Raw genomic sequence first — 268,647 nt, forward strand, 5'->3', positions numbered from 1 at the left:
ATCAATCTCTAAGATTCTGTGTATCATATTTATTAACTGACCTCAAATATTTATAAACAAATATTGTAGATTTTGCTTTCTGTATTGATTCAATAAAAATCTCAGATTCTGAAACACTCAAAGCTGGCAGACCACATTTGGACACCAACAAATGTTGTAATTATAAATATTGCCATTCAGTCAAAGTTGGAGGATAGACACAAAACTCCTGCGGTAAGAATTTAAGGTATTTCAAGTACACCATGCAAATTAGCAATTTCAACATATGATATAAACTCTACTTACAATTCAATCTAATACAAGGTAAACAATGCAATAAATCTTACATAAAGCGCAAATGCAAGATGCATGAACAATTCTCACAAGCTGCAACCATACAATGAATAGTTCCTTCCACACTATTGCAATTCCAAAATATATATGTAAGGTACACTTAAGAGAGTAGGGAGTGTTCTTCCACTACCCTACTAGGGTGTGGCACAGTCCTCAAAACTTCTGCAGGATGATTTTAAATCCTGTTCTTCTCATTGAAAATTAATGAGGCAATGCTGTAGAGGAGGGCCACCGTTAGATGTAGACAGGGACCAAAAGATGCTGAGAACCACTCAACAGGCGCTAGCAATTCTCCTGTTTCGCAGGGCTTTATCAAAAGGGTCAAAATTCAGCCAATTTGCCACATCTGGTCTTCCAGTGTACTCATTTCTCCACATTCAACGTCCACAATGGGTATCTGGAACTATTCATTGTATGGTTGCAGCTTGTGAGAATTGTTCAGGCATCTTGCATTTGCACTTTATGTAAGATTTATTGCATTGTTTACCTTGTACTAGATTGAATTGTAAGTAGAGTTTATATCATACGTTGAAATTGCTAATTTGCACGGTGTACTTTAAATACCTTAAATTCTTACTGCAGGAGTTTTTGTCTTTATCCTCTTGGTTTAGTACTCCGCAGCTTCCCTCCTTTTAGCAGTACTATTCAGCCAAAGTTGGCAAATCACATTTAGACCTCATTTGGAAAAATGACAAGATCTCATCATTACCTATCAAATGATCTAAAGTAAAAAATTTCCTTATTGTCCAAGAAAGATTTCTTTCCAATTTTTAAATCTGGATTTAACCATAATGTTAGTTTAGCATGTGTGAACAGGTCAACTTGATATTGTCATATTATGTGCTATACTTCTCTAGGTGCAGAGATTATTGGAGGATGAAAATCCATTTTAACATAAGTAGACCCTAATGTATTCCCCTTAAAAAATGGTTTCAAAAAAGAGGCCTCCAAAAGAGCCTAAGACAGATACTCTAAGTGAGGGGCGGGATCCCAGTTCTTTGTACATGCTAATGAATATGCCTGATGATAAGTTCTAAGGCCCGGAAGACCAAATCCTCCTTCATTAATCGAAAGCTGCATCCTCTTTAAAGAAATCTTGGGTGGTGTTGAACCCCACATAAATTTCCAAAATAGAGTATTAATTTTATGAATATATCTACTAGGTATATAAAAAGGGATTGCATGCATAACATATATAATTTGAGGTATAATATTCATTTTGAGTGCATTTACTTTATCCCATAATGATAGGTTTAGAGTTGCCCATTTATCCAAATCCAAGGATATATCCGAGATTAATTTATTAAAATTCAACTAAATCATGTTCTTAATATTCCTTGGAATCAATATTCCAAGATAATTAACAACATCTGGGTACCATTGAAAATGTCCCTCAGTAATTATATATTGTCCCCTAATGGCATCAATTCTGATTTTGTCCAATTAATTGAATAACTAGACATATCACCAAAATTATTAAACAAATTCATTAATTCAGGAATGGGAGACTGAGGTTCTGAAATAAATAATAAAAGATCATCTGCATATCAAGTAATTTTAAATTCTAAAGAATTATGTATAAAGCCATGCATATTATTACTTTGTCTAATACTACATGACAGATTTCAAACATAAATCACAAATGAGAGAAGAGGACAATCTTGCCTAGTACCTCTTTCAAGAGGAAATCGTACAGAAAAAAATATCATTAGTCACTCGCTTAGATCTAGGGGATGAATAGAGTATTCTAATTCATTTCAAAAATTCATGAAGCAAGCCAAACTTAATCAACATAGAGAAAATAAATTTCCAATATATTTTGTCAAAAACATTTTCAGCCTCAAGTGAAAGAATAGCAACTTAATCAGATCTCTTTCTATTTAATACAATCAGATCAGCAACTAACCTAAAATTATCAGATCCTTTGTATAAATCCTACCTGATCTACATGCACCAAAGTTCTAATAACCTTTTGAAGTCTGTTAGCAAGATGGCAGTTAATGTATCCATATTCATCAAAGAAATAGGTCAAAAATTTGTATACTAAGTGTGGTCTTTGCCTGGTTTTGGAATGACCGTAATATAAGTATCTTGCAGTGATGCTGGCAATACACCAGATTAAAAAATCTTGTTGCACAATTGATAGTCATCTTAATTGGATGCACCTCACCCCCCAGTGCTTCTTGACTTCATACAAGCAGATGAAGGATTCAACAGGAATTGTGCCTACAGTGGACTGGACCATATACTTAGAATCCTAAAATAACTACTCTTCTTAACAGTACTAGTATGGAAGACTTTATTATGAAGCATGTTTGCCCTGTCTACAAAAGAAGATTAACTTTACATCTTTCGATAACTTTCCATACAGGACTTGCCTGCTCTAGTGAAGTGCTGAAGACAATTGTCCCTGTTGACAACATTTTCAATCTGTTCTGCTCTATAGCATCTAACTGTGTTCCAAAATTTGGATTCCCACACTTCAAATGCCTGAGCAAATCCTTATCCTGTGCCAGTAAAAGGAAAACACTGCCAACCTGACTGTCTTTTTAAAAAATAAATTTTTAACAATGAAGTTAACAACTCAAAACCCTCACCTTCAGTTTTTAAAAGAAAACCATACTTCCAAGAGTGCAGTCCTCAACCTATTGACTTCAATGGGCTTAAGAGTATCACTCTGCTTAGGAATGTATTTGTAGTCATGAAATAGAATTTCATAGGATGGAAACAATCCTTTTGTAATTACTTTTATTAAGGAGATAGAACAAAACTCCAGTTCCACAGCAGAATGGTTTGGCAAGTCTGTGCAAATTGTACCCCATTGTTTAGTACTGACAGAAAAAGCACACTGTAAAATGTCACTTGTAGCGAGGCTCTGAGATAAAGTGGAGTCCTTGCTAGTAGGCAGTGGGCAGTGACCCTTTAGTAGGCAGAACCCATATCCCAGAGGAGCATGCTGGATTGCAGAGATTATATTGTCACTTAGGAAATTATTTAAGTATTTAAAATATTCATAAACCTGCCTGAGCATCTCAGGACTCAAGGCAAAAAAAAATGCCAAAAGAGTTTATATAAAGATAGGCCATACCCCAGATCTTGCACATATGACATTCAACTTTGTAAACTTAAAAACCATATCCAAATCTATCTTCCTTGGGGAATGAGAGATAAATGTGATATATAGTACTGGCTACATCTTCCACACCCACAGAGAAGTTGCTAAGGTTAGCTTGCCATCTCTTCGAAAACTTCAAGTCAGCAGCAGACAAGATAATGATCGTATGCAAGAGGTGTAAACTTTTTATCTTGTACCTGGAAACGAACATCACAACACTGCAGCACCAAAGAACAGCAGTACAACACAATTTTTTACATCCACTGTTATTAGATCCTGGATAAAAGTCTAATGGACAAGAGAACAGACATAAGGACATAAACAGGAATGCTAGTTCATTCCAAATGGAGAAGGTCCTTGCTCTGTAGCTCAAAGAAGCTGATATAAGGGGTTGGATTCAGCCAACTTTTTCACTGAATCATATCCCATTTCTTTCCCTTCCAAAGCCCAATTGCATATGGCTTTCGTACAAGCAGGTCCTGTGATCCCCAGTACAGCCCTTATCGTTAGTCAAAAGAGACCTCTTCTTTCTTTCTCACCAGCAGAGAAGCTAGTTGGATCCAACCCTGTATGTGCAGTAAGCTCAGTGATCTTTCGTAGGTAAAATCTCAGTAAGCGTGCATATTGATTCCTATAGAACCTTGAAAAGCTCATATGATATTGGACAAAGAATTATGTTACTATGAAACCCAGTCTAGTTCACTTCTTACCAGTAGTAACAGACTGGACTGAAAAACCCAAGTACAGGCACCACAATTTAACATTACTGTTTCTTTCTTCAAGACAGCTTTGTTTTGTATGCTTTTGGATAAGTCTACAAAGACCTGGAAAACAGCAGAAATCCAGGCAATCTTGATTTTCAGGCAATGCCAAAGCCAGAAATAGCATGTCACTTGCTAAACTAGAGATATGTTGGATTCCTTCCCATCCTCCTTAATGAAAACCAAAACATCTTGAAACGAGCAAAAAAATTCTCATTAAAAAAAACAGTTCCCTAAAAACTCCCATCTGTCTGTCTGTTTTCCTTGGTATCACTGGAAAGAGAACCATGCTCCATGCCTATGTGGCACATATGTGTAAGTGAAGCAGTTGAGTCCTGGCAGAAAGGTTCATGCTGGGAAAAGGCTTGCAAAACTGGTGCTTCCTCTTTGGCATGAAACAATGTCCTGTTTCCCTTCTCTGAGTGAGGATTACATGGAATGAACAAAGCCAATTGAACTAGGTTAAGGTGAACTGAGCAACAGAAGAAGCAGCGCAAAGGTCAAAGTGAACAAAGAAAGTTGGTCTTCTCCATATACAGAATGAGAATCTAACGGTCTTTTTTGCAGAAGAACCTCTGGCTGTGTCTTCTTCACAGATTCCTGGAAAGGCAAAGAGAGAACTAAATTAATGATAATGACACATTTCAGCTGAAGTCCCCTGGATGCAGGATACCTTTTTCTTCATACTTTTAAGATCTGAGGATCTTTCTGGACAAAAGGAGACAGCATCCTTGCCCAGCCTTATTCCACAATAACAATATAGTTAACTGACAATCTTATTATGAAAATATTATCATGTAAATACAGTTTCTTCTTTTATTAACTCAACTATTGATTTGGTATATACATCTTTGATTTCAATATGCTCTAGGTGAAAAGGCTGGTATGGGCCAAATGAGCACAATTATTCATACCCAATACATTTTTGCAGTGAGAACTGTGCTGGTGCCATCACTCTGGATGTTTGGGGAAGGTATGAATTGCAGTTTCTTCAGATCTTTTGTATTCACCTGGTTTAAGCCCATTTGAGACTGCATTGCACTTCCTGGAAAACAGTGAACACACAGGAGATTGTGTGGAGATCAGAATCCCTTTAAAAGGTCAGAGTACAAACATGCTTACAATGAGGCTCTGTTTTCATCTGCAGTTGGGAATTTAGTTTGATTATTGTGGTAACTGACCCTTAGCAAATTACTCTTGATCACCAATATGGTCTTCTGTATTAATTTAATCTGCCCTTATGCTTTGCACTTTAATGTTAATTTGAGCTGTTGCTTCAGCAAAAAGGAGAAATCCATAGGAGCATAGGTCACAAGAGTTACCTCCAAAATGGGACATATAACACCCCCCAGCCGTTTTGAGTCAGGGAAAAGTCATGGGGTGGGGGGAGAGGCTGAAGCCCCTTCCTCTCCTTGTCACTGTTCCAACATGAATCAAGTTTCTATGACATTTGGAGAAATGGTTCTCTGCAGGTGCTATCTGGTTGCATGAAATGTGACTCAGGTTGGGGAAACCTGGACACAACTCATTAAAAAAGGTAACATCTGAACAAAGCCTTAGTTATCATAGCCAATAGCCATAGATAGGCCTACCCTCCATGGATTTAATACCATTCTAGTCACCTATATCAGCAGCCATTATACATCCTGTGAAAGCAAATTCCATAGCTCAAGTTTGCATTCAGGATCTCAGCATGTTCCCATTACTCCATGCTCTCAAGAAGTTATTTAGAAAAATGAATGGAGAATTCAGCTGAAAGGAAATGGACTATATATGGACTGGATACCATGGTCCATAAGCTTAAAGATCAGGGATCTTCTCTACATTCCCATCTCCCCAGAAGTAATTCTCAACTCTGGGAAAGTTCATCCCTAGGATCACGGAACCCACATGAACACAGGTAAGGGGACTTGCAATGGGGAGGGAGTGTTCTTGCCACTCTTCCCTCTTCTATCACCACAGCCTGTCTATAAAGAGGTAGGGGCAGCAATCTAACCTCCTATTCCCTTTCCACTATAGCCCCTGACCTGCACAATTATTAGTCCACGTGGGTTCCACAATCTCTGGAATCAACTTTCCTAGGATCAGAAGGGATCACTGGAGAGATGGGAATATAGGAAAGATCTGTACCAATTGTTAACATCTGCTGATGGACCATAGCCTCCAACACATTATATTTATTTTTTTAAATTGCAATGAAATGTTGAAAATAGTGCTTGAGATTTAGGAGAAATGAAGGAATGGAATATGGAAGAGAAGATGGAGTTGAGAATGAATCTTGAAGGCATTCCTTGAATGAGATGGAAAGTACACAGGAAAAGATAGAGATATGGATTGAAGCTTGAGGCATCCTGTATGTGAATTCATGAGAAAACCACAGCTGACTCATTTTCTGGTGAAATAACTTTAAAATTGTCACCACTACAATGAAGCAGTGGGTGTGCATTCACACTGCATCAGCTGCACATAACATGGTATATCTATACACACGCTTAATGCAACAACCATCAGTGTAACTAGCTCCATCTCCTTCCTGGTCCCTTTTAAACTGAGTGTCAGGAATTGGATTGTGAGAAGTTTGACTTTGCCAATGCTGAGTCCTCACTGCTTCTTTGTTAAATACACCTAAGAATGTGACAGAGTCAAAGCTCAGGAGCAGAACGTATGTTTTGCATGCAGAAAACTCCAGAATTAATCCCTTTAAATCTCTGGTCTGAACTATGAAGCAAAGCTGCCACTGAGTAAACAATGCTGAGGTATACCAAGTCAGGCCAGTTCCATGTGTACTTACTCAGACATCTGTTGTTGGAAAATGAACTTAGGATTTCATCACAATCCTCCTTGTGGTTGCCACTGTTCTCACAGGAACACCACAGTGTGACGTCAGCAGTGGAATTGCTAATGTAATTGGGGGTCATGGGTGTCCCTATTCAAAGTCCCAAAAAGACAAAATCAGAGTTTGTTCACATGAATTCCATGTCCAAGGAGACAAGATGCACACTCACCAGTCTATTGCACGAGAGCTGCGAGCATCCTATGCTTCTCTAAATGAAGAATCTGCTATTTGGCACATAATTCAGTGTCTCCGACAATCTCAACTTTCTTCCAACCCCCTCCCCCCGAGTTTCTGTCTCTCATTATTTGAGGAGAAAGAACTTAAACCACCTCCTTTTCCTTCATTCCACATGCCACATGCTTTTAAAAGATGCAAATGATCTGAAAAAATGGATTCCAGAATCAGAATACATTGTGCAAAATTAAGTATGTGCATATACTTATAAGTAAAAAGTAAAGAGTCCAATAGCACCTTTAAGACTAACCAACTTTATTGTAGCATAAGCTTTCGAGAGCCACAGCTCTCTTCGTCAGATACACTGGCATTGTTTATGGAAATGTCCTTGCATCTGACAAAGAGAGCTGTAGCTCTTAAAAGCTTATGCTACAATAAAGTTGGTTAGTCTTAAAGGTGCTACTGGACTCTTTACTATTTTGCTACTACAGACTAACACGGCTAATTCCTCTGGATCGATATACTTATAAGGACACTAAAGTTTTCTTAATATAGGGGCAGCAATTTCTGCCAGTTCCCCTCTTGAACTGTAGCCCCCCACTATGCTGTTCCTATGGCTCTGCTGAAACCCTTGGAAGAAAAATTCAGCAGACTGTAGCAGGAGGGGGGAATCAGTGAGAATTGGCAGAAATAATGCCCCTCCCCAAGAAAACGTAAGTTTTCTTAACCGTTTCGCTGCATACAGAAGATATAATTTATTCTGATGGCAAAAAGATTATCTTAGATCTAAAGACATAAATCATGCATTACATAGTGCAGTAAGTTTCAGGTGGGTAGCCATGTTGGTCAGCAGTAGAAGAGCAAGATTTGGGTCCAGCTGTCCTTAAGGCACTGATAGACCAGAATCTTGTTCTTCTTACTGCAGTAAGACTCAGTCTATGTTTTTCCACTGGCTAGTCAGAGACTTCTGTCAGACCTTATGCAGCAGGTGCATTCCATAGTGCATTTTTCTAATACTTATCTCATTAGAACTCTTACAGGTACATCACACCAAGACACAAAAACTCAATGGGGGTCCTTCATCCATATCACACAGGTAAATGAGAGAAGGAGATGCAAGCACTGCAAGAATATACTGGCTTAACAACTTTCCCTCTTCCAACATTTTCTAGCAGTGTCTTCTGTACAAGAGGCACAGGGTAAGTATACCCAGAGCAGAAAGAGATATGCTGACATAACATCAACATGATGGTAGTGTGATGTCATTCCTATGTAGCCCTGGGGTAAGCATGGTCATACGATTGCCAAGCATTGGAATCAGCTTAAGGAGAGGAGATGGAGAACTAGGGTCGCTGTGATGATTTGCTGAAGGAAACCATAATTCACCATGAATCCAGGGAGGGATGTCTAAAGGGGAAGATACTAATGATGTCTGAAGGAAGCCAATCAGCATGGGTTGCTCACTCAGTGACTGTATATGACCCCAAAAAAAACCATAGGCCTTTGCACAGAATTTCTCCAAGACCTCTCCAGCAGGTAACATTATGGAAGGCTTGTACCAGAGATCTTAAGCATGTTAAGCCTGTGCTGGTCCACATTGCAATGCCGTTTTCTTAATAACAACAACAACAACATTTGATTTATATACTGCCCTTCAGGACAACTTAACACCCACTCAGAACAGTTTACAAAATATATCATATGTCTAAACAGGGTCTCCTACAGGTGCCACCTTGCACATGGGCGAAATCAACAGCAGCCCATTCACGGGCTTTCTCTGTGGTGGCCCCCTACCCTGTGGAACAGCCTGCCTGAGGAGGTCAGGAGACCCCCCACTCTCTTTGCTTTCCAGAAACAATGCAAAACCAAATTATTCAAAAAGGCCTTTGTACTGTAGGGAAGAGCTCGCAGATGCTTCATTAATGAGTTAAGGGCCATAGACTTCACCACTATGTTGCCTTACATACTACCTGTTGTCTTAATATGTGCTCCTATGAGCTACTTCTGCTTCATGTGGTCTAATGTCAGCCCTAGAATTGCTTATGTTCTGTTTCAGCATTACTTCAACTCTGTATTAGATTTTTACTAATGCTGTGCCTTTGTAAAATTGTGTTTATTTACCCTATGGCATTGTTTATGGACATTTCCTTGAAACTGACTGTACTAATCTCACACTGTGTAATCCGCCTTGAGTCTCAGTGAGAAAGGTGGACTATAAATGACATAAACAAACAAACAAACAAATATTATCCCCACAACAATCACCCTGTGAGGTAGGTAGGGCTGAGAGAGATATGGAAGAGCTGTGACTGACCCAAGGTCACCCAGCTGGCTTCAAGTGAAGGAGTGGGAGTCAAACCCAGTTCTCCATATTAGAGTCCTGTTGTTCTTAACCACTACACCAAACTTGTGGAGGTATAAATGGCAGGTTCTGTCATGATTGTTAAAGGAAGACTCCAGATATCCTATGATGCCTCATTAGTCTTTGTGAACTGTTGACTGTGTTGTTGCTGTGCACAAGACGGGTGTTCCTCCTCCTGTTTTGCTGACTGTACCATTGTTGTTGCCAAAAGCTGTGATTTTCCTTATTCCCATCTTTCCTCTTGGCAGGACTTAAACCTACCACATCAGTGCTTTCCCCCTGTAAGCTATTGAGATTACTTCTGTGAATGTTCAGTTGTGTCTTCTTGCTTGTTCTAGTGTTCCCTTTGACTTACGAAAAGCTCCATTATTTCCCAGTGGAACCCAAACTCTTGCCTATGCAAGACTATGGCTGTTTCCTCTCCCAAGTGAACTGTGAAGGCAGGTGGGTAACATGCTTCAGCTGCCCATGCTTCTTTCCCTGCAAACCTGTCGAAGGGTAGTCATTGCAGAAGAAAGGAATTGGAACTCCTGTCTACAGAGATTCCCAGGAGTGTGATACTCATGCCACAGTTCCCCCTTACAACTGAGGGTGCTGTGTTGCCTGTTTCTTCATCTGTCCTGCTTTACGAGTGGAGTGCGGCATGCTGAAGTCATGCAGGCACGTGTCTCCTTCTATGTAGGGTAATGTGGGCAGGGCTTTTTTTCAGGAGGTACACAACATTATAGAATATCAGCACCTCATTATGGGATACTGGCATCTCTTGGGCATTTGGGACTTGGGCTGAGTGGGAAGAACGTCATGAGTACTGACACTTCCTTTAAAAAAATAAAGAGCACTGAACATGGGTATTGTCACCATGCCACTCTGATTGGTGTCTATGTCACAATGAACTCTGTTGCAGTTGCTAAGTTTGGTTTTGGTTTTTTTTGCTTTGTTTTGTCATTCTCCTGCTAGAACAGCACAGATGCTAACTAGATACACCAGCACACTAGCATCAGCAGCACACTGACATGGCATCTAAGGATTGGACTACCCAGCATGTTGTGATTTTCTTTTAGCTTTCCCTAGCCTTTCTCAGAACATTTCACACTATTACAGAGCTACTAGGAGCAGCCCTATGGAGAGATGGTAGTGTAACCATCAATAATCCATTGAGGAGCATTATCTAGGCATTGGATAGTTCTTAATATGATAGTAAAAGCTGTATGTAAAAACATAAACATCGCCTTGCTAAATCAGACTAGAGGTCTATTTGGTCTAACGCTCTGTTGCTGTGGCCTGGCAGGTGTCTTCAGAAAGTTTACAAGCAGGCCACAATGGTCACAATCATACTGGTTTTGTCTCCAGCATCTGGCAATTAGACATATACAAGAGGGGCCTACAACAAAAGGTTGCAGATTGTGGAGACAGTTGTCTCCCCAGTTGTCTAAGTCAGCCTTCCCTGTTACTTCTCCAGTCAGCCACCCAACCTTACCTGTTGGTTTCCCTGCAGGCATCCATCAGTGTCACTCTTTCCCCTGCCTTCCGCACACACTTTAGTGTAACTCCTCCCTCCCTGTCTATTGTAAAGTCCCTCACTCTTCCTTCCCTTTTGAAACACTGTTACTCTTTTGCCTTCTCCCTGCCAGATACCTTCACCCAGAATCAGGAGTGGGTAATGTTGGGGGGAGGGGGGCGCAGGGAAGTTGTTGGGAGGGAGAATCCCATTCCCCTGCTTTGGTTCCCCCTTCCCAAACACCCTCCCCTGTTCCTTTCCCCCCAACAGATACTCGCCTGTTCTTTTCTTTGCCCTCTCCAGATTCTTGCCTGTTCCATACTGCCGCCCTTGATAGATCAAGGTTTAAAATTTGCTGTGAGGGAAAGAGGTTGCGGGGGGCGGGGGTTAAATCCCCAATGTACTTTTTTAACCTTTGAGGGGATTTTTTGCAACCCTGGTTGGGGGGGGGGGGCTCTAAGGTTGCAGAAACATCTCTTTTGTTCCCAAGTGGTCCTGATCCATGGGTTTAAGGCTCTGCAGATTGCCTCTGTACATGGAGGTTCCATTAAGCTACCATAGGAAAACTAGTACTACTTCTGCTTCTTCAGTTTCAGAGTAAACATGAAAATAGATTACTCAGATTAAATTTAAAAAGTGTACAGTCTGAGATATTTACCAGAATTTGAGAAATTGTTAATTTCTGATAATCATAGAATCTTTTACAATATTTATTGGCTTTTGACTGACAATGTTAATAATCAAGAGAAAGCCTTTGTTATAAAACTGAGAAAAGCTTTAGGATATACCATAAATACCAACCTTTTCAATCAATTTAGATATGAGAGAGAACATTGTTAAGATGTTGAATCAATGACATTCATTGCAGAAAAGCTGGCTAGAATATATCATTGTTCTGGAACTTGTTAGTATTGAAGTGAATCTGACATCTCAGTTTTTCAAATGTGGTGGAACTGCTCTATGGCAACTTGTTTTTGGAAGATGGTGTCAGACTGTGTATCATACAGCAATAGAATTTTAATTTTACCTACTCCAGAGATGTTTTTGTTGCATTATGTGAGAAGACTCCCAAGTAAAGATAGATAGAGGTTTTCTGTGGTATGCACAGTGTTTTTGACTGTCACTGGAAAAAGAAGTCTTCCCCAAATACACAGGACTGGCTGGTCAAATTAAAAAAAAATCCCTGCATAGTCAGATTAATTTACCTTTGTAAACTAAAAACTTAACTTGTACAGATCACTGATGCCAATCTATGGCACATATGGAAAATCTCAGTTTTGCATCTTTTATAATCTGATTAGGAATTGATGGAATACTTTATTTTGTTTACTTTGTACTCATTTGATGAAAACAGATTTTTTTTTAAAGAAAATGGATTATCAGCTGAAAAACTGGCACATAAGGTCAATAGTATAGACCAAATCTAAAGCAATAGATGGAAAAAATTCTAATGCTAATGTGGCATGTTTTTCCTTCATTTGAGACTGCAATCAGAGCAGTTCATACTCTTGTTTGTGCACAGTTCCAAACATCCTAAAGACGTAGCATTGTAGTTTCCCCCTCCCCATACATCCCAGATGAGTTTTATGCTACAATCCACATCAAATCTCTCAATGAATTCCTCTGGGCTGAGCACATACCAATCATCCCCATGTAAGCCTCGAGGCAAGCAGCATGGTTGTGCTGAGAGCAGCCATATGAGGAAGTGCTTGAGGGCTTGCATTGTTCTTGGAAGTCAGCCAACCGAGATCTGGTGGAAAACAACAACTATAAGCAAGAGCAGCTTCTATACCACTGACATGTATTTCATAGGGATCACCAGGCTTTTTTATACAAAGCCAAACAAATATATGGCACATCCTAACATTTTAGAGTAATCGCTAAAAGCCAAGCTAGACATGACGCCGGGCATGTGTTCTTTAATGTGTCAAGTCACATAATTTTACCTGGGAAGTGTAGTTTTAAAAGACAGAGCTGTTTGGGATTGCTGGCAAGAGGAAGGATTCTCTCACTGCCCTCTGCCCTCTCTGTTGGCTACTCAGCCCTGCCCCTCTCTGGCTGCTACTCAGTCCCGCTCTGGCTGCTATTTTGTTTTCTTTAGCAATCTCAATAGGGAGAGGAACAATCAGCTCTCTCCCTCCCCCACCACTCTGGGTGGAATCTGTTGTTTAAATGTCTTATGAAGGTAAGCAAGCCAGATGCTAGGTCTTAAAATAAAAGTTCCATCTGTAGCACAATAAAGAGCAAAATGAGATTAGGAGCCCTATGATCACAGTTTAATTTTGTTGTTTCTTAAAAGAAACTGCAGGTTCCTGTACTGGTGCATGCATGTATACTGTCAAACTTTCCCTTATAGAACTAACATCAGGACTTGGGGAGGGACATTTAGGTTGTGAAAATAGTACAAAAGGAAAGATTTAAAGCTTCTTTAGCACCATCTCTGCAATCAAATTAGCAGCTCCGTGTGGTTGCTTTGAAGTTTTTTTTAAAACGAAGATGATCTCTCAGATCCCCTGCATTGTTGTCTTGTTTGAGCCCCAATCAAATTTTCAGCATTGTCCCTAGCATGGGAAGGCAGGGCCTGGCGTCATGTCTAATTTGGCCCTAAGTTAGGATGGGCAACTGGCAGACTGTGGTTTGGTCATGTTTCCCTAAGCAGTATAACCTGGTCCCTGGTAGCCCTATCAAAAATGGCTTCAGATTGTACAAAATTGACATCTCACACTTTAATACTGTACTACATCTCTCCTTAATATTTTATATAATATGTAGATGTATAGATTTGCATACACACACTTGGCTGATGGCAGAAGAGCAATATGCCAGCAGCATAAAACCAGCATAACCAGCATAAAATGCCCTCGTCTAAAATGACATATACTTCATAAGTATGAAGTTGTTACTGACACATGGTGCCAATTTTAATGACAAAGCTGCTGTTTCTGGCCCATAGACAACTATCCTGGGAATAAAATAGTTTGCCAGACTGCAGAAGCTGATCATCCCTGACTGGCTGTTGTTATCCAAAAAATCCACAGGTTGCTTTTGAAGAGATGAATTCTATACAGTTCTGCAATAATAAATGGTTAGTCCCTTTGCACAGTATGCTTTTATTTGCTTATTTTCTTAATTCACCAAGTTTAAGGTGCACTCTAGAGCCTAGCTGCCTAAATGACATAAAATCTTTAATTCACTATTACAGCTGTCCCAGTCCCCAGAAAGTCAGACCTACTTGCAGACATAATCTTTCAGGCATGTGTCCAAAAGGAGAAGACAATTTGGTTTAGTACTGTTCTGGAAAGAGCAATCTGGGACAATTGTTTTCCGACGTCGCTCTCCGCAGAACTCATCTTGACAAGGGCAAAAGAGGAATCTCATGGTGAAATCCAATTCAACTTTCCCAAAGAAGTGCTTCAGTTCTCGATGACATTTGTTTTGATTACATGCGTGCCCATCCTTTGGGCTGCAGTTAGAAACATACATTGTGCGCAGGCGTCCACATCTACGATTTAGGCTACAAATCTGAGCAACCTGCAGGCAGAGATTTGTGCTGTCCCCAGCCAGATGAGATCCTGCAAAATTACAGAAATACAAGGCCAATAGAGCAAATTCTAGTGGCAATCTCCCAAAGGAGAATTGAATGAAAATACAGTGAGACAATGTCTATCATGTTCGTTACTATTCAGAGGGTTTTTAAAAAAACAAAACAGGAAATCTAGAAGAACAAAATAGCAGGGAGCATTTGAAATAACGTTCCCCTAAACCTCTAATATTTTTCGGAACATTAGAAACCAGCAGGTTCAGAACGGAGTCCTTAATTACTTCATTGCTCAAAATGTATTCCAGTAAGTACATTCCTAAAAAAAAGAATCATGAGAACTCTACCTGAAACCTGAGTTGCCAGCTTGTTGTAGTTGGTCTTCAAGGACTCTTCGCTTGCTACATTCTTATAGGGAGACATCTCCAAATTAAAGTCACCTGTGTAAAATGAAAAATATATTAATGTGCCTGCAATGTGTAGTGAGGTCCCTTTAACACAAAGGCTGTACCAAGGTACTGCTCTTCCACCATCAGCCAGAAATGGGTCTGTCATTAGTTTCACACTGCTCTTGGTACAGGGCAGTGCTCCCCATTATAGTTTCACAAACCTGCCCTCAAAGGCAAAAAAGGGTGGTGCATTACTATGAATAGTCATAGTGAACCCAAGCAAAGAAGTCTGAACATTTTTTTAAAAAAAATTAGTGAGCTTGCACATTAGCCAGGATGGGAGTGGTAGGTTGCATCTAATCCTGTTCCTTAGTCAACAGAATTTGCAACCAGAAAATGTGTTGGGAGTATAGCAACATCTTACGTACAAAGAAGAGAAAAAGATCCTGCAGGGAGCAGCAAACTCTCACTAGACAGGCCTGTAATGGGAGTACCTTCTTTCTAGATGGGCTTTCCCTGTCTGTCTGCAAAATGCTATTCCTAGCCTTTTCTGAAGAACTCTTCAGAACTCTCTCAACTAGGAAGATAGCTAGTGTTATTTCTTTCCTTTCATATCCAGTTAGTTAGTTCTAATAATAAAGCTTTTGTTACTCATTATCGGTTCAGTGTCCTGACTGCAGCATAGGCAATCTGCCAACAAAATGTAGGACAAATTATGCAAAAAAGGTAGGACTTCACAAAGACATCACTAATGGCTTCACAGAACACCCACCTGTTAGGTGAATTTATAGCAGTATGCCAGTCTCCACATGAAATGTAGCAATACAATTGTGTTGGAATTAAGAAGAATCACCAAAACAAGTTCTCTTTACAAAGACAAGTTGACCCAACCCACCCACCCCAGAATGCAATGGCAACGCCCTTATCTGAATTCTCTGAAATGACTGAATGAATACTTGGTGTCAATGATGGAAAAAAGGCTAGAGTAGAAGCACTTTAAATATGTCTAAATGTTTTAGAGGTAACTGTAAAGGACTACATTGTTTTCCCAAATTTCAATAAAAATCTCTCATTGTGTTGGCAAGAAGTGTCTCTTTTTTCATTTTTCTCTTCAGCTTTCTTCCCAAACCTGCTAATTCTCTTATTTTGAGCAAAACTCAGATTTTAAGGGCTGCTTCTGTTGTTCCCACACTGAAATTTGATCCCCAGCTCTGTCCATGGTCTGGGTAGTTTAAATTATTTGAAGTTTCTGGAACAACACTGTCAATGCTCAGATTTCCAGAAACTAAGCTTGTTTGACCACAGCAAATTATTTTACAACACAGCTCATCTCCTTGGTAAACTGCAAGAGTTGGTTTGTAGATTAACTAAAAAAAAACCTAAGCTGAGTTAATTAACTCCTCAATTAGACTTTTTTGCCAGCCTTCTAAACAGGAGATGTTCAGATTATAATTTATAGACAGGGCAGAAAAACTATCCTTCAATCTATTGTTCATCCTAAAATCAACAAATACAAAGAACACATTTTGGCATAGATTTTGGAATAGGATCTAAAGCACTGAAAATACTAAAATATTTAGGTTGCTTTTCATAGTTTTACTTTCATTACGGATCAGAGGAATAGACACAGCATGTGGGATTACAATGTTAGGGGAGGGAGCACAGATGAAGTTTCAAAAGCTAGCAGAAAGCCTTCCCCTTTGCTTCATATGGGCAGATCTGCTTTGTACTCTGTGTCCATGTGTGCACACAGAAACTGGCACAGGATCTGAATTCTCAACGATTTCATGTTTCATTTTTTAAAAAATAAGTTTCTTGCTCTTGTTATAGGAATGGTTTGATCATGTGGGGATATGTGAAACATCATGAGTGGGGATGCCATGTTTCTGCTCCATGCAAATGTATGTAAGAAGAGCCTTCCTTGAGCAGACCAAAATTTCATCTTGTCCAACATCCTGTTTCCCACAGTGGCTATGGTGCATGTGGAGAGCCCACTAACAGGACCTGAAGGCAGCATCCTTCTTCTGCTACTTCCCACCAGCAAATGGGGTCCAGAGGCATAATGTCTCTTAGCACAGAGGCTACGCACAGTATTTCCTGTACAAATTTACACTTGCCTACACACAGGTGTGAATGTCATCTGTTTATGCCTTTGTAAACCACTGTACAAGCAAGGAACTGAAACAAGAGAAGGTAAACTCTACAGCTTTCCTCCATTGGTCTTCCTCTCCTTTAATCACCGCTTTGAGCAAGGGAGAGATTCAGAGTTTACTTTCACCATGGAAAGCTGGGCTTTCAACAGTACACTGACCTTCTCTGGAATACAGCCTGGCAATGTTAATCACCATGGGGACACAAGGAGGAAGTACAGAAATCTTTAATCTTTGTCACCGCTCTTGAGAAGTATTTTGAGAATATTTCCTTGCTTCCCCCCCCCCCCCACTTCTCTTTCAAAGTCCTGATGTGCACAGGATCCTGTCAGGAAAGTTGTGTGGGGCAGGAGAAGTAACCAGAGGGAGCAACAGTCGGTATTTCCATTTCCTCCATTTGCACTCTTCCCCTGATATTTTTCTTCCTGAATCCAGTTGATCCATCTACCAACAAGCCTCATGGATCTAGCAGGCAGAAACAATTAGTAGTAGTAGTTGTTGTTGTGCTTCCAAAAGGTATCTCAGCCCCATAAGACCTTGGGATGCAACAGCCTAGTGACAACAGTAGATAACAACAACAACGACAAAATTCAATTTATATACTGCCCTTCAGGACAACTTAACACCACTTAGAGCGGTTTACAAAGTATGTCATCATTATCCCCACAACAACAATCACCCTGTGAGGTGGGTGGGGCTGAGAGAAATCTGGAAGAGCTGTGACTGACCCAAGGTCACCCAGCTAGCTTCGAGCAGGGAATCAAACCTGGTTCTCCAGATTAGAGTCCTGCTGCTCTTAACCACTACACCAAACTAGCTCTCTAACCGCTTGTAGAGCACAAGTCATTGCAGTGGAAGCCATTGCTACAAGGCTGATTATACTTTGGCAGTGAATTTCAATGACAGCAGCAAATTAATGCTTTGTTGTTTGTTTGTCTATCTATTATGCCGCCTTCCTGCCCTCACAGGGCCACCAAGGTGGCTAACAAATTTAAACTATACAATTGAAAACCTCATGTTAAAATCCCTTGAAACCAACACATAAAAGTATCATAAAAACAATTTTAAACCAGAACTTAACATATATACACGAGATTAAAACAACCATTAAAAACCTCAGTAAGGAAGGAGGAATCACTGAAGGAATGCCAAGTGAAACAAGAAAGTCTTCATCTACAAGCAGAAGAAGGCTACAAAGGGGGAAAGAGGAATCTCTGAGGAGACAGTTCCAAAGTTTTAGTACCTCTACAGAGAAGGCCCTCTCCCAGGTTGCCACCTACCTAATCTCAGAAGGGGGCACCTGAAGCAGGGACTCCACAGATGACTGGCCGGATCATCACTGGGCAGGTAGGTTCATAAAGGAGTAGGTGGTCCTTCCAGTATGTTAGTCCAAAACATATAGGGTTTTAAAGATCAGCACCATCACATTGAGATTTGTGCCCAGAAACAGACTGGGAGCCAGTGTAGATGAGCCAAGACTGGAGTGATATGTGACCAGTCAACATCCTAGCTGCAGCATTATGTAACAATTGAAGTTTCTGAACACTTTTCAACAGTAGCCCCATGTAGAGCATATTGCAGTAATCTAATATAGATGTAACAAAAGCATACACAATAGTTAGGGTTCCCAGGTCCCTATACCATCCTGGTGGGAAGGGGACCCAGGACTTACCTGCTATAGCTTCCTCTCACATGCATGCTCCCAGCAGGACTCGATGATGTCACTTTTGGGAAGTGACATCATCGTCTGGCCACAGGTCTGCTCCCGTGCTTTGCGTGGGGCAAATTCTGACCTACAGCAGGTATCCTTGCTCCCTCCAAGGATGGCATAGGTGAAGAGTGCAGAAGCACTTAGCTTGGGCTGATAGCCTAACCTGCTTTCTCTCCCAATCTAGCAGTTGTTGAGTGCTGCTGTTGCAACGATCAGATGCAACCAAACATCAGGACTTTAGTGGTGAAACAGAGTGGATGCCCACACCCTGAAGTAATCTTTCTCCACCCTTTCCTTCATTAGCTTTGACTACTGGTATATCCCTGACACACCAGGGCTTTAGGCAAGCCTCAGTGCATACAATTATTCTAACCACTAATGTCGTGATGCAACATCCCCCCATGGGTCAGTAATGACTCGGTGCTTGCACAGGGGAGTACCTTTACCTTTTAAGGTATGTTTGTACTCACAATGGTGATTTGCTGTGCAATAATTGTCTATTGACAACAGAAACCTAACGCAGCTCTGGGCAGGGCTCTCTGCAGTCAGTGCTTATGTGTACTGATGAGTTACACATGAAGCTTCCCCAACTGAGCAAATAGTGGCTCCTTGGGACTGTGACCGATAGCTTTCAGTTCCATGCAAACCCTGATCTCAGGTTACATATGCAAATTCCTAGAGACTCCAGCTAATGGGAGGCCGTGGATCCTCTATGAAAGGTGTGTGTGGGGGGGGGGGGGGAAATAAGCCATAGCAGTTGAGGGTGATGACCAGGAAAAGGTGGTTTAAAAGGAACCCAGCCAACACAGGCTATTTCAGGATGGGAAAATGACATGGAGGAATGCTTAAGCCCCCTCTTCCCACATAGGGTAGCCAACAGGCTTGGAGAAAAAAAAAGTCCTGTTCCTTTAACAGATGCTTTATGTGTTGGAAAGGGCAAGCAAAGTTTTTCATGGCATGGAGGTAAATAGCATCACCTAATAACTGCTGCACATCAAACTGATATTAAAAGGACAGCAAGAGGGACCAGTTTAATTATTCCTACATGCCATGGATTTGATATAAATTGGACCTCAATGTGCCTGAAAATTAATTTTCATCATGGAACTTCCAGTGCACATCTGTGGGCAAGACCCATAGCCAACCCAGAAACAGTATAACATGTAGCTAGGTCTTCAGTCTTATCCTGCGACATTTGGCATATGCTTCAGTTCAGCTTTGGTACTGTTCAGCACTGTAACAGTGGTCATGATGGACTCTTTCCCCCTTTTGTACAGGTGCCATGCATAAAAGTTCCAAAGAATTCTTCAGTTAGGAGATGTTTAGTAGTATTGCAAAGGGAGAATTTATTTCCTCACTGCTAACTGGTTCACTGATCATTTTCCATTCTCTTTTGTCAAAAACATATGGGAAAAACAAACATTGAGTCTTGTGGCACTTTGAAAGAATAACAAACTGGTTGCAGCATACGCTTAATATGGGAGTAGTCGTACTTCACTGCTTTATAGGTCTCATGCCCAACCCTTGGAACCCTACATAAGATGCTTTACTTAAAAGCATCTTATGTAGCAGGACTGGGAAAATCTTCTATAGCATACCTTGCACAGATGGTTCTAGGTGATACTGGACTAAATGGGTCATCAATCTAATTCAGTGCGTAGGGAAAGTGTTTGTTTGCTTTTGTTATTCAGAGAAGAATTCTCTTCTGGGCTACATATTCCCCATCCTCCCTTCCTCCCCTTCTTCACTAGAGGAAGGATACTACTGATATCACCAAGCATGTGTAACTGAAGTTTCTCTCACCTTCTGAGACAGTTGAATGAACAGTCCAGTAGACGCGGAGGCACTGCTCCTCCTGCTTTTGTGTGCGGCGCTGACACTTGCACTCCTGAAAATGGCTGTTTCTCATCAAGGTTTCTGCTTGCAGGCATTTGTTCCTGGCTTCATGGTCCAGAATGATGAAACTATTCTTAGTATAGGAACGGGAACAGTTTTCTAGGATCCGGTAGGTAGCATTGCAGACAGGGTCAGCCAGACAAAGACTCTCTGCTGTTATGCAGCTGTTTGGCTGTTCACTGGATAGAACAAGAAGGCCTCCTGTTTATAGAGAGAAACAGGGTACACATTTCACAGGTTCATCCTGCAAGCTTTCCAGGGGCATTCACATGATCACATTTTGTTATTTTAACTGAATTAACCTGGACTACAAAGTGGTGACTAGAAAATGTTTTTGCAAATACTAAGGTCCTGCTTGCCTTTTAGAGGGTAAGGAATGCTGGATCACACTCACCCACTTTGCACAGTATACGGGCTGCTGGTTTGCACTCACCTCACAGGAACTGGGGGCAGCAGCTCCTGTCCACTCACTCATACAAAGCCAGGGCTGCTGGATCATGGTGGTTCCCCTCTGCCTTATATGAGGCCACTCTGTATGAGGCAAACTTCACTCAGGGCCATGGTGGATCTAGCATGGGAGGGAGCCCCCAGGCCACCAACCCACTAAAACTTTTCCTAGTGGCCTTAATGGCCAGTCTGTCCCTGAATATATAGTTTTTATTAACTCAAATTTAAAATAGTTTTTATTAACTCAAATCAAGTACCAATCCATATGCAAAAGAACCTCCTCAGGACACAGTGAAGCCTCCCGCCATTAGCATTCCACACCCTGGGAAACTCTTACAGGATGACTCAGCTCAACCCCACCCCTCCTGAGTAGATACAAATGACCTACATCTTTTCCACACTGTGACACTGAGAGATCTCTGTCTTTTGGTGCTACACCTCTGAAGATGCCAGCCACAGCTGCTGGCGAAACGTCAGGAACTACAATGCCAAGACCACGGCAATACAGCCCAGAAAACCCACAACAACCATCGTTCTCCGGCCGTGAAAGCCTTCGACAATACATCAAATTTAAAACTTTGAAAATGCTTTTAAAGTTGTTGAATGGCTCCTCTAATCCATTCAACAACTTTAAAAGCATTTTCAAAGTTTTAAATTTGAGTTAATAAAAACTATATGTTCAGGGACAGACTGGCCATTAAGGCCACTAGGAAAAGTTTTAGTGGGTTGGTGGCCTGGGGGCTCCCTCCCATGCTAGATCCACCATGGCCCTGAGTGAAGTTTGCCTCATGCAGAGTGGCCTCATATAAGGCAGAGGGGAACCACCATGATCCAGCAGCCCTGGCTTTGTATGAGTGAGTGGACAGGAGCTGCTGCCCCCAGTTCCTGTGAGGTGAGTGCAAACCAGCAGCCCGTATACTGTGCAAAGTGGGTGAGTGTGATCCAGCATTCCTTACCCTCTAAAAGGCAAGCAGGACCTGCCACAAACCCTCTTTCTAATTCTTCTTCTTCTCTCCTCCCTCCATTGAGTGTGTGTATGTGCTGGGCCCTTTGCTGTGGCCATTCTGGCCTCAAAGTCTGCCCCGTATACATTTCGTTGTATCATGGGCCCTCTTTCCCCATGTGGGCCGCACAAAATCCCCACTATATTTGGGATGATCAACAGCACACTGCGCCCAACCCAGGTACAATGCATGTGGTTTCTATATTCTATGTTCTTCCTTCAGAACAAAGTTCTATTTTTCCTCCCCTCCCCCCAACACACCTTTTAGTACTTTTAACAGGCTTTTTTCCCCTTTCAGAACAGAGCTGCAGCTTTATATTACAGCTCAGATTGCAATGCCAGGGGGCAGGGGCAAAACAGAAAAGCCCCCCTCCCCCGCAATGGAGGGAAGAAACGGCCACTGTGAGGATAGGGAAAATGGCTCCTGCATGCATGGGAAATCCAAACTTTCTCACAGCGATTTAGGCTCTGTTTCTCAAAATTTCACACCAAAGCAGGTATGGGAAATAGTGCAGAAAAACTTGGACCCCCCCCCAATCTTTTTCTGGAAGCCGATATTGAGTTGATTTTTACCTCATACATAAATGTTTCTTTTGGTTTTGTTTGTCCTGCCCATTCCCACTCAACTCCAACCCAATTCTCAATGACTGGATGTTCGTCATCATCAAACCACTCTTCCATGGGTTCCTTTCTCTGCTTAACTGGTTTTGTTTCAATCTTTCTTTTTAAGAAATCGTTAATTTCATATTGATATATTAACCTACCGTTGTAATAATAGGTGCAGTGGGCTATCTTCATTTTTTAAAAAGTAAGTCTCCAGTCTTCTTCCCTTGCGGAGATAAAAGGGAAAAGGCATATCTCTGTAAGGAAAAGGGCTAGAGACTTACTTTTTTAAAACGAAAGCTGAGAATTCAGACAATCTGATGCATTTATTATTACAATGGTCGATCAATCAATATGAAATAGACAATTAAAACATTTTTTGCGAAAGCCCTGGGGGCACTTCTGGTGCCAGAAAAAGCAGTGTGGTTTGAAAAGCATTCTAGCATAGGCTCAATCACTCAAGGTCTGTCCAATCATATGTAGAAGAGAAGTTCATTCACACATTGCATTTGACATTTTATAGATAAAAGCCATTATATATATTTGATTTACATCTCTCAGGATCAAAGCAGCTTACAGCAGTTTTCCCAAATGGAAGCACTTCTGTCCCCAAAGGACTTACTAATTCATAATAACCATATCTTTCAGAAGTCACAGGCTTTTCTCTTCTGACCAGCCATGGCCATAAACCATTTCACAAAGCTATATTTGGCGTGACAGGGTCTTCAGGGCAACTAACAAGGAAATGTCAATAATGTGACATGAGCCCTGGGTTATAACTATGAAAAACAACATAGGAACACTTCAGAGACACTGCAGAGTTCTTTGGTGGCGATCCTTTTTACCTCAACTGTAAGTACAACATGAGGATAAGAGCAGGAAAGAAAAAAAAGAAATCTCAGTGTGATGGCTTGTGCTGTTTCAATGGGGGAACAAAGTCTGGTAGACCTGTGGGGGGGGGAGGTGAGGGGCTACCCTATGAATGAAAGAAAAAGCTCAGATCTTACAAACTGGAGAACGTTGCTTCTTTTACTGAGTCAAGCCATCTCATTTTAGGTCGTCCTCTTTTCCTACTGCCTTCTATTTTTCCTAGCATTAATGACTTTTCCAGAGAATCTTGTCTTCTCATGTGGCCAAAGTACAATAGCTTTGGTAGACCAGTAATTAGGTAGACCTAATGCTCCTGAATACTGGAACATCACACATACAATTAATCAATGCTATAGTACAGGGAGAGTGCTTCATCACTTTTTACCATTAAGCATTCTTTACTTTTTATAACAAGGAGCCCCATGGTGCAGAGTGGTAAGCTGCAGTACTGCAGTCCAAGCTCTGCTCCACAACCTGAGTTTGATCCCGGCGGAAGCTGGGTTCAGATAGCTGGCTCAAAGTTGACTCAGCCTTCCATCCTTCTGAGGTCGGTAAAATGAGTACCCAGTTTCCTGGGGGTAAAGTGTAGATGACTGGGGAAGGCAATGGCAAACCACCCCATAAAAGGTCTGCTAAGAAAATGTCATGATGCGACATCCCCCCATGGGTCAGTAATGTCTTGGTGCTTGCACAGGGTGCTTGCATCTTTACCTTCTTTTTATAATAGTGGTAATAATCACTCACTTTTCAACTTATGGCTACACATGTGTCTATATGGACCCTTTGTAAAAGCAGTAAGTCTTACAGATAGTTAAATTTGGGCACAGCCAGAGGCTCTTCTATGCAGGGGAGGCGAATCTTGGGAACTGATGAGAGTGAACTTCTGGTTGCCTCCCCATTACTGGTATTTAAGCCCGGGTGAGGTCAGTGGTGTGAATCTAAAATATTCTGTGGCCCTGCATGAGCCAGTCCAGTGGATTCAGGAAGTCCAGGATGTCAGAATGGCGCTGTATACCTTTTTATTTAAATATTTTTGTGTTTCTTTATAACCTGCTTTGAGCAACAGTGGGAAGAAAAGCAGGCTTAGAATACTCAAATAAATAAATAAGCCTAAAATGAACTTATGTAAAAAAATGAAATGTTATGTAAAATGAATGTAATAATTTCATTCTGGTTTATATTTTGTTCCTGGGTTACAGTACTGTTACCTAATCCTGAGCCATTGTGGGAAAATATCTGGTTTCCTTTCAACAACTATTAACTGTGTATTATTATATTCTATTAAGGGATTTTTCTGAGGACTCCTTTTCTAAAATCCTATGTGAGCATTACTGAAGCTAAACACCCATCGAAGGAGGCAACATTTGCCTTATTAGGGCAGACTCCCCCACGTTTGAGAGATTAAAGTGCAGGTCAGTCTGGTCTTACAGTGAGGCAAGAAAATTTCTTTTAACTATAAATATTTTATAGTTTATATTACAAAGTGATCTGACTGTCCTGTCACTCACTGCCAATTGGGAGCTATGGATCCTGGGAAATGAAATTCTGATGAACTGTATTAACCTTCCTGATCTTTTATTCTGTAAATAATTAGCAATTATTCTGTAAACAATTAGCATTGAAATGTAAGATTCTTTGATGTAACTGGTCTTTATGCATGTATTCTAGAAAGAATATTCATCGGAGGTTTATTGACAAATAAAGCTCATATCTCACTGTCTTGTATCTTAATTAATTGAGGGTGTTGGCCTTTAAGGGAAATTAAATTGAAAAATTGAAATTAAATTGAAATAAATTCCCTTACATATTCCCCTCCCCCAAATCTCCAAACAGGTTTTTTATTTTTTTCTTCTATTCCTATACACAATTCCTTCAAGAAAATCCCACTGTGTTCAGTGGATTTACCAACAAGTAAGCATGCAGTGGATTGCAGCCTAGTTTAAATTTTTATCCTGATTTTCCTCAAATGTAAGATCCAAATAAAGGTTAGAAAAACCCTAGAATAGGGTGTGTGCGCATGTATAAAATATAGATGTTTCATATTATTTTATATGGAATTAGTCTCTTGTGAATATGTTAATCCAAAATGGCACTTTCATTCATAACAAAATTTGGGTCCTGCAGCATCTTGCTTTTCTACTACAGACCAACATGGCTACCTACCTGAAACTACCCATAACAAAAACACCTTTGACTTTTTGTTAATGCGTTGAAGCACCAGTACTGTTAGTGAAGGAAGGAAAGCAGGCAGGTGCTATTCTAGCCCATATCTATATTTGTCTTAAAGATATGGGAAATGCAAAAACAGCAACACTATTGTTATCACCATGTACGAAAATATCCTTAAAATGTTTTTTTCCATTTCCTGCTTTGTAAAGTAATGTTAAACCCCACATGAAGTAGAATGTCTACTGGAGTTAAAAATAGGCCTCTTCTCTTTGTTCTGCATTAATTTAAGATCTTGTTAGAGTGGATCCTTCTAATCCAGTACTCTGAATCCAACAGTGGCCCATCAGGTTCCCCTGGGAATGTCACAGGGAGAGCAAGATGGACATAGCTATTCATAGTTGCTTTCCCCACCATCTTAAGGACAAGTGTGGAATCACAGGAAGAGAATAAATTTTAAATCAAATGTAGATGCTAGCCCACATGGGCTTTAGAATTAGATTAACAAACAGATATAAACAAAGCAAAATCCTACACCAGCTTTACCTATGCCATTTTTTAGAAATGCTAAAATCTGACAGGCAGTGCAGTGTAGTGGTTAGAATGTCAGACTAGGAAGCTCCATAGGAGCTTGCTGGGTGACTTTCAGCCAGTCACACACTCTCAGCCTAACCTGCTCACAGGGTTGTTGTGAGGTCAAATGGAGCAAAGGACAATGATGTAAGCTTTGGGTTGAGGGGGTGTCTAAAAGTGAGGCACAACTGAAGTAAATAAATAATTAAGGGTCAAGTGTGAAAACATCCTTTAAAATATGGAGTAAAATTATCCCATTGCAAGTTGCTTCTACCTGTTAAAAATTGGCACTAGAATCTCAACAAAGGAAAACGTAGCTGCTCTTTTCTCCTGAGATAGCTTGGCAGAGAATCTGCTGAAAGTTTCTTGAACGGCTTAACTCTGCTCGGAAATAAACCTTCCTGTAAAACAGCTACATCGCCCACTGAAGGAAATTTCCCTCTCCGTTAAGAAACAGCGGGCTGGGACGCATTCGATGCCTCTCCCCGCGGAGCTAACTCGTCCTGAATCCTTTCTTTTCCACTCCCTGCTCTCATCAATAACCTCATCAGCTCCCGAACACGCGAGCAAAGAGACACGTAAGGGGGAGGGTTCGCGTCACCGCCTGCAGATCCGGGACACGGAGCTGAATTCGGGTCTGTCGTCGCGGAATGTGAAGCGCCAGACTTCCAGCCCGATCCTAAGCATGCTTTCTCGGATGTAATTCTCCTTGTGGGGCTTACCTCTTAGGAAGCTGTGCATACGTTTCTACTTGCAGCCAACGATTTCTTTGCATTTGGAAGGGAGGCAAAGAAAGGCGATTAACAGTCCGCTGAGAGAGCAGGGCAAAGAACCCAAACAAGAGCCCTGCTCAGGCAAGCAGTTTCTCTCCACCTGCGCCAGAAAGGTGGGCTCGCGGGTTTAGAAGGCGTCCTGAGAGCCCAGTTTTCCGCGCCCACCCTGCCAACCAGCCCGACCCCCCTCAAACACACACACACACCGCGCCGAGATGCTCGCGGCGCAATCCTAAACAGCCATGCACACGGTGTGCGATTTCCTTCTGAGTAAACATGCCCAGAGGACAGTGCCGAAACGCCTTCTCCCACTGGACCCATCCTTACAAACCGCGCTGGCTCCCCAGCCCATTACCGGTTTGAGAGAAGAGCAGCCCCAGCAGCAGGGGGAGCCCCATGGCGAAGGGAGGAGAGGCGGCGCTGCGCGGGTCGCTCCGCTCCGTGCTGGTCCCTGGGGGGAGCTCACATGTTCCCTTTGGTCAGCAGGGTCTGGCCTGCGCCGCTCTAGCTGGCCTGTCAGCGCGGCTGCCAACCCCGCGTCGTCTTCTCAAGGATTCGCCCAGGCTCGGGCTGGGCAGGTGCGCGCGCGGAGGAAAGGAGGACAGAGAAGGCGGGAACTGCAAGCAAGGAGCGAGGGGAGGGCCGGCTGGTTAAGTTGGCGGCGCTGAAGCACCCTGGTGGAGCGCGACAGCAACTGCCGGTCTGAGGGTGAAGGGCGGACGGGCGGACAGACAGACGCTGGGGTGGAGGGAGCGCGCGGCTGTCTTTGGATGCTGCCGGTGCCGGACGCCCTGTATCGATTGCGAGCTTGTGGCGAGCGGGTTTTCTGCGCTCGCTCTTAGCCCTGCTCCAGAATGCCTTCCTTAGCGCTCAAATAGCGATCTCTGTCCAGCCTTCTTGGCAGAAGGAGCAGACTAGAGTCTGCCAGCCTGGCGACATGGAGTGGGGGGAAACGGGCGGGTTCTTCCTTGGTCCGCGCTCAAGCACAGGACCTGCTTTCTTTGCTCCTGCTCCCGCCCGCTTCGGTCACCTTTGGCTTCTTTGCCCCGAGGTTAAAAGGAGGTTTCTGCTTCGCAAATATGTTAGTAGGGATAGAGATGAGAGGGAAGCTCTTTTAATCGAATATTAATTTTAGCAAAAGGGTTTTTTACATTGGAGTTTCAGAAATGGAAAATGCAAACAAAGGTTTTGGTTTCCTGTCTGAGATCAAAAACTTTTCATGGCTTAGCTTTTAGAAACGGTGTGCTACTGTAATAAGTTGTGCAACTGCAAGAGGTATCCCGAGCAATGCTACTTCTATCATGACAGTGTGTTACCCGTAATTCTGATAACTAGGCTAACTTTGTTATAGCAAGCCTTTCCACATCAGGAAAGGAAAGGGGTTCAGTCTCCTAAAGAGTGTTGCTAACAGTGCAAAACAACAAACTCCGATTCAAGTCAATTTATATCATCACACAAAAAAGATCGATTTCTATCATTGATTTACATCCAGTTTCCAGCTCGGAAATTCATATGCTTAACAAGCTGGTTCCTATTATAATAAAAATATGTTGGCTTGCTTTGCAACTGAACAGCATTTATGCAGCCTAGGCACATAAAAAAAGCAGGTGAAGCATCTTCACATAAGCCTTTTGCACTGCAAAATTATGGCCGCTAAGAGAGGGGAGCAGGTTTCTGTTTACCTTTCTTTCTGTACATGCAAGGATGATAAGCAAGGCCACTTACCTGAAGACTCAATATGAGTAGCTGTGTTAGTCTGTCGTAGCAAAATAAAACAGAAGCCCAGTAACGCCGTCGGCACATCTGAAGTGAGGTCTGACTCATAAAAACTTATGATGGAATACATTTTTGTAAGTCTTTAAGGTGCTACTGGGTTTTTGCTTATTTTACTGGAAAAATACAGCTGTAGCTCCACGCATGCTTATTTGGAATTTGTTCAGAGCAAGCCTGCTTCCCAAGTAAGCATGCAGGATTGGGCTGTAAGTATTCAAAACTGTTCAGAAGCACAGTTGTAGTTACTGGGTAAAATAGTATTTCTCATTGAGATATCCAAGCTGTTTAACAAGTAGAGGCATACAGTCACATAATTTAATAAGTGAATACATTGCAGAGCTCAAATAAACACAAAAGAAAAATCAACATATGGGGCAAATGATCATTGTCAGTGTATGGCATAAGGGCCCAAGGCATGGCTTATAGGGGGTATGTTGGAACAGCCTCAGTGATGCTGAGCAGTTCTCTAGTCAATGCTTGCTCAGGAGACCTGGGAACCCTATAGGAGCTACCTTGATAGACATGCAAGCTGCATGCATGGAAGACAAAGAACAAAGCAAACATATATACTGCAAATAGGATTGCTCGAGTAGTGAGCATCAGCCAGTGTTGTTTAAGGCCTTTCTCCATAGCAATGGCCATGTTCTTTGTCCTTCATATCATTGCCCCAAACCTACAACTGTCAAGGTGGATGAAGAGGCAGGGAGCAGAGTTTTCTTTCCTAGTGAAGCTTGACAGCTGCCACCCTCTCTCCAAAATGGGTTATGTGTTGTTGAGAGCAAAGTGAAAAGAAATTAACAGGAGATGATTGGGTTATGCTCTTCTTGGGGATGTTCTGTTCATCCATACAACATATCAAGGGGGTGATCTGATGGACATTTTTATACTTGGACTCTTGATAGTCTTGATAGTCTTTAACCAGAAAATTTCTACAGAAACATTGGTTGATGGTAGGAAGGTAGAGTTGTAGGGGCGGGGAGTGAATGAAAAAAAATCACTATGAGTCCAGTCAACATAAGTATATAAAGAAAAAGTTAGATATTGAGGGCTTATACATAATTTAATATCTAAATTTTAATTCTTTAACATTGGAAGTAGCATTGGAAGTAATATTAGAGATAAATCAACAGTAATTTCAGTTGTTTTCAATAGGAAACAAATTTCTGGTTGTAACTCTTCCCAATTTACGTATTTATTTAGAAAATTTATACCCTGCCTTTATACCTAGCAGTGTAAAGCTGGTGGGTTAAAAAAGATACATAAAAATAAAACATAACACATTTTTTTTAAACGAAACTAAACTGTTACGACCCCTTCTTTCTCTTGGGTAGATTTTGCCTTCAATCTTTCCCTTACACCCTCTGGGTAGATTGCTGCCACCAGGAATATTATATTCCAAGATATTTTATTTAAATTTTCCTTTTAGTAATGTGCCCAAGTGTCAGGCTCTTTCATGGTTCCATGTGGCCCTGAGGATAGGAATGGGATATAGGAATGACAGATACTCCGGGATATAACAAAAACAAAGTATACCTTTATTTTTTAAAGTAGCGTATCGATTTCATGTTATTTCTAAAACTTGATGGTTTCAAAGAGTGGTTCTCAGTTCTTAAAGTTACTTTCTTAAACCCAGTCACACAGATCTTTTCTAAGGCTTCACACACAGTTTGCCTGTTTTTCCCTGACTAAATGTCCTTTCACAAACATACTCAGTTCAGGTTTCCACATAGGTTATATTGCTCTCAGAAACACTTAAACATGCTCAGGCTGCACACAGCTTGTCTCTCTTTCCCTGATTCAATATTTTCCTCAGAACTGCTTAAAATTACTCAGGCAGCACACAGCTTGCCTGCTTTCTCCTGACTCAGTATTTTTCACAGAAATGTTTAAAACTGCTCAGGCAACACACAGCTGGCCTCTCTTTCCCCAACTGAAAATTCTTTCACAAACATGCTCAGTTCAGGTTTCCATACAGGTTATATTTCTCTCAGAAATACTTAAACATGCTCAGGCATCACACAGCTGGCTTCTCTTCTCCTGACTGAATGTTCTTCCTTCACTCTCAAACGGCATTCTCTCTGCCCACATTCTCAGTCATCAACCAATCATATCACTCACTCATCCCTCTCTTTCACCCCACTCTTCACCTTTATCACACCAAGCATGTAAAGACACATGCACCCATTTACTTAAAATCATTACAGAAACAAAAACATTCATTCATACAATTAAAACCAAGTTAAAATATATATACAATACAATAAAACATGCATACATAAAAGCAATAATTAAATACAGAGCAATAAGGAGGGATCACTGAGGGAATGCCAAATTAAACAAAAAAGTCATCAACCACTGGCAGAAGACAGCAACAGGAAGGAGCAGGTGAGTCTCTTGGGAGAGTTCCAGAATGTTGGTGCCACAGTCACAGTGTATTATCTCATCTGTAGGGGGAGTATTACTTTTAAAATACATGGGGGAAAGTCTATGTCAAAACAGTGCTCTAACCACTAAACAGGGCTGTATTGAAATAGCTGTTCCCTCTCACCATCTCTCTCTCTCAAGCTAACAGCCTTCTGACTGAAGATAAAGGGGTTTTTTTTCTGGGTGTCAAGTGAAAACCTTGTGCCCTAGCCCATAATCACTCAACGTTGTCTTTTAAGACTTTTAGTTAAAATCAGTCTAATCATTCTTAAAATTATCCAGTATGCAAGAACCACAGATACAAAATTCTTTCCCTACATTAAAGAGAAACTGATAAGCATACATGTCATCATCCCTTATCCTATTTTAAATCCAGAAGATAAAATACTATTTTTAAGAATCTCACCCAAGTGCTTTCTGAAAGATTCGATAGTCTTATGCAACCGAAGTCTGAGAGATTCAGAGGTGCTGTGAGCGTGACCTTCTAACATAGGCTCAACTTCATGAAACCCACATGACCATACCCAAACCTTGTAATTTGTCACTTCTAATTGTAAGAAATGAGCACTTCTCATCTCAGAAGAAATTTGCTATCAGAATATACATATCAAAACTGTATACTTTTAGATCAACTTGTTCAGAGATTTTTCTGGCCATCCATACAACATATTCAAAGTTATCTTTTTCGAGGATGGAACAGCAAGAACATTCTTGAGCAAACAGAACTTGTACATATTTTGCAATTTGGAATCTAAAGCAAATTTTCATGTGTGCTTTTTGTTCAACTAATTACTTTAACAGACAGGGGGCTGTGATACCATAACTGAGAAGACCCATTCACAGGTTGCCACTCACTCAGCCTGTAGCAGTCAGATAGGTTCATAAGGGAGTAGGCAGTTCTCTGGGTATGCTGGTTCCAGCTCATATAGGATTTTAAAGGTCAACACCAGGACCTTGAATTGTGCCCAGAAAAAGATTGGGAGATAGTGTATATGGGCTACGACTGGAGTGATATGTTCACTACAATTCACTCCAGTCATGTGGCCACAGCATTCTGTACCAATTGAAGTTTCCAAACATTTTTCAAGGGCACCCCACACAGAGTGCAATGCAGTAATCTAATCTAGATGTATCTGGCCAGATCTTCTCTGCCTAGGAAATACTGCAGCTGGCTACCCAACTGCAGCTGATAAAATGCATTCCAGGCCACAACTGCTACCTGCTTATCCAGCAGTACGCCTGGGTCCAAGAGCATACCCAAACTACAGAACTGTTCCTTCAAAGGGAGTGTAACCCCATCCAGAATGGGTGACAGCTTGAGTCTCAGATAAGATTTTCCACTCACCAATAACATTTCTGTCTTGTTGGTGTTAAGCTTCAGTTGATTAGCCCACATCCACTCCAACTGCCTCCAAGCACCAGTTCAAGATTTCTACAACCTCCTTGGGATCAGCCAGAAACTGATAGAGCTGACTCTCACCTGCATATTGGAGACAACCAAGCCCAAATCTCTGGATGACCTCACCCAGTGGTTTCATGTAAATGTTGAAAAGCACAGGGGACAAGATGGAATCTTGTGGGACCCCAAAGGCCAAGAGGTTGAGCAGCAGTCCTGCAGCACCACCTTCTGAAACTTCGGAAAGACATTTTTAGGAACTGTATTCTTCACCCAAGGGATATTCCTTCTCAAATATTAGACAAAGTAGGTAGTGTGCTATAGGCAATTAACAATCATACTTACAAGGCAGGTAGGTGAGAAGGAGCAATGAGTGATGCAAAAATCTTGCCACAAGTTCCCCTTAGTGTGACCTTTTAACCCAATCAACCACACAAGGGCAGAGATCAAGGACATTTCAGCTTTATTCTAATAGAATAGAAGGTCAGAGGCAGTAGCCTGCAAAAGCTCTGAACCTGCCTGGGTGCAGGTTGTCACATCTTTTATACAATCAAGTAAACAATTCTTTGGAAAAGTCAATAATGCTAGGAAAAGTGGAAGGCAGCAGGAAAAGAGGAAGACCTAAAATGAGATGGCTTGACTCAATAAAAGAAACCATGTCCTCCAGTTTGCAGGATTTTGCAGGACGTTTTGGAGGTCTTTCATTCATAGGGTTGCCATAGGTCAGAGATGACTTGACGGCACATAACACACACATACAAACAATTATTTCTGTGTATGTCTATTAAGCACTTATACAATGGAATCTTCTACTAATTAATTCTAAGGCTCTTTGTGTATGCTCTAAGCAAGCGGTTAGACTGGTTGGAAACCAGACAGTTCTGCTTTTGCGGTGGGCACTTGTGGTGAGCTAAGTTCTAAGAATAATTCTGACTTTCTTGTTAACCTCTGCAGATATCCTAAGGCTATCAGACTTTCTAGCTTTGTCAGGACCGGATCTAGGGTTGCCAGCACCCAGGGCAACCCAAGTCTGGCCTCACGTGCGCACACAGAGCGCGCTCTCTCCTGGTGCTGCGTAATGATGTCACTTTCGTGACATCATCATGCACTGTGGAGCGCGCCGCCCCGCGCGGCAAGCTGGCTGCCCCGGCGCACTGTGGCTACTGAGTAAACCTTGTAGAGTCCCTCCGGTTTACTCAGTAGTCATTGGTTTCTGTCACTACCGGAGGAGCCCTCTTTTCTTTCCGGCGCACTGTGGAGCTGGCAGCGGCAGCGCAGGTGGCTGGGAGGCCGCCTGTGCTATTCGCCTGCCCTGCTGAGGGGGCGGCCAGGTTGCCGCAGGCTCCCTGTCCTGTGGGGCAGGTTAACACCGTGGGTGGCCTCCCAGCCACCCGTGCTACTGCCACCAGCTCTGCGGTGCACCGGGGCAGCCAGCTTACCACGCGGGTGGCACAGTGATGGGGCAGCAGGCTTGTCGTGTGCCCCCTGCTCTTCTGGCAGGCGAATGATGCGGGCAGGCTCCCACTGCCCTCTGCTCAGCTGCCCGCATGCTCCCGGGGGCTGGCAGCTGCACCCGGCACCCCCTCTTTGATGGTGCTGGGGGCAGACTACCCCCCCGTCAATCGGGCCCTGAGCTTTGTCAGGAATCCCAAGAATACCCAAACTTGCTTGCCTTGTCAGAAATCAAGAATATATCAGACATTTGCTATGTTAGAAAAAAACGGGATTTTCTAACCTTTAGAAGAGCTTAGTTTGCAAAATGCAGCTTGAATACTTTTTGCAGGTTACATGATTAGAACAAATTACATGATTAAAACAATGTATTATAGAAACCCTTAGGTCTTTCTGATTTTTCTACCATGAGCTTTTCCCTCCTTTCCTGGGAGCCACCAGTGATGGGTCAGGGGAATTTGCATTAAGGAGATTTACAACGGAAAACAAAATTCTGTTCTGTACTTATGACAAGCAATTCCAGTCACCCATCCTTCACCACCATGTATAACCCAGGCAGAAAAAAGCACACATTCAATGGCAAATTGTATGAAACAGGCCTTGCACATCCGTATTCACTCTCTTGAATTAACCTTTTGCAAGGACTGACCTTATGATGGCAGGCCTTCCTGTAAACAAAACTTATCAATACTAAGATGGCCCTAGCCATATTCTTCTCCCTAGAATGTTTACATTCAACATCATGGTTAAACAATGGCAATGAGACCTTTACAAACCAATCATTTAGTATGTGCAAATTCTCTTTACTGGACATAGTAGCAGGCGATAAGCTTAGCTTGAAATACCCAGAAGCAGTCTGCCTCACTAAATTGTGCTGGCTGAAATAAAAATCTCTGATTAAAAACAGGGCCTCATATAGCTAGAAGTCTGATGGACAGTCACAACAAAAGGAAACCATAAAAAAAATCTAATCAGGCTTCAGTCTGTATTAAGTGTCAGCTGCTGTGAGAAAGAATGACCATTGCTGCTCCATGAGTGAATATTATCAACAAGCTATAACTCTGGTCAAATCCACACTTACCAGCATAGCGCTAAACAGTCGGAATGATAGCGTCTTCCTGGCGCTTTTTCTGACATCATCGTGCCATGAGAGCGGCATCATGGCGCGATGACATCTTAAAATGCGCCAGGAAGACGCTATCATTCCGACTGTTTAGCGCTATGCTGGTAAGTGTGAATTCAGCCTCTGCGTCCTCAGGGTGCATTGCATGGTGATTTTGACTTTAGGTGTTAAAAAACTTTATGAATCTTCCTCAAAAGCTGTCTCATCACTCTACACTTGAATTTGGTTATTTAGGGTAAACTGAAACATAGTTTGGCTTTATCAATTTCCATAAAGCCTGAGACCCTGCAGTTCATTTACTAAGCAGCTGTTCTTTCTAAAGCGAGGAGTGATTCCTGATAAAGAAAACCAATCTGAAATTATACAAAGGACCAGGGAAGAGAAAGATCATGTTACACAAACAAGAGCCTTTGACAACACCAATCATATATGCAGTATCTACCGTTTGAAACCATGTGTACTCATGGAAGGTTGCAGGCAGGTGGTCAGGTAGCATAGGAGATAGCTTCTTGACTGAAGAAACTTAAGTTTGCCAAAAAAAGGGCATTCAGAGAATCTCCTCATGCCCCAAAGCAAATGTGGCAAAGAGGGTGATGCATGTGTACTTAAAACATGGGGGTCTCCGGAAGCTGAGACCAGCTGGCATTTGGCATGTAGGGAGAAGGAAATGTGCCAACTCTGCCAGCTCAGAAGCTTCCTTTCAGCCAGCACATGGAGACATAAGACCCACCCTTCCTGACAGTTCTGAATGCCTCTCATGTGAATTGTGTCTTCACCTCACCCCCTACATCTCTTTCTTAATTAAAAAAAATAGAATAATGTAAGAACAGAGAATTTAACTTTCATCTCTGGTTGTTATACTGTGCATCTTTTCTCCCCAACATACCATTAACCATGTCATGTTCTAATCAAAGTGATAGAATTATGTCAACAAAAGAATTTGTTATGATGAAAGACATGAAACACAATCCAATCTGTAACAAGAAGGCTGTGCAGTGGAAAAGAGTGTGCTTCCTTTAGTAGAGGGATTAAACATCTTCCATACAATCACTTGATCAAGTGGAGAGCAAGTGAATGGCAAGTGAACAGGGAGGAATACACGCAAGTCTGTTCACTTGCCAGGCAAGTGTAATTCGTCACTTGTAGCTTGGTTCTGAGCCATATTTACCCCTGTATTCTGGGTTATTCCAAGAATTTGCTTGTCACTGTAAAGATCCATTACTACATTTAGATGGACGCAACAGCTGTATGAACAGAAGACCCTACTGTTGATGGATCTTTCCCCACTTTTCCCTTTTCCTTCCCACAGGAGCTCACCCTGTCTTCATGAACAAAAGATACTTGGCATGAATGGAGGGCTGCAGCAAGGGGAGAGAAAGCAGTATGTTTTGTACCTTCCATTTTACAACAAAAAGCTCACTCTGAATTCTGTCTTTGTCCTCAATTAAACACAAGCAGAGTTCTATGCTGGCATGTTTTCTTAAGGACGACTATCAACAGAGAAACTTTAGCAGGAAGTTACAGTGGGGAGGACTGTATGGTTGCACAAACAGAAGGGCACACAAGATGGCAGATCTCCCTTACCCTTCCTCAACCTATGAAAAAGCTTTCCTGGTGATGATATGACACTGAGGGCAAAAGGTCACCCAGTATGGGGAGCAGCTGTGAGGGAAAGTGGGCAAAATCCTTTCCACCTTGCTTTTATGCTCATGGAAGAAGGGTGACAGAGCAAGCTCAACAATGGTATAAGAGCAAGTTGGGGGCAATTTTACCTAATTCCCCCTCATCACTGCAGGCCTCTCTCATGTAGGGTGGTGTTCTTTTCACAAAGGCCCTGCAATGACCAGAAAAGCGTTTTCATAGGTTACAGGGGGTTGCTGTAGGATGGAAGGTTGGGAACATCTGTCTCCTTGACTGCCTTTCCATTCATAGGCTCCAACCCATTGTAAATGCCTATTAAAAGTTTCCTTGTTTAAAGTTCTACAGTTTAAAAAAACGGCCTGTGTAGCAGTATGCTTCTGTTTGATAAAGGATATACACAATTCAGATTGAGCTTTTTTTTTTTTAACTAGAAGGCTTCCGATTTTCTCTGTGACAAATCTATCTATATGTAAGTGTCCTGACTTACTCATCAACGCCCAGCCCAAACCTCTGGACCTAAAAGCGTGAAATTTTGGGAGGACATTCCTTTTGTGGTATAGAGGCTCACTAAGAAGAGATTTAAAGAAATTTGCCCCCTAAGTGGGTAAAAAGGGGTCAAATGTGTTTTCCCATAGGGATACAGCTTCCCTGTGTGGCTGGGAGGCTGCTCATCCCCCTCCCCCCTGCCAACTCAGCCACTCTGCATTTGCATATGCAGCCTTGATTTGTCATCATCCCAACATTCTAAACAGTATGCAGAACACATGCAGTACTCAGGACACATTCAATGACTCCCAGTCACTGAACGTGTCCTGAGGTAAAAATACACCTCCCCTCTAGGTTTGCCAGTCTCCCTGTGGGGCCTGGCTTTCCTGTGTGGCTGGCAGGCTGATGGGTCAGCTGTAGAGGTAAATATTAGGTCAAGGAAACTGCAGACGTGTTGAAGAAAGACAGTAGAAGACTCTGGAAAAGGGATTTTATATAAAAGTTAGTATGGCAGCTGAGTTTTTAAATGTTCATGGGGAGATGGTGCACAACCTTTCTAGGGGTCATTTCAATGTGAACCTCTCACATGAACCTGCTGAATGGCCAACCATACCACAGTCCAAGTCCTTCAGTCCAAGTCCACCTCACACCTCTTGCAGCCATCACCTCTTACTGCCCCCAAGAAGCCTCCTGGTAGACGTTGTTCAAGATATACCAATGCTAAAAGGAGGAAGCAACTTAGAGATGCGGCAAAGAAATAGGCACATTGTACTCCTGCAGAGAACTGAGCAGCAGTGGGCAAGTACCAGCAAGTCCTGAGTCCAAGGGAAAGGTGACCACCCCTGCAGGCCTGGGCACAGTAGTGATGACCCTAGCAGACCTAACAGCCATGATATACACTGATATTGTCACTATCATGAAGAAGTCCATGGACGGGCTGTGCAAGAGTGCCACTCTGACCCCGAAGAAAGACAAGGCTGCCATCATTAATGAAACACAACTTAACTCCCTCGAAGGGGCAGAAATGGAGTACAGATCTGTGGACTCAGTAGTGCAAATGGATGATGCGGTCCACTACCCTGTGGAGTTCCTCAACGTGCTCAACCCTCCTGGCTTCCAAGCCCACAAGCTTCTCCTCAAAGTGGGGGCTCCAAAGTGGAGGGAAACCACCAATGAGGTCTACAAAGACGTCCAGTAGAAAAATAAGGTTGTACGTATTTTTCACTTTATTTACTGCACTACAATCTTTTCCTTTTAAAAATCTCTTCAATAAATGTTACATTTCAAAATTCACTTCATCAGTTTTAGGTATCAACGTGCTTTGCTTTATTCAAACACTTTTGTGAAGCTCGGGTACTATGCTATTATACTACAAAACCAACTGAACCCGCCCCCCCCCTCCCCACAAACCAAAAACGTTACTTACCCATAAATATTATAACTGGATTTAAAGTAGTTAAATACCGTAGCGAAGCACGGGAAGCAAGCTACTCTCTCTCTATAAAGATAAGTGTCTGACTGACTCATCAGTGCCCAGCCAAAACCCCTGGACCTAGAAACCTGAAATTTGGGGAGAACGTTCCTTTTGTGATGTAGAGACTTACTAAGAAGGGATTTTAAGAAATGTGTCCCCTAAGTGAGTAAAAAGGGGTAAAATGTGTTTTCCCATAGGGATACAGCTTCCCTGTGTGGCTGGCAGGCTTCTCCTCCCCTGCCAACTGCCAATTCAGACACTCTTCCCTGACTGGGCTAGCTTTCAGGGTCATTTGCATATGGGGCCAACATTCTAAACAATTGCTAAGGGAGTCATTGAATGTGTCCTGACGTAAAAAGCACTTCACAGTCTTCCCCTAAAAGTTCACTAGGGTTGCCAATCCCCCCGTGGTGTAGAGTTGCCAACCTCCAGGTGGTGGCTGGAGAACTCCCAGAATTACAACTGATCTCCAGGTGACAGAGATCAGTTCCCCTGGAGAAAATGGCTGCTTTGGAGCATGGGCTCTATGGTATTATACCATTCTGAGGCCCCTCCCCTCCCCAAACCCTACTCTTTCCAGGCTCCACTCCCAAAATCTCTAGAAATTTCCCAACTTGGACCTGGCAACCCTACTATAATGCCTGTCTGCTGAGATAAAATGCACGTCCCAGTCTTCCCTTAAAAGTTCACTAGGGTTGCCAATCTCCCTGTGGGGCCTGGCTTTCCTGCCTGCTCGCACCCTCCCCCTCCCTGATGGGTCAGCTATGGAATTCTGTGTTCTGATGTAAAAATCAGGTCAAGGAAACTGCAGACAAGTTGAAGAAAGACAGTACAAGACTACTGAATAGGGATTTTATATAAAAGTCAGTATGACAACTGAGTTTTTAAATGTTCATGGGGAGATGGTGCACGACCTTTCTAGGGACCATTTCAATGTGAACTTCTCACATGAACCCGTCAAAGTGCTTACCCCACCACCCCTCCCTCAGTCCAAGTCCACCTCACACCTCTTGCAGCCATCACCTCTTACTGCCCCCAACAAGCCTCCTGGCAAACATCATGCAGGATACACCATGCTAAAAGGAGGAAGGGGTGTTTTGAGGCACTGAGCATAACCCTCAAAGATGTCAGGGGCTACAAGAGAGTGATGGAGGAAGTCACCGTGCTGCTGGCTGGAGACTTCTGGAAGACTCTGCCAGTAGTCCCAAGGGGAACTCGAGCTGACAAGGTTATTGTGTGTGTCAAGGCATCATATCTGTGGCCCCTCATCAGGAAACTCTCACTAAGAAAGAACATGAGGATCCACTTGAGAGGCAAGGTGTCTGCAGGGGAATTCTCTGAACTCCTAATAAAAACAGGGAAAGGTGACCATACCTGCAGATCTGGGCACAGTTGTGACAACCCTAGCAGACCTAACAGCCACAGACCTAACAGCCCTGATATCGTCACTATAACTGAGAAGTCCATGGACTGGCTGTGCAAGTCTGACCCCCAGGAATGACAAGGCTGCCATCATTAATGAAACACAACTCCCTCAAAGGGGCAGAAATGGAGTACAAATCTGGAGACTCAGTGGGGCAAATGGATGATGTGGTCCACTACCCTGTGGAGTTCCTTAACACACTCAACCCTCCTGGCTTCCCAGACCACATGCTTCTCCTCAAAGTGGGGGCTCCAGTGATGCTACTCCGGAACCTCAATCAACCCAAACTCTGCAATGGCACCAGACTGTGAGTGAAAGCCCTCCACAGGAATGTCATCGAGGCCACATTGTTCACCGGCGGTGCTCAGGGAGGGGGGGATTGGGGTTCATATCACGCATACCACTCATACTATCAGAGAACCCCTTTGAATTTAAGAGACTGCAGTTTCCCTCAAGGCCCGCTTTGCTATGACAATCAACAAGTCCCAGGGGCAGACACTGAAGGTGGCAGGAATTTACTTGAGGGAGGATTGCTTCTCACACGGGCAGTTCTACATGGCCTGCTCCAGAGTGAGCTCACCCAGCAACCTAGTGACCCTAGTACCTGACGGGAAAACCACCAATGTGGTCTACAAAGAGGTCCTTCAGTAGAAAAAACAGTTGTACATATTTTTCACTTTATTTATTGCACTACAATCTTTTCCTTTTAAAAATCTCTTAACTGTTACATTTCGAATTTTACTTCATCAGTTTTTGGCATCAACACGCTTTGCTTTATTCAAATACTTTTGTGAAGCTCGGGTACTATGCTATTATACTACAAAACCAACTCAACCCCCCCCCCAACCAAAATATGGTACATACCCATAAGTATTATAATTGGACTTAAAGTAGTTAAATACTGTAGTGAAGCACGGGCACGAAGCTAGTCTATATATATAAAGACAAGTGACCTGACTGACTCAACGCCCAGCCCAAACCCCTGGACCAGGAAAGGTGAAATATGGGGAGAACGTTCCTATCGTTCCTTCGAAATTCACTTCATCAGTTTTTGGCATCAACATGCTTCACTTTATTCAAACACCTTGGTGAAGCCTGGGTACTATGCTATTAAACTACAGAACCAACTTTAAAAAAAACCCACAAACCAAAAAATGTTACATACATGCGTTTTCTCATAGGGATACAGCTTCCCTGTGTGGCTGGCAGGGTGCTCTCCCCCACACCAAATGCCACTCTTCCCTGAGGTCATTTGCATATGCAGCCTGATCGGTCATCTCCCCAACATTCTAAAGAGCATACAGTTGCTATTGGGAGTCAGTGAATGTGTTGTGAGGTAAAAATACACCTCCCAGTCTTCCCCCTCAAGGGTTGCCAATCTCCCTGTGGGGCTTGCCTTTCCTGTGTAGCTAGCAGGCTCCTGCCTGCTCGCACCCTCCCCCTCCCTGATGGGTCAGCTATGGAATTCTGTGTTCTGATGTAAAAATCAGGTCAAGGAAACTGCAGACAGTTGAAGAAAGAAAGTACAAGACTCCTGAAAAGGGATTTTATATAAAAGTCAGTATGGCAACTGAGTTTTAAAATGTTTATGGGGAGATGGTGCATGACCTTTCTAGGGGCCATTTCAATGTGAACCTCTCATATGAACCTGCCAAAGTGCCCACCACACATCCCCTCCCCTCAGTCCAACTCCACCTCATACCTCGTGCAGCCATCATCTCTTACTGTCCCCAAGAAGCCTCCTGGCAGACGTTGTGCAAAATATACTGATGCTAAAAGGAGGAAGCAACTTAGAGATGCGGCAAAGAAATATGCACATTGTACTTCTGTGGTGCACTGAGCAGCAGTGGGCAAGTACCAGCAAGTCCCGAGTCCAAGGGCCTTGGCACAGGCCTGGGCACAGTAGTGACGACCCTAGCAGACCTAACAGCCACGATATACCCTGATATTGTCACTATCATGGAGAAGGTAGAACATTTAACAAGGCCTATGTGTCATCAGCGATTTTTATTATCCTTTTACTTCAATTAGATTCCAGCACAAATGCGTACACACTCTGCTAAATATACTGAGTTGGGGATAAGGCTCCAAAGGTATTTTAGGAAATCTTTAATACAGAAGTTAAGTTTATACACAGCTTCTAAAGAAGACCAGATTACAGATAAAGCAGAAATCAAACAAGTAATAGAAGAGGTGGTAGATTCTTTAAGTTTCTTGGTGATTTTGGATCAGCCGGTACTGGCACAACTACCCTCCCCTATAAAGGTGAGTGGCCCAAAGGACACACAGATTCTACCACAGAAAGAACAACGATCCTCTTTTTGCTTTGAACTTCCTCAAGATCAGATTAATATAGAGTTAAAAGGGAATGAAGAGGAGATTGAAACTAACTTGCTGTCCTCTTTTGGCTCCCTGCTAATAGAAAAGCAAAATGTCCTCCTAAACTGTCTGCAGGATTTGATCACCTCATTATGGAAGATTAGATAATCTTCCTTCTCTAAGAAATTGCCTGCAAATTGCAGCTTTACAGCTACTAACTTTTCCATGGTGGTCCCCGAAACTGGTAACAATCTCTCTTCTAACTACAATTCGCTACCGTTAGAACCATTATAATTAATAGAGGGATTTCTTATCTGAAATCAACCCATCCTTTAAATAAGGTCAAATCCACACCTCTCATCTCCTCCGCTTTTTTTCCGAATGATATGCGCGTCTCTCTGGGCCATCCACACACTCTTACCTTAATCCCGCCATTCCCGCGCTTTTCCTCCAACGATTATTTCATCCTTTTCATACGCGTCTCTTGCGCTGTTCTCATCATGGATGTGAACAAAAACAAGTGTTTCCCAAAGACACAGCCCACTCGTAACCACTCCCATTTTTCGTTTTTTTAATCTCTTTCTGTATCTTTCCACCGCTGTCTTTGCAGGCATGAAACACAGCCCTTTCCCTTTTTTAAAAAAACTTTAGTTTATTCCTTTTGCTGCTTTGAAAGAACGGTTATGTAGATCTGCGAAATTCAAAGTTCAAAAGCTGCGTGTGGGCAATTTTACAGTGTTCACCATCACAGGTTTTTTTCCCCCCAAATTTTTACTTGGTTCCCCCCCCTTTTTAAAAATTTACTGTCAGTTTTCCGTTATAACGGAAAAACACTTTAACTCTTAACCGAAGAATTGATCCATAGTTTGCTTTATTATCACTGCCGTGACCTAGAGCAGAACCAAAGGTCCGCAAACCTTTCAATGGTCACATAGCTGTCATCCTTGCCTTGCTGTCAACCCAAAACGCCTCTTCTGCTGCTACGTGCAATGCAGCTTTGTCTAGCTTTATATCGAAGTTACTGTGTGATGTTAAATTGCTGCATCGCTCTATCGATTATTTATATAGCGGGCTAAAATTGTGCGTGAATTGTAACGGTCGGAAATGAACATTTGCGCATGCTCCGTAAATTTGAGCGGGCTACATTCAGGCGGCGAGCAGCCATCACAGATCACTCGGACTTCGCTTTCAAGACATCGACAATCCACAGTGGCTCGAGGTGGGATTTTTCTCACTGCGGTGTGTTGTTAGAAATGGCAACAGATGCCTCATCCACTTTCAGGTCAGCAACCTGGCGTGAACGCAAAATCCTTGATCTTTTGGACTTGTGGAGGGATGATAAGATCCAGGAGGCCTTACGAAGGAGGTTGCATAGAAACATTGACTGCTTTCAGAAGATTGCCAGCCAAATGGCTGTTCGGGGCCACAAAAGATCTGCTCTTGAGTGCCGCAACAAAACCAAGAGTATGAGACTGGAATACAAGAGGGTCATTGCCCACAACGGCACATCTGGAAATGCGCCGTCGACATGTGCTTACCTCAGGGAGCTGCACAGCATCCTACATGGGGACGCCAGTGTTAAGCCAAAGCACATTGCTCGGAGCCTGAACCTAGCTGTCCAGGACCGTCCAAATCCCCAACCTGTGATACCAGCAGACGGATCAGAGGAGCTGTTCAGTCATGATCTTGTAACTGTAGACTACGATTAGATACGGAGCTCTACACCCGCACCCAGAGGTAAGTCGTGATGTATGTCAATGGCACCTTATTAAAGAATTGTCTACAGATAATGATCTGTCAACACCACGTCAACTTGATGTGACTTATGTCACACACAGATGAGGCTAGCTGAACTTGTATGCAAAATGTTCTGTTTCCAATCCACAGTGCAAAACTCCATGTCCACGGACGAAGGAACCAATTGTGACCTGGACACCACAGTGGATGGTCTGGTGGACAAAGGTGAGATATGTTTGGTTACAGCATGACAAACCAAACATAAGCGAGAGCCCAGGGTCCTAGGCATTGTGAACAGCAAGACTGTCTATAGTTATATGACAATAACGGTGTCCTGGACACTGCTGAGCACAATATCAATGGGAACAGGATGGAATTGTTATTAAAAAAAAATCCACAGGACCAAATGGCGCTTGAACAGATATCCCCTGTTCATGGCCAAATGATAGCTGCTCGGGAAACCAGCAAGGGGATCAGAAGCATGTTCATTAACAGAAAGAGGCTGTTAATCTTCACCATCACACTCATGTTTTGCTTTTCTACCGCAGATAACAGTATACATGGCCATTAGATGTCCTTGAGAGACAGAGCAATTGCCTGCCACACCAAAGGGCACTTATGCGGGCAACACCATGGCATAGCCAAAAATGAGATTTCACGTAAACAAGCTTGGGGCACAGTTGCATGTGAATAAACTGGAATAACCTTTTCATGGGCACCAGAACTAGAGGGTTCAGTGTGCAACTGTTGATCACAGTACACGCTGCTACCTGATGGACTAGTAATAAGCAACAGTTGCCCACCACACCAACTGGCTCATGAGTAGTCAACCCCGTAATATGCCCAACTGTGAATTGTGATGGAAACATAAAATGAGGAGTGGGGTCCCACCATGTCCATAGTCCAGAGATAGCTTTTGCTGGGTGCCTGCAAAAACATGATTGGTGTGATTATGTTCAAGACACCACACATGGTACTTTGAAGGACTCTAGCTACACAACAATTGACTGCTACACTGATTGGCACTATGGCTGCCAAAGCCCTTAGCAAGCTCTATTTATGTTATTGCCTTGAATCCAGAAAGTTGGCGGGGGGTCCTGCACATGATCATGAAGAACCTTTTTGTGGTCAACAGCAAAAGCATGTTTGGTGTCCTTATGGAGATAACACAGTACCTGGGCACTTAAATGACTGGTGAAGATCAATGGTGGCCTGCCTCAAGAACAGCTGCTTATGTGTGCATCCCTGTTGGCGTGGCCCAAAGGAAAATTTTCCGGGATATGGAGGGGGTGCTGGGAGGTGCAATTTTAAAACTATGGGATCACATTTTCGTGAACCACGCCAATAAACGGTTGGGTGCGCATGACACTTGTAAGAGACGAGTCGATGTCAGAAAAACCGCTTATTTCTGCAAAGCGGGCATAGAAAAACAGCGTCGACCAGGTGACGTCCACACATCCATGCATGGAGACCAGATAGTACTATGAAATGGTGGTATTCACTAATAGTTTCCATTTTTCACACAATAGAGAACGTTGAGCCTTGCGGAGATGCCCAGGAAGATTGGATCACGGAGCGGAATGTTTCCTCTTTACCCGAGGGATCGTGTCAAGGTGATTGTCCTAATTTATATTGAAAAAAAAATTGTCTCCTCACTCGCCATGGCACTGGTGTGTGAACCTTATGACAAGAAGGCAATGGCAAAGAAACACAAACCTGGCTGTCCTCCTCCTCCTCTAACTTTTCCCCAATTGCATGGGTTTGGCGGATGCTTACTTGGGAATCCAACCAAGGAGTGGGTGAAAGCATATCTTCTGATATAAATGAGAGACCCACAAAATCTAATAATTTGCTGAACTTGTATCTCACAGGTGTAATGATTGTGGTGGCCTCGGTTGTTTACTCAGATAGGGAATGTCTACTGGATTGCAATGTGAAATTAGCCTTATCACTAACATGTTAACCGTACTCCAATTTAACTTTTTCCCGTCACATAGGTGCGGTACCTCTGGAAATGGCGGAGCTCTCCCCGGGGACACGTCTTTTGAAGCTCAGAAATAGAAAGCGGAAAAATGCAGCCTTGTATGGGGTGGCGGACAGAATGCTGAGTCAAGCAAGAGATGTGCATCGCGAACAGCTTGAGGAATGGAGGACAGATAGACGGGAAACTCTCAGGTGGCTAGAGGAGAATACGAGGGTGCAAATGGAGTTTCTTGAGGAGCAGAATGACCTCAGGGAATCATGGAGGGAAAACCTTGACATTATGAAGACAGTGGTAAGCACACTAAAAACACTTGGAGAAATAATGGTCCAACAAAAGGTGACGTGTGCTCAACCCGATTTAGCATCCTCTATCCCGGACTCCCAATTAACAGCCTCAAGAACAGTGAATGCTAAACGTGCATGTGTGGGGAGGGCCAGGGAGAGGTTGACTTTGTAGACTCTTTCCGTGGGGTTTTGTTGGAGGGGTTAACTTTGCAATCCATTCTTCCATTAGAAAACGGGGGACTAACATTTGGTGTTCGGGGGTTGAGTGTTCCCTCTCTTTGCCCTCATATTCCCTACTTAGTATTAGTTAACATGTTTGAATGATCAGACAGACAGCAATAAAGGTTGAGAATAACTTCTTTGTTGAACAAGAAATAAAACTATTTACATTGTAAAGTGGAAGCCTTCCCCCCCCCCCAAAATAACTCAGCAATTTTCAATTTTCAATATGTACGGTAGGAAAAAATAAATCAAAAGGCATGAATAAATTAGAAAGACATTCAAGGGGAAACAGTAACACAAACTCAATGGTTCAATAATAACGTGTCTTAGTGTTCCTCAGGTGCTGGTGTTGCTGAGGATGCTTGTTCACGCTGCCGCTCACGCCTCTCTATTCCTGTCACCCTCCGACCCAGGCGCGTCAAGCGGGCCTCCACGGAGGTCATCCTATCCATCACTTTGGATACTGTAATGAATACAGAACAAATTTTTCAAAAAATTGTGACTTTGCCCAACTGTCCAGTTGTTAATTTTTGACACTCATCACATGCACACCAACATAGAGCCCAAAGTTTTACTCCATAATATTTTTGGGGGGGAAAAGAATTTTATCATGTGAGAGCGCGCTTCAGTGTGGCCAAATTAGGCCGCTCTCATGTAGGGACACTTAATTGTACAGAATTACTGTGAGAAACAACCATGTACTCCATGCTTTGGATGCATACATCTGAGACAAGAAGGATTACGTCCTTAGGCTGGACTTCCATGTATTTACCAATGTGTAGTGGTTTCTAGTTTCAAATAAAACATGAACACGTGAGAATTCACCCCGGAGAATACACAGTGGTATCAATAACTGGAAATCATATTTACTAGGAATATAATTGGTGTCACATTTCAAAATTCTTTACGTGTTTTTTTCTCTTTTGCGCAACAAAGCTCTGCTAAGACAAAAAGGTTCTCAATGTACTAACCTGTGCCTCCAATCCTGGCCTCCATTCCAGTCACGAGGTTGTAAACATCCTCAATTGAATGCTGTCTGGTCGTTGGGCATGTACTGCTCTGAGTCAATGATTCTCCCTCCACCACAGCTGCTGAAGTGTAAATGAGAAAAAAATATAAATGTTGTGGCTGGTCCACGTTAATAGTGGTCATTTTCACATTCACACATAAAGGCACTCATAAATAAAAAATTAAACAAACACTGATAATCTTTCCATTTTTTGAAAGCTATTACTTGTGATTCACCACCTATAGCATGTACAGAGAGGTGTTGAGCAACTTTAGAGGACAGTGTTTGTTGCACTGTCTTCTTCTTGCTAGATGTGGTCGGTCCAGGATTGCACGGTTGTCCGGCATCAGCCCACACCGAAAACACTGTGTTGTTCTTATCTTCCCTGAAAGTCCCATTCTGTGGGTGAATCCAGCAATTGCTCCGGTGATGTGTGATCATTTCTGCACACATAGCTTTTTTGGGAAGATTGGTGGGTTGTTGCTTTTTTGAAAATCCGCAGTTTTAAATGGAACTTTACCTAATGGGTAGATTGGGGCTTACCGGTGCTGGGATGATGAGTATCTGATGCGGTGCTGGACCTGCGGCCTCCTCCTCTTCGGTGGGGTTTTCTGGATCTTCACGCTGCTCAGTGCCCCCCTGTGAAGCGCTCTGCTCCTCCTGGCCACGACACACAGCTGGATGGGCATTAATGGAACATAAGATTAGCTTTTATTTGGCAGTGAGTCTTGCAGCTCAAGTTAGCGATTGTGCGATCAAGACATGTTCTGAACTCAGGTTGTAACTAGTGGTTGTATATATATACTATATATACTATATAAACTCTGAAGACATGTTTTGGATTATGCTAACAGGCTGGGCTTAACAATTGTGTCAACACATATGGTGCCAGTCCACATTGGCTGTTCAACGTGATAACAAGATTCACGTGAGGGTCTGCAGAAGCATAGAAGGCCAAACAGTGGTCAAGTCACTGTTAGGGTGACACTGGGTCTGTTTCAGCAGTGGTAGTTGCACCAACGTTTGGCAAACGAATGATGGATCTCAAAATATGAGGACCTGACAGCTAACTGCTGTATCTATATAGAGGTGAAAATAACACTTGCAATATTTAAATTAAGTTTTGGAACACGTGGAACACGTCCTCTGCGGAAAAAATTCAGAAACGACAACTCATGATAAAACTCATGGTTGGATGGTCCTCTGTCATAGTCACATAACATTTCTTGAAAGTGAAAGGTCCCTTGCTCTCTGTGCAATATATTTTTTTTTAAAGCAAGGTTATTTTTTTTTAAACATATGCGGGCCCACACTTTTTTTTTTTAAATTGATAACAACACCAACCCGTGCAAGAAGCAAGCTACAGAACATTGCTGTGCTGGTTGTGGACCTACATGCAAAGGGGAAATTTTTTCAAACGAAAAAACAGTAAACTGATATATCGTTTTTTGGATGTTGAGTCAAAAGCGATTCTCCTTGACAAAGGACAATCAAACGAGGAGGCGTGGATCTTAACTACCCGAAAAAATGGGGGGAAAGGGGTATAACACACTATGGTTTGAATGGTAAGGGCATGTGGCTTGGTTTGCGAGGGCTTACCTGCGTGATGATGGGTGATCCAGCTGGGGCGCCCGGCTTGCTCCCACATTCGAAGCATGGCAGAGAAGTGAGCCGGTCTTCCACTTTGCCTTGGAATCCCCTGCCATGCTTCCAAGGCGTCAAAAAAGGCCCCTTTTACCTGCTTAAATTTGGAGCAGCATTGCTCTGCTGTCCAGGTGTAACCTCGAGCACTCATCTGCCTAGCCAGTTTGTGAAATATAAGGTGAGTAGGCAGATGAGTGCTCTTCATTACACGATCTACTTTTCCGCTCCTTGCAAGGAGGTCAAGCATTGCCTCGACCTCCTCGTCATGCCAGAAGACTCCTTTCCCCCTCGGAGCCATTTTGGGAATGATTAATGTTCTATTGATAAAGTGTCCTCTCACTCCCACGCATGCTCGCGATTACATTTCAACCCCCCCCCCTGCCATTTTCAAAATTTGCACGCGTGGGAAAGTGAAAGTAGTACCTGTGAGTCTGCTGTGAATTAGCACATTTCCACGTTTGTGTGGCGATGTGTTGACAGAACTTAACTTGGCTCTTGAAATTTGGAGTGGACACACAATCGGACATGATGCGATTCCTTTCTTGTGTTCCTGCACATGTTACAGAAATCTTTGGAAAAAGAATTTAGCATGGCGTGGTGCCGTTGCCGTGGCTTAGAGATTGCTTTTCCAAAGTTTTACAGTCTGTTCTGGGTGCTCCGAAGATAAATCTGTAGATTTCACACACCAAGTTGAGTTGAACATTCTCAAATGTTATGATGTGGAGGAAAGAAAGAAAAAATTTAAGCCTTAATATTTGCTCTTATGCCAACTCAGTTCAGTGATTCCCCCAGTGATTTGAGAACAGACACTTTATTTTAAAAGTTAAAGAGTATGCTGTAAACCAAAAACTTTCCAGACAATCGAGTCTAGCTTGGTTTTCATTGGCGATGTATGGTGTTGACTACATTCGGCAATGTGACAGCTCAAAGAAACAAATGGGTTTGGGATAGAAATAAATGGGCCCCTTCCTATTGTGCAAATCTTAGAAATGTTATGAAAGCAGTCTATATGAATAGTGCAATATTACAGTGTGGGCATCCCTTTTCTTTTTTTTATAGATCAAAACTGCATCGACTGAGTTCCCCCTTCCTTGAACCAAAGTAAGACTCTCTTTTGGATTCCTCAGTCATTGCTCCAATGAAGTTTTAACAGGAAACCACAGAACACATATCTAATCCATGGGTTCGCAAGTAATATTGGAGCAGACAAGGCTCATGATTTCTGTGTGTTTGTTTGCCCCCTGATAGTGTGTGAACGTGCCTGTGAGAACTTTGCCACAGTGACCCAAGTCCATAGCTGTTCAACACACATATGGGTGGGTGCACGGGCAGAGGATGTGCATCGGGTATCTCATTGGCATCATTCACATGACAAGTGATGTCTCCTGCCACGGTGTAAGTTTTGGAAACATCAGTGCCTTTGTGGACTCTCAAAGGATGTGAGATGATTCCCCGTGGGGAATTTTTGCCTAGCAATAGGCAGAATCAACCTTGTACCTTATCAATGCAGAGGTGATGAACGCAACAATCCATAAAGACAAAACATAATACATGTGTGGACAAAGCAAGACTCAATTTATTAGTAAACATCCACTACAAATCACTATGTACAATTTGGGAAGTTGGAACATAAGAGGAGATGTGGCAAATGATGCCACGACATTAATGTTCTATTGATGACATCTGCCGATGCTGCAAGCCACGAGCAATGTAATTGGCTAGCACCTCACGCACCGCCTTCCCCTGCTCTAAGTGGGTGTTCTGCACAGCCTCACCTTCATCTACCGCTCTAGAAATGAGCAGTGGGTCCACGCATCCCCCTTCACCAATAATCCCATGACCCCTGTCCTCACATAGATTGTGGAGAACCACACATGCGGTCACTATTGCAACAACATTTTGTTCCCTGGCCAGGAGGCGGTGGGACAGGCACCTGAACCTGGCTTTCAAACGTCCAAAAGCGCACTCCACCTGATTGCGCGCTCGTGACAGGGACCTGTCAAACATTGTGTGCTTCCGTTTCAGCAAATTTTCCAAATGGCTTCATGAGCCAACGATGCATTGGGTAGGCACCATCCGCCACAACCAAGGGTGGCACACGAACACCGTCAATGTCCATTGTGGGGTTTCCTGGCACAAAGGACCCCGAGTCCATCGCCACACAGAACGCGGAGTGCGTGAAGACAAATGCGTTGTGGTTACGACCACTCCACCCAATCTCGGCATCGATGAACCTGCCCTTGTGACCCACCGTTCCCTGGAGCAGGATTGACGAGAAGCTCTTTCGGTTGCTGTATTGGTCAGGTCTCCCCCCCGGGAGAACATATAGGGATGTGTGTGCCATCAATGGCCCCAATACAATGGGGGATTCCCAATTGTAAGAAACCATCCATTATCTGAAAGGGAACAGAAAGAAGCAAATCAACAATCTTGTTCAAGAATGCGGAATTGTGTGCCACTCGTCATCGTGCCCTTATCAATGAACATATGGGTATTCACGTGAAAGAAGAAGAAGCGTTGTGCCTGTTATGTGGGTGGACCAGACAGTAATACCTGTCTCACACAAAACCAGATACAGAAGCAGGTAACTTTAATCATTGTGCTGCAGGGAGATGTGACTGACATCCACAATTGTCTGATGCATCATCGTCTTCCTGAAAACACAGTTATGCTTGTCACAAGCAAAGTCAACTTTCTAGAGCCACAGCATTCTTCATTGCATGAGTCTAACAAAGAGAGCTGACTTTTAATAAAGCTTTTACAACAATAAAATTGGTCATTATGATAAGTGCAAGCTCACTATTCAGTCACAATGCAAGACCATTCGTGCACATATACATGCAAAGAAAAGGGACAGCCCGCTTTCCCGCAAGGAACATTATTAATTTGACACACACCTAGAGGACTGAGGAATAACAGGGTAACAATATTTCAATGTATTATAACAGCGATATAACGTTATTCTGTAGTATAAATTTTTTTTAAAAATTACCCGGCCAACATTTGTCCCCAGACGCATGGTCCTCGAGAGTAGTTCCAGCTCGACGGCCAGGCAGAACTCGACAACCAAAGCAGCAACAGTGGAGCGCCCGATGCCGAAAATGTTGCTCGCAACCTGGTAACTGGAACCGCTAGACAAAAACCACACCAAGATTCACGTGAGGGTCTGCAGAAGCATAGAAGGCCAAACAGTGGTCAAGTCACTGTTAGGGTGACACTGGGTCTGTTTCAGCAGTGGTAGTTGCACCAACGTTTGGCAAACGAATGATGGATCTCAAAATATGAGGACCTGACAGCTAACTGCTGTATCTATATAGAGGTGAAAATAACACTTGCAATATTTAAATTAAGTTTTGGAACACGTGGAACACGTCCTCTGCGGAAAAAATTCAGAAACGACAACTCATGATAAAACTCATGGTTGGATGGTCCTCTGTCATAGTCACATAACATTTCTTGAAAGTGAAAGGTCCCTTGCTCTCTGTGCAATATATTTTTTTTTAAAGCAAGGTTATTTTTTTTTAAACATATGCGGGCCCACACTTTTTTTTTTTAAATTGATAACAACACCAACCCGTGCAAGAAGCAAGCTACAGAACATTGCTGTGCTGGTTGTGGACCTACATGCAAAGGGGAAATTTTTTCAAACGAAAAAACAGTAAACTGATATATCGTTTTTTGGATGTTGAGTCAAAAGCGATTCTCCTTGACAAAGGACAATCAAACGAGGAGGCGTGGATCTTAACTACCCGAAAAAATGGGGGGAAAGGGGTATAACACACTATGGTTTGAATGGTAAGGGCATGTGGCTTGGTTTGCGAGGGCTTACCTGCGTGATGATGGGTGATCCAGCTGGGGCGCCCGGCTTGCTCCCACATTCGAAGCATGGCAGAGAAGTGAGCCGGTCTTCCACTTTGCCTTGGAATCCCCTGCCATGCTTCCAAGGCGTCAAAAAAGGCCCCTTTTACCTGCTTAAATTTGGAGCAGCATTGCTCTGCTGTCCAGGTGTAACCTCGAGCACTCATCTGCCTAGCCAGTTTGTGAAATATAAGGTGAGTAGGCAGATGAGTGCTCTTCATTACACGATCTACTTTTCCGCTCCTTGCAAGGAGGTCAAGCATTGCCTCGACCTCCTCGTCATGCCAGAAGACTCCTTTCCCCCTCGGAGCCATTTTGGGAATGATTAATGTTCTATTGATAAAGTGTCCTCTCACTCCCACGCATGCTCGCGATTACATTTCAACCCCCCCCCCCTGCCATTTTCAAAATTTGCACGCGTGGGAAAGTGAAAGTAGTACCTGTGAGTCTGCTGTGAATTAGCACATTTCCACGTTTGTGTGGCGATGTGTTGACAGAACTTAACTTGGCTCTTGAAATTTGGAGTGGACACACAATCGGACATGATGCGATTCCTTTCTTGTGTTCCTGCACATGTTACAGAAATCTTTGGAAAAAGAATTTAGCATGGCGTGGTGCCGTTGCCGTGGCTTAGAGATTGCTTTTCCAAAGTTTTACAGTCTGTTCTGGGTGCTCCGAAGATAAATCTGTAGATTTCACACACCAAGTTGAGTTGAACATTCTCAAATGTTATGATGTGGAGGAAAGAAAGAAAAAATTTAAGCCTTAATATTTGCTCTTATGCCAACTCAGTTCAGTGATTCCCCCAGTGATTTGAGAACAGACACTTTATTTTAAAAGTTAAAGAGTATGCTGTAAACCAAAAACTTTCCAGACAATCGAGTCTAGCTTGGTTTTCATTGGCGATGTATGGTGTTGACTACATTCGGCAATGTGACAGCTCAAAGAAACAAATGGGTTTGGGATAGAAATAAATGGGCCCCTTCCTATTGTGCAAATCTTAGAAATGTTATGAAAGCAGTCTATATGAATAGTGCAATATTACAGTGTGGGCATCCCTTTTCTTTTTTTTATAGATCAAAACTGCATCGACTGAGTTCCCCCTTCCTTGAACCAAAGTAAGACTCTCTTTTGGATTCCTCAGTCATTGCTCCAATGAAGTTTTAACAGGAAACCACAGAACACATATCTAATCCATGGGTTCGCAAGTAATATTGGAGCAGACAAGGCTCATGATTTCTGTGTGTTTGTTTGCCCCCTGATAGTGTGTGAACGTGCCTGTGAGAACTTTGCCACAGTGACCCAAGTCCATAGCTGTTCAACACACATATGGGTGGGTGCACGGGCAGAGGATGTGCATCGGGTATCTCATTGGCATCATTCACATGACAAGTGATGTCTCCTGCCACGGTGTAAGTTTTGGAAACATCAGTGCCTTTGTGGACTCTCAAAGGATGTGAGATGATTCCCCGTGGGGAATTTTTGCCTAGCAATAGGCAGAATCAACCTTGTACCTTATCAATGCAGAGGTGATGAACGCAACAATCCATAAAGACAAAACATAATACATGTGTGGACAAAGCAAGACTCAATTTATTAGTAAACATCCACTACAAATCACTATGTACAATTTGGGAAGTTGGAACATAAGAGGAGATGTGGCAAATGATGCCACGACATTAATGTTCTATTGATGACATCTGCCGATGCTGCAAGCCACGAGCAATGTAATTGGCTAGCACCTCACGCACCGCCTTCCCCTGCTCTAAGTGGGTGTTCTGCACAGCCTCACCTTCATCTACCGCTCTAGAAATGAGCAGTGGGTCCACGCATCCCCCTTCACCAATAATCCCATGACCCCTGTCCTCACATAGATTGTGGAGAACCACACATGCGGTCACTATTGCAACAACATTTTGTTCCCTGGCCAGGAGGCGGTGGGACAGGCACCTGAACCTGGCTTTCAAACGTCCAAAAGCGCACTCCACCTGATTGCGCGCTCGTGACAGGGACCTGTCAAACATTGTGTGCTTCCGTTTCAGCAAATTTTCCAAATGGCTTCATGAGCCAACGATGCATTGGGTAGGCACCATCCGCCACAACCAAGGGTGGCACACGAACACCGTCAATGTCCATTGTGGGGTTTCCTGGCACAAAGGACCCCGAGTCCATCGCCACACAGAACGCGGAGTGCGTGAAGACAAATGCGTTGTGGTTACGACCACTCCACCCAATCTCGGCATCGATGAACCTGCCCTTGTGACCCACCGTTCCCTGGAGCAGGATTGACGAGAAGCTCTTTCGGTTGCTGTATTGGTCAGGTCTCCCCCCCGGGAGAACATATAGGGATGTGTGTGCCATCAATGGCCCCAATACAATGGGGGATTCCCAATTGTAAGAAACCATCCATTATCTGAAAGGGAACAGAAAGAAGCAAATCAACAATCTTGTTCAAGAATGCGGAATTGTGTGCCACTCGTCATCGTGCCCTTATCAATGAACATATGGGTATTCACGTGAAAGAAGAAGAAGCGTTGTGCCTGTTATGTGGGTGGACCAGACAGTAATACCTGTCTCACACAAAACCAGATACAGAAGCAGGTAACTTTAATCATTGTGCTGCAGGGAGATGTGACTGACATCCACAATTGTCTGATGCATCATCGTCTTCCTGAAAACACAGTTATGCTTGTCACAAGCAAAGTCAACTTTCTAGAGCCACAGCATTCTTCATTGCATGAGTCTAACAAAGAGAGCTGACTTTTAATAAAGCTTTTACAACAATAAAATTGGTCATTATGATAAGTGCAAGCTCACTATTCAGTCACAATGCAAGACCATTCGTGCACATATACATGCAAAGAAAAGGGACAGCCCGCTTTCCCGCAAGGAACATTATTAATTTGACACACACCTAGAGGACTGAGGAATAACAGGGTAACAATATTTCAATGTATTATAACAGCGATATAACGTTATTCTGTAGTATAAATTTTTTTTAAAAATTACCCGGCCAACATTTGTCCCCAGACGCATGGTCCTCGAGAGTAGTTCCAGCTCGACGGCCAGGCAGAACTCGACAACCAAAGCAGCAACAGTGGAGCGCCCGATGCCGAAAATGTTGCTCGCAACCTGGTAACTGGAACCGCTAGACAAAAACCACACCGCCACCGCCACTCTCTTCTCGACCGCGATGGGCTCTCTCATTGTGGTCCGTTGTCTTTCCAGATGTGGGCGAAGTGCCTCAACCAGGTCGTAAAAGGTCCTCCTAGACATGCGGAACCGGCATATCCACTCCTGGTCATCCCATACTCAGAGGACAATTCTCTCCCACCAGTGATTGCTTCTGGGGTACACCCAGCAATCTCTAGGATCCTCCATTTCAGCCAGAGCGTATCACTGGCTTGCCGGGCTAGCGCTTCCCGCAATGATCCGTCGACGCCTGCGGGATGCAAGAACCACCAGCCAACGACGGATGAGTGTTCTGAGAATTAGGAAACGGGCAGCCGTGCGAGTCCTTCTCACAATGTATCGATGGTACAACTGATAGAAATCAGAAGTGCAACACAAAAGAATGGCAACCACTTGCCCGATAAGAAACAAAAGCATTTCCCTCGGAGCCATAATGGTCATCCGCATCCACCTCCCAATGAAGAAAAGACACTTTGCACACCACTTTTATGTCAATTCAAACTGACCCGCACAACACAAGGTCCAATGGTTTGTCAGAGAAGTGGCGGTAGACATTGGCAACCAATCACAGACATTATGGTGGGTGTGGCATCGAAATTGCAAGTAGACAAAATATCGGTATATCGGAAATTTTTTTAAAAAATTTTTTAAACTGCGTGATGGCGTCATCAGCAACGTGATAAATGGACATGCCCTGTAATGCGCGTTTCTAACGCTGGATGTGAACAAACTGTGGCGCACAACATCCGCAATGCGAGAGGGGATGTGAACACGAACAGGGAAACTGCGGGATAAAAGCCAGCGTGAGAAATGCAAATGAAAAGCGAACGGTAAGTAGGTGTGGATTCGGCTTAAGCCTGCCCCCGTATGCTCATTGAAGAGAGGACAGCAGTGAGGAACTCAGGCTCCTCTATAAAGACAAATAATATCGTGCCTATAGCATGAAGGTGCAAGATCAGCATAAGATGGGATCTATAAAACCCTTAGAAATTGTTACATGAAACATTATGGGCTTCTCTAATTGTAAAAGCAGATGTCTAGATAACTCGTTTCAAAGGAATTTTGATATTATCATGGTGCAAGAAACATGGACAGCCAAGGACCTCACGCTCGACGGTTATCAATCTTTTCAATTGGAGGCAATTGGGACTGGAAGACTGAATGGTGGTCTGGGTATATTTGTTATCTACCGCCTTTCAGGTCAAGAGTATTGAAATGTCCCCTTTGAAACATCTGGTCATGGCCGTTTTCCTTCAATTTGATTGAGAAGGGTTTTAATCATTAACACCTATCTTCCTCCACCCCCACACATCAAAGACAAGTTAGCATCTACGTTAACTGGTGAGAACCGGAACAGTATATTGGAGACCTCATACTGAAATGTCCAGGTGCCATGGTGGTACTGGGGAGAGATTTTAATGCAAGATTGGGACTGGACAATGGCACCCTCTATGCTAAGTATAAAATGTTTGTGGACAAGCAAGAGGAAGATCAAAGGTGCACTCACTGGTCGCATAAGGTTTTTGCCTTATGAAAATGATATATAGGTTAAGCCTTCACATTTTGAATAGCTCTACAGATGGAAATTACCCAGGTGAATACACATACATGTCAGGATCAAGGTCTACTACTATAGACTATATTATAGTCAGTGGAGATCTACCAACCTTAGTGAAAAATCTGGAGGTATTACCCTACTTGGAAGGTGACCACTTGCCTCTTTGTCTATGAATGATCCTTTCCTGTAATCAGATCTATCTTAAGTCTTGATACACTACAAGCATCTCACTTACACAACAAATGAGATGCTGAGCTAAATGGTCCTCATGTCTGGATCAAAGGGTAAAGAAATAATAACAAGAACAACAACAACATTTGATTTATATACCCAGGGGTCATTTCCTATAAAAAGAACTACAGGAACTCATTAGCATAACTCATTAGCATAACTCATTAGCATATGCCACACACCCTGACATAACCGGAAGTGTGTCAGAAGGCAACATCCACCCCTCAGGCCCCTTTCTGCAAAAGTCTCCAGGTATTTCCTTAAAGAAGAATGAACTCAAAGCAGCTTACCCTCCTCTGGAGAGCCAGCTCTGCTTGCACCCACTCACTCACTCTCTCAAGTCACAAATGAAAATAAAGCAGCATGAATTCCAAGAAACTTGTGTTCCTTTGGAGCTCAGCACCACTCGGCTTGCACTCACTCACTCATTTTCTCTCTCTCCCCCCCCAGTCACAAATGAAAGTAAAGGAGCAGAGCAGAATGAATCCAAGCAGCTTACTGTTCCTTTGAAGCCCAGCACCACTCGGCATTCTCTCTCCCCCACCCCCATCACAAATGAAAGTAAAAGAGCAGAGCAGAATGAATCCAAGCAGCTTGCGTTCCTTTGGAGCCCAGCACCACTCGGCATTCTCTCTCTCTCCCCCCCCCCTCCCCAGTCACAAATGAAAGTAAAAGAGCAGGGCAGAATGAATCCAAGCAGCTTGCGCTCCTTTGGAGCCCAGCACCACTCGGCCTGCACTCGGAGGAAATCACATGGGCGGGGACAAAACCCACGTGACCTCTTTTTAGAACTACCCGAATGCCGTTCCTGTGCGTTCCGGCTCCAAATGAGCCCTGTATATACCACCCTTCAAGACAACTTAACACCCACTCAGAGCAGCTTACAAAGTATACTATTATCCCCACAACAAACACCCTGTGAAGTGGGTGGAGCTGAGAGAGCTCTAGAGAGCTGTGACTAGCCCAAGGTCACCCAGCTGACTTCAAGTGGAGGAGTGGGGAATCAAACCTGATTCTCCAGATTAGAGTCCCGTGCTCTTAACCACTACACCAAACTGGCAGAAAGCGCTCACTGAGGAGAATTTACATTCATGTCAGTCAATTCTAATGAAACAACTCCGGGACCTGAATATTTATGAAAATCTGGTCCAGGGCTTGAAATTCCTACTGATCTACTAAGCTAGTTCATATATCAAGCAAGCAATAAGACACTCAAAGCCATGGTTTGACAAGGAATGTACTGATGCCAAAACGGCCCTAAGCTCTGCTCATTATACTTACAAAAATGCTGCTGAAAAGGACAATCAAGTAGCAAGTCAAAATCTTCTTACCCAAAAGAAATTCTACAAACATTTGATTACCCAAAAGAAGGAGGAGGATATAACAGCCACATGGAGGCTCCTTATCCAAGCAGCCAATGAAAAAAAAACTCCATACATTTCTGGAGACTGATCTCAAACCATACAACTAAGGATTCACCTCTTATAGAAACCTATTTCATCTAACATCTGGGAAGCATATTTCCAGAAGATATATGAAGATCCCTCATACAATCCACCTCCACAAAATCTAGAGAACTTACTTACCTGGCCTCCGGTCACTATAAAGGAAACCAAATAACTTATAAACCAGATGAGAAGAAGAAAAGCACCAGGAATACATTGTATAGGCCAATTAGTTTACTCAATGTTATTGGCAAACTTTATGTTAGTCACCTCTCAGAAAAATTTAAAAGCTGGCTAGAGCAGTAAGATCAAATAGCAAAAGAAAAAACTGGTTTTAGGGAAGGTAGATTCACCACAGACCATTGTTTGATTCTACAACATCTAACTGAAAAATATTCGACGGAAAGTCCAACCTCACTCTGTACTGTCTTCATAGATCTGAAGGTGGCTTTTGATTTGATTTCGGCCCCATTACTTTTTATCTTTTATATTAATGACATGGTTAGCTAAGCGATCCAGATTTCCACTCCCCTAAATTATTGGATCATGAAATCCCAGTGCTGTTATATGCAGATGATGCAGTAATTTTATCAAGGATCCCAACAAGATTGAAAAGGGCACTGGAAGCTTTTGCCCAATACTGCAGCAGAGATCATCTGATAATAAACTATTTTAAAAAAACAAAATTATAGCATTGGAGAGGAGACCCAAGATTCAGGTGTGGAATATAAACAGCCACAGGATAGAACAGGTGGCCAGTTTTAGTTATCTAGGGGTAGTATTACAAGCTGCTGGTTTGAGGAAGGCACACTGTAATTATGTAGCTAATGCCGGACAAAAATCGACCCACAATATAATTAATTTTTTGTGTACCAAGGGAAGCCATATTTCAGCAGCCCTCAAACTGTTCTAGGATTAAAACTCTGGCACAGCTATTATACAGGACTGTGTTAGGGCCACCTTCTTCATACTTTGTATCTTTGGAGCAGGTGCAAACTAAAAAAATTGAGCTGCTCTTCAATTGCCCCATTGTGTCCCAAATGCCAACTTATGTCTGGAAACTGGCATGCTAAAAGTAGAGGCTTGGGTGTGCCTAGCCTCATTCAGTCTTTGGCTAAAGTTAAATTTAAATCCTCGTGGTTTAACTCCTTTGATTCTTAAAGACAGCTATGAGTCTGTATGCTAAAGGCAGTCAAAATAAGTTACAGAATTTGGGTTTTTCTCCTCATTCTTTGTTGGAGTTGGGATACAAACAGGCAAAACAAACCCTAAAACAAAGGATGCTGGATATTGAGTGGCAGATGGACTTAGAAAGGTCACCACACCAGCCTTCTTATCTGCGGATAGCTCTAGATATGTAGTTTCCCTGGCTGACTATTTCTAATGGAAATACCCAAGAATAGGAGGGCATTTTCATTGGCAAGAAATCAAGCCCTCCTCTCAGCAGTTTTAGAAGAGTGTTACAAAAAGGTTCAGATGGAAGATAGGCTATGTCCTTGTGGAACAGGCGAGACTGAATCTATAGAACACGCTTTGCTACATTGCCCCTTTTACCAAGAAATCCGCAACAATTTATCTTCCCTATAACTACAAGGTACCCTGGTCATTTGGAATTAGTGTATACCAGAATGTTATTAATGAATGAAAACTCAATTGTTACAGCATGTAGCGCGAAGTTTTTTGTGGCAGCCTATAAAATTTGCCAGTTAAAGAGTATAAAAATAACTGATGAAATGCCAACATGGTATGTTTAGTCTCATGTATTATAATAATTTTTACTTTTGAGCTCCTGAATTTTATGACTGCTGTTATGTTTTATACTGGTCTAGAACCATTTTAATCAAGATTGATTGAAACACATAAGGTAAGAGATTTGTCTGCTGTTCACATTACAATTGCTCAGAAACACTAGAGGAAAGACATTGAGAAATACTAATGGACTAGGAACCTCCTGCTAGTGAATGCAACTTTTGTTCTACAGGTAAAGGTGCAAGCACCGAGTCATTACTGACCCATGGGGGGGCATCACATCACAACGTTTTCTTGGCAGACTTTTTATGGGATGGTTTGCCATTGCCTTCCCCAGTCATCTACACTTTACCCCCAGGAAACTGGGTACTCATTTTACTGACCTTGGAAGGATGGAAGGCTGAGTCAACCTTGAGCCGGCTACCTGAACCTGGCTTCCAACAGGATCACACTCAGGTCGTGAGCAGAGCTTGGACTGCAGTACTACAGCTAACCACTCTGCGCCATGGGGGATTCCAGGGACAAGCTAATATGAATAGGGTTTTAGCCTAGGTAAGTGATTTTTGTCTGCAATTAAAGATGTTTGTAGTATGTTAATTGGAAGGCAGATGATACTCAATTTAAATCAACTTGGATTTTATTAAAGCTCTAAAGCAGCTGCAAAATATTAAGGCAAGTTCAAAAACGTTTCAGTTTATCACATTATTTGCTAATAGGCTGATTTCGCATTTGGCCTTTTCTGCGCATTCACAGTCTGTTTCACGTCACATGTCGTTATGCTTTTCACTTTTCCGGGACTGTCATGTGATGCACATCCGGAGTTTGTCTTGTTTCCTGCGCAGTATCTCGCTGCGGAGATACGGCGATTTTTCAAAAATTTCTGCAGCACAATCGTGGCCGCCCCGGGCTTCAGGTGTGTGACTGGTTTTGGTATCTGCTCCCCCACCCTTTCCCTTGCCTGTTGAGCATTGATTGGTCAGACTCATCTAAACACTCCCACCATCCACTTCCTGGTTGTTTGGAGTTGTTGTTTTTTTTGGTCACCAATAAACAGCAGCGTTTAAGCGTTGTAAAAGCTGGTCAAATTTCCACCAAGCACTGACCGCTCCTTTTTCGTTTGTTGGGTAACTAATAAACAACAGCGTTGTTTTGCTCAATTTCCGCCTAGCAGCGAATGCTACATTTTGCGGTCTCGCAGCTTTTAAAAAGTACACTCACTGTTCCATGCCTTCCCTTGGGGGGAGGGTTGGGTCACTGATAAACAGCAGAGTTTCAGCATTGTTTTGTACAATTAAAAACAAGTATAATTTCGGTGCAGCAGGGAACGCTACATTTCTCCAGTGTCACAGCATTTAAAATTAAACTTGCTGTTCCATTCCCCCCACCCCCCGCCAGCTTTTCCCTAGGGCTGGCTTTTTTTTAATCTATGCTTGAGGATCAACGTTTAAGCGCTGTTCTCTACACGACTATAAGTAATAGCGTTAGACAGTTGTATAATTGCACACTGAATATTTTTAGTGAATAAAACTGGTTCATTTACATGAGATACAAATCTACATTTAAAAATGATGAACGCACAATGTGCTTGTATCGGCATGCTCAGCCACTTCAGGGATCATGTGACCGAATCGCACCAATAGGGCACTGTAAATCCGGTGGGTGTCTACTCAGAACAGCAGCGCAATATCAAAACATACTGTGCTTTGCGGGGCAATGGATGTGAACATGAAAGTGCAAATGGAGAGGGCGGGGCATTGTAAGCTTACAGTTGCAACGTGACAGCTTTACAACGCATACGCAAATTTAAAAAAAATTAACCACAAAGCGCACAGCAGAAGAGGAGACAGTGGTTGAGTGTAAAACAAAAAGAAGAAAGCTAAGCCGGAACGGAGCCGCATAATGTAAAACAGTAGGGTGCACAGCCGAAACCACTGCGAACGGGACGAAAGTGTGGAAACAGCAATGTTTTCCGTGAATGAGAAATCAGCCATAGTCATGGTTAAAAGGGAAAGGCCATCTTCAATAATATAAAAAAACAAAACCACCAGTTTCAGTAACACCTGTTGAGATTTGCTTCCTCTCACCGAAGCTTACTACTGCTACAGTCAGTTTTTAGTAATTCCACAGACTTTCCCTTCCACAGCTTGTTTATTTACAGAGAACTTTGAGAGATAAAGTCTGGTGTTGCTGCTGAAGTCAGATTCTAACATATCACAAGCTGATTCTTATACCTATCTTCACCTTGTTTTTTTATTAAATGTACTGCTCTGTATTATCTGTCTTAACAATATTTCCAAGACCATTACAAACAGTAAAGATGAAAGTGGACATCCTTGTCTTTTACCTTTTCTTACCTCAATTTTTTCTTTCAAATCATTGTTTATACACAATGCCGCTTGCTGATATTGGTAAATTGCTTTTATAGCTTCTATAAAATCTTCCCCCAACCCCATCTTTTCCATTGTTAAAAACACAAACACCCAGTTTAAATTGTCAAAGGCCTTCTCCGCTTCCGCAAAGAAAAGGCCCACCTCTTTCTCAGGATGTTTGTCATAGTATTCAATTGCATCAATCACAGCTCTCAAGTTATCTTTTATTTGTCTATTAGGCAAAAACCCTGCTTGTTCTTCACCGATAAATTCCATTAAGAATATTTTCAATCTTTCCGCTAATATTTTCGCAAAAATCTTGTAGTCATTATTTAGAAGAGATATAGGTCTATAATTTTTGACATCTGTTGTATTCTGCATCTCCTTTGGGATCAGTGAAATATTAGCCTAATTCCATGAATTTGGTATTCCCAACTTTTTCATAGTCTCATTCATCAAAATTTGTAAAATTGGCACTAAGTCTTTTTTCAAAATTTTATAAAATTTAGCTGAAATCCCATCTGGACCCGGCGCTTTACTTATTTTCATTGAGTCAATAGATTTTTCAATTTCCTCCTCTGTAATTGGATTGTTCAACAGCGTCCTCATATGCTCTGAAATCTTGGGTAGCTTCATCTTGTCCATGTATAATTCAGTTTTTTCTTTACTAATTAACTTCTTTTGAAACAATTTGACATAGTACTTATAAAAAACTTTTTATTCCTTGCTGATCCACTACTTCTTTGCCATTCTCCAGAATTTTGCTTATTATTTTTTTCTCTTTTCTTCTTTAGTTGCCAGGCTAAAAATTTCCCTGGCTTGTTTGCACCTTCAAATGATTTTTGTTTTAATTTTTTAAAATTCCATTCTAGCTCTTTGTTTGCAAAAGCCCTTATTTGTTCTTGTAATATTCTAATCTCTTGCTGGATTTTCTTCTTTCCTGGTCTCTTCTTTAACTCTTGTTCCTTCTTGCTTATTTTCTCCTGGATCTCTTGAAATTTCTTTTCTCTAGCTTTCTTTTCTTTACTGTTCAATGTAATCAGGTTATCCCTGATCACAGCCTTATAAGCATCCCAGACCGTTTGTATTGGAACCTCTTTTCCCAAATTATATTGAAAAAAATATTTAGTTTCTTTCTGAATATAAGAGAAGAACAGAGCATTAAAGGTATAAGACTTAAAGGCTTCTCTTATAAATTTAGAGCTTTTGCAGATGATGTGATGTTTATCATGGAAGATCCAATTCAGACACTACAGTTGCTGTTAGAAAAGATTAAAGACTTTGGGAATTTGGCAGGTTTTTATATTAATAGAACCAAATCTAAACTGCTGTGTAAAAACATGACCAAAGCCAAACAGATGGAGTTGATGAATCTTACTCAATGCGAAATGGTGCAAAAAACAAAATACCTGGGAATTGAATTAACAATGAAGAATATAGACTTATATAAGAATAATTATGAAAAACTGTGGGGCTAAGTGGAAAGAGACATGATAAAATGGAACAAACTGAACTTGTCATTGCTGGGTCGTATATCGGTTTTGAAAATGAATGTATTGCCAAGAGTAATGTTTTTACTACAAACAATCCCAATTGTAAAAGAGGTGAAACAATTTGATAAGTGGCAAAGGAAATTGTTAAATTTTGTGTGGGCGGGGAAAAAGCCAAGAGTAAAGATGAAAGTGTTGTATGATGCCAAAGAAAGGGGTGGTTTAGAACTACCAAATCTGAGATTATACCATGAGGCAGTTTGTTTGACATGGTTAAGAGACCGGGTGAATTTAACTAATCGTAAGATGTTAACTTTGGAGGGCCACAATAATCTTTTTGGCTGGCATGCATATATGTGGTATGATAAATATAAAATGGATGGTATGTTTCAACGTCACTATATAAGGAAAAATATTTTTTCGGTTTGGATGAAATACAGAAAATACGTGGAAGAGGAAAGACCTCTGTGGATTGTTCCGGCAGAGATTATAAAACCGCATACAGAGTACCAAGGTGACGATTGGATAACGTATAAAGACTTATTGCTTATTGATGGAAACAGTCAAAATGAAGAAGGAAGAGGACTTAGCATTTGAATACGGATGGCTGCAGTACAGACAAATAAAAGACTTATTTGAGACAGATAAAAAGGAAAGTTGGTTTTAGAACTAGAAACTCAGAACTGGAAGAACTTCTCTTAGGAGAGGGAACAAAGATAATTTCAAAGTTTTATAAGCTTCTGCTGAAGTGGTATACAGAGGATGAGGTGGTTAAGTCTCAAATGGTGAAATGGGCATTGAATTTTAATAAGGAGATTACAATGGATGCATGGGAGTACTTGTGGAAAAATGCCATGAAAATATCTACATGTGTTAATTTTAAAGAAAATGTTTATAAAATGATGTATAGATGGTATTTAACGCTGAAAAAGTTAGCAAATATGACTAATGTGATGTCAAACAAATGTTGGTAATGTAAGGAACATGAAGGTTCTTTCTACCATATGTGGTGAACTTGTGACAAAGCAAAACAATTCTGGTCTATAATATATGTGGAAATGTTGAAAATTATGAAAGGTAATCTGCAGAAAAATCCTGAAATGTTTCTGTTAGGACTTAATATGGAAAAAATAGATCTAAGAGACGGAACATTAATGTGGTATATGACTATAGCAACAAGATTACTATATGCACAATATTGGAAACAAGAAAAGGTACCAGAAGTGGAAGAATGGATACAAAAACTGCTGTATATGGTGGAAATGGATAAATTAACTAGAAAAATGAAAGAACAAAGTTCAAATGAATTTATGAGTGACTGGGAGAAATTTAAAGTGTATTTGGAAAAAAACTGGGATGTTAAGGACCAATTGTGGTCTATGGATAATTATTGAGGTGTGAGAAACTGGGTTAAGTTGATATGTAAAATAACTTTACCTTGGAAGATAAGGGTGATTAACAGAATTGAGGGAATCTTATAAAAGTTAAAGGGTTTAAGTGCTGTGGGGGGGGTCTGTTGGGAGGGGGAAGGGGGGTGGGGAAATATACACTGTAATTGTTAAATGAAAAATGTATGTGATAATTCTTATTTAGAGAAAAAATGAACATAGGGTATACATGTAGTATTGGTTTAACCTACCCAATAAAAGTTTATTAAAAAAAATGTGCTGCTCTGTAGAGGATCACCTCCATCCTGAGTAAGAAATAAATACTTAACTGATAACCAGTGAAGAAGCATCATAAATTCCCAGTGAGAAGAATGAGAAATCTGGCTCTGACAGTAATGCCTGTCTGGTCAGTCAGGACAGGAGTACCACACTCCAAGAGAGGGGCATCAAACCTCTTGAAAAGCAGGAATGCTAGCAGAACTCTGGCTGTAGGAAACTCTGGTGTCTTCCACACAGGGATGGGATTTTATGATTTCCCAGTTGCTGGTATGGTTGCAAGTAAAGCATAACAGCAATGGGTCTTCCACATGGCAGTTTCCCCAGTTTAACCATTCCAAGCCACTGGAAGTGGCCATCTCCCATTCCCCAGGCCACCAGGGCTTTTCAAATAAAAAAATAAATCAGCACAAGAATATCATTATACCATTGTAACAATAGATGTAGCATGTTCTTTGAATTCCCAGCTGCTGCTTCTGCTGCTCCTCCTCTTCCTTCAGAAAGTAAGTCTCTAATCCCGTCTCAATGCAAGGGAAGGGCTTAGAAGCTTTTTAAAAAATGAAAGCTGAGAATGCAGAGCCCCTGCTGCATCTGTTGTTACAGTGGTATACTGATACAGCAATATTCTATTTCTGAATAAAAAATAAAAAGCCCCTGTTGGTGAAGAGGGGATGGCTACCATGGGGTCAGGGTATATGGCTGCCATGTGGCCCCAAAAATCCCAATTTATTCACCCACACAGCAGCCATCCAGATTTTACTGCAATATTTTCCAAAACTTTGGAGCAAAGACAGAAAAACCTGGGGAACCCCCCAGAGGTGTATGAATGCACCACAATGCTATGGGGAGCAGGGGGGAAATCCCCAAAGCATTGAACTCAGGGCAGATGACCCATGTGGAGGACATGTCTCTGGCTTGGGTTCTTATTTAGAACATAGTTGTCATTACAGGACCATTATCCATGGCATTTTGTCCCCCTCCTTTACGTGACCTGTATACTGTAATTCCTCTAATGGCACCTTGCTATAAAACTCTGAAATGGCCTGTATTATGGTGAATTCTTGCTTCATGTTCCAAAATGGTTTTCACTGCCACCAAAAGCTTTTTGCCTTAGTTCTCCGTCAGTTTGTCTTGTGTTATAGAAAGGTTTAGTTATAGATGGTAGAATGATAGAATGGTGAGCTCATAGGGGTGGCTGTGAGGTAAAAAAAGGATCCTATATTCCAAATGAAACAGGCTTTTGCTCAATCTGAAATAGAATTTATAAGTGCATATGCATAATGGTTAAAGAGGAATTCACAGTGTATTGGTTTCAGAATAGGTTAATAAGTGGTGGTTTCAAAATATGTATAGAACCTTATATGTTTATTCACAGACCCAGTCACAAAGACTAATTTTCCACAAAGTAGCCACTTAGGCTAGAAATAAACAGCATCAGTCACAAATACATTCTCAGTTATTCACTAACAGAATAAAAGTGTGTGTCACCAATTCAGACAGATTCATTCAGGCTTTTCCACACAGATTCTCTGAACTAGACTCTCTAACTGAACTTGACTAAAACCTTTCCCCTCTGCACTCTAACTAAAACTGCAGTTCACTCCACCCCCAGGATACAGCTACCATCCAATCACAGCATGCCTCACTCACTCACCCACCCTCCTTGCTTTAGAGGCCTGCGTTTTTAAACACAGTAACAAATATTCAGCCCCACCTCCCACATTAACCAGCAGAAACAAAACAAAAACTATATGGCAAAACATTACAATATCTATTACAAAATAAGCCACAGTATGTGTTAGTACCTGCGCTGCATACAATAATTACCCCCCAGCAAACAGTCAAGAAAAAGCAAATGTCAACATTCAAAAGGACACAGAAACAAGCACTGTTGTTTCCTAACATCTGTTCTGTATGCACCTTGTAAAGCACAATGCTGAATTTTATGCAGGGGGGGTCTTCGTATTTGATGTGAAATCACTTTGCTTTTGTGTTTGAGTGGAAAACTAGAGGTATATGGCTTCATGCTAATGAAAGCAACTCTCATGAAAGCATGAACAAAGCAATAAGACTGCCTTTTGAAAATGTGGCCTTCTGAAAATGTGGCTATCATCTTTTACAATCTAAAGGTCACACACACACACACACACACACACACACACACACACACACACACACACACACGGGTGTATACTCACATACACACCACAGTTTGCATGAAAATGTGAGAATCCAGAAAAATACTCTGGGGGTTTAAACACTCCCCCCTCCCAGCAAACCAGTGTCTTGCCTGCACATGCACAACTTGCCTCCTCTGACATTGTCATTGCCACCAAAGGAAAGGCCTCAGATATAGTCCAGGGTGAGCTATGTGAGCTGCCATGGCAAGAAGTGGGGAAGGGGGAACAAAGAAGGCAAGCAGTAGAGCAGCTCCATGAGGATGGGGCAACATCTGGCCACTCCTGGCAACCTGGTCCAAAGAGAAGCTGTCCAGGCCAGGCGAAGGGCAAGAATGCCAGTGGAGTGAAGAGGCCCTCTCCTGCTGACCACAGGCTGGGAAGAGGCTGTGCAGGGCACGATTGACTCCTGGCATTGCTGCTGCCGTCCCTGGCCTGTCCACAACACTAGTGGAGTTGCTGGGCCTGCTCTGACAGTGCACACCATCAAAAATGGCTACGGGCCACAAGCAGGAGGCTGGAAGGCAGACAAAGTATAACAGCAGAAGCAGGGCTTGGGAGAACACCATAAGTAAGGAGGTTTGGGGAAGGGGGGCATAAGATGGCAAATGAGGGAAGGAATTCCCCATCCCAATGAAGGAGGGGAGAGGGGAAAAGAGGATAGGGAAGTTAAGGATAGAAAGAAGAGAATGGGTGGTGGGCATTAAAGGGAAAACAGAGACAGAAAATGATTTGGAGGGTTAAAGTGGGAAGAGAGACAGAAGGAATGGGAGAAAGGGGGTAAGAATGACAAGGGGTGCAGAGGAGAAGAAAAGGCAGGGAGATGGGAATTGCCTTCCCCACAAGTACTCTCCTCCACCATCATCACTGGCTAGGACTACCAGTTCCCCGGCAGGGGTGGGGGATCCCCTGCTCCCAGGGTGGAAAGGCACAGGGAATGGGAACCACCCAGGAAAGTGTGCAGGGAGTGTGCTCCCCAGCAGATGTGACAACATCTCTTCCTCAAGTGATGTTATTGCACATGGTGGCGGGCACGCTCCTGTGCTTTGCAGGGGATGATTTTGGCCCCCAACAAGCTGAATTGGCCCTGTGTAAAGCATAAGAGCATGCCCAGTGCCTGCGCAATGACGTGCCAGGTTCTTCTCCCCCACCCCCGCTCTGCTGGGAGTAGGATTGCTGTTCCCTGCAACTGGATGGGAGCCCTGGCACTTACTGTTTTTTCCCCCTTTCGCACGCATGCAGGCCCGGCCCTAGCTGATGATGTCACTTCAGTGATGTCATCAATGGAGGATACAGTAAGAAGCTGGGCAGGTGGGCTGGCCAGCTGCTCCCTGGATGCTCAGCAAGCCGGACAATCAGACAAGCGGGGCTGTGCTTCCTCTGTGAGGGGAGAGAACTCGGAAGAGAACCCTTGAAATGCTGCACTGAAATCTGAAGGGGGAGTTAATTGTCTGGCATTTGGAAGAAAACTCAAAGAGCAAAAATCACCTGTGCTAAAAAGGCCCTAGAGCTGTAGATGGATTCTCTGTATTTAGACTATCCCTTAGAAATGTTGATCTACTCTGGGGCTCAGTTTTAAGATATCCTCCCTCAAGTTATTATTATGATTAGTATTCCAAGGAGAGGTGCTCCCAGATGTTAGAAGAGTTTTTATTTCTGTAAAAATGCACCAGTGATTATGTGGCCATATGTGATCATTTCTAACAGCTTCCCCATAAATTCTTTAAACTCCAATGAGTGCACATTAGAAGACCATGACAGAACTTAATTGATATCTGTAGTGCCATCTGACTGACTTAATTTTTGAGTCTTTTATTCATGTTCTTCACTTGACGTCATTGCATGGCAAATTGCACATCAGGCAGTAAAGAGACAGGTGAATGACTGCCACGTTCTAGACCCCGGAGCTTAAGAATTGAGAGGATGCTGGGACTAAGTAGTGACAGACACAGAACATCACTTTCTGCTCTCCTATTCCAAGTGGGGAAAATGTACACAAGGTGATTACCTTATATAAGAATGTATCCATTAAACCACTTGCTTGACTCTGGGAGGACAGAGATTTTTTTGATGCAATTTATTTAAATGGTTCAATTTGATCATATTACCCTTTCATGCTACTGCCTTAACTTAAAACTTAAATTGAATTGCCTGCTATAGCAGACACAATGGCATGACAGAATGCCACTAAATCTCACACATCCCTGCATGCATTACCTGGGCCATGTGTTTCTGCTGTCATCACCTCATTCTTTCCACAAGCAAAGGGTTTCTTCATCCATGGATTTTGGCTTAAGCATTCCTATTGTGCCATCTGGTGGCATTTCTCTTGTCCAGCAGCTAATTATTTCTTCACATAAACACCTCTCTTGCTCAACCTGCCCATGAAGGAGTTCCTCCAATTCACTAGGCAGCTCATTGCCCACTTCTGTGTTCACTATAAGGAAAAGACACCTCCCCCTCTGCTTTAATATAATCTTACACTTTAAATCATCATTCTCGAGCTCTTTCCTCCTTGGCAGTAGACAATACGTTTTCCAACTATATATTCTCATATCCAGTTTTTAGAGAGTTGTGGAGAAATGGCTCTACTGTAAGAGAGGTATGGTTCCTGGGTTTAAGCTAAAGAATTAAGTGCCCAGCCCATCTATTTCTCACTCACTCACACATTTCTGTTCTTGCAGGATACAGAGATGGCAATGTGCCATTGGTGGACAGAGAACTGGCTTTGACCAAGGAAATTCATCGGTGACTTTGGCACACTCACTCTTTCTCAGCCTACCCTACCTCACACAAAGATGTTGAGAGGAGCAAGATGCTGTTCTGAGTTCCTTGGGAAGAGAACGGGCCAAAGAACTTAATAAATAAACATCACATAAATAAAGCCATACATAAATAAATATTGGGAAGGCAACTGCCAGAAGTAGGTTAATAATTCATCTCACTTTTCTAAGGATGCCTTCAGACTACCTCTTGCGTTAGATTTCCCTTTTGTCCCTGTCTCCTTTACATACATTTACCTTCCTCATAGAACTTCAGGTTTGAGGATTTTCCCTCCCTTAATATATCCTGAATATGTGCAACTGCACCTCTGCACCTGTCATTCAAAGAGCACATTTTCTAGACAATTTGACTAGACAAAAGTAGAACTCAAGCAGTGACAGACTACAGGATGTGGCACAGATTCCATACTAGCTTTTTGTGGGATTCTCTTCTTCAGATCACAAGCATAATTGTCTATCTGGACCCTAAGTGGACACTTCCCCTAGTTGTCAATTGTGAAACAAGTTTCTAAATATCATGAAGAGACAAATGTAAATGCCAATGAACCATGTGTACAGATGTGTGTCAATTTTAATAGTTGCTCATTACTGAGCCTGGACTACAGTTCAAGAAGAAAGTGGTAATTAACATGGTCAAGTTACAGTTATTTAAGGGCTCTGCTTATGATAGAAGGTCAGGTTGCATCAGACTGCTCTTACGTATAGCCTGGAAGAATGGATACTGTTTTATATAACACTCTAGTACTCTACTCTGTGCCATTTTGAACTGCAGCAACATACCTAACACCAGATTCTAGTGTTAAGTATATAGGGCCGAAGTCAGTGTGAAACCTGAACATTTGAAAGAATCCTGATTCAAGATACAGTTGACAATTCCAAATCAATCAACTGCTTCCTTTAACTCTACTACCTAGAAGAAATATGGAGTGTAAGCATAATCAAATGTTCTGATAATAGTTTTACATGGCTCTGAATGCCACCTAAAGTGCAGGGAATGTGGTATGAAAAAAATGTTTACACAATGACAAAGGCGGGGGGATATTTAAGTGTAACCCAACCACACCTTGCATAATTATGCAAGTGAGGAAAGACTGATGGAGGTAATAAACTGGAAACATCCCTTCTAGTCTTGATAAAGGTGTCTTAAGCAGGCTAGTAAAAAAATACCTGCCTTCCATGAATTGTTATTTTGGCCTTTTTGGAACTAGCAAAGTTCTAAACAGTAACATATATAGCAAAAGAGAGAGGCTGCTCAAAACATTGGAATGTTGTATTGAGAAGGCGCAGAAATGGTCAGTAGTGAAATTCTAGTATTTTCCAGAACAGTTTATTCTTCCATTAAAAACAGACACTTAAGTGAAAAACCCCTATCACAACATTAAATATTGGCTCCCACGGACAGCTAGGCTTTGAACCTGGCTTACACAACACTCTGGCCAGCTAACATTGGAAAGCATCTCAGGGGAAAGTCTGGATGCTGGCCATCCTCTGTGAACTAAACACTGTTTTTTCACAGTGTTATCAACTCTACTGGATCGTCCATTACAATACTTCACATTCAGGTATAATGTTATCCAAACAAAGCTTGTGGGATCAATGTACCCCATTTCTGAGCTCTCCATATTATCATAATGGCCAGATCCACTTGGTCCTGGGCATGCTCACCTTCCTAGCCTCTGTACAGAATCAGTTACAGAGACCTAAGGCTTTGCCTCCCCTTTACAGGTGGATCCCTCCTGGTTATTGCTTCTGACCTCACAGCTTCATGAGATGAGCAATTTGATCCCTTCTCTTCTGTTCTCCTGCCCATGTCTTACTTTTGACACGGAACTTGAGCATCTCTGCCTTGAAGTCCTGATGGTGCATAGGGCAGTAGTTCTGAGGTTCACACAGCTCCTAAGAAAAAAGGAACGTCAGAACGCAGTGTCAGATTTTACGCCATAGGATCCAGTGGATTCTTTACAAATTACAATAAGAAAAATAAAACAAGCAAGTCTCTAACCTTTTGGGTACAGAGTGGGAAATGAGTCTTACAAATAATTTCCTCTAGAGGCTCAGAAGCCAGGAATCTGAATTGGACTTAGAGCATAAGAAAGAATTCTGCACTGGGTACAGCTCTCTTCCCTGCCATTCTATGTTCCCATGACCTTTCTAGCATTAGTCCCCATGCGTAGTTCATTATAATTCCCTAGTTCATGCCCAAACATTTGAAATTTTACACAAGAAATAGAAGAAAAGAGTCTACAAGTGATCTATGATCTCAGGCACATAATACTAGTTTTTCTTGTATCAAAGGTTTCCCATACATCCTGTGTTACATGGCAGCAATAGTTCATCCAGCTATATCAGTCACGAGGACAGCTGTGCAGAATATAAAAACATAATAAATATAAATAAGATGGAAGGCAAAAATTTATCTATTTGGTAACCATAGCCTACCAAGCAAAGCACAGCTTAACCATCTGTTCATAGCAAAGCTGAAATCTTTGAGATCCAGTCACATCAGCAACACTATCTTTCCATTTTCTAGAAGCACATGAAACATGGAATGATGCATTACTATTTAGTAGCAATGGAAGCCTTTACATTTACTATTACCTTGTACTCTAGAAAAAAGTCCTTGTAGCCTCCCTGAAGGACATACAGTTCTGGGTAGTGCAGTGCAGGATACTCATTCATGGCTCGGTCTTCTTCCCTCAAATAACGACACCTTCAACCAGCAGGAAGCAGAGTAAGCAGGAAGGCATTCTACCAAGGAACCTCCCTGGTTTTATTTTCCTTCTCCTAAACTTGTTTTTCATGATAGACCCACACTCACATCTTGGGGCCTCTCTCAGAGGAAAATTCACAGTGGAACACAAGTATAAGACGCTTCTGTGGTGTTGATGGGAGAAGGGGCTTCCTCAGTAAAAGCTCAAAAAGATCATCTTGCCTGTGGATATTTAGAGCTCCCTGCCACAGGGGAGAGGGAGAACAATTTTGAGCAATACATACAGAGAACAGCCCATGTCCTTCTCAGGAGTCCACTGCTTCCCTGAATAGAACTCAACCAACAAATGAATTCTTCACCTTGATGTGCCCTCCATGATACTCATATGGGTAGCGACAGTCAATGATGCAGAATTTCTCTATAAGGCTCTGGAACTGATCATGGAGCAGAGCAGCCATCTACAAGCAGAGAACAACACTGTAGTTCAGCTACAAGGACTGTCCCTATTATATGGCTGCCTATAAATTAGTGAGACAGAGAATAGCCCGCACTACTGGATAAATTATGGTCCCAGATAGAAACATTATCAAGTGCACAAAACAATATTGAAGACAGAGCACATCTACTTTGTGGTGAGAACTACAGCTAGACACTGTCCTCCCCAGGAAGGTAACCTCAGTTTGAAACTCTAAGATTTCTACAGAAACAAGTGCACAGCCAACATACAGTTCATGTGGAGGAGAGAGCAGATATACAAAGCCAAGGACACAAACAGAACAACATTGCTCACAGTCTGCGAGGTGATGTATCTCAGGTCCTGGTGTCTTCCTGTTACTGTTGGCAGTGCATACACCTAGAGAGGGGGGTGGTCTTTTGAGAGCAGTGGAGGACCCACTAGCTAAATTTGAACACCAAATTTGGTGGGACTCAGTTCAGCATATTGTACTTTCAAGAAAACATACAGAAATTCAAGCTGCAGGAATCTTAAGGCAACTACGAACACATGACTCCCATTAATAAAAATGTTCCTTGTGCTTTGAAAAGCAGCACAACTGCCTGCTTAATCCTTATGCTAGACTGCCCATTCTATACCATTACAAGGTAGAGTTTTAATAGTATAGTCTGAATAACTTTATTCTGCTGCCACGGTTATGAAAGCTAGGAAAAGCTTATATCTTGTTCAAATAGAAAGGACCAGATAAAGGTAGATAGGCCATGAAAAAGGTAATTACGTGATCTGGGGAGATACCAGAGAGAATGATGATCCTACCACCCTTGCACAGGTCAATGCATGGTGCAATGCTAATTTGTGACTCAATGAACGTCATTTATCTCAGTTCTTGATTATTGCACCATCTAGCATTTTCCAAGCACTGTTCCATGCTGGATAGTGCCAGTGATGTTGTTCTGTTTACTTCTGGTGCAAGGGATGCACTGATTAAAGGAACAGTACTGTGAGTAGCCCTGAGCTTGTTGCTCAAGATGATTTACTGAGAGTAAAGCCTTTGGATTGGAATAAGTGTTGTTTTATTTTTACATAGATTAAAAACATTTTAAGGTACTCTAATAATACAGCAGATGGAGAATGGGGTAAAATTTTGGGAAGCAACAGAAAGTATTTGAGGAGATATGGACTAGAACTATGAGTCCTGTAGAAAGAAGAGAACACAATCCCTGATCACTGCTGCTCTGTATTGTTTTCTGTTTACTGCATCATTTTTTCAAGCTCCTCCACAAAATGAAGGCCAGAGAATTTAACTTCTCTAGATTCAGAATGACACAGCAGGGTATGCCCCAAATAAATTCCCAATGCTCCTGAATCAGTGTAGTTCCCTCAAAGTTTTTAACATGGAGAACTGCTGTAAGGTGGCGCACACAACTTTAATATCTTGTCCAAGAAATGTAAACAAGCCCTTGAGTTGCAGAGCTGATCACAAGAGCAGAGAAGTTGAATGTGAAAGAACTGTGGATGCCTAAGCAACACACGAGTAACTATTCAAAGAATATTATACAGCCTAGTGGAGCCACCATCCTAGGTCCCCAGCAAACACTGGCATTAGATGACACTGATTCAGTTCATGTAGCAATGGTCCAATTGGGTGGCCACCTAGGTGGGACTCCTCTTGTCAAACTACTTGGCTGACAGCTCCTCATTCAGTTTTGGCATATTTGAAACATGGCAATGCAAGTTCTCAAAACAGAGGGCTTGAACAGCATGAATAAAATTCACCTGAACTATTGATTGGAGCTCTACTCACACAGATGCCTTACAGAAGTCTTCTTATACAGGCCACTGCATTAGGCCACTGAATACTAAGAGACAAGTTTCAGCCAAGGTTTCTTTGTGGCTTGAGGCCCACCTTCCCTCAAAGGCAGTAGGGATGTTTATACATGCAACAGAGTCCATAATTCTCAGCATTGTCCAATAATTAAGAAAAGAGAGTCTTTACACCAACAATTGGCAAGGTCTTTCTGTAAATAATTTCCCCCTTAAAGCTAAGAAACAGCTGACTCAGAACCTAGGAAAAAACGTACATTTGAGAAATCTCCAATTAGCTGCCTGTGACCGAAGTCCTGATCAAGTGCTCTGACAATCTCCATATCAGAAAAAGAGGCTGTTTTCTTCAAAGGCACAACCTGTAAGCAAACAGGAAGTCATCAGAACACAAGCAAATAAATCCCCGGTCAGCTACTTTGACTTACATACAAGTGCAATACTCAAATTACTGTTACCTTTGCTAGATACCTTCATAACACCTCTTCAGACAGCTCTTCTGTCCCATCCAGAATTGGTGAAAACTGACATTTGGACTCTAGTGCTTAAGTGTGGCTGTTTGTCCTTGTGTCACATGCTAGTGGGGGGGGGGTGTTTAGAGGAGCAGAACAGGGCAGGGGATGGTGCCATGATCGATATGGTGTGCAGTAGAGGGAGATACAGTCATGAGAAAAAAACAGGCCAGGTAAGGGGAGAGGCAGCAGATATTTGTGGGCTGTTTCCCCCTCTGGCTCTTCTTCCAGCCAGGATGATGCTGGTGATCATATCCATATCCTGATGGGCTATATCTTGCTTTTAAACACCAGGTCTGTTACAAGTGAAACAGCAGCCATCTAGGATTTAATTTTGATGTAGGGGCTGACTTGGGATATACCAATAAGACCTGGGGTGGGGGTGGGGAACTAGTCTCTCCTAATTATGCCCCCGGGGCACTCATTAATGCATCAGCATAGGCCTGGTGGGTGGGGAGGTGGTGTCACTGTAGTCTACTGGGCTTGACACCCTGTTCAGGACTCTTCTGGTTTTGACTTTGTGTACTTAAGTGTTGGGACTGCATGAAAGGTTTGGATTCTGTTTGTATTCCACCCACCCTGCTGCCCAACCATTTCCCTCCCCGAGCTGATAGAGATGGTCTTGGGGGTTCTGTTGAGGACTCCTAGGCTAGTTGTTTTGGGGCCTTCAATATCCATGCCAAGACTACCTTGTCAGGAGCCACTCAAGATTTCATGGTCTGCATGACAACCACAAGCCTGTCTCAGGTAATAAACAACAGGCCCCACACACTGTACAGGTTACACTCTTGATCCAGTGTTCCACTCTGGGCAGGAAGGAGGCCATCAAACTGTGGGGGGTACTGAAGAGAGTCCCTTTGTCATGGACAGATCACTACTTGCTGGGGTTTAGACTTACGGGGATACCAAGACTCTGCAGTGACGGGGCTCGATTAAAATTATCCAACCCCACAGTCTGACAGATCTGACTCATTGGATAGCATTAGGGCATTTTCCTGCTTGATATGGTTGGTGCTCCTGTTGATGCCCTGGTTAATCTCTGGAATGAGGAAATGACCTGGGTAATTGACATGATCACTTCTAGGCACCTTTTTTTCTGATTTAAGAAGTTGGGCAGTCTTTTGGTCTATTGAGGGGCTCTGGATGATGAAAAGATAAGGGAGACAGCTAAAGCAACAGTGGAGAAAGACGGAGGACAAATCCAACAAAGCAGGAACTAGAACTCACTTTAAAGCAGTGATAGTAGAGACATCTCCACAGTGTAAGCCTGTGGATGGGGAGACCCTACTGGGTTCCAACCTAGAGGAGATGGAAAGCTTTATGGCCCACAGATCATTTTGGTGAGTACTTTGTGGATTAAATCTCTTTCATCTATTCCAACTTATTCTACACTAGCAGTGATATGATCAGATGGTCCCAGGGTGCCAATTTGTCAAGTTGTGTGGGATACCTTTCAGCTTGTCCAGTCTGAGGATGTGGATAGGATTCTTAGAAGTTTGAGACCTACTACCAGTTTGTACATTCCTTGCCTATTCTGGCTGCTGAAATCTGCTGGAGGGGTGGGGGTTGGCAGACTGGGTTGGGGAGACAGTAAATGCCCCCTGGAGTGAGGGGGTGATCACTGCTGCCTTAAAACAGGCAGCAGTATACCCACACCTAAAGAAACCTACTCTGGGCAGGAGACTTGAATAACTACCATCCAGTCTCAAATGGACCATTCTTAACCAAGGTGGTTGAACAACTTGGTTTCAGGCCTGGTTATGGGAATGAAACAACCTCGGTCACCCTGCTGGATGAACTGTGCTGGGAGATGGACAGGAGGAGTACAACCCTGTTAGTTCTTCTGGGTCTCTCAGAAGTTTGGGGTATCATTTATCATAGTGTTCTTCTGGACTGTCTTTTGGGGCTGGGAGTCACTGTTCCGCAGCAGTTTCAGTCCTACTATGAAGTTAGGTTTCAGAGTGTTTTGCCAGGGGACTGCTTCTCCACTCCTTGGCCTCTGAGTCTCGAAAAGTTCCATCTTGTCCCCCAACCTTTTTAATATTTACATAAAATCTGCAGGGAGAGGTCATCTGGAGATTTGGGCTGGATTGCCACCAATAAGCAAATGACACTCAGCTGTATGCCATACATCAGTTCCCAGGAAGGTTGTGGAAAATGTGAACAGCTGTGTGGAGGCAGTTTTGGGATGATAAGGACTAACAAACTGAAGCTGAACTCCAACAAAACGTAAGCACTAATGGTGGAAGGGAAGATTTGAGCCAAGTATTGATGTTTGCTACCACGGGGACCCTATTTGGGTGGAAAGGCAGCATACAAATGTTTTATATAAATAAAACACTTACCAAAGTAAGGCAATAAATGGGAATGCTCTTTTGCCTTTACCAAAGGTTCAGGCAATGGATAGGAAACTATACTTGGAACAAACAGAACTGTACCCAATCTGGCTGTTCTTGATTTGGGCTGCGTTTTCGTTTTGCTTTCGTGAGATTTTCATCACCATGGCTCTTGACTGTCTGCCTCAGCACAGGTCCATTCAGTTTCTCTGGCAGTGATGGTGATCGGAAGAGACGGTTCTTGTTCATGGAGACCTACTCAGAGTAGTAAGCCAATGGGAAAGGAAAGGAAGTTGGGAGAAGAGGGGAAACAACCACTCCCAGCTCCCTTAACACATTGTCAAATACTTGGGGTTCCCAAAGAAAATGATGAAATTGGATGAGAAGCTAGATTTTGGTTTTGGCAGTTACTAGGTAGATGTTCCCTTACATAAAGTTAACTGAACTCTTTCAGACATCTCAGATGGGCTTGAAAATAACAGAAATGAATCACTTCCTTAGTGGCACTGCAGGTAAGTCAATAAAAAGAGTTACTAGGCCACCACATATTTATGTGACTCATGTATACTCTAAAATTTAAAGAAAGAGCAAATTCACCTGGAGGAGAGCACCTGACAGGAGGTTGGGCTGGGCACAGAACACAAAAAAATCATATTCACCTCACTGACATTGACATCCTGAGAAAGAAGGGGTCCAGAAGGCAGGATGCTGGAGAGGTGGCCAACAAGTGGTTTCTAAGCAAGAAATATCAAGAAAAACATCAAATATAGAACCCAAGGAATACATCACTGAACCAATTTTGCTGAATGCTGGTTAACCTAGAACTACAACTGACATACAACACTAGTGTTATCGTGCACATTAAGTCAGACAAGAGGACTTGGTTCATTTTTTTAAAGTGCTACATAGATCCAAATTCCTCCCATGCTTGCTTCAAGAAGTTTACATTTTTATGGGAGGATGAGGAATTGGACTCAGAAACAGATAGGAGTGCAAACTTTTAGAACAGAAATGGAACCAGGTCTCAGAATCTATTTCTTTTAACCTCAGCTGGAGCTTTGATTATTAATTAGCTATGAAACTGCCTATGTTGGCAAAGCAGCATATGACATTTTAGCAAATGGCTTCTTCATATCAGCAGAAAATCTACTGAGTCAGGAACAGAACCTATCAAGACTCCATAAAGCCTTCCTCTTTTGATCACTCTTTATTACAGGGTATTACAGACATGTGCATCTTGAGGAAATGATAGTGCGTAGAAGGAATTCAATCCAGGTTCTAACAGTGTAATTAAATATGGAACAACTGTAGGGGTGATTGGTGAATGGAGGAAGAGGGATTTGTGACAAATCAAGATTAGATGCTCCCCAAGGGGAAAAAAAACTACATGAAGTACTCAATACGCATTAGATTACTCAATATAGCTTTTTTTTTAAAAATGGTTCAATGTGGAAGTTAAACTATTAAAGGTATTTGAAATCTATATATTTGAGCAAGAAAGGAAGATTAGTGCCTCAGACTCATCCCTAGAGTTTTCCACTGTTTCAGAATTTCTCAGCATGATACCACAAAAGTCTGGGGGTCACATCTAGTTCCAAGCCGTTCGCTTGCCTTGTGCCAAAGTTCTCTCTAGCCACATGTGCAGCTTTGCAGCATGAACAGATCTAACACTGCTCTCTAGAGGACAGAATGCAAACACTGCCATTGATGGCTGGTAACTCCTACTTTTTCATTGTCAAATAGTCACTGCTCAGTATCCACAAATGTCTGTCAGGTGGCCACCTTCAGCCTTTCTTACCTCAGTCTCTTCCAGCTCTTCAAGGCAGAGCTCTGGACACCCATCCAAGGCTTCCATCATTTTTTGGGTTCCCACTACAGCAATTGGGCTGCCCAGATCCTTCATCTCATACTCTTCTGGATTCGCCCTTTCCTGCCAAGAGAAGAGATGTTAACTGTCTCAGATATGAAAGTCACTGTTTTCCAAGCACAATTTATTTATGGATGAGATTAAGAGACTGATCTCCTTTTGACACTCAGAATCTAAACGAATTAGCACACAGTTTAATATCATTATTTATTATACATATGACATTTAATTTGTTTTGCCAGAGTATGTGGATTTCTCCTACAACTTTTATACATTTGTGCTATAGGGGTAATTAGTCATAATATTCATACCATTATGCTAAACAGTTACTTACAATATTGGTGCTTTTCTTTTCATCTCTCAATGCTCTAGAATTCTTGAAAGTATACTTGCTATTTTATTTTAAGTAATGTTCATTCCAAATGTATCCATATGTCCTACTCAGCAAATGATCTGAGAGTATTTGATACTGTAGAGTTGCAAAAGCTAAGCAGATACTGACCTAAACAGTAATCTGGATGAGATACCACTTGGAGCCTCAAGGAAAAGTAGAATATAAGTACAGCATAATAAACATGCATCAGTATATGAAGTTATTTCCTCTGTGAGTCAGATTTTAAAAACCTGCAGAAATCCAATACGGAGATGAAGAAATGCCAAACAGAGCATAAGCAATTCTACAGCTAACATATTAGACAACATAGAAACTACTCAATAGGATCATACATATAGCAATAGTAATGGAGCCTATGGTCCATCAATACTTACAGCAATACTAGTAAAGTCTGTGGTCCCTCCCTACCCCTTTACTGATGGATCTACATGAGACCACTTCCTTACATTATTGACCTCTTATCTGAGTAAAAAACTGCTCTTGAATAATTCAGTTTTGCATTGTTTGCAGAAGGCTCGGAGACTGGGTGCTTTCCTAACCTCCTCAGATAAACCATTTCATAAAATGGGAGCCACCACAGAGAATGCTTGTGTACAGGCAGCTGTTGATTTTGCTCATGTGAAAGGTGGCGCCTACAGAAGGCCTTGTTCAGATGAGTGAAGTTGCCGTGATGAAATATAGAGAGAGACGCGGTCCTGTAGATATGAACCCAAGCCATGAAGAGCATTGTAGGTGATAGTCAATACCTTGAATTGGGCTTGGTAATAGATAAGAAGCCAATGGAGTGACTGTAGAATGAGAGTAATATTCATGGTTCTCCAAGCTCACGATAATAGCCGAGCTGCAGCATTCTGCACCAACTGGAGTCTCCAAGTTAACTTAGAGGAGAGATCTATGTAGAGTGCATTACAGTAGTCAAGTCTCAGCGTCACCATGGCATGGATCCAGGCAGCCAGATCAGCTGTGTTGAAGTAGGGGGCCATCTTCCAGGCTAGACTGAGTCTGTGGAAAGCATTTTTGCAGCTGTCTTAATTTGCTTTTCCAGCAATAGCGCTGGATCCAGTGCAACCCCTTAGGCTCTTAACTGATTCTACAAGAGTCAGATGAACTCCATCAATAGTAGGAAGTGCAATATCCTTCAAGAGCTCTGCCTTCTCAATCAGCATTACTTCCATCTTGTCTGGATTCCGTTTGAGTTTTGTTTGCTTTCAGCCATTTGACCACAGCCATCAGTCAGCAACCCAAGATCTCTACTGCATCCTATGGTGATTTGGATAGTGAGATATAGAGCTGGTTGTCGTCCACAAATTGATGACATCCAATTCCATACCTCTCCTAAAGGCTTTACACAGAGGTGGAATAACACGGGAAATAAGACTTTACCCTGTGGAACCCCGCAAGATAGTTCCCACTCTGGTGTCCCCAATAGATACCCTTTGAGTCTGTTCCATGAGAAACAATTTAAACCAGTCTAAGGCACATCTCTAGATACAGTGTCTCAACAAGATAGTATGGTCTACTGTATTGAAAGATGCAGATAGATCCAGGAAAAGTATGACCTACATTCAGGCAGAGATCATCAACTAACACGACCAGAACAATCTTGTTCCGTAGCCCAGCCTGAATCCCCAACTGTGATTCCAAAGTACAAGAGTTATCCAAGAAGTCCTGGAGTTGGTCAGCTACCGCTCTCTCAATCACTTTGCCCAGAAAGGGCAAATTAGAGACTGGGCAGTAATTGGCCAAGTCATTTCTGTCTAGGGATTATTTTTTAAGTAGCAGGTAGATAACTGCTTGTTTAAGTGGTTGGGGGAAGGTGCCCTGAGCTAGTGACTGACTTACTATAGACCTCAAGGGATCATTTATATGGTCTTTACATTATTTTAGCAGCCAAGGAACTGGTGTACAGGTAGTGGCTTTCACAGATACCAGGATCCTATCATTCTCCATTGTTGTAACTGTTGTTGTTACAGGCATCCAGATCAGAGTGTAACCATGCTATTTTTTCAGCAAAAAACTTTGCAAAGGGATATCAGCTAATTGTCTATTCTTGAGACTGCAAAGGCTCAGTTTTAAGAGTTAGAAGGTGATGAGGCACCTTGAATAACTGGAATGGTCGTGAACTAGCTGATGCAATGGTTGCAGAGAAATAACATTTATTTGCTGCTCTCATCGCCGCTTCATGTCTCTTACAGTGGACTTTTCCACCAGAATCTTTCTAGACAACTTCCAGCCCTCTTTAGGTCATCCAGCTCCATGGTAAACCATGGGGCTAGCTTCTGTGTCAAGGAAGGAAAAAGTTGATGAGGGGCAATGTTGTCAACAGCTCTGAGAAGCTTCACAGTCCATGCATTTACAGCATCCTCAGTAGAGCACGTCTTTGGAATCCTAAGTTCCTCCAGGGCATTTTGGAATCTAGAAGGGTCCATGAGCCTTTGTGGATGAACCACTTTAACAGGTTCCCCTTGGGGGGGGGGGGAGGCGTGTCAAGGTCATGTTCACTGTTGCATGTCGAGGGGGCGTGTTGAGGTCATATTCACTGTTGTCTTTAGCAGATAATGGTCAGACCATGGTTCAGGCCGTATCTCCAATCCTGAAACAAGACCTTTCTTCAGAGGCTCAGTGCAAAACACCTTTTACAACCTCACTGTAGCCTGAAAGATAGCTTCTTACCTCGACATGGCTGACCTGGCCACCTGGATCCATGCTATGGTAACAAAAAAGACATAACTATTGTAATGCACTATACATAGGTCTCCCATCCAAATTAACTAGGAGACTCCAATTGGTCTAAAACACTGTGGCTCGACTGCTATCAGGAGACAGGAGCATGAACATCACCCCTATTCTGCAGTCTCTCCATTGGCTACTTGGGCATTGGCACATGGGCAAAATCAACAGCACCCTGTACACAGGTTCTCTCTGTGGTGGCCCATATCCTGTGGAACAGCCTGCCTGAGGAGGTCAGAAGAGCCCCCACTCTCCTAGCTTTCTGCAAACAATGCAAAACCGAATTATTCAAAAAGGCTTTTGTACTGTAGGGGAGGGGCTCTCAGATGCTTTGTTAATGAGTTAAGGACAGTAGACTTCCCCACTATGTTACCTTACGTACTACCTGTTGTCTTAAATATGTGCTCCTATGAGCTACTTGTGCTTCATGTGGTCTAATGTCAGCCCTAGAATTGCTTACAGTCTGTTTCAACATTTCTTCAACTCTGTATGGATTCTTATGAATGCTATGTCTTTGTAAATTGTGTTTATTTACCCTATGACATTTACGGAAATGTCCTTAAAACTGACTGTACTAATCTCACATTGTGTAATCCGCCTGGAGTCTCATTGAGAAAGGCGGACTATAAATGGCATTAAAAAATAAATGTGTCGTCTCTTTCATTTGTGGGGCCTGTCACTATTTGAGAAAGGCCCAGGGCAACAGGGACCCTAAAAATTCCTGGGTCAGCCCTGACGTGGAGCATTCAGCATGGATGTTGAAGTCCTCAAGAACCATCAGTCTAGGTGTTTGCAACACCACATCTGAGATCACCTCTGCTGATTCAGGAAGGTTGCTTACTGGGGAGCTGGGCATTTGGTAAACAAGCAGAACACCTAAGGTTTCCAATGAAAGGAGCATACAGTCAATGCCAGCTATATTTTGTACTGGAAGTCTGAGAAAGTTGGCGGACTCACAAAGGATAATAGCAATCCCACCCCTCCCTGGCCACCATGGTGCTGTTGGTGTAGGATCATATAGCCAGGAGGAGTTAGTGATAGTTGTTGCCTAAACCTAGCAATGTATGGAATGATGGGTTTGCTACATAAATAACCACAAGAGCATTATTGTTGAAACAATAACATCGGTAAGCCTGAGCTCTTTTGTTCAGATGCCTCATTTCCATTTGCACCCAACAGAGAAGTGCCTCATCACTGAGAACCTGTAACCCATTTGAACTGGCCATTTGAGTTGGGTGCCATGTTAAATAAGTGCTCCCTGGGAAAGATTTTTTCATAGAACAGTGGTAACTTGTACAGCCGTGCTACTCTGATTTCCATTTATCACTATGGAGACATTGGCCCAAGATACTAAACAATGACCTGTGATAAAATATCTAGAGCAGACAGTCATCTAGTATTTGTAGACCTAGCAGCAGTTTCTAGACTTTGCTACACTGGATCAACTAGTAAACAGTGTAAACTTACCAGCATTGCAGCACAGCGAGTCAGCTGTGGGTCTAGTGGTCTCTTCTGGAACAGCAAAGACCTGGGCATTTGCCACCTTGGGTACTTAAAAAAGCGGCCCTCCTGGGAGGAGATAAGGGAAAGTAATCTTTAGTGCCAAGAACTAGTTTTACTTCAATACCACCAACTGAAGTTTCAGAAGAGCTAGAGCAAGCATCACTACCGTATAACAGAAAATAGATGCATGGATTGTTTACCCCTTGGATCTGCAGAGCAGAGGCCTTCTGTTGTCTGGCTGATTCCCTGGCCTTCTGCTTATAAATATTTACAGAAAGCATCACTTGCTGCAACAAAAAAAACTTACATTCTCCTTGTTCATAGAAGGGCTGTTGATCTCCCAATTAACTCGGTGGATGCAACCTGGAGTACCTGGCGTGCTGCACAGGATCTCAGCCTGAAATGCCAAGGGGGGAAATATTTAATGCCAATAAATCCAAGAAGGTCAGTTGATGGCCCCGGTCCCCTGAATGACATCTTACAACCTTTCTGGCACCTGTATTTCACACAAGGTGAATGAGACCCAATAAAGGAAAAGAAATATTGATTGTACAACTTACACTGTGTAATCTGCCTTGAGTCTCAGTGAGAAAGATGGACTATAAAAAAAAAATACTCACCTGGAGCAATTGTGCACACTGTCTCCTTGAGTCTCTGCTGAGGAAAAATATAGTCAGAGAGCCAGTCTATGGTTTAATTTACCTTGCCAACACCTCTTAAAGAGATGTCCTCTGGTAAGATACATTGGGGCCTTTTCCCCCATTTTCAATGGCAAAACCCAAGACAAAGTATCTTAGCCAGAATGCCCATTAATGTCTGTTCCCTACTTTATTTACAGGGCATACCCATCTTTTGTGAACTGGCTCTGAACTCAAGCTATTTTTGACCCACTTTTCATGTTTCCTTTGGTCAACCTCAAGAAAGCACAAAACTTAACTGAATAATATCAGAGTTCCTCACATCTGGTCCAGCAAACAGCCAATATGCTGGCACTGCACATACCTTAGCAGGGACGTAGGAAGAATGCACTATGCAAGTATATTGCATTTCCTTTACATTCAGGAGACCATCAGTGAGAATGGCATACGTGGAAACAATGCTCTGAACTAGGAGCACATTTTTTATGTGGCTATATGAGAATCTGACAGGGACCTTGTGCCCAGCATTACATGAAAATGTACCATTTAAATTAGCAGCAGCCCTCCAGGTTCTAATGCATCTCCAATGCCAAACAAATTAGCTGTCACTAAGTTAAGAAACAAATGTACCCAAGGGAATCTAGGCTCTGTCAGGTCATTTAGTAGGAAGTCAGTGAACAAAGTCAGTATTATGATCTCCACAATACAGCTGGGAAGCTGAGGCTGAGAGGAGTGCTGCCACTACTGAGCTCATGGCAGCCGTGGGAGTGGAACCCATAGAGTGCTGGTTTGCAGTCTAACCACTTAACCAGTTCAGCAATGTGAATTAAAAAAAAAACAACTTTATTCAGTATTGGGGGAAAAAAAGAACCAGAACAGGAGAGAAACACTAATTTCTGACAAATATTTGATTACAAAGTTTTCCCATGCTCCTCTTCAAACCATATGAAAATGGCAATGGTTCTGGTCATACTGGCAAGTTAAAGCACAGTGTAATACTCAAAATAAACCCTGATTTCAGCCCCAAGAGCTCAAACATATATGTAGTTTGAGTAAGTTCATAGTATTTCCTGGAAACCTGGTACTCAAAACAGAAACCACAAAACTGAAGTCCAAGTTTTCCTCTGCTTCTGAGACACACTCACATTTTAAAGCCCAGTGGAAAAAAAAAAAGAAGTACTGTTAAGATACAAAAAGGAATAGGCAGAACTTACAGATTATCCTGGGGTTCTGCTGAGTCCTTCTGACCTGCAATGAGAAAGTGAGAGAGGTCAGTAATGGGCCCAAGTTTAGAAAGTAACTTACAAGTGATGGGACAAAAACCAAATTCCTCAAGGGACAGGTTAGGCAGGGACTTCCGGTTTGGGATCCATGAAGGTCTAACACAGCTCTAATCGTGGAGCTGACCGGGCTGCTGTTTAAGCGGCCGGCGGGGCAAAATCAAGCCCGCGGCCGACTGTTCTCAGGCGGAGAACAGGCATAGAACGCTCAAGCACCTCAGGGCGCGTCGATCTCGGGCGAGGGGGGGGTCCTACGCAACGGATCCTCTCCCGACCCTTGAGGTCCCACCCTAAGACAGGTCGGCTATAATCTCTGCGGCAGTCCTGGTGCCAATGCAGTTGGCATAAGACCTACATGCCCAAGCTTCAACAGGGGAAGGAAGAGTGGATGGGAATCTAAGATTGAAACAGCGATTACAACCCAAGAAAAGTGAATGAGAAGGTAAAGATCACTATCTCTTGAAACGGGACAGATTACTTAAAGTAAAGAAGAATTAAAGTAGACTTTTAAACTGCAACAGACCAAGTATAAGGAGGGGAGGACCCGGCAAGAATTATATTAGAAAAAGGACTAAGTTAAACGAAGTTATTAAAGAAATTGGACTATTGTTTTGAATACCTGTGGTTATAAGGAGATATCAGGCTGTGAGAAAGTTTCACCATCGTGAGAACTGCTGTGGGAAGTCGGGAAACAGGAAGTACGCAACAACAATAGAGTTGCTGGAGAGAGGCGGCCCTTGCCGGAGGGCAGGAAGTAGGGAATCGCCATTTTTGAAAGGGGAAGAGCCGCGGCTTCAGCGAAAGAGGAAGTAAGCCATATTGGATTACAAAAATCATAGAGGAACCATAGAGAAAAGACGCCCGACATTTTGGACTCTTTAAAAGTTTTTTTTTTTGAAAGACCGGGACATTTAAACTAAAAGGACATCAAATTAAACGCCATGGAGCTAAGGAAGAGAGCGGACTCATGGGAGCGAGCCAAAGCAAGCCCCACGATGTCGAAAAAAGAGTGGCAATCGGCGATAGAGAATTTGGATAAAAAACTTTTAGAAGTGATTAAAGAGCTCAAGGACATGAAACCGGAGTTGGTGAAAGAGGTTAAAGAGGTTAAAGAGACAGTGAAAAATGAGCTGGCAGAAGTGAAGAAAGGTATGGAAACAATGCAAAATGACCTGCAGGGAACACAGCAAAGAGTCAAGGTAGTGGAAAGCGCGGTGGAGAATCTAGCAGATACGCAATGAACAGAGATGAGGGTGATGAGGGGGAGAATGGCGGTTGCGGAGAGTAAACATATGGAGAAGCAGCTGAGGTTTCGCGACTTGCCGGAAGTGGAAGGAAAGACAGCTCAAGAACAGATCACTGAGGTGTTAGCTGAATACCTGGGGAAGGAGGAGGAGGAAGTTGTGGCTATCCTAGATGTGGTATATCGTGTAAATTCAAGAATCGCGACCCAGAGGAAACTACCAAGAGATGTGATTGTGCAATTCACGACCAGAAATATAAGAGAAGATTGTGACTAAACAGTTTCAAGATCCATTGGAGATTGATGGCAAGACGATTATTATCATGAAGGAATTACCCAGATCGGTGTTGCTAGATCGAAAAAAATACAAAGCTCTAATTCAGATTCTGAAGGACATGAAAATAAGGTACAGATGGGAACTACCAGAAGGAGTGTCCTTTGAATTTGGAGGAGCGAAAAAGCGCATCAGATCTGAATCAGAGATGGAGCAGTTTATAAGGGACAATGAAAAGGACTTACCAGCAACAAGATTATGAATATGGAGTGCAAAGTTTTATCTTGGAATGTAAACGGACTTAATTCACCGAATAAGAGAAAAAGTATTTTCCACTGGCTATTAAAACAAAAATGTGATATTGTATGTCTGCAAGAGACTCATATTAGAAAACAGGATGCAAAGTATCTAAAATTGAATAAATTGGGCAGTGATTTTGTAGCGGCCTCTAATAAGAAAAAAAGGGGAGTGGTATTATACATAAAAGAGGAGCTACAGCCAAAGTTAGTGATGAGAGATGCGGACGCCAGATTTTTAGTAGTGGAATGTATATGGAATTTAAAGAGAGTACTGGTGATTGGAATTTATGCATCTAATGGAGCAAAAGAAAGCTTCTTTGAGGACTTGAGGAAGCAATTAGATGAACTTTCTTATGACCAGATAATTCTTGCAGGAGACTTCAATGGAGTGACAAACTTAGAACTAGATAAAAAGTCAGCAACCGCACAAAAGAAAAGAGGACTATTACCAAAGACGTTCTTTGTATTGACGCAACAGGAAACGTTAGAAGATGTATGGAGAAGACAAAATCCCAAAGGCAGACAATATACGTTTTTCTCCGCGAGACACTCTACGTTATCAAGAATTGATATGATCTGGGCCTCAAAAGACTTAGCGCTTTGGACTAAGGACGTGGAAATAATGCCTATGGTAGGCTCAGATCATAACCCAATTATGTGGAAGTTGGGGAAAAGAAGTAAAAGGAGAGGATGGAGAATAAATGAGGATTTGCTGCAAGAGGGAGAAAATATGGAGATGTTGAGAAGAGAAACAAAGTTTTTTATACAATATAACATGAATAGAGAAGTACCAACCAACAAGGTATGGGACACCTACAAGGCAGTAATTAGGGGCATATTAATGGACTTAAATGGAAGAGCCAGGAAAAAAAAGAGGAGAAGAGACAGGAGATCACGGAGAAAATAAAAGCCAAAGAAATACAGTTAAAGAAAAGACCAGGGAAAAAGAAAATCTACCAGGATATTAAAATTCTTCAAGAACAGCTGACAGCAATGAATAATAAAGAATTGGAATGGAACCTTAAGAGAATGAATCAAAAGGCGTTTGAAGGTGCGAATAAACCTGGGAAATATTTGGCATGGCAATTGAAGAAGAGAAAGGAGAAGAAAATAATAAATAAAATCTGTGAGGACAATAAAGTGTACCTGGAACAAATAGCTATTAGCAGAGCCTTTTATAAATTTTATGCCAAATTGTATAATAAAAAAGAGGTGAATAAAGACTCAATAGCGACATACTTGGAGAAAATGAAGCTCCCAGTAATTTCGGAAGCTTGGAGAGACAAATTGAACAATGAAGTAACGGAGGAGGAAATAAGAAAGGCAATACAGTCAACAAACTTGGGAAAGGCGCCAGGACCGGATGGACTTACAGCCAAATTTTATAAGGCAATGGCTAATGAACTGGCACCATTCCTAAAAGATGTGATTAATGGTGTTTTAAAGGATCAACGGATCCCAGACACTTGGAGTGAAGCTAATATATCACTGATCCCCAAAGAGGGGCAAGATCTGACTAACGTGAAAAACTATAGACCTATATCGTTACTTAATAATGATTATAAAATGTTTGCGAAGATACTGGTGGAAAGAGTGAAGGGATGGCTTTCTGAAGTTATTGAGGAGGAGCAAGCTGTTTTTTTGCCAAATAGACAAATCAAAGACAATTTAAGGACAGTTATAAATGCTATTGAATACTATGACAAACGTTGTGACAAGGAGGTTGGCTTCTTCTTTGTGGACACTGAAAAAGCGTTTGACAATTTGAACTGGGACTTTATGTTTGCCACCATGGAAAAGCTACAAATGGGAGAAAGATTCATAAGAGCAGTAAAGGAAATCTACAGAGACCAGAGTGCAGCAATTGTGGTGAATGACGAGGTGACTAAGAAATTGACTATAGGTAAAGGAACAAGACAAGGTTGCCCGTTGTCTCCACTGTTGTTTATTTTGGTTTTGGAAATACTGATGATACAGATACGAGAAGACAATGCAATCCGTGGAATAAAAATAAAGGACTTTTCCTATAAGGTCAGAGCATTTGCGGACGATATAATGCTAATTGTGGAAGATCCAATGGAGAATATGCCAAAAGTAATAGAGAAGATAAAGGAGTTTGGAGATTTGGCAGGATTTTATGTAAACAAAAAGAAGTCAAAGATATTATGTAAAAATATGACTAAACAAAAACAACAATTATTAATGGAAATAACAGACTGCGAAGTAACAAGTAAGGTGAAATATCTGGGAATTGAACTGACTGCAAAGAATATAGATTTATTTAAAAACAACTATGAGAAACTATGGACTCAGATAGAGCAAGACTTGATTAAATGGAACAGACTGAATTTGTCATGGTTGGGAAGAATTGCAGTAATTAAGATGAATGTGTTGCCAAGAGTGATGTTTCTGTTACAGACAATACCAATTATCCGAGACTCTAAGCAGTTTGAAAAATGGCAGAGGAAAATATCAGATTTTGTTTGGGCGGGCAAAAAGCCTCAAGTGAAAATGAAAGTGTTACAAGATGCAAAAGAAAGAGGCGGAATGCAACTGCCCAACCTAAGACTTTATTATGACGCAATTTGTTTAGTGTGGTTGAAAGACTGGATGATGCTGAAAAACCGGAAACTACTGGCCTTAGAAGGATATAAAAAAATATTCGGATGGCATGCATATTTATGGTATGATAAAGTAAAAGCGGACTCTATGTTCTTACATCATTATATTCGGAGAAGCCTACTCACAACTTGGAAGAAGTACAGAAATTACCTACAAGATGGAATCCCCTCATGGGTGGTTCCATATGAAGTAATAGATCCGAGAACTGTCGATAGTGAACAACAGTGTTTAACATACAAGGAGATAACCCGAATGGAATTTTCTAAACCCAAAATAAAGACGCAGGACGAGTTGTCTCCAAGTTATGATTGGTTTCAGTATAGACAGATCAGAGATCTTTATAATTCGGACTGTGTGAAGGGAGGGATAAGAATGGAGAATTCAGAATTAGAACAGGCACTTTTACAAGAGGATAAAAAGGAAATCTCGAAAGTATATAAAGTGCTGCTGAAATGGTATACTGAAGATGAAACAGTTAAAGTGCAAATGGTGAAGTGGGCTATAAACTTTAATAAAGAAATAACAATGGAGGCGTGGGAATACTTGTGGAAAAATACGTTGAAGATCACGACATGCACCAATATTAAAGAGAATGTCTATAAAATGATTTATCGTTGGTATTTGACACCAAAGAAAATTGCGCTAGGGAATTTGAATATGTCTAACAAATGCTGGAAATGTAAAAAGCATGAGGGATCTTTGTATCACATGTGGTGGACTTGTGAGGTAGCTAGGCAGTACTGGGGGGAAATAATAAGAGTAATAAGTGAGATTTTACAATTTCAAATTAATAAGAACCCAGAACTCCTGCTACTGAACTTGGGAATGGAGGATATTCCAGCACAATATAGGACATTGCTATTTTACATGACAGCAGCGGCTAGACTTTTGTATGCGCAAAAGTGGAAAGTGCAAGAAGTGCCAACTATTGAGGACTGGATATATAAATTGCTGTACATGGCGGAAATGGACAAAATGACAAGGAAACTGAGAGACCTTGATCCAGGACAATTCAACATGGATTGGGAGAAGCTGAAACAATATTTAGTGAAGAAATGGGAGGTGGGAGGAGAACTGTGGCAGTTTGAAAATTACTGAAATACAATAAAAGTAGAGGGAGGTGACTTTACCGGGGGGTGGAGAGGTAAATGAGAATTTCTAAGCAACTATTTGATTAGACTATTATATATAGCATTAAGTATTATAGGTGTTATTACAAGAATTATAATGATAGAAATTAACTAATTATAAGGATAGAAACTAATTAATTTCATTCTGGCAATAATTGTATAATGGAGATAATTTTATAATTGTAATGAAGGAATCTAAGTAAGGTGGGAAAATATATATTAATGTATAGATTATGTATTAAATTGATTGAATTGGTTTGGAGGTATATATGGGTCAAATTGGTTGACTATTTTTGGTGGATAGTTGCATAATGAAAGAATAATACAATTATATAATTAAAACAGTATGAAGATGAGATATGTAGAAAAAGTAATATAGAGAGTATAAGTTAAATTGGTTGACTTATATTGAATGTACTGTTTATAGAAGTATCTAAAATTATGCTAAAGGAGGGATAAATTGTTTGCCCCATATTGAGATGAGATTATAAGATAGAGTATAGAGTATCAAAATTAGTTAAATGATTATTATCAAAAGAAAATATGCCAAGAATGTATTATTTAGTTATGTATTATTTAGTTGTTAAAGTAAGTAGGAAGACAGAAGGAGCACTGTGTTATATAGATAAGCTTAGAAGAAAGTGAAAGATTATGTTTGACAGATAGAATAAATTTAAAATGAGTAAGGGAAAAGGGACAAGGGGTTGGAAAACTGTTGGAAGTCAACAAAAGGGGGGGAAAGGGAGGGGGTTAGAATTGGAAAAATTAAAGGAAACTGATTGCAATGTACAATTTAATGATATCTAATCCAATAAAAATTTTTATTAAAAAAAAAAAGGGACAGGTTAGGCAGGGAAAATAAAACATGAAGATAACTTTGTAATGATAATGCCTAAATCCAAATACTCTTTATAGATTAAATTATACAACAGACCCATTATTGTTGGATCATCTATGCTCGCAAAATACATGCAGGTGCCTGTTCTGTGATTTCACTAGCTACAAAACTTATGAAATTAATCTTGCCAAGGAGATCGCACAGCTAAAGCCAATGGATAGCATTTGATCTACAAGGCCTTCCGCAGATACCACCTTGCACTTAGGCAAAATCAACAGCTGCTCGTATGTGTGTCTTCTCTGTTATGCCCCCCAACTTATGGAACAACCTGCCTAAAAAGGTCAGGAAGGCTCCTACTCTATTGGCTTTCCACAAACTATCCAAAATTGAATTACTCAGGAGGGCTTTTTTACACAGGTAAAAGGACTGTGGTGTAAGGAAATTGTTTGGTGAATTCAGGGACTGTGGACTACTGGGTACTTTCAGTTGATGTAGATATATGTCTAATGAGTAGTTTCCACATTGTTTAATATGTCATGTTCAAGTTACTTATGTTTCGTTTTCAGCAATGTTTCATCTTTGTATTCCTGTATTTGAATTTGTGGTTCCAAATGTCTGCAATGCATACCCTTTTGTATTGTTTATTGAATGTTTCAGCTGGTGATTATAGTTGACTTACACTGTGTAATCTGCCTTGAATCTCAGTGTGAAAGACAGACTATAAATAACACAAATAAATAATAAAATAAATAAAAACCCTTGGAACTAAAGAGTTCTTGCTCATGAGGAAAACCACCATCAATAAGGCAGGATATAATGGCACATTAATCTGTTTACTGAAGCCACTCCTGCAGATAAGTTTTGTGTTTCAAGTAAAAGAAAGGGAAGACAGTAATTTTTCTTTTGCAGTAACATAATGAATCCTGCATCCCATGTGGATAAATGGGAAACCAACTTTTGCTGAAGGCCAGAGAACATGTAAACTCCAGGCATCAAATAAATTTCATTATCCCTATAGAAAAGGCATGGAAACATCCTGAAACTTTCCATGATAGATAATAGGTTTTTCAGTCTGAATCTATTTATTTATGTTATTTATAGTCCACCTTTCTTACTGGCACTCAAGGTGGATTACATAGCATAAGTCAGTGCAATCAATAGAATGAGGAACCACCTAATAAACAATGAAATAGGACTGGGACTGCAGAAATCTGAAACTTTACACTCTGCTGATCAACACCTGCTGGTGGTCCCCAGTCCAAAGGATGTTCTCCTGGCCTCGATCAGAGCCAGAGCCTTCTTAGCTCTGGCACCACACTAAGCAGCTGTAAAAAGTCAAAGAAATACAAAGCCAGTAAAATAATAATATCAATTCAGCAACCATAAAACCTGCAACTAAAAAATAAGAGTGGAGATTAAAACCAGCATCAAATCAGTAAACCATGGCAAAGAGAAATGGACAGCCCAGTAGAATAAGAAAGCTTTAGCAAACCTTCGCAAGTGAGGGACCTGGCAAGCCTCCTCAGGCAGAGAATTCCAGTTTGGGGACAATGAAAAAACCTGGTCCCACATACCGACCAGCTTTACTTTAGCTAATGCAAATACATACAGCAGGGAACAAGAATATGACTTCAAAGCATAGGAAGGCTGGCGTGAATATCCTTCATACACACCATGGTCTTAAGCTGTTTATGGCTATATAAAAAAAGGAAAGAATTTTGATTTGGGTCCAGAGACATGCTGATAAGCAACACAATTGGGGCCTATTATTATACGGACTTCATGGCAAGCTCCAGCTAAAATTCTTACTGACAGGTTTGGGCTGCTGAAGTTTCCAGCATTTCCTCAATGACATCTTTAGAGCACATTACAGTAATCTCATCTGTAAGATACCAAAGCATGTATAATGGTTGCTAGATCAGCTCTTTCCAGGAATGGTTGCAGCTGGTAAACTTGCCTAAGCTGGTAAAAAACACTCCTCCTGAATACCTCTTCCAGATAGATAAGACAAGTGATATCACATGGATTTATTAGTCCCATTAATACAAACAAACAAAAACAAAGATACTTAAATCTAAGTATTCTGATTTAATATTTGGATTTGATATTTATGATGGGAAAGAAATGACTGGGTTGACAGGCCTTATGATAAGATATTCTAAATGGGTAAAGACTAGCAGCTGAGTATGGAATCAAAATTGTATTATCAGCAAGCAGCTGTTACCAGCTTCCAATGTTCCTGGAGACTTGCTGAAATTGAAGGCAGTTTCCTCTTCCATGTTACTGAAGCTGGATAGATCTAGCCGGCGTCTTGGTGTACCCCTGTGATAACAAAGTGACACAAATGCTTGAAGGCAAAAGAGCATTTGAAACTTCTATACCTCAGTATAGGACACTGAAACTGAAGACTGATTTCCTCTGGGTAAGTATTTCTAGATTCTTTCTGCTCTGTGTAGTTTGAACACTTCTAGGCAAGATCATCATCCTAAACTGTTGGCAGCCATTTTGCCAGTTTGTAAGGATAATCATGGGAGGATTAAAAAACAATCTAGAATGCTCCACCAGAGAGTTACCATCAGTGCAATCCTAAGAACAGTTAAACACTGCTTAAGTCTATCCACTTCAATGGATGTGACACTTCAAAGGGTATAACAGTGCTGAAGTTTGTGCAGCATGTCACTTAAATAGTGATGAATTTTAGAGACAGAAAAAGAGGATTTGTACCCCTAACTCAACTACTGTTTTGATTATATGTTATCTCATCAAAAAGAGTCCAGTAGCACCTTTAAGACTAACCAATTTTATTGTAGCATAAGCTTTCGAGAATCAAGTTCTCTTCGTCAGATGCCTGATCCAAACTGGCCACATACAGAAGAGGAGGGGAGAGAGGGAAAGAAGGGGACATATATCACAAGGGGACAGGATGCAATTAGCGTGGAGGCAACCCAAACATTCCTTTGCTAGTAAATGTAAACATCTCCTTTTGGTGTGGAGTCAGTTTGCCGTGTTTGTTTGGAAAGTATCCAATTCCTATGTAGTATAAGCCTTCGATAACCACAGCTCTCCTTGCCAGATGCATCTGACAAAGAGAACTGTGGTCCCTGAAAGCCCACACCAGGCGACACTGGGCTCCCCCAGACCACGCCTCTGTAAAGGAAATCTGTTACCTGTGATAATGTGATAACCATTCATAGTCTCTATTCAGTCCCATCTTGACAGAGTCAAATTTGCATATGAATTCCAATTCAGCAGCCTCCCGTTGGATTTTGTTTTTGAAAGGTTTCTGTTGAACCACAGCGACCTTTAAGTCTTTGGTGGAATGTCCTGGTAGATTGAAGTGTTCTCCCACTGGTTTCTGGACGTTTCCATTTCTAATGTCAGATTTGTGTCCATTTATTCTTTTGTGTAGAGGTTGGCTGGTTTGTCCAATGTACAGAGCAGAAGGACATTGTTGGCACATGAGGGCATATATCAGATTGGAGGATGAGCAGCTGTAAGAGCCAGAGACAGTGTAGTTGATGCCATTGGGTCCTGTAATTGTATTCCCTGGGTAGATATAGGGGCAGAGCTGGCATCTGGGTCTGTTGCAGGGCCTGGTACCTGAGCTGGTGACTCTGCTGGCTGATTCATGATTGTAAGTGAGAAGTCATTTAAGATTGGGGGGCTGTCTGTAGGCAAGAAAAGGTCTTCCACCCAGGGCTTCTGAGAGAGAGGTATCATTTTCCAGGATGGGTTGTAGCTCACTGATGATACATTGGATGGGTTTGAGCTGGGAGCGATAGGTGACAACCAGTGGTGTTCTGTTGTTAGTTCCTTTAGGTTTGTCCTGGAGCAGACTGTTTCTGGGTACTAGTCTGGCCCTGTTGATTTGTTTCTTCACTTCATTTGGTGGGTACTGTAGACTCAAAAATGCTTGTTGTAAATCTCTTAAGTGTGAGTCTCGGTCGAGAGCATTGGAGCAGATACGGTTGTAACGTAAGGCTTGGCTGTAGACAATAGACCGAGTGGTATGTTTAGGGTGGAAGCTGGAGGCATGTAGATATGAGTATCGGTCTGTTGGTTTCCGGTATAAGGTGGTATTTATTCGTCCATTATGTAGTTGTACGGTGGTGTCCAGGAAGTGTACCTGTTGTGTAGAGTGGTCCAGGCTAAGGTTGATAGTAGGGTGGAAGTTATTGAAGTCCTGATGAAATCTCTCAAGGGCTTCCTTCCCATGGGTCCAAATGATGAAGATGTCATCCAGAAATCTTAAGTATAGCAGTGGTTCCAGTGGATGGGAGCTGAGGAAGCGTTGCTCCAAGTCTGCCATGAATATGTTAGCATATTGTGGTGCCATGCGTGTGCCCATGGCTGTGCCATTAACCTGTAGATATAAGTTGTCACCAAATTCGAAGTAATTGTGAGTGAGTATGAAGTGACAAAGTTCAGTGGCGAGGTGTGCTGTGGTTTTGTCCCAGCCAGACCCACACAAACCATACAACTTTGTGGAGACCTGGAGGCCTATTTTAGACACCTAAGACTGAAAGAATTCTTCAACTAATCTGCTGAACAAAATGATGAACAAAGCACTGAACAGACACCATCACAGCAGCCCCCACCCCCCCAACCCAGCAATACACAACCATTGTTACAAAGCTCCAGAAAAAAGAACTCCACATGGACACCCCCTGAGGGCCGTAACTCCTCATTGGACTTTTACATTGAATGCTTCCGTAGATGTACTCAGGCTGAGATAATTGACAAACAACAACACCTAAAGCAGAACCTCAGCCGTGGAGAAAGAGAGGCCATAAACAGCCTCCAAAATAATTCTGACATCATAATCAAGGAAGCTGACAAAGGCGGAGCAGTGGTAATCATGGACAAACATAATTATATACAAGAAGCAGAAAGACAACTCTCCAACACAACATTCTATAAAAAACTACCTTCTGACCCCACGGAGCAATACAAAAGGGAACTCAATAAAATATTAAAAACACTTCCCGTGGACATACAAGAATGCATCCATACGGACACACCCCAGGAACCACGACCAGGAAGATTCTACCTACTACCCAAAATCCACAAACCAGGTAACACAGGACGCCCGACTGTTTCAGGAAAATGCACCATCACAGTAGGAGTCTCGGGATACATGAACTCTATCCTCAGGCCCTATGCCACCAGCACACGCAGCTACTTACGGGACACCACTGACTTCCTCAGGAAAATTCAGTCCATTGACAACCTACCAGATGACACCATCCTAGCAACCATGGATGTGGAGGCCCTGTACACCAATATCCCACATGCAGATGGACTGCAAGCCATAAGGAATATTATCCAGGACAAAACCACAGGACACCTCGCCACTGAACTTTGTCACTTCGTACTCACTCACAATTACTTCGAATTTGGTGACAACTTATATCTACAGGTTAATGGCACAGCCATGGGCACACGCATGGCACCACAATATGCTAACATATTCATGGCAGACTTGAAGCAACGCTTCCTCAGCTCCCATCCACTGGAACCACTGCTATACTTAAGATTCCTGGATGACATCTTCATCATTTGGACCCATGGGAAGGAAGCCCTTGAGAGATTTCATCAGGACTTCAATAACTTCCACCCTACTATCAACCTTAGCCTGGACCACTCTACACAACAGGTACACTTCCTGGACACCACCGTACAACTACATAATGGACGAATAAATACCACCTTATACCGGAAACCAACAGACCGATACTCATATCTACATGCCTCCAGCTTCCACCCTAAATATACCACTCGGTCTATTGTCTACAGCCAAGCCTTACGTTACAACCGTATCTGCTCCAATGCTCTCGACCGAGACTCACACTTAAGAGATTTACAACAAGCATTTTTGAGTCTACAGTACCCACCAAATGAAGTGAAGAAACAAATCAACAGGGCCAGACTAGTACCCAGAAACAGTCTGCTCCAGGACAAACCTAAAGGAACTAACAACAGAACACCACTGGTTGTCACCTATCGCTCCCAGCTCAAACCCATCCAACGTATCATCAGTGAGCTACAACCCATCCTGGAAAATGATACCTCTCTCAGAAGCCCTGGGTGGAAGACCTTTTCTTGCCTACAGACAGCCCCCCAATCTTAAACGACTTCTCACTTACAATCATGAATCGGCCACCAGAGTCACCAGCACAGGTACCAGGCCCTGCAACAGACCCAGATGCCAGCTCTGCCCCTATATCTACCCAGGGAATACAACTACAGGACCCAATGGCATCAACTACACTGTCTCTGGCTCTTACAGCTGCTCATCCTTCAATCTGATATATGCCCTCATGTGCCAACAATGTCCTTCTGCTCTGTACATTGGACAAACCAGCCAACCTCTACGCAAAAGAATAAATGGACACAAATCTGACATTAGAAATGGAAACGTCCAGAAACCAGTGGGAGAACACTTCAATCTACCAGGACATTCCACCAAAGACTTAAAGGTCGCTGTGGTTCAACAGAAACCTTTCAAAAACAAAATCCAACGGAAGGCTGCTGAATTGGAATTCATATGCAAATTTGACTCTGTCAAGATGGGACTGAATAGAGACTATGAATGGTTATCACATTATCACAGGTAACAGATTTCCTTTACAGAGGCGTGGTCTGGGGGAGCCCAGTGTCGCCTGGTGTGGGCTTTCGGGGACCACAGTTCTCTTTGTCAGATGCATCTGGCAGGGAGAGCTGTGGTTATCGAAGGCTTATACTACATAGGAATTGGATACTTTCCAAACAAACACGGCAAACTGACTCCACACCAAAAGGAGATGTTTACATTTACTAGCAAAGGAATGTTTGGGTTGCCTCCACGCTAATTGCATCCTGTCCCCTTGTGATATATGTCCCCTTCTTTCCCTCTCTCCCCTCCTCTTCTGTATGTGGCCAGTTTGGATCAGGCCTCTGACGAAGAGAACTTGATTCTCGAAAGCTTATGCTACAATAAAATTGGTTAGTCTTAAAGGTGCTACTGGACTCTTTTTGATTTTGCTACTACAGACTAACACGGCTAACTCCTCTGGATCACTCTCTCGTGCGATTCCAGTTCTGCACACCAGGCAATTATTATTTTAAACAGTTAAATATGTGCCTCTACAGGCTTAAAAATAAGTGTGACTATTTAACCTGCATGGACAATATTGTCATAGATAGTTTGTGTGTGCACAAGTAACCGCAAGAAATGCTGTCGAAATACATTGCTGCATTGCAGCCTTGCTGAAAACTCTTCCCCTCACAACTGAACAACACTCCAGTACATCAGACTTAAGCAAGAGGATCTGCAGACTTTCATTCCCCCCTCTTGAAAGATTAATACAATCCTTGAAGATCACAATAGTAAACATTAAAGAAATTATAAGCAAATACATCCTATCCTTAGTCATAGTGACTCTTTTAAGTAGAAACAGCATATTGTATACAAGCATGAAGAACAATACTTGGGCGGGGTGGGTGGGTGTTGAGTGAAGAATACAACGTAGGATTCCATCAGGCAAAGCCTTGTGTAAAGCAATAGGCACTGTGCAGAGCTCCAGAGACTTGAGTAGGTCACTTCAGAGTATGTTCTGGTTCACAGAGGCATCTAAGGACTCAATATACAGAAGACTAGAGTCTTCAAGTACTTAGTCCTGTTAATATAAGGGCAAAGCGGACTAGAAGATTTCAGTTCATACATTAAAAATAAGAACGTTTAGTCTTAAGACAAATGATGTGCTAAATATTAAGACTCATAACTAATTAGCTCAAACAAGTTCATTATTAGTTTATTTACACACTTCATTTATAATCCACCTTTCCTTGCTGAACCTCAAGGAGTCTCCAGACTCCATAACGGAAAACAGTGCAGTAAGATAACTGTGAGAGTAGAAAACCTTAACAGCTGGGTATGTTGTCCAGTACCAAATATCTTTCTACTTGAGCAACTTGAATAAGTTAATTATGTCATCCTTATCCATGAAAAATAAATTAGTTCACTAAGAGAAACAAAAGATTAGATTTACATTTCTTCTGAGGGTCAGGAGTTTTTACTGAAACCCCCAGGTAACAATAGCCTACAGAATATTTCATCAATCAAGGTGGGCACTGTGTTAAGTATTTATTAGCTAGCAGCAAAAGTTACATCACCCTTATCTGGGGCCACTCAGCAAAATACAATGTTTTTAGACACAGTATGGGACTCAAGGTCCCTTCCTGAGTCCCAAGAGGCTTACCCTGCTAACGTGCTAATGTCTCTGTAACCTTGAGTCAAGCCTGGAGTAAGAGGCGGTTCTGGAGTGAAGGGTAGGGAGATCTCCGTATCCCGGAACAAATTAAGCAACAGCTTGCAACCGGATCGGAACTGGAAACGCGAACGAGGGGCATCCGTCTCCACGGGGGAAAAATTCGTAGTCATGAGGGCATGCGGTATGGTCCACCTACTAGCAGTCCGCGGAGGAAAATAAGGCTAGGCAATAATGCAACTCACACGGTCCCCGTTCCTGCGGCTATTCCCCCTATATTGTAAGAACAGACGGAATTTACAGCGCGAAACTGTTGCGACCTCTCAGCAAGGGAACCGTCCCGCTCGCTCAAGCGCCACCTACAGCAAAGCTCTCCGGGTCGCCCCTCCTCCGGCTAACCACCATCCCTGGATTCTACCGAACTTTCCTGCGGGCTTGAAAGTCAACAGAATTCTGGGGGCTTATAGTTACCAGTCCAGCACCGATCAAACACTGCCCTCTTCTACAACTGACCCACCATCAAGGCAAAAAGAGAAGAAAGAGCCGGCTATATGACTAATAGCTTTCAATGGGGAGAGGGCTACTATTGGGAGATGATGCAGGGGGCGGGTCTTCCTGAGTCACATCTGTTATTGTTCTCCGGCTTTAAGGAGGTTTCCGTCCTCTTTGGGGCTCTTCAAGCAGCCAGACACTTGCTAAGAACCCTCCTCTTTCCGCGCCCTCTAATTATGTTGCCAGACTCCTAGAAGCCCCGCCCTTCCTACCTGCCGGAGGGAGATTTAAATCTGCGAAGCGACTCATCTTGTTTCTGCAGGCGTGTGGTTTGTTTTGACGTAACCTTACCAATTGGAGTCAGATGCAGGACGGCTGGGTTCCTTTGGCCAGCAGGTGTTAGGCCTTGGGTTTTGGAGGGAGGATGGAGTTTTAGATGACTCTGCGGGCTAGAGAGTTATAGCTAGTGGTTTCGTTTTGTTATCTTTTTAATACGAGTGCCAGTGGGATAACAGTAAAGAGGCACGGAATAAATGAAAGCTTGCTTGTTTAAGTGTTCTTTTACAGCCGGGTTCCTCTGGCTTGAGAAGACTGCTCATTCCAAGGCTTATGCTCTTGGTACTGTAAAATCATGCCCATGTGTTATTCATCCTGAGGGTTTAAAGCTTATATGTTTTTTGGGTTTGTGTTCTACATGTAAATCCCATTTTGCTTTGTTATAAACATAGTTTCATGATGCAGGTATGATGAACTTGCAGATTTTTACTAGTTGTCTGTTGTTGCTGGGCTAAAAATGGATAAGGCTGGAAGCTGCTATTAATGGGTTCTGTTACCCTGAGTCTTATAACTTAAGTCTATTTCTTGCCTACTGAAGGCCATTTACATAGCGAGTCAACCAACCATGTAAGGAGAACCCAATCTCTATTCATTTGGAGAGCTGACAACAGTTTAAGGTGTAACATGGACATATTTCTTGTAATTTGTCCTCAGTTCTCTGTTCTATGGTTCATTGGGTTCCAGCCATGGAGGACTTGCTGCTGAGATTTCAACAATGTTTGAAAAAGATGGGTAGGTACATAAATTCGGATGAGATACAGAACATGAATGTGGGGAGGTGAGAACTTTGAAAAATGGTGAACAATTTTCCTCTAAGAGTTGACAGAAACCAGCCACTTGGTTTTGATACTAGAGCTGCCAGATACAGCTTGGGAAATTCCTGGAGATATGGAAGAAAGTGCCTGGGAAGAGGAACTCAGTGGGGGTTTGAAGCTGCCATTTCTTCCAGATGATCTTATCTCTGTAGTCTAGTGATCAGTTGTAATTCCAGGAGACCGCCAGATCCTACCTGGAGATTGATTACTCTATTCGATACTGTTTGGAGCATGCATTATGATTGCAATCTAGGTTTTGTGCTTGTGTAAAGCATGTGTCACTAATGTGTGGCTTAATAAATCTCAGATGACATTTATTCATCAGTGCAATATTTCTTTGGCTTTGGGGAGTAGTGCTTTAGAATGCTGAATCTAGGAGGAAGGGTGATGTAATCTGTAACAGAGTAAGTTAATAGCCTTTCTCAGCCCCTACATCTTAATGGCACATAAATTGGCAACCTCATGTTCTAGAATGTGTTATACCATAAAAAGCATAGAGTATTTAATAAAGAATGATTTGAGTATTTTAATAAATACTTTAATAAAGTATGATTTGAGTATTGTTTAAAACACTAAAAAATGATTCATGTTGTTCCCACTGTGATGAACTTTTTTGTTATTTATGGTTCTGCATTACCCTAATGCAATTGCATTTCACAGTAGATTATCTCCCCTCCCCAAATCAATGTCTTTCCACTGAATAAGAGAGAGACTCAGTGAGGAACCCACATTGTACAGGGGGTATGGGTTGGGGGAAGATGTTGGGAACAACTTGTACCTCCTTTTTATGTGCCTGCCACTGAGAACCATGACCCAATAGAAATGGTGTGAGACAGCTGTCTTTTTATAGGATTCTCCTTTCACAGTTTTTTTTGTCTCAGTTTATGGCATGTAGGTATTATAGGTGTCTGGATTAAGGATTATTTTATAACCGAACCATTGTATGTACTAGAAATATTCTCCTCTGTTATGGAATATTTATCAGCACTTCATAATTTACTATCCTCCATAAAAGTGAATGGCTTCCATTGGTAGAGGCAGCAATCAGATGTGAAGAATGAGGTACATACTTATGCTTTTGCCCACATGTTGGTAACTGTTGTGTAAAGTGGTAAATTTTCTCCTCACCAAGGAGAAAAACAAAGATGTATTTTTTCTGATTGTAATCCCATTAAAACCTTCTAATTGAAAGAATGGCTCCCAACATCTCTGGAGCCTTCACTGATTATAAGCGTGCCTCATATGTCTACACAAGAGGAAGGCAGACTGTGCCAGAAACTTAAAATGTAACGTAAGAGTGATATGGAAACACACTTGAGAGAAATGAGGATAGGCATCATGCTGCCATGTCAGGTGCCTTAGCCTATAGGCGGGCTTTCTCCATGCCTTTTCTTCTGGTGGATATTAATTAAGAGAACAGGCATAATGGCCGACATTTGCCTGTAAGTGATCTGGAACATCCATTTGTTGCTGAGAATTCATGAGTTCCTTGTCAGGATTTTGCTTGTACATATGCAAATAAGGTTAAATAAGGGGGATATCTTTTCCAGTGAACCGTGACTGCCAGGTCAAATAATGTTATCAATGCAATGTTCTCCTCTTCTTCCCACTCAGGAACTGTATTCTACATTATAATATATGATGCTGTAGTAATGTGCAACCCCTGGATTCCTTACACTACTGGCAATTTACATAAAAGCAAAATAGCATGAAATAGTCCTATATAAGATTTATGTAGGTATGTCTGCACTCAGGAGCAGAGTAGCCAAAAGCCTGTTGAGAGGCTTGATAATTAATGACTTCACTGTGGGAAAAGAAAGAAGGTACACTGAGTGGAATGAGATTCTTGACATCAGACATTTTAGTTTGGTATGAAGTCTATGTTTTCCATCAGGCAATGAAGGCATGCCATCAGGTTGCCCTTGCAATGTGATATTAAATGGAATAATATTGGCCCTTTCCCTCTATCTCTAGTTGATTTATCCTGCAGTGGTACCTTGTATATTTAAAGGCAACAAGAGTTCAGTATTTCGGTTGGCATAATGAAATTTGATCTCAATGTTTCATGGGATGTCTTTATAGTATAAGTGCCTGTGTTCTGATCTTGAACTGTGTTTTAAATTGCCTTGCTGTTAGTTAGCAGAGATAGTCCCCTAGTCTCCTTTTGCACTTCATATGTTTATTGAAACATTTGAACATTGGGACATCTCTTTTTGGCAACATGTGGTCTGTGGCCTTGTCCATACCTTTAGATTCCAAAATACTTTAGTTATACTTCTCTGTATTTCAAAAATACAATGTGTTAGCCTATAAGGATCATAAAGATGGCACCTATGCAAAGATGGGGATTGTAAGATCCTATTACGTGTATCAAACAGATCTGCATGTTCAGTAATCAAAACTATATTTTCTTGTGAATAGGTCATCATCATCCCAGTTCTTAAATCTTGAAAAGCAGATGGTCAGTGTGGGTGTGGGTACAAGTCCATGTAGGCAAAGAAAGTCTTGTCCAGTATTCAGGTGAGTTTTCTTGGGGCAGCTGCTCTGTTTGATCAGGAGCTTTTCTTTCCATTGTTCAGCATTCTCTGTCTGTCCTCTGCAGACCTGATGTGGAGACTGATGAGGCCATCTTGTTAAGGAGACAGAAGCAGATAGACTATGGGAAAAACACCATTGGTTACCAACACTTTGTCCAGAAGGTCCCCAAGTAAGAGATTCCTGTTTCTTGCATCTTAAGTTTTTATCTACAGAGGCTGGCTCTTCCTATAGGAGTCATCCAATCTGTGCTGACTAGAAACTCTTCTTTAATCGTACCACAGGATTTTGGGCATCTGGCATATTCATTTTGGCTTCTTATCTCAAACCATCAGGGAAGTGTCTACCTGCATCTTTGCTCTGGGAAATCTTAATGTTGGCTGAAGGGCAGCCTTAGTAGCAAAAACTGATACATTTTCATGCTTCATTCTAGAGCTTCTCGGCAGTCAGGTGTTCACCCACGTACGCCAAATAAATATAAGAAGTACAGTCGTCGCTCCTGGGACATGCAGATAAAGCTGTGGCGAAGGGCACTGCATACCTGGGATCCACCAGGGCTGAATGTAGAAGGGCCTGAGAGGGAAGTGTTTGCCATCTTTTCCTGGCTTCTTCTGACTAATTTGAAAGGATAATGTTTTGTGCTGCAAAGGGAAGAGAGGGTAGGGACACAACTGTGGGACAGGTATCCTCAATAGTCTAGTCCAGTTTTCTTTCCAAAATTTATTTGATGATTCACATTTAATCTAGGTTCTATAGGGAGAACTTTATTGTGCAACATCCATTGCCAGCAACTAGGTGACCTATTTATGAACTAATCATGACACATGGTGTGGGAATCATAGGTCTAGTCTACGTATGCTTTTTCTCCCTTATATTACCATGGAAATAGAGGTTATTGTCAACAAAGCTGTCTCTGAGAGCAAACAGTTCCTGGCCCATTAGAGCTTGAGAGTACTTTGTAATTAGTGATATGTGAATACCTAAAGTGCTGTGGTTAGGAGTAGTTATCTTGTACACAGAAGAGAAACAGAGATGCAGGTGTGCTGTAGGAGGGAGGAAAGTATAAATAACTTACAGCTGTTTTGAACTGAAGCTAATTGGCTCCCTAATGAAACACCCAGAAAGTGAAAGATTTGTGCTGGTAGTGCTTTGTTTACTACCTATAGAAAAAGTATACATCGCAGCAGTTGCCCGGTCCTCATTTTTCTATCTAAGACAAGCCTGGCAGCTTGTCCCTACCTGTTGACCTCTGACCTAATGGCAAGCAACGGTCCAAGCAACGGTCACCTCTAGATTAAACTACTGCAACTTGCTCTACGCAGGGCTTCCCCTGGGCCTGATCCGGAGGCTACAGCTGGTTCAAAATGCAGCTGTGCTAGTGGTTGCAAGGGTCCCGACTTGGGAACATATAACACCTATATTACGCCAGCTGTATTGGTTACCAGTTGAGTACCGGCTCCGTTTCAAGGTTTTGGTGTTGACCTATAAAGCCCTATGCGGACTGGGCCCAGCATATCTGCGGGACCGCCTCTCCCTATATGTACCCCAGAGGACACTTCATTCTACAAATAAACAACTTTTGGTGGTCCCTGGCCCAAGGGAGGCTCGCCTGGCCTTGACCAGGGCCAGGGCCTTTTCAGTCCTGGCATTGGCCTGGTGGAACTCTCTGTCTGATGAAACCAGGGCCTGGCGGGATTTATTATCTTTCTGCCGGGCCTGTAAGACAGAGATGTTCTGCCAGGCATATGGCGGAGGCTAGGCTGGGCCCCCGCCAGCCATACTGAAAAGATCTGTCCACCACCCTATATACATATGGCCCGTGCCTGAACGGCAGTATTTTACCATTGCCATCTTGTGAAGTTTTATTGTATACAATTGTTTTAATTTTACTGTAACGTTTTATCTGTTTTAAATTGTATTTTATGTAAACGGGAATGTTGTACTCCGCCCTGAGCCAGCCTGGCAGGGAAGGCGGACTAAAAATCTAATATAATAATAAATAAGTAAGTAAGTACATCTCTCACCATGTGTCTCAAAGTTTACCTTTTGGATATAAACCTATTTTAATACTATCTGCTTCTTGGTTCAGTAGAAAAGAGCAAGACTCCAGTAGCACCTATAAGACTAACAAAATTTGTGGTAGGTATTAGCTTTCATGAGTCATGGCTCACTTCTTCAGATACGAAAGCTCATACCCTACCACAAATTTTGTTAAGTCTTATAGGTGCTACTGGACTCTTGCTCTTTTCTACTGCTACAGACTGACGAACACAGCTTTCCATCTTGATCTATCTGCTTCTGGGTTCAATTTGAATGAAACTTTTCTTGTTTTTCAAAGGCAAGAACTGGTGACTAAGAGGGGTTCTCTGCTTGACTTCTCAAATGGCTGCTTTGGTGCCCAAGAGATGCTAGAAAACCCATGTGATGAAGCCTTTGGAGGACAGGTATTTGGACTCTGCTTGTGTGACATGAGCTATCTTAGTAGGCAGTAGAAGTTGAAATCAAATATTCTGTAAGACTGTCTGCTGATTTTGGAGTAGTTCAGATGATTAGAAGATTTCAATGTATAACCAAAATTTATATAAATTTTCTTATAATCAAGCGAAGCTTGGAAGTCCTGGATCTTCATGAGACCAGAGATCGCATTGGAATTGCTATTATGGAAGGATGGAAAGAGAGCTTCCTCCTTGTGAGGTCGGTCACTAGGAGAAATGACGTATTTAGACAATTTCTTTCATGCTTTGCATCTTCTTGTTTTAGGTTGCTAGATTGTCAGCTTCTGGTCACTATGCTCCATGGCTCCCTGAGAATGATCACTCCATTGGGGGGAATTTTGTTGAAGACACCGAAGACTGTTCCTTCTGCCCTGACTGTAGATATAATGTCCCAAGACTATGGAGGAGCTTGACACCCTTGGCAAGGCAATCTTTAAAGGAGGAAAAGACCTGAGAGAGCCACGAGCCATTTATCCCTCTGCCTTGCTTGTGCACCTTATCAATTGTTTTGACATCTCTAAGATTGTCAGTGATCTAACTTCTCCCTACAGCTGTTCTGATACTTAGTTTCACCTTGTCCAGTCTTCGTATCACATTTGATATCTTTCATATCTTTATTTGTCTTTGTCACATATCTGTTATAAAGGTGTGGGTCTGGGTGAAAGGGCAGTGGTGAATATTACAGAAATCGAACAGTTCTTGCCATCCTTTGCCTTGAAAGGCGAGAAGTGGGATTTGAATAAGAGGATAAATATTATGCCTGACCTGCTTAGGGAAAGGAAAACGTCCTTTCCTGTCACTTTGGCCTAACTAGGCCGGACAATGGAAGTACAGCAGTGTGATTAAAAGAAAACTCTTGTATTTTGGCTTTTGATTGCTTGAGTAGGCAATGAATGAGGATGTTAATAGGCATAAATCTAAGCCTGATGGTGTGGGGTGAAAAGGCATTAAGAAGCAAAGGTTGTGCCTATTCTGTCAAATACACTTATTGTTTAAAAATAAAACTTGTAGGAGTGGTGAGTAACCAACAGAGGCTGATCATATAGCTACTTATTTACCTGCTCATTTAGACACTATGCTTAATAACTGCAAGTAATGAGGCCCTCCCCCTAAAAGCTGGCCTTAGGCTTCCCTTGCTAGCATTTCCTACAATGGAGTTCATGTATGTCTACGTTTTAAAGAGAAGCCTTGGCAAGTAGGAGAAACACAAGGCAATAGTTTAGTTGCTTTCCTCTAGTTACATTACATGGAGCTTTAGCATAACTTTGCCACCAGTTGCTCATTCTTCTTTGATACTTATCCAAATAGTTCTTGCTTTGTGCAAAGGCACAAGCTGAGGCTCAAAGCAAAACCATCTCCTGACCGTACAAGTTTTCCTTCAGATGTCTGAAAGCTACTTAATAAAGGCACTAGAAAGGCCAGCAATGCAGCAACACAAATGTATTATCCCACAGTACACAACCGATTCTTGTTAATAAAAGCATTGCTTGCAACTGCATCTGGCTCAAATTAAGCACTCTGTAGAGTTGGAAGTGCTTTTTGCCGCGGAAGGAAAAGGCCAAAAGTGGTGTGGGGCTGACATAAATGCCATTCTCCTAGAGCCCCGCTTGGAACTACATCTCCCGTCATGCTTTGCCACGTGGTATGGGCCACAGAAGGGGAGAAAAAGACTATGGTGTTGGGGCAGGAGCTAGACTCGTGGGAAGAGCAGCCCCTGTGGTGCAGCGAGGGGGAGGGCGGGTTCGGGTGAGTCTGTCGGTGTTCGATTCCCTTTCTCCAACGGTCTGATAGACCGTTTCTGCCCGATTTGACGCCCCCCTTTTGTGTGTGGGTGGTTTGGGCTCAGCAGGTCGGTCCACTGCCGACCAAAGAGGGGGAGCAGAGGCTCTTGCGGGGGGAGGTGGGGCTGGGAGCCCGGGCCGCCGGGGTAGAGGAACTGGGGAGTGGTGGGGCTGGGGAGCCTCTTTCTCAGCGGATGGTCGGTCCCGGGGGTGTTTAGCTGTTGAGGTCCGGGGCGGGGGGCTTACAAGACTGTTTGGGGCGCACAACTGCTCTGGCTGCGGCCCCGCAAGGAGGTCTTGGAGCCGTCGCCACATCTATTGGCGCGGTGGGTACCGGAAAAGGTGGTTAGAGGTGGAGGGGCTGTGTAACTGGGTGTGAGTATGCGTCGAGGGGGCTTGTTGTTGAAATATTGGGGGGTGTATTAGTGATTTCAGTGGTGCCAGATGAGGTGATATTTTGGCATCTCCGGGGGAGGGGGGTGTCTTTGTGATATGGCTACAAGGCATCTAACGTAAGGTAAAGGGAATAGTACAGCTAGGGCTGTTTTGTTTAAAGGGTTTTAAATTTACTAGGTTGACGGGCGTAATGTTGGGGTCTCGAGGCAGGATTTGGTTTTGGTGGTGTGCGCTTGTATGTGAATGCAGCTGTGTGAGAATTTGGGATGGAATGGAGGGCCTTCATTGGGAAATGGAAAGTGGCTCCCTCAGTGGAGGCTGGGATAGCTATGCTTTGTTAAGTGCTGCGTCCCCTGTGGAGGCATGCCTAAATCTAGGTTGTTGGGACCCGTTCTTAAAACGCATTTTAAGCTCCCTGCATGGCGAAACCGTGTCATGGAGGCTTGAGCTCTGTGTCTGAAAGAGCGGCTGAAGGTTTCCCCGTTTGCTTCAAAGCCTGCCTGTATTTTTGTATTTGGTAAACGGATAACTTTAGACGAAGGAATTGTGTATTTGTGAAATTCTGTGAAGACTTACTTTTGGAAATATCTGAACTTGTTTTTAAAGACATCGGGTAAAGGGCTTGATTTAGCTGGTCTTTCTAGAGGCCTGTGGCCTGAAGCTTTTAAAGAAAGTAGGAGTGAAACAAGATGCAAAGTACTGTAACCATTTGCTTAAGGACAGGAAACAAAAGGCAAGCATAATTTAGCAACCTGCCTGCTAGTGGAGAATAACCACAAGATATTTGAAATATTATATGAGGCTTGGTGTAACTATTTCCTTAGATTTCTTTTCTTCCCTATCCTCAGGGTTTAGGATGAGTTACAGAACATCTGTTATCCTCACAACAGCCATTCTAGTTAGGGTGTAGTGGCAAGATAGTGCTTATCCAAGGCCACCCAAGAAGCTTCTTGACTGAGCATGGGTTTGAATTTCAGTCTTTCAGATCTAAATCCAGTATTCTGTATCAGATGAAAAATTAATCAGGATAATAGTTGTGGGCAAAATGGGAAAATTGTTGATAGTAGAAGCTCTCTAAAGTCTGCAGAATATTTTAAGAATCCAAAGTTTAGGTACATAAAATAACAGCCAATGAAAGATTAATGGTTGATCGCTAACTAAAGTGGAAAATCTATTCCCATGCGAACTGGATTTGTGGTAAGAATTTAGGGAAAGCACCTGAGCATCCTTGTGGGTATCACTGTGGTTTTTATTTACTAGGAGGATGGATAACAGATACTATCAATGTTCATGATACTTTATAGAATTTCATAAACAAACAAAAAAGACGCGTTCCTGCCCCTAAGGAGCTTACAGTCTTAAATGGACAGTGGAGAGAAGGATACAGAAGTGTAAAAGATGAACATGAGCAAGCATATTTAAGCTTGTTACACAACTCTCAAATGGCTTTTCTCTTTCGATAGTATTGCTGTATCTGTAATTTTATCTCTGAAATATTTCAGTAGTTTTTCCTTTAAACTGGTAAGTTACATTAATAAAGCTGTGGGTTGCCTAGCTATTTCTTCCCATTGTAGTAAATTGCCTGTCCTTTTCACCTCAGATAAATGCAACTTGGTTTTGCTCTTCCCCTCTCTTCTTTCCTCTCACCCAGACCAACTTGTTCAGCTCATTTTCACAGGCATTACTGGATTGCAGTCTTTCCCTTGTAGTCGTAGGAGAAGTTTTTTTGTTACTTTTTAAATTGCAACTCCTGAGGGTGTATTTATGTAGAAAAAATAATATTTGGGCCAGAGTTGCTAATAGAACTCTGAAAACTTGAATTTCAAATTAGTTAAATGAGTTTCAGGTGTGTAGCCATATTAGTCTATAGTAGAAGATCAAGATTTGGGTCCAGTAGCATCTTAAAGACCAACTAGATTTCCAGGATATGAGCTTTGGAGAGTCAGAACTCCCTTTAGATCTGACGAAGGGGGCTCTGACTCTTGGAAGCGAATACTTTGGAAATCTAGTTGTTCTTTAAGGTGCTACTGGACCCAAACCTTGTGCTAGTGAAAGTCTCTTAACAAATGATACATATTTAAATGTAGGGAGGATTCTTCAAACTGCAAATTTAGTAGTCAGTGTTTGACTTGGATTTGAAAATTCTGGATTCAAAACCAGGTTTTTAGCCAGTCTTTCTGTGGATGGTCTTGAATAAGTCAAGATTTACTTGACTAAATTATTTATTTTTAAAATGGAAACCATACCATTAATACCATTTTTTTCTTTTTACTTTAGTGAAGCTTTTGGCTGAGAAAAGCACACCTTGACATTGTTTGCAAATCCTTAGGAGAAGTAGTACAGGAGGTATTCTGGCTAACTTGTGTAAGAATGAGGGCAAATTAACAGTTTCTGAGAAGATAGAATTTCAGAGTTGAAGTAGAATATTTCTGGGTAATAAATATCCAGAATGATTGCTGTTGAAGTTGTGGATAGTTTGATGCTGAGATTTTGTGGCAATCAAGAGACACTTCAAGCCTAGATAAAAGTAGAAATGTCAAATAATCTAGCAAATAATTATAGTGGATCTTGTGATTTCCTCTGGAGTATTGAATGCTGACTGCACCATGGGACTAGTTCAGATTTAGTCACAATATTTTATGCTTTGTATCTTTAATAATTAAAGGTCCAGACTTCAGTGTATTTGTGGAGTGTTTTAAAAATAAGGATTATTCCAAGTGATGATCACAAACAACAGAAAAGCAATATTAAATAATACCATAGTACTGAAGTGCTTGTGTTGTGGATGGACCATAGCAGGAAACACATCCGAGCTGTCATAGTTTAGATTGAAAGACAAGTGGGCTGTTTTTAAAATGTAATGCAAAAAGCAAAGGGAGCAGTACATTATGAAGGTTCATAGAGGTTGAGGATGAGTTTGTTTTATCATGGCACTCCTTGTTTTACCATGGCACTTTCCCCCTTGATGCTGGCACTTTCTTTTGTGTATTGTGCATGAAAGAAGGCTTTGTTTGGTTTGCATCTTTATGCATTGAACTAATTACAGTGGAACATCCCTCATGGCCCAAAACCTGTTGTTCCCTTTTAAATTAGAGGAAAGGAAGTGCTAGTCCCTAATAAGGAATATGATTGTACAGGTGGAAATGTTGTACTCTCAGAAAACAGTCATAGGGTTGGGACTTGAAGGGACTGCTGAAATAAAATTCGTAAGCCGAATGCTGAAAGTGACAACAGGATAGTGTTGGGTCTGGATTCAAAACTCTGCACACTTATGAAACTCACTGGATGACATTGGGACAATGGTCATTTCTCCATCTAACCTACCCCACAGGGCTGTTAAGATGTTATAATGGGGCAGAGAGAATAGAGCCCTTTGGAGTAAGGGCTCTGAGATACCAAAGTCTGTGAGCTTGTGAAGCGGAACTTGGATTGGCAAATTACAGAAGAAAGAATTTGGTATTGGATCCTTAGCCTTATGTACACCAAAGGCTTAATGTTATTTAACTTCTGCTCTATCGTCACCGCCTAGGGAATTTTAATTGGGAGGATATAGTCTGAAATAAGCTATGTTGGCTTTTCAGACTTTGCTGTTGCAAATGTGGTAACAGAAGAAAACTAGCTCTGTATATTTCTGTTTTTGAGCATTGTATCTAGAGAAACCTGGGTGGCAGATTATGCCACATGTGGTATGCCACATATTAAAATGCCTGTGTATTGCAGGGTCCCCGAGGATGTCGTGGAACATTGCTTGCTTGTGATGAAGACAACAGCTTACTAGGTGTAGCAGTTGATGATATGATGATGCTTGAACACCGCTGGACTTGCTGAGGGAGGCAGAAGGGTGGCAGGAGGTATAAGCTGGAGTGTTCTGGTGCCAGGTCTCCATAAGAAACCATGATCACCCTGATTACTGAGCAGCTGCAGAAACAGAGTCTGGAGGAATTGAAATGCACATCCTTCAGCATCAGCCTGGTAAGATTGTCCTGGCCTGCTGTTGAAAGTTAAAGTAGTGTCAGAAATACCTTCACATTTATCTTGTGTAGATCTATTTTAGCTGATGGAAGAATGGTACTGTGTTGCAAGCTGCTCTTAACTTAGGCCAGGCTCCAAAGAACCATGAACTAAATTTTAGAGCTTTTTTTTTTTTGTTTTTTTCCCCCTTACACACTAGTGCAGTATGGAAAATTGTTGTTTGAAACTGAGAAGTTCAAAAGCAGCTTATGAAATGGGGATCCATTGTTGAAAGAACTTTAAAAAACCACTAGGCTAGTGCAAGTTCTCAGTTTACAATATGTTGTCAGTTTGTGTCCTGGAAAAGCTGAAACTAGCCCTCAGAAATATGATCAGCACTTCTGCAGAAGATGTGTATGTATTTTCTGGTACAGCTGTTACGGGCATCTATTTGATAGTGCTTCTGATAAATTACTCTTTCTCTGTTATCCATTCCCCTTTTTCTCTGTCTCCCTGTGGCCTGAACAGATTTGGGACAAAAAAAATCATCACATTAAAGGATTCAAATAGTTCTTTAAAAGAACAAAACAAAACAAAAACACAGTGCAAGGCTACCTGTTTCTCTCAGCAATGCCCTGCCATACAATAGCACTTTCATTCCCTTGGGGAGAATAGATTAGGGAAAGCAGCTGCAGTTTAGAGTTAGGAATTCTTAGGAGGTTCTAATGGGCATTCTTGCTCTTCTCATCTGCTGCCCAGCCTTACATTGTACTGATTTTTGAGCAGGGCTAGTGGGAAGATGGGAGTGGATCTTCCTGTTCAACAGAAATAAACTGGAGGCTGCCTGATATTAGAGATGTCACTAGAAACAAATTTCATAATTTATGGAATTCATCATCATGTGGTGATGTCCACTAAGATAAACGGGTAGAAGACAGATCTGCAGTTTAATAGTAGCCACAATAAGCAGAAGTATGGGATCTGTGTTTGAGATGCTGTACTATGTCTGACCACAGGGTACTTAGGACATACAAGGAAAGATACTGCAATTGTGTTCTGCTTCTGAACCTCCTTGTGCTGTCTATGCTGGTCACCCTTGAAAGTGAACATTCTGTGCCGGATCATGGATCATTGCTTTGATCCAGTGAGGCAAGTCTTTATGTTGTAGTAGTAAAGGAAGCAGTTAGGAGCTAATAAAAGAATTGCAAGAGTAAAGAATTGTTAATTGAAAATACAGAATAGGCATGAATATGGTTTTGGCAGAAGGAAGGCTTCAGGTGGTAAGTAATATTGAAATTTGACTTACCTGATTACTTAAACAGCCCATGATATTAACAGGTGTTTAGCCTGAGGCAGTAGTTGGGATAATCCTATCCTGCTACTAGAAAAGCCAGATTTCATGATTGGAATAAATTAGACACAAGAAAATCCTGCATACATTTACTTCATTCATGTAAATAATTGGGTTGGTTTCTGCTGCTTTGTTCCCTTCTGCTGCTGCTACTCCTTCTACTCCTGCTGCTGTTCCCTCTCTTCTAGTTTTTTACTATGAAAGAGGGCAAGAGCCCCATTTGTATAATCTTCATAGTTTGGCAGAGTGTTCAGCAAATGTATTGTTTGTGCTGTGGAGGCTCCAGATGTCCATCTCTTTTATAACATGAAAGGAGTAACTGCTCCAGTGCTAAAAGAGAGAGCACTGTATAATGCAGTTTTCATAGAGTTATGGAGTGTGTACATATGGCCTACTTTGTCTTCTCGTGTTAAAAGGTAACTGGCTTTCTACTGCAAGAAGAGTAAGAGATATAGTCAGTCAACTGTGCAGCTCATTGCTAAACACAGTACTGGTGATCTTAGCTTAGCTTCTTAGCCATGCACCTAATTAAGGGGCACTTTTCATATGAGGTGCTTACCTCCTTCCTGCAGATGAGTGATAAATTACATGGATGACTTTTTTGTTGTTCAACAATTTTGGGAAATGCTTTTAACAAAACTTGGAAAACATTTGTTTTGTTTTTGTCAAAGAATAGGGAGGCAATTTTGGATCTGCAGGAAAATGAGACACACAAATTTAGAGAAAGAAGAATGGATTTGGAGCCATAAAGAGAATTTGGAGCCTTTTCAATCTAAAAATGTCTTGTTAACTACTGTTTGGATAGGAAACCATATTTTATCAAGGTGTTTGTCAGAACCTGCCTATACACTTTCATTTCCCGCTACTGTACAGCTATGAAGTCTGGAAATTAGCTACTTAGTTTTTGTTTTTTGTGCTGATCCTGAAATTGTCAGTCTGATGTGAACAAGCAAGGTCAGGTGAGGAACAAGCATGGTCTAACAATATGCTCACATGTGGACTACAGTGGTAGTTTGGGTGCGTGTTGAAGCCCTGCATTTGCATGTGCTCACATGCAAGTGTGTGCCTTACGTTAGCATTAGACCTGGGGCTGTGCAGAAAGGAGGCAGAGTGCCTTTAACCATTGTGTTATTGAGACCAGAGAAACCATTTTGCTAGAGACAGGCCAGGGGGCGGGGAGTGTGCATGCATGTATATTGTAGAAGGGGGAAACTACACAATACTGATATATTTCCTTGCTGTTCAGAATATTATTCAAGTTGGCACTTTCAGTGAATATAAGCAAGGGGAGCAGTGAAAAACTTTGAATCCCTGTCTTGTTTCCAGACCCAAGATTCTTTCCTTTAGCTGTCTTGCCATGTTCCCTGTTTAAAGAGTTTATAATAACTCTGTAGTTTTCCAGCTCTCACCAATTTCTAACTTGTGTGCAAGTGTTTTTTTCTGCCTTGTCTTCTAGCTATCTGTATTTGAAGTGTTTCTATAGTTGTGTTTTCTGGATGTATTCACCTATCAAGGCCAGAATCGATGGTTCAATAGGGGCAAGCCTCTTTTAAATCTATTACTGTAATCTAGGTAAATTTTCCTTAATTGTAAGCCCAAGACAATGTGTTCATATAGCAAAATTTAATTTTAAAAGAAGTGAACCAGAGGACTATGAAGAATGTCCTATCTGATTGTTTTTGGTTTGGAGTCCATAGTGATTATGTAGCAGTGGAGTTGTTGTGCCTAGAAATTAGTTAAAACAGTGGAGTAGTACTATGGCTGCAGCTGTGAATAGAACTTACGTTCACCTTTTCATGTAGGAGTTTTACTGAGCAAACGCAGCTCTGCATAAGGGAAGCTACTGGTCCTTGGAGTTTAAACTGGCTTCGCCTCAGTGTTACACACTCAGACTCCCTGGATAATGCTGGAAACATGTTATTCTGTCAGCAGTTTGGAAAGCTTACCAGTCTGGCTTCAGGCGTGAATATGGGACAGAAACAGCCTTGATCCCCATGGTAGATCACCTGCACCGGGAGATGGATAAGGGAGTCAGACCCTATTGATCCTCCTGGATCTCTTGATGGCTATTTATACTATTAACCATGGTTTCTTTCTAGATGGGAGGCACTGTTTTGTGGTGGTTTCTGTCTTACCTTGAAAGTATGTCTCAGAAGATAGTGCTAGGTGAATGCTGCTTGACTCTTTGGCCTATGGGGTACCCCTATATGAAGCCACTGGTGAGGTCATCCAAAGATGGGTTGTCACCATTATCCAAAGCTGAGTTGTCACCAATATGCAGATGAAACTGAATTTCCATGCTTCTAAGTGATCCCAGGGAGGCTGTAGGAACAGTGACCTGGTGCTTGGAGGCAGATTTGGGATGGATCCAGGCTAATAAACTGAAGCTTAATCCCAACAGTGCTACTGGTGGGTGGAAAGATTGATCCAGGATTTGGCGTGTCTCCTGTTATAGATGGGGTTGCTCTTCCCTTGAAGGAGCAGGTTCATAGTTTGGGTGTGCTTCTGAACCCAGGGTTGCTGCTAGATAAACAGTTGGTCTTGGTGTCCAGGAATGCCTTTTACCACCTTCGGCTGGTTAACCATCTGCAGCTCTTCCTGGAAAGAAAAGATCTTGTCACTGTAATGCATGTCCTGGTAACATTTAGATTAGTTTACTGCAGTGTACTCTACATGTAGCTGCCTTTGAAAGGTGTTAAGAAGCTTCAATTAGTGTAAAATGCTGCAGCCAGGATGCTGACTGGATGGCTTGTAGGAATCATAGGGATCATATCACTCCAGTCTTGATCCTTCTGCACTGCCTCCCATTTTTTCCCCAGGCCCAATTCAAGCTGCTGGTTTTGACCTTTAAATCTGTATATGGTTTGGCACCAACATACCTAAAGGACCACTTATTTTGTGTATGAACCTTCCTGACTATTATGATCATCCCCTGAGGCCTTGCTTTGTGTGCCCTCCCACCCCTTCTGAGGTTAGACAGTTTGCAGCCTGAGAGAGAGCCTTCTCAGTTGTGGTACCCAAATTATGGAACACCGTGCCAGTGGGTGAAGACTTTTTTTTTGTTTTGACTGGCATTCCTTCAATGATCCCTCCTTACTGCCTTATGTTTTAATTCACTGCGTTTTTTGAGAGAGTGCACAAGTGTGCGCTATGTTTTTTAATTGGTATGATGTACTTTTATTATTGTTTTAATTATTAGCTGCCTTGATGACTATTATCAGGCAGAAAGAAAGGACATAAATGTTGTAAATAATAAATAAACCATACACTGTCAAAATGAACGGGGTCAAAATTGCAAGAATACTTCCTTAGTAGCACCATTTATATGGTTTTGAGATTTTAATTAGGTTTGTTTGTGAGCTCTTGCCAAGCAAGGAATTGGGGGAGATTGAAATTTAGCTACTTCCTTTATGTAGTGGTGAGTTTTAGCAGGGTTTATTTATTTATTTTTACAAAAATTTACAAAATTTTGTAAATTTTTTTTTTAATTTACAAAATTTTTATTCTGCTTTTCTGTCACCAAGGCAGCTAACAAATTAAAACGTTTATAATAAAATCATCATAAAACAATTAAAAACAACAAAAAAGAGCAATAGCATATAATTAAAACCAGAACAAAAATACATACCAAAACATAAGAGCAATTAAAACATTGGGCAGCAAGGAGGCGTCACTAAGGAAACATCAAATGAAACAAAAAAGATGGTAACAGAAGGGGACAAATGAATCTCCCTGGGGAGAGAGTTCCAGAATTTTGGTTCCATGACCAAGAGAGGCTGTCTCCTGGGTTGCAGCCTGACTAATTTCAGAAAATAGGGGTATCTGAAGCAGTGCATCCAAAGATAACTGTAATATTTTGGTATATCCATTAAGAATAGGTCCGTAAAGGAGTTTTACTGTGTTTAAAGTCCAGCTCTTCCATCTATTAAGAGAACAGGCCTATAAAAAGATAAATAATTATTTGTGGTCCTTGCCTTGAAGAACTTTCAGTCATGAAAGAACAGTGAAGTGCAATGAAAATGGAATACGCTTTGGTGCATATTTGGATTTGTTCTCTGATCATAATCTAATTTCTTGACCTACCTTATTAACACTTTTCTGATGGAGAACGCATTCTTAACTTCTCATCTTGAGTCTAGCAAAGGCATGACACTAGGGAAAGACTAAAAATATGTAGAATCTCAGTAGAGGATGGCTTGCAGATAAGGATATCACCATGTAAATTGTTTTGGAGACTTTCTTTGGGCAGATGTGCTGACTGGGAGGGTAGGTACCAGGGAATTTAGGCTGAATAAGATATTCAAATATTGAAGAAATCCCATAGCTGGTATCAGTTTATTATAGGTCATATGGTGGGAATGATGGAGTTGGAGGTGCTTGAGAGGTACTGGTCCTTGCTGTGATATGGTGACTCCTTGTGTTTCCCTCCCTAGCCTTTGCCTGATCATGCTGATGTGGCCACCTGTGGCAGCCCCTTCCAGATAGCGCCTGGTAAGAGCGTCTGGCTGGACTTCCACCTTTTGTGCCTACATCCATTTCTCTCTTGTCTGGTTTTTTTATATTCTAATGTTCTCTACGTGCACCGTGCGACTACTAAAATTTTCCAGGTTTCCTTGTAGAGACCATATATCTTGTGATGCCCTTTTCACTTTAAATGAAAGTGTGGTCTAAGTATGTAGTATCAATGATGATTTAATTTTTAAAACAAATATTTACCAGGGTCAATGGCAGGAAAGTTTCCCTAAATAGTGAGAGTGGCTGTTTTTTGTAAATAAAATTTGTCTGTATTTCATCTCAGGACTTTATCGTACCTCTGAGGAATGAAGGAAAGAGATAACTAAATCAGCTTAATACTCAAATCCATCTGTAAATGAAGAAAGACATTGTGGTGGTTTTAGTAGTTTCTAAAATGATTCCTGCTGACACTGTACCTTTCTGCCTCCCATTTTGTATTGGCAGGTATCACTGTTGTATCTAACAAGTATAGCTGAGTTTTACAGTATCCATACAGGATGCTGCCCACATTAGAAACTTTAAATACATGACCAAGTACCATTATATAAACTAGTTATATAAACACTGCCATATAGATACTGCCAATACTTAGTTATTTGGTAAAAATTATACTGTAGCAGGAGGATTATGTTGGTGAAATACCACCGGGGTAAAAAAATCTTGATTTGAGCACTGAGTCATGAATGCCCCAATTATGCATATAAATAGAATGAGGTAGATAAAGAGATTATATTCTTAATTTGAAAATGAGTAAATGCTCTATAACACAGTGTTGCTTGCTTTTATAGTTATTGGTTCAAAGAGAATGTTAGTAAATAATCAATCTTAGCTATGTGTAGTAAAACCTTAACAAATGTCAGCAAGCCATCAAAGTAACTGTTACTGATTCTTTTGTAGCTCTTAACTGAAGGAAAAAAGCCATTTTCCAACATATGCAGGAAATTCCCTCAGAGTGCTCCTGATACTGAACCTGGAATAAAATAGCTTCCAGTTATTCACTATAAAGTAATACCTTCATTTGCAGCACATTCTCTTCTCTGGGCACAATTGTCTACAAGAGAGAAAGTGTTCTGTCCCAAAGCAAGTCATTTCTGCAACTGTTTGGTCACTTGCATTAGAGCCACATTGTACAGCAATCTGATAATGATCTCTGCTCTATAGGTTAGAATTACAGTGTGTTCCATTTAATGGTTTGTATGCACATGGGAGAAGCATTTCCTGGGCTAAACTAAGCTAAAGCCTATCTCAGGATGAGTTACTTGGGTTTAAACTCCTTAGCTTATCATCCCTGTCTGAAGTGTGGAGCATTACTAGCCTCGCTGTATTGAGATTTTGAACTGGATAACCTGAGTTCAGGGAGCTCAGATGGTGTGTCCAGCAACCAAGAATCTTGTGGCACCTTAGACTAACAAACTCTGGCCCATGAAAGTGCCCAAATAGATCCTACAGGATTCATAGCTGCTACAGATTAATATGGCTGCTTTTTTGGAATTCATAGAGGGTAAATGGGTATTTTCCTGTGAAACAAACATGAAAAATGAACTCTCCCTTCTGTCCTGTCTGAAAGCATGTTTTTCGTTTCATGAGATTACTGTCCTGTGCCTGCCCCTTTCCCTTTTGTTGTAGCATGTTTGATTCTGGCTTTTCCATTGGTCCTCTTGTTTCAGTTGAAAATCTAATACTAATTTTGGTACATTTTGGATTAAATGATCCATTTTTAGCTTTATCATTTTGAGAAATCTTTGTCTCATAGCTGTTGGCCATAGTCAACTCCTGAATGACATTTTGGGTTTTTTCTTCTCTGAATTTACTTTGGGGGCTGCATGCCTTCTGGCTTGGTTGTTCAATTATTTGAAGATTGTGAACACTAGATTTGGCTGCTTCTGCAAAGGTGCAAATAGGCAAAGGTGTTGTGGAAGACTAGTGTAACTAAATTAAGACAGTCTTGTTTTTATTTTGTTAGAGGAACAGCATTGTTGAAGCACAGGACTGCTTCTCGTATTACGTTTTTTAAGTATCCAAGATACTATAGGAAAATAGCTGGAAGATCTGACAGTTTGCTGGTTATAAACATGAAAAGCCATCTTAATCCTCAGTGATTCTAATCATGGCAATACTTAAAGGAGATTGGAAGAGTTGCTACTTCAACTACTCTTCTGTTTCATTTTGATCTCTCTTAATTTGTGCTCACAGTCAGCCTGCTGTTCTCATTGTTCAGTTCCTGTAACTGGGGAAATGCTGTCATCTTCTCTACCTGACATGTTGTCCCAGCCATAATGGATAGAAAAATAAAAGCAAATTTCTTTGTTCCCATCAGCTTTATTCATTTCTTGTAATCTGCAAATGCCTCCTTTCTAGCTTGATAAGAAAACTACTTCTTGAGTTCAGGGACATCTTATGTACCACAGGAAGAAAAAGCATGAACAATATAGTTAGTGGACCAAGGAGCAACTGGTAAACATGCCCCATTTGGGTGTCCTTGTTGGTTATTACTTGAGAGTGATGGTGATCAGGCCAGACCACAGGTTCTTTTAGACAGGGGAAAGTGTACTGTAAAAATTGGAGCCAATTTAAGTTTACCAAGAAAAAAGCCATTGTCCAGAAGAATTTCATACTCCCCCCTTTTTTGTGTGGAGTACAGAAACCTTTTTAGGGGTGTTTTGTGTGTGGGCAAGGGTGTCTGTGCTATTTAATACATTTTTAAAGGCAGATCAGAGTGCTGATTCCTCTTGTTACACCAGATATAATTGTAGGCGGGTGGGATGTGTTTTCATATGGCAACTGAGGCACTTGCCTTATAATCTTTTGTTTTGTGGTATTTCTTGCAGAGGGTGCTTCATGGAGGGACCTGGCTCCCTGTCCAAAGATCCATCTTCCAGACAGCACAGGCCTCTACCAGCACTCCAGTTTGAGCCTTCCCCTGCCCCCTTGCAGGCCAGACAACAGTCCTCAGAACAATCTCACATTCCAAACACTGGCCACCAATTCATTAGTCTCAGAAAAGGCTTCTGTGCCCCCCACCAAAAGACACTGCCGTTCACTTTCAGTGCCCGAAGACCTCTCACGTTGGCAGACTATCTGGAGGCCCCTGGGCTCCAAAGTGTGGACACATGTCAAACGTCGGGACAACAGTGGAGGGGACACTTTGGCAGTTCGACCCCAAAGCCTGGCCCAGGGAGCCAACAGATCTTGTTTCAATCCTGTCCCCAGTGCCTCTCATCAGTGTGTTCAAGATGGTGCTGGGGGTGGCAGAAGCCCGCCTTTCTTCAGCCTGGCTCTGTCCCGAGAATCTCCAGCAAGTGTACAGTGGGAATCTGGAGAGACTTTGCAGCCCTACCCTTTGCAACGACGTTTCTCCTTGTCACCTGTTAGATTTTTGCCATCTCCACAAAGTTCTACCACCTCCACACCGGAACTGCTTCGACACCAGCACAGCCTTCCTCGCAGCCGCTCACAGCCGTGTGATCTGGACACCAGGAAGTGTGGTCTCAAGCGGCGTCACGATGAGGAAGTGAGGTGGCAGAGGCCCTCGCTTGATTTCTACAAGATGAATCAGGTAGGGAAGCAAGCAGGCACTATCTATATACCTTCAGAGAAAGTTGTGTAAGGTAATAGAAGGGGAAAAAACTGGTGGACTGGATTAGTAGAGACTTAACTTTCCCCTTCTGCACTGGGGATATAACTCTTCACTATTTCCTGAAATCAAGACGAAAGACATGGTATCAGCTTGTATGTGGCCATTTGCACCTCTCTAAAACTTTATATTAAAATCTTTATTTTTGATACCCAGATATTTAGCCTCCTATACAATATTCCCACCCACGCCAAAGCAAAAAGTATAAAAAGGGAAGGTTGTTGTGGGTTTTCCGGGCTGTATTGCCGTGGTCTTGGCATTGTAGTTCCTGACGTTTCGCCAGCAGCTGTGGCTGGCATCTTCAGAGGTGTAGCACCAAAAGACAGAGATCTCTCAGTGTCACAGTCTCTGTCTGACTGTGATCTCTGTCTGACTGTGACACTGAGAGATCTCTGTCTTTTGGTGCTACACCTCTGAAGATGCCAGCCACAGCTGCTGGCGAAACGTCAGGAACTACAATGCCAAGACCACGGCAATACAGCCCGGAAAACCCACAACAACCATCGTTCTCTGGCCGTGAAAGCCTTCGACAATATAAAAAGGGAACTTGCCCCTGCGTGCTTTCAAACCAGTGGTTCTTCGATCCTGTGCTAGACTTAATTTTTTTTTAAAAAAAATGTTTAAGAGGAAAGAGGGGAGCAGAAGAATGGAAAGGAGGGGAGAGGGAGTGGCTGGCTAGGTGAGAGTATCCAATCACAATGTAGTGGGATGGCGGCGGGGGGGAGGGTGGAACACCAAAAAGAAATAGAGTATGCACAGGGAAACAGCCTACCACAAAGCAGATTTTTTAAAAAAAGTCGAGGTATAAGCACTCCCAGGAAAGACAGGGAAAAGCTGCATAGTGGCTGGAATGACTACTCATGGCAGCAAATCTGGTGGAGACAGTCACAAAAAAAATGCTGCAGTATGAGAACTGACCCGTGCAGACTTGGCTCAACTGTCAGCTTCTGAAGTAAAGCAGAGGGTTGCCTGTGTAACAAAAAATATGGTTCTCTTGACCTTTGTCTTTTAACTAGGGCCAGTAAGGTTATTACTTTGAGATGGCTCAAGAGCTCTGCAATGAAAATTGGGGTTGGGAACCACATATAGCATTAAGATTTTATGTATAGGGTGCCAGAAAAACGCACTACTCCACATGTATTTTTTGGCAGTTTGTGATGCACGCTGTACAAAACAGACCCTTCTGTATCCTCCATACTCATTGTAAGGGAATCTGTTCTTGCTATTGCTTTTTTTCTTTTCATAAAAAAGGTAAGAGGGGAATAGTTGTAATTTTATACAACAGTACAAAAGTGCAGTGATTTACTGTTGAAGTAGGTGGGACTAGGTTATTGCTATCTAGGAGTGATATGAAAAATAGTTTTGGAGAGTATAGATTTACATAGTAAGGCTGGTGGGGAAAGGTAGCATTGGAAGGGCAGTTTATGTGGGGTGGAAATGGATTCAGGAAGACTTTGATAGAATATTCTGTTAGTAATGATAATAACAGTAATAACAAATGTACTTGTATACCACTTTTCTAGACAGATTAGTGCCCACTCAGAGTGGTGAGCAAAGTCAGTATTATCATTATCCCCATGATACAGCTGGTAACCTGGGGCTGAGAGGAGTGACTTACCCAAGGCCACCTGCTGAGTTCATGGCAGTAGTGGGATTCAAACCAGCAGAATGCGGATTTGCAATGCAACCACTTAACCAGTTTGCTATAGCAGCTGATAGCAGTCCCCCTTAGGTCTGTAATGGAAGTAGTGTTGAAAAATTAAAGTTTGGCTCAGCTAACCATCTCCACAACCCATAGTACTTGTATGTTAAGCCCACAAAAGCTCTCCTAAAGCCGGAATAAGTATCTCTCTGTAAAGAGAGAAGGTGAGCCAGCTGTGACTGTAAGATATACCTGAAAGTACTTAAGCTATAAATATGATAGTTAAAACAAAAAGATGTGTGTGTATAAATTTCCATTGTTCTGTTTGGCAGAAACCATTCGCAGGAGCTGTCTGTCAATTAGACAAATCTGAAGAAGGTGGCTATCCATCATGGCTCTTGGCCTGCAGCCCACAAGCACCCTCAGCTCCATGCAGTCCCATCAGCAATTGTATCCAGGTGCTCAGTGAAAGTGAAGAGGAGGAAGAAGCAGCAGCAGCAGAAGCAGCACGGAGGCTAAACTGGAATTTAGCCAGCAAAAGGACTCTCTTCCAACCAGACTTTAGTGATCTGGATCTAACTTTGATTGAGGAGAACTAGGATGTTTCTTTGAAAACTGACTCTGGGATCAGCAGCAGGGGAAGGCTGTGTGTGCTCTTTGTTGAGGGCAGAGGGGTGGGTGCTGAGGGAAGAGTGGCAATGGGACTGATGGGGTTTTGTCTGCTTGTTTCTTTTGTATTAAAAAAAAGAAAAAATCACTAAACGAGTTGTATGTTTCTTGGATGGAATAATGCTACGGTTGGGGCAAAAGAAGCTCAGATGTTTTTGCTCATGGCACTGAACCTGTTTCCAGACATGCACCTAGAGTAGTCAGTCAAGTCCTTACCCTCGCCCCCCAAACCCAGACATATTTTCTAAAGATACATGTAAAAATTCCCAAGATATGTCCTTCAATTTCTAATGATAATCCTTCATAAATAGGCAACTGTGATAGAAGTCCTAAGAATCTATATAACAATTTCAGTAAATGAGGGGTTTACTTGGAGTTACAGATTTTTTTTTATTGAACTGCTTTATATCTTTCTTTAAAGTTCTTTGGCTTGGTGGATGAGCCAGTTTCTTAACTGGCTGTTAGAACAGAGCTCCTGGCTGTTGCTGAGTGCAGGAAGGAAGAAAAAGCCAGAATTTAGAGTTTTGTTTTGTTGTTCTCTAAGTAAGGATTGCGAAGAATAAGCAGTTTGTTCATTAATTCCCAGTGGAAGTAATACTGGCAGAATGTAAAGAAATATTTTCCTTTTTCTGCTGTTTAACACCTATAACTCCTCTATCCATATCTTTGGGAAAAGGGAGCATGCTATTGAAAGGGGAGTAAGAGTGGCCAGAAAAGGAAAGGGGATTATATGTGTATTTGAGAGTGCCATCTTCTTATAAGTGAACTGAAGTTATATAGTAATTGTAGAGATGTTTTTAATGGCTGCCACAAGTTGTTTGCCTTTACAGTCTTAATGGGTAGAAATTCAACAGGCAAAGCCCTTCATCTCTTGAATTTCTGCTTGTGAGGCATTTAAGAGCACCAATGCCTTGTGTAGGTAAAGTGCTGTCAAGTCGCAGCCAATGTATTATTTATTCAATGTGTAGTTTGTTCTCTCCTCAAGCAGACTCAGAGTGGATCACATCAGTTTAAAAACAGAGAAATAAAACAAAACTGGTAGCATAAAAAAAGCAGTTGCCAATCTCACAACCCACCCTTAGCAGGGCATACTGCACCAATCCCGCATGTAATAATCATTTGGGCCCACGGTGGCCGATGGCAAACAACAGATAAAGGAGCAAGGTCTGCTTCTGCGCAGAGACCCTGGACGTCCTTAATAGTCCATCCAAGTACTAAACAGGACCCACCCTGCTTAGTTTCCGAGAGGGGATGAGACCCAGTCTGAGCCGTTCAGGGTACAGCAAAAGCCTTTTGTGCCTTGTCGATGGACTACCTCCAAAGCATGGTAGCCTTGTCTGCGTTTTTTACTTCACAGGCCCGCACACGGAGGGCGCCACTTCGCCCTCTCAGCACCCCCACAAAGCGATTAAGGCGGTGCTCCGGAAGTGATTGGCGAGTTCCCGGGGCTCTCTAGGCAGCCCTCTATGCTGACGCAGCCCGTTTCGCCCTGGCATCGACGGAGGTCTTGCCTTCCGCGAACGGAGTCCGGCCCTTCCGCTTCCTTTTGGAGGCCGGTGGCGAGCACTGGCGGGGGTACTGTGCTAGGAAGAGCGGAGGCGAGGCGGACGGCGCCTGTGCTGCACTGGTTAGACTGGCCGGGCTGGGCCGCCGCTGCCTCCTGTGCGGGCGGAGGCGGACGACAAGCCGCTGGGGGTCCCGCTTGCCGCCGCTGTGCCTTGGCCTGGGTCCCGCAGCGCGCTCTGCGCCCGGTCCCGCTAGCTGAGCCTGAGCTGTGCCTTTTTGCAGCTCCCCCCCATCCTTCCATCTCCTGTTGGAGTCGCGTGCGCCTGTCTCGGCGTGTCCTATGGACAGACACAAAGTGAAGCGCCAGAGGCTGGACCGCATCTGCGAAGGTAACGCCCTGAGTGCTGGGGAGGGCTGGGTTGGGGTGGGCTGCGGGAGAGGCGAAGATCTGCCTCGAGCAGCTGGCTGCCAGGTGTGGGTGTGCCTCAAGGCCAGTTGTCTCAGGCTCTCCTTCGCTGCCCTTTACGCTGCCCTTTACGCGCTGCGGTGACAGAAGACTGCTATTTTTTTAAAAGCATCATCATCAAACCGGTGGCGAGATGTCGGTGTTGCTGTTCCTGTTGTAAACTTGGATGCAATTACCCGATCTGCGAGGAAAAGTAACGAGTGGCGGGCTAGAGTCGTAATCCCACACTGACTAGTGAAAGCTCTCAACTGTTGCTTGTACTCTATAACATTTAACGTGTGTACACTGCCTGTATTGCTACATTATCTCGATAAATTTTTCAGTATTCCCGCAAAGTGGACCAGCAGTCTTTTCTATTATTGGGGTGTGTGTGTGTGTGTGTGTGTGTGCGCTAAGGCCATGAGTAGGGTCACCAAGATTGCAGGTGAGGTGAGATTTCATTTGGTGATTTTGTACCTCCTGTTATTACTGGCAGCAACTATTATACAGTTGACTTACCACATTGGGTAGTTATTTTAGATTAGGGAGTCTCAGACATTACCACTGATAGCATTCTTGAGAAAGGGAAGAGGCTACCCAAGTTTTCTCCAGTAACAAAGACAGGAAACTTGGAAAGAAGTTTCAGAGATTTGGGGGGGGGATGGTCTGCCAGATTCCTTCCTGTATCTTGAACTTTGAGAAAGACTTGTACTATGTAATCCGCCTTGAGTTGCAGTGTGAAAGGTGTACTATAAATAATGTAAATAAATAATGAACCTGCCTTGGTAGTATCCATCTTTCAACATATTGAGAAGAGAGGCAGTTGCCTCTATTACACAGTCTGTGAAGAGGTCATGAGGAGGTTTGGCGTTTGTATTTTGGCAGTCAGGATGTGTACAAAAACATTTTGTTAGGAGGGGGGGTAAGACCCCTTGCAGGTGGCAAAAACTTCAGAACCATTATCTTGGAATCTTCCAAGAACAATTTACTGATGCCTTAGGCAGGTACTTTCTGAAGCTGTAAGTCAGGCTTATTGAAAAACTAACTTGCCTGGTTGTTTGTACCAAAGTATATAATACTAGGGCTTGAGTGGGTCCCGCATTGCTACTTGCCTAAACCTAGTGGCTGTCTGCAGAGCTGTTCTATATTCATTAAAGCTGTGATGGAGATGAGGGATTTTAAATGTTTAAGCGGAAGTGTGTGGGTGTTTGAAGGTGCAGGAAATTGTGAAGAGAAGTGTGTGTTGCTAATGCAGCTGCTATTTGGCATTGTTTTTTCTTTACTCTTTCACAGTCATTGTCTCCTCATGAGATTAGCCTCCTTTAACTGCCAGTTTCTTCATCAGGATGCTCAATTGTGTAAGGTGGATCATTCTAAGAAAATGCCATGGGCATCGTGCCCAGTGGCCTAAGATGCTAGCATGCCAGTAACTCCAGAACTACTTATCATCCTAAGGAGATAAAGGTAGTTACTGATGTAGGTGCTAGCATCTATCGATATTCCCCCCCTTTATGTTACAATTGATGAATGAGACAGACTGCTTTTCTATTTATTCCTTTCTAGTCAGCATGATGCTGGGATGACTGTAGCTGGGACAGTATTTCCCAGTAGGCATAAACACTGCATTAACTGGAGGGGAGCAATTTTTCAGAAGCTTTTTGCTTCCCTAGAATCCTCAGAAGTGTGTTGTCTTTCATCTTCTAACTTTAGTGTCAGAAGACTAAGAACTATCATGCAAGTTGTCCTCATATTGTTTTGTAATTTGATCCTGCACTTGTTTGTTTGGAAATACAATATAACAAGGGAATGGTCTGCAATATGCACCGTCCAAAGAGAAGACAAATCAGTCCAAGCAAACCACAAAAGCCTTCCAAAAATAATTTATATATGATTGGAAAATATAAATGTCAACAGGCAATGTACAATTAAAGAATCCAAGCCATTAGGGTTCTGTTTCTTATCTTTTTTTTCAGGCTTATTACAGGCACAGAATCCCACAAGCCGCAATGGTTTATACGTGGCAAAGCTGTCTCGGCCCCGTTTCGCTGTAACCCGCTTCTTCACAGCCTTTATAACGCGCAATAACGTGCTGTGTTCCTCAATTTTGGCTTATTCCGCCCTAGGGCGAAATAAGCCAGAATTGAGGAACACAGCACAAGATCCTCACGGGGAAATAATGAAGCCGGCATACCCATTGCCAACCTCCCGCCAGGAGCTCCCTTCGGGGTGGTGCAGCGGGCTGAGACAGCTTTGCCACGTATAAACCATTGCGGCTTGTGGGATTCTGTGCCTGTACTAAAGCCTGAAAAAAAGATAAGAAACAGAACCCTAATGGCTTGGCTGGCTTGGATTCTTTAATTGTACATTGCCTGTTGACATTTTTTTCCAATCATATATAAATTATTTTTGGAAGGCTTTTGTGGTCTGCTTGGACTGATTCGTCCTCTCTTTGGATGGTGTTTGGAAATACGTCAAATTGAGTTCACTGGGACTTATTCCCACGTGTGCTTAGGCCTGCAGTGTTAGTTCACTTGAGAGTTTCTTGTCTTGATCTAGGAATGCTCATCATGATGAGGCTTAAGAATTGCTGTTGTTTGGTACTGTATAACAATACTGTTACTTGTTGTGGACTTGTGTGTCTCTGCTTTTCCCTTTTTTGTACTACATTTAGCACTATTCTCAGACTTTTAGCCTTTGAAATTGTTCTGTCTCTTATCATTGTGTTTTTGAATCTGAAATGCATGTGTTGGATGTGTATGTGTTGGATTTAACAAGTGTCTTCCTTCTTCAGAAGGAAGCTCTTCCTTCCTTAGATCCTGATTTTCCTTTATTTCTGGTCTCCATAGTAGGCAAAGAAAGGAGTCACTGTTTTGTTTGCCTTACATGAGATTGCATGGAATTGGTCTGGTTTATAGACTGCACAGTTCTTTTGACAGACGGTAATATAGTTCACAAGTCTAACTGAGCCCAGTTACTCGGATTATTTGTTCAAGCAATGTTTGTGTGTGTGTATTAACAGGAGTGGATCTGGGGAGTTTTTTGTATGTCTGAAAAGGATATTAAAAGTGACTCTTCCCATTAAGGTAACATCCATTTTTGGTGCAGCTGAAATAAGACTGATGTAGTGAGTCCCAGGATAAGGTTAGTGGGCACAACATCCTTCTTGAAGCTAAGCAGGTCGGGACCTGCTTTGTGCCTGAATGGAAGACCTCCTGTGTAAGCTGTTTGTAAAAGGAAAGGCAGGCTATAAATAAATAATGAGTGGCCTTTGTTCTTATTTACAGCCAATTAAGGTTTCTGTTCTCCTGTAGGTATAAGGCCTCCTATTGGTAATGGCCCAATGCCAGCACGTCCCTTGGTTGCCCTCCTGGATGGCAGGGATTGCGCTGTAGAGATGCCTATCTTGAAGGATGTTGCCACAGTGGCTTTCTGTGATGCCCAGTCAACTCAGGAAATCCATGAAAAGGTAAGCATGCTATATGAACAGGCTGGAGTCGTCCTTTCAAATGAAGAATTAAGGGTCTAGTTCAGGAAGTCATGAATTTTGGCATGGTTCAGTAGGTTGCTGTTTGTCATTGACTCACCAAATTCTGGAAAAGCCCAGCATGAACTACAGAGAACTTAGAGAAGGCAGAGAGTGTTTATCTGCTTTCACATTCTGCTTTTGCTCCGTAAAAAAACAGTGCTTTACTGATTTTGACTTCAAAAACCCAGTGTGTTGGGGATCTGGAACATCTCGTCCTTCTCCCAAGTTCTCTGTAACTCATGGAGGACTAAGGGTGGGGGAGGTTTGTGCTGGGTATGTCGGAAAGGGGCACTTGCCAGAATCATACGTGAAGTTCATTGCTGGCAAACCTAGCGAGTGGATTTTAGAGTACTGTTCTGATCCATTCTAATGCTGTGGAACAAGCATCTTTTTGTTGATCTGTCTTCCCACAGGTGCTAAATGAAGCTGTTGGGGCTCTGATGTACCACACCATTACTTTGTCGCGCCAGGACCTGGAGAAGTTCAAAGCTCTCCGGGTCATTGTGCGAATTGGCAGTGGCTATGACAATGTGGATATCAAGTCAGCTGCAGAATTAGGTATGGTGATCTCTTGGTGATTCTTTAAAAATGAATAGGTAAAAAGTAGAGCAAAAAAAAATTCAACATCTCTTAGTTTAAATTAGAAGTCCATCAGAAAACGAGGATGCTTCAAGTGATGGTTGCTCTCAGGTGATACTTCAGGGGTGGGGCTAGTTCAGTAGTACAATATGTGCTTTTCATGGGCCCTACTTCAATCCCTGGGATCTCCAGTTCATGGATCAAATAGCAGGTGAAGTGAAGACAGGCAGCTGAGACCCTGGAGAGCTGCGACCAGTCAGAATAAACAAATACTGGATAGATGGACCATTGGTCTGGCTTGGTATAAGGAAGCTTCATGCGTGCTATTTTCATTTCAGAAATGGGAAACTGGGGCTGAGAAATAGTAACTTGCCCAAGGCTCTGACACAGCTGGACTTGTAGCATGGTATATGTAACAACAGACATAGTGCCTGGTGAACTTTTTTTGCTGACTGATTGATTAGAAAATGTTAGCTTAACACTCCAATCTGAATCCATTTTCTTGGAAATAAGGGGTTGGATCAGTGGAAGGTTTTTGCTGTTGGAATGAGGGCAATGTGATTTTTACCAACTTACTTCTCCCATTGCAGACCTCCTCAATTTGCTCTTGGAGCAAATTGTCTTCTAGGAGGAACATTTTAAGAGGCATTTTGGGCTGGAGATTTTCTGTAGCATGCAAATAAAAACTTGAGGAGCCAGTATGACTTCTGCACAACCGTGCCTCTCTGTCTGAGATGAACATTGTTTAAATATAAAGGTCTAGTTCATTTTGTAACTGGTGCTGTTTCAAGTGCTTGTGAGCAATTGGTCTAAATAAATGTCTGGCTTCAGCCAGTGTACTTAGCTGCTTGAATTTTTGCTGTGCTCTAGCGTTGTCTTGCCTGTAGCATGGGAGTGCTGGGATGTGTTTTCACATCCTGGTTTGTATTTGGGGGTTTTATGGCCTCTTCTCTCCTTCTTCTTAGGCATTGCTGTGTGCAACATCCCTTCCTCGTCTGTGGAAGAAACAGCTGATTCCACACTTTGCCACATCCTGAATTTGTATCGGCGGGTTACTTGGCTCCACCAGGCCATGCGAGAAGGAAACAGAGCCTCAAGTATGGAACAGATTAGAGAAGTGGCTGGAGGTGCTGTGCGTATCCGTGGCGAGACCTTAGGCATTATTGGTCTTGGTAAGAAATTGATGCTTTTGCATATTGTGAAAGAGATCTTTGAGGATTATCAGAGCACTTTCAACATCTCAGAGGCTAAGCTGATAGTAATCAATAGAGTCACTCTCTAGAAGCTATAAAACCTAGTCCTTGTATTGGCATCCTGGGAACAGAACGCAGGGGTGAAGGCACTGGAAGGTCCTTTTTGTAAGCTGCTATTTGATACCCCTTGACTCAGCCCACTTGCCATGATCATTTTGTCCAGCCCAAGTTGCTTTTTTTCCCTTCTCTGTGCACATGCTGAAGTAATGCACTTGGATATGAGCAGGGCTTGTGCCAGCTCTTTTAAGAACCTTGTTATTGTGTCTCTACTCCGATCCAGAACGGAAGCTCAGAAAGTTAATGTTGATGTCTGAAAAGGATTCTGTTACCTAGAAATAAAAAAAATGAACTTTTAGCTTTTGAAAAAAATATCCTTAATACTTGAATTTATAAAATTCAGAAATAGGATCTGGAATAGGTTCTAAATATTGTCTTGCAACTTTCCCCCTTTCCTCTTGGTTGTCTGCTCCATCTTTGTCAGTATGGCTTTGTCCATTGACAGAGACGGTGAATTATATAAAGGGCTGTCTATAGTCTGTCTTGTCCTGTACTGTTACTTACAGTTAGTAGTGACTTTCCAGTGATTCAGTTTTTAAAAAAAAATAATCGGGTCAAACAATCTCCAAGTTACCACTAATACACTGTAATCAAAACTATTGTCTTAGCTTCATCTGTTGGTCAGGGTTCTACAAAATAATTTGTGTTTTTATAATTTTAAAAGACCCCCCCAGTAGGACAGGATTTTGTTACTGGCCCTTACATCTTTGTTCTATGTGTGATTCAGCTATTATCTGTACTGGCTTTCTGCAAACTTGTCTTATAAATGAACGTTATCATATGAAATTGATATTAGAATACAGAGGATCTTCACTATCCAGTTGAGTGATGACTACTGTCATAGGGTGTGTGTGGAGTGGGTTTCCTTAGAGAAAAAATATATGGAGTACCCTTATTTTGTCTTCCTACTCTTTTTAATTATAGAGGATAGGAATTCATCATGACATGGGCCATTCTAACACTTCCCAATACTTAAGAATGTGATGTGCTGTGTTTAAGATGACCACATTTTCTTTCTTTAAGGCCGAGTTGGGCAAGCAGTTGCTCTGCGTGCAAAGCCCTTTAACTTCAATGTGATTTTCTATGATCCATATCTACCTGATGGAGTAGAGCGTTCACTAGGATTGCAACGGATGCCCACCCTGCAGGACCTGCTAAATCACAGTGACTGCATCACATTGCACTGCAGCCTCAATGAGCATAATCACCACCTCATCAACGACTTCACCATTAAACAGGTACACCTTTGCATTGTGCTGGGAATACAAGGTGCTGCTGTGGGGGTTGCCTCAGCGGTGTGGCTTCAGCTTCCATACAAGCTTGGGCTGTGTAGATCTAGAGTTTGCATTTCTGCTGAGGGTAGTATTTTGTTGACTTCGGGACTAAATCAGTTCTGTGACTATAAAATACCTGTCGCCTCATACCTTCTGCTCTTGTCTGTCTGGCCCCTCAGTGCTCCTTTAATATGCTGTGCCTTTTTGATGGGAACAATTTTATATTATATCAAGTCTTTGCTTGCTTAATTGTATTGATATTTGTAATTCCTCCTTGTGGGCTTCCATCAGTGCTGCTTCCTACTTGTCTCCATTCAGTGGTGCAGAAACTGATTGTACTTTCCAGTGTGAGGCAAGTTCTGCAGAAGGAAGAGTTGGCTGTGGGCTGAACTGGGAGGCAGCTCCTATTTCTGCCTTAGAGTTAGACATTGTCCATGTGTTGTGAGCTATCACAGGTTTCAGCATATGGCCTTAGACTATCTGGTTTAGACTGGTGTATGCTATATTTTGTCTTTGTTAAAAGGCCATGATGAAGAATAAGCAAGATAAAAACAAGAAGTAATTAAGTGAGCTGGGAAGTTTGCTGGGCAGCACTTTGTTTCTTGCCTGTGGTTCTTGAGCACCAGAACTAGCTTGTTACCTTTTGCTGTGGACTGCACGGACTTCATGTTTCCTATGACAGATAAAGCAGCTGCTGCTATAGCTAGAGACTTTGACTTTCCCTCAGAAGGTATGGCAGTAAGAGGCTGACTTTGTCCTTGTCCTGCTAGAGTAATAGCAGCTGTGATGGTTTAAGTATTATCGCTGGTGCCTTTGGCGGCTTTGTAACCTGACTGAAACATCTACATTAGGAGCAACTTTTGAGCGTAGAAGTTAGTCTGACTAAAATAGCTGAAACTGACTGCATCTCTGCTGCATTTGAAGGGGACTTCTGAAGTGGAGAGCAGACGGACAAGATTGAGGCAGGCAATTAAATCCAGATATAAGGTACTGCCTTCTTTCCATAAGCCCCCATCTAAGTCTTTGGGTAATGATGAGCAAAGCTGCTTGTAGACTTGACATTACTTGACAGGAAACTATTTAAGGCAAACAAACTCTGGCAAATATAGAGGGGATCTCCTTTAAAGAGGGAGGCCTCAAGAAGTCAGTGACCCCCGAGGCTGAATAGTAAGGCACTGTCAGTTTATACCAAACAGTAGTCCAAACAGAGCAATTGTGGGGCAACATAGCAATATCTCTCCCCCCATCCCCCATTAATAAAGCCTCTTTCCTCAATCCCTTTCCCCAGTCTTCAGGAAATCTACTGTCTCCATCAGTTGTTTGGCTCCCCCCACCCATGTGCTGTTCATAGCAAGCCTTGGTGCTGTCATCTGCTGTTCTCTGTTGCCATTATTGCCACTAATGGCTGGCCAACTTGCTGCCCAGTCCTCTCTTGCAGTCATCTAGTGGTGGTAGTGGTGGTAGGGAGCTGGTGCTGGAGGTAGGGAGGAGGCAAGGAAATCAGGAGGCAACTGTTACTCCTGGCCACTGCCTGCATAGATGAGCAAGTGAAGGAATGAGAGGGTGTCAGCGAACAAGGGCTGATGTCTTTCTTGGGTGGGGAGAAAGAAACAGTGGGCGAGTGAGTGGCTGACCAACTGGATGGCAGCTGGAAGCAGACACTTGTCTTGAATGGGGAGGTGCTTGTGGCCTGCTGGCTAGTGCCTGTTCTCTGTGGGAGGTTAGAGTGGAGAGGAGGAAGAGTTGCATGATGTTGGAGAGGAGGATCAGTCCACCAAGGAAACCCAACCTTTGCTGCTGCTCAGAGGGTGAGGATAGGCAGTGGCCTCTGTTGGGTCCAGACAGTTCATAATTGAGCTTCTGCTGTAGATGTGTCTTCTGAATTCCCTGTTTCTCTGACAGTAGAAAAGAGAGCTTGATTTCTCTGTTCAGCCCACACTTTCTTGGTGTTTTTAGAGAAAAGGTTCTATTTTCCCTCAGCATCTGTTCTCCCGTTTTCCCAAGCCCATCATCTTCACTTTCCCCCAGCTGCATCTCTGATCCTTAAGACAAAAAGATACTATGCTCTTAGTGGTGTGGGATTATTCTGACTCTCTTGTCAGGCTGGGAGAAGAGGTGGCCTTCCAGCCTGGGAGGAACTGGTCTGTAGGCAGGCAACATTGTTACTAAACTAATAGAATGCCCATGCATGCAGATGCTCTCTCCTTCTCTCATTTAAAAAAAAAATTCTCAAAAGAAGCCCAGGATACAGACTATAAAAGCAGTGTCGTTGGATGAAGATGGAGCGCTGACTTGATGGGAGGGAGAAGAATGGCCAGTCTCTCAGCCACTGTTTTCAAGGGGTTTTCAAGGTTCCTCCCTGCAATGTGCATTTCCCACTGCCTTTCTCATTTCCCCTCCTTTCAGAGGGTTTTTATATTGCTGTAACTTTCGTTAGGTTATTTCCTTTCTGATAAAGTGTGTATGCTTTCCACTATCCAGGTTGCAGTGAGTTTTCCAGACTCTTGGTGTATCTAAGGGAAATATTCTTCACCTCCTGTTCACAATGACTGTCTTATATCAGTGTTACACTGTGGTCTTATTTTACTGTCTGCAGCTCTTGTTACTGCCATTCTGTTAGTGCTTAGCAGCTGCTTCTGTATTTGTTTCTACAGATGCGCCAAGGTTGTTTTCTGGTGAATACAGCTCGTGGGGGACTGGTTGATGAGAAAGCCTTGGCTCAAGCTCTAAAGGAGGGGAGAATCAGAGGGGCAGCATTAGATGTGCATGAGTCCGAGCCCTTCAGGTAATGACTATACTGGGGGTCTCCAGCTTTTTGATCCTATGGACTCCTTTGAAATTTTGCCACAGGGTGGTCGGCAGAACCATAAAATGCATACTGCAGGGAGCAAAGCCAATCACAAAGTGGCTGTTGCAGGAGGCAGAGCCAACCACATAGATAAAACCCAAGTGCAAGGGAGAGGAGGGTAATTTTAAAAATATGCTGGGAAAGAGGAGTAAGAGAGAATAAAACCAACACTGTGGTGGCAGTTGCTGCTGAAACAAAGTTATTTTAATCTGCGAAGTTAATTAGCTCTCAAATGACCAATCAGAAGCCCTGCTAGGTAAGAGCCCCACCTACTTTCTAAAAATATTTGGTAGGTGCCAGGAAAGGTGTCATTGGTAACCATGGTTCCCACAGGCACCATGTTGGGGACCCCTGGACTATGCTGTCAATATACACTGCTGCCTTCCTCTACCACTTTTAAGCAGGATGATCCTCACTCGGGGTCTCTGGTCAGTTGGGGTGTTGCCATCATAAATTCCTCAGCACCTTGAGACCCAGTGTGGTGTAGTGGTTAGAGTGTTGGAGTAGGATCTGGGAGACCCAGGTTCAAATCCTCGTTCTGCCATGGAAGCTTGCTAGGTGGCCTTGGGCTAGTCGGACTCTCAGCCTAACCTACATCACAGGGTTGCTGTAGGGATACAGTGGAAGAAAAGATAATGGTATAAACTGCTTAAACAAGTAAATAAACATGCCTCTTTCTCTGTGTCACAGCTTTGCAAATGGGCCCCTAAAAGATGCACCCAATGTGATCTGTACTCCTCACACAGCGTGGTACAGTGAACAGGCATCCACTGAGTCCCGGGAAGAGGCAGCTAAGGAGATTCGCAGAGCTATCACAGGTAACTGGGAGAGACTGCTCTGCAGTTTCTTCCAGGGTTCTTTCCCTGGGTCTGGTTTACACAGCAGGCATTGTCTTGGTTTCTTGTGAGTGTGTAATGTGCTGTCAAGTCATCTCCAACCTATGGTGACCCCTATGAAAGAAAGACCTTCAAAACGTCCTATCATTAACAGACTTGCTCAGAGCTTGCAAGCTGAAGGATGTGGCTTCTTTTATTGAGTCAAGCTATCTTGTTCTAGGTCTTCCTCTTTTCCTACTGCTTTCCACTTTTCCTAGCATTATTGACTTTTCCAGAGAATCTTGTCATCTCATGATGTGACCAAAGTACGATAGCCTTAGTTTTGTCATTTTAGCTTCTAGGGAGAATTCAGGCTTGATGTGATCTAGTGCCCACTTATTTGTCTTTTTGGTAATCCATGGTATCTGCAAAACTCTCCTTCAGCACTATATTTCAAATGAATCAAATTTCTTCCTGTCAGCTTTCTTCACTGTCCAACTTTCATATCCATACATAGTAATGGGGAACACCATCGTTTGGATTATCTTGATCTTAGTTCCTAGAGAGACATCTTTATCTTTAACAGTCTTACCTAGCTCCTTCACAGCTCATCTTCCAAGTCTCAGTCTTCTTCATTGCAGCCTCCCTTTTGGTTGACGATTGAGCCAAGGAATAGAAAATCTTGAACAATTTCAGTTTCCTCATTGTCAACTTTAGAATTGTGTAATTCATCAGTAGTCAATACTTTTGTCTTCTTGATGTTCAGCTATAATCCTGCTTTGGTGCTTTCTCCTTTAACCTTCATTAGTAGTCCTTTCAAGTCTTCACTATTTTCTGCCAGTAGTGTTGTATCATCTGCATATCTCAATTTGTTAAAAGTTCCTTCCACCAATTTTCACTCCATTTTCTTCTAGATCTAATCCAGCTTTCCTTATGATATACTCTGCATAGGGGTTGAACAGGTAGGGAGATAATACCTGTCCTTGTCTGACACCCTTGCCAGTTGGAAACAATTCTGTTCCCCCATATTCTGTCCTGATCATTAGCTTCTTGTTCACAGTACAGGTTGCGCATCAAACCAATCATATGTTGTGGCACCCCCATTTCTTTTAAGATTCTCCATAGCTTTTCATGATCCACACAGTCAAAGGTTTAACTGTAATCTATAAAACAAAAAGCTGATTTTCTTCCGAAATTCCCTGGTATGTTCCATTAGCCATCATACATTTGCAATGTGATCTCTGGTGCTTCTTCCTTTTCTGAATCCAGCTTGAACATCTGACATTTTTTGTTTCATATATTGTAAGAGTCTTTGCTTTAGAATTTTGAGCATCACTTTGCTTGAATGGGAAATTAATGCGATAGTCCCAAAGAGCTGCACTCTTTGGCATCCCCTTTTTTTGGAATTGGAATGTAGACTGAGCATTTCTAGTGTGTGTCCCATTGTTTTGTTTTCCGTATTTGTTGACAGGTTCTTGTTAAGATTCTGATGGATTCCATTTCTGTAGCTTGAAATAGCTCTATTGGTATTCCATCAACTCCAGGTGCTTTGTTTTTCCCAATTGCTTTGAGTACAGCTTTCACTTTCTAGGATTTCTGGTTCTTCATCAAAAGATTCTTCAACAAAAGTATCTGTCATCCTTCCATCTCTTTTGTATAGTTTTTTGGTGTATTGTTTCCATCTTTCCTTTATTTTGTCCTGATAAGATACTGTATTTCCATGTTGATCTTTCAGCATCTGAAGCCGTGGCTTGAATTTCCCTTTGATTTCTGGGATCATTTGGAACAGATCTCTTGTTTTCTTTTTTGTTGTTGTTTTCTGTTTCTTTGCACTTGTTATTATAATAGATTTCTTTGTCTCTGTGTGCAAGTCACTGAAAAGCTGCATTTAGAATTTTGACCTTATTTTATCCTGAGGAGTTAGCCGTGTTAGTCTGTAGTAGCAAAATCAAAAAGAGTCCAGTAGCACCTTTAAGACTAACCAATTTTATTATAGCATAAGCTTTCGAGAATCAAGTTCTCTTCATCAGATGCCTGATCAAAACTGGGCAGATACAGAAGAGGAGGGGGAAAGAGAGAGAGAAAAAACCGTATCTGCTCCAATGCTCTCGACCGAGACTCACACTTAAGAGATTTACAACAAGCATTTTTGGGACTACAGTACCCACCAAATGAAGTGAAGAAACAAATTAACAGGGCCAGACTAGTACCCAGAAACAGTCTGCTCCAGGACAAACCTAAAGGAACTAACAACAGAACACCACTGGTTGTCACCTATCGCTCCCAGCTCAAACCCATCCAACGTATCATCAGTGAGCTACAACCCATCCTGGAAAATGATACCTCTCTCTCAGAAGCCCTGGGTGGAAGACCTTTCCTTGCCTACAGACAGCCCCCCAATCTTAAACGACTTCTCACTTACAATCATGAATTGGCCAGCAGAGTCACCAGCACAGGGACCAGGCCCTGCAACAGACCCAGATGCCAGCTCTGCCCCTATATCTACCCAGGGAATACAATTACAGGACCCAATGGCATCAACTACACTGTCTCTGGCTCTTACAGCTGCTCATCCTCCAATCTGATATATGCCCTCATGTGCCAACAATGTCCTTCTGCTCTGTACATTGGACAAACCAGCCAACCTCTACGCAAAAGAATAAATGGACACAAATCTGACATTAGAAATGGAAACATCCAAAAACCAGTGGGAGAACACTTCAATCTACCAGGACATTCCACCAAAGACTTAAAGGTCGCTGTGGTTCAACAGAAACCTTTCAAAAACAAAATCCAACGGGAGGCTGCTGAATTGGAATTCATATGCAAATTTGACTCTGTCAAGCGGGGACTGAATAGAGACTATGAATGGTTATCACATTACCACAGGTAACAGATTCTCTTTACAGAGGCGTGATCTGGGGGAGCCCAGTGACGCCTGGTGTGGGCTTTCGGGGACCACAGTTCTCTTTGTCAGATGCAACTGGCAGGGAGAGCTGTGGTTACCGAAGGCTTATACTACATAGGAATTGGACACCTTCACTGCTACAAACTGACTGCACACCAAAAGGAGATGTTTACATTTCCAAGCAAAGGAATGTTTTGATTGCCTCTATGCTAATTGCATTCTGCCTTCTTGTGATTTATGCCCCCTCCCTTTTTTCTCTCTCTTTCCCCCTCCTCTTCTGTATCTGCCCAGTTTTGATCAGGCATCTGATGAAGAGAACTTGATTCTCGAAAGCTTATGCTATAATAAAATTGGTTAGTCTTAAAGGTGCTACTGGACTCTTTTTGACCTTATTTTAGTCACCTTTTGCTTTTGCTTCTCATCTATCTTTAGCAATTGTAAGTGTTTGTTCAGTCATCCATTTAGGCTTCTCCTTTCTTTTGGCTACTGGAATAGTCTGCACATTCTTCCTTGATAATATCTCTGGTTTCATCCCATAGTTCTTCTGGCTCATGATCAATTAAATTTAGTATTGCAATTCTGTTCCTTACCTGGTCTGTAAATTCTTCAGGAATATTATTTAGATTGTATTTTGGCACTATGATTCCTTTAGTGTTTCTCTTCAGCTCTCTTCTAATTTTTAATATTAGCAACTCATGATCTGTATCATAATCAGCTCCTGGTCTTGTTTTCGAAGAGAGAATAGAGCTTCTCCATCTTCTGCTTCCAATTATGTAATTATTTGGTTCCTGTATTGGTATCCAATGATTTCCATGTATACAATCATCTTTTTGGTTGCCTGAAGCATGTATTAGCAATGAATAGGTTGTCAGCTTCACAAAATTCTATGAGCCGCTCTCCTGCTTCATTTCATAATCCTAGTCCAAATTTTCCAACTGTTTGATTCTGCTTTATCTCCTACTTTTGCATTCCAGTCGCCTATAATTATCAGCATATCTTGTTTAGGTGTACTATCAATTTCTTCTTGAACACTTGCATAAAAGTTTTCGATCTCTTCCTCCTCAGCAACTGTAGTTGGAGCATAACCATAACAGGCTTCCACTGAAGTCTGATTGATATTATTCGGTCAGACTTTGCGTTGTAGCTCTTGACTGCTTGTGCTGTGTGTCGCCTCACTATTAGAGCAACACTGTTTCTTTTGAGTTCATTTCCATAGTAAAACACTGTGTGGTTTTCTGACTGAAAATGTCCTGAGTGCCTAGGACTGCATTGTTTAAGAGTTCCATTTCTTATTTTATAATTTCTAGTTTACCTGGCTTCATACTTCTTACTTTCCACTTGGTTTCTTAAATTAGGTTTATTGTGATGTGTGTTATTATACTGTACCTGTATTGTACCTGTATGCAAGGCAAATCGAGTTCTATATGAGAAATAGTGTCATAGGATGCCAAAAGCAATTGCACTTTAATAACATCCATGATAGCACTTTGAGCACGGGACACTTTAATGAATTGTTTTTAGAACGCACGAGATGCCTGTATAATTGAGGTCTAGGGAGGTTTGCAATATATGGTGTAGTATATGGTTGTGTCAAGAGAAACAAAAGAATATACAAATTGTTTATTACATCCCTTACTCTGTATAAACAAATTTGTGAAACAGTACTCAATTAATATATCCCTTATTAAAACAATTGAGGATCATTCTTTGTATGGCACATTCTAGAGATGTTATGTGCACATGGATGATGTGGTATGGATTTTTCTTGCGTTTCTTAGGTCATGTGTTAGAAATAGGAAGGGACATTTGTTTTCTCCTTTTTTGTGCAAGTTAGCTCTCAAAGTAGCATCTTTTGTTTTTGCTTTTTTGACTTTTTCATAGGTCACATACCTGATGTTTTGAGGAACTGTGTTAATAAGGAATACTTACTTTTAGCGGCTCAGTGGTCCAGTATTGATCCTGCAACGGTACATCCAGAGCTTAATGGAGCTGCAGCTTACAGGTGAGATGTGTGTGCATTCTTACCAATTGCTTTTTGTACTGTTTATTCATGTATTTTTAGCTGTGCATCAGTTTCCTAACTTTCTGGATACAGCCTAGCTTTGTGACAATTGCTCAAACCTTGTGGTGTTTTTTTTTATTTGGCAGCAAACTCTTGACAAGAAATAAAACATGGTTCCCTTTGTAGATGGTTATTTTAGGGGGCCATTTTAGAGCGCCAACCTGAGTGAGCCACTGTACTTCAGGACCCTTCTGCTTCAGATGGGCTACTAGCTAGGTGCCCTTCTAGTGATTTTAACGTGTGGGTTTATCCCTGAAACAACAAGGACCAAGCTGAGTCAGCTGGAAAATAGTGTTATGTGCCACAGGCAACAAGATAAATGTTAAATTTCATAGCTGCTCTAAGCTCATTTTGTACCAGTTTCACGGTTCTTAATTTCTGATGGCCTTTAAGTTCATGGATAGTTTCTGGGGAATGATAGTGAAATATTCAAGGGCCATTCAAAGTGACTTGTAATGATAATGTTTTTTTTTTTTTGTGTGACAGGTTTCCTCCAGGAGTAGTGGGAGTAGCAGCCCCAGGGCTGCCAGAGCCTGCAGTAGAGGGGATTGTAACTCATGGCATTCCCTCTGTGTCTCACTCTGCACCCCATACCCCTTCCCCAGGAGAATCAAATAAATTGGAGCCAGACAGAGAAATCTCCACTGATCAGTAGCATCTCTATCTCTTTTCATCCCTCGTAAGAAAGCAGGGGGGGGGAGGGCTTCTCCTGTTTTAGGACCTATTGTGACACCTTGTGGACTGTTTCCTGTTCATGCTGGGCAGGAGAATGCATTTCATTGTTGGCAAATTCTAGCCCTTGCCTTTAAACAGATATTTTATAACAGGTTTAGTTTAAATCTCTCGGTGAATCTCTTTCCTTGTCCGGGGCAAAGAAGCAATGACTTTTCATCCTTTCGATAATTGTTTAGTTTTATCATGCAAGTTCCCATGCACCTGCCTCCACTGTGATATGCAGAACAGCACCTGGCTGAACACATGAGAACAGTGATTCCAGAACAAGAGTGGTGTGGATTCTTAAGGTGACTTCTTAAATTGAAGATCAGCTAAGAACTCAGGTACAAGTGACAAAGATCATTATAGTGGGAAGGGAGAACTGTGGGTGAGGGTTGACCTGTTGCTTAATAAGAATAAGGGGACCCTTTTCCAGTTGTGGGCACTTATTGCTTTGAGCCTTCCTGTATACTGTTAACAGCTGTAGTTGGTGGGTGACTTGCTTCCAGGGCACTGAGGGTAAGCATTTACAAGAGCTAGAGTGAATTTGAAATTGTGCTTGGAATCTGATTAATGTTCAAAACATGTTCAGAGAATCAGTGGAGTTGCTTTGACAGCCAAGATGCTTGTGAAATCACAGGATGGAAAGTTTGAGATTTGGGCCCAACTCAGGGAATGAGAGCTCAACACATAAGAAAACAGGTGATTCAGAACTCCAGGCTTAAGGTTATGTAATGCCTCTTCTTGCACACTAGTAGTGCAACTTTGCTACAAGAAAATGATTATGATTATGCAGAAATTCTAGATATTATGCCCTCTTTGACCTCTTTCCAATCCACTTCAAAGACCAAGCTAGGATTGTTCCCTCTGGCTTTGTCTAGTGTGAAATGGTCCAGGTGTGTGTGCTGAATTTTTATGTTCTTCATACGTTTTCTCTGAATTGAGTCCTCCTTGCCTTGCAAAAAGAAAGCAACTAAACTCATTCTTGATCTTGCAGATAGCCATAACATTGTCTTGAGAAACTTGGTTAAACTATGGCAACTTCTAATTTTTTTGCCTAGGGTGGTTTCAAAGGAGGCATTTGAAATATATTTTGAAGCAGAATTAAGGTCACAAGTTGTCATTTATGAGGAGGGGGCAGAAATTGCTTATTTCCTGGTACAGTATATATTTTAGTCTGAAACAAAATATTTATTATTGTTGGAGGATAGCCTTGATGGGTATGTCACAGAAGTTGGCCCAGAGGAGAAAAAGTGTACTACTTGAGCATACAACTGACAAAGGAATTTGGGAATGGAGGATGGGAATTGTTCTACTTAGTATCAGACTCCTGCACGTCCCCACTCTTCTGTCCCCAGTCAACTTGAAGCTGAGGTGGAGTAGAAACCCCAACTTGGATCTGTGATTACAATTGAGAATAGGTTAGCGTGTTTCCAGCTCTTTTGCAGACTGCCTGCAATTTTTTCCTTCTCCACTGCTAAGTGCAAACAGACCAGGGTGTAATTCATTTAAAGCAAGGAGGAGGTGTGAGGAAGAAGGAAATCTCACTTCTGTGTTGTCCAGATTTGGTTCTTTCCTTGAGATGGCATATGGTTCCCTGGTAGTGCGTGCTTTGTTAGAATGTGAATTGGAAGTGTTTAATGTAGCATAGTCTGTGGTAGTGAGGGAGGCACAATAGCATTATAGGTCTTGGATGATTATGACTTTGTTTTGAAAAAATCATATACCTCTTTGGTTGCTCAGGGTTTTATCAGTACCTGCATGGAGGGCACACTAAATGTGGAGAGCCTTTGAATGAAGCATCCAGTTCTGAAGAGCTATATGTGAGGCAAAAGCAAGCAGTTCAGTTCTTCCAGTAAAAGAAGGTTAGCACCCTGACTTAAAAATTGAATGAGGCTACTGTTTGGGCTGATTCAGATATGTGTTGCTCGTCTTGACATAGTGTTAAAAGAGTGAGGAGTTTGCCATAGGATAGCACACTTCCTCATTCACGGCCTCTTTCCTCTTGTATGAGAATTTCCGCTTTCCCTACTACCATGGATTTCAAAAGCTAGGATCAAAGTATGCTCAGATTTATATTGCCCAGGATTAACATTGGTGAAACATTTCTGAACCAACATAGAGTGGGTAGAAATTTACACATGAGAGAAGACACAGCATGTGGTCCTATGGTGAGCCCCTTAACTCTGGTTAAGGGCCAGTGCTGCATTCAATCTGCACTGGCCCTTGGAAAGCTGTGTTCCATTAAGTGTGCTGGCCAGCTGATAGATAATTATTAGGAACCTGTTTATAAGGGGAAAACACCCAAGTTATTTAAAAAAATTAATACATTTTGATGCACTTCAAATACCCATAGTGTCTTGCACTATTTCAGAGGGCTGTGTGTATTCTGAGCCATCCTTATCCCAAATCTGCATGTGTAATGAACAGCATAAACATTCATATAGGTTTTTGCCACTTGGGTATGTTTTGCTTAGACCTGAGAGAGCAAGGAAATAATTAGGTATGAAGGACCTAGAAATTGAAGAGAGAGGAAATGAAATAGAAATGTGGAGGAAGAACAATGGAGAACCTTGAGGACCTGGCACTCTTCATTTTTTACCATTTGAAACTAGATACTGGCCACTCCTTTCCAATTTGTTGCCTACAATCATATAAGCAGAAATGTGCTTAAAGATGAAAGCAGAGCTTCTCAGGATATTGATTCTGTGTTTATGTGATGTGCTCATGCAGAATACACATTGCCCAGGTACCTCCCTGCTACTCCTGTTTTTACTTACTTGGAGATATTGGTGTATTTCACTGGCCAATACAACTTAACAAATTACGTGGCTTTAAAACTGCTGCTTAAGTTCTGGCAACCCATGAGTTCAGAGTTCCTGCTGGAAACAGGAAGTTGATTGTCCTGGTGTCATATTGCATTATAAGAGGAGTACATCAGTAACTTCCCCCTTCCTGCTTGCTCCTGGCAATTCCTGACTTCTATTTGTAAGTTTTCCAGTTAAGGGCCCTAGTTGTGGCATTGCTCAGAGTCAGTTTCAGGGAATACTTGCAAGATACACTTAATTAGGGTGGCTCTCATATATTAGTAAGCAAGTTTTTTTACACATGAATACCTCTAAGGACTTATCAGGTAAAACCTCCATGAGGAGATAAATTGGGATGATCCCAGTTGGCTACACTAAGCCTCTTGTTTTATCTAGAAACCAAACTGGTTATTTTATTAGAAAAGATGTACTTAACAGTGGTTACAATTGTGTCAGGCTCTGGATGCTGGTAAACATGATTTTGAAGCCTTAAGCCCTCAAAAATAACCAGTATTACCCTATCTTATGTTTAGGAATTGAAATTACTTTAAAACTACCAGAGTGGCATTATTTGAGGATCCAGAGCAGGTTTGAGACTCCTTAGCTAATACCAAGCATCTGTCCCAGAAAAAAGGATTGTCCAGATGCTGATGAAAGAGTTCTGATTGCACACAACACACAACAGTATATTGTTTGTTAGAACTCAACAGTTGCCACAAGAAGATGTGAGTCTCTCCCCTAATAACCAAATATTGGTGCAGGGAGCCCTTCTTGTGTATATAGATGTGCAACTCCATGCTCCAGATTTTATGCATTCAGGGGAAGAAAGGAATGAGAGTCCCATTTTCAAATTGCCTTCCTTCAGAATTAATGTGGAGCTTAATCCCAAAGAGCAGTAATCTTTTTCCTAATACTGAGGTGGCAGGAGTACCCTGGGTCATGCCAAACTTATTTGCAGGAGGAGCTCACTCTGTCCTAAGGTATATTCTGCTTGTCAGGTTTGCTGTTGCTGACCAGCTTTTTTATAGAGGACTCAGAGTTTCAGAAATATATTTTTGTAGACAATAACTAAACTGTGAAACTTTAAGATAAAGCATGTAAAAGCATTTTCAACAATGTTTCCTGTACAGATGTTTCTCCCTTCAACTCTCTCCTGGCTTTTGTTAGAAGTTTGACAGTTTCTTGAATATATTTTAATAAATATTTCCTTTATTGTCATGTGGGTTGTGTCTTATTTAACTTTTTGGTGGATTAGCCCAGACATTTCCGATTGCTTCAGTCAAAACAATAGTTTTGTAGATCTTAAATTTATTGTGGCAGGTTTTATGGACCCAATCAATACATAAGCCATTCTAATCAAAGAGAAGTAGTAGATACAGAAGTACCATCAGAAAGAATTGGAGTTACTACAAAGAGAGGCCAAATAGCCCTGTATTCTAACACATAGGTGTGATATATTACATTGCATAGCACAGATGAAAACAGGAATTTTTACTTTTTTACTGTCTCTGCAAAGTATTAGATTACTAATGATGCGATATCCTTTCTCATTATCATCCTAAAACTATCTTTGCAACTTGTATATCTGATGCATTTGGTTTGTTAGAAGGCAAAACTGGCAACCCTAAGTCAGTGAGCTGACTGTAACTCCTATTATAGGCTAAAAGGTATGTTCCAAATACAAAATCCTTACAATTGGTATATCAAAACTTGAATCTATTGTATGCTGCATATAACCATTAAGGCTACTGAGTATTCCATAATTGCTGGGCTTGCTTGTTTGTAGTACAGTCTAAAGTTGGGGATAGGATGCTGCCAAGATACAATTATGCTTGCAATGATCATGTTCCAAGACAATCTTTAAAAGTTGGTAATGAACTCAAAATAATACTGTCATCAGAAGCTGAATTATCTTTGCAGAGAAGCGCTCTAGTTTGCAGTAGAGATGGCAAGTGGAAAGGGATAGAGAAAATGGGTATATTTAATACCTACTTTTCCTTTTTGGTAAAGCATTACATATTAATGTCAGAAATGCTGCATAATTTTAATGTTTTTAATGTTCTACTGAAAACATTAAAAATGTACACCAGAGTTGAAAAAAATAATTCCTATAAGATACAAGGGCTAACACTGTTTGTGCCCGTGATATTTGTTATCCAAGGTTAAATTAAATCAATTTATTTAGAAATTTATCATTTTGTGGATTATCTTGGTTTTTCTTACACCATGTCAATTGATCGTATCCTCTGCAATCAATCATACATGTGGCTTGTCAATCTGCAGTCAATCATACATGTGGCTCGTTGTCCACCATCCATACTTCTAGCACTCTATTATGGTGTTTCAGGTAACTGGTGACATATGACTACCTGAAGCTAGTTTATGCTGAATCAGAAAATTGTCTACTAAAGTTAATGTTGTCTACTCTGAATGGTCAAGGCTCATCAGCATTTCAAAAGTGAGAAGTTGCTTGAAATTATGCCCTTTGTAGCTGTTGGAATCAAGCTTGGCTGGGTTGGTCAAGTGGATCTGGAAGGTAATAAACACCTCTTCTCAGGAGGCTGTAAATGCAACTGCCTTAAAAGAGGCATCTGTGAGACCCCTCTTGAAGACGGCATCCTTGGACCCCACTAACTTAACCACCATCTGATGGCATCCGTTCTTTTTTTTTGGACAAGGTGCTTGAGTGAGTGGTGGCTGAGCAGTTTCAGTCAGTCTTGGTGGAGACAGCTTATTTAGGCCCATTTCAATCTGTGTCCAGGCCTTAGTTTGGGATAGCAATGGCATTGGTCCCCCTGACTAAACACCAGGAGAGTGATGGGGACTTCCCTGCTGATTCTCCTGGACCTCTTGGTGACTTTCAGTACCATCAACCATGGCAGCCTGGAGAGACTGGCTGGGCTAGAAATACAGGGCACCTTGTTTTTGTGGTTCTGCTGTAGATTGACCAATTCCAAAAGGTGGCACTGGGGGAAGGGCTCCTGTTCCCCCATGGGGTCCTGCAGGGATCCATCTTGTCCCCCTGTGCTGTTTAACATCTATATGAAACTGCTGGGAGATTTAATCAGGATTTGGAGTAAGTTGCTACCAACATGCAGGTGACACCCAGCTCTATTTCTCTTTAAGTGCTGAGTCAGGTGGGTCTGTAGAAGTCCTGATTAAGGTAATCCAATAAGATGAAAATTAGTCCAAACAAGACTGAAGTGCTGCTGGTCAATGGAGAAGCTGATTGAGGAGTCAGGCTGTTCTAGAGGAGGTTGCATTTTCCCTCAGTGAGCAGGTTTGTAATGTGGGAGTGCTGCTGGATCCTGGCCTAGAGCTGTGTGGCACATAGTGTCTTTTATCCACTTTGGCTGATATGCCAGTTACAGCTGCTCCTCAAAAAACACGAGTGACTCATTTCAAATTGGTTTTAGCCCAGAGTTTGGTACTGAGGCAGCTTTAGTTTCTCTGGTAGATGATAGTCATTTAAAGTTGGACAGGGAACAATCTCTCTTGATATTGTTAGATCTTTTAGCAGCATTTGACACAACTGACCATTCCATTCTCATCTACTGGCTTGAATATGAAGTTGGTGTTAGGAGTGTAGCTTTTTGGTTGTTTCACTCTTTTATATATATGTATAGATAGATAGAGACACTCTTTTCCATATATAGATACAGATATGCACGCTTTTAGAGAGAGCGAGACCATGCTCTTTATAGATACAAAGAGATGGTCAAGAGCATTGGGGTTGGGTGTCATCAATATGCAGATGACAACCAGCTCTATATTACATTATCCAACCCTCCAGCTGTGGTCATCTTTGTGCACTGAGGCTGAGGTCAGGTGGCTAAGGCAGAACAAGTTGAAGCTGAATGTAGCAGTGGTACCTTGCCTGTCAAATGCCCTTCCCCTTTAAGGATCATCTACTGTCTGCTACTTTTTTTTTGCCCCATTTTTTTTACACAGGTTTTTAATTAAGAGTTAATCTTTTAACATCATTGTTTATAGTTTGTTTTTAGCCAGAGAACAAGCTGCTGGATTTGAGTCTAGTGGCACCTTAGAAACCAACAAGATTTAAGCTGCTAGATGTTTTTATGCTGTCTAGTTTTTGATTTTTATTGAAATGTTTAAAACAAATTAATGAAAAGAAAATAAGGAAAGAAACACAGAACTAAAAGGAAAAAGCAAAAGAAATTGGGAATAAGTACCATTTATTCTGTGAAAAGATATAGAAGTATTACATATTATATCCAAATTTACCCTTACAGTCAATACTATACCTTAACTCTAAATTTACCCTGAATGACTACTTCTCCTTTCCCTCTAAATGTTTTTTATACCCCCTAATCTTCAAAAGCAGAAACCATCTGTTCATTTCTCTCTGTTTCCTGCAAAAAGTCTATAAGGGGTTTCCAGGTATCAATATATTTATCCAATGACTTTTCCTAATCAAAGATTCAAGTTTGGCCATCGTGGCATACTCCATCTTCTCCAACCATTCCTCTGTTGTAGTTAATATTGTAGCTTTCCATTTTTAAGCATATAACTCTCGCTGCTGTTGTCATATACAAAAAGTCTACCATCAGTAACTTGTTTGTCCATTAATCCCAACAAAAATGCTTCTGGTTTCATTTGTATATTAATCTTTAAAATCTTCTGGATAATTGAGTGGGTTTGGATCCATTTTTTTTAGCTTTCATGCAGGTCCAGTCCATCATAGATAATAAAAGGCCCCCTCCTTGTGCTATCTGGGTTTTTAATGAATTTAAATTGATAATTTACAGTATTTTAAGGTTTCATTTTGTAAGCCACCTTAATTTATTAGATTTATATTCCACCCTCCTCACACCAGCAGGCTCAGAGCAGATTACAATTTACCTACATTTAATCTAACAATTACACAGTTTAAAATTATATATAAACATCCTAACATTTAAAATACATATATATATATACATACACGTATACTCAGCGGCATAATAAAATGCACTATATGCATACACATGGCACCTCCCTTTCACCTTCACCAGAGCATTTACAGTGGAGCTCAACAGATGGGGAGTGCTAGTGGGGAGGGCACAGACCATGCTCGACTGGATGGGGGGATTCCGCCTAGCATCAACCATATGCCTGGTGGAACAGCTCTTTAGGTAGATTGCCAGAAAAGGCAGCATATATGTTTGACAAGAGGTCTTTCATATCATCTAGTACCTAGTTCTTTTAAGTACTGTGTTACCTACTTTATATTTTGCTTTTCTCCCTAATGCAGTGCACATAATTCTTTGTTCTATTTTATCTTCATAAGAACCCTGAGAGGTAGGTTAGACTAATAGTCTATAAGCCTAAGGTCATCCAATGAGCTCCTATGGCAATGTAGGCATTTGAACCTGTCTCCCAGATCCTAGTATGATGCTCAAACTACTGCACCGTGCTGGCGCTTGAACTTTCTGTATGTAAAGCAGATAATGTAGCACTGAGCCACATAATTGATTGTAGATAGGCTCATAACTAGTTCTAAATATTTAAAATATTTTTAGGATTAAGTGCCATGGTATAACCTGTTTCTTATATTCAATTTAAAAATGTACTAAAATTGCTTAAGTGAAAGCATTTAATACATCTGCAGCCTCTTTGGACCTCTTCTTTTGAAGTAACAGCAAATGATTTGCAGTAGCAGATGGGTGAATTCTCTCAACTTTAATGGCCAATATTAGCCTTGGGCCAAGCCCTATTTATTTACTTCTCTGCTCTGCATGCACTGTGGTCACTACACTCTTGCCTTCAGTGCAAGGGGGTTTTCCCTACAGGGTGCTGCGCTTGAGCCAACCTTCTTTCTACGCCCATGATAATTAAAGGCACAGTTTGGAAGACTCACCGCCGCCACAGCCTATAGCCAAAACACTTGATGTCCAAGCGCTGCACCTGTTAGGGAAAGGTCCAACCCCAAGACGGCTGAATCGGTACTTCAAATAGAAGCGCTCCCTTCCCTGTGCTGAGTTAACCTTCCTGCATCGAAAGCGAAAAAAAAATTAAAAGGTTGTTTTTAAATAGCCGTAATAATCCATTAATTAACAGTAGTATGGAGTGAGGGGGATTTCCAAAGTCTTCATTCGGACTTGCCCACCAACTGATTACTACGACTAATTAAAAAACAACCTTTAACTTTCTATGCAGGGAAGTTACTCTTAGCACAGGGAAGGGAGCACCTCTACTTGAAGTACCGATTTATCCTAGCGGATGCAGCGCTTGGTCATCAAGTGTTATGGCTGGAGGCCGTGGCTGCGGCGATCTTCCGAACTCTGCTTTTAATTATCACGAGCGTAGAAACCGAGTCATCTCCTGCACAGTATCCTATACAGAACTGCTCCCTGCAAAGAAAGCAAGAGGGCAACGACCGCGGTGCACGCCGGGAGCGGAGAAGTAAATAAATAGGGTTTAGCGCAAGGCATGCCGGGAGCTCAAGGCAAGGGAGGTTCTGGCGGCGGTGAGGCACGCCGGGATAGAAGAGGAGCGTCTGGCGCGGGGTACGCTGGGAGCGGGGCGGGCTGTGTTGGGGGCCCTGCTCAGGGCTGTCGCTGGCTCTCTCGGTGTTTCTGGCGGCGGCCGTTGGGTTCGAGGACGCGGAGGCGGCGACGGCTCCTACCCGGCGGGGATGGCGGACGCGGCAGCCTCCCCCGTGGGGAAACGACTCTTGCTGTTGTTGGTATCGAATCCGGGCGAGAGTGAGGCGGTGGGGCCGGAGCCTGGGCCTGCGCTGCCCTCCCGGGCCTGGCGGAGTGGAACCGTACGGGCCATGAGTGGGGCCGTGCCCCAGGATTTGGCGGTGAGACCCCTGGATGGGTTGGGAGGTGTTGCGCGTTCACCCAGTGGGTGCGCGTGTTGTTGTGGCGCTCCTGCCGCTTGGCCCCAGGGAGGGGGAGGGGTTTGTCTTCGTTCCTTCTTCGGCCGAGGAGACTCGGCCGTGTTGCCCTCCCTCTCCTTATCTGGTGGCCGGCAGGGCTTCCGCTGCTGCGCTCGACCTCGGGTTTCGAATAACGCGTTTGTAGCGGGCCTTGTTTTCTTTCTCGTCAAATAATACGCTGTGGACGTGAGTATGTGGAGAGGGAGCTGAAGGGAGAAGGAAGGGATGAGTTGAAGCTAACGAATGTTTGCGGCAGTTCAGCGAGTAGGCCTACCAGCCCAGTTAACAGTGGTAATCCGTTTCTAACTGCAGTACGTTGAGCGTGTGAAGCTTCTAAATGGTTGGTGTTTTCTGTCTTGGATTCCGGGTTTACAGTTGTTACATTCTTAGATTGCTGCTTAGGAATGTTGTCTTATTTCAAAAGTCCAGTAACGAAGTCTCAAACAAACTTCAGGAAATTAGGGATAATTTAAATTTTACAAGTGTTTTGACAAACGTTTTGCTGAAGGGTTGCAGATGTGTGACAGTGGTTTTTATGTACAAAGCTGGAGGTTTAGCTTCTTGTTTAACTACAGCTAATCCATAGGATCTATATTATATTGCAGATTTGATCTAGTTTTAGTGAATCTGTTGGTTGTTCATTATTGCTTTTATTGTAGTCTGTTGTTGCCTACATAGCAGTCATTATGGTATATGTGAAAGTCTTATATATACACCACTGAACTCCTCTTTTCCAAGGTCAAAGACAATTCAAGATCTCTTTAACTTACTTCAAGCTTAATTGTAGTAGGCAAGCAAAGGAAACAATATATCTGGTATAAGATAGTCTTGCAAATAATTGTGTGTGTGTGTCAAGTCACTTCCAACTTATGGAGACCTTGTGTATTAAAACTTCCAAAATGATCTGTCATTAACATCTTTGCTCAGATTTTTCAAACTGGAGGTTGTGGTTTCCTTTATTGAGTTATGTGCCAGCCCTGAGTCATTACTGACCTATGGGGGGACATCACATCACGACGTTTTCTTGGCAGACTTTGGTTATGGGGTTTGCCATTGCCTTCTCCATTTACCCCCAGGAAACTGGGTACTCATTTTACTGACCTCGGAAGGATGGAAGGCTGAGTCAACCTTGAGCTAGCTACCTGAACCCGACTTCTGCCAGGATCGAACTCAGGTTGTGAGCAGAGCTTGGGCTGCAGTACTGCAGCTTACCACTTTGCTCCACGGGCTAGTACCTACCTTTATTGAGTTAAGCCAACTTATTTTGGGTCTTCCTCTTTTCCTACTCCCTTCCCACCTTCCTAGAATTGTTGTCTTTTTCCAGTGAGTCTTGTCTTCTCGTGATGTGACTAAAGCAAAATAGCCTTAGTTACATCATTTTAGCTTCTAGGGAGAATTTAGGCTTGATTTGATCTAGAACCTGCTTATGTGTCTTGTTGGCCATCCATGGTATTCCTAAAACTCTTCTCCAGCACCACATTTCAAATAGGTCAACTTTCTTTCTGTCAGCTTTCTTCATCCATGCAAACAATGAATGCCATAGTATGAATGATCTTAATCTTTGTCCCCAACAACACACCTTTATCATTAAGGATCTTTTCTAGTTCCTTACAAGTTTCAGTTTGTTTTTGATTTCTTGGTTGCCGTCTTTCTTTTGATTGATGATTGAGCCAAGGACTAGAAAATCTTGAACAATTTCAGTTTCTTCATTGTCACCCAAATTCCTTGGTAGTCATTACTGTTATCTTCTTGACATTCAGCTGTAATCCTACTTTGGTGTTATTTCTTTTCACCTTCATTCATAGTTATTTCAAGTCTTCACTATTTTCTGCAAGTAGTGTGGTGTCACCTGCACATCTTAAATTATTAATAGTTAGTGGCTACCAATTTACTGTATTTGTCATGCTTACTTAATGCCTTTCCACATCTCCTGCCGTCAAAGTACTTTCATGCTTACTTAAATGCCGTTCCACATCAGCAAAAATCAAAGTATGCTGAAGAATATGAGAAGTCTTTTCTGGGAGGTACAACAGCAGAACGATGTTAGGTTGTGTCAAGAGTATAATGTGCTTTGGAATAAATTATCCTAATCATGCAAAAACATTGATAGGTAGTGAATTTATTGCAGATAATTGCATAGGAAAGAAAACATGAATTTGTACAAAGCATTTCTAGCAGCAACAGCTGGAAGTGCTTGATTGTGAGACCTAACCCTAGCAGGCTTGATTGTGAGACCTAACCCTAGCAAGCTCTTCACATGGGGTTGTGCTGATATCCATGCAGACTGTTGTTGGTTTGAAAGATCTATCAGTATTCATACAGCTCGTGCCATCTAAAACTGCCTGATACTGTAGGGAATTCTTGTACTTGCTTTTCTTGTACTTGCGTTTGTACTTGGAGATTTTTTTTTCTCTTGGCCTTTTTGGTTTAATTGTACATTACTAGATCAGCTATGGGAAAAGAGATCACCTGAACAACTATTTGATGTGGTATGTCTTTCAAAAATGCAGTGGTGATGATCAGGAAACAGTAAGCATCCATTAAATAATGCTTTAGCATGTCACCATAAGTCAACTATGACTTGAGTGCAGGATTTCATTTCATGTCCTTTTAAAATATTCTGTTCACCATCTGAGAGATGATATAGCAGAGCTTGATAAGGGTCAGAAAAAGTCAGACAAAATAAGGTTAATAGATTATTATAGGGAGAATGGATTTAAACAGTTGTTCTTAAATTAGAAAAAGGATTGCTGAAATGGGACATAATAGAGGTCTATCATTTAAAGATACAAATAAGGGAAAACACTTTCATAGAATAATTCACTGAAGTTGAAAGGTAGCAGATTTCAGATAAAGTACTACTGATTTGCCCTGTTGGTGGACTGCTTTCAGACTTTGGGTTGCTGCTGTCAGAAGACAGTGTTAGCTGGTTTAATGTAGCAATCTGTCAGCAAAAGGATTTGGGATATCTAGATTTTCATGGCATTCCCCCACCCACCCAAGTAATTCCAATCCCTGGACTGCTGATCCCTGGGGTCAGAGGATGCCAAAGGGTTGGGGGGCTGCAATGAGGAGGGGAATGGGAAGAAAAATTGGTTCTCCTGTCAGCAGGGCTTGAAAGGGATTGCTAGGTGGTTGGAGCATAAGGAGCCCAATTTTCTTGCACGGATGAATTGCTGGATACAGCCCAATGTCATTTTTTCTGGTAACCAATAAATACATTTGCATGTCCCTACCTAGTTTTCCTTCCCCACTTTATTATTTGTTTATGCACCAGGATACTATTTTAAGTCACTGTAGTTGAGTTTTAGATATATGCAACAGGAATATATTTCTGTTATTTGTATTGATCATGAAACTAAAATAAATACATTGATTTTGTTTTGTTTTTTAAATTTTTGAAAAGAGACAATGAACCAATAGAAATTCTAACATGTTTAAATAACATTTTTGTGGAAAAATAAGTATGAACACTACCAGTACTCAAACCAATTGTTAGTCTAGTGCCCGGTGATCTGTAAGATTACAGACCAAAAAGGGAAAAAATTAATTTTGCAGACGTCTGAAATGTAGTGAAACCTTGATCTGACTATAAATACATAATGCCCTAATTGTTGAAGTAGCCAGATGTTTGTGTTACTTGTCTGCTTCCTTTATTGTTTACTAGTAGGTGCCACAAGCTTGTTGTCTAGTCTGTTAAGCATAGATTTGATTATTTATTTGATTATTTCATTCCAGGAATTTGCTGGTATTGCAGCATAAAACTAATGTGGCATATTTCCTACATTGAAGTCAAAATAGCAGTGCAATCCTATGGTGAGTTACTCCAGTCTAAGCCCATTGAAGTCAATGGGCTTAGACTGGAGTAAGTCTTCATAGCATTGCACTGTAAATATACTAAATCAAATCATATTACTTTAATGCCACCAAATTTTTCCAATCGATGTTCTCTTGAAAACCAGCATTGCTGCATGTTGTGACCAAAATCTGCAGCATGATTTGGGTTTGCCTTGTATGTCTCCTTGTCGTTGTGGGCCTGGTGCTGGGTGTGGGTGCCAGGAAATTGACAAACCCTGCTAACCAGTTTAGCTAGAGTCTCCCCAATGTTCTTCATGGCTGTGCTTGATTATTAGACTTCATCCTTTTTATTAACCCTATCTCCTAGGTAACCTCTAAGTTATGATAAGCTGTTACTTTCTATGTCATGACAAACGTTTTAATGAGCCTTTTATTAATCGAGTTTATGTGCTTTTTCTTGTTTGTAAGTTTAAAAATAATCACAATATAGATTTTTTTAAATTTCCAAAACACACCTGTAGACTCTTTTTTTTTTTTGCTTGGTAGAACATCTATCCTCTCAATTCTGAAGGCCTTTCTAAAAATTATTTATCACTTTCAAAAATAGATGTGGATCTAAACTGCTGTAAATGCAACACTGTTTGTGGAAGGGATTCTTTTCCTGATCCTCTTACTCCCCCTTTCCCCCCCAAAATTCTCATAAATATGTAGAAACTCTTGGGAATAGTATAGAATGTACTGTTGGGGGTCTGTATTTGGGTGGAGTGAATGGAGCACAAAGCAGGAGGCAGTTTCTGCCAATTTCCTTTTACCAGTGCAGTCTCTGCACCTTCATCCTGTGGTGGGTCCAGGAGTAGAGATGGGCATGAACCAAAATTCATGACGAACCAAGCTGGTTCGTGGTTTGCAAACCAGTGGTTCGTGAGATCCCATTTCTGACTAACTGCCACGAACTTTGGGCTGGTTCGTTTGGTTCAATCAGTTTCCTAGGCAACAGGGGATGGACTTCCTGCAGTCCTTCTGCTGGCCTGGAGGTGACCTTCTGCTGGCCTGGAAGTGATGATTTTCTGACCTGGATGTGACGTTTTCATGAACCAAACAAACCGGTTTGTGAACTGGGGGCAGGTTCGTGAAAGTTCGTAGTTCATGAAATTTAATGAACCTGGCTGAAATGTAAAGAATACTCCATTACTTTATCCTTACTGCAATAAAATTTCCTGCACCTGCTGGAACTCTTGTCTGTTATATTTATAGTGAAATCCTAAGCAGAGTTACTCCAGTCTAAGCCCATTGAAATCAGTGGTCTTAGACTGGCGTAAGTCTGCTTAGGATTTCACTGTTAGATTTTATGTCATTCATACCTTGGTCATTCATTACTTAATAGTTTTATTTTAATAGATGTATATATTACTTTTCAACCAAAGATTGATTCCCTGTGTGTTTTATGACAGTATATAAAAGGTATTATATATCCTAAAATAAACAGCGGTTTAAATGACAGAATAAAATAGTAGCACATATCATGCCATGGATCATAAACTTAAATGCCCTCAAAAGCCCAAATAAACAATTTTTTAGACACCTGAAAGACAATAGCAGTAGAAGCTGGTGGATGTGCATGAGAAGGTTCAATACTCTGGGGATCATAACTAAGATGACCTTGTCCCATGTCTCAGAAAACGGAGTGATCTGGAGCAACTCCTCTGCTGAAGATCTTAATAAATAGGCAGTTGTTCAGGTATTTCTTAAACTCTTTAAGATGTTTCTCTGTTAAAACATATTATGAAAAGTTTCAATGTTTAATATTAATGATAAGCAAATATAGGTCTATATATTATATACAACATTATATATATAATATATATTATCCTTTTGCCCCATGTTGGCATCAGAATTTCCAAATATGTTACATCTCTACCCTCATCAGAATGCTCTGTCTTCTCCTAACCTTACTTACTTGCTTGGGAAAGTTCTATTTTGGAAGCATAGGTCCAGTTGTGGTCGATTGGATTACTTGGCTAAGAATTGTACTCTTTTCAGAAGTTTTTAGTGCAAGTTTGGGAAGATTTCACACATTTAATGCTTTATCTCTTTAGCATCAACTTCCAAGATCTGAATTTACTTTGTCATAGGAATCAAAGAAAATCATAAGTGTCTTTGTGAATCAATCTCCCATTTAGGCATTTGATGTTTGAGCTTTTATTTATTCGCTTATGTTATTTATAGTCTGGTTTTCTCACTGAGACTCAAGGTAAACTACATGGTCAATATGATCAACAATGCAGTAAGGTGTACAAATACAAATTTGCAGAAATTTGAAAGCAAGCAGAAATCTGATACAGAGCTAAAACAGAACATAAGTCCTACATTCCTACGTGAGAATATTTCTGTTCAAATAATTGTTTGTTTTGTTTACTACACAATTTGTTTTCTACCTTCAATTTTTATTTTTTCCTACCTCTTAGATGGCAAAAGATGCATGTACTAAGGTAGCATAGAATGCAGCAATTTGTAACTCTCAAGTATTGAGTACATTTGCAAATTTTCTTGTAGAAAACAGACATTTGGACTTTTAAGTTTCATAATAAATATGCCAAATAGTACAATTTTATGACAGTTAAGTTATAATGTATTTTATTTTAATTTAAATTAAGTTTTGGCTTGATAGGAGTATTGCATATATTTTAATTTTTCTGACAATTTGTTCTTCCCCTATGAATTCGTCTTTAGTTAAAACATAGATATATTTATCTCTGTAGAAACACTTGTTTCAGTTCCTCTATATTGTGTGCAATTAATCAGGTTATTGGGACATTTTATAAGTGAGGTCTTTCCTCTAGAAATAGTTGCTTCTGTAACTATACAATCAGTTGTTAAGGTTTCTTATTACATACAATTTTTGGACTTGTAAGACATAGCTCTCTACCCCCATGCTGTAATATCTTCATAGGTGATAGCTGTGTGTTCCCCCTATTCTACCCCATTATCAATCAAAAAAATCCACACTATGACCATCTAGGGCTATGTGAGTTTGTTTCTGCAAACTGAGGAGAACCCTGAGGTTTTGAAATAAAGCTCAAGTAGAGAAATCATTTTGAAATAACGATTTGGGGTTTTTTAAAAAAGGCCAAAATTGTTAAGAGTGCTCTCTCTACATGTGTTGACATTATGGGAGAAAAATAAAAGTTCAGGTAAAATTTTGGAGTTACTCTGGCAAAAATGGTATGTCACACATTCATACTGCCTGTCAGAAGAGGGACAATGAGTTGGTCAGAGGAGAGGAGAAAGGGAAAAAAGGTGGGTGCGTTGGTGAGAGGGGATCATGGGGAAGAGTTGGAACTGGATGGGGTAGAGAAAGGAGCCAGAACCAGCAATGTGGAGAAGGGAGGCAGTAGAATGTGGAGGGAGCAGGAGATGGAGCTAGAGGGGGAAAGCAAGGTGCAGGGAAGGTGGAAACTGTGGAGAAGAAGTCCAGCAGGAGTGGTAAATGGGATTACCATTCCACTACAAGTCCTGTCGGTGGTACTTCTGTTGAGACCAAATATTTTGTTTCAAAAATAATATTTTTCCTCAGTCCTTTACACATTCTAGTTCTATGCCTATTACTACTTCCATTGTCATTTGGTAGAAGTAAAAATTCATACATAATTGCAGAGTTCTTTTGTGATAAGTTGTTGCTTTCAAGACAATTGAAACTCATATTTTGGCAAGAAGCCCATTTGGTCAATTTTATGCATGGATTTGAAGGAGAGAACTGGCATATATCTGCTTTTTTCATATAAGGACTATAATTTTGATATACCTTAATTAAGGAGGGTTGTATGTGGAGAAATGAGACGTGAAAAATTCTTGACTGACCGGACCCTGAGTAAATATTAAAAACAACTTGCACAGCATTAAATTGTAAAGAAATACTTGCTCTGGTAATTAAATCAGTGGAACTATGATTCTTGGTAGTTGCGTACAAATATTGACATAAATTATTCTGAAATGCATGTTTGTGACTTTATCTCCATCTGTATTTGAAGAAGTCTTTCCGGAATTTCTTGCAGATATTTGTGGAATTTGATCAGTGCAACTGGAAGCAGCATGCTTGGGTGAAAGTTCATGCAGAAGAAGTGATAGTATTGATGCTAGAAGGGTCATTAGTTTGGGTTCCTCGAAATGACCCAATTCTGCTTCAAGGAACTAGAGTCTCAGTTGCACATTGGCCTGCACTGGTGAGTATCTGCACTTGTTATTAATCAAAAACAGCCTGTGTCATTACAAGTATGAATGGTTTATTGTTTCTGCTGTCTAAATAGCAGCTCCATCATAAGCAGAGGTACACCTTTCTAAGCACAATGGACTTGAAAGGCTGTTACTGTTTAGGATTGCTCTTTAGAAAACCAAAGTATTCATTTTTTTCCTGGATCTAAGCTATTATGGAATAGCCTAATGAATTGAAACTTGTACAACTAAGGCAACGTTGAAAGGAAACAAGTTTTTATCAAATTGCATAAAATGTTAAAAATGTTATAATTTAAGGAGTTACTCAGAGTGTGGTGGTGGCTATATTGGTTTTAAATTGCAGAAAAGCTTAAGGTGGGTCATGCCAGGATAGATGCTGGTGTGGTAGAACTTGTCTGAAACTAAATCTTTACTTTGCCAGGAAATTGAATTTGTCTTTAGCAGACAATTGTGTATGGTTTTTTTCTTTGGCATCTGTCCACCTGGAAGATTCTAGAGAGGAGAGGAAATACTATTACATCAAGCACTTTTAAATTTTAAAATACTGGAGGCTAACTGAGGAGTCTGAAATATGAGTGTGTCTTGTGTCAAATAAATGTCCTGCCATATTTTTCATGTCTTCATTTTAGTTGTTTTTATTCACAGACTTTCACACCTTTAGTGGATAAGCTGGGTTTGGGTGCTGTGGTTCCTGTAGAATCTCTAGTGGACCGAGACTTGAGATTCTTGTCTGATGCCAGTGGATTACGTCTTTTCCAGGTATTTAGAGTTCTAAAACTGGAGGCACAGATTTAATTTGTCATGCTTTCAGTGGTAATTCAGAGGGTAGTATGCTCCTGGTATCTGAGTGTTCTCCATCTTTGATTTTCAGCTTCATGTGGTAGAAAGGAACTAGTGTCCTACTATAACATTTGGGTACAATAGTTTTTTGGTGGGAATCCAAAGAAATGCACTGCACTTTGTGTTTCTCAAATGGTAGCTGCCATATTGCATGGCAAACTACTTTTGAAACTGGAGGAGGGGGGAGGTGTTCAGAATAAGTTTGTAATGTGGCGTGAGGATCTGCTGCTCAGAGAAAACAAATTGGAATTCTTTTTGCCATACCCAAGATTACCACTGTTGTGTCTAATTTAAGGTACTTTAGTGCTCTTGCAGTCACTTGAGAACAGTGCTCTTAGCTTAACTTCGTAAAGTTTTAATAGCTTGCAGTCTGGTAATTGATGCATTATGTGGAAAAACTTGTGTGTTTTGACATGCTGCATTTCACCATGCAGTAAAAATACTAGGAAACTGTGCCTCCAGTTTTACTTCACCATGAAGTAAACATACTAGGAAGTTGATTTAAAGTTGTTTTACTTTTGGGTACTTCCACTCTACAGTGCAAGTATGTGTGCCGAGAGCCTTTACTTAGTGCACTCTGTGTCTTTACAGACAATTTTCTGATTCAAGGTTATAAATATAGTGCAAACATTATGAAACGCTTCTTGGAGTACTCTCTATTCTTTTGCCCCCGCATGCTGTAGAAAGTACACGTTAAGCAATTGGTGAGGCATAACTGAAAGAGCCGTGCAAGGTAGTGCCAGAATGACTTAACACTTGAGAAAGTCTTGAAATTTGCATTATAGAGGAACAGCAAAAATGGGAGGGAAAATAATCATATCTAAGCAGAATAAAATCACTTCAATCAATTTCCTGAAGTTGCAGGTGTTCTCATATTCAAAACATTTCTTGGCAGATGGCAACAGAAAGTCAGAACCAGATTCTCCAAGAACAGCCTATATTGAGGGAAGCTGTTAATACATTGATCAGTGATCAGAAGCTTCAAGAGATATTTAGCAGAGGTAAGACCAGCTGTCTCTAATTTATAAAGATTTTGAGTTCTCCATCAGTGAAGGAAGGTATCCTGAAACGAGTTATACCCTCTCTCACTCCACAGGGAGAGCTGTACAAATAATTTTTGCAGTGCTTCCACTTCTGGTTAGGGAATGAGCCCTAGTCCATGCTCTGCATTGCTCCACTTCAGACAGACTTCCCCATCTCTCCGAAAAGAGAGACAGACAGACATCGAGGCAGAGGAAAGAGTAAAAAATGACAGTATGCCAAAATGCTCCCAGTTGTTCTCGGACATGTGGCTGCCTGCCCTGGTGCCTCTTCAGTACAGACCACGAGGATGCTTCATCAGAGTTGGGAGAAATCAGCTTGGCAGCTGACTATCAGAATGACTGCTTCTAGAGCAGATTGTCTTTGTTTTGTCTTCTAGAGCAGATTGTTCTTTTGCCCCCGCATGTGGTAGAAAGGCTCCCCAAGTTGAGTGAATGGCTAGCACTCTTAACTGATAAAAGAGCCCATTAAGATTCCTCTCCTCCCTTGCCAATGCCTCAGCTTTATCTACAGCCAAAGCAGCAGCTTCAGACATAACACTATTGAAGCAAATGAGCTGTGCTTTTGATTTGGGTACGCCTAATCCCTCCAACACAACTGAAGCGGTCCAGAGAAACTCTTACAAACTTTGGCCATCATAATTATTGGCAGCAACAAGACCTGCAGACACTGTCTTCTACAGGTGCCCCCCACCCCTGGTAATTCCAGTAACCTTTCAAAGGATGATGTTCTCCCTCTGATGCGGAGGACATCTTGGGTGATTCCCACTGTCTAATCAGGGAGGCAGGAACTAATTTTCTTCCTCTTCCTATCTGGCATATGGGACACCCTCTCTCGTCAGTTCTGTTCCTGCCTCCAGGGAGAGCAGTCTAGTAGCAGACTAGCTTTGCTACTTTCTTATTAAGATTTCAGTTTCATTTTTACTTTCCCATTCCTACTCCTTTGCTCTTCTCTTCCTTTAATCTTTCCTTTGTCTTTCAAACGCTGTTGACTTAAAACTTTCATAGTTCCTCCCTATCTTTTTGCTGTCCTCTCCTGTCTCTTACTACTCACCCTGGCTGACTGAGAGGATCAGAATGGACACCAGGGATTCTGAGGACAGCTTCCTAGACAAGGATGAGGAATGCTCCCCAGTATTCGCATTGAATGCGATGAGGATTGATGAATCTGGTGCTGACACGCCTCCTGGCTTGTACGTGCTCCCAGCAATGAGTCGGCACCAACATGCCTCTGCGGCTTGTGCGATCTCCCGGCTACAAGTCAGCCTCAGAGCCACAGAAAAGTTTCGTAAGGCCCATCCCACTGATCGGAAGATGGATGCATCTGCGCGCTCCTGCTCTGCAGATGGAGTTAGCATGTTACCTCAGCCCAGGCTTTTGGTGGGAAAAGACACCAGGAATCTCCTCAGCTCTGGCGCCACAGTGAATGTGCCCATGCCAACTTCCTGGCTGGAAATTCCACAGCAGGCTTTTTCTCTTCAGATCTATCCCTGCCTTTACAACAGGACTCTTCCCATCAGATGGGTAAGGTATGAAGGGCACAAACTTGCCTGAGTCTTTGAACCTTTTAACTTCCTGAGACTAACCACGAGGGAGGAAATATATAATCTCTGCTGGGATGAAACCTCTGTTAATAGTGGTGTTGTGTCTACCTCCTCCTCCTCCTTCCTCCATGGGCGAGGCTGAGGCACAGTGAAAGAACTTCTGCTTTGCCTGCAGAAGGATCCAGGTTTGTTCCCTATTAACTCTAGTTAAAAAGATCGGGTAGATGATGGAAAAACTTCTTCCTGAGACCCTGGAGACCTACTGCCAGTCTGAGTAGACAACACTGACTTTGATGGACCGATGGTCTGAGTCAGAATAAGGCAGCTTGTAATGTTTAACAGACAGGGATCCCCACTGAGTAGGGGGATCGCCCTCAGAAAGCATCTATAATGGCAAGGAGAAGGAAGAATTCCTTCAGATGTGGAGGAGGAGGAAATATCCCTGCCAGAACAGTCAGCCCAGCTGTCTGAATCTGAGGTCTACTAGTATTTACTACCTAGACATTCTCAGCCTTAGGGCTGCAGGAATTACCCTTGGGGGAGGAGGACTCTTAGACAGGGAATACTAATCCAGACCCCAGGAAAACAAGAGTCTCTTCCTAGGGAAGGTTCCCCAGAAAAGGTACTCCCATTTTCAGAATATTTTAGGAGACAGCTCAAGGCTGAGTGGTCTAAACCATCAGCCAATAAGGAATTCCCTAATGTGGTCAAAAGAAAAAGAAAACTGTACTCACTAACTTTCTTTGCTATGAGATGTTGCAGGTACTTGCGATCGACACTCCAGTGGCTACACTTCAGCCATCGGGGCACTTGTCAGAGGATGAGCAAGGATCAATCAGAGACATCTTAGACAAGGAGAGAGAGGTCATGCTGAAGAGAGCTCACGAGGCTGCGGCCATGACTGTAAAGGCTACAGCCATTGCCTCCAGAGCATCAGGAGTATGGATCAGAAAACTGATCCCTCTTCTCCCATACAACAAGTGATGCCCCCCTTGAATGGGCAAACAGAATTTTAAAGGCCAGTACCTTCAAGGCAGACACCATCCTGGATGCAGTTACCTTTTCTTCCAGGACTGTGGTCTCAGCAGCAGTAAAGTAGGCACCCTTAACTAAGAGCTTGGCCAGCAGTTTTACACTCTAAAAATATCATCCTGGCTTACCACTTTCAGAGAGAGAAGCTATTTGGGGATTCCCTGGGAAAGACATGGGTTGAGACCCAGGACAAAAGAAAGTGTTGCCAAAAAACACTCTCACAATCTGAGAGGTGATCCCTTGGCTCTCGGCCGTTTTATTCACAACACACACGCACTACTAAGGTCCACACAGGATTTCAAGCGACTATCCCTGGGTTAATCTAGATATCCCTTTTATAAGGGGAGGGGTCCTTTCAAGAACCCACTTGTAGTATAGTGGTTAAGTAACTGAACTGTGTTGCAATACTCTTCTGGTTCAAATCTCACTACTGCCACGAACTTACCACATGGCCTTGGGTAAACCATTCCTTTCAGGCCCGGCTCCCCAGCTGTATTGTGAGGATAATGCTTACTTTGTCCCAAGATCAAACAGGCAGTTCTTCACATGTGGAAAGAGATCCGACCTTGATACTAAACTCTCTAAGACAGGACTCGCAAGCCATCCCTGTGAGGCCAAGTACTCCTTACCATCAAGCCTGGGTCAACACGCAGGCAGACAGCTGGACCTTAAAAATAGTCTCACAAGGCTATTCCATACAATTTGAAAGCTACCCTCCAGAACATTTTGTCATCTCTCCCCTACACGAAATCTTAACTCAAACTGTAACCCAACACCTGGGCATTCAAGCTGCGGAGCATGTTCCCAACAATGAAAGAGGACAGGGGAGTCTACTCAACCTTCTTCATAGTCCCTGTGGTGCTGGCGCTGGCTCTCAGTCTGGGCAACTGAGCCGCCGTCAATGGCCTGCTAGCCCCGCTATCTACCTCCCACCGTCCCTGGTGGGCGTGGCTCACACTCTCCGTCGCTGCCACCACTCACTGATTTGTACACCGCCTGACTGAGGGGCAGTGAGACCCCTCTGGCTGAATTTCTGTACTGAGAAGTGAATTACCCAAACTTTGGTTGGGCCCTGGAGAATTGGCAACCCACCAAGGCCTGGCCTTATCAGTTTCTCCTGGGCTCCTTCCTTTCTTGTAGCGTGCCAAGTGGGGGAGGTTATGTAGTCAGAGCACCACAAGGTTCTTTATATTCAAAAAGTGTAATTTAATAACTATATACAGAGGCACAACACATAGGGGTAGACCCCCCCTTTTCAAAACCCATAGGGCAGAAAATTAAACTGAGGAGAACCGCCGGCTGCTTTCCCTACCACACTGTTCTCTACTCTACCTTAAGAGGTGGTGGTCTCAGGGAAGGGTCCCCCTTTCTTTCCTTTCTGCTGCCTCCCAGGCCCTCCACGTTTAGGGCCTAGGCACTCGGGTTTCACCCAGCAACAGGAGCCTCTCCTCCTTCAACCAAGAAGGTGACTGACTTTCCCTCGGGATCAGCTGGGTATTTCTATTCAGGCTCCACCCCTTATTTTTCCCGCACTTTCTTGGCCCCGGGGCAGCTGGGAGCTGTAGTCCAGGAAGAAGGGCGTCCCATACCAAGACTCCTGCAGGCCCCTCCCTGGCCCTACAGCCCATTAAACCTCATGGAGAACATTTTTTTTCTCTTTAAGACAGATTAACTGCAACCAGCACTCATTTCACCCTTGGCAAACCATTTCGTTACAGTCCCTAAAAAGAATGGGGACTGGAGGGCGTTGTTAGGTCTCAACTTTTTGAACAAGTTTATCAAGTTGCATCACTTCTGAATGGAAACTCTATGCTCAGTCGCAGAGGCCGTTCAACCAGAAGAATACGTGACAGCTACAGATCTCACAGAAGCATACCTCCATGTACCGATTCTGACAGCCCATCAACAATGCCTAAGATTTGGCACAGAAAAAAAAAATCAGTTGGTAGTTCTGAGCCATCCCTTTCGGCCTGTCCACCGTGCCAAGAGTGTTCACAAAGCTCTTGATCAACCCCAGAGAGAGATTGGTATTCATGTTCATTTGCACCCAGACGATCTCCTGATCAGATCATGTTCAAAAGAAAAATCTCACCACGACATGCAGTTCACCATTCAGTTCCTACAAGCTGGAACACCTGGGTATGATCCTCAAAACAGTGTTGTCTATCCCTCACCAAAGAAGAGGTCAGGAAGACCAAACAGCTGGCTGAGACTGTCATCAGAGTGAAAATCACTTCTCATGACACTACCCAAACTGATGGGTTTGCTAGTGGCCAGCAACAAGGCGATACCTTGGGGTCGTCTACAAGCCAGACTGCTTCAGACCTTTCTCAGATCTTATTAACAACAGATCATGGAGAAGACAGATCTTCCCATTCAGGTACCACTTCAGATCAAAAGATCCATGACCCCTTGAGAACAACAAATACAGATGCAAGCATCACAGGTTAGGCACGTCTTCCTATCAATGTCTTGGAAATGTGAGCTATTTGTCTGGCCTTGTTCCAGTTCAGAGATCAGATAGTGAACTCACATATCCTGATCTGTATGGACAAGGTCGCAGGCAAGACATACGTAAACAAGACCTCAAGGTGGTACAAGGAGGCAACAAGGATACTTACCTGGGAGGAAGGTCACCTAGTCTCAATCAAAGGCATATCCAGTGTCCAGGCAGACTGGCTGAGCAGATAGACCATTTAGCAAGTGGAATAGTCGTTTAAGAAAGATCTCATCTAATGGATAACATCACACTTTGCAACACCTTTCCTGGACCTGTTTGCATCCCAACACAACCATCAACTACCAAGATACATGACAAGGTTTGTTCCACTCACAAGCAGATGCCCTGACATCGCAGTGGCCATTAGGCCTCCTCTATGCATTACCATCCTTACCAGTAATACCCAAACTCCTGAGAAGGATCAAGTAACAGGGAGCGAAGTGCTAGTGATTGCCTCTTGGTGGCCCCGCAGACTGTGCTTTTCCACACTCCAACAGATGGTGATATCTCCACCCCTCATCCTACCAACCTCTCTGGTCACATTACAGCAGGGAATGATTTGGCACTCTCATTTAGACTCGTTCTACTTAACTGTGTGGAAATAGAAAGGAAAATCTTCCTAAGATAGGGATATTCTGGAGAGGTGGCCGACACTCTCCTAGCATCCAGAAAACAGTTCACGGTCAGAATTTTCAATTCCTCTTGGAAAGCCCTCACTCAGTGGAGCAGGAAGAAAGCACTGGACATTTTACACAGCCCTGACCAAACATCCATTTGGACTGGCCAAGGATGCTCCCCTGAGAAGGCTGAGAATGAAGACCATCTTCCTTATTGTGGTCACATCTTCCAGAAGCTCAGACTTAAGCGCACCATCAGTCAGACCTGAACTCTATCTTTCACAACAATAAGGTGATACTTCATACTGTCCCCACCTTTCTTCCAAAAGTTTATTCCAAATTCCATAGGTTGCAAGAGATAAGGCTACCATATTTCTACCTGTACCCTAAATATACTAGGGAAAGGCTCTGACAGAACCTAGACGTCAGAAGGAAGCTCAAGGCCTATCTGCCCCAAACAGTACAAATCAGGAAGTGGACTTAACTGTTCATCAGTGCATCTCCCCTCAATTTGGGGAAGAAAATGTCTTCAGCAGCCGTAGGTGCCAATAACAAAACACACACTATCAAAGCTCACAAAGCTCTCTTCGTAGAGGTTCCTAATGGAATAACAGCTCACTCTGTGAGGAGCGCTGCCACCAATGCAGCATTACAGAGGAACACTTCTGCAAGGCAGCAACATGGTCGTCAATCCCGACTTTAATGAGATGCTACCAATTAAATCTATATTATTCTGCGGACACCACCTGCTGTAGAAAAGTACTGCAGTGCATGATCTTGGACAAAGACCACATCCCACCCAGAAAGTAGAAACTGCTTTGGAAGCACCCAAGATGTCCTCTGCCGCACAGGGAGAACGGACCGTGGGACACTTATTGTGAAGAGTCCTTCTTCTCTGAGGAAAGGAGGACACTCTTGCCCTCCCTGTGTCTTCATCCTCCTCTGCTGCCTCATTCTTCTACCTCCTCCAGGTTATGCTTTATTTACAGTACATGTTAACACAACAGGAGTTTTTTCTCTCAGTATTGACAGTTGCTGAATGATAAATTCAATGTTACTGCTTTGTGGAGTCACCTGAACTGAAGAGAGAGGGTGTCCCGCATGCCAGACAGGAAGAGGAAGAAAATTAGTTCCTGCCTCCCTGATTGGATGGTGGGAATCACTCATGATGTCCTCCTTTCCTCAGAGAAGAAGGACCCTTCATGATAAGTGTCCAAAGGTCCGTTTTCCTCACAAATGCTTAGGGAATATTTCTGGCTGCTTAACAAGCAAGAGCCAGGGCTTGCTTCGTAGGTGGAAGTGGAAGTACTGCAAAGATATTTGCATAGTCCTGTCTTTGGAGCGAATAGGGAATGTAACTCTTTTTGGGATACCTTCTATTCCATTGATGAGAAGAGAACCTCATGGTAAATGTTCTGTTCTCATGGGGTTTTGAATCCTGCTTACAACAGCTGCTTACGAACCTAAGATACCATTTCTGCTTTTGGCTTTGTTGCAGATGACTTGGAATAGGTTGCTGGTGTTTGGGAAATAGGTTGCAGCAATGCTTGAATAGCAGCACCTATAGAGTAATATTATAGAACAGTTCATTCAAGCGGGTCCACCCACTCTAAAGAGATATTCTTGCAGAGTTGCATTTTACCAGCTCTTTATCATCTTGTGCGTAAACACAAAAGCACACTAGAAAGCTGTAAGTTAATGTTTTCTACATGTCTAGCAGATTCCTTTGTGTTTTACTGAAATTTTTAGAAATTAAACCACATCTAGCTTTGTGTTAAAGTATTATTAGCAGGAGTAGCATTTGGGGGTAGCTAATAAAATCAGAAAAAAACAATTTAAGTAACATTATAAACATCTAAAATCTCGAACCCACAAGCATAAAGTATAGTGATAAATATTTATGCAATTAGAGTTAATTAAAATGAACTTTAGACTATGTTAAAACGGGAGGGGAAACCCTGAAAAGTCATTAAGAATTACAACCTCAGCAAGATTTTAAACTTAATGATTCAGAGGGATAGGCGCATATTATATGAAGAGACCTGTGAAAACGTACAGGTATTTATCTGGTACCAGCCAGGTGGACATTTTCTGAAAAGGGAAGTAGGCAAAGCAGGGAGGGAAATACTTTTTACTTATTTACTTACGTACTTCATTTATATTGTGCCTTTCTCACCAGAGGGGAACCAAAAGCAGCTTACATTGCTCTCCTCCATTTTATCCTCACAGCTGCCCTGTGAGTTAAGTTATGCTGAGAGTGTGATGGGTGATATCACCCAGCAAGGCTCCATGGTACAGAGGGGGATTCAAACCTGGGTTTCCCAGATCCTATTACTATACTCTAACCACGGCAATGTAGTATTTTTTTAACAACAGTATTTTAATTGTTTCAACCAGTTCCTCTTGCTACAGATCTTAGTTCCGTGATCCATATTTATTTCAAACATTTGCAGCCCACAAACTATCATTTTGGGTGGCTGCTAAATAAGCAACAGTGGCAAGTCTTCCCATTAATGCTGAATAGCATCTTCTAGTATTTGGTCCAAATGTTTGCTCTGTGTATCTTCTGCACCATGACAACATCACCTTTTTACAACACAGCCTCTGACTCCTCTTCTTGATTGATTCAGATTCCTTTATCTTCTCAGTCGTACTTGTAGCCTGCTTGTATGCATGTGTATTCAGAAACAAGTTTCACAGTTGGGCATAGGCACTGTACTGTTAATAATGATAAACTTTATTATAATACAACTGAAGATCCAAATGCATTGTTCTTCCTTAATTACATCATAAGAAATGTTTATTTTCTCTCAAAAGAGTTTATCTTGCTTCTAGATGATAAAACTTTTTGTTTGATACAGTATTGTTATTTTTCAGTTTTTCCAACAGATTGGAATTAAGATATGCTTAGATATATTGAAATGCATGAACTTGCAACTTCATCTCTAATGTTAGATGTATTTGCAGCTATTGTTTGTATAAAAGTGTAAAGCATTTTACTTCTATATTTTGTATTATATACATAATTTTCTTGCTCTTAAGGTAGTAAACTGAGTTTAGGATTGATGATGGAGTATTGGATATATTTCAATCTCTTCTAGAGTGTTTATTTTTCTGGAGAAAAAATGCCCCTCTGCTTCAGTGGGTTGAATCTCTCAGTCATTTTCTGTGGAAAGGGGCAGAAAAGGTTTCATAAATGCTACCTTCCACTGCAGACTCTACAACTTTACCCACCTTCCACTGTTTCTAACAGTTGCTTGTCAGTCAGAAGCAGCCTTCCAGGGAGTTCAGTGGGCTGCTGCAGGAGGGGAAAGGCAAAAAATTCAGTTCTGCTGATGGAAGAATCTGGCATTGTACATCTCCTGGACATCTTTTGATTATAGATTAGTGATTTTAATCCAAGTTCACTTTGTCCGTGAGAATCCTTGAGGCAATAGCTGATGGTATTCTTATGTGGAACTTTTCTCCAGGTCCTTACAGTATCCAGGGTCAAAGAGTGAAGGTGTACCAGCCAGAGGAGGAAAACAGTTGGGTCTCCGCCATTGTGAGTTGTCAGGATCCCATCTCCCGCCTGATGGAAGTGGTTTTGACTGAGGTGTGAAGCGTTTTTGTTTTTGTTTTTGTTGTGTATGGTTTCCTAATTTCACTTACCTAGGACTCTGATCACATTTTGTCAACTGTGACATCTAATACAGAGTGGGTTAGGCTATGCAGAACCCTGACAATCTCATTGTCTTATGAAAAACAAATTTCTAGCTTTTATATCCTTAAGCAAAAACATGAATATTTTTTTATTTTGTTTCTATTACAGCCATAGAAAAATTAGAACCAGGGTGGAAGATGTAAGTTAGGGAGTGTGGCTTTTTCAGAGCAAGAGTATTATCTCCCTGTTCTTTTATACCATTCAGTATAAAAGAGTACTTATTTTCAAAGTACTCATTTAAAATAATGCAGTTTCACATTTTTCCTATGATAAAATATTTTTTCAGCAAGGGAACCAATATACCTGAGAATCCCAAGTATCCATAGGCTCTCCCACACTGTTGGCTATTACCCGTTTGTGCAGTGCCTCCAAATGAACATAGACATTCATTTGGGCCTCCATCATCCAATATACATCATTCCTTAGCATCCCCACTTCCAGCCGGAGTTGAGCAACCACTTCACTCACCGACTCACCTGATGTATCAGAAGCAGACTCCCCTTCTGAATCTGTTAGCTCAGGCTGCCCCCCTGCAGCCCCTTGTCCAGTTCCAACCAATCCTTCTGCATTGGGCCCACGCAATTCTGCTGAGTCTTTCCAGTCCAACTCGTTCTCTTGCACATCCCCATTTCTGGCTCCTACTCCAGCCATTGTTCTGGCAGCAGGCTTTCCCAAGCGTTGGGGTTCACGTACTCAGAAGTAGAAGATGATCCCTAATAAACTCTCAGAACCTTGCCAGGAAAATTCACAAAAGACTCCACTGGTTGGTTATATGCAGATTTATTGTAAAAATTCCAGTTCATGGTATAACAAAGACTTTGTTAAGAATGACATTATATTTCTAGGCACAGGTACATAAAGTATTAGCCCCCCTCCCTTGAGGGGGTTGGACTGTCTGTGAGAACTGCAATCTCCAAGGTCAGATCTCAGCAGCTCCCTGCACAAACATCCTCAGAGAGGAAGAAACATGCCTCTATTCTACAATGGGGGGGGGGGGATGAGGATGTCAAACTCCAGGCAGGAGCATCTTGACATGGAGAGCTATTTTAATTGATTGAAGAGTGACTGGTCACTCCCAAATAACCTTTTGCCCATCTCTGTAATAGATTGTTACAGTGCTATAAAGATCTAGTAATTGCTGATTTTTTTTAAAGCCTTCCACTGCTTGGTGAGATGGCCATGGGGGCCAAGGCAAACAATATAGTGCTGACATAAGTGACACCTTCAAAAATGCTTGCCCTCCTGTCCAAGTTGCGTTCAAAGGCATTTTGACTTTTACATACCAAAACTGTACCAAACCAGATTTGGAAAAGATCCCAGCAAAGGGTGGGCATGGGGAGGGTTACAGAAGCAGCACAAATTGTGAATGTTGTATGGATGCTGTAAGGAAGCAAAGGGAGGGGCAAAACATCCACATGGAAGCATCCTTAGTGTTCTCTACAAACATTTGTACAAGATACTGCCCAAGAGTTTTTGGAACAGCACTAATGGGTACTCCTTTATAATCTCTTAGCAGTGTTTTCATTTCTCCCTTCAGGAGAAGCAGTGTGACATAGAGGCACGTATTGGGCCCAATACAGGATTTAACGTATGAGGAATGAGAGCAAAGTATGAGAAGTAGAGGCAGAAGGTGACATGACTTAGGAAAAGATAAGACAATCGAAGGGACTTTGGGTGAGCTAAAACTGGTGTATGACCAATGTATGTTACCTATCTTTAATACTATCTTCCCCATGTTTGTTCCTTTCATCGCATAACAATCCAGACTGGTGAGATCAAGTCTGTGGATCCTCGACTGATTCATGTAGTGATGGATAATTCTGCTCTAAATGAGGTACTGTGTTATTACCAGGCCGTGGTATACTGTTATGTTTGTCTGAATGATCTGACCTATTGTAGTGTTTCCCTGGCTTAAACAAGCTTATATAAATTTGAATGTTTTTTTTTGTTTTAGGTTAATTTGAGAATTAAATGTGTGTGTTAGTTCTGGGCAGCCTGTTATTGTGCAGAATGCAGAAGATTTAAATGTGTGTTCTAATGGTTTAAAGCATTAGCTGAGGGGCTAGTTTCCTGAAATGTTCACTGTGATTGACCAGCCTGCTGTAGTGATCTGTGCTATTTATTTATTATAGGGAGGGTTGTTAAAGACAAGCAAATCCTCAAAAGGAAAAAAGAAGAAAGAAAATGTGGAAGGGAAAGATGGACGAAGGAGAAAAAATGCTTCTGATACTGGTTGTGATCATGCAACAAAGAAACTAAAGGAGAGGGGTGACGCAGATAGCAATGGTAGTGATGGAGTTGAGGCAAATAGGGGAGCTTGGAAAGGAAATGTTAGCGGTGACACAACTCTGGATCCAAGGGCCAAGCAGCTGCCTCAGTTTGTTCCTCAAATGAACCGCAATATTCGCTTTGCCACATACACCAAGGAGAATGGCCGAACTCTTGTGGTGCAAGATGAACCAGCGAGTGGTGATACTCCGATACCCTTTACCCCTTTTTCTCCAGCTGCTACCCAAGCTCTTCTGAGTGGAGATGGAAGTCAAGAAACAGCAAAATCCTTAGAGCAGGCTAGCCAAGGCCTGGTGGCTGCCCCAGCAGTAATTACTACAGCTGGACCAACTCCGACTACTGTACGAATCTCTGAAACTAGCCTGTCAGCTGCCACTGGACAAGAAAAGCAGAAAGGGGGTCGTTCTCAGGGCCAAGGAGAAGTAAGTTGCCTGCAGACAGAACAATACTTATCATTTATATACTACTATATATTGTTCAAAGCCCTTCATGTACAATATTTTGTTCTTACTATAGCCTGTAGTGAAGAGAAACCTTTCCCCCCTAGTTTATAGCAGATGCATGGACATGGGTATTGAATACTCAAAATGCTGATTAGTGAACTGGAAGTTATGCCTTATTTTCTGATTAATGTGTGATACCTTTCACTTTGCACACCTTAGACATGGATGCTGGTTTTTATAGAAACTAAACTGGAACTCCAAGCCTCTAGTTCAGAGTGTCTTGTTTCTCTTATTTAAAAAGAAAATTCTGAGAAATTAAAATTGTATGTGAACAATGACAGGGGAAACGCAAATAGAAAGAGATGTAGAAATAAGCACTTTAAAGAGAGAAGCTTGCTTTTATATATTAAGAACACTACTTTTAGAATGGTTACTTCAATATACAGAGTAACATTTCAGTGTTGGAGTTTAGAAATGAGACACATTATTGAACTTCTGAGGCTTTTATTTTTACATTTTGTTCATCTTTGTTCAAATTCTAAGGTTTAGATTTGCAATAACATAATAAACCATAACTTTTTGAAAATTAGTCAGCCTAAATGAATGTAGACATCGTATCATGTTATTGGTAATTTGATTTATATCCTGCTTTTCACCTACAAGGTTCTCAGATTGGCATATAGCATTTTAAAAATACGTTATTGTCTTCTTTCCCCTCTCTGGCTATTTCCAAGATATCAGCTCCTTTTGTAAGTTTAGAATGGCAGTTGCTTGGGTAGTGCATGCTCCAGCCCCCTCTTAGGACTAAACACATTTGATGTTTTGAGAGCCAAGCAGAGAGGAACCAGCTGCTGCTCAGCCTCCAGTGTTGTTCCTTTGGTAAGAGTGGAGCTGAAATTGCTTTGATAGAATAGACTCTCAACAAGCCATAGTGCTTGCATAACAGGAAGATTTATTTTTTGGTATAGAATAGACTGTTAAGAATTGGTGAGGAGTTGGTATCTTGAGGAAAATTTAACAGAGATGGGGAAATACGGTTTGCCTCAAAATATAATATATTATTGTGTTTCAGAATTCCCGGAATTCCATGTTGGCTTCTCCAGGATTTGGAATGGCACACTCAAGTGCTTCCCAGCCTTTGGTGTTCGACAGTGGACGAAACCAATCCAATGGAGTACTGGCTCCAGAAAAGAAGCCAGTTGGATTTCCATTTGGTGGCAGCACTGCTAATGAGGTTCAGAAAGAGTCTGATTTGTCAAAAAACTTGTTTTTTCAGTGCATGTCCCAGAACATTCCTTCCAGCAACTACTTCACTGCCTTGTCAGAGAATCTGGCTGATGAACCAGCTAGTGAGGACTCATTAAAAAAATGTTCAGAGAGCCTGAGTTTAGGTGTTTGCAAAAATAAAGGTCTTGCAGGAGAACCTAGAACTGGGACTCAACCAGGGAGTTCTGTGGACCGGAAGCTGCCAGTGGAATCTATGCCCACACTCACGCCAGCTTTTTCACGAAATCTCTTGAGTACTCGACCTCCAGATAATCATGAGAATCTTTTTTTGCAACCCCCAAAACTGTCACGAGAGGAACCCTCAAATCCTTTCTTGGTATTTGCAGAAAAATCAGAACTCAGTCCTTTCAGTAGTTTTGCATCTTCATCTCAGCCAGGAGCATCTACTACTTCCTCTTCGGTTCTTGGTTCCAAGGCTGCTTCTGGCTGGCCAGATTTGCACACCTCAGCGGAGACTCTTGCTAAAAAGAAAAGTCTGTTTATAACAACTGATTCCTCCAAGATCATGCCCAGTGCTCCTAGCTCAACCCTCTTTGCTAGTGTACAGAGCTCATCTGCTCTGGGGAATGGCCGTTCCAGCTCGCCTATCAGTAGCCTGACACAACCTATTGAAATGCCCACACTCTCCTCCAGTCCAACAGAAGAAAAGCCATCTGTGGGGCCTGGGCAGCAGGACAATCCTCTTCTGAAAACTTTCTCTAATGTGTTTGGAAGACATCCAGCTGGCTTTTTCTCTTCACAGGCAGATTTAGCTCAGGAGAACAAAGCCCCTTTTGAAACTGTGAAAAGGTTCTCTCTTGATGAACGGAGCATGCCATCTAAGCAGGATTCCGATTCCAGCACCAATAGCGACCTCTCGGATATGAGTGATTCTGAGGAGCAACTGCACACCAAAGCTTGTCTGAAGGGAATCCCAGAGCATCTGATGGGGAAACTGGGTCCCAATGGCGAGCGAAATGCTGAACTACTAATGGGCAAGGGAAAAGGAAAGCAAACTCTGAAGGGCAGGCCTCGCACAACCCCCCAGAAAGGTGACAGTTTTAAACATAGACTTTAGTCTTATTGGGAAAGCTGAAGCTGGGACACTTGATTTTTTTTACACATCATCTGTATGTTCAACCATGGAATGCATATCCTTGCATTGATCTCTCTTCTGTGTATCTAGCCAGCCAAGGCATCAGAGACAAAAATGTTCAGTTAAGAACATTTGTTAAGAACAATTAAGTTCTTAAGGTAGCACATTTTGTAGAAAGATAAATTTAAGAGGCAAGGTTAATTAAGACCATTAGTGACTAGATATTTTGGAGAGGAAAAATGGTGCTATCTGTTGTCTTGATCTCTAATAAGACTAAATTCTGCAATCAGGAAACCCAGATGCTCAAACTGAATTATGAAAGCTTTTGTTTACTTTTTTTTCCCCATTCTGTTTGCAGAAATGGAAATTACTTGGCAGGAATTTAGCTTGTAAATAGGGAAAGACTTCGTGCGAAGGCAGTAAATGTGTAGGGATATGAAAAAGTAAGATTGTGAATGAACATGAAAAGGGTCAAGGTCATGGGCCAAGTGTAGAAAGAAATATTTAATTGTATAAAACTTGCTAGACTATTTCTAGTGCTTCATATCAGTTCATAAACAAAACTGATAAGAAAGATTAACGTAAGAGTTTCTCCAATAAAGAATGATAAATGTATCATTCTGTTAGAACACCTTGGCAGTTATTGTCCTACTTTACATTTTTTTCCAGACATTCCTCTTCACCCAAACATGCTAAATATATGTTTGCTTGTTTAAATACTGAGATTCTTTGAGTGTTCAAAGCAAGTGAAATTAAAAAAAAAATTCCAAAAAAGCCCAGTTCTGCTCCCCAGAAGAATAAATCAAACTACTATGTAAACTGTGGCGTTAGTCTAAAGGCCTATCTATATCATATTGAGGACCAATAAGTGCCAGACCTTTAGGCCCTTTTCACATACTTGTTAGCACTTTAGGAAAGTTACAGAATTGTGTGGGATGTCATTCCATACAGTATCACAGAACCATGCATAAGAGAAGCTTGTGGACTGAATGATTTGTGTTCATGGCATTGTATGTGTTATGACTATCATGACAAGATGTTAAGTGTTTTCAGTGAGTGTAGAATTTCAATTTTAACAGAAGGCAGCCAAATTTTGTTCTTTAACATCAGATTTAAGCAGGAGAAAAATTCTCAACTTTGTAATGTGAGAACTTTGCAAAAAGTTTGGGGGAAATAATGTGCTATTAGGCTTTTTAAAATGCTTACTTGCCAAACTCTTTTTAACTTGAGAGTTCAAAGAGCTGTCTCCTCTGTAATATCAGATGAGAAGAAACTTAAAATGCATGCACAAAACATATCTCCTTGGATTTGCCCTTTACTTGCCCACCTTCCACAAATTCTGATGTGCCTTAAACAGCACCAACAAATAGTATGATGGATATAATTCATTCCCTAACAGTTACGCTACAATTTTTATTGATGACGCCAGATTCCCAAAGTCATGTGGGAGCATCGTTAGTCAGTAGGTATAAAATTGTTGGAAGAAAACTCCCGACTGCTTGTTGCAGTTTCTTCACAATAACAAAAAGTTCCTATTCTCAGAACCTGTAGTTCACACTACACTGTGTTTAGTTTTGCAGTGGTCCCTCACCATTACATATGTTGCTTGTGTGTGTTCATATTTTTTAGATTTCTCACTAATTTTTTTCACAAATTCAAGGACCTAATTTGTTCCCAAAAAGGTCTGCTTTTGTTTTTAGATGAAGGCAAAAATGCGTGCTTTTTCTTCACATGTTAAAAACCATTGGCTTTCTGATTTTTTTAAAGTAGACAAAAATTGTTTACAGCTGTTCTGGGCCAAAATCCAAATCCAAAAAACAATCCATGTAATACTTTTTATTTAGGATCAACTAAAATGATACTAAACAGTTGTACCGACCCAGACCTGATCCCTACAACAGTATACAAACTTTTGAGTTCTCTAGAACTCTTCCTCAGGCTGGATGTTATAAAATAAATAAGATGTGGTAGAAGAAAGAAAGATGTTTCAGACCATTTTTTAAAAGGTCTGTTCTCACAACCATCCCTGTGCTCATTGGACATGGGCAGGTAGATATACAGTGGAGCCTTTGATGTCAGGTTGCACTCTAGTTCCTCTGAGCAAGAAAAAAAATAGTGTCTCTTCATAGCAGTTACAAAGTTCAGTAGACTTCCTTTATTTATTTATTTATTTATTTATATTTCAATTTATATACCGCCCATCCCCAGGGGCTCTGGGCGGTGAACAGTTGAAATCGATAAAAACAAGAACTAAAATCAATATACAAACAATAAAACAAATTAACAAAGTGCAGTGGTGGGGAGAACCTTGTAATCCTTGTAATCTCTCTGACACCAAGCCAGATTCAAAGATCTCTAGTGGTGCCAGAGCAAAGGGAATTACTTGGTAGTTACTGTATTAACAGTTTATAACAACCAGCAAGTCTGAGGAAGCATTCTGGAGAACTCAAATGCTTGTGGGCTGTTACGTGTAATTTTGGTTTCTGAATTGTGGTTGTCTTTTAAAGACCTTGGATAAATAATGAGACCTGGTTGCTGACAGAAAAAACTTTCATTTGTGAATTGAATGGAACCTTAGAGATCGCTTGAAATGTACAGTTGCCTCTCTCTTAAAACTGTTTACCAACCAATCACACTTCAGGCTCTATAGGGAAAGATGGGATCAGGGTCACAGCCACAGAAGCAAAATGCACTCAGTCAAAGAGGCCTCAGGAGTGTACTGGCTTTGTATCCAGTATGATCTACTCATTGCAGAGTGGAACGTTTCTGCTGCAGCCCAATGAGCTTCCCAAAATTTTGGTCTTGGGGTCAGCAGACCTTAAGCAACAGCCCAAGGGCCAAATTAAATGTCTGAAGTAGGAGTGGCAAATCTGTAGAAACCACTCCCTCCTCTTCTGATGAAACTGTCCTTAAATCTTTGGAATTGCATGGTTGGATACTAGCCGAAGCTTACATTGTACTTGCCTGAGAAGAGTTCTCCAATAAGGATAATCAGGCCCTATGCGGACAAGTTTGAGAAGAACCTGAATGGGGTCATGCCTGTCACCACTCTTGCCTGATGATCACATATTGGACATGGCTTTGATCTGGCAGTCATTTCCAGGGATTGAAGGGGTTTCCATCTGTGGATTCCCACCCACCCCTCCAGCTGCATTAAAAGTGCTCTCTGGGGCAAGCCCTCAGGAAGAGCATAAGGAGGAATTAGAGATAATTACACACTTCCTTCCGTTGATGGAAATCCTCCATGGGATTTAAGTCTACATTGTTTTAGGAACCTGTTTTCTCAAAGGCTGGATCAGTGCAGTCTGATTGTGTGTGAACATGGATGAGACCTGAATGCATTGGCCTTTATGCTAATATCCTATTCAGTGTAAAAATGTCAGGCTGCCACAATCCCACTCCTCTGTGCATAGTCTTTCACTGTCAGGTGCAGCCTTCATGAAATACAATCCCCATGCAAGGGTCAAGCATAAATGCTTCTTGGAAAATGTTTTTTCCTCCAAGTTTATTTGAAATGCTTTTGTTACTGTTTTGTTTCATAGTTGGCCAGTCTGTACTAAAAGATGTAAGTAAGGTGAGAAAGCTGAAGCAGTCTGGAGAACCATTCCTCCAAGATGGATCGTGCATCAATGTAGCCCCTCATCTGCACAAGTGTCGAGAGTGCCGGCTAGAACGTTACCGAAAGTTCAAGGAGCAGGAGCAAGATGACTCCACTGTGTCCTGTCGGTTCTTTCACTTCCGCAGGTAATAAAACTCTTCAAGATTGTCTTGTATGTATTGGCTTATTTGCTAAAGATTCTCTTGCCTTTTTATTTCTGACAGAAACATAAGTAATTTCATATTTTTATGTGCACACATACATTACTGACAGCTACATTTCTTGCTATTGCTTCTTTGAGCTGCTTCATACAGGCTGATGAATCTTACCTATGAATTTGCAGCAGCAAATAACACATTTATCACAAGAGGATGGTGCCAACATTTTGGAAGTTTAATGTTCTTTTTCATTGGTAGAAAAGCTCCTTATCTTACTCTTGTCCTCAGGTGCTGGGATATATTCATGAAAAGTGTGGAGAGTTAGAATATTAAAAGTTTAAGGTTGCATGTTGTAAAACTAATATAAAAACAAAATTAAAATATAATTTTTAAAAAAGTTTAACTCATCAGGGAGGACGTGGTCAAACAGTGAAAATGTAATCAAATAGGCCTAGAACAAGTTTGGTTGGAGTGCCAGATATTTTCATAAAAACTGTGCTGATAGATGTACCTATCTGATAGTCTTAAATTGCACCTCTCGAAATGTGAGTCTGTTTTCTGTTGTCTCCACTTATATTAGCGCAGTTAAAAGAGCTGGTGTTTTAAGACCATGAGTTATATACAATTCTTATGTGCTGCTGGTAGAATAACACTTCCGCCAGTCTGAGTGTTGGGGGGGGGGATTTTTTCCAGATTTTTCTCTTCACTGCAGACCCCCCATATCACGCTTAGTGCTGTTCCAAAGCCTGAGGTGGATCAGTGGGTTGCTGCAAGAGCAGGGAAAGTTCTACAAGGAGAGTTTTGTTTGGTACAACCCATTAGATTATTACTTTGAGAGGTAACAGTAATTTTTACTGGAGGGCAGTATTTCTCCTTCTTGCTTATATAAGGTATGCAACCTCATCTACATGGTACAGGAGCAAGCAAAATGTATGTAGAATGTCTTTTTATATCAGTTCAAAAATTGAAGTTCGTGCACCATAGATCTTATTAACTCAGACCTCCCCAACACAAATCCTAGCAGTCAAGTAATATTTGAATCAGATGGCAAAGGTTCATTTTTCTCGTCTCTCCCTTCCCCTTTGCTTGTTTTTTTATAGCTGCTTAAAGCTAGAAAGTGCAGCTTGCTCCTGGAAATGAGTGGAAAGTAGTTTACAGTTCTGTGAAAATTACTTATTTAAAACATTTCTGTGACTCCTTTTCACCCAGTTCAGGGTCTGCAAAATTACATTCATTGAACCAGCAAAGCCCTTCAGAAGTATTTAAAATGGAATTCCATTCTAGCACCTAGTGAAGATCAATCATGCTAATTTCAGCTTTCAAGAACACTCTCTTGGATTGTGATGAATATACAGTGAGTAGGTGGTAGGTAGTATGGACTTTAACGAGCTAGTTTTCTTCGGTTTCAGATTGATATTTACTCGGAAGGGTATACTACGAGTGGAGGGATTCCTGAACCCCCAACAGAGCGATCCTGATGCTATGAGCTTGTGGATTCCATCTTCTTCCCCTGCAGAGGGCATTGACCTTGAGACCTCTAAGTATATCCTGGCCAATGTTGGGGACCAGTTTTGTCAGTTGGTTATGTCTGAAAAGGAAGCAATGATGATGGTTGAACCACACCGTAAGCTGCTATTCTTTAAACGATTTGTACATATATGTTTGTATGAAATGATTACTGAAGGAATAATTTACTCTAATTAAACCATTGGGAACTGTTTTATGATAACTTAGACAGTTGGTCAGCCTAATACAGTGTAATCTATTCTGTTGGTATCAGTTCTCTTGTAGATGCCAGCCACTGAACCTGGGATCTTTCACTTGCAAAGCATATGCTCTGCCATTAAGCCATGGTTCCTTCTTTAAATAGCTAATGGGTCTGTCCTGGTGCAGGATGGGGGTGAGAATTGTTCTTTGCTCTCCTCTAAGGAGGAGTTTGTACTTTTTTATATCACTACTTTGCATCATTTGTGTGTTTATGAACGTATGGTTTCAGGTCTGGAAAGCCAGCTTAGTCATAACAGCAAAACTAAGTATCAAAATCTGTCTGCCATGGGGGCTTATGAACAGAACTTTATCATTTCCACCTTGCTGTGCTAGCCTTCTCTAGAGGGAGTCCGTGGGGGAACAATTCCACACTGGGAATAATGTGGGGAGACGCAAAGAGTTTGCTGTGGGAGAGTGGAATTGGCAGAAAACTTGTGCAAGCAAAAGTGCTGCTTGTGTGAGCAGAATAAGGTATAGAATTGAAACTCTTTTAAAGTGAAGCAAATCCAGATGGCTTATACAAGATAACCAGTGAAATCACTAGAGGAAACATTTCTTCTGCAGTGCCATATTGACATTATAGGGTGCTATGTAACTGAGTATCAGTAATCTCCTCCACTGCATCTTATTCTAATATATAATGTGATATTTTAAAATCAGTAGTAAAACACATTATGCTAGTATCTCCATGGTATAGATTACTCTGAATCCATCCCAGAGATCCGGGCGGGCAGATATATGTATACATTCTTTTTCAAGTGTTTCTCAACTGTAGTCCCTTCTGTCATCATCCAGACAGACACTTCTAAACCCTTCCAAGTTTAAAATATATGATATATAATCCATCAAAGTATACACATATTTGAAGGTTTCTTTCTTCTTTATAGAGAAAGTGGCCTGGAAAAGAGCTGTTCGTGGTGTGAGGGAGATGTGCGATGTATGTGAAACAACAATGTTCAATATTCATTGGGTTTGTCGCAAATGTGGCTTTGGGGTGTGTCTGGACTGTTACCGTCTCAGGAAAAACCGTCCACGCAGTGGTAAGTACTTGTCCAGGAATGCTATAAAAGCTTGAAATGGTTTACTGCATTAGATGCATCAGTCAGGAGCAAAGAGATCCTGCTTTCTAATAAATAATGAGGAGGTCTCTTGTTTGGTTATTGAGTTTTCCTTATGGCACAGAAAGGGGTTTTTGAACCTTGACAGGGCCTGATATGTTCCTGTGAGAGAGTAACTTCTGAACAGACCCTCAGAAGGCCTAATGATCGATCCAGTACAGCAGTGCTTATTCATACATAGTTTTGCATTTCCTAAACTGTTCTTCACCAGTAATGACGATCCTTGTGCTTTTTTACTGGATGTAGACCATTTCAGTGCTGGGAAGATAAAATATAAAAGTCTTTCACTGGGGGAATTGTTTCATCTTGTTATGCTATTTCTTGAGAATATTCCCGTTCCCTATCTCTTTGGTAAAGAGGAAAGTGAACATATTCTTGTTTGGGGCAGGGTATTCCATCTGTTAAGCAGCAATATGGAGAGCTTGGTGAAAAGTAGATATGGATATGCAGATATTATTTTGAAGAGAGGATTGTGCAGTTTTATGCAGTTTTGTTATTAAAATATTGTGCTCACCCAACCAAGGGTTGGCATTTTTTGCTTTTATATTAATCTGAAGCCACTGTAATAGTGTAATATATGAATGTTTAGAAAGGTAAAAGGTTTGATTCTTTCGCTTTCAGAGACAGAGGAGATTGGTGATGAAGAGGTGTTCTCATGGCTGAAGTGTGCAAAGGGACAATCTCATGAACCAGAAAATCTCATGCCAACACAGATAATTCCTGGCACAGGTGATACTTAGTTCACTTTTTGTACACTGTCTCTTCATTTCTGATCTCTCTTCACCTATAGAGGTGAAATGTACTTGCACAGGTCACAATCTCATTGTGACCTTTTTTAAGTTTCTAAAGTTAAGGCAGCCATCACAGCAGTTATTATCCAGTGTTAGTCTCCTTGTCTGATCTAAAATCCAGCTGTATGAATACACTCAGTGCTCTGGTGACAATGGAAGTCTAGTCTAGAAGACTAGAGTCTTTATGATTTTTGCTGCAAGTAGAGATATACTAAGGGTAGTATTCTGTGATCTCATTGCACTGTGGACGCAGACTTGTACCCATCCTCCTCCTTCCCCCACCAACCCTCTGGATCTCCGCACGGCTAAACATGGGAGTTCATATACAAAAAGTGATGCTGCCTAGAGAAGTGCAGTGAGGAGTAGGAGTGTGCAGCAAAAAAAAATCGGTATTATCAGGAATACCATAGATATTCAGTATTCCTGGTATTCGGGACCAGGAATTCGGAATTCTGAATATATTTGGCTCCATTATTCCCTGTGGGGAAATCTTTTGGGGAGTCTATTTTTCAAGCAGACTACACCAAAATTAAAGGGAACCTAGTCCTGCCTGACGCTCCCACCACCCCACCCCCAAGTTTTAAGTGAATTGGGCTAAAGGGTCAAATTCTTCAGGCCCCCTGAACAAGATCCCCCCAGCCACTCTTCATTTTTTTCCTATAGGCTGAAAAATCCAGGGCTGTCTCCAGGATGCAGGAAGCTTTAGCTAACACACTACAGCAACCAATGACCAAAAGCTTCCCAATGCAAACAGAACTAACAAAGCTCAACAGAACCAACATCAATCCACATAATTGTACCAGAACCAGTGTCAAACTAGAGAATCCCCTTAGAACCAATCTGAAGCAACGGGCACTGTTACAGACCCAACAGAACCAGTGTCACTCAAAGATGCCAGGCAGAACCCAAGGCCAGTGCAAGTCCACCATAACTAATGTCAAACCAGAAAAGCCCAACATCCAACCTAGCAAGCTAGTAGTACTAAGGCAGCAGCAAGACCTGCAAGTGGCATATGGCAAGCAAGCAACACACACATGCACACAGTAGTGTTGTCTCCCTCCCCCCTCCTCTTGTTGCCTGGGAAGCCTGCAAAGTGGGGGAGGGACAAGCTGCTGCGACCTTTAAAATATGATTCCCAGATATTCCTGAATACTCAGTGAGGTAAATACTGAATATCTGAATATTTTCCAGTATGCCAGCTATATCTGGATATACCTGAATAATTCAGGTTAGTTATTTTGCGTGGTGGGTGGTGGTATATCTTTGTTATTCCTGAGCTGCATCGCACACACCTAGTGAGGAGAGTGAACCAGGTGAAATCATCCCATTTTCCTTATCCTTCAGTGGTGTTTTTTTGGCCGAAGAGCAGCTGCCCCAGACCATGTGGTTTTTTTATTCGTGCAGGTCCCATGACCTCAAGCATCTGTGAGTGCAGTAGTGCTCATATTTCATAGGATTCAGCCCTAATATTTGCATTTTAAAATTCAGATTTTGTTACAGAGTTTATTAACCAAAATATCTTAACTTTCCAGCACTCTATAATATTGGAGACATGGTTCATGCAGCACGTGGTAAATGGGGAATTAAAGCTAACTGCCCATGTATTAACCGGCAGAACAAATCTGTGCTGCGACCTGCTGTCACTAATGGGATTTCACAGGTATGTACATTTGGAATCTGGCTGGGAATATATGCTTGTGATCCTGGTAGAACTTGTACACTGGATGCATTATTGCCCAGGCTAGTGGCTTTAAAAGAACTATGAAGAGTATTTTATGTATGACATAATAGTTATTTGCTGTGTAGCAATTGCACCACGCAGTTTGATTTTTTAAATCGGAGACATCCATCTGGCCTCCACCAGGGCCAGGGCTTTTCTGCCCTGGTGCCTGCCTGGTGGAACGCTGTCCCACTGGAGATCCAGGCCCTGCGGGACCTATTACAGTTCCACAGGGCCTGTAAAACGGAGATTTTCCACCAGGCCTTTGGCTGAGGACCAGAGGGTGTTCCCCCCCTTATTCCATCTAAGATCACCACCTATTCTATGACTACCCTCGGCCATGTGTTTTGCCCACATGCTATGACCTATGCAGGTTTTCGATCAGTATCTAAAGTAGCCTGTGTATAATGAAGTCTGGAGTATTTTAGTGACAGTTTTAAGTGTGTTTTTATAGTTGGTGATTAACTTACTGTATTTTATTGATGATGTAAGCTGCCCTGAGCCCATTCATGGGGAGAGTGAGATATAAATCAAATCAAATCAATAAATAATAATAAATTACTTTTCAGTTAGTAATAGAAAGGCAGGCTGTGTGTAGCGTTTACTAATTAGCCTGTAGGTAAAGGTAAAGGTAGTCCCCTGTGCAAGCACCGAGTCATTACTGACCCATGCAGGGCGGGGGGCGGGCAGGATTGCATCACGACGTTTTCTTGGCAGACTTTTGTTACAGGCTGGTTTGCCATCGCCTTCCCCAGTCATCTACACTTTACCCCCAGGAAACTGGGTACTCATTTTACCGACCTCGGAAGGATGGAAGGCTGAGTCAACCTTGAGCGGCTACCTGAACCTGGCTTCTGCCAGGATCGAAGTCGAATCATGAAGAGAGCTTGGGCTGCAATACTGCAGCTTACCACTCTGTGCTGCGGGGCCTGTACCTTTTTATATTTCTGTTGATTTTTAAGAAGGCGTCTGCCATTGTGCTTACCAGGAGGATAATACACAAATGTTGGTGAAAACCTTTGACATTTAAAGCAGTCGTTCAGAATTCTGGGTACCTTAGGGTTAGTGTGTGAATGCAGAATCTAATACTTGGAGTAGAATTTAGTATTCTGAGAACGTGTAACTCTTTTGTGAAGTTTCAAGCAAGTTTTCACAGAGAATCTGGGAGGGTGAGCAGTAACTTGCAGGGGCATAGGCTCCTCTTTGTGTCTTCCTATCTTCCCGAACTCACTCACTTGTATACCCCTCCACCCAAATTTTCTCTTTATCTGCTGTATTGTCCTTGCCAAAAATTGTTGTTCTTTGAATATTCTTGTCAGGTTTTCTCCCGGGCGCTGCTGCATTGGGAGCCGGGGTACCTGGCTTTGGCACCGGGATGCCACTAGGGATCATGCAGGGTCCCGCTTTGTGGAAGGAGGGGAGGTATACATCACCCATGCATCCTCTCAAGCCACCAGCAAGCCCGCTCAACCTAGCCCTGCTCCTGTGTCCACCTTCCTCCTTCATCTCCATCGCAGCCTTCTTTCCTCGCTCACTCCTTTTTTCCACCCAACCTCCAACAACTCCTACTCCACTCCTCTTACACAACCCACCCTGCCCTCTGGGTGGACTGCCCTTTTATCCTTTCAGCCTTTCCCTGCTCCACCTGTCAACCACGCCCTCCTCCTGCCCTCTAACCATGGCCCTGGCTGGCTCAGGCAGCTGCACCTGTGTTTGCTCAGCTGGAAGCACTGGGCCAGCACCGCTGTGTCTTCTTGGCTGGCTGCCAATTTCTCCTGCTGAGCTGACTGCTAGAGGCAGGCACAGTTAAGTCTCCTTGGCTGGCTGACAAGCTTCTCCTACAGAGTGTCTCAGGCAGCTTCACCTGGGATTTTGTTCCTGGTATCCCCTGGACCAGGCTATTGCCTTCTAGCTGGGCTGCAGGCTGGGGCATGGCTCTGAGCTGATGTGGCTGCCTTTCCTCCCTGGCCGGTAAGGTTTCTGTTTGGTTAGCTGCTGGCTGGCTGTCCCCACTGCCTTGGCCCTCTCCCTCTGTTCTGGCCCCCTCTGGGTTGACCCTGCTCTCCCTGCCTGGCCTCCTAGACTCCCACTGGAGGGTGGGACTAGCCGGCCTCCACCTGCCCCTTTTAACCCTCTGAGGCGTTGGTGCTTCTTTCCCTCCCTCCTGTGTAGGTAGGTTCTGGCTCTGGGTGTCTGCTGGGGCAGCAGGGCAGCTGTCTCTCAGCTACCTCCCGTCCCCTCCTCCCGGCAAGTCCGGGGGCTGCGCCTCAGACCCCGGACAATTCTGAAGTTGGTCTCATTTATACGTAAGGTATAAACCACCCAATTATCTGGGGACTGGAATAGAGTTTTCCTGTTTTTTGGCTCAACTATTTTTAGTTATTATATATTAATTCATTTGTATGACATATTTCAGCTTTTTAGTGGTCAAACAAATGTTATGACTAGACATCTAAATACAGTCTAGTTACAACCAGTTTTAGTATTAGCACAAACCTCTTTTAACTTTTCACTGATTTAACTGTTTTTAAAACAATGCTTGAAAAACCATATTTTAACTGCTTTTGTGTATAACTGTTTCAGCAGCTACCCAGTATGAATCCTGGGGTATCAACTTCTGGAAATGAAAGCACATTCTCTAGTGGGACAGGGACAGCAGAGGGAAGGCAACTAGAAACTAATGAAGTTCCTAAGTCTGAATCTACAGAGGGCAAAGCTGCGGAACCTGTAAAGACAGATGCCTTAGCAACCAGCAGCAGTAGTGAGACAAAACCTACTAAATCACTGTGTCCAGAAACCAGTCCCTCTTCAGCATTGCACTGGCTTGCAGATTTAGCAACACAGAAGGCAAAAGAAGAAACAAAAGGTACGTTGCAAGAAAAGTTCAGAATTTTTTTTCTAGGAGCCTGATTATCATCCTTGAGAGAAGAGGTGCTTTGAGATTGAAAATCTGGAAGACTAAGGGCACTTCTAGAAGTAGGCGTTTGTGTCATGGCACATTGATTCAGCATTCCTGTTTGCCATAATCCATAAAAGTGCTCTGCCTGACCTTTGCTAACCTGGAAGGGGAACTAGTTTGGTCAGTATGGAGTTGCACTATCCAAAAAATAGTTGAGTTGTGCAAAAGTTCTTCATCTAGTTGGATTTTCCCTATTGCAGTAAATCAGATGTAGTGGAAAATACCTTCTCAGTTCAGCCCATTTTGTCCGTAGAGGTAATGTACTTGCTGTGTGAAGCAGTTCACCCAAGCATTTCTTCATAAAGATAATACATAGTACAACCTTTAAGGGGCAGAGGGTTCCCAGTGTAATCTACCATATACACATTCTTGCATACTGTCTCATTTTTAGCACACTTCAAATGCCAAGATAAATGATGATTGCTTCACTGATTGCTCTGTGCAACTGCTGGCAAGCTTGCTAATGCTAAAGGGATTAATTCCTTAAGGAGTGGAGAGTTCAGAGTATTTTTAACAGGCTGCAGCACTTCATAAAAATGAAACAATGCTTGATTTTAGGTTGATTTAATATACAGTATATGTTTATATATTTCACAACTGTTAGTATTATGTAATGGGGGGGTCAAGGGTGGGGGGAGGAAATTTCCATGGCTGGTTGCAGATTTGGTAAACAAACAGCAGTACTGCACATGGCCAACACTGAAGTATTGAATTCATTTTTGCTTCTGCTAGACTGACAACATACATTTTAGCTTTACTGTAGTTTAAACACTTCTTCAAACCAGATGAGTAAGATTTAAACTGTCTTGGCACTTGTGTGAAGTTGGGAATTGATTTGATGACAACTGCTTGGTTTGCACATTGATATGTTCTTATGGCTGTCTTCTCTTAATGTGTTCAGTGAGTTGCCGTATGAGTGAGTCATATATGGGAGTAATTAGAAATGCTTTATTAAGTCTGGAAGCCTTGTGTCCCAACCAATTTAAACTGATAGCAGCTGGAGCATAACTAAGCTCTTGAAGGTCACATACAAGGCTGTGGTCCTTTGACATTCAGGCATTTCTTTCTAAGCTGGTTGGAATAGTTGTTGTAAAGAGTTTTGCTATGACTGCATGAATTACGTCAACAACTGAACAGTAACAAAAGATGTAAATTACTTATTCCTGTGGTGTTTTCTTTCACCGTTCTTTACCTTGAGCTTGCTATTCTAGTCAAATGAGACAAATTAAAAGTAGTAATCTGTGTTGGTTAAGTTTTTCTAATGGTAATTTCTTTATCCTAGATGTTCTGCCTTTCTGTACAACTATTTAAGTGCTGTCATGGTGTGACATACTTTAACAATGTCTTCCCTCTGTGGGTACTGTCGTGCTTTACAGATGCAGGGTCACTAAGGTCAGTGCTCAATAAAGAATCTCAGTCACCTTTTGGATTGGATTCCTTCAACTCCAGTGCAAAAGCCTCCCCTCTAACTCCAAAGCTTTTTAATAGTCTCTTACTGGGTCCAACTGCCTCAAGCAACAAAACAGAAGGTTCTAGTCTTCGTGATTTGCTTAACTCTGGGCCTGGAAAGCTGCCACAGGCACCACTTGATACAGGGATCCCCTTTCCTCCTGTATTTTCTGGAGCTTCCACAGTAAGTAATATTTTTCTCCTCTGTGCTCAGTAGCAGAATATCCTCTGTTCTGAGTTATTTTTCAGTGGGACAAATTATTAGCATTTCTAGTGTGTTTTCTCTGAACTGGATACTTCATTTAAAAATGTAAAATGTGGGACTGATGTAAAGCCTGGTATTAATACATTGTTGTTCATGTGCACTCAGTTGTCATAGGTATCATCTGCTTTTTCTCATTTCCTGAAAGCAGCTCATCTTTCAGGATGTGGTTTAATTTCCTGCAGGAATCAGGAAAAAATATTTATAAACTAAAATATTTATACTCTGTATTTCCTCTTGTCTCAAGGTGGATTACAAGTAGCTATTAAAACATTACAGGTTAAAATCAAATAAAACCCCAGATACCTCCTCCCCAAAGTTGTCTGCTGCTCATACCCCATCAAAAGTCCAGGCAAGTAAGTTGTGCTTTGTAATATTTTCAACAAGGAGGCTTCCCTCATCTCTTCAGAGAGCCCATTCCAGAATGTGGGGGCTGTGAAGGAAATGACCCAGGCTGTGGTCGATGCTAAGCAGGCAACCACAAATGAGGGAACAGCCAGTAGGTGGCAGTCTGAAGATCTTAACTGGAGCATGGAGGAGATGGTCCTTCAGATATATGGGCCCCAGACTGTGGAGAGCTTTAAAGGTTATGACCAGCAGTTTGAACTGAACTGTGAAATAAACTGGCAACCAATGCAGTTGTTTTTAAATGGGCAGATTGAAAAGAAGAAAGGTTTACCATTTTTCCTAGTAAAGTTGCAAGCAATAATTAATGCGACTATCCTGTTCAAATACATAGTGTTAAAATAGCAAAGATTTCCTTCTTAATCACCTGTCAAGAATCTTTGGGACTGGTACTCTTACTGTAGGGAATTGGGAGGTGGCAATGTGACCACAGCTACAGAGCTATGTAGGTGTACAGCTCCTCTGAGATCCTTCCACTAGTGACTTGTGTGCTCCCCCAGCCCTCCTGGCCAGCTGACTAGGGGAAGCTTAGAGCTGAAAGTGCTTCTTGCACTTTCATCTTCAAGTTTCCTTTATCATATGGCTAGTAGTAGTTGGGCAGCCTGCATAGGTGAGAGGAAAGCAGGGTGATGCCATGTGGGGGAGGGGTTAAGAGACAACAGGAGGCAAAAGTGATTGTAGTGCTAGGAGGTAGATCTGAAATAGAGAATGAAGAATGGGCCAACAAGGTGGGAAGCCAAGATAAGAGGAAATGGAGAAGGAAAAGCAGGGTGAAGAGGAGACAGTGCAGAGGTGTGATCTTTGGGGAGGAATGAGGTTCCCCTCTAGCCCAGTGAATCTTCATGATCCTGTACTATGTTTATAAATCACAACAAGCCTGTGGCTTGAGTATCAAGTGCCAGAAATCAAGTATAGCTTTCAGAATTAATTCTTGCTAAATTTCCCATGCCACGCCCCCAAATCACCTGATGATGGTTGGAGGACTTTGGGAATGGAATGGGATATGATATGGGAGACTTCAGTGGATTCAGTAGTGGTTCTGTAATATAGCAGATTTCTGTTTGTTCCTACTGGGACTGGGCCCAGCATACCTTCGGGACTGCCTCTCCCCATATGTTCCCCGGAGGTCGCTTCGATCAGCCACTAAGCACTTGCTGATGGTCCCTGGCCCCAGGGAGGTCCACCTGGCCTCTACCAGAGCCAGGGCCTTTTCGGTCCTGGCTCCAACCTGGTGGAACTCTCTGTCTGAGGAAACTAGGGCCCGGCAGGATTTGTTATCTTTCCGTCAGGCCTGCAAGATGGAGATGTTCCGCCAGGCATTTGGTGGGGGCTAGGCTGTTCTCTCGCCAGCCATACCACGGAAGACCTTCCACCACCCATGCAGGAAAATGCTGTATTTTAATATTTTATACCTGCCAATTTTAATTGTTTTGATATAATGTTTTAATGTTTTTATAATGTTTTTACTGTTTTAAACTGTTGTTAAACCGCCCTGAGCCCGTCTGATGGGGAGGGCGGTCTAGAAATGTGATAAAATAAATAAAATACTGATGCAACCCACACTTAACCTTTGCTTACCAAGGGCTTTTGGTGGAAAGGGGGAATTGGCAAAGATATGTTCTCTGAACTCTTTATCTATTTGCATTTTTTCACATCTAAACTTTAGGTTGCTCTGTGGGTTTGTATCTTATAGGGTACCAAAAGCAAAGCCAGTTTGCCCAACTTCCTTGATCATATAATTGCCTCAGTGGTAGAAAACAAAAAGATGTCTGATGCCGCTAAACGAGCAAGCAATTTGCCTGACACACAGAAGGAAGTGAAAGAAATGGTAATGGGATTAAATGTCCTGGACCCACACACTTCCCATTCTTGGCTCTGTGATGGAAGGCTTTTGTGTCTTCATGACCCCAGCAACAAAAACAACTGGAAGATCTTCAGGGAATGTTGGAAACAGGGCCAGGTAAATCAAAGTGTTAACCTGATCATATTCTGGATTTTTGTGGCAATATTTACATGGACCTTCACATCAGGTAGCTACTTTGTACAAGCTTTTTGATGCCTGTACAGGCTTAAGTTGTATGAAGTACAAGAAAATACTGTTAATTCTGCATTCACATGTGTGATGCAAGCGTAGAGATTTGTTTTAAAAATATTGTACTGAAATAAAACTGTAGAGGTTGGATCCTAACTTTTTCCTTTCATGTGGAGAAGGATGCATCCCCTTGCACAAGATTTCTGTTGATTTCCCTTCACCATTGAAAAACACTGCCCCCCATTGTTCCCAAGGAACCATTGACCCCCCCCCCCCCCAGAGCTGCAGTTTGGGGAGCAACAACACGTAGCTGTGGGGAAGGTAAGGAGGAAAAATTTAGTTTCACAATTGCATTGCCACTTGCGCCACTTAGAATCCAGTTCTTATATTTCTAACCTTCAAAGCTAGGAAGTTAGGCTAGAAAAAGGAAGACCACTGGCCTTTGTAATTCCTGTGGAGGAACACCATTTTTTAATCTGTTTAGATGAGCTACTCATCCAGTAATTCAGCACAGATGCTGGTAAGAGAAGGTCTTTCAAATCACGGCCTGGAAAAACTTTCTCCACTCGCCTCTGCCCCCGTAATATTCAACCTGGGGAGGAATTCTGGGGAACTCAAAAGCTTATGCACTTATTTGTGTCATTTTAACTGGCCTCTATAATATGGATTGTGGCTTATTTGGGGTTTTAATTTTGGACTTGTATGGCTCCAACAACTTTTGTAGAAAATGTATGCAATAATTGATGTGCTCCATAACCAGGATTGTCTCGGCAGAATTGCTAGGACTCTGGAGGTGAGGATTCTGTCTCTAGTATAACTTCTTGCCCTCTCCATGGCTTACACAAATAGAATGTTATGTGAAATAAGTAAACATTTAATTTGCATACACTGATACAGCCACTTTTGTTGTCAGGGAAGGTAATTTTTCTGCGTGGTGTAAAAGCAAGCATGCTCAAAAGAATTTATATTCATTGTCCAGTAGCCCCTTTGTGGTTTCATTTGTCCTCTTGCATCCCATGTAGTTTAATTACATGATACACTAATAATAACAACCACACAAGGCCAGGGTTCATCTAGAAAAGATGGTTAGATGACTTCTGATAGTTCTGTTGTGTATTTTTCCACAGCCAGTTCTAGTTTCTGGTGTCCATAAGAAGCTGAAGCCTGAACTCTGGAAACCAGAGGCATTTAGCCAGGAATTTGGAGATCAAGATGTAGATCTGGTTAATTGTCGGAATTGTGCCATAATCTCAGATGTGAAAGTGCGTGACTTTTGGGATGGCTTTGAAGTCATTTCTAGTAAGTGATCTCTAATTCTTGAAGGTATTAATCTTTTTCCTTCTGTGAATTCTGCTAACATTCGGTGTGCAATTAACTGCAATGGAAAAAATTATTGAAGCATTGGTACCCTCCCAAGCCAGGCCAGGATTTTTAAAAATCATTTTTTGTTGTAAATATTTGTTTTACCTCTCGGTGATTATATTCAAGGAAACTTACACAATAAAACTATAATTCTTAAAAAGTCAGAGAAAACAATCAGTGGTAAAATAGTAGCAGTAGACATAATATGGATAGCAGTAGGATATGATCATAATTATCCTAAAAATGTACTAAGACTACCCTTTAAAAATACACACTAAGGCCAGTGGCAGACAGTAAAAACAGTAAACAAGTAACTCAGTGAGGTAGCAAAAACAGAGGGGGTCTAAAAGGCTTGAGAGAATAAAAACATCTTTGCCAGGCTCCTAAAGTATGCAGATTTGACCCCCAAGGTAAGCCTCACTGAGGGAGTGTGTTCCAGAGTATAGGCAGTACCTCTGAGAAGGCCCTCTTTCTAGTGCAAACCCGCCTGGCCTTTTATTTGCCTTGTAGGCATCAACTCTTTGTCTTTCTGTTTGATCCTTTGTGTGTAACACCTTCCATTATTTCAATTATAACAGGTTTTATAGTTGCTGAGGCAAAAAATACTAAGTTGATCAAGGTTTTAAGCGGATAGCCATGTTGGTCTGCAGTAAAACATTTGAGTCCAGTGGCACCTTAGAAACCAACAAGATTTTCAGGGTATAAGCTTTTGGGAGTCTGAGCTCCTTTCTTCAGATACCCGATACCTGAAAATCTTGTTGGTCCATTAAATTGAACAAATTTGTGCTTAAACTGTTTCTTCTGTTTCTGTTACTTGCCCTGGAACTATAACACCTACTTCTGCCCCCGTAGGTTCTGATATCAGACTTTATTTTTTGTTTATACAAAGATCATTACATATGTTTATTAGTTTCTGTTCCGTGACTGTGCACATTGGTTATTCTTTCACATCTGCTGTGTTTTTGCCCTCTGTGTAGTATATCAAGGTTTAATCTTTTCTCACAATAGTCCTGTGACATAAGTCAATTTAAAAAATGTTAATTTACCTGCAGCTTTCTTGTGAACTTCATGGCTAATTTGGGGTTTAAACTCTCCCTGACTTGCTACATTTTACTGGCTATCGATTATAGACTTGTAACCCCCTTAGTGTACAGATTTAGGAGGAAGGACAAACTGGTAGTGGGAGAACATCATTCCAACTAAGTGAAACTACTTCTTTGTAGAGCGCCTGAGAGCAGATGATGGACAGCCTATGGTACTGAAGTTAAAGGACTGGCCTCCAGGGGAAGATTTCAGAGACATGATGCCTACAAGGTAAAGTTTTTTGTTACTCTTATTCTGTGACTTAGCAAGAATTGTTGGTGTTTTGCTATAATGTTATCTTTCTGTTTTCAGGTTTGAGGACTTGATGGAGAATCTCCCACTCCCAGAATACACCAAGAGGGATGGAAGACTAAATTTGGCATCTAGGTTGCCAAGCTACTTTGTACGACCTGATTTGGGTCCCAAAATGTATAATGCTTATGGTAAGTAGGCTGAAAGACTATGAATTTGGGATGTTTATACTCATAATTTCTCTAACATAAATATCAAATGCTTGGAGTGGAAAAAGCAGCTTAGTTACTTTTAATCTTTTTGCCTATAGTTTAATTTCCTTTTGCTAGATAGCTTGTTTTTCAGTAGATTTAGTATTAGCAAAATATATCAAGTGTTCCGCACAAGCTTTTAAGGGTAAATGCAACTTTATTATAGGTGGAAGACATTTGGTAATCAAAGTATAAATAGAACAGTCTTGTCAGACTTGAAGGAAACCTGGTGAGATTGAAAAAGTTCGATATATATCAGATTTGTGTGAGTTCACTGCCTTATACTTTGAATTCAAAGGAGCAGATGAGCTTATACACCAGTTTATGTCGATATTAAGTTGTCTGCAGTGTTGGTCAGCAGAACTTTCCAGGTATTAAAGTGGTTGTTTGATCTTCCCATTCTAGAGAAGAGAGCTTTGACTCTTAAAAGCTTATGCCCTGAAAATCTTGTTGGTTTCTTAAGGTGCCACTGGACTCACATCCTGCTGTTATACTGCAGGCCAATAAGGTTACCTACCTGAACTCATTTCAGAGGGAAGAGCTCCTTCTGAGACCCAATAGTGACAACTTTGAGATTTTTTGGATGAAATCTCTCTCTCTCTCTTATCCTCACTGATTTGGACTTCACTGTTGGTGCAGATCTGGGTGAAGGATCTGCCTGTCCAGTTTTCATATATAAGTTTCAGTTGTCATTGCCTGACAAAGTTGACAAGATTCGTAAAGATTTAAGCCCCACCATTTGTTCCCTTGCCCATCTTGGCTGGGAAAAATCCTTGCGTTAAAAATGTTTTGAACACTGAGGTAAATTGTTGGACCTGGCTGGTCTGAATAATAATAGACCAGTTTCATGTTTACTTTTTTTGGGTAAAGTGATCAAGCAGGCAGCTGTAGGGCAGCTCGAGGAATTCTTGGGTGAAACAGCATTTTTTATTTTATTTTTCAGTGTTTGGGATGGAGACCACATTGGTTGCCCAGGTTAACAGTATCCAAAGAAGGACATTCAACTTCTGTTAATTCTTTCTGTCATCAGCTTTTGATACAATTGACTATCAAATCCTTTTGAAGTGTTTGAGATAAATGAGAGAGGCACTGCCTGGCAGTAGTTCTACTTTTCCCTAATGGGTTAGTGGCAGAGTGTAATACTAGGGAATTATCACAGTACTCCTTCCGCTTTGTACTGCAAAATTCTAGCTCGTGCGCAGTACTTCTTAATATCTAAATGCAAGTTTCAGGGAGAGGGTAGTGTGATGTCTTCAGTATGCTTCTGATCTCCAGCTCTACTTTTCATTTTCATTAAATCTGGGAGCAGCAGTTTATTCACAGAATGCATGCTTAAACACAGTTACGGGCTAGATGAGTGCTAACAAGTTTAAAATTTAATCAAGACAGTGCATTGGTTATGATGGGTGAATCTTATTTTGAAGGGTTGGGTGTTCTGCTTATGCTGGATAGGAGATACACACCTCCTGAAGGATAAGATGCATAATGTCCGGATTTTATGGGATCTTGACTTGCCAGTGGATTCTCAGGTGAAGGCAGTGAAAGGGGTTGTTACAGTGTTCTGTGTGGGGCTGCTTTTGAAGAAGATTTGTTAGATACAGCTAATGCAGAATGCTGTGACTTATTGACAGGGTCAGGCCAAAGGGACTACATTCTTATTTTGGCTCTTCTTTGCTGACTGCCTGTATACTTTGAGGGCCCAATCTTAAACTGTTCGTAATTTCATTTTAAAGCCACTTATGGTCTGAGGCTTGTATTATCTACAGGAGCACCTATTTCCCCACATTGCTCTTGGAGTCATTAGATTTAAAGTGCTGTTTCATGTCACCTTTTTTGTGACTAGCCTGCGAGGGTGCAGAGTTGTGCCTTCTCTGTGGTGGGCCCTTCATGGCCTTGGCCCCTCATATCTGTGCAGTCACCTCTCCCTCTATGCTCTGCCACAGCAGCTTTGCTCATCTGAACAGGACCCTCTGTAGATACTGCCCTGCAGTTAAGCAAAATCAACACTCTCCTGGCTTTCCACAAACTGTGCAAAACTGAATTATTCAGGAGGGCTTTCTACCCAGATTATAAGGCTGTGTCATAAGAAGTAGCTCAGAGATCCCTTGGTAGGGACTATATGCTATGCTGTTGGGCACTATCTGCTGATGTAGACATGTGCCTACTTGTTAAAGATGCCATGTAAATTAGTTATCCTTTGTTTCAGAAAGATTTCATCTCTGTGCTGGGCTTTGTTTGTTTTCCAGTTTTCTGCTACCATACTCTGTTGTATCTTTCACTGAATGTCCTAACTGCTGTTCATTATAGTAGTTCGCTCAGTGAATATCCTAACTGTTGATTATATTGTATTTCACTTGCAATGTATAATCCGCCTTGGATCTCAGTGAGTAAGGCAGACTATAAATAAAATAATAATATGTTCTGGGGTATGCTTCCTCTCGAAACACAGTTAGCTACATCTGGCTTTTGCGTGCTGTTGTCTAAATAAACCTTTACTTGTGGCTGGCTGAAGACAGTTGGGCCTGGATTTCTTTCTGCTGTTTTTACGAATCCTGTTAGAGTTGAGTCTTCTGTAAGTGCCCCATATACCAATGAAGCATATAGAAATAACAAGTAAGGTTAGGTTTGATGTTAATGGTCTCTTTTCTTCCTTTTCACTTAGGGCTGATAACTGCAGAAGACAGGAGAGTTGGCACAACCAATCTTCACCTGGATGTATCAGATGCAGTTAATGTCATGGTATATGTTGGAATCCCCATTGGTGAAGGTGCCCATGATGATGGTAACCTATATTTTAAGTTTTTCAGAAAAAAAGAGGTGATCCAAGTATTACTTAAGTGTTGCCAATAACATTTAGCATTAGCCTACTGTATTGATTTCAGTATATTTTTGTTTTGTTGTGTGTCGTTCTGTGTTGCTGTTTGCACATTCATAGGATACTTGCAGAAAACACATTATAGGGTCAGTAAAGGGCAAATGTCTTAGCTAGTTCGTGATATAAAATACCTCCTCCCATGAGTGAGTAGGTTTGTCATCTTGTTTTGCCTTGTACTATCCTTATACTGTCCTTCAAGCTTCATGAGGAGCACCGTGGAAAAAATAGTGTCTCAGGACAACAGTCAGAGTGGAGTTCTAATACAGATACCAACTGGGAATTTATGTGCAAACTGTGCCTGTGTGATAGATGGGTGGTACAGCATTCTAATGATTCTATTTGATTTTGTTAGGCATAAATAAGCTTACCTTGTATATCTGAGCAAAAGCTGTTGTAATTATATGTAGTTTAGGAGGAATATTGTTTTCTTCAAAATATTAAGATATATTGATTTAACCCTTTTTTCCTTGGGATTCACTTGATGCTAACCTTGTGCCGATCAAATTATTGCAAGAAATACTACACTAAAGACCAGTAAACAGATTTACAATGCTGTCCTTTCAGAAGTGCTGAAAACTATTGACGAGGGGGATGCAGATGATGTTACAAAACAGCGAATTCATGAAGCAAAAGAGAAACCTGGGGCACTGTGGCACATCTATGCTGCTAAGGATGCTGAGAAGATCAGGGAGCTTCTTCGGAAGGTACAATGATGAGTGGAATCTTTTAACAGTGGGAAAAGTTAGGGTTGTTGCTTAGTCTACAGTTGCTAGTGATCTCTTCTGTCTGATATTTTTGTTTTGCGTAAATGAGCTTGAACAGTTGATCCAATGTTTAGCATTTTGATTCTTTCCATTGTACCTGTGATCAACCATAAAACCCGCTAAAGCAAAGCTGAATATCTTAGTGAAATGACTTGGAAAGGAGAGGATAGTCTTTCAGAAACAGTTACAGAAGAAACATACTTAAATGATTGAACTGTGATATTTTTGCATTAGGTTGGAGAAGAACAAGGCCAAGAAAATCCTCCAGATCATGATCCAATCCATGATCAAAGTTGGTATCTGGATCAGACATTACGTAAACGTTTGTACGAGGAGTATGGAGTGCAAGGCTGGGCAATAGTGCAGTTCCTGGGAGATGCTGTATTTATTCCTGCAGGTGCCCCTCATCAGGTGAGTGTGGAGTAGCTAGTATGCTAAATGTTAGTGTGTAAAATTAAGTGTTGTTTTTTAATTAAAATTTGTATTCAGCTGGGTTTTTTCTTAATTAGTAAATGATATCAGAGCAATAATCCTCCCCAGGAATATTCCAATCTGCTCACCCTAAATATTCAGAACGTTATCTGTTCCATAAAAGGAAGTGTAGCACACTGAATTTCAAACTTGGTGAAATTTCAGAAGCCAAAATAGGGTCTGAGAGAATCCCATGATCAAAGGTTCTGTTTTCAATTCCCAATAGTTTGTTGTCCCCCCATAGGTACTATTCGGAGTCTCAGCCTACATTTCATTCTCTGTGCTGTAGCATAGTGGTTAAGAGGCTGGACTCTGAGCTAGCACTCTGCTGGTTTGACACCCACTACTGCTATGAACTCTGCAGGTAGCCTTGGGTAAGCCACTTCTCTCAGCCCCAGCTCTCCAGTTGTATTGTGGGGATAATAATAACACTGACTTTGTTAATTGCTCTGAGTGTGGCACTAATCTGCCCAGAAGAGTGATATATAAGCACATGGTTATTATTATTATTCCATTCTTAAAGTAAAATACAATCCAGGTATTTTAAATACTTGGGTGTTGAAAGTAGAACAAATTAAGTAAGATAATAATAATAAAGTTTGCTTCAGTGTGAATTTAAAAATCAGGGATTCTTTAAATGTGTGAATTTGTTTCTATGCCACTTTATATGAAATGCTATAGGTGCTTAAAACAAAATAACAAACAGTTATACCTATTCCCATATCATCTTTACTCCCTATTTAACAGCACAAGTTTGTTCACTGTCATTTAACCTTTATCTGTCTCCACTGGTTAGAAATTCCACTGCCTCCCTTGAATTAGGTATAACAACAACAACATTTGATTTATATACTGCCCTTCAGGACAACTTAATGCCTACTCAGAGTGGTTACCAAGCAGTGTTGTTATCATCCTCATGATAATCACCCTGTGTGGTTGGTGGGACTGAGAGAGCTCTGAAAGAGCTGTAACTGACCCAAGGTCATCCAGCTGGCTTCAAGTGGAGGAGCGGGAAATCAAACCTAGTTCTCCAGATTAGAGTCCTGCCACTATCAATCACTATATCAAACGGATTAGAAAGAACTACTTGATCCTGTTAGCAAGGATTCAGAAATTTTGTGCCTGGTGAGAACTATTACTTGATCTGCTTAAGACTGAGCCATCTGCCTTTCTTTCTTACCTTGCCCATTTTGAAGGTATAGGCTCTGAAGATTGCCTGCTGGATGCATATTCAGTAGTCCATTTTGGGGGGCTTTATACCTCTAAATTCAAATTGCCATTTCATGGCAGATCTTTTTACACTGCCATGGGGCATCTTAGAAGTACTGGAATCTTTTAAAGGTGCAAATAACTGCCATGCATGCATATTGGCTTGGATCCTAGAGAAAATAATTGCAAATTTCTCCCCAAATTTAGTCTGTGTAGATAAAGAGATTGGTGCTTGTTTCATAATAGGAGGTTTTTGATTGAAAACTTTAAAAGATATGTCTGGAACATCTGATCTTTCTCTGTCAAACATGTGGATCATGAATATGTTCCACATAAAGTTCATGAGGAACTTTAATTATCCTGTTGAATTACTCAGCTTTGTGATTATCCAGCATCCAGTTCTTTTGATTATTTTTGCAGGTTCACAATTTGTATAGCTGCATTAAAGTAGCAGAAGACTTTGTATCTCCAGAACATGTGAAACATTGCTTCCGTCTGACCCAGGAGTTCAGGCACCTGTCTAACACTCACACAAATCATGAGGATAAACTGCAAGTAAGCACCAGTTATCCATATGGGACAGTTTTTTAGCTGAAAGGTTTCTGAATGGGTGAGCAAAGGGGAGGGGGGATACATTATTTGCAACAACAAAAAAAAGTGTATGCTTGACATTGACTAAAAGTCAGCTCTGTTTCTTTTCTTTGAGCGATTTTTATAGAAACAGTGACAGTTTTGTGTGTTTTTTTTCATAATACCACATACACATTAAAAGTGTAACTTGTAGTTAGTCTTGATTTAAAATTCCTTTTTATGCTACTGTTGAAAATAAAACAGTTTTTTGTTGAAGATTATCATAGCAAAGCAAGATATTAAATACATGCAGTTGGCTTTATGTTCTCTAGATTTTGGCTTTAACACAACACATGTTAACTCTGTATATGGGAATTTAAGGTATATCATTTTCATAAAGTGCACCTTTTGTGTAGTTTCTAAACACTAGGTATTTACTTTTCTCCGATGGTCAATTGGGAGTGGGTCAGTCCTCACAAAAGAGAAGCGGCGACTCCTCTCCAGTGCAGGGTCAGTCAACTGAACGATCCCAGAAGGGGAGGGGCTTCTGTAGCTCAAGTTTTTCCTGGCCCTGCCTGGGTGCAGGATGTCGACTGAGAGTGCTGTCGCACACATGATCCCAAACAACAACAACAACAACAAAAAGACAACGACAAAGCAGGAGCAAGAAGAGAGAGCTCGCAGGAGAAGGAAGACTTTCAACCCTCTCCCCCTTACTGGCCTTATGTCGCAAGGCAGCGAGCAGCGGAGCCGACAGCGCTGGGCTAGCCCAGTTTCCACGACTTGTGCTCAGACTCCTGCACCGGGTTTTTTTCAGCCTTTTGGCTTGGAACTCCCCCTACTTCTTGCTGGAACCTGCTGGGGGTCGCAGTTGAGTCTGCAACGCCAGCAGAGGCTACAACGGGCCAACAAGCCTTCCCTCAGCCATCGTGCGGCCACTCAGAAGCCTCCTCACACACTAGAAAAAAGGCACGCTGACAAAAGTGCAGTAAGACCTTTAAGGATTATTTCCTTTTCTCTTCAGGCTCCTCCGAAACTCCCTTTTTTCTGTGGAGACTGTTTTACCTTTCCCACCTTCTTTATTCTCACTGCATACTTGTTATTTTTGGCGGGAAAGAGGATAGCTATGGCTACCAAGATGGGGCTAGTGCCAAATATGGCGGTAGGGGGTGCCCTTTGCGAGCTAGAACTCCCTAGTTCCCCAAACTAAGTATCATCTCACCAGTCTCCAGTGGATCACAGTGAAAATGGGGGGGGGGTTCTGATCTCACAAGCCAGGAAGTTAAAACCCACCTTCTCTCCTGGCTTGCTTCAGAGTTGATTGAGAAAGAGCATGGCCTACTAAAATGAGAGGCTTCCTCAGCAGATAGGGGTGGTAGGTGCCTCAAAAGAGCTCACCCTTTGAAGGCAGGCAAGTGGAGGGGGCCATCCCCCTACCTACCAGTTTAAAAAAAAGGGGGGGAAGGGGATGAAGGCTCATCCCATAGAGAATCTAGCCCCTTTGAAGATGATCACTCTGGTTCTGAAATGTCAGACTTATCTTCAACTAATGAGGAGGGTGAGCTATCAGAGGAAGAGGAGGACACCATGGGCACTATTCAAGTGTGACTTTTTCCTCCGGAGATCTATGCCAGACTTCTCCCTAAAGAGCTGAGGGCTCTAGAGATCACGTCTACATGCACAGATAAAAAGGAAGTGCGCAGTCTGCATTCCCACAGGGGTCAGAACAGGTGCTGCCCAAAAAGGGAAGTATTCAAACTGGTGTTCCACTTCCTGCTGTTTTTCATATTATGAAGGCAGAATGGGAGATACCAGCTAAATCAAAGGCCAGCCAGCCAATTGTTTCCGAACTATATTCCTTTACTTCTGATTCTGCCAAGGAGATCAAGTTGCCTATAGTAGATGGCCCGGTATCTAGCTTGGCAACCAATTCTGTGCTCCCTATGGGGGTAGATGGTTTTCCAAAGGATCCTTGTGATAGAAGGATTGAACAGGCGCTACGCCGGAACTTTGAGGCCTCAGCAACTTCAATTAGAGCCTCAGTAACTGGATTGCTATTTGCCAGAGCAGCCTTTTCCTGGGCGTCAGAGCTAGCTGCAGCTGAGAACAATGTTCCTAAGGAAATCAAGGATGAGGTCAAGAAAATTGCCTTAGCAACAGCCTTCACTGTGGCTGCAACCATAGATGCCTTCCAGTTCTCCTCTAGAGCCATGGGATTTAACGTTGTGGCAAGAAGGAACACGTGGTTGTGGAAATGGGAAGTAGACCCCTCAGCCCAGGCAAAGGTGGCGGCAATTCAGTTTAAAGGGACTAACCTATTTGGGAAGGCACTTGAGAGAGATCTTGTGGAAGACAAGGAGAAGAAGAAGGTGCTTCCGTCAAAAAAAGAAGAATCCTCAACATAAGCAGAGGTTTCGACTTCCGGTTTGGGATCCATGAAGGTCTAACGCAGTTCAGGGAGCTGAGCTGCCCGTGCCGCTGTTTGTAGGGGCTGGAGGGGCGCAAATTGCCCATAGCCCCCTGTTCTCAGGTGGAGCACAAGAAAGTACGCTCAAGACCTCGAGAGTGTGTTTATCTCGGGTGTGAGGGGGGGTCTACGCAATGATCCCCCATCCACCCTTGAGGTCCCACTCGTAGACAGGCAGCCAAGATCTCTGCAGCGGCTCTGGAGTCAATTTCTGACATAAGACCCTCATGCCCAAGCCTCAGCAACACAAAGAAGTACTTTGAATCGATTGGATAATTGAAGCAGTGATTACAACCCAAGAGAAACGTCTAAGAAGGTAAAGATTGCTATCTCTCAGTACGGGACAGATTATAATAAGAAATAAAGTGATAAAGAGAACTAGAAAACTGCGAGAGACTTAATAAATAATTGAGAAAGTTCCGGCAAATAAATTGCTAAGAAGTGACTTTTTAAAGAGAAGTTAGAGCGGAAAAATGAATATTGTTTACATACCTGCGGCTTTATTGTTTACATACCTGTGGACTGTGAGAAAGTTTCAGTATCGCGAGAGCTGCTGTGTAACAGAGAGGAACAGGAAGTGTGTCACAACCATAAAGAGACGGGCGAGAAGCGGCTTGTAACCAACGGAAGTGGAATATTGCCATTTTGAAGAAGGGCAGAGTTTTGACTTCAAGGAAAACGGAAGTAGGACATCTTGGATAAGGGTAAGGACGGCAGCCTCAAATAAGATCATAGAGAAAAGACGCCTGGCATTTTGGATTTCGTAAACACTAACTTTTGGAAAAACAATTTAAATTTGGACTTTTAAAAATAAAAGAAAAGAATAAATGTGTGCTACGGAGTTAAGGAAAAGAGCGGACTCGTGGGAGCGAAGTAAAGCTAGCCCCACAATGTCGAAAAAGGACTGGCAGACGGCGCTGGAAAATTTAGATTAAAAAGTAACAGAGGGAAATAAAGAGATGGAGAAAAAAGTCATGGAAGGAAATAAAGAGCTTAAAGATATGATGCAAGAGATGGCGAAAAATTTGAAGGACTTTAAAGAGGCATTTAAATTGGAGATGGCAGAGCTATCCAAAAATATGGATCAAGTCCAAAAAGACTTACAAGTCACACAGCAGAGAGTTAAAGCAGTAGAAAACGCGGCTGACACCTTGGCGGATGTGCACAGAACGGAGATGAGAGGAGTGAAGGGAAGAATGGCCGTAGCTGAATGTAAACAAATGGAAAAACAACTCAGATTTCGTGGAATCCTGGAAGTTTTGGAAAAATCAACCCAAGAGCATATTACAGAAATTTTGGCAGGTTGCCTGGACAAAGAGGAAGTGGAAATAGCAGCTCTTTTGGATGTGGCATACAGGATTAATTCAAAATTCACGGCTCAAAAGAACCTACCAAGAGATATGATTGTGCAATTTACAACTAGAAGCATCAGAGAGTCAATTGTGAGCAAACAATTCCAAGATCTATTAGAAGTCGACGGGAAAGCGGTGAGAATCATGAAAGAGCTGCCCAGATCGGTGCTGTTGGAGAGGAAAAATTATAGAGAGCTGGTCCAGATGTTAAAGGATTTGAAAATTAGATACAGATGGGAAATACCTGAAAGGCTGGCTTTCTAATTTGGTGGAACTAGGAGGAATATCAGATCTGGTCAGGAGATGGAAACGTTTATTAAAGACAATGAAAAAGACTTACCAAAGAGTGCTAAAATTTGATCATGGAGTGTAAAATTATATCTTGGAATGTAAATGGACTAAATTCACCTTCTAAACGCAAGATTATATTCCACTGGCTTTTAAAACAAAAATGTAATATAGTGTGTTTGCAAGAGACACATATTAAAAAGCAGGATGTAAAATATTTAAAACTTGCAAAACTTGGAAACGAATTTGCAGCGGCTTCCAAAAAGAAGAAGAGGGGAGTTGTATTGTATATAAAGGAAGAGCTGCAGCCTAAATTAGTTCTATGTGATACAGAAGCCAGGTATATAGCAGTGGAAATAATTTGGAATTCAAAGAAGACTTTGGTGATTGGAATTTATGTACCTAACGGTGCAAAAGAAAAATTTTTCAAGGACTTACAGAAACAGTTAGATGAACTGACGTATGATCAAATAATTTTGGCAGGTGACTTCAATGGAGTTACAAACTTGGAAGAAGACAAATCTAAAAGTGCACATAAAAAAAGAGGACTTTTGCCAAAATCTTTTTTTGTGATTAAAGAACAAGGGAGTCTGGAGGATGTATGGAGGAGACAAAACCCCAAAAATAGACAATATACATTTTATTCAGCAAGACATTTTACATTATCAAGAATTGATATGATCTGGGCCTCCAAGGAACTGGCGGTATGGACTAAGGATGTGGAGATAATGCCCAAGGTAGGCTCAGATCACAATCCAGTTATGTGGAAATTTGGGGAAAATACTAAAAGAAGAGGATGGAGGATAAATGAGGATTTGCTGCAGATAGAAGATAATATAGCGTTGCTACGAAGAGAGACCAAGTTCTTTATACAATATAACATGAATAAGGACGTGCCAACTCACAAGGTATGGGACACATACAAAGCTGTGACAAGAGGAATATTAATGGACTTAAATGCAAGAGAGAGAAGGAGAAAGGAAGAAAAGAGACATGAAATTATGGAAAAAATCAAAGCCAAAGAGATACAACTTAAGAAAAGACCAGGGAAGAAGAAAATATATCAGGATATAAAAATTCTGCAGGAACAATTGACGGCAATGAATAATAAAGAATTGAAGTGGAATTTGAAAAAAATGAATCAAAAATCATTTGAGGGCACAAACAAACCTGGGAAATATCTAGCTTGGCAATTAAAAAAGTAAAAAGAGAAGAAAACTATTATTAAAATCCGAGAAGAGGATAAAATATTGTTGGATCAACCAGCTATTAGCAAAGCTTTTTTTAAATTTTATGCAAAATTGTACCAAAAAAAGGAGGTGAATAGAGATTCAATAGCGGAATATTTGGAGAAAACGAAGCTTCCAATGATGTCAGAGGAATGGAAAGAAAAGGGAAGTGACAGAAGAAGAAATAAAAGAAGCGATACAATCAACTAAATTAGGGAAAGCACCAGGTCCGGATGGAATAACGGCAGAGTTCTATAAAATGATGGCTAATGAATTGGCACCTTTTTTAAGAGAGGTAATTAATGAAATCTTGCAAGGCCAAAGGATTCCTGACTCATGGAACGAAGCCAACATATCGTTGATTCCGAAAGATGGACAAGATCTGACTAATGTTAAAAATTATCGGCCAATTTCATTGTTGAATAATGATTACAAGATATTTGCAAAAATTTTGGCGGAGAGGTTAAAGGGATGGCTGTTGGAATTTATTGCAGAAGAACAGGCTGGATTTCTACCTAATAGACAAATTAAGGATAACCTAAGGACAGTAATAAACGCTATTGAATACTATGATAAGCATTGTGATAAGGAAGTTGGTTTCTTTTTCGTGGACGCGGAAAAAGCATTTGACAATCTAAATTGGGACTTTATGTTTGTCACTATGGAAAAGCTGCAAATGGGAGAAAAGTTCATACAAGCAGTTAAAGAAATTTATAAAGACCAGTGTGCAGCGATTGTAGTGAATGATGATTTGACCAAAAAACTGAAAATAAGCAAAGGTACAAGACAGGGCTGCCCTTTGTCTCCATTGTTGTTTATTTTGATTTTGGAAATATTGTTGATTCAAATACGAGAGGACGATACAATTCGAGGCATAAAAATAAAGGAATTTTCCTACAAAGTCAGAGCATTTGCGGATGATGCAATGTTAATAGTAGAAGATCCAATAGACAACATGCCAAAAATAATAGATAAAATAAAGGAATTTGGAGACTTGGCTGGATTTTATGTGAACAAAAAGAAGTCAAAGATATTGTGTAAGAATATGACAAAGCAAAAACAGCAAGAACTAATGGAGATAACGGATTGTGAGGTAACTAATAAAGTGAAGTATCTAGGTATTGAGCTGACTGCGAAAAATATAGACTTATTTAAAAATAACTATGAGAAACTGTGGCTACAAATAGAAAGAGATTTGATAAAATGGAATAAATTAAACTTGTCATGGTTGGGAAGAATAGCAGCAGTGAAGATGAATGTGTTACCACGTGTGATGTTTTTGTTGCAAACAATCCCAATTATCCGAGACTTCAAACAATTTGATAAATGGCAAAGGAAAATCTCAGACTTTGTCTGGGCAGGCAAGAAACCCCGTGTGAAAATGAAAGTATTATAAGATTCGAAAGAAAGAAGTGGACTGCAACTGCCAAATATAAGATTATACTATGAAGCAATATGTTTGGTATGGCTAAAAGATTGGATAACGTTAAAAGACCGTAAACTGCTGGCTCTGGAGGGATATAAAAAACTGTTTGGATGGCATGCCTATTTGTGGTACAATAAAGTAAAAGCGGACTCTTTGTTTTTGCATCATTATATTAGAAGAAGCCTTTTCACAATCTGGAAGAAATATAAGGACTATATGGAAGATGGTATCCCCTCATGGGTGGTACCATATGAAGTAATAGATCCGAGAGCTGTTTATAATGAACAACAGTGTTTAACTTATAAAGAGATAACATTAATGGAACATAAAATGTTAAAAATAAAAACGAAAGAAGAGTTATCTCCCTATTATGGATGGTTTCAATATAGGCAAATCAGAGATCTTTACAACTCGGACTGCTCAAAAGGAGGAATAAGATTGGAAAATTCGGAACTAGAAGAAGTGATTTTACAAGAAGGTAAAAAAGAAATCTCGAAAATTTATAAAATACTTCTAAAATGGCACATGGAAGATGAAACAGTTAAAGTCCAGATGGTGAAATGGGCAGTAAATTTTCATAAAGAAATAACCATGGAAGCCTGGGAGCATTTGTGGAAAAATACATTGAAGATTTCAACTTGTACGAATATTAAAGAGAATGTATATAAAATGATGTATAGGTGGTACTTAACACCAAAGAAAATTGCGCTAGGAAATACTAATATGTCAGATAGATGCTGGAAATGTAAAAAGCATGAAGGATCATTATACCACATGTGGTGGACTTGTGAGGTAGCTAAGCAATACTGGGGAGATATAATTGAAGTAATTAATGAGGTTTTGCAAACCCAAATAAATAAGAACCCAGAATTGCTGCTACTGAACTTGGGAATGGAAGATGTTCCAATGCAGTACAGAACATTGTTATTTTACATGATTACAGCAGCAAGACTTTTATATGAGCAGAAATGGAAAGTACAAGAAATACCAACTACAGTAGATTGGATTTACAAACTGCTGTACATGGCTGAGATGGACAAAATGACAAGAAAACTGAAAGATCTTGATCCAGGAGAATACATTGCAGATTGGGGGAAATTGAAACAATAGTTAGAACAAAAATGGGATGTGAAGGGAGGACTGTGGCTGTTTGAGAATTATTAATTTGTGATGTTATAAATAGAAGAGAGAAGTAACTTTACCATTAATGGGAAAATTTAGCTATTAATTAACCTAAGCTAGTATTATTATTAAGGAGACTTTATCAAAAATATACAGTTTAAATAGTGACGTAGAGAGTGGATATATTAGTGGATTTGATATAGTATATATAAAAGAATCTGAATATGCTTAGAGTAAGAGATATAATATATATATGATTTAGAATAATATAATTGAAAATAAGTTAAGTAATAAGATAGGTTAAGGGTTGGAAAGCTGTTGGAAGTCTACAAGGAGGGGGGAGGGAAAGGGTGGGGGTTGAAATAAATTAGGTATGATGGGGAGTGTATGTATTAACTATGTACTCACCAATAAAAAAAATGTAAAAAAAAACATTAGAGCAGAGGTTTCAATCCTTTCATGACCCTAACAGGGCCTCAAGATACGGGGTCTTCAGACCATCAAAAGGAAAATGGCAACCTAGGTCCAGATCAGACAACAGATCCACAGCCTTCTCAAAGTTTGGACAATACGACAAGCCGCAGAAGCAGGAGCCTTCCACATGACTACGGCGCCCCGAGTCCGCTCATCAAGATAGGGGGCAGATTACAGGAGTTTGCGGATATATGGCATCAAACGATTGCAGATAAATGGGCTCTGGACACAGTAACAAATGGATATTCTTTGGAGTTCGAAACAAGGCCACCAAATCGTTTTTTTCAGCTTCCAAGAAATCCATCCGATCAAAAGCATCTACTTCTACTTTAGGCGATTCAACACCTAATAGAAATCAGGGCAATAGAACCGGTTCCACATGCGTGGAGGAAATGAGTTTACTCCACTTTATTCATAGTTCCAAAGAAGAATGGAGACATTAGAGCCATATTGGACCTTCAGTGGCTGAACCGGTTCATAAAGACCCGCAAGTTTCAGATGGAGTCACTTCGAACCATTGTGACGGCATCCAGAAGGGGGATTTCCTAGCCTCTATCAATCTTTCGGAAGCGTATCTTCATATCCCCATACAGGAGTCACACCAAAGATTCCTCCATTTTGCTTACGATGGGGAACACTTCCAGTATTGAGCACTCCCCTTAGCACTCAAGACCTCTCCCAGGGTGTTCACCAAAATCCTGGTGACTCTGATTGCCTTACTCAGACTGCAAGGAATATCTGTTTCCTTACTTGGACGACATCTTGATAAAGGCTCCCTCCATACAGAAGGGATTGGAAGCAGTAGATGTCATGTTGGAATGCCTAGAGCAACACAGATTTGTTGTCAACAGAGGAAAGAGTTCCCTTATTCCATGGCAAAGAATTGTTCATCTGGGAGTTCTCCTAGACTCTGTGCAGGACAGGATGTTTTTGTCAGAAGAGAGACAAAAGAGGTTGCAGTCCTTGTTTCTACAAGTTCGGAGGAACCAATACCAGGAGGTCATGTCCCTAGCACAGCTGGTAGGCATGATGGTATCGTGCCAGGATGTACTTCAGTGGGCAAAGTTCCATACACGTCCACTTCAGTGGTTCCTGCTTCCTTATCAAAGAGCCATCACTCACAGAAAGCATGTAGTGATAAAAGTACCAAAAAGCATCCTACGGCAACTGCAGCAGTTGATGGATCCACACAGGTTCCTGGTAGGGGTCCCACTCAGGGAACCGAAGAGAATGGTGTTGACAATGGACGCCAGCCGCTGGGGATGGTGGGCTCACTCCCAGAACGCAGTGGCTCAGGGTCCCTGGTCACAGAACAAGAGTTCCAAGAGTATGAACTTGCTGGAACTGAGAGCCATAAGGAATGGACTATTACAATTCAGGAGTCATATGATAGGACAGACAAGATGACAGCAAAATCTTACCTGAACAGGCAAGGGGGGACCAAGTTCAGGGCTCTACAGAAGGAAGCCAGCATAATTCTAAACTGGGCAGAGAAGAACCTCCTATATCTGAGGGCAGTTCACGTGGCGGGAGTGTACAATGTCCTGGAAGATCATTTAAGCAGAGGTCTAATAGATCAAAGAGAATGAATGTTACACAGGGAGGCCTTCCAACGTGTGTGCAACAAGTTCAGCACAGCGGACACGGACTTGTTTGCCAACAGCCAAAACTGCCAAGTACTAAGGTTCATGTCCAGAAGACGGGATCCCCTAGCTCTATGCACAGATGCTCTGAACAGCGATTGGCCAAGGCTTCTTGTGTATGCCTTTCCACCAATTCAATTAATACACAGGATGATAAAGTAATAGAGCAGAGGGCAATGATAATATTGATTGCCCCACATTGGCACAGGAAAACTTGATTCCAGGATCTGAGGAGCCTTTTGGTAACAGATCCCTGGCATTTGCCTGTCAGGGGAGATCTTGTAACACAAGGGCCTCTGATTCATCCTCAACCAGAGATGTTTCAGCTCACTGCCTGGAAATTGAATGCCACCAACTTCGTCAGCTAGGCTACTCAGAGGAGGTGATATCAACCATGTTAGCCTCGAGAAAGAAGTCAACTAGCAGAAGTTATAATGCCACTTGGCAAGTGTACCACAATTGGTGCTCAAGCCGACAGAAGGACTCTTTACCAGTATCCATCAATGAGGTGCTGCTCTTTCTACAGGAAGGCCTGAGCAAGGGTTTGAGCACAAGTACCTTGAAGAGACAAATGGCTGCTATCTTGGCCGTAGGGGGGTGTAAAAAAGGGAAATCCCTAGCACAACACCCACACAGGAGAAGATTTTTGAGGGGTGCAGCTCTAATTAATCCGCCTCAAATTCATAGGTTCCCCACATGGAATCTTAACTTAGTGCTAAGGGTGTTAGTTAGAGAACTTTTTGAACCCATGGTGATGTGTCCCCTAAAGAAGTTAATGTTCAAAACACTTTTCTTGGTGGGGATTACTTCGGCCAGGAGGGTATCTGAGTTGAATGCCTTATCTGTGGATAAGGAACTTTGCATTTTTCACAATGACAGGGTAGTCTTGAGACCAGACCCGACTTTCATCCCTAAGATTAATTCTGCATTTCATAGGGGTGAGGATATTAATTTACCATTGTTTTGTAGTAATCCCAAATATAGGAAGGAGAGAGAGTGGCACTGTCTAGATGTTCATCGTGCCCTCAGTTTCTATACAGACAGAACAAAAACATTCAGGAAATGTGAATCTATGTTTGTGTCATTTAGGAAGTCTTCTTTGGGAACAAGGGTGTCAACTTCCACCTTAAGCAGATGTATTAGAGAATGTATTATCTTAGCTTATAAAACTAGGAAGTTAGATCCACCAGAAGGGATAGCTGTGCATTCACTCGGGGGGGTGGGGGTGCCACCTTGGCTGCGTACCGATCAGCTCCTTCCTTGGAGATTATTTGTAAAGCTGCAACTTGGGAGATCAGTTCACTCCTTTACCAGACACTATAAAATAGGCAAGATAGCCTCGGCTGAGGCTGCCTTTGGGAGACGAGTACTCCCAGCATACGCTCTAAATCTGAATACTTGAGTAACCCTCCCTGGGACACACTGCTTTTACACATCCCTTTCATGAGGACTGACCCACTCCCAGTTGACCACCGGAGAATGGAAGATTTAAGTATCACTTAGCGTGAAGCTTCCTTTCTCGATGGTCTGGGAATGGGTCAGTCCTACCCACCCAACAGAGAAGGAGGGTATGCTGCAGTACGTCTATAGGTAGAGTTATTATGGGTTATTATCTGAAGCAGACTTTGTGTAGTTAACAGAGACTGTTAATTCTGTTACCTCTTTTTGAGTTTGTTAATGTTAGTGAGTAGTTCTGGTCAAAAGGTGGAGGGGAAGTACCAGTTACATAAGCTCACAGGGATTCAAGGCTTGGAAAAGAACTGAAGAGCTACGGAAGCCCCTCCCCTTTCGGGATTGTTCAGTTGACTGACCCTGCACTGGAGAGGAGGAGTTGCTTCCCTTTCATGAGGACTGACCCACTCCCAGACCACAGAGAAAGGAAGCTTCACAGTAAGTGATACATAAATCTTCCATTTTCTCAATTAAAAAAACTGTTAACTATTAAGTTTAAGTTGTACTAGTGACTGATATCTTACTATATAACTGAGTAAGTGTATTTCAGACAACTCACTTTATACCCTGGTGCACCACCAGAGGGTGCTGCCATGGAGGGAAGCCTAGGAATATACAATAAACAATCAGTTCGTTTTTTCTTTTTCTTATAAACACTATATTAGTGCGAAAGTGCAAAGTGCAAATGAATAAATACAATGTACAATAAATACAATAAGATCTCTTGTTTCTTCTGTCCAAGTAGTTATTGAATAATAGTAATGTCCAAAGGGAATACCATGAAAACCCACAATGGGGACTAAGCAATATCCAAACGGAGAGTCACAATGTTAGAAGGGGGGTGACCCCAGTCCAAGTTGAGGAGAAATCCAAATGTGACTGGGGTCACCCCCCTTCTAACATTGTGACTCTCCGTTTGGATATTGCTTAGTCCCCATTGTGGTTTTCATGGTATGCCCTTTGGACAATGTGGTGGCAATGCCCACCCCCCACATTAACCCAGTTGGTATTAGGAGCGAAGCAGGCAGCAATGCCCTCTCCCCACCTTAACCCTGCTGGTATTAGGAGCGGACCATGTGGCAATGCCTAACCCCTGCCTTAACCCAGCTGGTATCACAGTGGAGCAGGTAGCAATGCCCCCCCCCTTTGAACCATCTGGGATCAGGAGTGGAGCAGGTGGCAATGCCCACCACCTGACTTAACTCAGCTGGTAATAGGAGCAGAGCAGATGGCAATGCTCACCCCCTCATATTAACCCAGCTGGTATTAGGAGTGGGCCTTAACCCAGCTGGTATCAGCAGCGGAGCAGGTAGCAATGCCCACCCCCCTTCACCCAGCTGGGATCAGGCTCGGAGCAGGTGCCAATGCTTGCCCCCCTTCACCCAGACGTAGTCAGGTGCAGAACAGGAGGCAGTGTGCCCCCTTTACCCAGCATGTATCAGGCATGGAGCAGGAAGCAAAGTCAACCATCCTTTCACATGGCCAAGATCAGGCAGATCAAGGCATGGAGCAGATGACAATGCCCACCCCCCCTCCTTCACCAGCTGGAATGAGTGACGGAGGAGGAGCAAATGCCTGCCTGCCCGTCCTCCCCTTTCTAGAGCCCATTGTATTTTTTGCCCACAATGGGCTTTGTTGCTAGTCTTTCCATATTCCTTCTCTGTACATACTCAACCCTAAGTAAAGTGAATGAATATTTAAGAAACTCTAACTTCATTAATAAAATTCTGACTTCATTAATAAATAGTAAGCAAAGAACACTGTTGAGGGTTTTAATTTTCAGTCTGTTCATTTTCTTTTGATTTCAGGTGAAGAACATTATTTACCATGCAGTGAAAGATGCTGTTGGCACACTGAAGGCTCACGAATCCAAACTGGCTAGATCTTAGGAACTGGTGATTCCAAATCCCCCTCTGGAGTCATTTTTTGCTCTCAATATAGAAGGGGAGTGAACATGCTTCCCTTGGTAGGAGCCATAGGGCTCTCATGAAGAGATGCCGGGGTGCTCATATTACATTCTCCAGCCACAGTCTTCTACGCTGCCTCAACACTGAAAATCTGATGGAAGGTCACTGTAACATATAGAATTACTGATTAATGAAAGGTGCTATGTCCCTTTCCTGTGGCCTTTCACAAAATGAAATTGCATGGAAACCATGTGGTGTTCCTGCATATTATGATTAGAAAGTGTGAACCTTTTTCATGCCTAGTTAGTCTTTCCAAGGAGTTAAGAAGAATGATGTGAAGTTGGACATCCAGTTGCAGACTTAAGTAGCTAGCTCTGAATGAGTGTGACCTCCAGGAGCCTAGCTACAGAAACATGCACATTAGGCCTCCTGAGTCTGATACTGGCCAAGGAAAAAAGATATACTCTTCTCCATTCCCCCACCCCCACCCCCACACACAGTTCTCTATACACTGTAGAAATGCAGAAACAGAGAAAAACAGCTGTTTTCCCAGTTGGCTCCAGGATTTAAAATCGTGTATTTAGTGAAAAATTAGGTTTGTAGTGAAACAGTATTTCATGAGAGTAGATATTTTTAGAATTTGAAATACCACAACTGCTCCTGGATTACAAGGAAAGGCACATTGCATTTAGTCTTCCTTTCAATAAAACCTTTCAAGGAGTGATTCTGAAAAAAATAAATCCAGAATAGCACAACTGGCCAATGGAGAGCTAAGAGAAATTGACTCCCAACTCCAGTTTCCACAAATATAAAAGAAAAGGGGGGAAAAAGAACTCTTATGTTTTTGAGATGTTGTACATCTCTCCCTAAACTGGTCAACCAGACAATAATTTGCCGGTTGCCAGTTCTTACTTGGGACTTCTACATCCCAGAACTAATTTTCAATATCAGCTTTGTCCAGAAATATTTTCAGTAAAATGTTCCTGCTTGATAGAGTTGTATTCTGAATTGTCACCATTGAACAGATGGATTCCATTGTTTGACTGTACATTGGGACTATATCTACCTTCTATCCAGCTGTACTGTAGTGCCACTTGCAGGCCTGTTAATATGTTCACGGTTATTTCATTTTTTAAAAAATAAAAGTCATTTACTGTAGAATCTTTTTAAATCCACACTCTACTTGTGGAACAAGATTATGGGTGGGATTGAGCGGGAGGGAAGCATGAACATATCAACTCTGTTTCTTTTCCTCTGTTCTTTCTGCCCCCCCCCCCAAAAAAAATCTGGGAGCTGCATTCATGCCTGTGAAGGCTGCAACAAGGTTTGGTGCACAATTTCCATTTATCACCTTTTAAACCTGCAAAGCAGCTATAGCATGGTCAAGTTTTTGTTTCCAGGCCTGTAGATATGATGTGGTCCAAGTGATGCATGAATAACCCTGGGGAGTCACTGTCACTATGCTACCTCAGGCGGCAACATGATAAACCTTCTGACAGCTTCTATGACAGAGCAAAAAGGCTAGGCCTGTAGGGACAGATTAGAAACTGGAAAGCAACATCAACAGTTGTCTTTTTTATTAATCGAGCTTGGAACAAACTCTGAATGTGTATGTTTGGGGCAATTCAGATAGAGCACAAAACCCCTTTAAACTTCCTTCTGTTTTGTTTATAGCCATATCCTGTTGCTACTCACCACTGTAATAATTTAAACTATGCAATGGTATTGTGCCAGAGTCTTGCAAATAGTTGTTACTTGTATGTGTCCCAGGTCTAAATTACACTCAAATTTCTAAGAATACTTAAGTAAATGTCGAGACTTCATAAGACATTAAAGTAGTTTCAAAATAATTTATTCCTTGAATTACAAATACTGGTTTTATGTATTGGTATACAGAGAATCTAGGTAATCTAAGCTTTCAACGCTTAGTTTGAATGTTTATTTTTGTACATTAGCAAATTGTCATGAAAAGTACAAAGTGCTGAATCATACATTGCTCACATGTGGTTATATGCAAACAAAATCGGTATACTGATAAAAATGCTTTATTTGAATCTGACTAGCCTAGAAATTGCTCATCTGCTGCTTTATGGCTGGGCAACAGGTCACTTCCTGTTCTCCCATATATGTGGAACTGGGTTGATGCAAGACTAGCATCATTACCAAGATATATATTGTTACTTAGCTTTTGACATACTTCTCCATTTACATGGGGAATTTCACATGGATAGCTGCTTAGGAGGGAGAGTGAACATGCCCAGGAGAAATATGTATTCTTCTAGCTCCACCCCTTCTTTAAGCACCAGTGATGCTGCTGCAGAAACTGAAATTCCTCCATATCTATTCAAGACTTCTAAAATTATGTAGTATCATCATTATAGATATGTCTAATTTACAGAAATTACTATATTGATTTTGGAGGATGATCTTATGAGATTTCCTTTTCTATTGATTCCACTGTCTGTTCTCCTGCAGGATAAAAACTTTCCAATCTGCAGTTAATAACCTGCATATAAATGGCTTAACATCTTTATACTTCATATCTGTGTTAACTCTTTACTTCGGATTCGCATTCTGAACCACACAATTGAGCAGTTTATGAGCCTTCACATTAGATTTGATGAATGACTGTGTTTATCAGAAAACATGTTCTTACAGAATTTTCCCTAGTTTTCATCTTGTGAAGTTTCATGATTGATTTTCACATTCTTGCCCACATCTGTTCTGGTTTCCCTTGGTAAGATTTTCTTGTTTGGCATTCCTGGACTACTTTTGAGTTCCTTTCCCTTCCTTGTTCTGGTCTCTCTCTCCTGGCAACTCTTGAGGTGCCATTTCTAATAAGTAATTTGAGCAAGAGCTGTCAAGCATCTAAGCCTCAGGGTGGAAAATACTACTGGAAATCATAGCAGCAGCAGTTTGAAATATAAGCCATATTTTATTAAGGTGGTTTCAAGCTGTCCTGGATTTCAGCTTTCTTCATCTGTGTTCCAGTGACGACAGCATTAATAGAATTTCTAAAGACAGTGTAATTGCTTCTGATTTTTAAGGTGAAATCTCTGCTATTGCTTTGAGTCTGAAAAATGTAGAGAAACAAGCTTACAGAGTTTCTTGTATAGCTAATATTTTTCTAACACCTCAATCCTATGTGTTTTCTTCAAGGAGAAGTTCCACTGAATGCAATAAGGCTTATGCCTAAGTGGGTACAAGACTGCAGCATTTATTATCCAACACTACTTGTATTGCGCCAAAAGCCTCTCTCAGGTTTCCATAAAATGAATATCTGAATACACCTGTCACTGAATAACTGGGCCTTGGCAGTCAAGCTGCACACAAAAACTAGGTTGGAGGTTTTTAACAGATTGATTTCTCTTTTTTATTTCAAACTTTTGGGAAAGACAATAATTTGCGTTACTCTTGATGCCAAGATATACTATTATAGTTTGGAAAGTAAACACATGCTAATGATTTTGCTTATCCCATAATTTTCTATTTAGTTTATGTCTTAGCAGCTCCATGTGATGTATCTGCTGTTGGACTGTTCCACCTTAAACTGCAGGTGGGAGATGGATGGCTGAATGCTCCCTTGCATAAAGGATTCCTACATGCAGAAAACAAGTCAAAGAGAAGGTTCAAACCAAGATCTTTTCCTGAGATGCTAGGGTTTTTTTTTTTTTTTTTACATAAGAGAGCATTCAGACAATTGATCCCCACATGCAGTCTGAAATGTACTCTGTATGTTTAGTCTAAGAAGTAAGCATTTAGTTTGAGAGCCATTTATTGCTTTAATATTGAACTGTAATGTAGCTCTGTGATATTCTTAGTGCTTGTTCCAGTGGGATATGCTCAAAGTACTTCAATACACTACATCAACAGGTGTTTAGGAAGATGGAACAAATCCTATAGGCTTTAATGGAATTGTGCCCTATAAAGTCCCTGGAGATCTGAGGCTAGGATTGCTATTTGGTGTTAAACTGAATGGAATTCTTGTTCTGAACAAAATGTTCACAATTGAATATGCTAATCTGTGTAATACAGCATCCTGTTTTCTGTCTTCTATTGACATTTAGTGATGGGCTAAGGTTCATAGAACCTGTAGGAAACGGGGTGGTATAATTTACCCAAAGAGAACTAACACAAAAGGACAATCTAATGTTCCCCTGAAATTGCATTCTGTACTTCTGCTATTTGATAAAATCCTAGTTGGCCCCTTTGGGGTCTAAAAACAATGTTCCCTTGTCAAACATAGGATAACACTCTTGCATTCATGGGCAGCTTGAGGACTTAGAGCAGGACATTTATTTATTTATTTTATTCAATTTATACCCCGCCCTCCCCACAGATGGGCTCAGGGCGGCTATGGTGTGTATTAATTTCTTTTCCAAGTAATCTAGACGTGAACAAATCAGTTCACTAGTTAGTGCTTATGAACAGTATTTTGCTGGAAATTTTTGCGTTGTGAGCACAGAAGATCCCCTTGTGTCATTGTTCTTTGCCCTTTTTCTAATATGTATTGTTTGCGAACAGCAATATGGTTAATATGGGCAAACATGGAAATAGTTGAGAGTTACACAGTTGTTTCCCTGTGGATTTTGCTCTCTGTTTTAGTATTACTAGGAGTTGCTGCTTCATCGCACAAAAACAGTTAACCCTTTATACACATAGAAGATAGATTGCAAAACCTTGCACTATGCCGACCACTGTTACTACTTTGTATTTTCAAATAGTAGAACATTAGTATAACCTGGCACTGAGTGAATGGGTAGCCTGTCCTTGTTTTTTATTCAAAATTATCAAGCATAGTATAAAGAAGGATTGAGGGAGAGCAACTGAGGAAGGGCAAGTTTGGATATTAAAAATGGGTGGGGAAAGCTGTAAGTGCACCATTTCTGCCACTTCTGTTTGCTTTTATCTTTAAAATGCTTTTATCTTTAAAATGAAGTTGGGGCTCAGGTTTGCATGTTTGACTGTAACGTGGGTTAACCCTCTGTTCACTTTTGCTATCCTCATTTCTTTAGCCATGCTTCCTCTTAGCTTTTCAGCCAACCTAGTTTCTCGGGATGAGTTCTATTTATCCCTGGACCTAATGTAGAGCTCCAGCTGAAGTGCTTGCTCACCTCTCAGACATGGTGGTGTGTAGAGTATTGGACTAGGATTTGGGAGACCCAGGTTTGAAACCCTACTCTGCCACAGAAGCTCGCTGTGCCACTTGGTGCCAGTCACACACACTCAGCTTAACCTACCTCACAGGGTTGTTGTCAGGATAAAAAGGAGGGAAGGAGAACAATGTAAGCTACTTGGGCTCCCCATTGAGTAGGAGGTGGTGTATAAATGAAAAAGTTACTACAAAGTAATGGTGGAGGAGCCAGCACTCCAAGAAACAGCTTCTTGGTGCTGGAGTTCTCTTGAAATACATTTTTTGGTTTTAGTGACTTTTAAAGTCTGCTATTGAATATTCAGGGAGGTTGAAATTGTTCCCCACTGGTTTGAGTATTTCTATTTGTAATGTTTGATTTGTGCCCATTGTCTTGCATAGAAACATTTTCAATTGGCTAGTGCAAATGGCAGGAAGTAATCACTGGAATACAGCAAAATATATTATAGTTAGTATATACTGGTTAGTGAGCCCTTAACAGTATGGGTGATGTTTGGTTCTTTGACCAGCACTGGAGTAGAGATAGGAAGAGCATTGCTGGTAATTTATTTCAGGGACCAGTCTCTGTGTTTTTATCTTTTGAGGTGATCAGCTTTAAAATCCATTTCAGTTTAAGGAGCTGTCAGTGAAGCAAGACAGGTTTTCTATCCAAGGCCTGTGAGAGAGAGGGCATTCTGCTATATTGGCCTGGGACATGGAAACATTTGCAATGGTCCAAGTTCTGTTCTTGGCATCTACAGATAAAGGATGTCAAGTAGCAGGTGTTGAGAGAGTCCTTTCTCTCCCTAAGACTATGGAAAGCCACCACCCAGGACGCTCAGTACTCAGCTGGATAGACTAATGGTCTAACCTGGTATAAGGCACCTTCAAACTGTTATAAGAAGTTTTAAATAGGAGCTGTGTAGGTGGCATATTGTTAGACTATGCAGATTCCTATGGCAGTACTGCTGATCTGAAAACACAATGTCCCTAAGTATGAAATTTGTGAATAAAGACAGTCATGAAGCTCAATAGCCAGGTTCACCATGTACCTGATATGTATGTACCTGATAGCTTGTAGTTCCATGTCATTGTGAAATATTGGTGTATAGAGATATATAGATGTGCACTGGGAAAAAATTGGTTGATTTACTTCGGTAATGCAAAGCAAATTCGGTTAAATTCAGCCATTGTTTCCTATGGGAAACTCAATTTGGAAGTTTCTGGTGGCCTGGGGAGGGGGCGTTTTTGGACTCAATTTATACCAAATTTGCAGGGGACCTACTCTTAATTGTCCTCTAACTACCTCCCAAGTTTCATGAAGTTTGGACCCAAAGAAGGTCCTCCCAGCCACCTCCAATCTCAATTATTCTCTATGGGGGAAACTATGGGAGATACCAAGGGAGCTGGAGGAAGCATTTTGCAAGCAAAATCCAGTAAACTTGGAGGGCACCTACTTCTAACTGTCCTCTAACTACAACCCAAATTTCAGGGAGATTGTATCCAGGGGGCACTCTATGCCCCCCCACAAAAGGTGCTCCAGCCTCTCCATTTGTTTCTATTGCCGGGGGTGGGGGGGAAACTGCACGATGACTTCCGCTGCAGAATCACATGGACCAAGGCTGCTAGGCCAGAGGCATACTCCCAAATATAAGCTCCATATCAGACAGCCCAACAGAAGCAAAATGAAGCCCTCTCCCCAAAAAAACAGCACCCCTTAAGCAGACTGATGAGCCGCTCTCCATTGTTCCCAATGATGAGAACATTTAAAAGTTCTTTCCCAAGGGCATATGGGCAGAGATGCCGCAGCCAAGACACAGTCCTAAATACAAACTCATCCCTGGGGAAGTCCAACAGAACCAAACTCACCCCTCTCCCCCCAAAAACAGTGCGTCCTGAGCAGGTTGACCAGCCACTCTTCATTGTTCCCTATGATGACCAGCATCACATCAGAGAATCACCCAAACTTAAATGAAGCAACTGGCAACTAGAAGCAAACTGAAGGAAGGGAATGGAATCCCTCCAAAATCAAACTGAAGCAAGAGAACCACTTTAATACCAGAGAATCACATACATTCCACCCAAACTAAACTGAGCCAAGGGGCACTCTTGCAGCTTAGCCCAACAGAGCCAGTCTCAATCACAGCAGCCAGGCACTGAGTTCAGTCAGTGGGAGAACACCGCAGAACAGAACCAAGCAGTACCCAGCCAGCAGCACAAAACAATGGCGTGCCAAGCACGGTTGCAAAAGATGGATCCCACCCCCCCAGCCCCACTGGCCTCAGACTAAAACTGACTCTGAGACACTCTTGGGAAACACAAGTAATTCTCTCTCTGCGGCAGCCTTCATCATCAGCAAGCATTCCTCCTACCCCTGCAATGAGGAAAATGAGGTCAACAGCAGTAGAACAACATAACAAATGACATGATTTACATCAGCCATCCCTCCCACCCCATGCAATGAGGGAAAGTTAAGTTTAGTTAACATTAGCTTCATTTGGGTGCTTCTGTGAGTTACCTCTGTGACACATGGTGTGTGTCGTTCTGTACTTTCCCTGGCCTTTCTCTGTGTCTCTTCCCATCTCAGTGGCAAGATAGCAACATTTTGGGGGTCTCCTTTCTCAGTTATCTGCATAAATTTGTGCTAACATGAGCTGGTGGCTTTGGGTGGGGGTGGGAATTGCACTGTGTAAGTCTTGGGAAGAGTGTTTTTCCTCACTGCATGTTGACCTTCAGGAAGACCAACTGCTCAAATCTCCAAGGAAGTAGGCAAGTGCGATGTAAGCTGACAATGTCACCCTCATAGAAAAAGATGTGCTCACTCTCCACGCTCATCAGAGGGCATGAGAGGAGCTTCTGAGCCTCGAACAAGAGGTCCAGCCAGACTGCCTTCTTGGCCCAGTAGCTCAGCAGATCGGTGGAAAGCAACTCATGGACTCTGCAAGGTAGTCCCTGACTATTGCCTCTGCTGAATCTTGACTGATGCATCTCAGGTTCCCAAAGGAGGTGAGGGCACACCAGAGCATCTCCATCTCCATGGACATCCTGGGGTAGCCATGGGGAGGGCCTGCTGAGAAGGGGCTCTCCCCTCTGTTGTCAGGAAGGCCCCTTTTGGCCTGCCTATGCCACATCCACACATAGACAGCATCTCGTGCTGGTGAGGTTCCCAGCCTACTCAGCGAAGGTACCCTTGATGCCGGATCACACACGGTCATCAAGATGTATCACTGGCAGTCTCCCATCTGTCCCTTTTGGATGCTGGGCATCCCACCCCCACCCCGAAGTTCATCACATTGCCACCAGTGCACAGTAAACAAGAGGTATACATGCTGTACCAGAGGCAGGTCCAAATGTCTCATGTGAAGTGTACAGTTCTCCCGGTAGCACAAGACAATTCTGCCTTCATGTGCTTTTTGGCGGCCCTGTAAAACAAGGGCATCATGGTCCTGCTCAGCATAGTGTGGGCGTGTACCAAGAAAAGGCCTCCTAGAGCAGCTTTTTTAACCTGAAGTTCTCTACTATGGAGAATGGCAGCCTATCTGTGACAATCATGTCCAAAATCCGCCTAGTGACACACCTAGATGCCTTCTGAATCCCCCCTCTTGTTACACTAGTGCCGTGCGCACCAAGCATCTCTGTTAGAGATGCATGGTTTCCCTTTCCTACAGGAAACCCAGGGGGGAGAGTGTTAGAGGAGGTCACAGGATGACCCTCTTGTTGGGTTGCTGGCAGCTGTGTGGTGCCAGTCTCACTCACCCCCCCCCTGCCAAAGAAGCATTGCCTGGTGGTGCTTCATCTGGTTGCTGAGGCTAGTCATCAAGAGGTAATTCACATCCCTCCCTTGACTGACCTGGGCGCTACAGTGCTGCCACTGTGCATAGTGGGGATCCTCCATCCTCTGGAAGTGCTCCCAGACATTGGAGGAAAAGCTCTTTTCATGCTGCCTTGTAGCTGTGAGCACTCCAGGAGATGGTGCCTCTCATCATGCACTCGGGCTAGACACACTATATCTAGGCTAGGTAGAAGAAGATGACTGAGGGTGAAGGGATAGAGATATGGGGGTCACCACTTCCTCACTCATTTCTTCTTCCAGCATCTCCTCCTGCATTGCCATGAAAGGCCTGCTGCTGGCCTCAGAGAACACTGCGGGGAGGAAGTCTCACCAACGATGGGTCCCTCTGCCAGTTCCTCCAATAGCCTCCAGGCCACTGGGGTGTGAGCACAAGGGATGGAAAACTCATGTCCCCCAAGCTTAACCCAAAAGACTCCTCATGCTGCTGCTGGGTCTCATCCACTGGAGAAGGGGGAGTGGGAGCCTTAGCAGCAGGCCCCTGCCCAGTGCCAGCTCCTGCCTCAGGCACTTGTGGGGAGGGTGGTGTTCCTGCAGCTGCCTCAGCAAAAATGGCCTTGTGAACCATCTTGCTGTCACCAGAAGCCAGGCTGGTGAACAACAGCTGTGCTGGGGCAAGCCTCCTCTGCTCAGGTGCAGGGAGAGCAGCAGCCCTCCCTCTCCCCTCCGTCTTTCTAGTCTTATCCCTCACCTTTCTGCCAGGGCCCCTCTCTGGTCTCCAGTCACTCATTTTTCTGCCTCCTGGAACATACACTAATTAGTAAGTTTATTAAACAAGCCCCCCCCCCCTCAGCACCTAGCCAACAATGAGAGTTTGTTTTAAAACTTATCTACCTACTCTAAAAGCCTGCTTTTTGTGGCTATAAATTTGGAGATGGAAACACAAATCTCTTCTTTAAATGCCCTATTTAGTTTTGTGGTGGCAGGGCACTACACTAGCAACAAGCAGCTTAATTCCTCTTCAGGAATGAAGCTACCCCTGAATCCCAATCTACAAGAAAGCCTATAACAAAAGACCTACTTCTAAGGTGCCGTGCCTGGCTTCAAGGGAACCAGAGATGGGCAAAGAAAACCCGGGTGGAAATGCACTAATGGGTGGCCTATTTATCTATAGAAGTAGAGTAGAACCTGAACTCTTCTAAATTCTCTACACAAACCTATTAAAGGGGGGGGAGCTCTCTTTGGTCCCTAAAAGCTACGAATTGACTTTACAAGACCTATAACTACCCTATCTTAAAAACACTTTTTAAAAGTTCACAACACACTCAGAAATGAAAACCCAAAATATGCCCAAACATCACTAGGTAATTTAAGCTAACAAACTGAACCAAGCACCCCAGCAAACACACACCCTCTCAGCAGAACAACAACCCTGAACCAACAACAATTAAAATAAAAACCCGGCAAAAAACAACAAGCAAAAAACAGTGAACACTAAAGAAACAGCAGTACCAAGCCCCAACAACAAGGGAAAACACACACCCTCCGCAAAGAACAGGTGAATTTAATAAACACCAAACAAAAACAGGATAAGCCACCTCCCAGCAGAACAAACAGCAAAATGCACAATAAATAAACCAGCTTCAAACTGAAGCATGCACACACGCACGCACATGTGCACAAGCCCAACCAAAGCACCCCCCCCCACACACACACACACACAGCAAAAAACCAAGCAGTTTTTAAAATGCAAACTAAAAAAAACCTTTTCCCTTCTCACTCCCCTAGGACAATCCCACCTTCCTGCAAAGAGAAAAAACCCTCTGAATCTAACAACTCTCAAACCAGTCCTTCAGGTGTAGTGCAGTGAGTCCTCAAGTCTCAGTTGAAGGTCTCAGCAGCAGCAGGAAGGGATCAGGAAAATCCAGGCAATCGCAGAACTCTCAAAGCAGGTTAGCCAGAGTCCCAACCCAGACCACAGAGACAGAGAGCCAAGCCACCACCAGGCCAGATCAAAATGGAGGCTGACTAAGGGCAAACCTCCAATATAACTCTTTGCAGGGCAGTTTTAAAAAGGCTCTCTCCACTCCTTTTGACCAGAGAAGGAGAGCTACTGCAAGGATTGGCCACTCACACTCTCCCCTCCCTTCCCCTTTATCCCTCTCTCTCACCCCTTCTCTCTCTCACTCCCACTCCCTTTGCCCCCCTCCCATCTGGTTAAAAAAAGTGGGAAGCAGTGTTTCTTTGCTGTTCCTTTGCAAAGGAACAGCAAGGAAGAATGCTGCCATACTTACCAAAGTCTACTGAATTTAACCAAATAAATTCACTAAACTTAAGTTTAGTATTACTACATTTAGCCGGTAATACAGAGTTCAGTTTGGTGACCCGAAATTTTACTGAATCAGGTACAATTTGGTAATTTTTACCGAATACCGAACCCAAATTGCACATCCCTATAGAGATCGTTGTTCATCCATAGAGGTGTTTTCCAGAAGCTTGCTCATGGATTGTAATTTTTTAAGGAAGTCTATGGTGCAACTATGTAACTAAGACTGCTGGTAAAGTAGTACCTGAGGATAGAGTCCTCACAGCTTGATACCCTTTCTGTGACTGTCAGATTCCAGGGTGTTGGATAAGTATTTTTGCAAAGTAGAAAATTTGCACAGCTGATAAAGAATCACAGACACGTGTGTTCAGCTTCTAAAATAAATGTTTACTACATATAGGAAAAAATAAAGGATACATTGGAGATAAAATAAAGAAGATCTAATTTAGTTCCTACATCCTGAAGATAACGGTCTAACTAACTGGAGAGCAATGGCGTCCTGAGTAAAGGAAAGAATGTTAATAGCCCCCAATAAACCTGGTCAGCCAATAATCAATCCTAGATCTGTTCATTAAGCATGCAACTCCCCTTTTACCCTGGTGGAAAGAACAACTCAACATCTAACAGGTCTTATGCAAACTAGTTGTCTCTAACTAAACACAAACAAATTAACTCTTTCATGACTGAATAGAATGACACTTGTAAAAATCCCAACAACCCCTTCTCAAGTGTTAGTAACTGAAGTCATGAAGGTTCATCTTCTCTCGCAGGTACTCGAACTTCACTTTCACGAGTGGCTTGGAGAGAATGTCAGCAACCATTTCTTCTGAAGGGCAGAACTTGAGATCGATTATTCCTTGCTGCTGCATCTCTCGAACAGAGTGATACCTGACAGCGATGTGCTTGCTTCTTGCCTTGATACTCTCACTCTCGGATAAGGCAATGCAAGCTTGGTTTTCTTCAAATAGAATTATTGGTTTAGGTTCATCTATGCCAAAGTCTTTCAGTAAGTTGATGATCCACTCAAGTTCATCGCAGGCTCATGCAACAGATATGTATTCAACCTCTGTGGTAGACTTGGCAATTAAAGTTTGTTTCAGGCTTATCTAGCTGACCAGGCTTTTTCCATAGAAGAATAGATATCCACTGGTTGATTTGTAGTCAGCTTGGTTTTCACCCCAATCAGCGTCCATGTATCCAACCAGCCTTGGGTTGTCACAGGCTGAAATCTTTAGTTTCAGGTCAGCTGTTCCTATGAGATACCTGGTAAGTCTTTTGACAGCATTCATGTCGTGGTGGTTGGGCGAATTTGTCTTTCTGCATAGGATTCCAACTGCTGCAGATATGTCAGGTCTTGACACTGTACTCAGGTAGAGAAGTTTGCCAATTGCTTCTCTGTATTGCTGATTACTTTCAAGTAGCATTCCATCTGTAAGTTTGAGATAAGTGGGTTCAATTGGCGTGCTTATCCTTTTGGCATCTTCCATTCCCAGAAATTCTGCGAGATCTTTGATTTTGTGTTTCTGGTTTAGGAGGAAACTCCCATTTTCTGTTCTCTCAATTTGAATCCCAAGATAATGTTTTAATTCTCTGAGCTGTTTTACTCTCACATCTTTGTTTAGTTTCTCAGCAATTTCATTTGCATTCTCTCTGTTCTCACAGCACAGGATCAAGTCATCCACAAACACAAGAATATACTCAAACTGTCCATTCTTTAGTCCTTAGAATAGGCAAGGCTCTGCCTTTCCTTGTTGAAATCCTTGCTTCTTCAGTAGTTCAGATAGCTTTTCATTCCATTATCTCTCAGCTTGGCGCAAACTATAGAGACTTTTGTTGAGTACAAAAGGTTCTCTTTTCCTTTCTTTTTGAATCTATCAGGCTGAGTCATATAAATCGCAGTTGAGTTGCCATTGAGAAATGCAGTTTTGATATCTAGATGCTCAGTATACATCCCTCTTGATGCTGCTATGCTTAGCAGGGTCCTGATTGATATGTACTTCATGACAGGTGCAAAGGTTTCAGTTAAGTCAGTCCCAGGTTGCTCTGTAAGTCCTTTGGCCACTAGGTGAGCTTTGTATTTATCAATGCTTCCATCAGCGTTGTATTTCACCTTGAACACCCATTTGCATCCGATAGCCTTCCTTCCAGGTGGCAACTCAGTGAGTGTCCATGTTTGATTACTTTGTAATGATTCAAATTCGTCATGTGCAGCTTCCATCAATTTGTTTCTCTCATGGGTAGGCATTTCTGTCATCTCCTCCCAGCTTGAGGGTTCACGCATAGGTTGCACACTTGCACAGAATTCAAATCTTTGTGGTGGTACTCCTTTGTTGATTCTTTGTGAACATCTCACAGTGGTCTCAGTCTCCTCCGGCCTGGCCTTTCCTGCTCCCCCTTCTGATAGTGGAGCTTCTTGGTGCTCCTCCTGTGGGTTGGCATCCCGGGCAGGTGGCCTTGTCACCAAATCAGTAAAAGACTTATTCAGCTTCTAGCCTGGTTTCCACTGTGGAGTCCTTCTTCTCAGGAGCTTGGAAAGTGTCACTTTCATCAAAGTAAACCACGTTGCTTATTTTAACTCAGAATGTTTCAGGATTCATGATTTTAAATCCCCTTCCATTGGGTGCATACCCAGCAAGAATTCCCAATTCTTCCTTGGGTTCAAGCTTCCCCCTTTTCTCCTTGGGTACATGTGCATATGCCTTAGCCCCAAAAATTCTGAGATATTTGAGTCCTGCCTTCCAAACCACATCTCACATGGAGTTTTCCCTATAGCCTTTGATGGTACTCTATTCTAGAGAGAGGCTGCTGTAGTTACAGCCTCTATCCAGCAGGTGTCGGGCAGACCGGCCTGAAATAACAAAGACTGATTTCCAATAGGCTTCTATTAAATCGCTCAGCAACGCCATTCTGTTGAGGAGAGTAAGTAACACTTGTCTCATGCATTATTCCTTCCTCCTCTAGGAACCTTTGGAACTCACTGCCACAATATTCAGTTCTATTGTCAGTGAACAACACCTCTGGAGCTTTGTTAAATTTATTTCTCATGATGGCTACATAGTTTCTGAACTTATCCAGCACTTGACTCTTAGATTTCAGTACATAGACAAATACATATCTTGTTGCAGCATCCAGAAAACTTACAACATATTTATGTCCTCCAAGAGAAGTCTTAATTGGTCCAATCACATCTGAATACACTTTCTGCATTGGCTTTTCAACTGGATCGCTCTGTTTCCTGCTGTATTTGGGGGCAGCCTTAGCACAAACTGAACAACCATTCTTCAAAAGACCAAAATCAACAACTTCAATTTCACAATCTTTCAACAATTTTTGAATAGAGTCAATATTTCTATGACCTAACCTGCAGTGCCAGGTGAAGCGAGAGTCAGTGTGCTGGCACTCGTGTAATTTTGCTTGATACACTGGTAGACCAAAGTCATTTAAGTAAAAGCATTCATCCATCTTTTGTGCCAAAATCTCAACATCAGTTTTAGGATTATAAATACAGAAGACATCTCCTTTCACTGAAAATTCAATTCCAGATTTCAACATCCTTCCAAGAGACACAATATTCTGGTCAGCCTTAGGCGCATACATACAATTTTCCAGAGCTATTTCCACTATTTCTCCACGAACATCTTTTGCTGTTCCAGTCCCTTCAACCTTCAATGCAGATCCATCAGCAATGGTCATACTGCGTTTATAGCCTTCATCCAAGCTTTCAAAGTAAGCCTTATTGTGAGAAAGATGAGTGGTTGAACCGGTGTCAATTAACCATAAGCTTTTCACATTAAAATTATCATATGAAACCATGCAGGCAAAACTCTTAGGAGGATTTGTCTTTGTCCTATGCAAGCCTCTCCTTCCCATCAGATCCGCTTGTCTCTCTACGGCCTCTGGGGGTCGTGTGCTCAGTGTATTCCCTTTGTCTCTGGCGAACTCTACAGTATTTGGCATAATGCGCCCTCTTGTGGCAAACATCACACACTACAGCCTTTTGTCTATCAGTAACTTTCAGGGCTTGCATCCCCTGTGATGTTTGGTGGATGGATCTCCTTAGTGTCTCATCACGCAAGCAACTGATGATGTAAGAAAGTTCCACCTCTCCTTTAGTCTCAAGGAAGGAGATGTGGCTGGCATAGGATTCTGGGAGACTATTAAAAATCATGGCATTTACCTCGCTGCCTGGTACTACGGTCCCTGCTGCTCTGAGCTCATTGACCAAAGACATTATTCGGTTAAGATGAGCTTCCATATCTCTCCCCCCCCCCTCAGGGAGTCTAGAGTCGTATAGCCGTCTCCTTAGGAATTGGACTTGGCTTCCTCTTTTATGACTGTAATGTTCCTCTAAAGCTTGCCACAAACTTTTAGCGGTGGCTGCGTTAATAGCCAGAGGGGCATCCTTTTTAGAGTTGGGAGCATCATAAGCTTAACCTTTGAGTTGTTTTTCATGAGTGAGTGTCTCCTCATCTTGAGGTTCTTCTTGAGAGATTATGTGGCTCAAATCATGCACATCTAAAGCACAGGTAAAACTGGCTCACCATATGAGATAGTTATCCTCATCCAGTTTGGGGATGGAGAAAGGAATAGAGTGGGTCTCACCAAATTGGAGTTGCCGTGTTCCTTCTCTCCCAGCTCTGTTTCCCCTTGGGGTTCCACTGTTGCTGGCTCCTTGATCGGTGCTCATTGTTCTCTGGTTGGGCAGGCTGTGAGTTTCTTTGGAGATGATCCGTTCTTCCTTTTGGCTAAGGCAAACAAAGGGAGTCTGCTCTCTGGCCGTCTCACCTCAGAGCACTAGGCAAAGAGTCCCTTTTTCAGTTTGCAAGTCCAGTAAGAAGCGTAGGAAAAATCCAAGGGAAGGATCCCTTAAAAAAATGTTTAGCTTGCCTTTTCAAGCTGAAAACATGCAATGCTGTGTCTTAGAACATCTGGGCCCAATGACCTTTTGATGGATAAGTATTGTTGCAGAGTAGAAAATTTGCACAGCAGATAAAGAATCACAGACACATCTGTTCAGCTTCTAAAATGTTCACTACATATAGGAAAAAATAAAAGATACATTGGAGATAAAATAAAGAAGAGCTAACTTAGTTCCTACATCCTGAAGATAACAGTCTAACTGGAGAGCAATGGCGTCCTGAATAAAGGAAAGAATGTCAATTGCCCCCCAATAAACCTGGTCAGCCAATAATCCTAGATCTGTTAAGCATGCAACTCCCCTTTTACCCTGGCGGGAAGAACAACTCAACATCTAACTGGTCTTATGCAAACTAGTTGTCTCTAACTAAACACAAACAAATTAACTCTTTCATGACTGAAGAGAATGACACTTGTAAAAATCCCAACACAAGGCAATGGGGAACCCAGGACTCCCTACTTTATGTATCTTCGGTAGAAACTGAAAGACCCTGATCAAGGCTCTATATAGATTTGTTCCCGTGCACCTAAAAAAAATCCAGAGTTGCTGTACTGTACTTTGTTGGACTGGAGTCCTCAGGAGTCAGGCAGCCATTTGGCTGGTTGGCCTCCGAGGTGCAGAGCAGTAGAGGCTGGAGTTTGGAGCAGGAACACAACGTTTGTGCCTAGTGGACCAGTTGAATCCAGCAAATTTAGCTGTCTCATGTCTCAGCCTAAATAGTGTGAGAGTTAATCTGGCTCATCTACATCTGCTGGCCGGTTTGGAGCTCAGGAGGCTGCACTGAGATCTGGCCAGGATCCTCTGAGGAGGAAGTATCACACTCAGTGCTTTGCTCTGAGGCTACAGGGAAGTGGTGGTGTGCTGCCAACTTTGTACTTTGCCTCTTTTGTGTTCTTTCTGCCTGGGCCTTTCACCATCACTGTTCCTGTGGTGTGGAAGAGGATCTTGAGGGGCTATGAGCCCAGGTGCATGTCCTGCCTGACAGGGGGCCTAGTGGTGATCTCTGATGCAGGTGGCAAGGACTTGCTTGCAGGCTCTGGCAGAGTAGTCTCTAGCACTGCTGGGGCATGGTCAGCTAGTGCCTCTGCAGCATCAAATCCTACTTGGCCCTGCTGATCTTCCTGGCAACCTGTTCTTGGTTCCTCAGACTCTTCCTGTGAGCCCTCCAGCTTAGAATCAATGGGCTAGTCAGAAGTGGTCATGACACCCGCATAGTTCCCATATGGTATTTCTCAGTGAGGTCTGAAAACAGTGACTTGTATAAGGGGGTGTTGAAGATTTGCACCTCAGCCTCTGTAATCATCACAGTACTTCCTCAAGTCAGGTTCTTTAATTATAATGTCGGAGTTGTCTCTAGTGTTTGCTTACAAAGTAGTTTTTCCCAAAAGAGACTGGTGTAGGAAATTGAGAGGGAAAGGCCATGGCCTTAATATTTTAATTATTTCTTACATTTAAAGAGGCTGTTTTCTGTTCTAGACCCTTCATTGAAACCACACTGAATCTTTTTGACCCCACTGTTTCTGTACAAATGTTAACCATAGTAGTGTATTTTAGGTCTTGTTTCTCCATGCAACTAAAGAACAAAAAGGGGAGAGGGGAAAATCTTGCTTGGAAGTATTGTCAGCTGATTTTCTCTGCATTTTGTTTGTGTAGTCTTATTATTTTTGGACTAGATCATTGCAAGGAATTAAATACTGAATTTCATCCTGATTAATGTATTAGTTTCTGTAGCAATATACTGACGTTTTTTCCAGTGGTGCAACAGGCTTCATAGCTCACATGCACATTTATTTTACCAAGACTAAACTGAAAATTCATTTCTTCATTCTCTAAAGAATATTGGGCCTTTTCCAGAGGTAATAGTTTTAATTAATATAGTGGCAGAGACTGTCTTGCTAAAACAGACAAGACTTTTCACACTAATTTTTGGTACTGCAAACTTTTTAAAAGCTGTAAAATGTAAATATTGTTCTCTCCAAACGCTTTTAAAATTATATATTATCTCATTCACTGTCCTTGAGTTCATTGAGTTGCTGTCATTTTCAGCTTGATCAACAGGCAATTAATGTTGTTTTCACTGAACAATCCATTCAAGAGCATTAAGCAAGCCAGCAATGAGTAACTGTTCATCACGTAGTGACGTGAGCACATCAGAATACCATGGCCTTTTGTGCTCTCTTTGCATCCCCATTCTTTTTCAGTAGCTGAGTTGTCATCTTCAAGGTCTGGATTTCTGAAATCCTTTGAAGAGTTCAGATGAACTGTTTCTTTGTTGCCGATACTTTCCAGCTTCTGTTTTATGCCTAGTTGGACAGTAGTGAACAGATTTGGCAGCAATAAGTGTTTCAGTTTTACTTTTTCATTCACAATAAAACCAAACATTTGGCTGACTTCTGAAAGAAATATTTGATTGAACCTTACATCTGCATTGTTAAGAGTATTCTGAAATTATACAAACTATGAATTCATTTTGGAGGAGTTATAGCAGTTAATTGTAAAGTATATAAAATACTCAGCTATTTAATGAAAATTACAAAAGTAATGGAAACCTGTATTTTAGTTATTATCAGGGTGGTGTTTTTTTGGGAAGAGAGGTGGTGGAACTCAGTGGGTTGCCCTCGGAAAAAATGGTCACAAGGGGAGTTTAGATTGCCCTCCGCACCGCAGAGCAGCTTGGAGGGCAATCTGAACGCTCCTCTGTCTGGAGATCAGGGGGCGGGGCCACCAGCCATGTGACCATTTTCAAGAAGTTTCAGAACTCCATTCCACTGCATTCCCGCTGAAGAAAAGCCCTGGTTATTATTGTGAATTTTGTAAAACAATTCTCAAAGTCAGCAAGGAATAGAGTATGAAGTTAGATTTGGTTATCCTAAAAATCTCAACAGTTATCAGATCCTATTTTGTATAATTGGTCCCTTCTAGTAGATTGTCAGTAGCCAGTTTGGTGTAGTGGTTAGGAGCGGGGACTCTCGTCTGGAGAGCCGGGTTTTATTCTCCACTCCTCCACTTGAAGCCAGCTGGGTGACCTTGGGCTAGTCACAGCTCTCTGGAGCTCTCAGCTCCACACACCTCACAGGCTTTGTTGTTCTAAGTTTTGTTGTGGGGATAATAATTACATACTTTGTAAACCACTCTGAGTTGGCATTAAGTTGTCCTGAAGGGAAGTATATAAATCAAATGTTATTATATGTAGTGTTTCATCTACATTTTTAAAGTATTAAGAACCAAAATACATTTGAGTTGTCAACCCTCAAATGAGCTGAAAAGACTACTCAGAAGCTACCGCTGGTTCATTGTCTTCAATGAAGTCCCACATTCAGACTGCACAAACACAGGCTGGCCATTTGTTGAGCACAATGTGTGTTGATCAGAATGTGTGCTGAGCTGATTTCCCATCAAAACAGTCACATGATCAAAGGAGGCAGTGTCCCATTTCCCTCAGCTCATTTTTCGTTGCTGCGAGGGTTGGATGGGTGACAGCTAGAACTTTTTTTCTCCTTCTTCTGAGATACAATTGTTATTTTCCTCAGTTCATTGCTCACCTTTGCTTTCTTGGTCATTCCCCAACCTCCAGGTTTTTTTATTTTTCATTTTTCCTCTGTCCACAAGATCTCCATGTTCTCTTCAGGAGGTATGGCAGAAAAGACCTTATTTAAAAAGTGTGAGGAGTGTGAACAAAATTACTAAGACCAATGGTCATTCGCTTTGTCTTCTCTGTTTTGGTGACTCAGGGAGATAGAGCCACCAGATTGAAGACTCTCCTTTGGAGAAAGCCATGTCAAGTGCCACAGACCTAGCAGCACAAATCATATGCCCCAGCAGAGCGCTCCAACCAACCACCTAAGTCAACTTCAGAGCTGTTGGTTCCAGCCTCAAATCCAACTGAATGCCATCAGGCTTGCTTGACTTTGGATCCAAGAACCTCCCCTATTGAATCATATCGACATCAGTCTTGATCAAGGGAACACTCAATTCTGTTGGAGCCTCCTCATCCATAGTTGGGTTGGGCTTGTACAAAGTCAAAGTCTCCAGCTCCAGCCATGCCTCCCAGCAGTTCTGTTGCATCTTCTACAAAGAAACAAAAAGAAGTAAAAGCACAGAACTAAGTCAAATGCACCTCGTACCTCGGAACAGTCACGTCCTTCGGATCAGACTCCAACTTCAGATCTTCCTGTTGTTGAAAGCCCAGTGACTTCTCCAAGTTTTCCTGAGTCCTACAGTTCCAAGATCATTTGTGTACCATTTACTCACACTCCTTCCCACTATCACCATCATTATCACTCAAAACAGAAATGGGCATCATCATCACTGCAACTCAGCTCCGTGGTATTCCTGTCAGCCTGAGATACCATCTCTGCCTGCTCCATCAGCTTAAGAGAAGTTCCCATGCCATATCTGTATCCTGGATGTCACCTCCACCAACCTACCTATCAGGTCATGCCTCCAGTTCTGACTTGGTTATTGAAATTGTCGGCTCCAAGCACAATGCTAGTCTGGCCTCCTACCTTTCATCTAAATCTCTGACAGAGAAATTTCAGTTGTATGCTGAGCAAATGCTCAGAATGGTTGTTGCATTGGAAATTGATGTTTCGTCCTCACAACCTAAACTCAAGGATAACATCTTGAAACATCTGTATATCACCAATTGTACTAGTGTGGCATTCCCCATTATTGAGGGCTTTTGTGACGCTCATTCAAGATCTTCATTCCATCAACATCTACAAAAATTGAGGGATTTTATAAGCCAAAAAAAGATGCCTGCCATTTTCTGCTTACCCATCCACCAGCATCTTCCTTCATTGCTCAGGAAATACAGGGTGGTCATTCTGCACTAGCTGACTACGAGGGCAGGAAACTTGATATAGTGGAGCATAAGCAGTCCTCCTCAGCCCGATCTTCCTGTGAAACAATATGGCATCCTACATGGATCTGTTCCCTGAAGACAAAAAGCCTCCTGCCAAAGCCATTCAGGATGAGGCTTTTGCCTGTCAAAGCATTAGATAAGTGCCAGACAGCATGTCAGATGTTTCCACCAGGGCACTCATGTCATCAATAGTCCTTCTGACATGCCTGACTACATTTCATAGCACTTCCTCAGGACACTAGAATGAAAATTGAGGACATGCCCTTTGAGAAATCATTGCAGTTCTCGGCGAAGACCAAATACCGTTTCAAAAGAAGAAAAACAAGCAAAAGGTATTTTGGCATCATTTCTTCCATAGACCAGCATACCACTTCTCAGGCATCCTCTCATCAACATTATCAGTCTAAGGGTAGATACTATAGATATCATCCTTATCAGTTAATGTATCCTCCCCAGAAGGCTTACAATCCACAGCAGAGGTGTAATGGCTCAGTGAGGCCCAGATGAGCCCAGAGTCCTCCACCTTCTCCAGAGTCTGGACAGGTGCACCAGTTCTGAATAGACGCTCTGTTGTAGTTCTACCATGTTCTACAACAGACTTTTCAGTTTTCATGCTCTATGGCAGTCAATAACATCTGACCATTGAGTTCTTTTTATTATTAAAGTTGGAATCATTTAGAGTTCTATGAAATGCCTCCCACGTACTTACCGTGCTATGTTCCTGACAGTAAACTTCCTCCATTAGGCTCTCCAATCTCTCCTGGGGAATGGGGCAGTTCAGTGGGTGAAAACCTCGGCCTCTACCTGTTTTTTTTTCTCCTATTATTTTCTTGTTGATAAAAAAGATGGAGAGGAAAAACCTATTGTAATGATTTTAAGTAAATGTCTATATGAGTCTTTAAATGCTTGGTATGAAGAGTGGGGTGAAAGAGAGGGATGAGTGAGTGATATGATTGGTTGATGACTGAGAGTGTGGACAGAATGAATGCAGTTTTAGACTAAGAGTGGAGAAAAAAGATTCAGTCAGGGCAAGAGAGGCAAACTGTGTGCAGCCTGAGCTTGTTTATGTTGTCTGAGAGAAATATGACCTATATGGAAGCCTGACCTGTGTGTGAAAGAACATTCAGTCAGGGAAAAGCAGGCAAACTATGTGTGTGCCTGAGAAAAGGTCTTACTTGTAATTGAGAGAGAAATTAATATCAAAAGCAGGCAAACTGTGTGTGAAGCCTGAGAAAGATCTGTGTGACTGGGTTTAAGTAAAGTAACTTTTAAGAACTGAGGATTACTCTTTTGAAACCATCAAGTTTTAGAAATAATATGAAACTGATATGCTTCTTATAAAAATAAAAGTTTATTTTGTTTTTTAGATCCCAGAGTATCTATCAGGGCCACATAGTACCACGAAAAAGCCTGACCCTTGGGCACGTTACTAAAAGGAGAAATTTAAGTTATTCTAGAATTTAATTCCTGGTGGTAGCAATCTACCAAGAGGTGGCAAGAATAAAAAGGCTTAAAGACCAAATCTACCCAAGAGAAAGAAAGGGGTCGTAACAAGTGGAGGCTTAGTGGTGGGATATCAATCATCCAGAGGAAGAGAAAATATCTTAGGCGGGATATCAAACATCCTGAAGAGAAGAAAATATTTTAAGTCGGATAGAATATCCTGGGAGGGAAGGAACATTCTGAAAGAAAAGCATTCTGAGGGGACAGATAGCCAAGAAGACAGAGTGTTCAGTTAAATTCTATGAGGAAAATAGAACTGGTAGAAAGGAAAGAGACACAGAAGAACTAGTAGGATTTATAAGAGAGAACATAATCTGGTGAAGTTTAGTACAATTGTAGAAGAAAATACAATTAAAAGAAAAATGGCAGTTTCTGGGGATGAAAATGGTGGTTATACACCTCTAATTTACTGAGAGGGATAGGATTTGGTTTTCACCATGGTCACCATGGCTGCTTCTCTGGAAGGCTGGGGTGCTCATTGTGGGGACACCTCAGTTTATAGTAAATGGTTTCCTTCTGAAAAATTATTGCACTTTAATGTATTAGAATTGCAAGCTGTGCATTATGCCCTTATCTCTGTCTCAGTTGTTGTTTCCTACAGACATGTCCAAATAAGTTTAATTGATTGTGAGCCAGAAGAATTATGGGCTGAAACCAGAGAGATTGTCAAGGAAGAATGTGCAAAGACTATTCCTGTAGCCAAAAGAAAGGAGAAGCCTAAATGGATGACTGAGCAAACTTAAAACTGCTAAAGATGGACGAGAAGCAAAAGCAAAAGGTGACAGAAATAGGGTCAAAATTCTAAATGCAGCTTTTCAGCGACTTGCACACAGAGACAAAGACATCTATTATAATAACCAGTGCAAAGAAATAGAACAACAAAAAAGGGAAGAACAAGAGACCTCTTCCAAAAGATCTGAGAAATCAAAGGGAAATTCAAGCCACAGCTTGGGATGCTGAAAGATCAACACAGAAATACAGTTTCTGATCAGGACAGAATAAAGGAAAGATGGAAACAATACTCCGAAGAACTTTACAAAAGAGATGGATGACAGATACTTTTGACGAAGAATCTTTTGATGAAGAACGAGAAATCTTAGAAAGTGAAGTAAAAGCTGCACTCACATCAATTGGGAGAAACAAAGCACCTGGAGTAGATGGAATACCAATACAGCTATTTCAAGCTACAGAAATGGAATCCATCAGAAAATATGGAAAACAAAACAATGGCCCACAGACTGGAAATGCTCAGTCTACATTCCAGTTCCCAAAAAAGGGAATGCCAAAGAGTGCAGCTACTATCAGACAATCATGTTAATTTCCCATGCAAGCAAAGTGATGCTCAAAATTCTGTTGGGGAAAAAAAGGTTAAAAATAGCTTTAAATCATAGGTGCAATGGATCTTGGATCAATAGAGAGTCAGCACACGAGTTTAGCTTTTAAAAACATTTACTTCTAAAGGGAAAAGGGTCACAGGTTGCCTACAAACCAAAAACACCTGGAGCTACATTTCTCACTACTGTTTACAACAAAGAGCTAGGATAATGGAAGTGGAGAATCTTCTTCTTCCTCCTTCTTCTTGACCCTGAAAGGACAGTCACCTGACCTGTTGACCAATAACAGTTTACAAACACTCTCAAGTTTCCCGGGCTTGCAGATTATTGGCTTTGAGCCAGGTTCCCTTTCCAGGTCAATCTAAACAATAGCATGGTAGGTAAACACATTAACCCCATAATGACTGAATCTCAGACCTTGCAACACACATATATTCCAACACCCCTTCTCAAGGTCTAGCATGGAAGTCATTATGCATTCATATTTAACAAATATCATTCAACTTTTCTTTCAGCATTAGGATCAAACATATTCAACATTTCACGAAGATACTCAAACTTAGTTTTAGACAGCGGTTTAGTCAGAATATCAGCCACCATTTCTTCAGTACGACAGTGTTCAATTTCTATTAGTCCCTTCTGGTACATATCTTTCACAAGTTCACATTTAAGTCCAATAGATCTGCTTCTTGCTTTAGTACTTTCTCCTTGGCATATAGTAATACACGCTTGATTGTCCTCAAACATAACTACAGGTATAGGTTCATTTATTCCAAAGTCCTTTAGCAGGTTGAAGATCCACTCTAGTTCACTGCAGGCACTCGCCGCTGACACACATTCAGCTTCTGCTGTAGATTGTGCTACAATGGTTTGTTTTCTACTAGTCCAGTCTATCAGTCCATTTCCATAAAAGAATAGATATCCGCTGGTTGATCTGTAGTCACTTGATTCTTCTCCCCAATTGGCGTCCATATATCCAACCAGTCTTGGTTTCTCAGATGGCGAGATTCTCAGCTTTAGGTCTGCTGTTCCTTTCAGGTATCTTGCTATTTTCTTTATCGCGTTCCAGTCATGATGATTAGGAGAACTTACTTTTCTGCATAAGATGCTAACAGCTACTGCTATATCAGGTCTTGTGGTTTTGCTCAAGTACAGAAGTTTTCCAATTGCTTCTCTGTATTCACCAATATCCCTAAGTGGTTTTCCATCTCTTTCTCTCAAGTAATCAGGTTCAAGTGGCATATATGTCGCATTGCAGTTTTTCATGCCAATAGATTCTATAAAGTCCAATGTTTTTCTTTTCTGACTTAGAAGAAAGGTTCCATCTTCAAGTCTTTCTAGCTGTATTCCGAGGTAATGTTGTGCATCTCCAAGTTGCTTCACCTCTACCTCTTTGTTCAGTCCATCAACTATTTCTTTGATGTCTTGTCTGTCTTGGCAAGATATTATCAAGTCATCAACATAAATAAGAATGTACTGGTATTGTCCATTTTTAACTCTGGTGTACAGACATGGTTCAGCTTTTCCTTGCTTGAATCCTTGCTTTTGTAGTAGCCCTGATATTTTGTCATACCAGGCTTTTGCTGCTTGCTTTAAGCCATATAGACCTTTGTTGAGCTTGTACACATGATCTTCCATTCCCTTGATCTGGAATCCTTCAGGTTGCTCCATATAGATTTCCTCAGATAATTCTCCATTGAGAAAGGCTGTCTTTATATCCAGATGCTCTACTATCATGTTTCTTGATGCTGCAACACTGAGTAGTGTCCTGAACGTTGCATGGTTGATAACTGGTGCAAAAGTCTCAAAGTAGTCAGTTCCATATTCCTGGGAGAATCCTTTAGCTACTAAACGTGCTTTGTATTTCTCAACAGTTCCATCAGCATTGTGCTTGATTTTGAACACCCATTTGCATCCAACAGGTCTTCTGTCTGGGGGTAAATTTGTGAGAGTCCATACTTGTTTTGTATTTATGGATTGCAGTTCTTCTTCCATTGCTTCAATCCATTTGTCTCTTTCATCTGCAGGTAGTTTGCATATATCTTTCCAGTTCTTAGGTTCTTGGATAAGTTGTACAGTTTCACAGAATCCATACTTCTTTGGTGGGTTTCCTTTGTTGCTTCTTTCCGATCGTCTCACAGTGGTTGCTGCTTCTGTCTCCTCTGGTCCAGTCCCTGCTTCCCCTTCTGTTTGGGTAATCTCTTGAGAAGGTGGACTTGCCGGTTTCCCGGGTGTCACTGCAGGTAACCAATCGACCAATTCTACAGGAGCAGTTTCTGTATCACTTGGATCAGTTGTCACTGTGGATTCAGTTGCATTAGAAGCATGTAATAAATGGCTCTCATCCACATACACCACGTTCTGTTCTTTGACTCTGTGCTCTTGAGGATTGTAAATTCTGTATCCTCTTCCACCAGTGGCATACCCTACAATTAGTCCAACTTCAGCTCGAGGATCAAGCTTTCCTCTCCTTTCCTTTGGTATAAAAGCATAGGCCTTGGAACCAAATGCTTTGATGTGCTTCAGAGCTGGCTTCCTGCCAAACCAGGCTTCAAATGGAGTAATGCCTGTCACCTTTGAAGGTACTCTGTTGTGTAGATAAACTGCTGTGTTCACAGCTTCGGCCCATAATGCATTGGGTAATCCAGAATGTATAAGCATAGATCTGCACATTTCCTGTATAGTCCGATTCAGTCTCTCAGAACAACCATTTTGTTGTGGAGAGTGATGTATAGTGACTTTATGTTCAATGCCTTCAAATTGCAAAAATTTCTTAAATTCTGCATTGCAATATTCTCCACCACCATCAGTACGTAAGCTTTGAGGAGCTTTTCCAAACTTATTCTTAACTGTGGCAACAAAAGATTTAAATTTCTCAAGTGTTTCATCTTTGCTCTTCATCAGATATACAATGCTATACCTCGTTTTGCTTTCAGTAAAAGTTGCAAAATATCTGTTGCCGCCAAGAGATGGCGCTACTGGACCAACAAGATCAGAGTATACAGTCTCTAGAAGTTCCTCATTATGAGTAGTGGACTTTCCTGTGTAGCTTGGGCTAGTTCCCTTTGCTTTAAGACAGGTTTCACATTTCTCTCTTGCTTTATCACAAACAGGAACAAAAATTCCACAGTCCTCTAACAACTTTTCAACACTTTGTATGCCTCTATGGCCTGTTTTTACATGCCATGAATACAAGCATTTCCTATGATCACAAGCACCTTGGCTAGTTTGATAAATCTGTCCTTCACCAGCATCAGCAGCTTCTGGTCTTTCACTAACATCCACAAAATAATGCAGTCCATTTCTCTCTTCAACAGCAAACTTAACTCTAGATTTCCTTTCAACAATTACACTTCTACTACCCATTCTCTTCTGAAGAACCACCACACAGTCCTTTTCCACAAGTTTCTTAGTTGAGATTAAATTCTCTGCTGCTTCAGGAACAAGTGCCACATCTTGAAGGGTAACATTTACTATTTCCCCTCTTGTTGTGCATAGCTTAATTGGCACCTTTCCAGTTCCTAGCACATTAAGTGGTTGTTTATTTGCTTGGAACAGTCTGGGTTTATCATCAGTATCAAGTTCAGAAAACAATTCACGATATTTGCAAATATGCCAGCAGCTTCCTGAATCGATGAGGAATAATTTCTTATCCTGAATATCTTCATCATCAAAAACTCTTAGTGAAAAATTACTCCTGCCATTTCTCTGAAATCTGCCTCTAGACACACTCCCTCTGCTTCTGGCTCTGAAATTCCCTTTTTGGCTATAATCTCTTCTGCCACGAGAAGGCGCTCTTTCAACATGAGTCTCTGTACTAGGGTAACGTGCATTTGATTGGCTAGCAATGGCCGCTCTATTATTCATTCGGTTTAATGCACAGTCTCTGGCCATGTGGCTCCTTCCACCACAAGAAAAGCAGTTAGTCTGTCTGCCTCTATATCCATTTCCCAAATTCAAAACAGTCATTCCATCAGACACAGCCTGTAAATTCCTTCCCTGTCTTGAATCCAGTTCCTCTCTTAAACTTGTCAACAATTGCTCCAGTGTTAAATTCTCTGTATGTCTCAAGAGAAGTGCTAAATTTTCATAGCTACTTGGTAAACTTTTCAGCAAGGCAACAACAACATCTCGCTCTTTCGGGGCCTCTCCGAGTTCTTCCAACTCTCTATGCAATTTCATAAATCTTTGCAATTGGGCTGGTATGGAATCCCCTTCTTTAATTTTAAAATCAAACAATTCTGTTTTAAGGTAGATTATTTTGGTGCATGTCTGTTTTTCAAAACGCTTCTTTAAAGCTTCAAGCATCTCTTTTGCAGTATCAAAGGTATGCAAGTCCTGGACTTCATAATGAGATACTGAGGTCATAATTAATGTTTTGGCTAGAGCATTTTTCCTGGTAAATTCAAGCTTTATTTGAGGATCATCTGGTATGTTTGCAGTTAGAATGTCCTCAGCATTATGCATTTCAAGTTGGCTTTTTAATAATGCCAGCCACCAAGTAAAGTTGTTTTTATTCAAATGGGGCATATTGAGACTTCCTTGGCTAATTTGAAATGGCTTTGGATTACTCACGACTCCCTGGTCAGAGGAACTCATTTTTCAGCTGTGAAGATTCAGGCACACGTGGAGTTAACGATCTCCTTTGTTCTCTCTGCCGTCTCTGCTCCGCTCCGAGGGTAAAGAAAAAAAACTTCCAATAGTTCTCAGCTGCAGTTTTCTCAGTGCAGACCAGTTTTAAGAAACTTTTAAAGACAACAAGATCTTTAAAATAGTCTCCTTTTCCCAGTTACAACTGAATGCAGCAAAAAAAGGTTTGGTAGAGAAAAAAATCTGAGCCTTTGTGCCTATCTAGCTTAGTCTCTCTTTAAAGATCCATTTCAAAATTGTTTGCTTGTTTGGCAAAACAAACCACCATAACAAAATCACCAACCAAAATCGCCAAAATCAACCATCCTCTCTGCTACCACTTTGTTGGGGAAAAAAAGGTTAAAAATAGCTTTAAATCATAGGTGCAATGGATCTTGGATCAATAGAGAGTCAGCACACGAGTTTAGCTTTTAAAAACATTTACTTCTAAAGGGAAAAGGGTCACAGGTTGCCTACAAACCAAAAACACCTGGAGCTACATTTCTCACTACTGTTTACAACAAAGAGCTAGGATAATGGAAGTGGAGAATCTTCTTCTTCCTCCTCCTTCTTGACCCTGAAAGGACAGTCACCTGACCTGTTGACCAATAACAGTTTACAAACACTCTCAAGTTTCCCGGGCTTGCAGATTATTGGCTTTGAGCCAGGTTCCCTTTCCAGGTCAATCTAAACAATAGCATGGTAGGTAAACACATTAACCCCATAATGACTGAATCTCAGACCTTGCAACACACATATATTCCAACAAATTCTACAGCAAAGACTCTTACCATATATGGAACGAGAAATGTCAGATGTTCAAGCTGGATTCAGAAAAGGAAGAGGCACCAGGGATCACATCACAAATTTACAATGGCTAATGGAACATACCAGGGAATTTCAGAAAAAAATCCACCTGTGTTTTATAGATTACAGCAAAGCTTTTGACTGTGTGGATCATGAAGAGCTATGGGGAATCTTAAAAGAAATGTGGGTGCCACAATATCTGATTGTTTTGAAGTGGAACCGGTACTCGGGATGAGGCTACTGTCAGGACAGAATATGGGGAAACAAAAGGTCTCCAATTGGCAAATGTATCAGACAAAGATGCTCCCTGGACCTCTGCCTGTTGCGCTGGTGAAGGCCAGCATGGATGGGTTGCAGGCTCAACTTGAGGTTATTATTAATCGATCGTTGAGTTCCAGGGTTTTTCCTGAAACATTGAAGGAAGCCATGGTGAAGCCTCTCTTGAAGAAACCATCTTTGGACCCCCCAATCTGTCCAATTACCGACCAGTCACGATTCCAAACCTCCCGTTTCTGGGAAAGGGATTGAGCAGGTGGTGGTTGAACAGCTGCAAGTTTTCCTGAAAGATTCTTCCATCCTGGACCCATTCCAGTCCAGCTTCCGCCTGGGACACAGAACAGAGATAGTGCTGGTTGCCCTCACAGATGAGCATCACAGGCATCTGGATTGAGGCGGGGCAGCACTACTGGTTTTATTGGATCTCACAGAAGCGTTTGACATGGTCGATTATGAACTGTTGACCCACCGCCTTGCCGATGTCAGATCCGAGGGACTGCCTGGCAGTGGCTTGTCTCCTTTCTCCACAGATGGGGACAGAGGGTGGTGCTTGAGGAGAGCTTATCCACACGGCAGCCACTGTTGTGCGGCATCTGTGACGGATCCCCCAGCCTTATCTGGCTGACACCTTTCGATGCCACCCCTTGTGAATGATTCTGCTAGCTTAAGGCGGTTCTGATTTGGGATCTCACAGCTCCTGTCACCACTTGTGAAGTATTCACTGGTCGAGGGACCCTTCTGACAGGGAATAGAAATAGGGACTACTTACACTCCGACTCATTTGGTGCGTTGTAGACCTCTTCTCATGAGGAGAGAACTCTGGCTGGAAGCGGGTCCACTCTCTGGACAGAATGGAATCCTCATCAGTTCTCACAGACACAAACTGGAACTAGAATATCACTTCGTTGCACCAGCACCTCCTCAAACTCTGCCACTTAGTCTGACAGGCTGAGAGCTGGTTCTCCTCAGGGAGTATAAGATAGGCAGGAATTATCAAACCAGACTCAGATGGTTAACAGAACAAATTAACTTTACTGAAGCACATTTTATCTTCCCCCTGCACAGCCTTAAACGGTTAAACGTTCCAGATACCTCATTAACTAGTCCTCCTCAGAGAACTCTCTAAACACATCTGCCTTCTCTGGTTGCTAGCCCTCCACTCTTCTTTTCCAGAGTCTCCCTTAACTGCCAAAACTCCCAACTCAACTCTTCTAAACGGTCTTAACTGCTCTTCACTGCCACTCTCTCTCAACATTCTATTCAGGACCTGTCACTCAAACAGGGCCTGTCCATCACAGCATCCCACAAGGGGCGATACTCTCCCTTTTGTTATTCAACCTGTATGTGCACTCCCTTGCCCAGTTGGTGCGAAATTTTGGACTGGGCTGTCACCAATATGTGAATGACACCCAGTTGTATCTGTTGATGGGTGGCCAGCCGGACTCTGCCCCAGATGTCCTAGTGAGAGCTTTGGAGGCTGTAGCTGGATGGGTAAAGCAGAGCCAACTGAAGTTAAACCCAGTAAAGATGGAGGTCCTGTACTTGGGCCGGAGATTGCCAGATTTGGGAATCCAGCTCCCGACCTTTGATGGAGCACTGCTAGTACCTGTCTCATCAGTCCAGAGTCTTGGAGTAATACTGGATTCCTCCTTATCCATGGAGGGCCAGGTCACAGCAGTTACCTAGTCTGCGTTTTTCCCTCTCTGACAAGCCAGGCAGCTTGCACACTATCTGTCAACTGACAGCCTAACTACAGTGATCCATGCAACAGTCATCTCCAGAATAGACTACTGCTGTATGCAAGACTTCCCTTGGGCTTGACCCAGAAATTACAGTGGGTCCAGATTGCTGCTGCACATGTCCTGATGGGTACACCATACAGGGCACATACTACTGCAATCCTGCAGCAGCTGCACAGGCTCCCCATGGAGATCTGGATCAGATTCAAGGTTTTAGTTTTAATCTTTAAAGCCCTTAACGGACTGGGCCCAACATACCTGAGGGGCCACGTCTCCTCATATATATCCCAGAGAGCATTAAGATTGGCAAATAGGAACTTACTGGTGATCCCTGGCCCCGGGAAGGCCCAGTTGGCCTTGACCAGGGCCAGGGCCTTCTCAGTCCTGGCCCCAGCTCTCTGTTGGAGGACACCTGGGCCCGCCAAGATCTTACATCTTTTTGATGGGCCTGTAAGACAGAGATGCAAGGCATACAGTTGAGGCCAGTCTTTGATTGTTTTAGGATCCTCCCTACTGGTCTCCCGCTAGGGAGGCTAAGAAATCATCTACCCCCCTACACGCATAGTCACTGGAGCATTCTTAACTGCCCCCTCTCCTCTGTTTACATTATGATTGGGGAAATTGGAAAGGGCTGCCATCTGAAATTGTTGTCTGCTTATGTATTGTGGTTTCTGGATTTTTAAAATGTATTTAAATGTTTTAATGTGTACTAAGCATTTTATTGTACCCTGCCCTGAGCCCGTTTGTGGAGATGGTGGGCTAAAAATCAAATCAATTAATCAATAAAAATATTATCTCCCTACCTGTTCAACCTCTATGCAGAGTATATCATAAGGAAAGCTGGATTAGATCTAGACGAAGGTAACGTGAAAATTGGTGGAAGGAACATTAACAATTTGAGATATGCAGATGACACCACGCTACTAGCAGAAAATAGTGAAGACTTGAAATGACTACTGATGAAGGTTAAAGGAGAAAGTACCAAAGCAGGATTACAGCTGAACATCAAGAAGATAAACGTGGGGTGCGTGGCTTTGCAGGGAGAGGAGAAGGAAGCTTAGTGCCAGAGCTCTGCTCCCCCTCCCTTTTTTAGCCAAATAAAAGCTTTACAACCCATAGAGACAGAATAAAATATGAGCAGGCAGACTGCTGAAAGAAAGAAGCAACAGCCAAAGGTGGTTAAAAATCTACAAGACTTCTTCCCAAGTTCAAAAGCCTCGGAAGAAACATCAAGTGTACTAACAGCGAGACTTCCTGTTTGGGATCCATGGAGGTCTAACGCAGCTCCACTTGCGGAGCTGACCGGACTGCCGTTTTAACCGGCCGGCGGGGTGAAAATAGCCCGCGGCCGACTGCTCTCAGGCGGGGAGCAGGCAAAGAACGCTCAAGACCCTAGGGTGAGCTAGATCTCGGACGAGGGGGGGCTCTACACAACGGGTCCCCTCCCGATCCTTGAGGTCCCACCTTGCGACGGGTCGGCTATAATCTCTGCGGCAGTTTTGGGGCCAATTCGGCTGGCATAAGACCTACATACCCAAGCTTCGATTGGGGGAAGAAGCTGAGAGGAGAACTTAAAATCGAAACAGCGATTACAACCCGAGAAAAGTGAAGAGAAGGTAAAGATCATTATCTTCTGAGACGGGACAGATTGATAAAAACAGAGAGGAAAAAAAGTAGATTTTTAAACTGCAACAGACTAGTGAAAAGGAGGGGAAGACTCGGCAGGAATTGAATTTAAAAAGAGACTAAGTTTAAAGAAGTTATTAAAGAAATGGGACTATTGTTTTGAATACCTGTGGCTTTGGAGCTGTGAGAAAAAGACACCATCGCGAGATCTGCTGTGGGAAGACGGGAGACAGGAAGTGCGTAATAACAATAGAGTGGCTGGAGAGAAGCGGCCCTTGCTGGAGGGCAGGAAGTAGGGAATCGCCATTTTTGAAAGGGGAAGGGTCGCGGCTTCAGCGGAAGAGGAAGTAGGCCATCTTGGATTACAAAATCATAGAGAAACCATAGAGAAAAGACGCCCGACATTTTGGACTCTTTAAAATTTAATTTCTATAAGAAGATCGGGACATTTAAAATAGAAAAACGTTAAATTTTACGCCACGGAGTTAAGGAAGAGAGCGGATTCGTGGGAGCGAGCTAAAGCAAGCCCCACGATGTCAAAAAAAGAGTGGCAATCGGCAATAGAAAACCTGGATAAAAACCTGGACAAAAAACTTTTAGATATGATTAAAGAACTTAAGGACACGAAATTGGAGCTGATAAAAGAGGTTAAAGAGGTTACACAGACAGTAAAATCGGAGCTGTCAGAAGTGAAAAAAGGTATGGAAACAATACGAAGTGAATTACAAGGAACGCAGCAGAGAGTTAAAACAGTAGAAGACGCGATGGAGAATTTAGCAGACACGCAACAAACAGAGATGAGATTGGTGAAGGGGAGAATGTCAGTTGCAGAAACTAAACATATGGAGAAGCAGCTACGTTTTCGTGGCTTGCCAGAAGTGGAAGGAAAGTCAGCGCAAGAACAGATGACTGAGGTGTTGGCTGAGTACCTGGGGAAGGAGGAGGAGGAAGTTGTGGCTATCCTAGATGTGGCATACCGTGTGAATTCGAGAATAGCAACCCAGAGGAAACTACCAAGAGATGTGATTGTGCAGTTTACAACACGAAATATGAAAGAGAGGATTGTGACAAAACAGTTTCAAGATCCATTGGAGATTGATGGCAAGACGATTATTATAATGAAGGAACTGCCCAGATCAGTGTTACTGGACCGGAAAAAATATAAAGTGCTAATTCAGATTTTGAAGGACATGAAAATCAGGTACAGATGGGAGTTACCGGAAGGAGTGTCCTTTGAGTTTGGAGGGGCCAAAAAACGCATCAGATCTGAGCGAGAGATGGAGCGATTTATTAAGGACAATGAAAAAGACTTACCAACAAGATCATGAGTATGGAGTGTAAAGTATTATCTTGGAATGTAAATGGACTAAACTCACCGAATAAGAGGAAAAATACTTTTCACTGGCTACTAAAACAAAAATGTGACATTGTTTGTTTGCAAGAGACCCATATCAGAAAGCAGGATGTAAAATATTTAAAATCTGGAAAACTGGGCAAAGAATTTGTAGCGGCCTCCAACAAGAAAAAAAGAGGAGTGGTGTTGTACATAAAAGAGGAGCTACAGCCAAAATTTGTTATGAGAGATGTGGAAGCTAGATTTGTAGCAGTGGAATGTATTTGGAATTTAAAGAGAGTGTTGGTAGTCGGACTTTATGCACCTAACGGTGCAAAAGAAAGCTTCTTTGAGGATTTAAGGAAGCATTTAGACGATCTTGCATATGACCAGATAATTCTTGCTGGAGACTTCAATGGAGTGACAGACTTGGAACTAGACAAAAAGACTACAACGGCACAAAAGAAAAGAGGACTATTACCAAAGCTTTTTTTTGAGTTGATTCAACAAGAGACTCTTGAAGATGTATGGAGGAGAGAATATCCTAAAAGCAGACTTCTTCCCAAGTTCAAAAGCCTCGGAAGAAACATCAAGTGTACTAACAGCGGAAGACAAAATGGCCGACAGAGAAGAAGTTCTTCCTCTGAATGCACCACCTGGATTAGACACCTCCTGTGCTTTGTTTTTAACACAAATGGAGCAAAGCTTGCAAAGTAAGATAACTCTCTTATTACATTCAATGACTGAACAATTTGCTGAGTTGAAAACGGCACAAAGTGAAGCAGCAAGAAATGCTGAAACAGCAGTAGAATTAGGGAAAATGCTGCAAACTGAATTTATAGTCTTAAAAAAGGAAAATATTCTCTTGCAAGATAGAATATTAAGGCTTGAAATTTCTGCCAGACAACTGAATATTAAGTTCAGGGGCATAGAAGAAAATAGCACATTTAAAGAAGACCTTATTTCGTTATTAAACTCATGGCTAATAAAATCCCTGGCTATGGAAGAGGGAACAGAAGTGAAAATAACAAATGCTTTTATCATGTGGGTAAATGCAACCTAAGTAAAAGAAAATATTCCAGAGATATAGTGGCTACATTTGCAAGTTGGAGAGATAAAAAGACAATTTTGGACTTGATAAAGAAAAAAGGATCATTAAGCTTTAAGGGCTCTCCCATTTTGGCCTTATCTGATTTGCCAACAGAAGTTTTAAACAAAAGAAGAGAGTTAAAAGAAATAACAGAGACAATAAGAAGAAAGCAGATTAAATACAATTGGAACAATTTTACCATCTTGCAAGTAAACCATCAGAATACTACCTATACTGCCACTGATAAGGAAACAGGTACAGCATTGCTTAAGAACACTGATTTAGAACTCTTGATGGATAAAGAGAAAACATCACAGAAGCGAAAAAACCTTCAAGATTTGTCCCCTTGTAAAAGCAGCAATATTCCAGTGAGACTAAACTGAAAGCCCAATTGGAACTTTAAAAAAAAGGAACAATTATTGTGGTTGTAATAATAGAAATTAATAATGTAACATGTTGGGGGAGGGGGGGAGTCCTGCACTTGCTCCCACTTTTTAGTTTATTGTACTCAAGTTTGGTTTTTTTCCCAATAACCAATGGCAAATGTCCATACGGTTACAGAGTACGATATTGTTTGAATGTTGAAGTTATTTTTAGTGGAAGAACTATCACTTTGGGTGATATGGGGGGGGGAGTTGGGGAATGGGGTTGGGCAGGGGAGGGAATGGGAGGAGGAGGGTAACGGGTTATGTTGACATGTTTTGTAAGGACAATATTAACAGTTACAAGTTTTGGTTTATATTTTTCACTTTACTATTCTTGGCTAAAGCAATTTATAAAGACTATTCACTGTAATATTCTTGAATATCATTAACATGTTAAAAGCATATTTAAATTTTTTTCTCTCACTAATATTCTAAATATTACCACAGAAAAAAAGAAAAGAAGTAGAATTATAAGCATTTATTGAATAGATAGTAGTTTTCTATTCCTTGGCTCAATCATCAACCAAAAGGGAGACTGCAATGAAGAAATCAGAAGGTTGAGACTTGGAAGAGCAGCTGTGAGGGAGCTAGATAAGATCCTCAAAGATAAAAATGACTCTTTGGGAACCAAGATCAAGATAATCCAAGCTATCGTATTCCCCATTGCCATGTATGGATGTGAAAGTTGGACAGTGAAGGAAGCTGACAGGAAGAAAATTGATTCATTTGAAATGTCGTGCCGGAGGAGAGCTTTGCGGATAACATAGACAACCAAAAAGACAGAAGTGGAAATGGTGCGACACGGTTGGGTCTGCTGTGAGCTCCAGACCTTGACTTCTGCCTCTTCTTCGAGACTCAGGGATCTGAGTCTCTAGACCCCCCCCCCGGAGAGGGGGTGAAGTGGGCGGGGGCTACCGGTTGAAGCGGCAGCTTTGACTGGTGGACCCCCCCACTCAGCTCGTTTGGCGAGGAAGAGGAAGAGAGCCTAATGGCTCATTTAGCTGCGAACTCCGAACAATTAAGCAGCACAAACTGAAACTGACAAGCACCGAAGAACAGAGACCGTCGGCAGTGATTCTGGCTGATACTTTCCTTTGATGGGTGAAATCAAATCTTTTCCAAATTGACTAAGGCGGCTTCCAGCTAGAGGGAAATCCAAACCTCCCCCCCCCTTCCCTCTTTTTTCTCCTCGGATCTCTATATGACTGAAGACAGGGAGGAAGGAAACTAGCGTTGAAGAATGTAACAAAAAGCTGAAGAGAGATGGAAGGCAAATAAATAATTTTGCAGATGGAAAAGGCAGCGCGGATACTCCGACTACAGAATGTGCAGGAGAAGGAAGGAGAAAACACAATGTTGGTAACTGAACTTCTTGCAGTAGCATTAAATACCCAGCCAGAAGAATTGGAATTAGAGATAGATGTAGTCTATAGGGTAAACTCAGCATATGCAAAGAAAAATAAAAGGCCCAGGGAAATCCATGTAAAATTTGTGAGATGCAGAATTAGAGATGAAGTTCTTAAAATAACACAAGAAAAGCCATTGAAATACCAAGAAGAAGAGGTGATGGAGTAAGAGACACTCCATGGGAGGTGAGAATGAAAAGATGAGAATACAGACCCCTGACAGATCTACTACGCAAAAATGATATACAGTATAGATGGCTGATACCAGAGGCAGTGTTCTTCAACTTTAATGGCCAAAGATACAACATTAACTCGATACATAAGGCCCAAGCATTTCTCAAAAAAAAACTACTGCTGGGACAGGACTCAGAAGAAAACAATGGAGAAGAAAGAGACACACTCATTGGCGGAATCAGAAAAAGAAGATGGTGCAACAGGAGGAGTAAAGACCAGAAAGCAAACGAAAGAAGAAAATAAACTAGTAAGAAAGACAAAAAATAATAGCCAGCAAACCTTTGGAAATACTTTCAGTGAATGTTAATGGATTGAACTCCCCCCAGAAAAGAAGAAAAACATTTGCATATTTGAAGAAATTCAAGGCAGAGATAATATGTCTCCAAGAAACACATTAGAGATAAAGATTGTTGAACTGTAAGAAATTGGGATCCACGTTTATTGCAGCAGATAAAGTAAAGAAAAGAGGACTAGTAACATATATACAGGAAAGATTGAACCCAAAACTAGTATATGCTTATGATCAAGGAAGAATATTAATGATGGAATTCCAGAAAGACCAAAAGAAAATTTTAGTTGTAAATATATATGCCCCAAATGAACAAGAGAAATTCTACCAAAGCCTTTCAGAGCGCATCTCCAACTTGGACTATAGTGATATTTGCATTATAGGAGATTTTAATGCAGTAGTAGACAAAAAGGTGGATGGAAAACACTCGAAAAATGGGGGGAAAGGGGGAGAAACCCTTTCCCAAAATTTTTTTGAATTGGCAGAGGAAATGGCTCTAGTAAATGTTTGGAGAACAAGAAATCTGAACTCTACCAACTATACTTTCTATTCTGACAGACATAAATCATGGTCACGAATTGACATGCTGGGCATAAGCATCATTGCTGGCAGAGATGGACGAAATAGAAATTTTACCTCAACTGATTGGAGACCACAACCCCCTGATATTCAAGATAAAAGAAGAAAGAAGACAATTTAGATGGAGACTGAACACAGGCTTACTAAAAGACAATAATTTCAAAGAATTAGTCTCCAAAGAAATCGAATGGTTCTTTAAACAAAACCTAAATAATGAAACTATTCTGGGGATAGTGTGGGATGCAAGTAAGGCTTTCTTCAGAGTATTGACAATTAGATATGCTGCAATGAAGAAGAAAGAGAGAAGGATTATAAGAAATTGGGAAAAAATCTAAAAGAAGTAGAAGATAATTTAAAAGATGTTCCTGAAAACAGTAAAGCAAAGTTGAAGATAAAAATACTCCAGCATAAACTGAATTTGATGCTGACGGAGGAGATGGAGAAAAAAATCAAGTATGCAAAATTGAATTCCTTTGAAAATGCAAATAAACCTACAAGATGATTGGCCTATAAATTAAGGAGGGAGAACCTTAAAAGACATATAACATCCCTGAGAGACAAAAAAGGAGATGAGAAGATACTCCAGGAAGAACTGAAGAAAGTAGTAGAAACTTTCTATAAGAGACTATATGTGAAGAAGAATGTACAACCAGAGCAACAAGAATGCTATTTGAAGAAAATGAAATTTAAGATATTGGATGAAGACCAGAGGAAAATATTAAATGATCCAATTACTATGAATGAAATATCACAGGCATTTAAAAAGCAAAATAAGGGGAAATCACCAGGACCAGATGGCATTCCAGCTTATCACCAATGCTTTGAACAGATTTTAGCGGGACCATTCAAGTGTTTGATGGAAAAAATATGGGATACAGAGCCCTTACCAGAAACCTGGAAAGAAGCTACGATTTCACTAATACCAAAGGATGGAGCAGATTTGAAGGAAATTAAAAATTACAGACCAATCTTATTGTTGAATGTCGATCGTAAAATCTTTGCTTCCATACTCTTAGGGAGAATGAGAAAGATTATGGATCAGATGATCCATCATGATCAAGCTGGCTTTTTAACAAGGAGACAGACTAGCCACAACATAAGAAAATTTTTAGATATTCTGGAATATTACGAGGCACATCCAGAAAAACAACTAGCCCTAATGTTCTTAGATGCGGAGAAAGCCTTCGACAATCTTAACTGGCAGTTTATGTTAAGGCAACTTGGAGAGATCCAATGTGGGGGAAATTTCCTTAAAATAATTCAAAAAGATTATGACAAACAGAAAACCAGAATATTAGTAAATGGACAATTAACAGAGCCGATAGAAATCGAGAAAGGAACCAGACAAGGCTGCCCATTATCCCCTCTTTTGTTTATATTAACATTGGAAATACTTTTGGAAAAGGTTCGAAATACAGATGAAATCAGAGGACTCAAAATTAGGAAACAGGAGTATAAAGTCCAAGTATTTGCAGATGACCTAGTATTCATTCTAGAAGACCCTCTAATATCAATACAGAGACTCTTACAAGAAATTGAGGACTATGGCGCTGTGGCTGGCCTAAAAATAAAAATCCAAAAGACTAAGCTGATTACAAAAAACATCCAAAAGCAGCAGATGGAAGAACTAGCTCAAAAATCACAAATCATAATTGACAAGAAGATAAAATACTTAGGAATTTGGATGACTAACAGATCCAGCTCTCTCTACGATGACAATTATATAGCCCTATTGAAAGCAATAAAAAAAGACCTGGAAAGATGGAAGAATTTACAGATATCTTTTTTGGGAAGAATCACAGCGATAAAGATGAATATCTTTCCAAGAGTTCTATTTCTGTTCCAATCTATACCAATAGGGGTCCCCCAAATATTCTTCAAAGAACTGAATAAAATAGTACAATCCTTCATTTGGCAGAATAAAAAACCACGAATTAAGCTGAAAGCTTTACAAGATACAAAAGAAAAAGCTGGCCTCTCCTTACCAGACTGGTTACTATACTATAAAGCCTGTGCATTGACTTGGTTGAAAGAGTGGATCACCTTGGAAAATGAAAGACTCTTAAATTTGGAAGGGCATGACTTAATGCTTGGTTGGCATGGTTTTTTGTGGTATAAAAATGGGAACAACATAAATACTTCAAAAATCACTGGGGTAAGGAAAGCATTAATCTCTGTCTGGGAAATAATACGATATATATTTTTATGAGAAAATTCCATTATGGGTATCCCCAATTGAAGCATTTACTCAACCTACTTTGAAAAAAGAGGGGAAGGTACCCACTTACAAGGTCTTGCTCAATCCAGGTGCTATATTAAAAAATACTAAAGAATTAGCAGAGCTAGATATAGAACTGGGTTGGTGGGGCTGGGCACAATGGGAATCCAGATATAAAAAAGATAAGATAATAGGTTTCCATGAGACAGAAGGGAAAATTGATATGATAATGTGCGGTACCAATGTTAAAATGATAAAGAAAATATATGGTGAGCTTCTAAATGTAAAATTACAGGGGGAAGAAGTCAAAGATAAGATGATACAATGGGCAGAAAATGTGGGACATACAATTGATCTGGAGCAATGGTCCCAAACATGGAAAGAAAATTTAAAGATGACAAAATCTGCTTTTTTAAAAAAATATTTATAAAATGTTTTATAGATGGCATTTGATGCCTATTAGAATAGCCAAAATGTCTCCAAATGGGTCAAATAAATGTTGGATGTGTGAAACTAAAGTGGGTACTTATTATCATATGTCCCAACACAAGAAAATTTGATTGAAAGAATACGCGATACAGCAGAAATGGATAAGATATCCAGTTTACTGAAAGATAGAGATAATATGATATATGATGACATTTGGGACCCCTTCTACAACTGGATTTAAAAGTGCTTCCAAGAAACTTAATGCCTGGATAAGCTGAAGACCTTTATAGACAGTGCAAAAATAAATGGAAAAGCTGTAACAATGAGCCGACCGATGGACTATAAAAAGGACAATGAGAAAACATTTTGATTGAACAGTGCAATGTATTTGAATGAACCAATATGTATTTCTTTCCCCAAACCCTTACTCCTCTTACTCTATACTTTCCCAGCTATTAATAATAATAAAAAATCACTTACAAACAAAAACAAAAACAAATAAGTGAGTAGTAGATCAAATCAAGCCTGAATTCTTCCTAGAAGCTAAAATAACAAGACTAAGGCTTTCATACTTTGGTCACATCATGAGAAGACAAGATTCTCTGGAAAAGTCAATAATGCTAGAAAAAGTGGAAGGCAGTAGGAAAAGAAGACCTGCAATGAGATGGCTTGACTCAATAAAGGAAGCCACGTCCTCCAGTTTGCAGGATCTGAGCAAGTCTGTTAATTATAGGATGTTTTGGAGGTCTTTCCTTCATAGGGTCGCCATAGATCGGAGGCGACTTGACGGCACATAGCGCACACACACACGTGTCCAAATGTTAACGGACAACACCACTGCCATGTATTGCACCAACAGACAGGATGGTACTGCTTCAAGGGTCTTGTGTATGGAATTCTTGCAACTGTGAGAATGGACATTCCAGAATGGTGTCAGCCTTCAGGCTCTTCATAGTGTTGGTTCAGTACATTCAAAAGTGGACCTCCTCAGCAGACTGTGTGCATCCCATCACAAGTGGTCTGTATCAGACCAGTACATTACTCCAATTTTTGCTGAATGAGGGTTTCTGTACCTAGGCCTTTTCACCACCAAGAAGAATGCCAAGGCTCCAGTCTTTTGTTCCCAGGGAAGAAGCAGTGTAGACTCTACAGAGGATGCATTCCAGGTGTCCTGGAAGGAAGCCCTGTTCTATACATTCTCTCCATTACCACTCATCCACAAGACTCTGCAAAATACTGGCCAAGGGTACTACATGCACTCTCTTTGCTCCCTTCTGGCCTCACCAGCCTTGGTTCATCATCAGTCTTCTGTGCAGTCTCACATTGGGACTGCTCATGTACAGGCCTGCTACTTGGGAGAAAAATTTTATAGCTTCTTAAAAGCTCCATTTGCTGCAACAACTAGCCAAGGGCACATACCTACACCTGCCACAAGTCCCAGACCTTCTCCACTATGGTCTCGCACAGCGATGGCGAACCTATGGCACGTGTGCCACAGCTGGCACACAGAGCCCTCTCTGGGCACGCGAGCCAAGTCACCAATCGCTAGGTCCACGGCTCATTTGAAGGGGGAATGCCTGGAACGGTGTTCCAGTAGCTCTGAGCAGAGATCACATGGGTTTTAGCCCTGCCCACGTGATTCCTTTTCCTCAAGGCTGCCTCTCTGCTGCCTGTCTCTTTAGCAGCAGGAAGCGGAGGCAGCAGCCAGGCTGCTGGGGTTGGCTTTCTAAAGAAGAGTAAGCTGCTTTGATTTAACTTGCTTTACTTTCAGTCGTGGCTCTTCAGTGAGAGAGAGAGAGTCCTTGCAAGCCGGGCTGCTGGTGTGAAGATCCCCTGGGCCGGATGGGGTGCACCCAAGAGTGCTGAAGGAACTTTCCAGAGAACTTGCAGAACCCCTGTCCATCATCTTCGAGGCCTCCTGGAGGACTGGGGATGTGCCACAAGATTGGAGAAGAGCGAATGTTATCCCAATCTTTAAGAAAGGGAGGAAGGATGACCCGGGAAACTACAGGCCGGTCAGTCTGACTTCTGTTGCTGGGAAGATATTAGAGCAGATTTTAAAGGGATCAATCTGTAAGCATATGAAGGACCGCTCAGTGATCCGGGGAAGTCAGCATGGTTTTGTTCCTAACAGATCTTGCCAGACCAACCTGGTTTCCTTCTTTGATCGAGTGACCAGCTTACTGGATCGGGGGAACTCTGTTGACGTGATTTATCTGGATTTCAGTAAAGCTTTTGATAAGGTCCCCCATGACATTCTGATGGGCAAACTGGAAGACTGTGGAGTAGACTATAGGACAGTTCGGTGGATAGGGAACTGGTTGGAGGACCGCATTCAAAGAGTGGTGGTCAGTGGCGTTTCATCAGATTGGAGGGAGGTGTCCAGTGGGGTGCCGCAGGGCTCGGTTTTGGGCCCGGTACTTTTCAATATTTTTATCAATGATCTGGATGAAGGAGTGGAAGGGCTGCTCATTAAATTTGCTGATGATACCAAATTGGGATGGGTAGCAAACACCCAAGAAGATAGAATTAAAATTCAACAAGACCTGAATACTCTGGAGAAGTGGGCAGCTGTGAATAGGATGCAATTCAACAAAGACAAGTGCACAGTATTACAACTGGGCCACAAAAATGGGAAGCACAAATACTGGATGGGGGATACACTTCTGGGCAGTAGTATATGTGAAAGGGATCTTGGGGTAAGAGTGGACTGTAAACTAAATATGAGCAGTCAGTGTGATGCGGTGGCAAAAAAGGCTAATTCAATCTTGGGTTGTATCAAAGGGGCCATAGCGTCGAAATCACAGGGGGTCATAGCCCCTCTCTATACTGCCTTGGTCAGGCCACACCTGGAGTATTGTGTGCAGTTCTGGAGGCCTCACTTCAAAAAGGATGTGGACAAAATCGAGAGGGTGCAGAGGAGAGTGACGAGAATGATCAGGGGTCTGGAGACTGAGCCCTACGAGGAAAGGCTGAGGGCCTTGGGAATGTTTAGTTTGGAGAAGAGGAGGTTGAAGGGGGACATGATTGCTCTCTTTAAATATTTGAAAGGCTGTCATTTGGAGGAGGGCAAAGAGCTGTTCCAGTTGGCAGCAGAGGGTAGGACGCGAAGCAATGGGCTAAAACTACATGCACAAAGGTACCGGCTGGATATTAGGAAAAACTTTTTCACTGTCAGAGTAGTTCAGAAGTGGAACCAGCTGCCTAGGGAGGTGGTGAGATCCCCTTCACTGGCAGTTTTCAAGAAGAGGCTGGATGATTACTTGTCAGAGATGCTTTAGGCTGATCCTGCACTGGGCAGGGGGTTGGACTAGATGGTCTGTATGCACCCTTCAAACTCTATGATTCTATAAGGGCAAACTGCTTTGATTTAACTTGCTTTACTTTCATTCGTGGCTCCTGAGTGAGAGAGAGGGGGGGGTTAATTAGTTTGGACAACTGTATGAGTTGTTTTTTCTTAACTAAAACCTCAGTATTCAGGTTTAATTGCAGTGTTGGCACTTTGAAATAAATAAATTGGTTTTGTGTTGCAGTTTGGGCACTCGGGCTCAAAAAGGTTCGCCATCACCGGTCTAGCATTTCACAACAATCTAGTGAGCCTACATCTAACATCTTGGTTAATCCAGCAATAGAATGCTGTTTTCCCAACAAAATGTCTGAAGTCAGTTTGAATGCTCATAGACCTTTCACTAGAAGAGCCAGTTTGGTGTAGTGGTTAAGAGCACGGGACTCTAATCTGGAGAGCCGGGTTTGATTCCCCACTCCTCCACAAAGCCAGCTGGGTGACCTTGGGCGAGTCACAGTTCTCTTGAGCTCTCTTAGCCCCACCCACCTCACAGGGTGATTGTTGTGGGGTAATAATAACACTTTGTAAACCGCTCTGAGTGGGCATTAAGTTGTCCTGAAGGGCGGTATATAAATCGAATGTTATTATTATTATTATTATTATTATTATTATTATTATTATTATTATTATTATTAATCTTGTGTGCTTCAGGACTCGCTTCTTCATTCAAAGTACACCTAGCTGCCATTTTGGCTTTTCACTTCATGGTGGAAGGTAAAACTGTCTTCTCACACCGCATGTCTAGGTTGTTCCTTAAGGGATTTGTTCGAGTGGTCGTCTTTGCAGGCACATGTTCCCTCTTTCCTACCCATTCTGTGAGCTCTCATCATAAAAAATTTCCTATGGGCTCACAGCATCTCAGGAGAACCTAAGGAAAGGAGGACGCCACCTCCTGGGATCACATCACTGTTTTGATGGGAAGCCGATTCAGCATGCATTCTGAGGGAGAGAAGCCCCCCCCCTCAACACTTCTAAAGCTAGCCAATTTATTCTGAATGGCTGGCCTGTACAAGCATAGTCCCAATACATGTCTGCAGAGAAAGCCTTGATAAACAACAGTTACAGGTAAGTGTAATCCTGTTATCTCTCTCACTATTTTTTACTTTAAAAAAGTGAACCCAACAGCTTGTGAAGAAGTGATAAGACAAATCCAGACAGTGGAAGACACCCTATCAGCCAAAGTCATTGAACTAGATACAAAACTCAAGAGCTGAAAAAGCTGAAATTTAGGGGTCTCCCAAAAGACGCAGAAAGGAACATTGATCTGTCTATATTAAAATCCATGTATATCAAGACCTCCCATCAGAAACTCTTGGAATGCACCATAATCTAAAGCCGATAATCAACACCTTCTCAAAAGCTAATATAAAATATAGATGGGTTGGCTTCTCTGCAAAGCTATCAATTCTTCATAATGGAACTGATCTGGACGAAGGACAAGCCTTATTAAACCTATTCAATCTTAATCTTTCAGCAAAGTCTTCACTAAAAGACTCTAAAATATCTATCTTATCAGACTCATCCAAGAAACTGGCACCAAAGGACTCGAAAATACACAAGATGTTGCTTAAAGGAAAGAAGATCAACCTCAGATCCCAGCAAAACTGCAGCTTAATTTTTTCTGCAGCTTAGTACTGTATTTGTGCACTTGGCAAAATCAAAATAGCCTATCCATCAGTGATAGGGTGGGGGCAGGGAGTCTGAAGTAGAGGTGAGCATGAACAGCAATATGAACAAAAACCATGAACAGCCCGATCAGCTGTTCACGAGCAAGCTGTTTGTGAGGTCCCATTCCCAACGAACATATGTTCATTCCAAGCCCTGTTCGTGGTGTTCATCAGCCGTTCGTCAAGCCAGACAGTCTGGCGCCTTTCAGTCAATTCCCTTGGCAACAGTAGGCATGGACTTTCTGAACTCTGTATGAACTGTTGCCCTGGAAACCCCAATCTAAGCCCAGGGGCACTTCACCCCCAACTCAGCCGCTTGCCAGGGAAAGCCCTGACAAGGGCTGATTGCAGCCTGCTGGGGTTTAAATTTCCCTCTCCCTGCTGCTGTGCAGCGCAGGAAGAGGGACATTTAAATCCCCCACTCAGCTGCTTGTCAGGGAAACCCCTGACAAGGGGCTGAGTGCAGCCTGCTGGGGTGAAATGCCCTTCTCCCTGCTGCTACACAGCAGCAGGGAGAGGGGCACTTCACCCCCAACTCAGCCGTATGTCAAGGGTTTTCTGACAAAGTCTCCCCCACCCTCCCTCCAGCCAGCTGGAATGAGGGAGACTTTGAAAGGAAGGAGGTTCCCCATGCCATTTGCAAACCATGGGGAACCTTCTTCCCTTCAGAGTCTCCCCTCCCTCCAGCCGGCTGGAGGGAGGGAGGCTTTGGCGGGAGTTGGGCCTTTGGCTCTCTTCCAGTGGTGGTTTTGTGGCATTGGGCCGGATCCCATTAGGGTGAATGGGCCACGGGTCTGCTCACCCTGATGGATTGCGAAGAGAAGACAGCCTGGCATGTGCTGGCGGCGGATGACACTTACTACAGTGGGCCAGCATGAGGCTGGCGGAGGATGCAGGGGGCCCACCGATGCCAACGGAGATCCGAGCCCAGATGCCTGGCCAATGCTCCATCAAGCTGTAATCAATAAAGTTGTGGCCATTTTCTAACCCAATAAAGGTGTCGTGTGAGTCATTGAGCCGGAACACAGACTGACATAGCACATAGGCGACAAGAGAAGTTCGCTGACTCATCCGCGGGCAGGATTGTCGCTGTGGCGAAGGATGCAGTGGAGGCGGGTCAACCAGGATGAGCAGTATGCCCAGCCCGCCTCAGATCCAGCCTTGTGGGTGATGCCATTCCGCTCAGGAGCTTCAGCAGGAGCAGCACGTTTCTCTCCCGCCCACTGCTATGTTATGGATGGGAAGAGGCCTGCCACAACTTTATGGTTTGACGGTTTTGTGGCATTGGGCCGGATCCCATTAGGGTGAATGGGCCGCGGGTCTGCTCACCCCGATGGATTGGGAAGAGAAGACCGCCTGGCATGTGCTGGTGGCGGATGACACTGGCTACAGTGGGCCAGCATGAGGCTGGCGGAGGATGCATCAGTCAGCAGGGGGCCCACGTTGTTTGCAAACGGCCTGGGGAACCTTCTTCCCTTCAGAGTCTCTCCTCCCTCCTTCCCTCTAAGCCAGCTGGAAGGAGGGAGACTTTGAAGGGAAGGAGGTTCCCCCACCGTTTGCAAATGGCGCAGGGAACTTTCTTCCCTTCCAAGTCTCCCCCCTTCCTCACACGAACAGCCAACCACAAACATGTTCATGAACAGGGTCATGTTCGTGATTCCCTGTTTGTGGATGACAACGAACATCGTGTTCGTTTTTTTCCTGTTAGTGCCCACTTCTAGTCTGTAGTCCTCAGTAGAATTTCCCCCCATAAAATGTTGTACCCCAGGAGTAGAGTCTGAAGGGCTCTACTTTTCTGATCCTCTGTGGAAGGTTGGAACCAGGTGGTACCCAATGTTTGTTGTTTGTTCTTGTTAAATTTTCCTTTTTTCCCCTTTTTGCAGAATGACTATAGAGTAAATAGTTGTTTGAGGGTTGGGATGAATAAGGGAATTGGGGAGGGAGGGAATTTTCCTTCCCTAAGTCTTTTTTACATCCAAAGTTCATTGTGAATGGGAAAACATTAAGAACTCTTTTTTATTAACTGGGAATATATACAGTGTTCATACGGGAATGCTTGAAATTCTTTGATATGTAATTCCCATAGATTAAAGGTTTAATGATTAAGGAAGCTCAGGTATTAGGAAGCCAAGATAATCATTAATTAAGAGGGAGAAGAAACTTTTGAATATCTTTCCTACGAATAAAAACATATACCCTTTTATTAAGCCTAATCCTGGAAAGAGCTATGAGAGAGAGGCCACAGGATATCTTTATTTTCTATCTGTATTGCTTACCAATGTTACTGTAGGTGGTATTATTATTTTTTATATGATTCAACTATATATTATCAAACCATGTAAACCATATCTAATAGATCCTTTTAGCACCTGAATCAAGTTACAAAATCCTTAATTAAGCGTGGGTTTATTGGTGGATATCCTATTATTATATTCTATGTACCCTCTAGTCATTGTTTATTCTTCTGAATTGAAAAGTTGGCTTTGTAATGTTATGGTTAATTCTGCTATAAAAACAAATATTCTTTTATAAAAAAGGAAGGCAGACTATAAATAACATAAATTTTTAAAAATAGGTTGATACATTTATACTTAAAGCTGCAAAAAAAGAAAGGCCTAACCCAAGCCCTCAGTGAAATATGTGTAGGATGGGCTGCAGGTCATTGATGTGTTGCTCTGGTTTGATTTGCAAACAGTGTAGTTCTGTTATCTGCTCTGGATCTGGCCTGTAGGCTATTTCTGGGTACCATTCTAGCTTTATTAAATTATTTCTTTACTTCATTAGATGGATATTATAATCCCAGGGAAGTTTATTGTAAATCTTTCAGTCTCTGTGTGTGGGACTGAACAAATACAAAATTCTTATGCAAAATAATTAGTGGACGCAAATCCGATGTTAAAACAACACATGCACACACATACGGCTTTCTGTTTGTGGCTTTTAAGTAGAAACATCTGCCTAATGGCTGTACAATTTTTGCATCTAATGAAGTGAGCTCTGACTCAAAATCTTATGCTGGAATTTTGTGGGGAATGTAAGAATTCATACTGGGGAAGGCAAAAATCAGTCCAGGATATTACTGTGGACAGTATGCATGATAGCTGACTACTAGGGGCTAGATGGCAAACGGGAAGTAAGGATGTCAGTATTCTTGAAAGCAAAGATATGAAGAGGTTTTACTGCAGAAGAACACTTTGGACTGCAGCAATGAAGAGAGCAGACAAGGGAATGTGAAAAATCCTCACTAGCAAATGACTTGCTCCAAGAGAGTTGTGCTGCCTTGTCATGTTTCATGCTCAGTCTATAGAGCTTAATGATTAGTTGAGATGTTTTAAACCTTTGGACTTTTATAAAATTCCTTTGTAGCTATGATCTTTTTTAAAAAAAGAACTTGTTTGTATACTATTTTAATTCCTAGCCCACCTTTCTTTTAGGACAGAAGACAATCATTTTAAAATGTTTTTCCTAAAAAAAAAAATCCAAGCAAAATGGGGCATATTTAAAGATATATTCTAATCATAATCAAAACTCTCATAACTATCCAAAACACTCATCTCTTCAGCATGCATTTCATACACAATGGCTGAGATGTCACTGTGCCTCAGAATCTACCAACTTTGTTTGCATATTAGCTAGTATGCAAAAGATTCTGTAGTGAAAGTAAGTGGCTACGTTAGAAGTGCCAGTCTATTGTTTAGTAGTGGCATGGGTGTACCACAATGTGCTATAAACCTTAAAAGCCGCAAAACAATTTTGTACTGTATTATCAGACTCTTGTCAAGGTGTATGTCTAAAAAAAAGAGAAAGATGCCAGCATTCAGATTTGCCATGCCATTTGTTCTTGAAAGAAGTTGTTTTGTAATTCTAAGTGCCGAGATTTTTCTCACCGTCATCAGATGTCTAGTAATGTATTCTCGTCAGCTTTCCATAGCAGCACCTTCTTGGGGAGAGTACAGGCAAGACATAGGGCAGTTAGTGTTGCCAAACTCCAGGTGGGGCCTCAGTCTTTCCCAGAATTACAAGTGATTTCCAGACTGTACTGATCAGTTCACCTGGAGAAGATGTCTGTTTTGAAGAGTGGACTCTATGGCATTATACCCTACTGATGTCCCTCCCATCTCCAAACCCTGCCCCCCATATTCAACCTCCAAATCCCCAAGAATTTCTCTACTTGGAGTTGGCAATCCTAGGTGCAGTAGGCCATGGATGGAGTTATTTTGCAGTCCCTATTTGGGTTTTATATTTATTAGGCCTGTGAGGAAGATTCGAAATTGACCTGTGAACCCTGCCACAACCAACTGTAACTGCAGCAGCCCCCACCCCCTTTTGTCCTGTATGCTTACTGTTTTCACAGACGATAACTCTTTATTCTTTCTTCACCCCCTGCCCCAGTTTTTTCCCCACACTGAAGTGGTGCTAGAACTGAAAATATAGCTGTGGAGATTTGAGAATAGATTGCTAGGTGTGGGTGAATAATTACGGCCTTATTCTGTGCAAGGCTGAATTCAGCCACTGCCATCTATCATATGACAATAGG

The 268,647-nt window shown here is 41.9% G+C and overlaps 6 protein-coding genes across 11 annotated transcripts; 4 read left to right on the forward strand and 2 right to left on the reverse strand.

The window, feature by feature from the left end:
- Positions 1-906: 906 nt before the first annotated feature.
- GFRA3 (GDNF family receptor alpha 3) lies at positions 907-27,744 on the reverse strand. 2 transcript variants are annotated; one of them, XM_054977405.1, is made up of 9 exons: positions 27,554-27,627; positions 27,148-27,192; positions 20,671-20,964; positions 14,965-15,057; positions 14,312-14,651; positions 12,720-12,829; positions 7,001-7,135; positions 5,124-5,254; positions 907-4,809 (listed from the first exon to the last, which is right to left on the reverse strand). In XM_054977405.1, the coding sequence occupies exons 2-9, from the start codon at positions 27,164-27,166 to the stop codon at positions 4,672-4,674; spliced, it is 1,260 nt and encodes a 419-aa protein (XP_054833380.1). In that variant the 5' UTR covers positions 27,167-27,192; positions 27,554-27,627; the 3' UTR covers positions 907-4,671. The 2 variants fall into 2 exon arrangements, with proteins under 2 accessions (XP_054833380.1, XP_054833379.1); XM_054977404.1 differs by lacking the exon at positions 27,148-27,192 and having other exon boundaries at positions 27,554-27,744.
- A 45,699-nt stretch (positions 27,745-73,443) lies between these two features.
- Positions 73,444-103,365, reverse strand: CDC25C (cell division cycle 25C). The gene is made up of 15 exons (XM_054977793.1): positions 102,997-103,365; positions 96,981-97,078; positions 88,285-88,318; positions 87,053-87,086; positions 86,740-86,829; positions 86,397-86,498; positions 81,737-81,868; positions 80,598-80,672; positions 80,041-80,193; positions 77,351-77,452; positions 75,606-75,668; positions 75,175-75,273; positions 74,924-75,057; positions 74,704-74,815; positions 73,444-74,001 (listed from the first exon to the last, which is right to left on the reverse strand). Exons 1-15 carry the CDS (start codon positions 103,176-103,178, stop codon positions 73,861-73,863), a joined length of 1,551 nt encoding a protein of 516 aa, XP_054833768.1. The 5' UTR covers positions 103,179-103,365; the 3' UTR covers positions 73,444-73,860.
- Positions 103,366-107,248: 3,883 nt separating this feature from the next.
- On the forward strand, positions 107,249-110,132 carry LOC129327619 (oocyte-specific histone RNA stem-loop-binding protein 2-like; the record flags this gene model as incomplete). Its single annotated transcript, XM_054976374.1, has 4 exons — positions 107,249-107,355; positions 107,617-107,769; positions 109,522-109,627; positions 109,944-110,132. Coding segments are annotated over 4 exons (555 nt in total), but the record flags the coding sequence as incomplete, so codon positions are not given.
- Positions 110,133-111,336: 1,204 nt separating this feature from the next.
- On the forward strand, positions 111,337-127,683 carry FAM53C (family with sequence similarity 53 member C). Of its 3 annotated transcripts, none has more exons than XM_054977476.1 (5): positions 111,337-111,424; positions 115,576-115,827; positions 121,591-121,648; positions 124,501-125,228; positions 127,281-127,683. In XM_054977476.1, exons 2-5 carry the CDS (start codon positions 115,750-115,752, stop codon positions 127,545-127,547), a joined length of 1,131 nt encoding a protein of 376 aa, XP_054833451.1. In that variant the 5' UTR covers positions 111,337-111,424; positions 115,576-115,749; the 3' UTR covers positions 127,548-127,683. The 3 variants fall into 3 exon arrangements, with proteins under 3 accessions (XP_054833451.1, XP_054833453.1, XP_054833452.1); XM_054977477.1 differs by lacking the exon at positions 111,337-111,424 and adding an exon at positions 111,696-111,785; XM_054977478.1 differs by lacking the exon at positions 121,591-121,648 and having other exon boundaries at positions 127,281-127,682.
- A 1,454-nt stretch (positions 127,684-129,137) lies between these two features.
- On the forward strand, positions 129,138-149,629 carry LOC129328105 (C-terminal-binding protein 2). The gene is made up of 9 exons (XM_054976880.1): positions 129,138-129,512; positions 132,880-133,034; positions 133,508-133,652; positions 134,639-134,845; positions 136,007-136,221; positions 138,912-139,042; positions 139,796-139,923; positions 144,710-144,830; positions 145,377-149,629. Exons 1-9 carry the CDS (start codon positions 129,464-129,466, stop codon positions 145,543-145,545), a joined length of 1,320 nt encoding a protein of 439 aa, XP_054832855.1. The 5' UTR covers positions 129,138-129,463; the 3' UTR covers positions 145,546-149,629.
- Positions 149,630-154,936: 5,307 nt separating this feature from the next.
- Positions 154,937-219,309, forward strand: KDM3B (lysine demethylase 3B). Of its 3 annotated transcripts, none has more exons than XM_054976837.1 (24): positions 154,937-155,219; positions 163,148-163,315; positions 163,971-164,084; positions 165,061-165,166; positions 174,369-174,493; positions 176,367-176,435; positions 176,734-177,312; positions 178,406-179,651; positions 183,238-183,439; positions 184,861-185,075; positions 186,106-186,258; positions 186,958-187,065; positions 188,660-188,787; positions 191,431-191,713; positions 193,183-193,439; positions 195,616-195,882; positions 197,082-197,253; positions 198,540-198,630; positions 198,712-198,842; positions 201,565-201,684; positions 202,342-202,481; positions 202,776-202,952; positions 204,642-204,776; positions 218,053-219,309. In XM_054976837.1, the coding sequence occupies exons 1-24, from the start codon at positions 155,049-155,051 to the stop codon at positions 218,131-218,133; spliced, it is 5,238 nt and encodes a 1,745-aa protein (XP_054832812.1). In that variant the 5' UTR covers positions 154,937-155,048; the 3' UTR covers positions 218,134-219,309. The 3 variants fall into 3 exon arrangements, with proteins under 3 accessions (XP_054832812.1, XP_054832814.1, XP_054832813.1); XM_054976839.1 differs by having other exon boundaries at positions 202,345-202,481; XM_054976838.1 differs by having other exon boundaries at positions 191,434-191,713.
- Positions 219,310-268,647: the final 49,338 nt, after the last annotated feature.

This window comes from Eublepharis macularius, chromosome 4 (genome assembly GCF_028583425.1).
Source record: "Eublepharis macularius isolate TG4126 chromosome 4, MPM_Emac_v1.0, whole genome shotgun sequence".
NCBI lineage: Eukaryota > Metazoa > Chordata > Lepidosauria > Squamata > Eublepharidae > Eublepharis > Eublepharis macularius.

Coding starts and splice junctions, on each gene's coding strand:
- GFRA3 (XM_054977404.1), bottom strand. CDS start 27,596: ATGGGGCTCCCCCTGCTGCTGGGGCTGCTCTTCTCTCAAACCG. Junction 20,965..27,553: donor GCTGCTCTTCTCTCAAACCG/GTAATGGGCTGG, acceptor CTCTATAAACAG/GAGGCCTTCTTGTTCTATCC. Junction 7,136..12,719: donor GGCTTACATGGGGATGATTG/GTATGTGCTCAG, acceptor GACTTTGAATAG/GGACACCCATGACCCCCAAT.
- CDC25C (XM_054977793.1), bottom strand. CDS start 103,178: ATGACTACGAATTTTTCCCCCGTGGAGACGGATGCCCCTCGTTCGCGT. Junction 74,816..74,923: donor TCTGAGAGAGGCCCCAAGAT/GTGAGTGTGGGT, acceptor TGCTGGTTGAAG/GTGTCGTTATTTGAGGGAAG. Junction 74,002..74,703: donor ACTTTTTTCTAGAGTACAAG/GTAATAGTAAAT, acceptor CTTTTTTCTTAG/GAGCTGTGTGAACCTCAGAA.
- FAM53C (XM_054977476.1), top strand. CDS start 115,750: ATGATCACCCTGATTACTGAGCAGCTGCAGAAACAGAGTCTGGAGGAA. Junction 115,828..121,590: donor CATCCTTCAGCATCAGCCTG/GTAAGATTGTCC, acceptor TTCCCTCCCTAG/CCTTTGCCTGATCATGCTGA. Junction 121,649..124,500: donor CCCCTTCCAGATAGCGCCTG/GTAAGAGCGTCT, acceptor TATTTCTTGCAG/AGGGTGCTTCATGGAGGGAC.
- LOC129328105 (XM_054976880.1), top strand. CDS start 129,464: ATGGACAGACACAAAGTGAAGCGCCAGAGGCTGGACCGCATCTGCGAA. Junction 133,035..133,507: donor CTCAGGAAATCCATGAAAAG/GTAAGCATGCTA, acceptor GTCTTCCCACAG/GTGCTAAATGAAGCTGTTGG. Junction 144,831..145,376: donor AATGGAGCTGCAGCTTACAG/GTGAGATGTGTG, acceptor TTTGTGTGACAG/GTTTCCTCCAGGAGTAGTGG.
- KDM3B (XM_054976837.1), top strand. CDS start 155,049: ATGGCGGACGCGGCAGCCTCCCCCGTGGGGAAACGACTCTTGCTGTTG. Junction 188,788..191,430: donor TCACTAATGGGATTTCACAG/GTATGTACATTT, acceptor TAACTGTTTCAG/CAGCTACCCAGTATGAATCC. Junction 198,843..201,564: donor CAAAATGTATAATGCTTATG/GTAAGTAGGCTG, acceptor CTTTTCACTTAG/GGCTGATAACTGCAGAAGAC.